The sequence below is a fragment of the Parasteatoda tepidariorum genome, chromosome 3 (assembly GCF_982258835.1).
Source record: "Parasteatoda tepidariorum strain Cologne lab strain chromosome 3, Ptep-v5.0, whole genome shotgun sequence".
Taxonomy (NCBI): Eukaryota; Metazoa; Arthropoda; class Arachnida; order Araneae; family Theridiidae; genus Parasteatoda; species Parasteatoda tepidariorum.
In genome coordinates this window covers 114,839,078-115,127,435 of record NC_141757.1, presented here as the reverse complement: position 1 = coordinate 115,127,435, position 288,358 = coordinate 114,839,078, and the positions used below count along the sequence as shown (strand labels likewise).

Genomic DNA, 288,358 nt, shown 5'->3' with positions numbered 1-288,358 from the left:
AATAGGGGAAGCACCCCTAGCCGTGTACTTTGACATTTTCGGGCGTGGGTTCCTATGCAGTTTTAATCCTGATGATGTGCTTTAACTCCTTTAGAAGTTAATCGCAACATTTATGCGACTCTCTGTCATATATAAGGTTTTAAAATTCGCACATTTAGGGAAAATTAAACTAAAAATGTCATTAAAAAATTAGTTTTAGGAGCAAAACTATTTTCAGGTTTGAAATCTGCTTAGTCGAATTTGTCGAAATAAGTTTTTATATAAATGTAGCAAAAATGTATTTCCCAGTTTAATATAATTATGAATACATTTTTGAAGTTCTGATCAAAGCGCAACATATTATTATTGTAACGTGACTGGTATATTCTTTTGTGATTAGTTTAAAAGAGCTTAAAAGAAATATATCTTAAAATAGTCGTTGTGTTGAGCTTTAAATTCCGCGTAGGAAGTAAAGCTTTATTATTGATTTACATCCAAATACCACACTGCGTGGTTATGGAAATTAGTATGTGGGAGTTTATTACAATTATTTTAATTTCAAAAATTTAAGAGATGAATTTTATCGACCTGCAGGTAGCAAATACATACTAAGAACGACTTCAACTTTTTTATCTCTCTAAAAATGCATTATAGTTCAACCTTTTCAATATAATGAAATTGCGGGTAAAAGGGGGTCGGTTTTTTAGGTCGAGTATTAGTTCTTGCGTATAACTTAAACTATAGCTTTAAGTTTTTTTAGGATATTTCTTATTAAAGAAAACCATGATTTTTTTTTAGAAATAGCCTGCTTTAGATCACTCGCAAGAGCAAAGTCGCATTTTAATTGAAGGATTACAAAATTATGAGGTAATCGAACAGAAATTACCTGAACTAAAAGAAACGTGTTTGTAAACAACTTTTTTTTAAGTGACTAAACTGAATTAGTAGAGACTTATTTACGATTTTCTACAAATGAAATTCATTCTGCAGTAAATACCTTCAATTATGAAAGTTTTGTTTACTATAATTTATTACATATAGTTTTAAAGTGAACAAGAAGTCAAGCTTAAAGAGAATTTCTTTATTTTTGTAAATAGGATTTTAAATATAATACATTTAACAAAATGATCCTAAACCTTTCCTTGATTAAAAACTTTATTCCCTTCAAAAACATACAGGTAATAAATAAAAGTCAACATATTTCAAGCGCTCAAAAATAGGCTCCCATTTTCACGACTTGCCAGACATGAAGGAGAAGAAACAAAAATGATTTGAAGTGTAAAATATGAAACTGCCAAGCAGCCGATAGAGAAAAAATATGAGAAATAGGCGTAGTGGAACAATAGTGACTGAGAAGATAAAATGCATTTCTCTTCGCTAAGAGAGGTGGTGGGGAAGTAATGTCGTTAACACGGAAATCAGTATTCATTTAAATAAAAATAAAATTCCACGATCAGCTGATGTGACTAGGGTGGAAATATTGTTATTTCCGATTTGTATGTTTCTGAATCGAATATTTTTAATCAAGCAATATACAAGGTTGTTCAAAATGAATATAGTGATTACAAACATCTATAACTATTTAATAAATAATAATTTATCGATAAGATTAACACAGAATGTAGATATAACTTCAAAATTTCTTTACGCAAGGCGCAGTGTAGCGGAATCCTGTGCATGCGCGAGTTCATGAGTGAAAATGGCGAGTCCCGTTCAGAAAGCATTCTGCGTGTTAGAATTTAACAATTGTCATTCTATTATCACACTGGGGTACGATGGTTCACACATTTTTAAATCAACATCTCACAAACTGTTGGATTGGTCGATGTGGAGATGCCCAAGATGCCAAGTTTTCCGCGATTTCTATCTATGGTGTTATGTGAAAGACGTGGTGTATGTGCTTCCCTTGCCCAAAGCAATTGAAGAACTCAAAGAACACATTTGTCACGGTGACTGCACAAATGCTCCAAAATGGAAAACGGCCTAGATGTTGTCCATATGACTAAGGGAAGTCACATAGAAAAACTGTGACGCATATTTTCAAAATTTTGAAGTTCCTTCAACAATTTGCGTAAATTTTATCGATAAATTCTTTCTCATTAATTAGTTATAGCCGTTTGTAATCGCTATATTCATTTACAATTATCCTGTATTTCCGCTTCAGTTTCCTGGGATTACTTATTTAAGAAGTTTATTACTTCCAGCAAATGGCCTTCCTCCTGAAATGAATAAGTTCAACAGGCTTAGCATAATGTAATACATAGAATTACAAAGTGAACCAGTAGAACTAGAAGAGATTAATTATTATTTCTTGTAAATGATATTCCTTATGAAGTAGTTTTACTGGCTCACTTTAAAATTCTGTATATAACATTATGCTAAGCAATTATTTCCTGTTGAACTTATTCCCTTTATAAGGAATGTCATTTACAAGAAATAATAATAAATCTCTTCCAGTTCTTCTAGCTCACTTAAAAATTCTACATATAACATTATATATAACATTAATGTTATATACAGGATTTTAAAGTGAGCCAGTAAAACTAGAAGAGATTTATTATTTCTTGTGAATTGAATTTCAAAAATACTATGTTTAAGTAAAAGATACTTGTATAATATAGCTTGTAAAAAGCATTCTCTTCTTCTCCTCTAAAAGCATTCTCTGAAGTAAATGAAGTAAATCACAAAAAAAATGTATTCATTATTTCTTATAAAAGAAATTTTGAGTTTTGAGTAATTTAGTTGAAATTGAACGAGTTGAACTAAATGAGTGTTCAAAAATAAGCTTTATTTTTCTCGTAAATGGTATTTCAAAAATAATGTGCCTAACAGAAAAAGTTTCTTTTTGTTTTAAGTTATAGAATCTTAATTGACAATAGGGAATTGTAATGAATTAAACTAGAAGAATTTTTTTTGTGAATGTTATTTTAAAAGGAGTGAGTTAATCTAGAAGAGTCCTAATCCTAATCCTAATAAATCCTTAATCCTAAACATGTACCCAAGATGTAATTGTGAAACTTGTACTACTTTTAATTAATGTTGCATTAATGAATTAGGAAAGTACAGAAGGTGGACAAAATAATGGAAACGCTTCTATACTAATAAATTCTTTCATATTTCTCCAGAAATACCAAACAAAATATTTTATAACTTTAGAATTATTAAGATCACCCAATTTCTCCTACACATCAGTAAAGGTTAAAGTTTTTAGAAATTTGAAGTACCGACAATAAATTACAAACGGACAATAATGTTTTAGAACACCCTATGGCAAAAAATGTATCAGTAGATTTGTAAATTGTAACAGTTATTTTGGTTATAATATGCAATAATTACACAAAATTTCGTAAACCTAGCTTCAATATTGTCACGTAAAATAAATAGGACTTAGTCTATAAAGTACGAGAGCTTTATTCAACACCTACAAAGTAACTGGGCCTCGGTTTGAGACACCCAGTCTTTTATAGGAATAATAACAGGAAATAATATGCTAGAACATTCTAGAAACTTCTAGAAGAAACATAAATAATAGCTTATTTTGGAGTTTTATATATTCTTACAGTTCTGCGGATCGAACCCTGAATCGCAGTCTTTCCAGGACGACGACTCTGACCTCCTGGCCACACTGACACGTCAATATTTGGTAAGATACGGGCATTTTTATAAAAAAAATTTACTTTTTTTGTCATAACTTTAAAAATATTCAATAAAATTAAACAAAATTTTTGAAGCAATTATGAATGAATTGCAAAATTATTGCCTTAAAATTTCAGAGCAATTTACTTAAAACTGCTCAAGATATGAGTTATTAAACTAGTTCTTTTATGCTACACATGCGCGAGAAAAATTTAAAAAAAAAACATTTTCTTAATTTTGCAGTGAATCGTATTTGGCAAATCATGGAGAAAATTTTTTTTTTATTTGAATATCACAAAAATTTAAAAAGTTTCAATTAATTTTCAAAGTAGTTTTCATACCCTTTCAAAGAAAAATCAAAATAATAAGGGGTTTTCTACAAATAATATTTTTTGTCATATGAGCGAATTTATTAACAAATAATACCTCACAACAAGCGCTTATGCACCAAAGTGTGATTTAATAAGGAAACAAAACAGGCGAAGTTGCTATAGGCCTGTTTTCTTTCATAAAATACTGGCAGTAGCCTGCCAGTATTAATCTCAGGCCAGTAGCAAAATTTCCTAATTTTGATATGCATATCAAGTATAAAAAGTATATCAAGTTCTTAATATTGCTTTTTCAAGCCATTCGAGTACGTGTGGACACTAGCCATAATTAATTTTATTCCGAAGTTTGAAATATGAATACAAATATTGTACTTAAATTTGTTGCTAAGAAATAGAAATTTTTGTTTTCATTTTTTACATAAATTCTACAGTACAAAACAAAAATGATTATTTGACATTAAATTTTTATGCAATAAAAGTGCAAAAATTTGATTGACTTTTAAAAGAATTAAAAAGATAAGATTAAAGTATATTTTAAGTGACATAAAGAACCAAATACTTATTATGATATTCGTAATTTTTATTTTTTTAAATGATCTTAATTGCTTTATAAATTCGAGACAATTCGCTTATAACAATAAATGCAAAACTATCCATGCATCTTTTAAACATAGTTTTAAAATTGTGTCACAGATCGCATTAAATTATACATTTTTAAGATTTCAACCATCTATATATCGTTTTTTTTCCCTCCGCTATATTAGTCACCAAACGCGAGGAAGACAGTTTCAGTTGAAAAAAGAAAAAAAAAGAAAACAGATAATAATGTAAAAAAAAAAATGAATTAAGAATTTAAGGTAATCAAGTATTTGGCACATAAAATCAGTTTCTTTGCGAAAGAAAATCAACCTACACTAAAATATTTTTGTTGATGTTTAATCTGCTTTATATTTCAGTTTTTTTTTATGAAGAGATCTTACGTTTCTTTATTTGTCTTATAATATTACCAATTTTATAAGATGTCTGACAAACTTGATTTCTTTTAGAAACAGTAAAAATGAAATAGAAAAACAATGGCTTTACATTCATATGATGCAATTTATTACTCCCTAAAAAAATCCTGAAATAATAAAACATCTGCGAATAAAGCACACGTAGTAGAAAGAAAAATAGAAATGAAATCTAATTTCGATCTTCATCTACACTACAGCAATATATTGAAAACATAACAACAAATGAATTTTATTCAAATCACACGGGGAAGAACTCTTTGTGAAACAAATTTTGGTGCTATTTGAAAAATAAACATATTAGAGTTTCTTCCTTAAATGTTAAATGTCATTTGGCGACGTTGAATGCTTGTTTACTTAACAAGCGATCTCCTAATTACGTAGACGGTAGTTGAGAATATTTTATAAACTATGAAAAATATTTTCCAAGAATAAGTTGACATTTCTTTGCCTTTTCCCATGAGCTTTGGGTAGAGTTCATAATGTATATTTTTCGGGGAAAATTTGATGAAAATATAATTATAAGTTCAATTTTGTGTAGCATTTCAGGAAAAATTGAGAGTTTAATTTATGTATAATTTTTTAATTTTTTGTAGTTGTGGGAAAAAGTAAAATTTCAGTAAGCAATAATGTTTTTGATAAATGGACTAGTTAAAATCCAGCTATCTGTTCGCATGATTGATATTCTAAATTTTTATGTTTGTTAATTGTTATGTCTTTCTTCCTGCCTCTCAGTGTTTTAAAATGGACAAGATGTTTTTTAATTTCCTCCATTAATGTTTTCTCAGAATCTTTATCAAGAATGAATTCGAAAAAAGTATGTCCATTCGAAATCACAATTCAATATTTAAATAAGAAAAAATAGAGTAATGCTCGCAAAATAGAATGAATCACTACTGAGTAAGGCGGTCTGAAAACTCAAAATATTTATTTCTTCTTCGGGGCAAAAAGGGGATAAATTGAAAAATGTTATTAAAACTTTCAACCGCGAGAGGATTTAACGTGTACCTTGCTGCGCGCACATGTCAGCAACCAGTATCAAACTCATGACCAGCAACTGAAGACAGGCTCCTTTATTCTTGCACTATTTTTCAAATAGTGCAAGAATAAAAGAGCAGATCTCGAATCGATACCAACTGATCTCAAACTTGGAGATATATGTATGAAAATATGCTCGTCTCGTATATGTTTTCTATGGTGAAGTATCATACGAAATGAGATGTTAAAACTCTCATACTCCCCTCTCGAGATTATCAAAACACGCCAATTTAATTCGTATCATACACATATGAGATAATGTACCAAATTCGTATTATTTTTGGGGAAAAAATGCTCCATCACGAAGTCTTTGACAATACACCCATGCTACATATAACTATTTGCAGTTCCTTCCCATAAAGGCAAGAGGCATTTAAATGACTTTTTACACAATGGGTCGCCAAACTTTTTTGATCATCGACCCCTATATAATTTTTCGAAATCTCCATCGACCTCCATAAAAGTAATTTTCTGTTAATTAAAATAAAACTCTATTAGATACTATGTTTGTACATTTATTTTATGATTTTAAACATGTATTGAAGTAATAGTAAAACATTGTGAAACAATAGTTTTTTGAAGAAATAAGTAAAGTAACTACAGATTTATTGCTTCTTAATCAATGAGATGGGTGTGCCTGGTGTTTTTTGCAAGGTACGCTATATTGGGTTCAAAATTGGTCAATTTTAATCTTAAGTTCCCTCAAAACTCCACATTTAATCTATTTCTGTACTTGGTTAAGATTGAATTTACGTGACTGTAACCGGTATCAACCATATAGAAACTCGGAAATGCTAGCATAAATGGCTGAACTATTTTGTAAAGTTTTACATATTTTTGCATTATATTTATATTTGTCCAAAACTTGTTTATTATTAAATTTTTAAAAAGCGTCTTTGCTTCAAGATCCGATAATAATTCAGCAAGCTTATCTTGCACGTTGATGTCGACGTTTTCAATTTGAGCAGAAAATGGCACAATAATCCAACCAGGGATGTCAATGTTTTCCAAATCAACATAGCGCAGTTTAAAATCGTCGCTCAACTTTTGAAGATGACTTGTATATATATAAAAGTTTTAATAATGACACTGCAAATATTCAACACAGTTTGCAAAGATAACTGAAACTGCGTAGGATATTTGCGTTTCTAACGTCAATGCTTGTCACACGTGACATTTGGACAAGTGCACATTGACTTATAAACAAGAAGTGCAGAGTTCGTGCCACTGGTACGTAAATACTTGTTTCACCCGAATAAATATACGTTTATTAATTTATGTTCGATAAAGAAACTGATATTAAGTCAATCATAAAAAAATTCACAAATTTTACATACTCAATTAGGTATGTGTGATTCGCGTATTAAGAACTGTTTTTTCTTCGACCCCCAATCGACCCCCGCTTTTGTTAAATAGACCCCTGGGGGTCTATATAGACCACTTTGGTGACCTCTATTTTACACTATATCTTTCTTTACCAGCAATTGACAAGGTCACTTTTGGCTGTATATTCTCAACATTTAAAAAATCAAAGTCGATTGGGATTTACAGTTTTAATTCACAGCCTCTCAAATGTATAATTAATTTTAATTGTGCACTTAATTTGACGCCTATTATAAAAAAAAAATTTAAAACTTATATGTTTTGACTCTAAACACACCATGATCATGCTACTAGTTCAACAACAACCTTTTTCACTATCAAATTTCGAAAACTATTATCATGACCGAAATAATATGTTTTTGCCTCCCATATTATAACCTAATGAAGTGAACAGTTCCTCTAACGGTGACTCGCCAAGAGTTACTGCTCTAAATTAATATTTGAGAAATGTGTCAGATTAGCTGTTTGTTAGATTATGATCATTAGTAAATAGACGTACGCAAATTCAGCTCCAAACTGGTGATTTGGGTTCATTAATATATCTTGTCTAGAGGAAGATTTGTTTGACCATCGGAAGTTCACAGTTAGGTGTTTAATGCTTGGTGCAACCATCATTCGTCATCGGTGGAAATTATTGCCATTTTCTACTTGGCCATTCTTCAAAAGCATTGAAAGATTATATTTAAGAAATTTAGCATTAAAAGATTATATCTAAGTATTCATATGATTTGAGGTGCTTTATTTCAGTTCAAAATACCCATTTCAAACTTTTTGAAGCAACAGGTTGATTTACTGCTAGTTCTGAATCTTTTAGTTATACAAGATGCATAAATACTGTTAAAACCCAGAATTTCATTCAGATTTGCGGTTATCTTAATATGGTGCAAGGTTGAACCATATCATCTTAGTTTATAATGGCTAAACCATATGGTACTATGCATCTTGGATGGACAAATAGTTCAATTTTACACTTTATTAAAAATGTAACAAATTCGCACTGCTATAGAACATACGTTATGGATTTTCTCACTGCACTTTTTAAACCCGATACTATGGTTCAATTTAAATGAACCCAATGAAACACTTTATTAAAGTTATAGCAAATGAAATTGTGATTCTACTAATATTACGGTTTTCACATTGCTCTTTTTAATACGATACTACTGATTTGACTTGAATTAACGCGTAGTTAAATTAACACTTAATTAAAGTTGAAGCAAATTAATATGTAATTCTACTGATATTACGATTTTACACATTTCACTTTTTAAATACGATATCATGGATTCCAATTAAATCGACACATAGTTCAATTTAACACTTTATTAAAGTTGTAGCAAATAAAAATGCAGTTCTTACGATATTACGATTTTCCCATAGCAATTTTTTAAGACGATACAATGGTATCAACTTGACACGTAGACCAATTCAACACTTTACTAAAGCTATAACAAATTAAACTGTCATTTTACTGATAATACAATTTTTCCCACTTCACATTTTAAATGCGAAATTGTGAATTCCACTCGAATGGGCCAATTTAACTCTTCATTAAAGTTGTAGCAAATTAAATTGTATCTCTACTGATATTACAGTTTTTCAAATTTTAAAAAATAAAAATATATATGTCATACGGCTGCGAGATAAAAATGAGTGTTCTAATTTTTTCTGGAAAACTAATATGTTATTTGTTAAAAATGAAATGTATTTTTTAGATTTATTTGTAGCATAAAAATAATTTTTATGCAGTCGAAATATTAGAATCGGGAGGGAAAAAGAAATTTTATTAGCGAACATAGCGAAGAGTAAAAATAAGAACGCCATTGTTACTTTTAGTGAAAAAAATAATAACTAGAAATACAGAGTTTAAAATAAATTTTCAACAAAGCATGCGACACATAACAGAAAAAAATAAAAAAACGTTTTTTTGTGACGTCAGATATAGTTAGCTTATTTAATCAAAAAAATGTTTTTCATATAAAAATTTACTTTTTCATAATAGAGACACTGAAGATATTTTAAATTGAAGTAAAAAAAAATAAAACAAGTGTTTATTTTCATAAAAATATACAAGCATTTTCTTTAAAATGTATTTTTTTACAGATGATTCAGATGAATAATACGTGAATAAATGTTTCATAGATATTATTCATAGAGAGTTTATTTTTTAAGAAATTGTGTAGAAAAATATATAAATAACAGACTTTTGTTTTAAATCCTGTATAAATTAGGTAAAAAAAATACTCCGGACGAAGGAACTACTTGGCTAACTTTAGTATTTCATGTTCTATTATTGAAATAACAAACAGCATTGAAACTGAAAGAAAAAAAAAGATCTGTATTTCATATTTTTGTTTAAAGGGTTGCTCGAGACGCAGAAATGATGGTAGAAATGCATAAATCATAGCAGCAAAATTGTTCATGTTTATAAAGTAAAGTGGAAGTGGAGTTCTAAAGTTTGCTTATAATGCATTAATTTGTATGAGAGTATTTGATATGAATGTAAAGTTGCGTCAAAAATCGATGCAACAGCGCACAATGAGAGCCTTATAGAGCCGTCGAACTACTAAGAACTTGAGAGCTATAAAACAGCAAACAACGCAAAATAAGAACTTAAGGCCAAAGGTAAGCGTAATTCTGATATTCATCATCAATATGCTGGCTGTCTATACCGGAAAACTGTTTAGGAGAAGGGAGTGTCAACTATTGATGTAAAAGTGTTTGTGAAAGATTTACATCAATTACGCATTTGTCAAGAATGGATGGTTGACCGTGTATGACCGTGTCAAGTGAAGCGCAGATGGCGCTGTTGGTCAAAACTCGCCGTAAGACTTCCGACTAAACTTTACGATTACACTTGAAAAAACGCACTCTACAATATTGTTATACTTGTAGAGTTTTCAATATAACGCTCTCTTTCAATTTAGCTTTCAACGAAAGAAACAACAAATAAATTCGGAAGACTATGTGAACTTGCTATGATGTTAACCGAAATATGCTATTTTATACGAATATAGCCAAATCAGGAATAACACTTAAAACAAAAAAAATTAATAAAATTGCCTCTTGTTGTATCCCACATTGTGTTTTTCTAAGTTTAAATATTATTAATTTCAAGTTTATCATTATTTTTCAAGTTCATTATTACTTTCCAAGTTCATTATTATTTTTAATTTTCTTTATTATTTTAAATCCTGTTAATCGCTTATTTCCTTACGATTAACATATAAACGAAATTGTCTGTCATCAAATTATAATAATTGCGCAATTTATAATATTTTTGTTGTTGTTGAAAATACAAACTTTTAAGTGAAGAAAATGGTGAAAGAGAGGAACAACCACGGGGGTTAGCGAGCGGCGCGATCAGGAAGTAGCAGCCTCCTAGTATTATTAAAAAATTATTACTGTGGTAAAAATGAACACAAAAATATAATCAGTGTGCGACAAATTAAAACTTCTGTATACAAAGATAGGATAACCAATCGATGAGTTGAACATTAGTAGTAGTAAACCCAAAAAATTGGGTCGGCTGTTCAACGACGGTTATTAAGCAATCACCACGATCTTAGAAAAACCCGTTCTCGCTTTTGATGAAATAATTTTGAGGCAAATCTCATGATGTTTGTGCAGCAATTTGAGCAGGATGATGGAGCCATTAAAAATAATATTACTGAACGCAGTGCTGGTGATAACGAATCCATTTTTAACTTGGATTAAATTGACTTTGCTTTTAGGTTGAACTGATTCATCGGCTGTATGAAATCTGCGGTGTTCGATTAATAACCTAAAGAGTGGCGCTGCTATCGGTTCTGTATTTATGAAACTATCACGCGTGTCACTTTTTCTTATAAGCGCAACCTTTGCATTTTTCGAATTTGTAATATTTTTCAATTTGTTGCTGAATTTGGTGTAGAACGTTATTTAGTTTTAGAAATTTAAAAAAAAAATAATAATAATTCTCGAAATAAAGAATTTTGTGACCATTCAAAAATAAATAATTGTAAAACTTGAAAACAGAAGGCATTTTTAAGTAAAAACAGGCCAATTCCTTAAAAAAAATTATACTTTATTTTTCTGTAGTTTAACAGCTTAGTATAATAATTAATAATAATTAATTAAATAATATCCGATTACTCGGTATTGTTTACATAGTTCACTTTTATGATCACTAAAACAGTATGAGATCATCCATAGCTAGCGGCTACTACCCCTGAAATTTTACACGATTACTAAACGACACAATCAACCATTTTTCTAAAAGACACAGAGATTATTTCCGGAAATTTCAAAAACTATACCCGCTTAACTGCATGTAATACCGATATAAAAAGTGTTTCTGTACATAGACATATGTGCATATTATATTTAGTTTCACCTATATAACGACAATCACTCGATTTATCTTACTTAATTCATGCCCAACTGTTATTCCTCTCATAGTTCATATCTCTTGTAGTATATAGTTAAAGTTCTGTATTCGTGTTTCTAAAATAATAATGAAGTCATTTAATGGAATTTTTTAGATTAATATATTTACAATTTTATTCGGAGAATTATGTTTTTGGAAACACTTATGCCATCGTAATAAAACATTTTTATCCAAATGGCCATAGAATAATGATGATGAATGGTTTCCATTGCGACATACATTCTTTTCGACCATCTAAACAAAGAAACGGAACATTCTGTCTCTTAATTGTATTTAATAATTATGAAATGAATATTAAAATGTTCCCTTATAACCAAATTATGATAAATCTGCCTTCGCGGAGGACTTTTTGATGGAACTAACATGCATTTGCATTACATGGAGAGGAAGAACACGAAAACCTCCCACGGTTAACCCGATGGCAGGAGGATTCTAACCGATGATTCGTCTACCACTGAGGATATTTTAACGTCAGCACTGTGGTCGGTGCGAACCGGGTTGTAACTCATATTGACTAGCCATCGCTGAAATTCAAACCCGGTTAGCCACATTGGAAGGCAGAAGCTCTATCCCCTGAGCCACCAAGGCTCTAACCATATGATTTAAATCCAATTTTATTGGATACCTGTAAGTGACGTCACGTGAGTATGCAGAATCTAATTGCTTCTGAGTCCACACCTATGTCTAGCCTACTATGATGTCACTTGCTTGTGTTCAATTATGTATCAGAAAAAGTTTAAAAAATTGCAAGACAGACTGCCTTTAGGCTACTTCTGTTTAATAATTTACACAGATAATATGATAATTTAGAGCTATAAGTTAGATTGTTAGCAATTCACGCGCGTGAGACATGCGCTTATGCAAATTCATATTTTGGCAGCATGTAAAATATTATACTAACTCAATGGTAAGTTGTCCATCTATCAACAAATAATTTTGAAAATCAGAAATTTAATTAAAAAACATTTTTAGTAGGAATGAAAGTTATCGTTCTTAATTACGAGCATGGCTGAAATAAAAACTTGCATTGTAAATAATTTATTTCATATTGTAATAATTTATTTTTAAAGATGGGAAAGTTTCCCTGTATTGAAAACACTTAACATACTATATAATTAAGAGAACAGAAAAAAAAACAAACAATTTATATCGGTATCCAAAAATTCACTACTAGGAACATTTCGAAAATTCATCAGTCAATCAAACTGGTTTTGATGTTTTCTGTTGATTATCAGTCATTTAGAGTAACAAGATTACACTTTCCATGATCAAAACATTTTGAAAAAATTAAGAAACCTTATATATTTTCAAACCTTATATTTAAAAAACCTTTTATTTTATTTATTAAAAATTAAAAAACCTTATATTTTTCAGTTTAAATAAAAAAATTCGTTAAAAAATTAATTAAACTTAAAGTTACGATTTTTTTAAAAAAAATGCTAACACACTTTGAAATTTTTTGGTAAACAGGGTAAACAAAATTTATTGAGGTAGTTAGAAATTAAATTTAAGAACTAAGAATAAAACGTATATTCAGTTTTATGACGGAAAAAAAATCAATTAAAAAAATGCCATATCTTTTGTACTTGTAGTGAATTTAACTTTTTTTTTCGTTTAAGTTTTTGAAAATGTTGGATTCAGCAAAACGTGTGGATATAAGATACTTCAGCATCGATCGGTTAAAAAAAAAAAAAGTTGATCCCTTTGTTCACGTAATCACCAAAGTTTTCTGCTGAAGAGTTTCATTTATTTTGTTTTTATACTTCAGAGCTGAGTCTTTTAAAGAAGTATTTTTTCTTTTCCTAAAATTGAAAAATATTTCTCAAGTCCCTTATTGATTTTAATTAACTCCTTTTCCGATCCACAAAATCAAAATTATATTTTAGCTGTAGTTGCAAGATTATACTAACTCGCTCATTAAGTTGACCTCGTATAAGAAAATCGAAAATTTATTTTAAGAATGTTTTCTGTTGAAATGAAAATTATTATTTATTGTTAAAAACATCCTTCATTCAAAAAGAGACATTTTTTGACATTTTTTAAACATTTTTTAAAAAAAAACATTACATAAACCTTGCATTTTTTTAAAAAAAATTATCGGGTATTACGCAATTATCAATAGCTTACATATTTTGTTATGCATTTTTAGAATGCTTAAAAAAATATGCACATTAGTAAAAAAACGAAAACGTGTAACTCATAAAAAATTATCGACTCTGATAATCTCATCGATTGGTTATCCTATCTTTGGATAATTTTTCGCACACTGATTATATTTGTGTGTTCATTTTTACTACAGTTCTAATTTTTTAATAATACTAGGAGGCTCCCACCTCCTGATCGCTCCGCTCGCCAACCCCCGTGATTATTTCTCTTTAACATTTTCTTCACTCAAAGGTCAATATTTTCAACTAAAAAAAATTGCTTATAAATTGCACAATTATTATAATTAGCTGCTAGACAATTGTGTTAATATGTTAATCGTCAGGAAATAAGCAATTAGCTTGATTTAAAATAATAATGTACTTGAAAAATAATAATGACCTTAAAAAATAATAATGACCTTAAAAAATAATAATGAAATTGAAAAATTATAATGAACTTGTAAAATAATAATGATATTAAAAAAATAATGATGAGCTTGTAAAATAATAATGATCTTAAGAAATAATAATGTGCTTGAAACATAATAATGACTTTAAGAAATAATAATGAACTTAAAAAATATAATGAAATTGAAAAATAATATTTAAACTTAGAAATATAAAATGTGCCATGTAATAAGAGGTAACTTTTCAAGTTTATGCATAGAATAATGTAAATAATGCGAGTGTGTATGTCTGCTTACTGGATTGCGGGTATATAGTAGGCACTAAATTCATTCACCACGTAGGTAAAAAAGAAAAATTGTAAGAGATTGATTTTTGATTTCTTAATTATATTTTCAATTCAAAGACATTTAAAGAAATTTAATTTTCTCTTTGGTGTAGAAAAAAAGCCATAGTTGTAAATTAAAATATAGACTATTCAGTATTATTAAATGTTTTGAAGATAACATCAAGTGATGTTTGCCAGCTAATAGATCAGATAAAAAAAAATTGCCCTTTCGTAATACTTAATTATTTTTTATTCATTAAGCCAAATTATCTGAATTATCAACGTGATTGTGGGAGCATAGGTGAGCTACGTCATTATGTGTTAATTTTGAATAATTATCTGAAATTATGTGTTAATTTTGCTTATAGTTATGTCTTTAAAACGTGTTGCTATAAAACTAAGTAATTTAAAACCAATGGTAATTGAAATTAAAAAAAAAATAATTGAGGAATGGCACTGATTAATTGAGGAGAAGGTAAAAAAAGGGTCAGTATTGTTGTGGACGTCAATTATAAATACTTTTGGTAATAGTTACTAATTGAAGATGGAGAAAATATACTTTTATGGTACGAGGAACTCTAAGGAGCCCCGTTCTATTATTAGCAGTTATAATAGTTACATTATTATAATAGTTTTTTATGTAGGCACTACTGGTATTAAGTATATGGTTCAGTTTTAGTAACAACAAATATATTCTTATAAAGATACAAAATACGGTGCAAACTATGAATAAATTTGATGCCTATTAAAGCTCCACCAATACTGGACACGTTATGAATGTTTTACGTCCCCTCGAAGAGAAAGTTGCTTAATTGTCGTAAATTTTAAAGATCATGAGTGTCCTCAAGCAACAGCATTATATCAGATGATACTGAATAGGGTTAATCTTAATTTTAATGGTGTAATCTTCTGAATACCTGCTTGGCTTAATCTAATAATGCAAAGCCACTGAGAAGGGCAACAAATAATAATAAACAAATAAAAAACATTGGAATTATTCCAGCTTTATTGTTTGTTTTGTTATATGTCTTTCAGGTTTGAGCATGATTCTGTAATGTTATTCAGTACTGATTAATTGATTCCTTTTTTTACCCAGTGCGAAGAACAGATATTCAGCTAGTTAACAAAATATAACGTAATCTTATACAATAGATCAGTTCATAGTAGAAACGGGTTTTATTTCTTGAGTCTTTCACATTTTTAAAAATTCCAATATTAATATTGAGATTTATATCTGACAACACCTAATCTCTTTTCTTTCTTCTTTTTTTACTGCTTTTGACATTAAGTCAAGCGCGAGCTAGTAAATTGAAAAGCTAGGGAGAAAAGTTTTTTTTTTTACGATACATGATCATTATTTAATGCAAAGAAAGGCGAGAAAAATCCTAAAAAATAAGTATTTAAAATCGCATTGATTTTTGAACAAATTGGAATTCCTAAGCAAAAATCGCATTAAATTCATGTATAAAAATGGCTCTTCAACTCTGTAGTTGCATTTCATCGGACTATAGGTCAACCAGAAATAGTATTTTCTTTCATTATAAGTTTAACAATTGATGGTTCTCAAACTAATAATCGAATGTCAGACTATTCCTTCAAACTTCTTTCAGAATTTATTACACACCTTCGCAATTTCAAAATCCTTAAAGATTTTGTACAGAAAAGCAAAATGTAATGTAAAGCAAAAAAGGTGAGAAAAAAGAGTTCTGAAAAAAAAGCACTTCGAATTGAAATAACTTTCAAACAAATGGGAATTAATTCGGTGTTAAGCTCATAAACAATTATAGCCCCTTCAGCATATCAAATTTCAATTCTGTAGTTGCATTCCTGCTGCCTGTAGAGTGGCCCGCATGATATTAAATGCTAAACTTGATGTAAAAATATAAGCCTTGAAAAACTTTCCAATGATGAAATCTTTTATTCCATTGAACTCCCTATACAATTTTCTACACACCTTTGTAATTTAAACTTTCTAAGAGTAACGCTTTTACGTTTAGTTAAAATACCAAAACAGCGTCGGTGGGCCTTGAAATTTTTTAATAGCGAGAAAATTGTCTTAATTTCAGAAACACAAAAATATGTTATCGTATTTTACATTCCATTTCATGATTGAACATTAAAAATTTTAAACAGAATCTTAGACAGAGAAATTTTATACTAATAAAATGAAAGTGTATAGTAACTAAAGAAAAAAAAAGTTCAATTACAATTATTCGGGTTTAAAATAATTGCCATTATTTTTTTTGCTATTTCTTACACACGAAAATTTCTGATGACATTAATATTTAAAATACATAAGAGTCACTAAATTTTCATGATAAAATTCAAAGAGAATATGCATTAATTTAGAATTCATATATTCTAAATTTAAAAATAGTTTATAAATCAACCATGCAGGTAGCACAGAGAGAACATTAAAACAAAATCTAATTCGGTTTCACAGCGCAGAAGCTGAGAAAAATTTAAAATTACAAAATTATAATTTACTGTACTATTACAAGTAAATGATCCTATTAAAATATAACTATATTTGTCATACAACTAAAAATATACATGCTTTTTGTAACAATGTACTTCTGTTTCTTGTGGATGTTTAGCAGTGTACGAGATTTACATCTTTTCCGCGGGCTATGGTAGACAATCTAAATTTGCCATCTGACAGTTTCGAAAAGTACTCCAAAATTTGCTTTCTCGATGCGAAAATCATTCATAAATTGTGAGCTTGGTGTATGCCTTTTCCATATTTGATGTTTAAATTTAACTGCTTTAGTTAAATTGCATATGAATTTTCAATTCAGTGTTAGCTTGAATTAATTAAATTATTCATTCACACAATTTTTAGAGTTTTTCAACAGAAAATTCCGATAGGTATTTCAAATCAGTTTTACAGTGTATGTTACTGAACAGCTTGATCTGTTCGGCTAATACTATTGGAGGACACGGTGAATGGGAAAATTTACACGGCGAGTGAATAGTTCAGCTGTGCTTAAAATATTGCTCAGCAGTGAAAATACGTCGCTTTTCATTGTCGCGATCTATTTCTAATCACTCTAACTGTCAGCAGCTCCGTTGTCTCTTTATATTTTGTTAGCAACATCTTATTTATCTTTTTTTAAATTTTATTTTATTTTTATAACCGTTGTTGAACAGCCGACCCAGGTTTTCGGTTTACGACTGCTAATGTTCAACTCCGTAGCCTTGTACGCTTGAACCCAATCCAGAAGACAAGGAAACTCAGTTAATGTAACTGTCAGCAGTTCAGTTGTCAATTTTATATTTTGTTAACAGCATCTTATTTATTTATTATATATATATATATATTTTTTTTTATAACCTTCATTGAACAACCGACCCAGGTTTTGGGTTTACGGCTGCTAATGTTTAACTCCGTAGCCTTGGAATTCTGAACCCGATCCAGAAGACAAGGGAACTCCTGGATCAAGTATTGGGAGAAATTTGCCTTCATTAAGGACTTTTTGATAGAACTAACCCCCATTTGCGTTACATGGAGAGGAAAAACACGAGAACCTCAGACGGTTTGTCAGACGGCAAGGGGACTCTAACCCATGATCCGTCTATCACTGAGGATAGTTTACGTCAGCACTGTGGTCGGTGCAAGCCGGGTTCAGAATTCGCATCGACCAGCCATCGCTGCGATTCGAACCCAGTTCACCTCATTGGGTGACGAACACTCTATCCCTGTACCACCACGGCTCAGCAACATCTACTTGTAGTAATGATGCAGGATTTAAATCTCGTAAAAAATACTAATCGACTATTATTTTGAAAGAAAAGTAAAATTGAGATTTTTTTTCGCTTTTTCCATTAGTTCAAACATCAAATGTTTCTTTAGTGTTCATCCTAAACGAACTTCAAATTTCATCACAAATATAACTTTAATGGATATAAACAATAATTTACGATATGATGAAGTTATTTGAATAACTTTTAAAATAACTTTATCATATGTTAATGTTATCATAAGTATGAGTGTTACGCAACACCAAAAATGTGGGCAACTACTTCACACCAAATGCAACAAATGTAGGAAAAAATAACGTTCCTGGTGTTTCACTATACCAAACACCAAGTAATTATCTACGGTGTTCCACTGTACCAAACACCAAGTAATTATCTATGGTGTTTCACTATGCTAAACGCCAAGTAATTATCTATGGTGTTCCACTGTACCAAACGCCAAGTAATTATCTATGGTGTTTCACTGTACCAAACACCAAGTAATTATCTATGGTGTTTCACTGTACCAAACACCAAGTACTTATCTATGGTGTTTCACTACACCACCTTTGATGTATTGTAGGTAGCACCGTTTTTGGTATTATCATGCACTAAGTACTTTTTGCAATGTTCGTGTAAACAATTTCATCTCGATTTGAGTGACACTTGAAGGTACAATGAGGGAAATAAATGGTTATAATAATTAATTACTTATCCATTTAATATCTCTTCTTATAATTTATTTAAATAAAAATAAAAATGTGTACAGAGCTTTCATTTACCTAAGAAGCCTAGACGAGAGAAAGTGTAAATACTGGTTTATCGTCCTAAGATTGGATTCTAATAAAGAAATGATGGTGTTTGCCGAAAAGAGGAAACTGAAAGTAATTGGTTGAGGGTGTGGTGGAAAGCAAACAGTAATAAGGCTCTTTCGAAAATCTAGAGGAATCTTTGGGATTCTAAATGAATCATTTGAACTGCGACATTTACCTTAGGAATCACTAATTGAATGGAAAATCGATTTTGCAACACAATGTCTTTTAAGAAGAGGTGGAAATGTTCCATCATGTTCGGATTATTAATGAAAAAGATTGTACCTCAAAAATCGTTTGAAATCGAATGTGTCATGTTGGAATATTTTTAGAAAGAGATTATGACGATCGAAAGATTTGAGGCGATAATCAACAGTTGCAAAATATATGATGAATGCTTGACCTTGGTTGATTGTTAAATATTAGTCGAAACTGTTGACTATCAAATTGACTATTGATTACAGTTGTTTCTTTGATTCATCAAGAGCAAATTATTTCACTACAGTTGTGTATTTAATAACACAACTGAAACATAAAATTTATAAATAAACGTTAAAAAGAAGTGGAATAATATTTTACTGTGTACATTGTAGTGATTGTTTTGAATGTGTGTAATGCTTTGATTTTTTAAGCTGCATGCATAGTTTTGATTTTTTTTCAAAAATTATATTGTTTTGATTTTTCAAATGCAAGCATTGTTCATCCATTTTTTAATTTTTTTTTAAATCCATGCATTTGTTATTTCTTTTTAGCTGCATGTACAGTTTTAATTTTTTTAAAAACAAATATTGTTTCCATATTTTTATTTTACTCCTCATTTTTCTCTCTTTCTTCAATGTGTAGACAGAAAAACTTCAATAAGAAATTAAAAAAATAAAGCTTTTAAAATTGAAATCATGCTACTAATTTTTGATATATTTTACTCCTACATTTAAAATAAATATGCTTATTTTGAAGAAAATATCCATATCAGAATTTAATTTCAGTATTTTTTCTATTGCTGTTTTCAAAAATCTGAAATTAAAATCACATTTTTTTCCTTTTTATTATTTTATTAAGATATAGATAAATATTTAAAAATGTTTTAAGGATTTCCCGAAAATAAATTTAGTTAACTAACTGAAATATATTATACATACTAAATTTCATGGATTTATCTTTAAGTTTTCAAGATCTATCGTTTTAAAATAAATAACGAAATAAAAAGCCTTCATAGGTACACTTGAAGTTAAACATGGGAAGGAACAAAACGCCTCCTCCGTCTTATTTCGTACTTAAATAAAAAAAAAATTTTTTTTTATCATTATTTGATTGTTAGAAATAGAACAAATTGTAGTAATAAAAAATCGCAATTTTTTAAAACAAATTTTGTGTTTTGAACCCGTTAAGTACTATAAATCTTTGTTATTAAATATTAAGTTTGACACATAATATTTGCATAAAATACTAATCTTGATTTTGAAACTCATCGCAACAAAAAATGCAGAAAATTTCTCTTTCATGAAAAACTTGCTGCAATTTTATTCTTAATAGAAAAGTCTGCCTAAGTCTATTAAACACTATATATAGAGGACAGAGACTGTTTGGAAAGAAATTGATTTATTTTTTTCTAATATTTTAAATACTCTCTTTTTAATATAACAGATATTAAACTAGTTTTTAATAGTAAACAATATTACTTGTTAGTTTGCTGTTATACACATGCTTTTAAAATTGAAAAAAAAATTGAATTCTATTTCTTTTATTTGTTTTATTAAAAAAAACCACATCAAAACTGTATTTTTTGTTCACTAAGAAATTGCAACAAAAAAAAAGGAAAAAAACTGTTCAATGTATTTTTTACAGCATAAAAATAAATGGATCTAAACTAAGAGAAAGATAGTAACATTTCTTCCAAAGATTTACGAAACCTAAAAAAAAAGACATTCAGTAACGTTAGAGTTTAATGAATTCAATGAACTAAAAAGGGAAGAAAAAAATATTTTTTTCACGTGTGTAAAAAGGGATTTTTAAAGCTTATAAGAAATGTAAAATAAAATAAGATATCAAACACATGTTACGCTACATAATACGTTTACATTTAATCAAGTAACACGAAAATAGGATTTGAATGAATAGATGAGATCTCGATTGGATTAAGGTGAGAAATACGATTTATCGGGAAACAAAAGGTCTGCAGGTTCTCTCTGTATGGGTCACTGCAAATTCTCCAATAGCTCTCGAAGTTTTGTAAATAAGTTAAGCAGATTATTTTACTCTTATAAGCTTCAAGAAAATGCAAAGGTCTTCATTCATTTTGTTTCGCCTTTCAAAGGACTTTCAAGTATTTTAAGGCTGTTTTCTGAAGGCTCCGTCGTAATCTGAAATGATGTATTTTTGCAAATAATATAGTATTTTTGTGACTTCCGTGAGCATGCAACTGTTACTCAAGGCTGTTTCAGTCAAGTTATGCCCAACCAGTCTTATTTTGAAAATGGCGCAAACTGACAATATGGAGAAAAGCCTAAGTTTTGTAAAAATGAAAAGCTTTTGTGGTCTAATTTTTAATATTTAAAAACTTACTTCCATGCAGCATTACTTGAGCATATAAAAATTGGCAAAAACTGAGAATAAGGCAAAGATTTTGATAAAATTTCCTCTAGGGGAAAAATATCGACAAATTAGCAATTTCTAAAAGGTTTCAATAACTTTTAAAATATTTAAGTTATATGTTTGTTCCAAAACCCAGAAAAATCTTCATGGCAAGAATTATCTCTCTCATCGCATTGCTTCAAATGTAAGGCTTAAACTATGGGGTTTTTTTCATTTCCCTTGGTGGCAGAGCTTCGGAAAACAGCGTTAAGAGTTACTCTTGTAATATATTTAATTATAAAACATTATTGTTACATGTATATGTGAATTATCCTATCGGAGTTTATACATTATCACAAAGTAGTCATTCCGTTGAATCTTCTGTTTAGAATTACTAGGTCACTGTTTAGAAAGAAGGACGTTAATTGAATAGCATCCTATTAATTTTATGCAATGAACAACAACGTTTTAGAGAATGCTAAGTCTTATTGTATTCCTAAATTTAACTGACAATGTATGAATGACGCTGATTGAATGACATCCAATTAATTTTATGTAGGGAATAACAGCGTTTTATTGAATGCTGAGTTGTATAGTATTCCTAAATATAACTGGAAAAGTATGAAATGTTTAATATTTCACGCATTGCCTGTGCGTTCCATAAATTGTTTAGTGAAAAATGTATAAACATCCGATACAATGACTAGGCAAAGAGATACGGTGACTCAGGGGATAGAGTTTTCGCCTGACCCTGAGGTAACCCAGATTTGAATCCGAGTGATTGGTCAATATGAATTCTGATACCTGTTCTCACAATGCTGACGTGAAATGTCCTCCTTGTCTTAAAAATGCGGGATAGAGCTATCAAACGTCCATCCCATAGTGTATAATATAGTGTATAATAGTGTATAATATAGTGCATAATATAGTGTATAGTGTATAATACGGGTTTTTTCCTCTTCTTCTGGGTTGTCAAAACTGCAACATTATGGCGTTGAACATTGGTAGTCGTGAACCTAAAAATGGGTCGGCAGCACGAAACCGGTTATTAAATGAAAAAAGATATAAATGACTAGAGAAAAAACAAAAAAAGAAGAAAAAAAATAAGATAATTATCATTTATATTTTATTCTTTGCTTAAAGGTGTCAGGCATTTAATATGAAAATTAGGCACTTAATAGAAGGCTGGCGTATTCCTTTGTTTTTAAAAATATCTCTTCTTTGAAGACAGCTGTTTAATCATGTATATTTAAATTTATAAAATTGCATAGGCTAGTTTCGACTCATTTTTTCCCCTTTCTTAATTTTGAAGTAACTTCCGTAACAATTATGAACGCAAACTACAATCGGATTTTTTTACAGTAATTTTTACGAGCGCTGCTCATAAACTGCTGTTTGTAGAAAATGCAACACCATGAAGGAATCATCAGAATCAAATGAAATTCGCAGCAAATGTCAATTATAGGATATTATGCAAATTAATAAAGTTTCAGAGCCATCGCGCGTGCGTGGCGCGCGCAGCGCCCTCTGAATTGATGCTGAAAGCGTATAAATAAAGTGCTGTAGCGGGACGTTGAAAATAGTCTATGATTATTTGTTAGTGGCAAACGTTTAGTGAGACCTGAGTATGCCTCCACGACGGAAGAATAAGAAATTCAAGCAACTTACGGAGTTTGAACGAGGGAGGATAATCGGCCTTCGAGAAGGAGGATTTTCCTATCGCGCAATAGCAGCTCGTATGCAGCGGAACAGTTCCACAGTGATGCGAGTTTGGAAGCAGTGGACCGACGAGCACCGAACAACTCGAAAAACAGGCACTGGACGACAGAAGGTGACGTCAGAGCGCGATGATCGACACCTGCTCCGCATGGCGGTGAATGATCGCACAGCTTCCTCCAGGCAACTGGCAGCACATTGGTCTACTGCTACAGGTGTACAATTGTCGGCTTCGTCAATTCGTCGTCGTCTGCTGCGCCGTGGATTGCGTGCAAGGGTGCCATTATACAGGATTCCCCTCACGGTGGATCATCGACGGCTGCGTCGGCAGTGGGCTCTTGAGCACAGAGACTGGCGAGCTGATTGGCACCAAGTTGTCTTTTCAGATGAATCACGCTTCAATTTGTGAACCCATGATGGCCGTGTTCGTGTTAGACGTTATGCCGGTCAACGCTGCCTTCCTGAGTGTATTATTGAACGACATAGTGGTCGAACACCCGGAGTTATGGTCTGGGGTGCGATTTCGTATCATGGACGATCCAATTTGATACGAATTGAGGGTAATCTCAATAGCAACAGATACGTCCGTGAAGTGCTACAGCCCGAAGTCGTTCCTTTCCTTCAAGGCATCCCTGGAGCTATCTTTCAGCAGGATAATGCACGCCCACATGTTGCGCGGACTGTTAGAGACTTCTGTTCAGCACAACGCATGCAACTTCTTCCTTGGCCTGCTTATTCGCCGGATATGTCGCCTATTGAGCACGTGTGGGATATGGTTGGTCGGCGTCTCACTCGTGATCCGCGTCCTGCAGTTTCCAAAGACGAACTTTGGTTGCGCATACAAGCGATATGGAATTCTCTTCCTCAAGCAGATATTCAACATCTGTTTGACTCCATGCCACGTCGTATAGCAGCACTTATTGCAGCGCGTGGTGGCTGCACCAAATACTGATTTCGGACGCTTAATTTGTTTCTTTTGTTTTGAAAATTTCATCATTTATTTGTATCAGTACAAGTCGTTTCTGCATTAAATTTCATTTGATTCTGATGATTCTTTCATGGTGTTGCATTTTCTACAAACAGCAGTTTATATTTGCGGGATAAACAGAGTGAAAAATCAATGCCACAGTCAAATTTCTTTCCGGAAAGCTCTTACTGCGAGATAGTTTGTTTTATCGACATTTCGGAAAAACATCTTATCGTTTATCCATAAGTCTTCTCGAAATAAAAACAAAATAAAAGAGCAAATGTTAAGATGAATATTTGTTTCGGAATTCAATGTTTGCATTACTATTTTAATACTTTCAATGCGATAAAAATATCGTAATTACTAGAGTGCACGCTAAAAAAATATTTAGCGGAAAAGATAAGTGCATTTTCATTCTCCGATAATATTTTGTTAAAAGGAAAAAATTTATTTGGAGATTATTTATCATTTGAACAATCGTTCAAATTTAACGGTTAATAAAAATTGTTTGATCTTTAATGCTTTGATGTTAAGACTACTTTGAATAATATCGAAACAGACTTAAATAATAACAAATGTTACTTCTAAATTTTATTTTTGAATTGTTACTTTGTTTATGCTTTTATTTGTTGTTCAGCGTTTCAACGCGCAGTTTTTCCAAAACAGATTGCAAGGAATTATGTGAAAATAAATGCTTGAAATATTAACATTGTTAATTTATGCTCTTAGTGAATAATTGCATTTTGTGAGATCCTGGAATAAACAAAAGAATTTGGGTTTAAAAATATGTTATCTTCGAATGGGTGGAATTTGTTTTCTTGCTGTGGAATGCTGAGGAGGGAAAAACAGCACCGATTTACTGATGAAGAGAGGCACCAGTTAACCATTCAAAACAGCCTTCCATTTGAAAACAAAGAACACTGAAACTTAAATCTGTCATTAAATGCCTGGAGTTATTTTGAATAACGAAATTGGATTGAATATCTTATTTGGTAAAAACGTAGCTTAGGATACGTAGTCAAATTTGAATAATAATAAAAATAAAATACTTTTAGCAGATAATAATATAAGACTATAGGATTAATACAGCAAAAAAAAAACAAATGATAAGACGAATAATTGATTTGGAATTCGATGTTTGTTTTGTTTGATTAATTCTTTTCAGGGCCATAAAAATATCGTAATTACTAGATAACATGTTTAAAAAATGTTTAGCGAGAAAAATAACTACGTTCTTATTCCAACATAATATTTTGTGAAAAAGAAACTAAACTGTAGGTTCTTTATCATTTGAACAATCTATCTTATTATATAAAACGCTAATACGTACGTATGTATGTATCAATAAAACCGATGATATTTCTTTTCTCGCGCTGGCAACAGTTTTCATTTTTAATTGATTGGATTCGGCGCGCAAGAGCACGTAGTGAGCAACCAGATAACAATAACCAGAGTGAGCATTATCAGGTTGTTCAATTCAGATTCATGCCCTAAAAACGTGATAATATTTAATTTAAACTCAATTAGGAATTAATTAATTAATTGAAGTGAGAATGCTTTAAAAGGCCGCTGTTGAATTGATTTTTTTTCTACTGGGAGCTACCTAAACGTCTAAAAAACGTTTAAGTGTTTGTATTGAATGCATTGAAATTTTTTATATTTTGCGTTTATTTATGCATTGAATTTTCACGCTTTAAAATGCAGAATATTAGTGAAGCAATATTTGATAATTTATTTTGCTAATATGTTTCTTATTTAGCTAATGTTTCGATTTTTTCCCCATGTACAATCTAAATAGCTAATATACTTTTTTAAAAGCCAATAAGAACATTGGTAGAATTCTTCTACATAAGTACAATACTATGTCTTTGATGATAAAATACTATGTCTTTGATGATAATATATTATGTCTTTGTGCTAGAACATTGTGTTCATTGGCGAGCGAGCACAGCGAGCCATGGTTCACGGCGTGAACCGCATGGGATTGCGCAGCAATTCTCGGGGGTTGGCGAGCGTTAGCGATCAGGGGGCGGAGCCTCCTAGTATTATATAAAACGCTAATACGTACGTATGTATCAATAAAACCGATGATATTTCTTTTCTCGCGCTGGCAACAGTTTTCATTTTTAATTGATTGGCTTCGGCGCGCAAGAGCACGTAGTGAGTATCATAAGGCTAATCTATATTGTATAAAACGCTAATACGTTTTAATCGATAGGCTTCGGCGTGCAAGAGCATGTAGTGAGAATCATATGTCTAATCGGGTGAATTCTCATCGAATTATCAAAAAATTTTTCAAAAAATTATCTTCATCGAAGCCGATGCTTTACATCCGGCGTTCAGTACTATTTCATATTGTTTTACAACACATGGTTTTAGCCCTCTGGTGGGAAAGACTTTAAAACAAAACTTACAACAGTCACTTTTCTCAACAATTGAAATTTAGAATAGTGTGATTAAGAAAAATATGTGAACTGTTTGCAATTTCAAATTAATATTGAAATGCACAGGTTTAGAATTTTCTACAGTGAAAGGTTTTCGGAACTTCAGTGTTCAAAAAAGTATACAAAAGCTAGACGTTAAGAACGTATCCAATGAGCGAGCAAAGCGAGCATCGGATTGCAAAGCAATTCGAAATGAACTGCGGAAGCAGTTCCGAGGGTTGGCGAGCGCCAGCGAGCAGGGGGCGAAGCCTCCTAGTCATTTAAATTTTAGCAAAACATCTTTATTAAATGCTATGTGCAGACTACTTTGAATAACACGGAAGCAGATTTCAATAACAGCAAATGTTACTTCTAGATTCAATTATTTATATTTTTAATTATTACTTTGTTTATGCTTTGGTTTGATGTTTAATATTTGAACACAGAACTTTTTCCAAAACAAATCGCTTGGAATCGTGTTAAAATAAATTTTTGGGAACATTTACATAGCTGATTTTACATAGTGAATAAATGAATCCAATAAGACTGATGTAAAAAAACCAATGAGTTTGTATTTAAAAACGTTATTTTCAACTGCATGGATGGAAATTATTGTTTTCCTTCAGGCAGTGGCATGCAGAAAGAGGAGGAAAAATGGCAACTGCACCAGGCAACCAGTTAAAATGGCCATCTATTCAACAAGTAAGTACACTAACCTTTAAAATATTACCTGGATTGCTGGCATTATTTCTAATAGGGAATTCGATATTTTAATTGGTAAATAAGTATCTTAAGATACACTGCCAAACTTGACTTAAATACGTAGCCAAATACTGCGCAATATCATTAGCAGAGAAAAATATAAGATTGGGGGATCATTTAAAGCTAAATACAGTTAAATAAGAATACGTAAATAAATCACAGATAAATGCCCTTATTACTTTTATTTGCTTTGATGAGGGTGGATGACCACTTGAATAAATCTGCGAAGGGACAAAGGGTGAGCGGTATTTGTCCTTGTTAAACTGTTTTTCCGTAAAGAACTCTATTTCACTCACAGGTCGTCGGGTTACCAAAGTGGGGCTGACATCAGCTCTGCATAGGATCAAAATAGTAATGACATGTCTTTGGATTATCCTCAGGCATGTTTCCCTGACAGCCGTAAATAGCCCATTGTGTACATCTAGTTCAACGTAAATTAAACTACAAAAACATTAGTTTTGATATCTGAATTCAAACCAGGCAAATGAAAAAAATATATGTATCTTCTTTGGTTATTAATGACCATATCATGTGATGTGTCAGACTAATGACTAATGAGATTTCGCGAAACATTGAGACCACAATTATCGTTTTACGTTATCCAACAAGGGTTGAAACCATTCTGAGTTTTAATAAGTGTAAACATTGTTAAAAATAAGTAATTCAGCATGTAAAAATATTCATGTAATAGAATTAATTATTTTCTTTTATTATGCATTTTAATTCCCAGGAAGATACAAAAACATGAAGAAGAAAAAAAATTCAAATCTTTAGACATAATCATAATTTGGTTCCTTTTATCATAAATGAATGATGGAGAAATCCATTAGGTAGATAGCATTAATTGTAAGATTAGTTTCGAAAAATTATATTCCCTTTTTAGTAACAGGTGGGGCCTTTCTTCAAATTTATGAACCGTAAAAACAAAAGAACGGTATAATTACATAGCAAAAGCCACAATTAAATGCGCTCTTTATACTTAGCTTAGTGTTCCATATTCAGAACAGTTAGACTGTTGGAAGTTAGTTTAAGATTCGTAAATATCATGGAAAGTCGAAACACCTATGATTTAGTTAGAAGTTAAAATTATACATATTATTGATTACAAAAGATTATTTAATCCAAGTTTTGGCCAAGCCTATATTATTCTAAGCTTTTACATCATGTTAGAATTTTTGTTTGAATAACAATGTTGAACTTTTAAATGGAAAAGCACTGAAACCCAACCAGTTTTTGATCGATGGGTAACTAGCTTGTCTTGGACTTAAAGTCACCATTAGGCCGACCCGATTTTGAGTTTATGACTACTAATCCTCTTTTTGTAGCATTGTAGTTATGAACCTAATCGAGAAGACGAAGGAATGTAGGAAGGAAGGAAGGTGTCAGGTATTAGGAGAAATTTACCAAGTGGAGGACTTTTTGATGATAATAATTTTACAATTTGAGTTACATGGAGAGTAAAACAACGAAAACCTTCCCCGATTAGCCTGATGGCAATGAGTTTCTATCTCGCTAGTCGACCACTGAGGATATTTTACGTCAGCACTGCGGTTGGTGAGTGTGGAATTCATTTCGACCTGCCATCACTGTTGTTCGAACCCGGATCATCTGATTGGGAGGCAATCACTCTATTTTTGAGTCACAACGACTCCCTTACATAAAATGACGCTTTTTTTCGAACGCTATTTTTATACCGTTCAACAGTTCCTCATCATCATAGTTGGCCAGACAGCCCAATGGGAGCCAATGCCTTCCTCTGAAGATTTCTCCATGACGACTTCTGATTCACCTTTGATCTCCAATTCTTCTCATTATTTGCGAGAAAATCAGACTCCACTGAGTCAGCCTATCACAACCGAGGCCTTCCCCGCTTTCTTGTTCCATTGGGTCTAAAAAGCAGTATCCCTTTTATTGTATTGTCATCACTCATTCGAATCACGTGGGCCATCCAATTTCATTCTATTTATTTTTATGTATTTAATAATATCAGGTTGTTTAAAAATCTTGTACAGTTCAAAGTTAAATCTCCTTCTCCAGTTATTGTTTTCATTTACTCCACCAAGTATACTCCGTAAAATCTTTCTCTCAAATGTTGCGATACAATTTTCCTCCTGTTTTGTCATTGTTCAAGCCTCAGAAGCGTATGTCAAGACTGGCCGGACAAGAGTTTTGTAGATTAAGAACTTTGTTTTTCTAGAAAGAAACCTAGATTTAATAAATCTTCTTAGCCCATAGACCAGAGTCGGTTTTTTTTATTTCTGGAGTCATTCTGTTGTCAATGGTAATAATTGATCCTAAGTAAGTAAAACTCCTCACTGTTTCAAATCTATAAGAATTTATTTCAAGATATGGGTCTGGGACTCTGTTTCTTGAGAAAAACATATATTTTGTTTTCTCTACATTTATGACTAAGCCCATTTGCCTTGCAGCCACCTCAAGGGCAAGAAACCACTGGTATTGATGTTTGAATCACGAATAACTCTCTCAAGTGCAATATTAAAGAGAAGACAGGAGAGAGAATCTCCCTGTCGAACACCTGTAAATGTGTCAAGATTTTCTGACAGAGACCCCAGAAAAAACTTAATCTTACACTTTGTATCTTTCAATGTAAGTCTCGTCAATTTAATGAGTTTTGAAGGTATTTTAAAAGTATTCATTGTTTCAAAAAGATAGTTTCTATTGATACTATCAAAAGCAGCCTTGAAATCAATAAAAAGATGATGTGTTTCACCGTTACATTCCATTGATTTCTCTAAAATCTGACGGAGACAAAATATCTGATCTTTAGTTGATGTTCCACCACGGAATCCACATTGATATTTTCCTATTTGTGAATTAATAAATGGTAACAGCCTAAGATATAAGATTCTAGATAGAATTTTATAAGTTATACAAAGAAGACTAATGCCACGATAGTTGGCACAGGTCATAGGATCTCCTTTCTTGTGAATTGGGCACAAAATGCTGATATTCCAATCCGTTGGCATAATCTCAGAGTACCAGATGTCAGTAATAAGTTCAAATAAATTTATCAATAATGTATTTTCACAATTTTTTAGTAGTTCTGCTGAAATAAGATCATGTTCAACAGTTATTCAAGTCATATTTAGCCAATCCTTAGTCAACGCTCTCTATGATAATTCTGAAAATGGTGTAAGATGTCAATGGGAAGAAAATAGTTTTATGAAATTGAAAATATTTTTTGGTCCAATTTTTTTAGTGTTTAAATAATTACTCCTACGCTGCATTATCTCGGCTAAAAATTTTTTTTGGAGTTATTCATTAATTTCGGTAATCAAAATGGTGATTAAAAAATGTGCTTTAAACTTAGCTGTTCAGCTGTAATTATTTCAGTTGTTTCCCCGTTCTAACGCTCAGATAATTCTTTATGACAAGATGGTGTTTACAGCTTAAGATTGTAGTAAGTATAAGGTACTTAATTGAGTTTTTTTAAATTCTTTTTCTGCGAAAAGCTTCGAAAAATACTGTTGCCCTCCTTCATCCTCCTGTCCTACAAAAGACTGTCACAGGAGAGCCTCAAATATTAAGTAATAAAATGAAAAGTTTAAGAACATATAATTTGGGAAATGGAATAGATGAAACTAGGATGAGAGTCTTAGTTGCATACGAATGAGTGACATTAAGTACACTGAAGAATTGCGGAAATTGGATAACTACTTATTTGAATTCACATTGTTTGAAATAACTTTTTCACCTGTTTTTTCTTTTAATGTATTTTCTCAATATTTTTTTTAAAAATCTTTACTTATCATTGGTTCAGGATTACTATCCTTTGAAGTATTTATCTGTATCTTCTAAAGTCTTAAGTTTTATTTTAATATCAACGTTAAACAGTCGGATTTGCAACTATATCGTAAGTAAAACTGCTAACTTTGTGATTTAACCTAATCTAGAACAATTCCTGCTTCGAAAATTTGGGCGATCTCGTCTAGGTGGGAGACTACTTGAGTGAAATTTGTGTTCCACGGCGAGGAAGAACAACAAAATCTTTAATGGTTAGCCCCATGGTAAAAGAATTCGAACTCTTGATCCTTCTACCATTGTGGTCATTGTCGGTACATGAATTGACAAACCAACGTCGAAATTTGATCCTGGGTAACCACATTGGAAGGACAGGGCCTTATGCCCTGAATATCCTGAACCAACAGTTAATATTATTTCTCATAAATGGCACTGTAACGCAGTGTCAACTGTAAGCTCAGATTTGATGAAGGCATTACTCATCTAGTTCAACGTAACCTTGAGATTTCTTTATTAAATAATATTTTGTTTAGAGCGTAATTGTAACGCACAGTTGATTTAACTGATACCGAGAGGAACTCCATCGAGCCATCCCCAAAATTAAGTTGGAGTTTAAAATCAAATAATACATAAAAGAGTTCAAATTTGCAGAGATAGTATTTTCCGTTTAAGATACTAATCAGTAAAAGAAAAAAGCATTACGAATTATTGACAGAGTGTCACCACCCGCCGAATTGATTTATAGAAAAACAGTTTCTTATTTCAGGGATGTCATTCAGTTCTCTTATTTTTGTCATTCAGTTTCATCCTCAAGTATTGACTCTAAAAATAATGAAAGAGACTAAATACAATATTTATGGATTGAATAAAGGAAATTAACGACATTCTCGAACTCTCGCAACTGATTGATAAATTAAACATATCTTGAAGGTTTTATTGAGATAATAGCGAATTTATTATAATCCAGAAGAAAAACCTCGCGTAAAAAGAAATCCGTCATTTTTACCGAAAAAGATAAAAATAATAGTAACTAATATAATGAATTGATCACTAAAAAGGTTTAAAAATAAATGGTTCAGAATAACGGCCTGCATTTCATTAAATACCTTAATGCCTAAAAATGAGAAGTTGCAAGAAATAAATTACTATATGCGGCAACAACGTAACGCACTCTGAGTAAAAAATAAACAAACTTTCGGGATGATACTTCACATAGAGTGTCTTGATCAGACGGCAATACTTTTACTTTCGTTACTTTCAGAGAGGACAAAATTAAAAAGTACGTTCTTTCAATTGTACTTCGTTACTTTATAAATTTATTTTTTTAAATCTAAGCAGAGAATTCTAAACTCTGATTATCCTGTTGTCATTTCCTATTTTGGTTTTAAATTTACCACTTTCTTTGTAAAAACAACCTTGGTGGCTACATCGCATAAGCTAGACGCGCTTCAGAATTTAGAATTTAGACTTAAGAAATACCATTGGTAAGTCCGTTATCAAGAAGAGTACGAGAAGTTATCAATTGCTAGACATTGTTCGAATTTTGGGCATAAATTCAATTTTGATAATGCCAAAATTAATTCTACTTTGCAACTACTTTGATCTTCCTACGTAGGAACCGAGGGTGAGTGGTATGGGTCCTCGTTAAATTGTTCTACCAGTAAATGCTCGACTGCAGACGCAGGTCGACGGGATAACAAAGCATTGGAGCCATCCCCTCTGTAGAGGATCAAAATTGTGATGGCATGTCTTCGAATGATCCTCAGGGATGTTTCAAAGACCGTCACCAATAGCCCATTGCGCAACTCTAGTGCAACGCAAATAAAGTACCTGCCATAGCTCGTGGAAATGCATTTAACTCTGATTTCCACCACACAGCCACGGTAATTTTTCTAGTTCTGCTTCTCACTTTTATTTTTCTATTTTTTGGCTGGCACCTTTACGTTTTATATTTCAAATCGCTTTTGTTTCTTCTCATTCACGTCTGGCAAATTTTGAAAATGGGCACTTATTTTTGTGCGCTTGAAATATTTCGAGTGTTATGTCCAATTTGTATATTTTAGAAGCTAAGGAATTTTTATAATCTAATATCTAACCGCTCCAGGTTCTTGGGAATATTTATTTAGTGAGTTAAAATTAATTATTCTTGTACGGAGAAGGAAAAATTCTTGCAAAATTATCGTACTGTATGGCAAAAACATTTCTGATGAAAACTGCTACTATAATTCAAGCAATAAAACCACATTACCACATTATCTGAACCATTCCTTTGGCAACCAACTTTTATGTTCATATGATAACGGTTAATCAGAATTTCCGGTTATCGAAATTATGGTTCTAATAACCGCTCATTTAGCAAGAGATGCGAAACTGAAAAACAAATTTAACTGAATAAATTGTTTTTATGCCATGTATGGCATAGTGATAAAATTGTTAAATTTTACCGCATTTAGTTACTTCATCATATATTATAAAACCACATGACATTATTAATTTAACCAAAATCGCTTTGATAAAAACTACCATGGTTTTTATTATTCCTAAAGAGCTTGAAATACGGTAAATTATGCCATAGTGTGGTAGTTTTAACCATGATTTTTTTAGTGTGTATCAAAAATTCGAATTTTGTGTATCAAATTTTGTGTATCAAAACGCAATGAATTTTAATTAAAGTTTTAAGAGACACGTGCTAGTTCATGTGACATAATTTCAAGCAATACCATAATCATAATATATTTTAATGAACGAAAAGTAATCGTCTTTTAAAGAAATGCATATTTTATGAGATTTAAGTGCCAATTTTGTTTGGGATAATTACAGCAATGTGATACTTTACATAATTGCATCTCTTTCACATTAATAAAGCTAATGTCAACAATAGACAAAAAAGGAAAACTAATTTATATTTTCTTTTAAACAAGCAAACGAAAAGAAATGAACTATGCCCTATATCTATTTGTTTAAATCATATTTCGATGTTACAACAATGTTAATACCATCTTTCCAAAGTTAACAATGAGCGTTTGCACAAAACCTCATTTCAACAATTAAAGAACTCCATTTCTTGTTAAACTCTTGAGAAAATTGGTTGAGTTTCTTGAGTTAAGAATTGATTCCGAAATAAAATGTCTAAACTTTTGAGATATATTCGAAAAAAGCTGTAAGTAATGAACATTTGATAATTTCAAGTAAAAAAATTGATATAGGGTTGTTTGAAATTTTAACTTAAATTCAAAAAAAAGTTAAGTTACTCTAAGTAATAGTTATTTTTTATGTGCATTCCTGTCGCCAAATTTGTTACATTTATCGTTTAGTTATATTTAAGTAAATTGCTATAAACTATACCTGTACTCTATCAGTATATATTTCTATGACATCAACTTTGACCATCAACATAAGTTACTTTAGATAGTGATCTTATTTAGATATTTATGTAATAATAGCAAAACTTTTACCAAATTCAATTTAGCCTGTAAGCCCTGACATGGAATTGTCTTAAAATTATTTTCATCATTTAAAAAAAACTGAAAAACTGCTCCAATAATGTTTTTTTCTCAAAGCATTTTGTTTCATTTGGTAAAATTGTAAAATTCATAAAACTATAAGCACACTGTAGAATTCCATTAAAACCTCTAAATTTTTCTTCGAGGAAAAGTTTTTTTTCCACAAGGGCGTGTATTAAAATATTTACTGAATGCTAATCTAAAAAGTTAAATGTCATCAAATAATAAGCAATATAACTTTTTCCATGATTTTTTGAGAAACTCATATAATGATAGATATAAGAATGCTTCATATAAAAACTGATGAAAACGTTTATGACTATTGATATAATATTTTAAAAATATTAATGATTAAGAAAAATATTACATGCAATTATAATTATAAATGATTCAGAGAAGACTAAATAGGTTGCGCAATCCTTCATTGTATATTTAAAATTTATGATTTGAAACTCATTTTAATTGGTGAGTCAAAATTACTGTACTTTTATTGACACAAACTACTATTTCTATCTCCGGTTCCTTTCATATTATACAATCATTATTAACGTTATGTTTTCTTCTTTCTTTTTTGCATTTAAATCGCAATAATTCTTTTATTCTTTTTAATCTTTTTCACTTATTACTACTTCTAAACAAGATTACTTAGATTGATTTTCCTTAACCTATAATTTTGTTTCAAATGTTCTTTTTTTTAAAAACTAAAATTCAAACATATATTATCTGACAATAAACTTGTTATTTTTTAATTTTGTTAGAATGATTTTTTTATACAAAAAATGTATTAAAAACTTCCTGAAAGATTAGATTTTATTTATTCATGAAACACGGACTAAATTCTACAGCGAAAAAATAGGGAAACAAACTACGAATAAGCTTTTCAACTCAAAAATAACAGAACAATTTGATAATAAATAAATTTAGGTATATTATTGTGAAAGTTCTGCCTTTAAGTTAAGGAAATTATCAGTAACATGATATATCACTTTATCCCCACACAGAAAAGAATGTAGGATATAAACTATCAGAACGTGGTAAAATGTACCATTTTTCTGGCTCTATAGGAACAACAAAACTCGGTTACTTTTCACAGAAGCCCTCTGGTGATGATTTGGGAAAAAATAACAATAAAATATGGTTATGTAATTTTTGAAAAAATGTTTAGGTTTTATTAATCATAAATATGTTTTTTTTTAAACCAGGAATCTGATCACAATACAGAGCGGTAATTTTAACAGAATTTTTTCACCCTGTAGGAATTGCAGTGTGCTAACTTTAAACTGATTTTTTTTCTGACAATTCTTCTTCTAACGATATAATTTTTTCTATTAATAGACACGATGCTTTGAATATAGGACTTAATTCTGGAACAGAGTATTATCACAAAATTATAGAGACATTTAGAAAATTATCTTCATAATGCACAAAAGCATTAAAAAACTAAATACAAATCATCTTTCTAGTTGAGAAAGCATTTGCAACATCAATAAATTTTTTACCTTAAAGTTAATAGTTAAAAATCAAATTATGAATATTAGCTTTATAATTTATGAAAAGATTGGAAATATATTTAAATCATCTTTTTAGTTTGATTTAAATATTTTAGTTCTAGGTAAGAGTAAGACAAATTCAGATTGTATTTTAATTTAGTTCCAAGGGAAAGAAGGATAACGATAAGTTCCAGTTGAGGGACTGGAACGAGGTTCTTGCTGAGCAAAAAACGATTGAGGAAAACAGCTCTGCAGAGGCTCTGGATGAGCAATTGGATAAAGCAAATGCAGTGGATGAGGAAGTAGTTAAATATGTTGAGGAAGTGGTAGAGAAAAGCACTGCAGATGAAAAAAATGCTGAAATTGATAATAAGTTTCAGTTGAGAGATTGGAATGAAGCTCTTGCCGAGCAAGAAATGGTTGAAAGAAACAGAGCTGCAGAGGCTCTGGGTGAGAAATGGGATAAGGAAACTGCAGTAGTTGAGGAAACTGCTAAACATGATGAAGAAGTTTTAGAGAAAAATACTGCAGATGAAATTGATAATGAGTTTCAGTTAAGAGACTGGAACGATGTTCTTGCTGAACAGAAAACTGTTGAAAACGACAGAGCTTCAGAGGCTCTTGATAAGAAATTGGATAAAAAAACTATAGTGGATGAGGAAACTATAAGGGATGTTAAATTCGACAAGTTCCCTTTAAAGATCCGGGACTATGTTATTATAGGACAGGCGGTAATTGACATTAAGAAAAATAGGCCTGTAAAACATGATTTCAATTTTATGGGAATTTCAACTGCACACTACAAACGGATGATGAGAGATTTCCAAAAGTGTGAAAGAGAGAAACGGAACAAAAGTTCCTTATTATAGAAACGTTGAAAAGTTTCCCAAGAATTCCGATTATGACATTTGACCTAGTTTGACTCTTACCCGATTTAGACACTCACTCGATTTTGACCCTTTCCCGATTGTGATACATAAGTGGTTTTGATACAAATAAGAAAAAACCCTAGCACCTTGACAGGGCATTGTGTTTAATGTGTTGCATAAATATTTTCTCTACGGACAATATTGTGGAGATTTTCCCGATTTTGACATTAAAAAAATGCCTAGCACATTGACAGGACATTGTGTTTAATATGCTGCATAAAATAATTTCTCTACGGACAATATTGTGGAGAATTTCCAGATTTTGACATTAAAAAAATCCTAGCACATTGACAGGACATTGTGTTTAATGTGCTCCATGAAATATACTTCCGAGGATTTTGAAAGATTTTGAGAATGGAGACTGACTCAAAGGACTATATAATTTGTCTGGTTAAAAATTCTCAGATATATATTAAATAAACTAAGACAACACACCTGATATCACAATAGAAATTAACTCGTGAACAGGACATTTTGTTCATCGAGTCCATAATTTCAATTCTAGATCACGAAAACTTTTTTTATCACGATATTTTAAGATGAAAATTATGTTTCTTCATCTCTGTTGCTAATTTTAGATAGTTAGTGAGCCTCACAGTAAATAAGGCATGAATAATAGTATTAATATCAATGAATAAATAATCTTTTTTTTCATAAATTGCTTTTGTCTTTATTCTATATATTAATGGAGCTTACATGTTGTTCCTTACGTATGTTTATGCCAACCTACTATTCTTTGTTCTTAACAATAGTAACTACAGCAAATGTCGTTAATTAAATCTTAAAAAATTATGTTAAATACCGAAAGGCAGTTTTAAATATTCTAATATCCTATTATAATGCTAAAAAAAGAATAACTTAAAATTATGTAGTAAAATAAAATGAATGAATTGAGTTACTTTAGGTTAATTTTTAAAACTTAATTTAAAATTACCTTATGAAATACCATATTAAAATTACTAATTTAAAATGAGTTGTTGATTGCTAACTTTTAAAACTTAACTGAAAAATATCTGTGTTTAATAAATTCAGAAATACGAATGAGAAATCTGGTAATTGGTTTAAAACCTTAAAATCATTTATAACTATTATAAGAATCACTTGTTTCTTGGGCAATTTAGTGAAAACGTATAAAACCCAGTTAATTTGTAAAAGGATAGGTTATGTTTCGTGCTTTGTAGAGTAAAGTGGAAAACAACGTGAAATAAGTTCAGAAATGTGACAAGAAATGGAAAAAGAACCATCCTTAGTGTTTAAGCACTTGACTAATTACACTGAGAAAGTGGCATTTGGTGTTTTACACAGTTGCATTTGGTGTTAGAAATAACATTTTGGTGTTTAAGCACTGACGAAGATTCTTGTTTAGAGAATTAAAGAGCCGAAACTGTAGTATGTTCATTTCGAAACTTGATTCACTTTAGTCAGCTAATTTCATTTAAAAAAAAGTAAGGAATATTCGTAATCAAGCATATGGAAATTTTTTTTAAACACTTTAAAGTTAAATAGAATGCTAGTGACTGCTCTTGTTTACTGTTTATGCTTAGGAAAAAACTGCGTCGCTTTTTAGACAGTAGCGCCATCTGTTGTTGATTTTTCTGGATGAGTTTGCTACTTAGTGAAAATAATTGCTGGTTACCTAATAATAATACAACAAGCAAAATATTTCATTTTATTTCCATGTTTTAATTTTATTGATTTCCCAAATAGTCGGTTATTTTTAGGACACAGGGCATGAAATATTCTAAAATAGTTTGTGCATTAAAAATAAAAAAGGAGTCAAAATTATTGTAAATTAAACTAATTGAATTACAAAACTATTAGGCTACTTACAGTTAACGGTAAATTTTTCTCTCCGGAAAAGCGTATTTTATTTTATTTAAACTATCAAAGACAAATTTTATTGGAATGAGAATAATAAAAAATTATTGAGTTATTAAAAGTTTTCAAGATCCATTACCTTTTATCGACCCCTGTAGGATTGGCACTTAATTTTTACCTTAGTCTGAGGTTAGCTCCCGTGCCTGTCTCTTTTCATTACAAACAAAGAGAGGACAGATTTAACATACGCCTTGTTGCGTATACATGCCAGTTGCTTAGTGGGCTGCCAGGATCAAACTCACAATCCCTTCTCTCCACCAATGGTTTGAAGGACGGTTAACCAGCTGCGTAGATGACAATACTGTTCTAATCATTTCCAGGATACAACAAGCAAAATTTATCACTTTAAAGTCAAATAGAATTCATCTCACCCAAATGCCGGACATTATCTAGCCAGTGTCCAGTTGAGATTTTAATGGTTTTAAAATTAAAAATCTCGGAAACAAAGGATGATATAAGAACTAAGCAAGCAGTATGTCTATTGTGCAGAAATTTTCGAATTAAATTGCAACAGTTGCTCTCAGATAGCGCTGCTGGCCTTCAATTCTATTTTTAGTGTTAAAATGTCAAAGGGCGTTGTAACTCTAGATAAAGAGGCTTAAATCATGTATTCCAATTAACAGAGTTTATTTCCAGAAATGGAATAACATAGGAAAAGAAGAATATCTTCAGCTCTTGGATTCTTAAAAAAAATTTATACTAGATGCACCACTATCTGCTTTAAACTTTTGTCACTAAATTAAAAATTTCTGCGCAAAATTTTTACTGCTTTCACAATAAACAAACCGTCTGTTTCATACAGCTGCTTTTTTTTCCCCCAATATTTTTATCTTTAATATCAGCCACTCTTTTTCTGGTATTCCAGTAGAAATTTACAGACAATAAATAATAAAATAAAATTAAATAAAAATTTAAAAAATAAAAATTTAAATTTTGAGAAAAATGTCTTTTTGAAATAGAATAAAAGGCACATCGTTTTCGTACTAAACTTCAATCATCGTCGAAAATTTTAATCACATATTTCATAATAGTTGCATTAAAAACATTTTCTTTCCAGTTGGGATAAAAATAGAATTATTTTTTTTCTTTTCAGTTTTCCTGAAGAACAAAATTTTTATAATCGCACTATATTATTATTTTTGTAATTCACTTTAAAATACATAATTTTTTTAAACAACTGATGCAGAAATAAACGGTTTGTTGGTGAATTGAAAGAAATGGGGGGATTAATTTCTAGAATTCTTTCAAACCAAATTAATAGTTTCAATTCGGCTGGTTGAAAAGCGAAAGGGAAGATCTTTTTTTCTTCTAATCCGCAGAAAACCAGAAAAGTTGTAAAACTTCGTTTTTTATAGTTCTGAAATGATGTTACAACAGAAAAGAATCTTCCATCTTCTATCAGATAAAGTTTTCGACTCTGTAAACCTTTTTTGCCTTCACATCTACGGGACATAATAGTATTTAGGAATGTTACATTCGGGCATTTCATTCCATTTCATGCTTTTAAGAATTTCTGCAGGATGAAAAAGCGATAAAATTTGTTGAGAAAGTTTTTAAAAAAAACTATTCTTTGCTATTTTTTTTTGTTGGAAATAACGAGTTTTTTCTACAAAGCAATAATTTTTTAATTTAGAAAAATAATAAATTTTATAATCCTTTAATTTTTATTTTTTTGTGTTCTTTTTATAATAATTCGTAATTATAATTACCATATTGAAAGGGGGCGTAAAGAGTCGTTCATAAATGATGTCAAGCTTGGAGAGGATGTTAATTATAATCCATAACTTTTATTAGCAAATTGAAAGGGGGGGGGTAAGAAACACACTGGAGAGCAGTTCATAAATGATGTCCTGAAAGGGGAGGGTGGTTGCCTTCGAAATTGTGAGGAAACTTTTTGACAAAGAGAAGTAGATTTAGAAGATGTGTGATATCAAACAATTTTGTTAGTTAAAACATTTACATTCTGCAGACTAGATGTTTTTTTATTATTAGTTTTCGTACTTTTGTCGTCCCGCAAATAGTAAGACTCGGTTCCCAATAGTTCACCAAAGTAAAGCATCACTGACAGCTGTTAGTAGACGGGCGGCATGACAAATTTGATGATCCTTTGAAGGGACCGAGAGAGCACGGTATCGGTCCTCTTCAAACTGTTGAGTGCTCTATTACACGCTCAGATCGTCGGATTACCTAAACGAGCCATTGCCTTTTTCCAGACCATCACCAATTTGTAGCTCTTGTTCGACGTAAATTAAGGTAATACTTCTAATGTTAGTTAATATGCTGACAGATAATAACACACAGTTAAAATTATAATTTAAATTTGAAATAGATTCTTAACTGTTGGAATATGTTTAAATAATATAACTTGATAGGTGACAACGGGTTTGAAGGAGAGAGTGAAACGTGACACTTTGAGACAAATAGAAGTTTTTTTGCATGGAAATAGCTTTCGATAAACGAATTTCATAATTGTGGGCAAAATTTTTTCAATTTGCTTAAAAAATTCTCAAGAACATTAGGGTGATCTAACTTTGGAGCTCTCTACAGACCAAACTATTCCCAGATTGCGTCTATCCCCTATATTTTGGTGGTGAAAAATCTGAATACGTCGAAAAAAAAAGCATGTTAATTCAAAAAATAGTACATTTTTGTGTCTGATTTCGTAACTTAAGATATCGTTTGAATTAATTAGCATATTTGAAATCAACCTCTCGAACTATTGAGATTGAGTCTTAGGACGTGAATATCTGATCATTAAAATCATAAATTATTCAGGATATTCCGTTTATTTAGGACAACGTATGGAAATTCTATTGGCAAGAACATTCAGCAGTGTTTCGACTTCGGTGTTTCGACTTTAAGGAAGGTTGTTTACAAAATTGAAAATTTCGGTGTTTTATTTTGTGTTTAGGCACTGAGAGAGGTTCTTGTCTTCAGAATCGAAACTATGGTATAACCTTTCCTATATCCTCATTTGTGCTTTATTTACTATATCTTTGCTCTATAATGCACAAATTATATCTTATCTTCATTTTTGATGTTACCATGTAGTAATGTTTTTATGTCTAAAGCTAAATATAGATATTTTAATTAGTATAACTGTGACAATTCATATCCCTGTCACACGTTATACGAGTTTGTATCCAAGTTGTTTTTTGTTGTGACACTGTATATGATTCGATTGATATACTCAAGGTAATATCTTAGATATGGAGATAATGTATTTTATTATTTTGATAAAACTTCTATTAATAAGTAACTAACTAGGGTCAGAATAGTTTAAACACACTTTTTTCTCAACATGGCGTACAGATGGGTCAACGTATGAAAAGACCACCACTACTATATATACGAGGGGAAAAGAATCCACTCACTGAAAAAAGAAGACCACCCAAAAAACTATCACAGCCATTGTATGACCTTCTTCAAAGGACACTCTTTTCAGGGAGGAGTTTTATTTATGGTGACATATTTTATTCGCGCTTTTCATATTTGAACGAGATTTACCGATACTTAGAATTAATTTCTGAGAAATTTATATTCTAACAAAACTTTCCATTTTCTTTTAATTTTGATGGTCTTTATAGTGAAGTTTTTAAACTAACTGTTCTTCACAATAAACCAATAGTCTTTCCAATGAAGTTTTCGAAAAATTGAGTATTCTAATCTTGATATTTTTAACAATTTGAGTCACAGGCTTTGTACTTAACGTCAAACGGAAAGCACGAACATCTATAAAAGCATGGTCCTAAAGCACGAGCTCATGGAAGAATATCAATTACGTAAATAAACATAAAAATAGACTTATTGGAAAAGTTAGGTTTCTTAGCCAAGCTGTAAAAAAATCCTAACGTAATGGATTTCAATTTTAATTTAGTTTTCTTCCTTCTGTGTTATAGGTTGAGTTAGCTTAGTATTGCTTGCTGAAGTAGTGTATTTATTTATTTTCGAGTAGTTGATGGTTTAGCCAATATCTGAAACCTTTCCGAAAATGCGACAAAGACTGAAGGATATTCTCAATGCAAACGTATCGATACATTCTACAACAGCTGGGGTGTTTTAAAGTTTTGTTTTAAAGTCAGAGGATTTAAACTATCGGAACTCTTTTTCTTTTTAATTAGATATCAGTCGGTAAAATTAAAAAAACATCAGCATACGTAAAAGTTTTAAGCTTTTAGGCTGGAATTCAGTATTTAAGCATTCACTATAACATGTAGAAGATGCAATAAACCAGAGTATACACTTTTTAAAACATAAGCAGAATCTGTTTCATATGAATTCGTATAGCTGTCCCACTTGCATCTTGTGCTACTTCGTTCATCAATCAATTGTTCTAAAAAAAGTTACACTGAACTGTTGTGCTTTGTAAACTTTGAACTGTGTAAGTTTTTCTAAAAAAGAGCCAACGGACAAAAAAAAACGTCTAGCAATTAACAAATATATTTCTAAACACAAAAAAACTCAGAGCTCATTTGTTAAATTTTAATGAAATGATGAAATGCGCTGCTTACAATGTATAACTAAATTCGGTTAGAAGCATTGCCAATTTAAAATTCTATTAAGGTAAATAATTTGCAATGTTATGAAATTTTTAATTTAACATAAATGTAAACTCTTCGAAATTGTGAGGCGTGTAAAACAGTGTTATCGTTTAAATCTGATGCAACGTTAATATGATAACTATAGTGTAAGAAAAAAGTATGGTCAAAACTACCAGAAATTTACCGGATTTCTGGTTCTATGGGAACACCAAAACTCCAGGTAATTATTACTGAAGTGCTTTGGCAATGCTTTTTGATAAAATTAACAGTAAAATATGTTCTTATAATATGTGATAAAATTTGGTAATCTAATCATTATACCTTAGAGCATGACATAAAAACAGTGTATTCAGTTAATGCCTTGTATCTTTCAGTTTCGTATTTTTTTATAAATGTGTGATAATAAGGACTATCATTTTGAAAACCTGATAGCTAATAAACGGCATATATGGCAACGTTACTTTTAAAAAGTAACGAGTAAAAGTACAAGTATTTTTAAAAAAAGTAACGAGTAAAAAGTAAAAAGTTCTTATTTTAAAAAGTAACGAGTAAAAAGTACAAGTAAAAGTACAAGTACTAAACAAAAAAAGTAACGATTTAAAAGTACATTTCTAGGAAATCGAAAATTCAAAGTAACCTAAAATTTTATTGAATAATATTCTTATGCTCTTTAATGTTTTTGCAAAATTGTTATTTATTTAATTATTTTTCATTTTGAAAGTTATGGATATTTAATTTAATTTATTATTAATTTAATTTATTTTTAAATTCGGAAGAATATTATAATGTAATTTTATAATATAATCGTATAATATAATTTTAATATCAAACTTTTTACGGATTTGCACGAAAAAGAAATTTTATCTATTGATTTTAATTTTTAGTTTATTATTTTTATTTATTTAAATTACCAAAAAATTTAAAAGAGTCATAGAGTCATTTAGCTATTTAAGTTCTATTGTAGATAAAAAAGGTGGAAGTAGTGAAGATATTAGACAAAGAATAATCAAAGCAAGAACATGTTTTAAGGGATTACATACATTTTGGAGAGAGTCAAATATTGAAATAAAGACAAAAATTGTTATTTACAAAGCTATTGTTAGAGCAGTACTATTATATGGCGCAGAAACCTGGAAACAGACTAAGATCGAAACAAAAAAAATTAGAAACCTTTCAAAACAAATGTTTAAAATTTATTTTTAAAATTTTCTGGCCTTACAAAGTATCAAATCAAAATCTATTAAAGAAAGCTAAAATGAAAACAATCGAAGATGAAATTAAAAAACGAAGATGGAGCTGGCTCGAACATATCCTTAGAATGCCCAAAGAAAAAATTTCATCTGTTGCGCTTACATGGGCCCCAGATGGTAAAAGAACAAGAGGAAGACCCAGACTTAATATCCAGCGCATGTTTTTGGGCGAATTAAAAGAATGTAGAATATCTGGTTGGGAGGAAGCAATATCTATTGCTAAAGACAGGAGGCGTTGGAGGGATATGCTAGAGGCCTTAAGTGCCCAAGGCACGTAGAGGATAAGTAAAGTGATTTAAAATTGTTTTACTCTTTAGAAGAGCGTTTTAAAAGCACAAACATAAACAAAGCAAACACGAGGTTTCAGATAGCTTTGCGAGCTTTGAGCTAATAAAAAATAATTGAATGTGCAGTATAAGATGAAACAGAAGGTATTTAAACACGAAGTTAGCTGTGAATGCATATATATTGCACATTAATTTTATATATTAACAGAACATAAAAATTTTTTTTTAATTCAACTTTTTTTACTTTTTTTTTATTTTTTTTTTAGAAAGCTTATTGAGTTTTAGAAAAAAGTAACGATTTCATTCGATATTTCCGTTACAAATACTTTTACTTTTTCCCTAAAAAAGTAACGAAAGTACAAGTAAAAGTACTAAATTTAAAAAGTAACGAAGTACAAGTAAAAGTACGTACTTTGTACTTGTACCGGCGGTACAAGTAACGAAAGTAAAAGTACTGCCATATATGATAAACGGTTACCACATGAGCGGACAAATTATCAAATGAATGATTCAAATACCGTATATTTCAATTTTATTAATCAGAATTATAGATTTTTTCTCCAGAAGTGATATCATACTGTACGATTACTTGACAAGAATTTTTTTCTGTTTGTGGAATCATCTTATAGAGTAAACTAAACCTTCATAAACTTGATTATACATGTCTTTGCTTGTAGTTTGTCAAATCATAATGTCGTTTAAATTTACTATAAACTTAATACTCTATGAATTTGCATCCCATTATGGGGCAAACTTAACCGTCATAAACTTGAATAAGTAATGCTAAGGTCATTAAACTTGAATAGGGGCATTATTAAATTTATCACTTTGAAGCTTACAGGCAATTTGTTCTAAGTACTGACGTAAAAGTTCACCATTGAACTTATTTTGGAGAGTCCTCATTGTTATCTTTAAATATCAGCTATGTGAATGAATTCTTAATAAACCGATGATATTATTGTATTTCTAAAGTATAAAATATGATATTTGACATTCAATGCAGCAATCAATCCGTTAAAAACTAATAAAAACAAGTATTTGATTAAATAAATTTTAAAACTTTTACATGAAATTGATATTGCATCCTACAAAAATTATCCAAAACAGGGGAAAAAGCTGAAGGCTAAAATGAGCAACAGGTGTGTTATGGTAGCTCTAAATTACTACTCTATGAATATTAACTAGTAATTTTCGACTTAAACTAACTTTCTTGAAAAGCGTATGTGAAAACTCATTCATCAAGGATGATCACATGCGCAAGGTTCATTTGAAAATGTAACTTCTCTATCTCCTGATGCAGACGATGCAGCTATGGATTGTGGACTTGGACATCTTGACCTCGTCCATAAACAAATGTATTTCTTTAACATCTTATGATTCCTGCAAAGAATTTATTTTGGAAATGAGTTCATCCATTGATGCACTCATAAGCTAAAGATATCCATTTGGAATGGATCTCCATATTTATGTATTAATATACAGTGCGCAAAAAATGAACTACCCTGAATAACTTTTGATCTAATGATTGAATCCTCTCGTTTTCGGGCTCAATCTTAATGATTCGATCGAGTTATCTCAAATATGATAATTAATTAGTGCAGACAATATTTTAAGTTACAAAATTGGACCTAAAACGTACTTTCAGCGGATTCGGATTTCAGATTCCTAAATTATAGGGGGTAGCAGCCATCTGGAAAATATGGTCCCCATAGTTTGTCCAGGAGAGCAATCCAAAGTTAGGACTCCATAATGTTAATTTAATTTTTTGCGTATTTCGTCATATCTCGAAACATTTAGGTGTGCAATTTTCTACATCATAATTGGAAGTAGGTAATTTTACATGGCAGAAACTTGAGTAAAATTGGTTGAATATTCTGAAAGATACTTTAAAGCTTCTAATGATTTGTCTCTTTTGTGTTTGTATTAAATTTTACTTAACAATAATAAATAAAAGTCTATTGCGAAGATTTCATTGGAATTTTTATATCGTTGTTTGCAGGAAAACCATTTTAAAATATCATTTTTCAATACATACCGAATAAGAAAATTGCTAACGGAATAGAAAAAAACTGTTTATTCGAAATAAGCATTATTTATTCTAAGGTATGAAGTATTTAACGCTAAAGTACTTGTGAGCAACGAAAGCAGCAACCTATATATGGTTTTAAGTTAAAACATATCATACTCAGTAAACTTTATTTAAGGTACCATAATTCAAATTTAACTCAAAAGTAGCTGAAACAGGCATGTTCAACATTACGGTTCATGTCCCCAATATTATGGTTCAGTGCTGAACTATATATTTGTTCGCCGGTCAGATGGCCGAGCAGTTTAGGTGCCTGGCGAAACCAATGGCTGCGGGTTCGAATCCCTCTCAGGGAATGGATGTGCTGTCCTCTGCAACTTCGGTCACTATGTGCCCACAAGGGCAAACGCAAAATGAGCAATGCCTCCGGTGTCTTCAATGGAGAAGAGCGATATATATATATATATATATATATATATATATATATATATATATATATATATATATATATATATATATATATATATATATATATATATATATATATATATATATATATATATATATATATATATATATATATATATATATATATATATATATATATATATATATATATATATATATATATATATATAAACCCCTTATACTGTTCTAGGTTGAAACAAATTATCGTGCATCTTAATCTTTATTGTAATTACTGTTTTTATTTTAATTTAAACGTAAACATGATTAAATTTATCACCTTTTTAAGGTACTTATTTTAAGACATGTAAAATATAATAGGGAATGATGCCGATATTAAAGTTCAACATTGAACAAAATGTTCTGTTTTAATATTTTTTTCTTGTTCTTTCCAATGTTTCGATATTTTTATTTTTGTACATTTATGAGTATTTTATTTATAATGGTGTTAATTGCAATTCCAATACATTTGAAGATAGATAGAATCAAAACATAAAGCGGTTTAATCACCCAATAAACTTTAAAAACTTCACATGAAAATATCGATACATTTTAGAAAACTAACATAAGAGAGAGCAACTGAAAGGCTAAAATGAGCAACAGGTGTATTATGAAAGCTTTAAATTGCTACTTTGCAAGCATGAAGCAGTAATTTATAACTGAAATATTAAGGGTAACTCCGAATAACTTTACTGAAAAGCTTACTCGAAAACCCATTAATCAGAGATGATTACGTTTGCAAGGAAGCCTTGGAAACATAATTTCTTAATTTTCTGGAGCAGATGATGCATCTATGGACTGCCGACATACACATCTGGTCTTTTCCCAGATCCGAATTTATTTCATCAACATCATATGATTCTATCGAAGAATGTATCTTGGATCATCCATCGCTGCATCAATTACTTCTAAACCAAAGATCTCCATTTGGAATTGATCGCAAAACTTGTGTATTAATGTACTTTCTAATGTGTTGTTTTTCTCTTTCTCCTTCTTGTTTTCAGTAGGTTTTGCTTTATGTTATTAAATAATTTGACTTAGCAGGTTTAAGCAAAATTTGTATATTGCTTATAGAAAAACTATGTATTTCCTTATTTATATGTAAATCTTTAACTTAAATAATAAAGTAAGTAAAATAAATCAAATACGCAGAATTGTTTCCTCAAGTTATTTATAATTTTATTTCAAACTGCGAGGCACATACACTCCTCGCACAGTTCTAATTAAATAATAAAATATTAAAAAAAAAGATATTTTTCATCTAGTTTTAGAAGAAAAAGAGAAAAACTAGATTTATTTCTAAAATAATGAAAACGCTGCTATTTTATTGATTTGATTTATTTGAAATCAAAAAGGTATAAATTTAAGCTTTAAATTAAAAGTTTTGTTTATAAATACTTTGCTACAATTTCTAATAAGATATTGAGTGCATTTCGTAAAATTATGGCAATAGTTGACCTACGTATCAGTGTTAAAAGGATGGTAATGAATTTGTTAAATACGAAAACGAAATAATGGATTACGGATGTTTTAGTCCGCAGCAATGCTTGTTAAATCTATGCATTAAATAATGGGTTATGTATGTTTTGATCCCCAGCATTGTTTGTGTTGTTATTTACACAAACGTAGGCTTTTATACTCATTGTTTTATAAGTAAAACTATTAAATGTTCATTCAATGATTTTACACATTAGATGTTCATTCAATGATTTCACACACTAAATGTTCATTCAATGATTTCATGTATTGTATTATAAAAATTTACCCAAACTAAATGAATACCAATAAATGATGTGATGAAGTCTCAAAAAATGTTTAGAAATGATATTCCTGTGTTAGTGGTAGCATAAATTTGTTTTTAAATCAATCTTATGACGATATATTAATGAAAGTTGCAATGTTCCCCCATTGAAAGTAGCACATATTTTAAAGAAGTAATGAGCATAATCTCACTTTAATATCATAATATGACTATGCATATTACATTAACTATGGCACTTATCCTGTTTGCAGTCATTCTAACAAAATTGTGTTTTCAGAATTTTTATCTAAATATAAAATAGATTCGAATCTCAATTTGAGGCTTTCAAAATACATATTTAACTGAAAACAAGTTGAAAATTCAGTCACAATGCAATCTTTTTTTAAATTTTATTACTTATCCTAGAAATTGTTAAGACGATGATAAATAAAATTATTACTTTATTTGTAGTATTATATTTAAAAATAAATGTATGGTATACATCAGCCAAACATTTTTTTTCAAGATCCAGGAAAATGGGAATTGCAATTACATAAAACGAAAATTGACAAAATAGTTTCAATGAGGAAGAAATGCAAAATAGATTCTCACATCATTATTAATTTTGTTAAAAAAATCATACGTATTAAATATTATTTTTTAAAATTCATGTTATTTTGTACTCAAATACCTACTTTCTCCAAATAAAAATACCCATTTTGCAAAGAGTTATTTTTTTATAAAAGTTTTATTTAACCCAAAGTTTTTTTTCTAAAAGTGAAAAGAAATAAAAAACGTATTTTACCGGATTTATGAGGAAGGAACTAATTTAGAAAGCGAATTTTCTTTGGTACAATTTCGTTTTTGGGGTCTGGTAAAATATTTTTACTGCAGGACCTACTTTTGTATATTAAGTATCTATTACCGCAGTTTTACTAATGCCTAAAGCAACAATTAATTAAACATTAATTACGACAATAATAATTTGGAGACTTTTTCTCCAAAACTGAATAGAACACTTTCATTCCAACGTTTAAAGGTTTTTCAGGAAATAATGTGGGTAAGAAATGTTTATTATACACAACTGCAATATTTGAAATGTGATATGCAATGTGATTGAATATCTTTTAAGAATCTATTTTTCCCGCGTTTATAAGTAAGTCCAATGTGATTTTGAGTAAATTTAGTGTTTTAGAAAGGAACTTTAAAAAAATTACATTAGCAATAGATAGATTTGATCTAAGCATATATTTTAGCAAAACATTTAAAAAACCGAAAATTTGTAATAAGGAAATTTTGATTTAAATATAACAGATTTTGTTTTTAATCTTTATAAATAACTATTTAAACAAGCAGATATTCTTGTTATGTGTGTGTGCAGTGTGTCTAATAAAAAATATATTTTTTTCAAACTTTATCAATCAGCTCTTTTACTTTGACGATGGACAGTGGATCGTATTAAAACAAAAATTTAAAATTAATTTTTTTTTCTAAGACTGACTACATAAAAATGGTAGTGTTAAAATGTTAATCCAACTTAGGAAGATTATTTTATAATATTATAACCATCATTGAGCAGTCGACCGAATTCTGACTTTACGACTATCAATGTTTAACTCTTAAGCCTTGTCATTTTAAACCCAATCCAGAAGACAAGAGAACTCTCGGATCAAGTAATAAGAGAAATTTGTCTTCGTAAAGGTCTTTTCGATGGAACTTTACGTTACACGAAGAGGAAAATCACGACTGCAAGTAAACTCCACCCCATGGCCCGTCTACCAATGAGGATATTTTACGTCAGCGTTGTGGTCGGTGCGAGCCGGGTGCGAAATTCGTATCGATCAGCCATCGCTAGGATTCCATCTTGATTCACCTCATTGAAAGGCAAGCGCTTTATCCTCGGAGCTAACTCGGCTCTATGAAAATTATTGGGAATTATACAGTTCACTCAGAAAAGTTCAAATAAATCGTTCAAAAACATGTGTAAGGGTAAATAAGGGTTAATATTGTATGACGTTGTACAGCAGTGTTTCCCAAAGTGTGGTACGCGTACCCCCAGGGGTACGTGAACAGTTTAGCGGGGGTCCGCGTTCTTATGCGAAATATCTTGCAACGAACGAAAATTTCTAACAAATTTATTTAAAAACATGAAAATTTACGATTACGTATTTTTCTATTAGCAATTTTTTGCAGGATAATAGTTAATAATTAGTGGTGTCAACAGCCAGTAGTGATTTTTAACTTTTGTGCAATTTATTTATAGAAAAAATGCATTCATTTCCTTGTTAGGGGGTACACAGCGTTACGAAAAATTTAGAAAGGGTACACGAAAGTCATAAGTTTGGGAAACACTGCTGTACAGGGAAACCTCGGGAAAAATTTTTCATTTTTATTAAAAATAGAAGCTTAAGAATATCAGCTTAAGAATATCAGCTTATGTGATATTTCACTTCTATGACGGCTCAATCGATAGTTCATATTCTGAGAAGTAATCTTTTATCGGTAATTTTAATGACAACGTCCAATAATATTTGACTTGTAGAGAAAGTTTGATTTTATAGTATTTTTGTTTTTGAAGGAACATCTATCTTTTAAAAACTTATATTTCAAGCAAATGCAACAGCTAGAAAAGTTACTTGATGCTTGATTTGATGCTTTAGGGTGAGCTACAGCTAAGGTGACATCATTTGGCTGACTATCTTCATTCTTTTATGATTCTTTGCATTTTTGTTTTGTCCACAATTCGCCTGTAGCAATCCTGCGGTTATTGCGAACTTGTTGCTTACGTAATTATTAAACGTACTTTTATTACTGAAACTTTCTAAATCATTTAAATTTTCTGCTATTTCTATTTCTCCCATTAAGTATAGTACCTGTTTTGGAACATACTGTTTTATTTTTATCATTAAGATGGATGCAACAGTGTTTTGAATAAGTGTTTTTAACTAGGTCATGAAAATTATTGGCATTCAAAAACAAGTTAGATGCTTAATCAAAATATGTTTTTGTTTCTCTAACACCAATTTAAAGTAAATTACCGGGGATATTTCCGTATCGTGATTTGTAGCCATTCCATCTACAATCGATAAAGCATCAAATAGATTTTAAGATCCAAGATCCAAAAGATCCAAATAGAACACTAAGCACCGGATATAAACTTGCAATTCACTGAAGAAAAAGAAAAAAAAATATGTCGAAGTTTTTTCAGGGAGGGGGTTATACCCTTTTAGTGGGTCCCCTTCTGAGATGCTTTTTTCCAATTTCTCTCAGACCGCTGCCCGGAAATTGCAAAGACTTGTTGGCTATTTTTCCTTACTTAAATCAGGATACCGAAATCATCGCTAACTACTTTAAAATATGTCAATTTTTGCTAACATCGACATCAAAATGAAAGAATACAAAAATAATTAAATGTATGATCAAAATACTTAAGAGTTTAATATTAATTTAGCATATGTCATATTAATACTTATTTTCACGTAACAGGAATTAAAATGAACGACATAGTAGTTAAAAAGCCTCTTTTTTTCTATATAAAGTATAATTTCTCACACATACAACTGCGAACAGATAGTAAATTGTACTTGCGAATTTAATTACACTTACTTTTTTATAAATAAAGCGCACATTTAAGCTGGGATATGTTGCAATTTTGAGTAAAATTAATAATTTAAAATAGTTTAATAAAAGATTAACTAAAATGAATAAAACAAACAGAAGAAATAACGCAGTGAACGTTTAATAAAAAATAAAAAAAAAACGAAAGTGAGCGATATCGGTGTTCGCCTTATGGTCTATAATAAAGATTAATTTACTTTCTTGATAAGTATTAAAAAATATAAAGTATAACTTTTATACGAATAATATTTTAGCAATTGGACGCTTGCACTTCAAGAAGAAGAAGACCTCCTATACCCACACATGTGACCTATGACGTCAGCACCAGCTAATCTTTATAAGCAAAATGATGTATAAAAGTTGATCTAAGTTTCTCTGCATAAGTTAGAATGTTAATTAACGATAAGTTCATTAAATACAGAACCGTATCGCGCATGAAATTAGTTAAAATATAATTCTTTCTCGTCTACTTCTTTTACTTAACTTAGATTTATTATTCGTTTATGTATTTTACTCTAACAGTGATATATTTTTGTTTTGTATACTTTTCAGCTTCGATGCGCAATCAGTTTGTTTATGTTCCACATGATTTTGCGCCTACCCTTGTGTTAAGTTCCTGTGTGTAAATATATAGTGAAAGAATTGAAACCATTGCGAAAGAATCCTTGTTAAAGAATATGAACAATGCCAGTTAAGAGAATTAATACTTGACAGGCTTGGCTTACTCAAAATAGAATGGAAGGAACAGTTGCTAACGTAAACAAATGCCACGTTTCAACAACCCACTAAAAATAGAAATACAGACAAAAACCTGTTTCCATTGAGAAAAGTTATATAGGGTGTCCCGTAAATGTTGCGACAAACGTGAAGTAGGGAACATCATGAGGATTAAGAATTATCTAGGAAACCATGACCAGAATTGTTATAGTATGCCACTAAGTGAGCTTTCCTATTATGAACTGTCACATCGTGTGCTTTTGAACTTCAGGATTCATCTTAATTATCTTAATTCTTTATTTACTCTTAATTATTGTCAAAAACTGTTTTCAAATCGTTACAGTTTTAACTGTTTAATGATTTGACGATTCACTGGATCAACTCGTCTAATCATAAATTACGATAAAACAGAAGTTCTGAGCCTATTTTAAGGGAACTCTCGACAGTAACTAATAGTAACGGCTTGCATAGACCACAGTGCTGACGTAAAATATCCTCAGTGGGATCATGGGATAGAGTCCCCTTGCCGTCAGGCCAACCCTGGGAGGTTTCGCGGCTTTCCTCTCCATGTAACACAATCTCGGGTTAGTTCCAACAAAAGATTCTTGATCCAGGAGTTCCCTTGCCTTCTGGATTGGGCTTAATATTACATTAGCTGTCGTATACCCTGAAAATTGGGTCAGCTGCTCAACGACAGCTATAAAATAAAATAATATTAACATAAAATTAACATGAAATCAAAATATTTTAGAAAAATAAAAGTGCAAGTTCAAAGGCACACGAACACATGTCCATAGTAGGAAAGCGCCCCTAGCTGACATTTTCGGTCATGGTTTCCTAGGTTATTCTTAACCCTTATGCTGTGCCCTACTTCAAGTTTGTCGCAACATTTACGGGGCACCCTGTATATGATGTGAGATTATCGTTATATATCGTATTGACGAGTAAAATTGCTTCACATTTATTTCTTCTTTTTGTGTCACAAAGTCTATGTTCCTAAGTTTAATTTTTACGTACAGTAGCTTATTTTTAAATACTGATATCCTTTTGTTTAGATGCGCTTAACACATTAATAAAATATGCTTACTAAAAATTATGATAAATCTATGTTTCATAAACGAAATTGTTATTTTTATTTAATTTTGCGAAAAAATAATGATGAATGAGAAGCAACCTCGGGGTTTCGTGTTCGAAGCTAACAGGGAATGGAACCTTCGATTTCTCTAAAAAGGTACAAAACTGTAAGACAGATTTTCAAAGAAAAAAATAAATAGAAATAACTAAATAAAATAAAAATCTTCAAATGAACTTCGCTTTAACATGCATAATTCAAATGTATTCCTATATTTAAACATGATTGTATTGTATGTAGGAATTATTCATATATTTTTTATAAACTGCTGTTTGTAGAAAATGCAACACCATGAAGGAATCATCAGAATCAAATGAAATTCGCAGCAAATGTCAATTATAGGATATTATGCAAATTAATAAAGTTTCAGAGCCATCGCGCGTGCGTGGCGCGCGCAGCGCCCTCTGAATTGATGCTGAAAGCGTATAAATAAAGTGCTGTAGCGGGACGTTGAAAATAGTCTATGATTATTTGTTAGTGGCAAACGTTTAGTGAGACCTGAGTATGCCTCCACGACGGAAGAATAAGAAATTCAAGCAACTTACGGAGTTTGAACGAGGGAGGATAATCGGCCTTCGAGAAGGAGGATTTTCCTATCGCGCAATAGCAGCTCGTATGCAGCGGAACAGTTCCACAGTGATGCGAGTTTGGAAGCAGTGGACCGACGAGCACCGAACAACTCGAAAAACAGGCACTGGACGACAGAAGGTGACGTCAGAGCGCGATGATCGACACCTGCTCCGCATGGCGGTGAATGATCGCACAGCTTCCTCCAGGCAGCTGGCAGCACATTGGTCTACTGCTACAGGTGTACAATTGTCGGCTTCGTCAATTCGTCGTCGTCTGCTGCGCCGTGGATTGCGTGCAAGGGTGCCATTATACAGGATTCCCCTCACGGCGGATCATCGACGGCTGCGTCGGCAGTGGGCTCTTGAGCACAGAGACGGGCGAGCTGATTGGCACCAAGTTGTCTTTTCAGATGAATCACGCTTCAATTTGTGGACCCATGATGGCCGTGTTCGTGTTAGACGTTATGCCGGTCAACGCTGCCTTCCTGAGTGTATTATTGAACGACATAGTGGTCGAACACCCGGAGTTATGGTCTGGGGTGCGATTTCGTATCATGGACGATCCAATTTGATACGAATTGAGGGTAATCTCAATAGCAACAGATACGTCCGTGAAGTGCTACAGCCCGAAGTCGTTCCTTTCCTTCAAGGCATCCCTGGAGCTATCTTTCAGCAGGATAATGCACGCCCACATGTTGCGCGGACTGTTAGAGTCTTCTGTTCAGCACAACGCATGCAACTTCTTCCTTGGCCTGCTTATTCGCCGGATATGTCGCCTATTGAGCACGTGTGGGATATGGTTGGTCGGCGTCTCACTCGTGATCCGCGTCCTGCAGTTTCCAAAGACGAACTTTGGTTGCGCATACAAGCGATATGGAATTCTCTTCCTCAAGCAGATATTCAACATCTGTTTGACTCCATGCCACGTCGTATAGCAGCACTTATTGCAGCGCGTGGTGGCTGCACCAAATACTGATTTCGGACGCTTAATTTGTTTCTTTTGTTTTGAAAATTTCATCATTTATTTGTATCAGTACAAGTCGTTTCTGCATTAAATTTCATTTGATTCTGATGATTCTTTCATGGTGTTGCATTTTCTACAAACAGCAGTTTATATATCTTAAGCATGAAGGGAGACAGACACTTTTCATAAAAACTCAAGTTTTTCCGCTCTTTCAATGTAAATTCGAAAAATTTTTCGAACAGAAATATGTTCGAAAAGAGCTTATCTTATTCAGGACCTTATGTTGATCTGAAAAAAAAATACATACTTATATACTGCTTATATACTGATTTAAATTTTAAAAAAATGCAAAATATTGATTATTATTATAAAAATACACGAATTAATATTTTATAAAATTTTGATGTAATTGCTGTATGTATTTCTTACCATTAATCAAAATTATATGTGGAGTCATTTATGAAAGTTACAGTATATTTCGCATTAGTAACTGATAAAAAAGTTCTAAAAAGCTTATTCAGTAAAGTCTAAATGAAAAGGCGTTTGTTTAGTAACTTTTATAAATTGTTTGGAAATTTTCTAAAGCTTTAATATAATTTATTTAAATATGTATATGAGGGGTGCCTGAAAGATAATGAGACGTCAATCTGTCGAATAACTTGAAGGTTGGTCTACCCATTTCGAATGGAGATAGCCAATTTCCTGGCGATTTCATCAGAGAAAGTCAAGAACGTCGACCTCTTGCATTGGTCAGTGCGTGATGTTCAGATCGGAACGGAAACTAACTTATAATCAAATTGCATCTTTGTTTCCCGCATGGAAATCTGAAGGAAGGACACTATGCGTAATGAGTGGTATTTTAGGAACATGTTATGTAAGTTAATTCATCGCGGAATGCTACTATACTGAATGAGTCGTCTGCTTTGAATAGATTAAAAATATAGCGATTTTCTTTTCAACTTTTATCTTCTGAAATTTAAATTTTTATCTAATATTGAATTAAAACTGTGAAGTTGGTGGTTCTAATGTTTGACTCCGATTTTATATTTTCCTGAGATCCCGACTTTGACTTATATTCTATTAAAATTTTTTCCCCGAAACGTAGAAAATTATTAACAAATTGCATCTTCTTTTTCCACATGAAAATGTGATGGAAGACCACTAGATGAGTGCTATTTTAGGAACATGTTATGTTAGTTAATTCATCGTGGAATGTTACTTAACAATATTGAATAAGTTGTCTGATTGATGGTCTGAAGATGGTTTAAGAATATAGTGATTTCTTTTTAACTTTTTTTCCTTTCAAAATTCCAGTTTTCACTTAATATTGAATTAAAACTGTGGAATCGGTATCTCATGTGTTTAACTCCGACTTCAGACTTTCCTGAGAGCCCGGCCTCTACTTAAACTCTATTAAAATTTTTCCACCAAGCACTAGGAAATTATTAATTAATTAAATCTAAATTATCCACTCAGGGAAATGTGCAGGAAGGACGATATACGTAATGGGTGCTATTTTGGAAACGTGTTATGTAAGTTAATTCATCTCTAAATGTTTTTTAACAATGCCGAACAAGTCGCTTTATTTGAAAGGTATATGGATAAAAAATGCAGCGATTTTCTTTTTAAATTTTCTCTTTCAAAATTCCGACTTTTACTTAATATTGAATTGAAACTGAGGAATCGGTAGCTCACATGCTCCGACTTAAGATTTTCCTGAGGGTCCGACTTCGACTTATACTCCATTAAAATGTTTTCACCGAAACCTACGAAATTATTAATAAATTGTATCTCATTTTTCCGCCTGGAAACGTGAAGAAGAATCTATGTAGTGAGGGTTATTTTAGGAACGTGTTATGTAAGTTGATTCATCGCGGAGTGTTACTTAACAATACTGAATGAGTCGTCTGTTTTGAAAGATAAAAGGATTATGTAGCAATGCGAGTTTTCATTCTTCTTTTTTAGGGCCATTTTTTTTCTTATAATGTTATGTTTAATTGTTTTTGGGAATGAGATTGAGTCATAAAGAGTATTTCATTTACTTCATTACTTAAAATTAGTATGATTTTAAAGTTTATTTTTTTGGTGGGAAGATAGGCGACATTTTTATTATTTTATTTATTGTTGAGAATCGATCATAAACTTTAATTTTCTGTGCTCATAAATAACCGAATTTTCAAATTTTGTATTTATGACTGTAAATGAACTCGACGAGAAAGATCAAATGAATGACCATAAGATCAAATAGCTCCCTTGTGTTGGTTTTTACTCTTGACCCCTCGTAAACCTGTATTGTAACCTGTATTTACGCAAAAAAAGTTATTCTTTGGTAATTTTATTTCTGCATTTTTTGAAGCTAACAGCAGATGATTTCGAAATCCATGAGTGGAAAAACAGCCTCACAACCACCTTAAAAAAATGAATTTAGTTAGTTAGAAGTGTACTCCCCAGCAACTGAAATCTGTAGTTCAAATGTTTGAATCGAACTTCAGACTTTTCTCAAAGCTCGACTCTGACTTATACTCGTTTAAATTCTTTTTTTCACTGAATCCTTTCAAACTATTCATAATGTTGCTGAAGTTTCAGATTAAAAAAACTGCGTCATATGCGGAAAAATGATTAAAATATCGTTTTTAATAGACATGTTTTATTTAAAGATTTCAAGTATTGTTATGATGAATCAAAGTTTCAGAATAGCAGGGTATTTGTAAGTTGCAGTTCTAGTTGTATTTGTTGGGGTGATTTTCTTTTGATCTGATCCGACCCGTCTCAATAACATCTCTAATGATGTAATCACTCTCGAGAATGTCAATTGAATGCAGACAATTCTTTTTTAGCTTCGAATATCCCTTCTTAAACATTGCCACACATTTCTTGTGTCAATTGGACATTTGAAACTAATCACATGTTAAATAAATAATATGATTATACATATTACCTTATACATATATTATATATATACATACATTATAGATATACATATATTATGCATATGCATACATTATAGATATACATGTATTATACATATACATACATTATAGATATGCATATATTATTCATATACATACATTATAGATATACATATATTATTCATATACATACATTATAGATATACATATATTATGCATGTATGATTATACATATTAGACTAAAGTAATGAGATATTACTTGATTAAGAACTTCATTCGCTTCAAAAATGTATAAATTGGAAATATTGGAATCTTTCACGCGTTAAAAAACAGGCTATTACTTTCAAGACTTGCTATAGATGAAGGCGAAGAAACAATGATTTGTAATATAAAGTGTGAAGTCGCCAACGAAAAATAGAAAATAAAGTTGAGAAACAAAATTAGAAAAACATCAGTGAGAAGAATAAAAACAACCATGAATAAAAAGCAGAAGAAGAAAAACCACTGTGACCAGAGCATTTTGATGCCCTGGAATCTTGTTTTATTCATAAGACTGCTGATTCCCCTATTAACGATACCCACTTCTCTTCACCACTTCTACATAGCGCGTGGAAATACATTTTACGCTGATTTGCTTCTCTCTGCCACTGGGGTTTTCCTTGTTCTGCTTTTCATCTTTCTTCTCCCTCGGGTTCTGTGGTTTTTCTAGTTTTGCTTCTCATCTTAATCGTTCTGTTTTTCGTTCGAAAATTTACGTTTTACAATTCAAATCACTTTTTCTTTTTCTCTTTCTTGTCTGCAAGTCTTGAAAATGGACACCTGTTTTTGAGGGCTCAAAACATGCCGACTGTTATTTTCAATTTGTATATTATTAAATAGAATAAATTTTTAAACAAGTCATAAATCACTTGGTTGTGTCGATTCACGTGTCTGTGCATGGACAGAGTGAGGGCTTTAAGGCCTGGGTTTATTATCAGCTTGAATCAGTTTTGAGATCAGATTTAATTGGATACGTGAAAGAAATTTCATGCGTTTGTCGAACCTGATTGGCTGACCAATGCACGACGTCATTTGCGAGCATCCAGTTGAAGATGTGGAATCATCCTTTAAATGCTTGAAGAGCGAGACGAATGACTGTATATCAAGACTTTTTATAAAAATCGGATAACGCAATACTTCAGCAGCTTTAACAACAGGAACGTGTCATATTAATTAAACTTACTTTAAAAGTTTAAAGAATATGTTAACATTTAAAATTTCTAATTTTCGCTGTTGGTGATACAGTTTTTTCGTCCACCACTATAAGTATTCATAAATTTCTATTGCATGATTCGATTTAAAGATATTTCATTTAAAACTAAATTTATACAAAAAATTACAATAATTATCTACTACAACAATGTAAACAGTCACATTTAAAGTTACATCTAACATAAAAGTTGATAGAAAAATGTCAAGAATTATATTTAAAGAAAAAATATTGAAATTGTGCGAAACCATAGAATGAAAAGAGCTAAACATGAAAACTATATTTTGCGCACACATATAAGCATTTAATTCCATCAACATTCTTCGGCAAATGTTCATAAACAAAGAATTTAAATCAAATGACACGTTATAAACCATTATCTTTGTAATTAACGTTGTATCTTCATTTAATAAATAAGGCTTCGGAATGTTTGAATCAAAAGGTAATCATTATTAAAATATATAATTTGTATTTATTTAATACTGACAGTATTTTTTTCATAAAAGTATTATCAAATTATTATATTTCTAACTATTTTAGTAGTAATAAATGTGGTTTGGTGACGTTAATTTTTAAAATGTGTTGCCAATTTTTAAAATTAAAACACGTTTTATTTTAAGTAGCAGATACGAACTTGTTAATACAAATGTAACTCGTTAACTTAATTTTTTTTATTATTATTTATGGATTTTCAGAGCTAAGTTTAGGATATATAGACAATAATAGTTCAACCAAATATAGACTCTAAAACGTTAATATACAATAAATAATGTTTTGATAAGAATAATTTTAATGGTTATCATAAATTAATTTCATTCAAGTAATATTTTTGCCCACATAATTATAAACATTTACCTAATTAACATTCCTAAAATCAATGCTTTTTTTGTTGATTTTTCTTAATTATTTGATAAACACTTTTAACTAGCCAAAATAGGAATTGAGCCCCATAATAAAATCATACGTAACAATACATTTAGAGAGTGACTAATTATTCATTTAGATTCCAATAAATGATCTAAATATTTACCTCAGCTTAACACAATTTGAGTAAGAATGTGCATATTTTTTATGGAAAGAATAGCTCAATGTCCCAGAAATGTGTAAAAGTTTTTTCTCAAGCATTTAGTATATTTTTTAAACACATGGCTTTATTGGAAATTAATACATATAATACAGGTAACATATACAAGTGCGAGAATATGAGTAATATGAATACATGAACAATAAGAGTACATAACAACAATACGTGAACAATAAACGAGAACAGTGAATATTAAAGATAACAAAATTTAAGAGAACTATAATGAGTGTCAGACAAATGGAGACAAGAGAGTCCTACAGAGAATATATTATGCTTCTAGCATCCCTATATAACTTTAGAATATCGCCATTACTTTGAGATTCTTTATTGAGTCCTGTGCATGATAGTTAATGTTCAGCATTCATCTTACCTGCTCAGCAGATTTGACATTCACTTGTTAAAAGGATGTCAATGCTGTTTAGATGTTCTGCTAAACAATCATGCCCAGTTTTAAGCCTGAAATTAGGAACGGATTCCATACGGGATGTATGAAACTTTATAGGATCTTTTCCCAGCGTTTTCCTTTGAATAGTAATTCGTGCTCTGTTTTGTGTGCTGTATTAATTTGATTCAAAATGTGCTTCTTTAAAATCTTGTAGGGAGAGGTAAAGTTTTTCTTGTGTACCCATCTTTGCTAAAGAGTCAGCTTTCGTTACCTGCGTGTGATGGGATCCATTGAAATACTCTTATTTTTATTTCTTTTATAACCGTCGTTGAACAGCCGATCCAATTTTTGCTTTTACGATTGCTCATGTTCAACGCCTTGTCATTCTGAACCCAATCCAGAAGACAAGGGAACTCCTGGATCAAGTAGGGAGAGAAATTGGCCTTCGTGGAGGACTTTTAGATGGAACTAACCCGTATTAGCGTTACATGGAGAGGAAACCCACGAAAACTTCTCACGGTTAGCCTGATGGCAAGGAGACTCTAACCCACGATCTGTCTACTACAGAGGATATATTACGTCAGCACTGCAGTTGGGGCAACCCATATACGGAATTCGTATCGACCAGCCATCGCCGGGATTCGAACCCGGCCCATCTCATTGGAAGACGAACTCTCTATCACCTGAGCCATCACTGCTCACTATTAATTTATTGTTATTTTTAGAGGATTTGATTGTTTGTTTACTATGTGAAATGATACAAAATTCGGTTCCTGCAGCCAAAATTGTTAGTCATTTATCACCACCCAGGAGACACGTGTGAATAAAGGGTTTCACGGATGCGAGTAACATTACCTTTCTATTTTGTTACCACTTTTAAAATAATGTATAACAATGGTAAGAAAAAATGAAAATATGTATTTTGATACAGTTTATGTATTTGTATATATTTGTAAAATATATTTTTTCATAATTTTTTATTTCCCAGACTGTACATATTAATTAAGATTTACTAATTTCAGTAGCTGTTGGAATGTAAAGCATGTAAAATATGTCTAAAATATAAACATGTGAAGCGTAAACTATGTTAAAACAATTTGACGTCGTTATGAGAAATAATATTTACTTCTAAAACGTTTAGTGTGTCTTATAAATATGAAGAAAAAAACGCACTGCCTGCATTGTTCTTATATAGATATTTAAAAAAGAAAAGATTCAGTCAATAATTTTTAAAAGTAAAAAACGCAGTGTAATTATACGACTACAACTTGAAAATTACGAGATTAAAAAAAATAAGGCAACTCAAAAATGCCCGCCTAAATTTGCAAAAGTTGCTATAGTTTATTTTTAAAGTCGTAACTCATTTTTTCCCTTCAAAATAAGCAATTTTTAAAGAAAAAAAAATTATTAACTCCTAACTGTTAAACTCATTAGTTTAAGGCAGTGTTTCCCAAACTTACGACTTTTGTGTACCCTTTCTAAATTTTTCGTAACGCTGTGTACCACCAATAAAAAAAAATTATGTATTTTTTACTTTAAAAAATTGCACAAAAGTTAAAAATCACCACTGGCTGTTGAAACCACTAATTATTAACTCTTTAACTCTGCAAAAAATAGCCAATAGAAAAATACGTAACCGTAAATTTTCATGTCTAGCTTTGTTTTTAGATAAAAGTTTTTGAAATTTTCGTTTGCTGCAAGATATTTCGCATAAGAACGCGTACCTCCGCTAAACTGTTCCCGTACCCCTGGGGGTACGCGTACCACACTTTGGGAAACACTGGTTTAAGGTAAAGAATATCAAGATGATAGCAAAAGTAAACTAATAAGAAAAGAAAATATGAATGGTAAAAAGTGTATATATTAAAAAAGTAAAAATGCACCTTTAAATTGTAATAAAAATTAGTTTTACTTTTTATTTAAATTTTGTAGGGTTTATAATTTTAATCCAAAATATATATCTCATTCTGATTCCTTGAAATATGATTTTTTTTATTCCTTAACTAATTTTAAATACTAATTTTGAAGTGAAATTAATCGAAAACTTGATACAATTTTTTAACAGTAGCTCTTAGCATTTTTTTAATTAATATTTATCATAATGATTTTAACTTTTCATCAAGGTAAAATATTCTCTTATTAAACCATACATCAGTTTTTTTCTTTACAAATAATAATGAAAAACATCACAAATTTCATGTTTTTTTCCTTACATTCGAACTTATTTTAATTATTAATTAATTTGTAACAAATCAAACTTTAATTATAAATACTGTGCCATGATTAATATTTACGACTGTGCTCATAATTTTCAAAATTCAGAGCTCGCAATTCTACATTTATCAATTCAAGAATTTCAAAATTAAACCTATGACTTCTCGATTTCACCAAATGATTTCCTGGATTAAAAGAAAAAAAAATTCCATATATTCTTTATTTCTTTTAAGACAGTGTTCTCGTCAATTAATCATTTACGCGCGGCTCACATTTCTTGGCGCTCAACACACCTGTGATTCATTGCAGTGGCGGCCGCCAAGATTGTCAAATTGGCGCACAGTTCACGGAGATAGGAAAGCGAAAGAGGCGCGCTACGGATTCTTTATGAGGAGTTGGAGTAAAAGGGGTGCACAGTGGCGGCTCACTAGTGTTATGCCATGAGGGCTTTTGACGCCTCTTATATGGCAGGCGGCATGGATGCCTACGCCCTGCGGAACAATGGCTCAGCATCGATGAGCCCTGGCACAGAAGTTCCACAGCCCTCTCCTCTTTATGAAGATCGCGACGAAGAAAGTGAAGGTAAATTTTTTTTTTTTTTTTTTTTATGCACGACACTGATTTTTGTAAAACTTTATTTTGTTTAAAACAATATTTTTAATACCTTAATAATAGTAATTTTCAGCACAAAAAATTTATTTGCAAAACTTTGTTTGTTTAAAATAATTTTTCTAAGCGGCAATATATATTTAAAAAGGGAACAAATCTATGGCATTTATGAATTCATGTAATAATTTTTGGGAAATATTTCAAAGCTTAATTTTATGCGTATTAATTAAAAATTATTCCTAAATTTCTTTATTTTTTAAAAAAATAAGTTACAAGTATGCAACCTTTTTGACGCAACTTAGTTTCACTTATTAATATTTTCAAATAAAAAATAAATAATTAATATTAAATGATTAATAATTTCTAAAGTAAATTTTTTTGAAAACTCTAAAAATTATTCGAGTTAAAACTTTATTTAAAATATTAAGAAAATATTACTTTTATTAGTTGCATGCAATTATATTCTTAAAAAACTTTTCGTAAAGCTTTTCAGGAAAAACAATTACGCTCAGTGATTTCATTTAGATGTTTGTCGATTTTTATTGTTGTTATATTGCCGCACTCTTTCAGAATCACACTCTTTTAGAATCTATTTAAAAAGTGAACAAATATATGTCATTTATTAGTTCCGTTAAAATCAAGTAATGCATAAATTATTTTTTGAAAAACTTCACCGCTAAGTTTTGTGAATATTGGCTACAGATTATTTCTTCATTTATTTATTTTCATAAAAAAAAGAAAATAAATTTTAAAATGTGCAACCCTTTTTATGCAATTTGCCTTCGTTTTATAATATTTTCGTAAAACTTTTTCTTCGTACTAATTTGTGCAAATAAATTAATAAATTTTTTTTATTAAAGCAAATTTATTCAAAAAACTCTAAAATTTATTCGAGTTTGTACTTTATTTTAAATTTTATAAGATTGTTACAATCATTAATTGCAGTAAAATTATATTTTTAAAAATTAACTTTTCGTAAAGTTTTTCCTCAAAAAATTTTGTTTGGAGTGATTTCATGGAAATATCTGTCGATTTCTATTGCAATTACATTTTAAACAGCATTCTTTTAGTTTTTGTATGTATTTTAAATTTATTTATAAAAATACTCATATGCTTGCTCGCTATAGCATTTATAAGGGCATTATTTTTTAAAAAAAAGCTCGAAGATTAAAATTGACATGATCGATTACAAAAATATTTGATGTGAGTAAAAAAAGAATTATTGTAATAAATCTCACACATAATGTAATAACTCCCTTCATGTTTAAAATTTATAAAGATGCTTAAACACATAACTATAAAAATGTGGGTTGCAAAATGCGAAATGTGAATAACAGAAAATCTGCTTTAAATTTTTCAGAACAAATATCCTATTCTTCAGAGTTTTCTCTTTGCAAACGATTTTAGCTTCCGAAGAACTCATTAAATTTCTAAATTTTAGCTCATTTGCATTCAATTCTGTAAATTTATGCATATTTAAAATCCTTTCTTTAACAAATAAGTTTATTTAAGATTTTAACAAGTTATATAGTTTAATAATTTTAGTAATTTAAAAGTAATCGTTATGGTTGAAACTAAAGCAGATAAGAATTTTAATTCTTCGATTGCTATCTGATGTGATTTACTATTTATTCTAATAAAGTAAGAAGAAATAACGGGTCCTTAAAATAAGAGGGCATTAAAATTTTTATTTGATATAATTTTGAAGCATGCAGCGAAATATTTCGTCAAGGAATTTGTTTTTTTTATTTTTTATTTTATTTGTCTCTTTTTTTTTCAAAGAACTTAATAAAAAGCAGTATTTCTTTTTTTTTTTCTATATCAAACGTTTCATAAAGTTCGTGATCAACGCAATAAATTCACTTTTGGTTTTCAACTCTGTATTTAACAAGCTCCTAAACAAAATTTTATGTTTTATGAATTTTTTAAATAACATTTCTTAACTAAAAAAGTAAAACAATTTTTTAAAAAAATCGTAACTTTGAGAATCTTATTTTTTAAAGTTAACGTATCTGAGAAAAAAGTACCTACTAACAGCAGTCCTTGGATTTACATGGGTTTCATATATTTTTTTAAAAATTGCTTTCAAAAATGAATCAGTATATTAAGTGCAAAGTAAAACTTAAGGGAAAATTAAAATTATCGTAAATCTGACCAATTAAGGACAATCAGAGCAACTGTGGAGTTAAAATCTACAAAAACAGTTTATTTTTAGAATTCAAAGCTGTTGTACGTTTTGATGCACCTTTAAAATGCATTTCTACAGATTATTATCTGGTTTGAGAGATATATTAATCATTTTAGATAAAAAAACATGTGTACCTGCTTCTATTTTTTATCGGTTATTCTTCGTTTATCATAGATTTATAGAGTAACTATCTATGTTAGGTATTTCCCGGAAATACGTGTAAAAAAGAGTGAAAACACCACAAGAAATTGGTGGGGGGTGAGAAGGGGGAAAACAAATTGCTGTTATCAAGATTCTTCGTGATTATTAAAACACAAAAAAGACTTTAAGTTTCCAAACACTGATTTTATGTATCAGTGATAATATTTAATAATGATCATTGTTCATAGCACTGAAACCTCTACCTGTTTTTAACTAGTTTTTATGCAAGATTTTACGCCTTTACTGTTTATTATAATTTTTAAAATTACCTTAAGCTTAAAAGCTAACTTTATATAGCTTTTCAATATTTTCGTTACTAATTTTTGTAATTTAAATATTACATTCATTCTTAATTTTTTTTTGAAAAAATAAACTCAACTTTTTATTATTATTCTTAAATATTGAATTATTTAAGGAAAAATACAATTTTGAAATGATTTTATTTAATATATTTTAAAAATCAGTAAAAATTCTGCTTTACATTAATAAGTTATTAGTAATTATCGTAACTTTCCTATTCTGTAATTTCAGTAAAGTCATGATTATCGAACTTTTAAAACCATTAGAGAATGGTAAAATGAAAAAAAAAAATTTCTTTTTTTAAGAAGAAATTACTTATTTTAAAAAAATATAAAAATAATTATTTAAAAATTATTGTATGTGAAACAAAAATAGTTAATGTTTAGAAATTGATAAAATATGCAATTTACAATAGTGTTTATAAAAATTAAATGATATAGTTTCCAAATGATTATTTTGTTTTAGATAGTTTGACTTTTAAAATGTAAAAGTAGTTTTCTACTTATTTCATTCCACAAAGTATACATTTCGTAAATAATATGACTGCTTCTTTAAGGAAAGTTGTTTTAATAGTAAGATTTGTCTAAATTTATGCAATTTTCTAAACAATTTTTAAATATCTCATAATTATTAATTAGTTTGCTAATTTAGAAAAATTTTAAATCGTAAAGGAATGAAACAAAAACAAAATAAATACATTTCACTTCAATTGATTCAACTGTTAGGCAATTATTATGCTAATTTGTTGAGGGTGAATATTAATTAATTTGATAAATTTACCATAACTGCATTACAAATTGCATCACTTGAGACAGATTGAACTTATATTGTGTTTTTTTTAAATTCCTCCGTGTTTTTAATTTTTGAATCAGAGAGGAACCCTGATTTGAGATTTAAACTGTTCATTTCTCTAAGCATAGGCGAGAGAGGACAAGTTTTAGTTTTTTTACTGAGACAAGTTAGTTGCTTTTTGATTTTTCTATACTACCTACATCAAATATGACTCATGCAGCGGATATTTAAACTTCTAAATTAGAAACAAATGATGAAAAATGTTGCCAATAATAGTTTTTTAAAGAAAGACTTCCAATTTACAACGTATAAGGGAGTAAGTTGATATTTATTTCAAATTAAATACATAGATAACAGTGTAAATATTTCAATCAATTAGAAGGTTTTTTTCTGATGAAACTTTCATAAGATTATAACATTTTGCATAAAAAAATGTATTTGATTACTGAATTTTTAAGAAAAAAATTGATATAATCCTCATAAAAAATGAGATTATTAATTTGTAATTTTTTTTTCTGATATAGAATAGCCATTTATAAATTTTCATTAAGCTCGAGACCTTCTGTATACCAACACGATTGTTATACCAAACGATCTGCCTGACCCTTCTATATAATATTTATTGTTAAACATTTCAGCTCATTATTCAGCTGTTAACAGCTGTAACTGTTATTGAGCATTTTATCTATCGCTACTCTTGAAAACGCTTCAATATATTTTAGTACACTGAACAGAAAAATGGCCAAAACAACGTTCCTTTTAGGAAATCAATATTTTCGCAAAAATTTCATTTGGAAGCAACTACTCACAATGAAGATCTTTAGATGGTCAAATAGTAAGAGTTCATTGTACCCTGAGAAATAAAGTAAGATCAGAACTACAAGAATATGGAGAAAATTTAGCGTGTTTCTAGATCTATTGGAGCACCAAAAACTTGGTAATTATTATACAAGTGATTTGGTAATGATCTTGGGTAGAATTAGCATTGTTCTATATTATGCTTTTAAGCTTGGTAAATGTGGTAAAATTTCGTAATTTTATTATGATAACTTTGAGCATGGCATAAAAATAATTTATTCCGTTAAATTTACTTTTCAGATTTTTGTTTTTTTACTAAATGTATGGTAATAAGAACTATAATTTTGAAACTTTTAAATAAGCAGTTCTAGAATTTCCGCTAAACCGTTACAGAATTCCCAATAAAACCTTACCACATACTGTAAAAAGTTTTGGTGAATGATTGCAACCATTTTTAGTGTTGATCAAAACTAAAAAAATTTTTCAGTGCAAAAAAAAATATTTTTTTATTTACATTTTCACTGCTATAGTTTTATATTCGCTTTTTGTTTGTTTTCGTATTGACAACACATATTTTAATACACATTAGAATGAATTTATGCTTTCATTTTAAAAACATTTCGTTTAAAAAACGTGCTCTACAGTTCTCTAAACTAATATAATTCTCTACTTGAAAATGTATTTGTAGTTTACCTCAACATCGAGGATGGGCTCAACCATATACCAAAATTTTGCAGCGTATTAACTGCTAAATTACCAAATAAACGGTTTAAATCTCGTATATCTTGAATTTATTAACCTAAATTATAATTTACTTTACCAGAAATGCCATTACTATATATTACAGTAATTTTCCAGAATTTTTTCTTTCTGTACTTATGTAAGAAGATTCTATGTTTAAATTTCGCACTATTTTTTCAATTTTCTGTCTTTTTATTTACTATATTCCGTGTGTATTTTTTAACCGTTTTTCCATTACAGAACCGTACTGTAATTTTACCAGATTTTTTTTCTCTGTTTAGTGGAGCTTAAAAGTTGAAATTACATAGTTTGTCATATCTCCAATCTTCAGATGCACCTGGTTAAGAAAATCACTGCTATCTTTCAAAAAATTTTACTATTCGTAAAAATTTGTGTGACATTAAGAAAGTTTTGCCGATTATCTATGTTGCGCTGAACTCTAGAAAATTGACTACGATTTAACAAGAACAGAACTCGCCTTTTCTAAAGGCGAGTATTCTCTCATCAATTATAAAAATGTTATTCGTACAATTGAGTACTTGTACTTAAAGAAGAGGGAGAAGATCATTGATACCCAGATACGTGACCTATGACCTCAGCTCCAGCTGATCATTTATAAACAAGATTGCGTGTTAAAGTCGCAAAGTCTCTCCTGATAAATTATAATGTTAATTAATTTGAAATTAATTAAATACAACACCGTATAACCCATCGAATTTGTTAAAATGAAATTATTTTTCTTCTACGTTTTCTACTAAACTTAGATTTATTATTTGTTTACGTATTTTATGGTAACCGTAACATATTTTGTGTACCTGGCAGCTTCGATGCGTAATTAGTTTATGTACTACATGGCTCCGTTCCTGACTTTGTGCTACGCTAGAAATATTCAGCGAAGGAATTGACATCTTTGTGAAAGAAATTAGAATATGTCACTTAAGAGAATTGATACTTGACGGGCTTGGTTTACTCGAAATGGAATGGAAAGAACAGTTGCTAACGTAAGCAAATGCCACTTTTCAATAACTAATCATAGTCGAGACCCTCGAACTACGTAACTTGCTGGTATCCTATTAGGAGTGCCGAAAAATTGAAGTTAAATGCTGAATTCATGCAAAAATATAGATTAAGATTAGGTGCTTTTAAATAATCATTCAGAAAAGTAGGAATCTTCTCGTGACACCTCTGTCGCTCTACACCAGTGTTTCTTAACCTTTTCGGTAGAATAGACCCCTTTTAAAAATTTTAAGAAGTCACGGACCACCCCCAGTGAGAAAAATAATTGCAAAAAACATCAATAATTAGAAAACATACAATTTTATTATTTTAATAGTACACAAAATTTTTAAAATAAATATTTTTAATGTGAAGGTTGTTGCTGCTTTTCCTAAATTCATAAATTGAATTGAGGAATGGTTTTCAACAAAGCAACGCGCAAGATTCAATCGATTTCGATGCTTTGTTTTCATTGTAACAAGTGTAGAAAATCCGGTTTCGCAAAGATACACTGTAGCAAACGGAATTATAGCTGCCACCGCTCATTTTACAAGCAATGGGAGGGCTTCCAAATATTTTAAAAATTAGGAGTAGTCGGCGGATCCCCAAAATTTGACCCATGGACCCCTAAAGGGTCCATGAACCACAGGTTAAGAAACCCTACTCTACACTGTACGTTCACTGTCTTTTTACAGATTCCCCTTTATATATTACGGCTTAAAACTGTTTTGTTGACAAAATGCTTTTTTTTCTGTTATTCGTGCTAATCATAAACGGGTTGAAACCGTTAATACAAATTCTAATTTTGCTATACAGTTTTGCTTACCATCTGTTAACTCTATTATTTTTAAATCATTTTACCTTTTATTTACTATACTTATTCTTACTTGTCAGCAATTATTTTACGGTCTTGAATATCATTTAAAGAACTGCAAATTCGACTTATTTATATCTGTCATATTCAGACTCTACCAGATTATTATATTTCTTTCTGTTTTTTGGTAAGTTTATTCGCCAAACATTTTCTTACGGGTTAAGTTAAGCATTTTTTCACTTAAATATCTAAATAAGTAAGACGTTTTTATTTTCATACTAAGGCATTAGCGCTGCAATAGCTCAGGGTACAGAGCACTCCCCTCTCAATTATTTGACCCAGGTTCGATTCTCAGCGCCGTCCAGTTATACGAATGCTGCTCTCGGCTTACACCCACCTTAATGCTGACATAGTTATTTTATAGAGTTTTTTTTGTTAAAGTTGCAGACTTTGTTAAAATAACAGTATTTGTTTGTTAAAACAAAATTCCTTTCTGCTTAAGAAACAGGCGTCTATCACAGTATTTTCTGTGAAATAAACAGTTTTATTCTGACACACGTGCTAACACATTTTTCGGTAAATTTAACAGATATTTTTTACTGCGTCTTCTGTTTTAAAACTTCTAAAGTTCTGCACGCAAATAAATGTTTCAAATGTTGAACTATTTATAAAAGAAGCAAAGCAAAGAAAACATACATTTTATCCACATATATTTCAACATTTAAAGTACTCTTTTTCTTCGCATACTCAGAATAGCTAGAAGTTTATTTTAGCATATTTAACTGGATCTGTGACACTTTCTCTGTTACCGGGGGAAAAAATTGAAAACAACGAGGTATGAAAGGCGTATATTTTTCGGCTGCTCTTTGATTTATGGTTCCTGAATCAAGTCTTATGTTTCATAGTCACGATAGACCTTTAAATACAGTACCTTTTTTTACGATTTTTCAAAATGTTCTGAATAACAACAGCTATTTTGAGAAGTAGGGAAATAAAATGTAACGATTTAGAGTTATAGCAAATCTGTCATGTGGTACTTTTTTGCCATTTACTACTCAAAAATGCTTTTAAGTAAATTCTGGAAACATTTTTTTTCAATGATCTTTTTTTAGTAACGTGCGTCATAGCGTAACACTGTCAAATGTATGTTTCTAAAAAAGAACAACAAATCAGGTATAAAACATAATTCAGTGGAATGTTTTTACTCTTTTTTAATTTAATCTATCTAATGGAAACATCTTTCTCTGAAATTTGTTATAAATCCAAAGTTTAAGAGTGATATAGCGTGTGAAAACAAGATGAATTTCTCACTTTTTTAATAGATTTTGCATAAACAAATTTTTGAATTTCAAAATTGCTTCAAAGTATTTTTACATTGAATAATAAATTTCTGACTACTTCTGAGTAATATGAGTGTATAAATATGTACAGATACATTTTTTATTTACTTACCACAAAATTCCCCTTTTTACTTCCGTTTTCAATTTAATTATACTAAGATAACCACATTTATTTTTGGAATTTACTTAAAGCAAATCTTGCTTGAAAAATCAGTTCAGAATAACTTAAGCACTCATATCTTTCTACACTTTTTTGTAAAACATTGCAGATATATTCTGAAAAGCGTTTCAAACTTTTATTATGTAAACAATTTATGGCGTCATTTATCAAAATGAGAACAAATTCATAGAATACAGAAGCAAAATTCTTAGCAATTTATTAATTAAATTCATAAAATTCGCAGTTTCGGATTTGGCTTGCTTGAACTTCTAAAATCATAGTTTTTAATCAAATAAACATGAATTAACAAAGAAACTTTAATACATTTAAATACGATTCTTCACATGTAATTAGCATATAATAGGCAAAAAGAGATATGCAGTTGAAATAGGTTTAGTTAACTTATTTTTCGCTTTCCACTTTTAAACAAAATTAACGGAACGCAAACGTAAGACACGTGAATAAAATTACGCAATAGAATACGAGATACTACATTATGATCCACAGTTTAAGAACCAAAACATGAAACAGAACGCTTTTAAAAAGCACTTAGATAATTGAACAATTAGTGGAAAAGTTTGGTGAATTCCAGGTACCATTTTATTGAAAAAGTTTGGACTAAAGAAAAAAAAACGATTTCTATAAATGGTTTCTCAAAAAAGTAAACTAAGAACTAGTAACAAAAGCACAATAATTAGTTTTCGTTTCAAAAGTATCAGAGTACAAGTATGCATTTTGTGTTTGAATCTTACAAGTAACAAGCGTAAAAATACCATCTTACATAAAATTTTCTTCTTTTTTACCTTTTTCTATGAGTCTTAGCATTAGACATAGTTTAAAACGTTGTTTATTATTTTTTTTCTTTGAGTTTGCTTTTCCCATAAGTTTGGCGCACTATAGTTTCATCCATATTTTATGCATTTAATGTCTATATTCAACCTAATTCTGCTTGACACAGAGAGAAGATTTGAGTACAATGTGAGAACAATTTTGTAGTTTGTTTTCATTATCTTTTTTGTAAGATATAGTTCGATGCTTTATTCTTACGTTTGGTGCTTTTTTATTATTTGTTTGGCGCAGTATAACTGCTTCTAACTCAAATATGATTGACATTAGAAAATGATATTGGTGCAATGTATGAAATTTTCTTTCTTTCTTACTTAACTTCAAATATTGTTCAGATCATTATTTAATTTTTTATCTCTCTTAACTTACGACTATGAGTTTGGCACAGTATAGTCACATCCAGTTATTCTGCTTATAAATTCTACATACAATCTACTTCTCTTTAAAAAGATTATTTTAAGAATTACTTCAACCTTCTGATAAGTTTGAAAATTCCAATGAATTCTCATTACCATAATCATTATTTAATACTACATTGATTTTGTCATTATTTATTATATACAGCATTAAATATTGAAGTAGATTGTTTATTATATATTTGTTATTTATTATCTATTTGTTATTTGTTGTATAGAACAGCAAATAAGTCTAAGTTCGAAGTCTTTTCCGGCATAATAATGTTAATGCAGTATTAGTTCAATTTACCTTCTTACAATTTGAAGAATTTAATCACTTCTGTTTAATATTAATTGCTGTAGAAATGCAATCGACATGTGAGTTATTGTATTCAGTCGTATTGAATAATTCTAGTTCAATTAGTACAGCTATCAGCTGTAGGATTTCTGACACAACTGAGAAAACTATCTTTTAAATGCAAATGCAACTAAAAAAAAGCAAATTAATGTTGATATTACATTACAAAAACAAAAAAAAAAGTATTGTATTTAAAAATTGAGAAAGTAGAAACTTCATTCAATATTTCAATTAAAGTATTGTTCACAGTTATATAATACAATTAAACGAAATGAACTCTTTGCAATTTCTAGAATTTAAATCAGAAAAAAAATCACAACTCTACGAAAATTGGTCCAGATTTGAACCATAATTGTAACTTTATGCACCAGATGGCGCAAATATATTACAACCTTAATGAGCAGTAAATTGAACCATGTTTGAATTAAAGTTAAACCATAGTATCGTGTTATCATGTTTAAAAAATACAATAATGTGATACAACTTCGCCACATATATTAAAGCTGCATAAATATTGACATTGTGGTTCGAAACATTTTTTAAAAGATTTTTAACAGCTAATAGTTATAAAAAAATATCTATGCACTAAAAAAATTTTTATGGTCAAAACTATCCGAATATGGTAAAATTTAACGTATTTCTGCCTCTTTGGAAACACCAAACATCGCTGTAATTTTTACGGAAGTGCTTTGGTAATGATTTTGATAAAATTAACAATATAATGTGGTTTAAGTAACATGTGACAAAATTTGGTGCATGTGGTAAATTTAGGTAATTTTATCATGATACCTTTGAGCATAGCAGAAAAACCATTTATTCGATTAAATTTACGTTTCAGCTTTGCATTTTTTATTGAATGTGATGTGGTATTTTTCAAGCCAGAATTTCAGATAAACTATTATCGTATCAAATGAATCAAATCAATTATCAGTTGAATGGTTTAAATACCGCATATTTTGGTTTTTTCTTTATTAGAAATATAATTATCATTTATCATACACTTCGGTAAACTTAACAGAATTTTTTTCTTGTATATTTGCTATTTTTAATTTAAACTTCCATAGTTTTGAAAAATATTGGGTTGGTAACAAGTTCCACATCTTCTTCATAAAAAAAACTTATAAAGCAATAATTAATTCTCTTTAATTGCCTACAACATCTTCCAGCGTTGAAGTAGATATTTTTTGTTATACCTCTTTCTTTATCGAACTCAATTGGTTGGCCAAAACGAGATACATCTTTGAGAACAAAATTTCCATTTTTAAACTCTGCATAACGATTACGGGAGGTTCTTTCCTGTATGGCATCCTCCTCATACACAGCACAAATGTAACGAACAGCTTTTAAGTTCTTAGAACCTTTATTAAAAGTAAAAAAGAAATGTTGAAAATGCTCAACTTTAAATTGACATTCCATTTTAGTGATCCGAAAATGAACATTTAATAACTCTAACAAAAAATAATATAGATTAGAATAAAACAAAACATCCTCTTCGAATAGTTTAAAAACAACCATTCCCAAAACATTTCATGCCATGCCAAGTTTTAAAATTTGAAGAAAAAACATTGATTTGAGCTGCACAGCTAATTCAAGAGAAAGATTGAGAATAAGAAAATATTTTTTCATTCTCTTATCGTTTTATTTTATTTTACATTTTAATTTCGAAAACACATTTGTGATTTCAAAATAAAAAATCTACCTTTACGTAAGAAAATGACTTGGAAATTATTTGCATAAATCATAGTAGTTCCCAATTACATTAAGATCATGTAGCAATTGAAGTGACTTTTGATAAATATACTTTAATAATGTCACATTAATATCACATTAATGCATTTGATGCATTTCGCTTTAGCTATGCATCGCAGAATGTAATTAACTAGAGTTTCTCCGGCTTTATTTACGATAAAAAGCTTTTGTAATAATTATTCACAACCTTTTCCGTTTTTGTGTGTATATTTTTACTGTGTGAATAATCTCCAAGCTTAATTAGCATTATTCATTGCATAGAAAATGATTGTATCTTTTTATCAATTACATTAATAAGTTTTGGCTAATTCAAAGCAGAATCTGCGAACCATAAAAACCTTGCATTTAAATGCGTATTTAGAAGCATAGTGTCATTTTGGTAGAATATTATTATATACATTTACTAACATTTTATTATATATATATATATATATATATATATATATATATATATATATATAATAAAATACAAGAAAACACGAAGAAAGTTAAGAAAAACAATAAGTTTCATTTATTGCGCTTAAGCTGCAAGTAAACAGAACTCATTAGATAAGTTCATAACGAAGAATAAAACAAAGAAAAATAAAAGACATATGAAAAAGGGGGGGGGGAAATAATAAGTAAAAAATAACAAACAACAGTTTATTAAAAATAATAATAAATAAAAAAAATTAAAAAAATTTAAAAAAAAAAAAAAAAAAAATCATGAAATGTTAATTAAAAAACCGGAAAAAAAGGATATAATCTTTTCTTCAGCCCACACGATTATATCCGCAAAACAGAGTGCTTTCTGATATTGTATCAATAAAGCCAAAGCTAAATAAATTAATACAATAGTGTGAGGAGCACTCAAAAAACTTTTTTAAAAAATAACAACAAATGAAATAGATCACAAAAAGTACAAATAAGTAAAAAAAAACATGTAAAAACAGATAATAAAATAAAATAAAAAGAAAAAACATTAAAAAGGGGAGACTATAAAGCGAGCAGCAAAATCAGTTCAACTTACATGGACGGATATTTTTCAAGAATGATTTAAAAATGTTTTCGCAGAAAGATTGCCAGATTACAAAATATGAAAACAAAAGATGAAAACAAAAGCGCAAATCGAGTGTAACAAGAGGGTTTTAAAGTGTCGTTCTTACTGCACTGTTGAAGTGATTTGTTATTCTGAGTTTTGATTTGTTAGTTACCAAGGATGGGCCCGAAATGGATGTGCGCAAGGTAATATTATACTGGATAATTTTAAAAATTGATCGTAAATAGTTTTAGAAGATAGATGTTTATTTAAGAAAAAGTATAAAATAGAAAAGAGAAACATAAATTGCCTGTTTTGCAGATAATTTTAGCCGCGGATTTACACGAAATGGATTAGTACATAGAAAAATTATTTAAATTATCAAAGAAAAAATTCTTTCAATAGATAATTTTGACACGGATTTGCCCGAAATGGATTTGCACATGGAAAAATTAACAAAGAAAAACCCTAAGTAGATAATTTTAGCCACGGATTTGCCCGAAATGGATTTGCACATGGAAAATTGTATAAATTAATAAAGAAATTTTTAGCAAACAATTTTATCCACGGATTTGCCCGTAATGGATTTGCACATGGAAAAACTGTATAGATTAACAAAGAAAATAATTTAGTAAAGGAATTTTTAGTAAATAATTCTAACCACGGATTTGCCCGAAATGGATTTGCACATGGAAAAATTATACAAATTAACAAAGAAATAATTTTGGCAATGGATTTACCTGAACCCTCTTGTTACACTCGATTTGCGCTTTTGTTTTCATCTTTTGTTTTCATATTTTGTAATCTGGCAATCTTTCTGCGAAAACATTTTTAAATCATTCTTGAAAAATATCCGTCCATGTAAGTTGAACTGATTTTGCTGCTCGCTTTATAGTCTCCCCTTTTTAATGTTTTTTCTTTTTATTTTATTTTATTATCTGTTTTTACATGTTTTTTTTACTTATTTGTACTTTTTGTGATCTATTTCATTTGTTGTCATTTTTTAAAAAAGTTTTTTGAGTGCTCCTCACACTATTGTATTAATTTATTTAGCTTTGGCTTTATTGATACAATATCAGAAAGCACTCTGTTTTGCGGATATAATCGTGTGGGCTGAAGAAAAGATTATATCCTTTTTTTCCGGTTTTTTAATTAACATTTCATGATTTTTTTTTTTTTTTTAAATTTTTTTAATTTTTTTTATTTATTATTATTTTTAATAAACTGTTGTTTGTTATTTTTTACTTATTATTTCCCCCCCCCCTTTTTCATATGTCTTTTATTTTTCTTTGTTTTATTCTTCGTTATGAACTTATATATATATATATATATATATATATATATATATATATATATATATATATATATATATATATATATATATATATATATATATATATATATATATATATATATATATATATATATATATATATATATATATATATATATATATATATATATATATATATATATATATATATATATATTGGTACAATGAACGTAATATTAGCAGAGTAAAATGAGGAAACTAAATGTTACCTATAAATTTGGGGTACAAAATTCTTTTATACAGATCTAAGTTGGCGTCATTTCACTTACCTGTCCACTAGAAATCTATCAATCACTCAGTAACAGATGCAGCCAATAGGAATACGTTTCTGTAGGGATAGGAATACGAATCGTCTAATAGGAATAGGTCAATCAGAAATTGATGAAATGATAGTGGGCCACTGATCTAGTTCAGCCTGCGATTTGGATATCGCTATAGTAAAATAATATACCTTTCTGACTTTTATTAATTTTATGCGCAAGACTACCAGAAAAGTATGAAAATTAATTAACTTTAATTTCCATACTTTTTTCGCATGGTATAATCCGTCATTATGTCTTACTTTTATTTCTCATTTAGTAAATACAATTTTCTCAGTTTAAAGCATTTCTGTAAACTGTATATTCTCGTTTTTTTATAAAGTATGCGTTAAAATTTTTGCAACATACTGTAGATTTCTATAAAGTGATTTGATACACAAGCAGTGATTACCCTTATTATAATCAGTCAAATTCATTTAAAATAGACAATAAAAACAATTATGAAGTTACATCATTTATAAAATCATATAAATTGCATGATAATAAGAATCGCATTAGATTGTTTTATAAGAAAACTAATCTTAAAGATGTCATTTTTTTGTTTAAAAAAATATTTGACAGCAGTAATTTGTGTAACATTTTAAAGATTAATGTAACATATTCCAATCTTTAACATTAAAGCAGCTGTTCTGTAATGCTAAATTCTATATTATATTACCTTTATTATCTGTATTATAAAAAATTCAGTTTATGTCGATAAACTAAAAATAATTGCTCTGCTTATTGTATTTTCAGAAAAATATTTTATAAATCAGAAATTCTTTTTACTTATTTTTGAACAAAATAATACATTTAGTACACTTTTTGTGCAAAACAAAGTGTTTTAAGGTTTTCAATCTAGTAATATAAACTTGTAATAATTAGTTTTAAAGAACGAAAAATAGTATAATTTATTATACATAAGGTAGGATTTACATAAGAAAAAAATTATAGTGCATATTACACTTATTACATGAATGATAATTAATAATTAATTTTAGTTTCGGTCTCCAACTTTTTAATATAGTACATAAAATATAATTTATAATTAAAGTTAGTTTCGGTTGTAAACTGTTTAAAATTGTACATAAAAGATAATTTATATTCAAAGTTAGTTTTGGTATCGAACAGTTTAAAGAAGTACATAGAGAATAATTTATAATTAATATTAGTTTCGGTATCAAGCTGTTTGAAATTGTACATAGAGTATATAGAGAATTGTAAATAGAGGAATTGTAATCAATGTTAGTTTTGATATCAAAGTGTTTGAAATACTACATTGAGAATAATTCACAATTAATTTCAAAATTTAACTGCTTCAAATGGTACATAGTGGTTAATATATAGTAAAACTTAGTTTCTGTGTCAAACTTTTTAAAGAAAAGTCCATCGTATGAAATGCAAAATAAATCATTCTTAAATTCACGAAGCAGTATTAAGTATTAATGTTCGTTTCAGAATCATATTTGAAAAATATCTCAGCAAAAGAAACCCATAATGCATTATTGCTAAGATCATCAACTATAATTATTAACATCAGTTTTAAAAGAGCAATATTTGAAATTATATTTGAAGGCAAAATAATGAGATGAATGATTCCATAACTGCTCGAACCATCTGCACGCAATGAATCATATCCATTTAATGAGTCTTGCCCTCCCGCTGATATCCCCATTCCAAACAAAGAATTTTATGAAAAGGAAATATAGATGAATTCAGCAAGATGCACAAAGATCCTTTCATGCGAGTGTTAATGGCATTTGCTTATAAATCACATTACCTTCATGGCATGCCATCTAAATAAACATATTCCATACATGCATTGCAGATTTCACATATCTCGAGAGATATTGGATTGCCATTTCTGTAGTGTCCTTTGCCCACAATGGCAAGAATATATGCCGTCGTTACACTGGATTGAAATAAGTATTTTGAGTTTCGTTACAATACGTCAATACGTTTTATACCTAAATTTTACGTAATATTGACGGAATGATATTACCATTCAGATATTTCGTTAAAAAAAAGCTTTGGTATATTTCACGTAATATTAACGGAATGGATTTTACCCTTCGGTAAGATTGCGATTCATATATTTTACGAAAGATTGACGAATTAATATTTACTATTTGAATTTACTGAAAATGATTCTGTCTATTTTACGTATTATTACGAAACAAATCTATTGCAATTTCGGTAAATTTCGGTTCGAATTTATTTACGCAAATTTTCTGTTTTTCTGGATAACCACTTTCTTGTATGACTTGACGCTTCAACTTAAGTACATTTTGTCGAAATATTATGTAAAACTAACGTACACATTCTTACTTGGTAAAAAGTGGTTGGTAAAATAGTCGTAAAAGAAACGAATTTGTTTAGGTAAAATTTCACGTAAATTTCCCATTTTTTGGGTAACCATTCTTTGCTATAACTCAACGTTTCAGCAACACGAAAATTTTACCAATGCTTAGTAAAATTAAAAGGTGAAATTTACGCATTTTTAAACTTAAAATTGATGAATTACTTCAATTTAATCAAAACAGGAATTAAGAACCCGTATTTTACGTTTAGCTCCAAAAGTAATAAATCTTATATTTTATGGAATTTTAATTGTTTTGCCTGGATTTTATTTTTCTTTAAATTTGCAACAGTGCATGTGCAATCATCCTCTCTCACTATATATTAAAGTGAAAGTCTGTCTAGATGTATGTTTCCTAATAACTCAAGTATAAGAGCACCGATTTGGATCGTGTTTTTTTCTACATTTAGCAAATGTTTATGGGGTGGTTTGTAAGTAATCCCGACTTTTCGGTGTCATTTAATTTAAGTCTGTCATCGATAATATGAAATTTCATTGCTGAAACCTAGTGTTACTGGCTAGACTTTCCTTTGTGTCTTTTGAGTAGAATGGCGTTTTTTTTTTCCTTTTTTACAGATTGATAACAGTTTTTTTTTTCTTTTTTTAAATTTTGTGGTACTTTTTCACTGCTGTACGCTAAGTTGTTTGCTTACAATATAGAAAAATTTGTTTGTTTTTTCATTGTTTAAATGTTGCGCTGTCATGGAAACAGAATCCTTGCAAAATGTTAAAAATAAAACTAGGAGGCTTCGCCCCCTGCTCGCTAGCGCTCCCCAACCCCCGGAACTGCTTTCGCAGTTCATTTCGGATTGCTTCGCAATCCGATGCTCGCTTTGCTCGCTCATTGGATACGTTCTTAACCTTTAGCTTTTGTATACTCTTTTGAACACTGAAGTTCCGAAAACTTTTCACTGTAGAAAATTCTAAACCTGTGCATTTCAATATTAATTTGAAATTGCAAACAGTTCACATATTTTTCTTAATCACACTATTCTAAATTTCAGTTGTTGAGAAAAGTAACTTTTGTAAGTTTTGTTTTAAAGTCTTTCTCACCAGAGAGCTAAAACCATGTGTTGTAAAACAATATAAAATAGTACTGAACACCGGATGTAAAGCATCGGCTTCGATGAGGATAATTTTCCGAGAATTTTTTTGATAATTCGGTGAGAATTCACCCGATTAGACATATGATACTCACTACGCGTCGAAGCCTATCAATTAAAACGTATTAGCGTTTTATATAATATAGATTAGCCATATGATGCTCACTATGTGCTCTTGCGCGCCGAATCCTATCAATTAAAAATGAAAACTGTTGCCATCGCGAGAAAAGAAATATCATCGGTTTTATTGATACATACGTATTAGCGTTTTATATAATATAGATAGATAGATTACGGAGATGAATCTCGAGAAAAAATGAAATATCGAATTAAATTAGCTTATAGTTTAACTCATGAAGTACAATCGTATGCTAGAAACAAATAAGTAGGCAAGCATAAGTTATTCAAATTTAAGGAAAAACTATGTTTGACGGTCATAATTTTAAACATAAATATATTTATTCTTATACTTCCAAACTGGATTTCAATTTCAAGACGTTTAAAATTATTAAACTCTAATACTGAAACAATGTTTTGCCAAACGTCAAAAAATAATAGTTATTTTTTTAATTCTTTTCAAGCACATATTTTTAATTCTCTAACTTCATATTACTATTATTTAAATAAAATTATCATGAAACTTATTCAAATCATTCAAATTTTTATTGGCAAGATGTTGTGCAATAAAAGCGGGCTAGATGCACTAAACGTAAAATTCACATTTAAGGGCTAGATGAGCTAAGTCTTAAATCTTAGTTCTAAATATTAAGAAAAAACCAATTAAGAGCAAAAAATATTTTGTCTTGGCATAAAAAAGTTAAATGAAACAGACAATCGATAATATTGGCAATCAAAACTTGGTTCATTTTAATTACTAATTAAACGTGTCAACTTTTAACGGAAATACTCTTATCCTGTCGTTTAGTTCTTGAACTGCACCATTAAGCTGAATTATTTTTTAAAATTTATTTTCCGCTTTAAAGTGTATTTTTTACTGTTTTAGATCTAGATATTCTTTTAACGCAAAAAATTTTTATCACTTAAAATTCGCTTGCTCCGTTTCGACTAAAAAGCCCTTACAAATAAAATTTATGGGTTGGGCATGATTAGTAATAGCAAATACGAACACAGTTTGCTTTGAAAAAAATTGCTGTTTTTGTTTTATTATGAATAAAAAGCAGGGTTGTCTTTTTGCCGGCAGAAACTGGTTTTTGCCATGCCAGTGGCAGAAACTGGTTATAATCAGTAAAAACCGGCCAAAACTGGCAGAAGCTAAAAGTACGTCTATATTAGTTCTAGTAATTGCTTAATGACATTTTGTTTAAGCAAACTGAAAAATTTAACTCCTTATAACTGTAACAAACTTTTTAATTCATTTTTTGTAAATATATATTATTTTGTTTATATTAATCATAAAGAGTGCAGTATATCAAATATTTATATAAGACAAATCGGATCCACTTCCTGAAACTTATTTTTCCTGTCAAGTTTCGACAACTACCCCAGCTGCTACATGGTGGTCCAGTTTTAAAAAATATGCAATAGATGAAAGTTTCACAAATCTTACTTGTTCCTTGATGGCAATGCCTGCTAGTTCTGCTGGACTTGAGAGAATCTTCTCAAATTTCTCGTTCGTGCATAGGCAAATTGAGAAATTGTTTAGGTTTAGAAACTGCATCAAACTTTTGTTATAGATTACTGCTTAGTGTAAACAATGTAATATTTGATTTTGAATGGTGATAATTTTGTAAATAAATTGTACTTTGTTTAACATTTAATTGTTTTTTCTATGAATTATACATTGTATGTCAATCTCAGTACTTACTTTTATGTCATTTTCTGAATATCTGCCAGTTTCTACCACAAATGTGGCAGAAAAGGGTTTCTGCCATGCCGGTTTTAACCGGTTTCTACCAGTGGTTTTAACCACTTCGGCTGAAACTTGCCAACCTTGATAAAAAGTGCCTATGAGATAATTAGCATCATTCAATGATAGCATTCAATGGTAGTTTTCAATTGGTAGCAAATGTTGTACTGAACATTTTCATAACAAATTCACCACAATAACACACAAACATGTAAGAGACAAAAAAATAAATCCCCTCGCATTCGAATAATATGAGTTTATAATAACATATTGTTATGATTTTTGATCGTATTATTTTAAATCTTGAAATACTAGAAATTCTACTTATTTAGAAAAGTGGATCAACTGGTTGCTGGAGGTGGCTTGGTAATTATTTAAAACCGTTGTCTTACGTTTGTGATACTTATTCGTACATTATTAGTGAATAAAAAAAAAGCATACGATGTGACCATTAATAAATAAGCAAATCAAATTATCTTTATTTGACGTCAGCAGAAAATTAATAAAATTTATAGCGGTACCTGCTTATAAATTTTTATTTATGCATCATTTAACGGTATAAAAATGTAATAATATATTTATTCCTTCTTAATATTGTTTTTGTTTTTTTTGTTATTATTGCATTTTTAAATTTTCATTATTATTCAAGTTTTAATGCTTAAAGCTAAAAGTTATGCTTCATATTTATATGATAAAGTAATCTTATGAAATTACTTGTCTATGCAATTTTTTACAATTCGCAGATTGTACTACCGTTTTTGAATTTTTAAACAATGTTTAAGTTATATATGTTTTGATAGAAAATTTAGTGTTACATTATTTCCGAGGAAAATATGCAATTAAAGTCATTATAAAAATCGATAAAAGAAATTAAGTGGTACTTTTTGGGACTACAGCTAAATAATTTCCTTGGCGTTAAGTATTTAACAAGTTTTTATAATAACGACACATTTAAGAGGGGGTGATGTAGTTGAAGTTACAATGACAACTGAGCAAAATGACTAAGATAGAACCGGAAATAAATCTTTGTTAGTACATTAAAAATTTTGGAATCGTTCAATTGAAAAATTCCTATATTTGTACATGCATTGTTAAGAAGCAAATAATAGTTCGGAAGCTATTTTGGGGGGTTGATGAATGAAACGAGTCGAAATTTAAGCCCCATTGTATTCAGTAATAATATAACATAACATGTTTTATTCAGTAATATAATAACATATTCAGTAATGTATACAACATGTACGTGTTTCCGTTGATTTTTCTGATGACTTTCTTTCTATAATTTTTATTAGTTTCTTTTTATTAGTTTCGTTAAAAAGAAAAATCTTGATAAATAGTCATTAGTTTCACTAAACTTAATTTACACAAGTCTTATAACTTTTTTAAAATATTAAATTACGAGGTTTCAAGCAGTAGTTTTTAACTGATTTAATTTGCATTATTTATTTATAATTTCCGCAAAATATTATTTATTGAAGATGTTATATGATATATGAGGCAATATTATATAATATAATATTGCATAAAATAATATTATATGATATAATATTATATAATATAATATTATGCATTATATAATATTATACATCAAATAATATTGTATAATATTATGTATTTTACATGAAACGTGTTTTTGTTTTTTGTTGTTGTTGAGGATTTGTGTTAAAACCCGTAAGACTATGAATGAATAAATTGTAGTAAAGCAAAAAAAAAATTAAATATTATTTTATTATTAGTATTTTTATTATTAGTGTAATGAAAAAATACTAGCTGGAGACACAAGTATTTCGTTATAAACTGTAATTTTGGTAAAACAAATGATCTCATGGGTAAAAAAAGATTACCCACATTTTTGTATTTTAGAAATCATTCTGTCAAGCTTTTACTATGAAATGGCAGCTTTTGTTGAATATAACAATTTACAGTAAGGAATAGAATTTTTCTAGAGTATGGATTATCACTTTGTATCCCCATGATCTTCCTAAATTAATTATTAATTCCTTGAATTTCGTTGCTTAATTATATAAATATTTTTAAGACATAATGTGGTAGCTACCATAAGAAAATATCCAATACGTTTCAATATTACTCATTTCGTAATATTATTTTCCACTTCATTGTAACATAAAGTAGGTAAAAGATATATAAACATCATTCCAATTTCACATAGAATCCAATGTAGCGTGAAATGACGAAATCTCGCCTCAATGAAGTAATCTACGTTACAGTTAAGTGCAAGAACGTTTTATGGAAGCTCCAGAAACGTTCCCGATTTTAAAGATTCAAAAATAGGAAACTTTCTTCTTTTCGCTGATTGGCATTATTGAAATGTTTCTGTCATGTTCTAAATTTCTGAAATAATTTTTCATGTGTTTAAATAATGTTCCACACGGTTTATTGTATGTCGCATGTAATATCCCTAAAAAATATAATTTTTAACTGAAATGAAACATTAGCAAGATAACATTTCAGAAATGTGCCTAAAACGTAATTACGTCGTTTCGTATGCATACGGTGACTGTTTCAAATAGATCAAGTTTAAAATGTTCAAATAGTATAATAATATTTTAATAGTAACATCTTGTGTTTCGTTGTATTTTTTATATCTTATACACACATCGCTAATTCACTCTATATGTTTATCAGCAAAACAAAATTAAAATTGTCAATAAAATCAGTTTTAGATCTTTCCTCAAATATATTGATATTTACTTGTTTTTAATAAACTAAGTGATGCTACCCTTTATAAATAAGAAAGGTGTTTACTGATTCCGCGTAACATTTCCTTTAATTATGAAACTGTCGAAACTTCGAAAAGTAATGCTATACTTAACTACTTAAAACAATTACATAGTATCCACACTTTTTGCATACAAAATAGAAAGATATTCATTAATTCAATCTATTCAAGTCTCCATTACGACACAATTCATTTCTAACACAATCCAAGAGTATCCATATGGCTTGGCAGGAAAGTTCTAAATGAAGTTTCAACCACAAAATCAATCAAGATAGCAGTACTCAAAAACTCACTTTAACAATGGAAAATGGATACTTTCAATTTGCTGAAACTTTTAAAATACCACACAAATTAACAGAGCGTATTAATTAACTTTTCCTTAAGGTTTATGCTTGATAAACTTCTAATTGCGGGTGCTTTCTTTTTGATTTCAATTATACTTTTCACACTATCTTTTATCAACAGAAGCGGAAATAAACGCACTGGTGATTCTCGTTTAAAATTATACTTTGCTTTTAATTGAAAGATAAGCTTTTAGTCTGTTTTCTTTGGAATAGCTTTATTTGAAAGAGATTGTGAAATTAATCAATTCACTTGAATTTTAATCATTGGCACAGACCATTAGATAAAAAAAAATAGTTTTAATAGGGTCTGTCATGGAGTTTTATTTACTTTGGAACAATATTGAAGTAGGGCTAAAATTTTACTTCATAATTCTCTTATGAATTAAAAATTAGACATTGTTCTTTCATTATTTTGCGCATTAACACTCTCAGAAATAAAATTAACACATTTGACGATTCAGCAATTCTTGAACTATATTCCGTTAATTTTGAGAAACATTTCGTCACGAAATAGCGTGAAAAGCAAACTCTCATATTTACATGACGAAAATGTTTCAACCTCATCATAGTGCATGGTGGGGGATTGTTAACTAGAATGACGAAACTAGAATGAAGACTAAACCATCGAAAATAAAGTTACGAAACAAGCCGACAGTATGGTGCTCGACTCGCACCAGGTAGGTAGCGAGCTCGAATCGGGCGTGGGTGTAATCTATCTCTCCATACGGTGCCCACGATAAAATGGTCATTAGAAAAGTTGGATATATTAATCGCTTAATTTGTTTAAAAATTTATTTTAAAAAAATAGAATGACAAAATAATTCTTTAATTTTGACGAAATTTGTTTCCTCGAAGAAGTGACGACAGTTATTTCATCACTTTCCGAAATTGTTGCATACATTAATTATGATCCATTTATAACTAGTTTAAATAAATAATAATAAATTCTATTCGTGTTTTCAGAAAAAAAAATATATAGTACAAAAACGTACCTATACACTATCACGTAAATACAAAACCCTAAATAAAAATTGAAAGAAGACTGACTTTTTCCCTAATTGAAGTACAAAACGTGATAAAATTCATCCAATTTGAATTTTACAATCTACGAAATATTTAAATAAGACATTTTTTTAATATTTTCTTTACAATTTATGTGAAGTAAAACAAATAACAGTTATAAAACAAATATAATAATAACAAATAGGATTATAAAACAAATTACAAAACAATAATAGCAAAACAATAACCTTTTTAATGCATACATTTACAGCATTGAATATATTTTTGTTTGTGAACACTACACTATTATAAAACTAAATGTATTGTTACGGATTATGTTAATCAAAATTTGAAAACATTGCTTTTGAATCTTAAATTCTGTACCTACAGAACAGCTATTGTGATAAAGTTAAACAAAATGCTTTTATTTGAAATAAATTATGAAACCTCACTTTGTTAAAATATCTATGTTGTTTAAAAATTAAGGGATTATAGGATGTTTTTAGAGACAATTTTTATAGTACTAAACGAAGATAATTTCCGAGTCCCAAGGTAATCAACAATTCAACTAATATTGCTAGAGCCAGTCTTACTTCTGACATCCTATGCATGTCCTGGAAAAGTTCATATGAATGTGACTAAAATTACAGTTATGAGACTTCTTCTCCCGTTCATTATACTTCAGTATTGATGGAGAGTACTTATTATACTTCAAATCACCATTTGCTTTGAACCACGTAGCAACATTTTTGATCAAAATGTCTAATTAAAATAAGCATTTGAATGATTTATACGCATTTCTCTCTTATTAATACTTCTCGAAAACCTCTTATAACTAACATTCTTTCATATTCGTCATCCATCAACTGCAAAAGATTTTAATTACTGGTTTTAGAGTGATTTGAAAAGTTCAATTTTCACCAAAGGGCGTAGAATGTTGCGACAGCTGTATACTTGAATCAATCGGAAAGGCGTATGAAGTTCCTGCAGAAAATATTCAGTTTCGAAAAGAATGATAAGACAATATTTATACATTATAGATGAAGGAATTTAGAATTGACACAATAAGTGATGCATTGATTTAATAATATGCAAGGTTCGTAAAGTCTCTTAATTTTTCATGAGCTGCAAATTGTGCTAGTCTGAAAAATATAGGTTCTAGTAAAACTTAAGTATACTCGAACATCACTTTAAATAGATTATTAATGTAAATATAAGAGTGTAGAGCTACGATGACTCAGGGAAGAGAGTCTCGTGGTTTTCCATTCCATGTTACACAAATGCGAGTTAGTTCCATCAAAAAGTCCTCCATGAAGGCAAGTTTCTCCCATTACTTAATCCAGGAGTTCCCTTGTCTTCTGAATTGGATTCAAAATGACAAGGCTACGCAGTTGAACTTAAGTAGTTGTAAACCCAAAAATTTTGTCGGCTGTTCAACGACAGTTATAAAAATAGCAAAATATAAGAGTGTGCCTGAGGAGTGAAGGACGGTGAAACTTCTCATGTGTTGAAGAAATGGGGTAAATTCTGCGGTGTCCACATTGAGGATGAAACCTCCGTTGACAGCTTAGCTCATCTATCGAAAAAAATAATAACTAACTTATATCTGTAGCAAACTTATAATAATAATAAAAAATCAGAAGTGTTAAGTGTTATTAACAATGAAGTAAAAAGTTCAAATGATCATAGACGGAGTAAGCACAAGTAATTTTTATTAAAGAAATAAGTGAAATTATCAGAATTAGTAAGTACCATCGGCAAATATACATGCCCTTTAAGATGTTATTTTAAAATCGTGTAATAAACTTCTATATTAATAAGGTGCAGCGATTAAGGTAATATCTCTTTTTTAATATCTCTTGTTTCTGACTAGTAGACTTGAATAAAATAAGCTAATTTTGTTTATTAAATTCAATAATATTTTGGTCTTACAAAATATAACGATTTTCTCTCCCTTTGTTACTCTTCAGGAAACAATCCAGCGTATCACTTTTTTTGTCTAAATTTGAGGGATGCAATAAAAAGTGCATGCCAATCTGAGTTTTTACATGCTCAGTGGAGTGTTTAAAAATATAAGTTTTTTGGTTTCGGGACGCTTTAGTGCGGTAATGTTGCCTATTGTGATAAGACTAAAAACAGTATAAAATATTGAATCCGCTAATATTTTCCTTTCGCGCATCGTACTTAAAATTAACAAAAACTTGAAAAAATAGTCTTCTCTGAAAAAAAAATAAGTTGACTGAAATTGATTTATGCTTATGCTTTTTCGATATTTTAAATTACAGGTCGGAATTTGAGTTGATTAGGATATTCAATATTTTTTTTTGCCCGTGCAATGTTTTCTTTCTCTTTTTTTATTTAATTTTTATGTGCTGCTCTTCGCTCTTTTTTGATAGAATAGAACGATCCAAAACTGCGTTTTAAGTTCCACCCTACCCAACAAACTATATTCAATTTTTACGTGTACTATTTACATTATACAGGGTGACTAAGAAATAGCTTTGCCGACGTATGACCCTCTGATGATCATACCGTTTACGTGAACGGTATAAAGCTTTGAACACAGGTATTGTGATCTATGTGCTGAAAAACGGTGTTAAAAACGATTTCGTAGTCTTTGTGGTTACAGTTATAATAACTAAATTTCGAAATTTATCAAATGGCAACACCCACATTTTTTAATTACTCAATGCAATGAAGAACATAAATTAGAGTTAGAAAGAAATTTTAAGCCCAAGAAATTGCGACTGTATGCTTTTGCCAACCGTCGCCATTTTTCGAGTACCTAACGAGAAGAAAGTGTGAAAAAAAACAATTTAAAGCAGAGAAAAAACTACAAAGAAACCATTTTATATTTTAAAAATTTTTGAAATATCCAACATTCTCTTCTTATAAGAGGCCTTGAAATATGGTGACACTTGGTAAAAGGCTAGAGTTGCAACTTCGTGTGCTAAAAATATCAAGATTCAAGTTAGATTTTTTACTGTAAGTATTACATTATAATAATAATAAAAATGGGTGTTAACATTTAGAAATTTCGACATTTTGTCACTGTAACTGTAATCCTCAACCGCGAGAGCTATAAACCTATTGACTTTAGTGTATTAGAGAAACATAACAGTTTCTTGATCACAGTGGATCAAACTTGAGAGCAAAACATCATCAAATGAGTGCATGAACATGAAGCTGGCAACGGTGATGTGCAACGCTGATGATATTCCGACCATCGTTGCAATATAATTTTGATGGGGAATATATCATGCTGATTATAGTGCTGCAATCGTTGTTCTCAAAACAGAGGATCCTTAATATTTTTGTTTTACTCGACCAGCTACTGGCTGTTGCAAAAGCGCTCGATTTTTTAATGCATCGTGCAAAAATAAGCAAAATAAATGCAGTTAATTTAGAAACTTTAATGCTATGAAAAGTGAAATAATTTTTGTGAAATGTACTCAGGTTTAGAGTATTTTATTTTTTAGATGCATGGTTTTTTTTTCTTCTCGTTCAATCTCTAAAAGTTCAATTTTCTGGACGTTTTGCTTTTAATCATAAATAATGAGCACCTTGAAAGAATTTGGACACTTCAATTTAAATGTAAACAAATTCCAATATTGCTAGAAGATTAAACATATAAATATACATTTATAAATCGTAAATTTTAATATTTTCACGAAATACGAACAAAAAACTTTTATACGAAACAAAAAAGCTACAATACTAATAAAACATCGCGTACATAACTTAGTCGCAAAACGAAGATATTTTTGAAATTGGAATCCATTTTAAGAACCAAAAGAACGAGGAAAACTCCAAATTGAGAGAAAAGCTTTCCGAAATAACTGTAGCATGTAGTGCTCATTTGGCAGTTTACGAATGAAATTGTATTGCAACCGAAAGAAGCGAGACTACTGCATATTTAATTTAAAAGAACTTCTTGGTTTCTTAAAAGCACTCGACGCCTACTTTTATCCTCCGCCAAATATGCTATTTTATTTTTGCGAAAATTTGAAATATGCCAATATTTTTTTATTTATTTTAAAGTTAATAACTTTCGAGAGGAGGGTATTAAGAACTAAGTAAATCAGGCGTATATATAGAGAAATTTTAACTGGTACCAAATATAGAAGCTGCAGTAATAAATATTATATACTAGTTTTCGTTATTGCCATTCGTGGTTATTTAAAGCGATGTAGAGGAACTTTTCACTTAAAATAAATAGTTTCTACTATTAAAATTTAAGAACTAATTAATTTTTTGATCTGTAATTTTAAATTTTTTGCTTACGAAATAAAAAGCTATTGTTTTTTTTCAAACATTATGCAATGTAATGCGAGAAACACAAAGTTTTAAATTAATTTTATTGTTATGATGTAATCCGGAGTTACGATTTGTAAAAGTTTAATTTAAAATGTTCAGAATTTGAAACTGATTTATCAGTAATATGTTTCATTACAAAAAAAGTATATTTCAGATTTCCCAAAGTATGTGTATCACTGTAAACGAATCTCACCATAACTGGAACATGTAAAAGTCATTTAGTACTTTACGAATTCAAATTCTACACTGATGAAAAAAAATCCCAACACCAAGAAAAAAATAGTGTAGAATGAAAAGCTATTTATTTCAAATGTCAAATATTGTAACAATAATAACCGGTGTAACTACCAGAATTTTTGAATGCAAGATTGCAAGCAAACATGCATTGTGTCATACAGATGCCGTATGTTATTTTGTGGTTTCATGCCTGTTGCACTTTGTCAGTCAGTGCGGTGAATTCTTAGTGTTGGTTGTGAATGACGCTGAAGTTGTCGTCCAACGATGCCCCATGCGTGCTCGTCAGGTGAAATAGCTGGTGATGTATCAGGCTAAGGCAACATGTCGACATTCTGTAGAGCATGTTGGGTGACAGTAGCAGTATGAGGGCGAGCGTTATGCTGTTGGAAAATACTCCCTTGAATGTTGCTCATGAATGGGAACAGTTTAAATTGAATCATCAGGTTGACGTTCAACTTTGCAGTCAAGGTGCGCGGTATAACCACGGAAGTGATTCTCCTGTCATAGGAAATTGATCTTAAGACAATAACTTTTGGTGTAGATGCAGTGTGTTTAGGCAGGAGACAGGTCGTTAGCAGGAGTTCCCCTGGCCTCCTTCTAACCAATATACGGCTGTCACTGGCAGCAGGGCAGGATTCCCTTTCATCAAAAAACATGATAGATCTCCACTCTTGTTCTCCAGTGAGCTCTAACTCGACACTACTCACGTCGTAAATGGCTGTGGTTTGGAGTGAGCGGAATGCAAGCCACAGGGGGTCTCGCTCGGAACTGTATTTGAAGTATCCGATTTGTAACAGTTCGCTGAGTCACTGCTGTGCCAACTGCAACTCGAATTTCTGATGGTACAGTGTACCACAGTCATACTCCGGACACGGCGGTCTTCTCTCTGAGTAGTGCCTCTAGGCCGCCCAGAAGCAGTACCTTCCCTTTACCACTGCTGCCAACAATTAAGCAAAATCTGGCTGGCACCAACTACTGTGCTGACGTAAAATATCCTCAGTGGTAGATGAATCATGGGTTAGAGACTCCTTGCCGTCACCGTTAGACCAACCGTAGGAGGTTTCTTGATTTTTTCTCACTATGTAACGCAGAGACGGGTCCATCAAAAAGTCCACTTCGAAGGCAAAAATTCTCTCAATACTTGATCCTTGAGTCCCCTTGTCAACTGGATTGGATTCAAAATGACAAGGCTACGGCGGTGAACATTGGTAGTCATAAACTCAACATTGGGTCAACAGTTTAACGACGGTTATAAAATAAAATAAAATCATACACAGTGGATACATTTCTTCCCCATCAATATACCGGAAAGAAAATCCACCTATTCGCAGCCCTTTTTACACAGCCACGTTCAAAGCTATTGATAATGGCTTCTTAGTCTTCTAAAGGCATTCTTAACTAACAGCAACTCACTGTGTCAAAAATTAGCGCAAAATAACGCTTGAGAACACGTATTTAAAGTTACCCTGATTTGCGTGTTCACAGTGCCGCAACTAGCGCCAAACTTGTGCATCAAGCGAGAAATTTGAATATAGATCATTTTCTAGTTGTTTAAACAAGCCTACAAAATTTATTTTATTCAGCACAACTAGTTCTTGTTGGGTTTTTTCCCATCTATGTAACTGGTAGGAAAAAATTAAAATGTAATTTTTGATAAGAATATAAAAATCACATCCAAAAAAAAAAAAGCTATTTTCTTTAAGTTTAACATTTAATATAATCCAAAACATTTTTTTAATAAATTCACTAGCACTAAACAAATTATATTTCCTTAACCATAAAAATTCTTTCAATTCCCTCTCGTTTTTTCTCATTTTTTTAAAAAACTTTTTTATGTGATATATAAATATGTGACATATTCTCAAAATATGTATGCAACTATAAAAAAATACTTAAATTCCTGAAGGTCAATATTCTTTATTTAAAATCAAGTAAAATCTAAACGAAAAAATTTTTTAAGAAAAGATAAACTTATTTTGTTTTAAGAAATCATATTTTTCTCACCTTGGAAATTCACTAAAAATTTTCTTATGTGTATGTGATATATTAAATATACGTAAGATATTTTCAAAATATGTTCACAGCTAAATACAATAATTTATAAAAAGAAAATACATATATTCCTGAAAATAAATATTTTTTTAATGAAAGTTTATCATCAAATAAAACAAAACCGAATCAAAAAGCTTTAACTACCCGAAGCTAACAAAAAGCAAAAACGAAACTAAAAGCTTTGTGTTATAAATATCTTAAACTCAGTTTAGGTTTTATTTAATGCGATTCCGGGCAAATTTAGCACGATATTTAAAAATGAAATTCTTTTACAAATATAAAGACTGTTTATTATTAAGGTTTAAAACTTAAATAATATTTTCCTTAGCCCGAACAAAATATTATTGTCCGTTTTATTGCGCACAATTCCAATATTCAGTGTTGTCACGTATACTATTTTATATTAACAAAGCAAATCCATACGAAATAATTTAAAAGCATAGTCCACATTTATAAAGTATTCCAAAGCAGTGAGTTATAAAGTTTTAATTTGTAATGTCCTAAATCTAAAACTACACGATCGATAATACATATTATTTCGGGAAAGGCTCTTGAATATTTCCCAACCCAGGATTAATACTTTAATACAAATCCGTTTCACACATCAAAGTTACGCCAGAACGAATCTCGAAACATGGGGAAGTTATTTAGTACTTTACAAAGTTCGACTGTAACTGGTTGGTAAAGAACCCCCGGTATATTTTATTTGAAGATTACATCGCCAGTTCTCAAAAGCAGTAACTTTCATGTTGAAGGTGCCTTTTAACCCTCGAGTTAAATGTAAATTGCACTGTAAACGGTTTTGGCGCTGACTTATCGAGCGCTATGATAATTATCATTAAGCGCTTTTAATTGCATCATGATTAGATGAGTGCATTTCAAACTGATAATTGCGTCGGTGTGAACCTGGTTTCGAGAATATTTTGAAATTTCAATCGGAAAACGTTTGCCGTTGAGTTAATTTTCTGGGGGAGTTAGTGTATGGAACAGCTTTAAGTATTAATGTACGTGCCCGATACTAAATTGAAATTCGATTATATTTGTTAAATTTATTCAATCTTAAAACTGACCTTATAAATTACATTAGTAAAATAAACTTATTTGAATGCTTTCACTTTCAAGACTAAATTTATTTCAAATACTAAATACATTTATTCGAATGCAAATTTTGAATAATATACTATAATTATTAAATTGCATATGCTAATTCCCAATAAATTTTTGCAATATTATACTCTGTTTATTAATATTTTACTTTATGGTAACTCGTTATATATTAAAAAAATATAGTCTAAGTTTCAAATAATTATTATTTAAATTTGTAGCTAAAACAGTTTTAAATTAAATTTAGTTGTATAAATTGCTTTTATTATTGAAATTAAAAAATGAAATAATATTTTGCACTGCTCTAAAATAAAGTAGCATTTTTCATTATATAGCTCGTTCTTATAATTCAATAGTCTCACGTATATTATCTTGTAATAATAATGCAATAATTTTCTAGAAATCTTAAATATTCATTCATATTCTATATTTAGTTGTAAAATTTCAATTTATGAAATCAATAAATCTGAAGTTGCATGATAATTAATACATTAAGAGTCGAGCAAGTCTCATATGCATACTTCACAAACTATAGATATTGCTGTGTTATGAATTTGTTTTGCACATACGGATATATTTTATTTGAAAGATTGCATTAATAGTTCTCTAAGTAATTTTATCGTGATTTGAAGGAATACTTCGACTAAATACTTTAAAATGAAGTTAAATATAAATAGAAACGAACAAGTACTTTCATATACCCAAAAGCGGTGAAGTACTTTTTGTTTCCTTGTATAAAATTCCGTAAACCCATCGACTTACCGTTCACTAATTTGTAATAATGCAATTTAATTCGAGAAACTACTAAATTTTAAACTATATTCTATATTTATAATGTATTGCAAAGTTACCAGTCGTAAAATGTTAATTTATAATATCCGAAATCCGAAACTACACAATCAATAATGCATTTTATTTCGGGAAAGTATCTTACATATTTCATTAACAACAGATTGCTGTAATACGAATCCGATTTACACATCAAAGTTAAGTTAGAACGAACCTTATAATAACTAAAGCATACAAAAGTCATTTAATAATTTACAAAGTTCGACTCTTAACTGGTTAGTAAAGAACTCTGATATACTTTATTTGAAGTTTCGCATTTCCAATTCTGAAAACCTAACAGCAGTAACTTTATTGTTAATATTCCTTTTTACCCATGACTTAAATGTAAATTGCAATTGCAAATGCACTGACTTATCAAGTGCCCTGATAATTATTATTAATCGCTAATCATTGCATCCTGAATAGATGAGTGAATATTAAAATTTTAATTACGTCGGTGAACCTGGTTTACAAAAAATATTTTGAAATTTCAATGAGAAAACTTTTTTTGCGGAGTTCTTCTTTCTCGGTGTGTCAAAGTAAGGATCTTTTTAAAGTACTAATTTATGAATTCGATTCCAAATCTAAGTTCGATTTTTCTATGTTACTTTAAAGCTGTTCTTTTAAATTATATTATCAAGTACGTTTGTATTTTAAGTTAAATTTCGATAATAAATAAGTCAATTCGAATATATATACATTTTATTCGAACACTTCCGATGACAGTGATGTCAACTGCTCTACTTTCGGCAAACGTTTTAATAAATTAGCAGCGAATTAAACAGTAAAACTTGTAGAACAGTAAGAATAATGACGCCAGTTTTTTTTAAAAGTGTCACCACGAGATAACAGAGCTAAAGTTGCAGACCATATCTTCTTTGAATTTTCCATATCTAGTGGTAGTTAAATGAAAATAACTTACCACTAGAAAATAGTTTTTTACAAGGTGGAACAGGTTGGCATCTCTGCATTTAACGAATTAATTTTTCGTTCAAAGCAACCGTAGTCATTCAAATGTATAGTATAAGGAATATATTGCATTTCTTACATTCCATGCGTAATTTCAGCACATGCATTTAGACGAATTATAAATTATTCGTAGATATCTTTCCACATAATTGATAGTTTTTAAATTTAAAATAAAAAAATTGCTAAAATAATTGCACTTTAAATGGTTAAATGGATTAGACAGAATATTGTATGTTTCCTTTTCTAGAAAGTGACATATATTAGATACCATTTGCTCTAGCAATTGTTGCTATTTTTTATTTAATTTCGAAAGAGACAAAACCTTTTGAATCTTTATTTTTTTAGACTAATGACTAGTGATTAATGAAGATCAAAAATAAATTGACGAAACAAGCCAACCTGATGTACGGTGGTTAAGGAGTTGGCTTAGCGCCAGGAAGATCCCGGGTTCGAATCCCGCTTCGGGCATCATTGTAATTTGATCTCTGTTTTACCTGTCCTTGAGTTGTTTGGGTAACATTTATCTACCTATATGGTGCCCGTGATAAAGTGATTACTTATTAGAAAAATTAGATACATTAAAGCTATAAGGTTTATTTATTTATTTGTTTTGAAAAAAAATGAGAATGGCGAAGAATTGTTTTCATTTTGATGAAATTCGTTTTCTTGAAGAAATGACGATAGTTTTTTCGTTACTTTGACGAAATTTTAGCTCGGAGAATATACCGGGAAACGGTTTCGTCAAAAACTACGTAATTTTCATGAAACTTGAGCATCCGTTTTTTACAGAGTAAACAGAAGTAGTTAATCCAAAGCGTTGTTTTCTTCTTTCCAATTGATGTATTATATTTGAATTAAAGATTTCCTTTTTTATCTGGTACTATTTAATATGTATGAGCACTTCACAGTATACGTTAAACTATATATGTGCTCACATGATTCTGTTTAGTATGGGTTAACACATGCAGTGGTCATTATCCCGAAACAAGTGTCACCTTTCATCGAAATTTAGGCTAATGCTCCAGCATGTCATAGAATATTAATAGTCTAATTTTCTATTTATTTGCCTTCCATATATTACAGAAGTATCTCTGTAAGCGGAATAATTTTCTATGCTCGATATATTTCTTAAATATTCATGAAAGTTTAATTAAAAATGTTGAATTTGATTAGCGTTTAAGACAAAATTCCAAATAGTAAATAATTGCTTTTTTTATATTTTGACAGTAACTTATGAAGAACAATTTGCTCATTTTTTATTATTTAGATTAATGTTTACAACATCATTTGATCCATTAAATAGAGTTCATAACATTATCAATAACGGCAAGTAATATAGCCTATTTTAACTATTGACGCCGGATAGCCTATTTTGCAATTAGATTTTCACTCAATTGAATTAAAACTAAAAATCTTGTAAAGCAATATTTAAATAGTACATAAGAAGCTTAAACAAAAAGTATATTATGTTCTTTTTTAAAATGCTGCTCAAATTGTACAATTTGGTAGTAATTTATATAAGATGAAGGCATAAATCATGAATAAATGATTGGTTTGAATAGGTTCAATTGGTTTTTTCAATTAAACAGTTATAACGTTTTACGTAAAAAAAAGTTTTTTTTTTTTTTTTTTTTTTTTTAAATTATACAAGGCAAAAATAAAATGCGTCTTAAATGAAAATTAGTGTGCTTCACCTCATAGGGTTAAAGCTAAATGGTTTTCGTTGCTGGAGTATTTACATTTTTTTTAATGTGTGTCATAAAGGTGCGCTAAAGATGCAATATATAACTTTATGATTTATGCTTCATTTTTATTATTTAAATATTTAAAATTATTATAGTATTAATATAATGTATCCCCAGTATACACAGAGAAAAAAATCATGTATAAGTACCATACTATATATTTATAACATTTCTGATAAAAATCATAATAAAAAATAATAAAAATATGATTCTGGTAATAAAGCTAAACATATATGATATTTAAACCATTCATTCGGTAATTTTTTCGTTCGATTTACCGAAAATTCTAGATTTCAAAATACCACAAATTTAGTAAAAGATACAAAACTTAAAAGCAAATTTAGTCGAATAAATGGTTTTTATGCCATTTTCTAAGTTATTCTGATGGAATTATCAAATTTTAACACATTTACAAAACTTTATCACATGTTATAAAACAATATTTTTTCTTGTTAATTTTACCAAAAATCATTACAAAAGCGCTTCGATAAAAATAACCGAGCATTTTGGCGTTACCATAGCACGTAAAATTTTACCATATTCTGGAAATTTTGACATATTTTTTTTTTCAATGTATCTAGTCATGTACCTGACCTGTAAGAAAAAAATTCTCTCGACACAGTGCCAAATTACCGACAAAAAATAAACGATGTCTAAGTACGAAAAATTTCTTCGAAGTAAAGAAAAAAATACTTTAGAATCCGATTGAAAAGTATGAAACAAATTAATGTATCCCTAACAAAGTTAAAATGTTATTTAGAGTTCGCAAAAACACATTAATAACTTTTGATGTAATAATGATATGATTTTTACGTAGTAGGGATCAATCTTAATGATTCAAAAGCCTAACCTTAAAATTTTTTAGGATGTTTAATAATGAAGACGAAGTACTTTAGTTACACCTGAATTAAGCTAAGATTTGAGTCAAATATTTAAATTTCTGTTTGTTTTTCGTGTCCTTAAATTTTTTTTATGCATTTCTACATGTTTATGAGATTTGACGTGCAGTATTACTCTTTTTGACCATTAGAGCAATAATTAAGGAATATCGCTGTTGTTTATAATTGGTACGAAAATGATTGTCAGAAATTCATCAATGTAGGTCTTATTCTTTTCTCTATTTACAGTAGAATATTTTATAATGAACAAGTCCCGCAGTGGCCTGATCGTAAAGACACGGTTCCCACCAGAACATCGACCGAAGTCAAGCATCACTGAGGTCTGTCTGTGGGTGGGTGACCACTTTGATCAGCCTGCGTAGGGACCGAGGGTGTGCGGTATCATTCCTCCTTAACGTGTTCTACCGTAAAGTGCTCGACTTCGTGAGCAGATTATCGGGCTACCAAAGTAGAGGAGCCATCCCCTCTGCAGAGGATCAAAATTGCGATGGCATGTCTTCGGATCATCCTCGGGGATGTTTCCCACACCGCCGTCAGTAACCCATTGTGCAGCTCTTGTGTGACGTAAATAAAGTACATACTTATCTACCTTGTAATGAACAAATGTAAATAATAAAAAATAACAAAACCGCTATTTACGAATAACAGAATTTAAATTTGAAATAAAAGATTTGTGATTATTTCGAATTTTTTTATTATTTTTATGTAAATGCACAATGTAAAAAAGAAAAAAAATCTAGACTGTAGCAATTACCACATAAATTATTATGTTCATATACGCTTGTTGTACAATTAGGATAACATCATTGAACTACTTTTGACAACTTAATAAATTGCGATACTTCGTTCGAAAACATTTTGAAATTTCGAACATAAATTAGATATTTTTTCATAAAGCAGTTTATAAAGGTTTTTCTCCATTTATGAAAATATGTAACAGTTCCTAATTCAGTGAAAATATACAAGATACCTGAAAAATAAGTTGCACTCTTTTAGTAAATTCTAATGTTTTATCGAATAATATTTCAGGAGTTTTCTTTTGTAGTCAAAAGTATGATATGAGAGTATAGAATTACAAATGAATGCATTGTAAGAATGCATGAAAGAAAACACAAAACTGCGAAAGAAAATCGCAGACTATTTCACATTTTTGCTGAAACATTCCCCCCCCCCCCAACAAAACGTCCCACTTTACCTTTGCGTGATACAACACCATTGAGAAACGATGTTGTAAAAAGACTACTTTATTTAAGATATGGAACATTATTTGCGCTGATAGGATAAGAGGAAAGATTGGTTAGGGAGTTTTGTAAAAAAAGTAATATATTTTGAATATCCATTTTTTTTTCTTCTGGAAAAGGATATAAAATGTTGATAAAAATTCCTTTTGCATGCAACGTGATGTGAGAAACATGTATAATGCGATTCCATTTGTAAGTGTAAACATTTTTGGGGAAGTTTAAAGAATTATTTTAAATAAATAAATTAAAATTTCATTTTAGTTCTGAAGGGGAATAAGACAAGTACTATTCATTCCATTATTAGGTTATGCTTTCTTAATGGAAGGTATTTAAAGCAGTTTATTCCATATCTTCTGGAATTAGTACTGTAGACATTAGTGTCTTGTAAATTTATTAACTATTTAATTTTATTTTTGTAAAGGTTCAGACTTTTTCTTTATGTTCCATTAAAATCAATCAACAAACGGCATAAGTTTAAATAAAACACATCAGAAAGAAGACTTAAATGAAATGGAATTTTTTAAAATGGAATGAAATATTTATTTTAAACTTTTAATTGCTAGAAATGTGTAAAATAATACAAATCTTCAACAGAAAGTTCTTTTATGAATTTTTTAATCTAAATTCTTTTTCCCATTATCAGCTTTGAATATTTGTGACTGAATTAAAAACCTCTTCCTCGTATTTTTCGCATCAAAAACTTTTATTGGAATAAATAAAAAAATAACCAATATCAAATTTAAAAGCAATTTCTTAATGAAATTAAATAATTCTTTTTTCCTATCATAATGGCTTTAATATAACATTTACACAAGGTGTGAAGAAAAAATACATGCTTACCGCTCAAAACTTTCAAATTAAAAATGTTAAATTATTTTTGAATCATTCAAAATTCAATCTGAAAACGAAACAGATCCTCCTTCTGATAAACAAATTCTCAGTTTCGAAATCGTTTTCACATTGTTTCACATCGTTTTTGCATTCTTTTTTTTATTTTTTTATTTCAACGAAATATATTGTAGTGGAGTGCTATTTCGCAAATAAATATTTGTCTTTAGAGCTTCTCAGTTTTACTTTCAAAATATTTTTAGCTTTTTTTGTATTTTTTTAAATTTATTTTTAGAAAAAGTGTATCTAATGATGACCAAACATAAACCAGTGTACTTTTATCTATATAAGTGTGCTACTAATGAGTATTAGCGTGAAAGAAGCAGATGTCTGCTTTAAAATAAAAAATCTTTTTCTACTCTAAGATTTAACGCTGTCGCTAACATCTTCAACCATTCTAAATGTGATCATTACTTTCAGTAGCACTTAGACTTTTTTCGACAAGACAAAAGATTTGAGAAAATTTACCTACTCTTTAAGATGACATCATGATGCAAATAAACTGAAATAAAAATGGGAGCTTCATTTCCGTAACACAATTCCGTATCATAATTTGTTGCATTTCAGTTTCGTTCTTTTGAATGGATATTTGCAAAAAATATCCGTAAATTCCGAATCATGTACTTTAAGAAACATGTGTCTGTAATTTTTTTATTGTTTCGCGTTCTTTTTCTGTCTGTTTTTTTTTATTTTTTCCCAAGCTACAATGACATGAATGGACTGACTTACAATTAATATTATTTTTGCCACGTGCGTATTGCCAAAAGATTGCACCATACGAAGAAACTATTATATGAAAATATATCACTCGCCTTTTTACTATAAAAAACTCGATTTTTTAAAACAGATTTTTATGATTATAAGATAGAAATTTACTTGTTTTTTTTCTTTTCTTGTAAGTTTTTGTACTAGATCTGCTTAGCTTTTTCAAAAGTTAAAAAATAAAGTTTTTACTATATTTTTTTGACAAAAAGTTTAAAACGTAATCTACGTTTTAAATGAAGATTCTCTAAATTGAAAATTATTTGTTATATGAATGTTATCGATGATATTAGAAAAAATTTTTTCTTCATAAAATCCGATAGATATAACACTGAAAATTTTTTTAACCAAATTCTTTTCGAATGAACTTAATTCAATCCTTTTTAAATTAAGTAAATAAAGTTTTTACTATATTTTTTTGACAAAAAGTTTAAAACGTAATCTACGTTTTAAATGAAGATTCTCTAAATTGAAAATTATTTGTTATATGAATGTTATCGATGATATTAGAAAAATGTTTTTCTTCATAAAATCCGATAGATATAACACTGAAAATTTTTTTAACCAAATTCTTTTCGAATGAACTTAATTCAATCCTTTTTAAATTAAGTAAATAAAGTTTTTACTATATTTTTTTGACAAAAAGTTTAAAACGTAATCTACGTTTTAAATGAAGATTCTCTAAATTGAAAATTATTTGTTATATGAATGTTATCGATGATATTAGAAAAATTTTTTTCTTCATAAAATCCGATAGATATAACACTGAAAATTTTTTTAACCAAATTCTTTTCGAATGAACTTAATTCAATCCTTTTTAAATTAAGTACATTAATACATAGAATATTGAATTGAATTGATGTATTACTACTATTGTATTTCTAATTATTTGTTCTTAGGTGCTTCTCGCCTAAATTATTTCAAAATTTTTCTGGCTGACGAAAATAGGTTATTCCGAAAATTTTTATTTTTTATTATTTATCTCTTTCTGATTTCATTATTTTTGAGCGCCTACAAATATTTCAATTCTACATCGCACAGGTTCAGTTTTACAGGAGTATACTGAAATAATAACTCTTCCATAAATATATCTGTTTGTGTACGAATTCGGCATTCAATAGTTTGCCTAATATCAACCGGCAAAGTACGAAATGATAAAGAATACAGACAATGCCTTGAAATTCTATAGAATGTCTGATAATAAATTTACACACATTCTATAGACCGATGGCAGTAATGGCAAATATGAAGCATTCTATACAATGATTAGGCAAAGTACATGACTATTGTCATCACTAGTACTTTGCCTAGTTAGCATTTTATTTTATAACCGTCGTTGAACTGCCGACCCAATTTCGGGTTTACGACTACAAATGTTCAACTCCGTAACCTTGTAATTTTGAACTCAATCCAGAAGACAAGGGAACTCCCGGATCATGTATTGGGCGATTCGATAAAATATTTAAACAAATTATGTAAAAAAACTTCATATTTCATGCTTTACCTACAAACCCCAGGCATTCTATAAAATGCCGGCATTTCATATATTGACGATAACATACACAATTTATTTATCAGTATGATTCATGAATTCACGAATTTCAACTGTATAATTATCCTTTAAATTAGTTGCTTAATCAATTAACTGATATGTTCTCTGAAATTGAATTAAATATCCACTATAGCTGTTATTGAGGGAATCGGAATGCATTCCCTCAAATGAAATAGAATGTTAATTGAATTTACAAACTTATGCGCAATACACACTTAGCTAAACGCTGCACTCTTAATTAAAACTACTGTCGATACTCCAATAAAACAATTAATTATGATGGGAAAATTTACGTTTTTTGAGACAATAATTTTTGTATGCATTTACTAATTGATAAAATAATATTTTCTTTGCTTCATTCGTTTCTTTTTTCTTCCTTTAATATTTATTTATTTATTAATAGACTTTATAATGCAATAGCTTGGTATAGTTTTATCAAAAGTGTAAAATATATTTAACTTTCATTTAAAAAAAATCACTATAAATTGCTCGACGTAAATTTTGCGTATGTGTGATATTTTAAGAATGTTCTATTTTAATTTGTGTTGGTTAACCGCAAATACTTTTTAGTAACTGAAAAATTCCTTGAAGAGATGGGAATTTCTTATCCTGAAACTCTTATTAAAAACAATGAAAAGGTTTTAAATCGTTATGTGAAGGAGAAAATGAATCTCCTATTTGAAGTTAGCGCAGCAAATACCAATATAAAGTTTCCTTATGCTGGAAATACTTTCTAAACACTTACTCATAAGTCCTGCGTTATTATTTATTCTAATATTTTTGCTTAAGTTAATTTAGAAATACTTTAAATAATTCATTTGTAAGAATACGTCTCTTTAGAAGAATAAAAAAACAGACACCAGGTAGTCATCAGTTACCCGTAAGAAGCCGTTTCAACCACAGTAATACCATTAATTTTTTAAATAAAAAATACATAGAATTTATCGAACATTTTACTGAACTAATCAGTTTTCCCGCCGTGGACTGATGAAAAGGACACTGTTCTCAGTAGAACACCAAAATCAAGCATCACTGGCTTCGGTCAGTGTGTGGGTGGGTAACTACTTTGATCAGCCCACGTAGGGACCGAGGATGTCCGGTATCTTTCCTCGTTGAACTGTTCTACCGTCGTGCTCGACTTCACGAGCAGGTCGTCAGGCTACCGAACCAGGGAAGACATTCCTTCTGCAGAAGATCAAAGTTGGGATGGCATGTCTTCGGATGATCCTCGGGGATGTTTCCCAGACCGTCCCCAATAGCCCATTGCACAGCTGTAGTGCGACGTATACGAAGTACTACCTACGTACCAGTTTAAAACACGTATGGTCATGGAATATCATTCAGCGAGAATGGGATACATGCAAGTGACGCAATGTGGATATATCGATCCTGACTGGCTGCTGAAAGGTGGCATCTGTTTACAATTACAACTGTTCTTTCCATTCTATAACGAGTAAGCCAAGCCTGTCGAATATCAATTCGCTTAAGTGATACATTATATAATCCTTGACGAAGTTCATAAAAGATTTCAGTTCGGGAACTGTATATTTCTTACTTAACACAAAGGCAAGCACGAAGTCTTGTAGAACATAAAAATGCATCGAAGTTTCCGGGTACACAAAATATGTCACGCTTGCAATAAAATACGTAAACAAATAATAAATCTGAGAAGGAATTATATTTCAACAAATTTGATGCGCGATCTGTCGCTGTTTTTAATTAATTTCACGTTGATTAACATTTTAAGTTATTTGGAGAAACATAGATCAACTTTAACACGCCATTTTGCTTATTAACAATCAGCTGACTCTGACGTCATACATCGCATGTGTGGGTATCATCTGTGATTTTCTTCTCCAAGTGCAAGTATGTATTGAAAAAAAATTAAGTTTATTAAATTGATGTTTAATGTGATAATTTTCATTCACTCATACCTATAAAATACATTTATAAGGAAGGTTTTTAAAAAAATGGCCGAAAATAAAATTTAAAAAAAAAAACGCAGTGTCAGTTTATTGTAGAAAGTCTACCAACGTTAATAACTAAATTTCGTGAAACTGATCGAAGATTGAACCGAAATAATCCGTCTAAAGCTCGAATTACGCTACACTCTATAAAAATGTATCTATTAAAGAAGAAGTGAGCTTAAATCGATACTTTTTCACACATTAGTCAACCTTTACGCCGTGAAAAGTGGGTTTTGTGCACATTCTTCAATGATTCGGAGAGGCAATTAAAAGAAGAGCTCTTCTTCTCGAATCAGGGCCCATCGGGGTTTAAATTGTGATACATTGCCTGAATTAAATAGCTCCTTTTCTTTTAATTGCTTCATTTACGTATCTATTTTAAAGTAAGGAGTGTATCGTGGTTAAAATATTATTAGGAAAAGGAATGCGATTGGGAGTTATGATTTAAAGAGAGAATTTAAATGCTATCTTCAGTGGGAATTTTATGTTTCTGACATCTGCAGCGTGAAAAATAAAATAATTTAGGAATATAGGAGGCATGTTGGGATGGAGGATCGAATTTATAATAATTTTCTGCTTGAAGGACAACGTTATGATTGCCTTTTATAATTCTATGTTAATTGTATATATATATATATATATATATATATATATATATATATATATATATATATATATATATATATATATATATATATATATATATATATATATATATATATATATATATATATATATATATATATATATATATATATATATATATATATATATATATATATATATATATATATATATATATATATATATATATATATATACACCAAGATCTGACTCTGACGAATCATTATCGAAATCAGCCAGTGTCATATCACAAATAAGCTGATTTTGATAATTATAATTTTACTTTACTTTTAACTGTTAGTTTTCAATATTTGTAAGAAATGCTTCGGATTCGATTCAGCGACTGTGTTATAACCGTCATTGAACAACAGACCCAATTCTGAGTTTACGGTTACCAATGTTCAACTCCGTAGCCTTGTAATTTTGAACCGGATCCAGAAAACAAGAGCACTCCTGGATCAGGTATCGGGAGAAATTTGCCTTCGTGGAGATTTTTTTGATGGAACTAACCCTCATTTGCGTTACTTGGAGAGGAAAACCACAGAAACCTCCCACTGTTAGCCTGACGGCGAACGGTCTCTAATCCATAATTCTTCTACCACTGAAGATATTTTACGTCAGCATTGTGGTTGGTGTGATAGCGACCGTGTGAATGTTAACCAACTATGTGAATGTTAAGCGACTATGTGAAGGTTGGTATGCCCTGATATGTTTGAAATTAACTATTTTTATACAACGCTCGCTGAATACTCGTTGTTCGTATGCGGTAAAAAATCATCATTAATAAGCAATCGATATTAAATAACACAACATCACAAACTGAAAGGTATATACAGACAATATTAAAATGATTCCAGTTATTGTTCATATTATTATTATGCATTTCCTTTATCAGCGATTTTAGATTCTACGATTACACAAAATAATTTTTTTTAATTCTATTAAAAAATAAAAAGAAAAAGAAAAGAAAACATTCAACAATACTCTGAATCCGGATTACAATCACAACTAGCCCATGACAGATAAAATTTATCACATTCAAGCAGTTATCTTTTTAAATTGTACCTTGAGTAAAGAACCTATTTTTTAATTCAATTATCATCGAATTTGCTTTAGTTAGGTTACACTATTACACTATTTTACATAATTAGTTTACATTATGACACAAGTTAGATTTTCAGCAGCACTCTTAAAGCATGTAATTGTATTTAGATAAAAATAAATAAACACGTATTTCAAATAGGCTTCAAAATACTAATATTTGTTACAACCATTGTTCTTCAAAATAAAAAAACGTATTGAATATTTTTAACTGTTTTTAAAATCCGGAGCAAAATTTGCCCATTGCACCCATTGTCTAAATGTTATAATCCCAAAACAAACTAAAGTGATAACAGGAACAAACATACAGTCTTCCCTATATTACAATATAGATACTAATGTAATCAATACTTTATTACTTAAAAATGATCAAGTTCTCTCGTGATATTTGCAGTCAAAATTAAACGATAAGAAAATTATGAATGGGATACCTGCAATTGACGTAGTGTGGGTATCTCGATCCTGATTGGTTGTTGAAAAGTGGTATTTGTTTACCGATTCTCTTAAGTAACACAGTCTACATTCTTTCGCAAAGATTTCAATTCTACCACTATATATTTACATAAAGACAGGCACGAAGCCATAGAGAACGTAAACAAACTTATTATGCATCGGAGTTGTGAGGTACACAAAACACAAAAATCACGGTTACAATAAACTACATAAACAAATAAAAAATCTAACTTAAGTAAAAGAAGCAGATTAGAAAGAAATATATTTCAACAAATTCGATGCGCTATACAACTCTGTATTTAATGAACTCATCTTTAATTGACATTCTAACTTATCTATAGAAACTTAGCTCAACTTTAATACTCCTTATTGCTGATAAAGATTAGCTGGTGCTGACGTTATACGTCACATGCGTGGGTATTGGTTATCTTCTTCTTGTAGTACAAGTACCCAATTGAATGTGTTTAAAAATAGTATTTTCACTATTTGCAACATTATTATTCTTTTTATTTCCAATGGCATACTAAAAGACAATTGAATATAAAAAAGATAACAATAAATCTATAAATGAGAGCTAGCTGCCCAGTAGCGTTCCCAGATTGATGTTCGGAGAAAAGCAGGGCACCTATAGTTTGCCTACGGTATAAACTCCTCCCGCCACAGTCTGAGGCCGTCTGCTGCTACGGAAACAAGAATAGCGCATTTCAGGGAGGGTAGCTTCTCTTCACTCTAGGGCTAACACAGTAGACCGAAGAAAAAAATTCCCTTTTCTCGCCAACCGGTGCCAAAATCTGTCCTAAACAATGTGTCAAAAGGATCCAGGATTAAACTGTCCAACAAATCCACACCCTTACTTGAAATAGCTATACCTCGTTTCCATAGTCACCGCCACGGATCCAGGCGAAAAGCTAAGGGAGTTCTTACTTTAAACAAACTATAAATCAGTGAGACAAGTCCATCTCTTTGTGGAGATCCCACAAGGTACACAAAGGATCAGGAACTATGTTGATACAACGTAGATGTTTATTCAGGCAATCGTGTCAAGATATCAGACGAAACAAGGCAAAAGATTTCTTCTTAGGCCAGAAATGTAGATAATTTTGCCGAAGTAACGTTGCCCGGGGTGAAGCACGAGGAGGTCTACATTATTATAATAGATTTAAAGAAATTCCCTACCTATTTTCCGTTACACTTTTGAAGGAATGACTATTTTCCCGGTAAAAAGGGATTGAAATCCGGTCTTGATTACTTCAACCAAAATCTTGTAGTATCAAGAAAAGAGATTTACCCAACTCTAATTTCTTTCAGGAAAGGAAATGTAAGGGATTATGCTGCAAATGGACAGCCAGTTATTTTTTCACCGAAAACAACTTTTTCAGTTGCATTTCAGCTCGAAGAATTTCTCTTTTGCTTCTAGTTGATTGGGTTTTGAATATAACTATAAAAAATTTCGAGATATTTTTCGGTATTAAGTGATTTATTTTAAATAAATTCTGTTCACATAACTTGTAATATTTGAATTATTTAGATAAGAGAATATTTACGGTCTAGACACTCATAAATTAAACCGACTTTTGTAATGGAATAAAGAAAATTAAGCTGTGGAAAATGTAAGTTTAAAGGAAATTGAATGACATTAGTCGAATAGTTTTATAGTTATGTAAATTTTTTTTAAAAGAATTTCTGTATATTTTAAACAATTGGATCATTTGAGAACTATTCGACCAATTTAATTCAAATTTTGTATATTTTGTAATTTTTAATTACATTCTTTAAAATCTTATAAAAATGTGTACATATTAAAATTTAATTTTTTTACTATGATTAAAGAAAGAAAAAAATAATTGCTAAATTTTTTTCGTATAAAATTATTATCAGATGAATGAATTTTATTATTGTTCACTAAAAAAATTTTAATAAATTCGCTTAAAACTTTTTTGAGATTGAATGAAATACACTAAAGAGTGATATTAACATGAAAAGGAGTCAAAGCAATCAATAGGTCTCTGCCTAAACTATCTGGCCTATATTTTCTAGATCACCATGTTTTGACGATCAAAAATTGATATCCAACGTTTGATTTTGTTATTTAAAATATCGACTGCACAAATTAATTAGCGTATTTAAGGTTAAACTTTCGAAATATTAAAATAGAATCTTGGTACATATAGATCCGTTCATTCGATTAAAAGTCATTCCGAATGTTCATTATTTTTTCGTCGCTCACTGTACAAGTGTATATATGTGTTTATAACAATACATAGGTGCATTGAGTTAATCATTTTCTAGTGAAAAACTGAAACATCGATTCTGAAGAACAGTGGGAAAGAATTTGGCAATAAATGGATGTAGCTATGAATATCTAACTAGAAACTATGTACACATCTATACGTTTTATATCTCCTCTGCTGTTTGCCCTTCATTTAGATATCATTAAAAAATCGTATTTTCAAAGTTTGGTTTTTCAGCAATTATTCGACTAATTTTGCTCGAATTTTGTATTTTGCCATCTAAAATTAAAGGCTTTAAAATGATGTAAAAAATTGTATACCAAAATTGAATACAATTCAAAAGTGTTTTTGACTATCATTAAATAAAATAATAAAAAATAATAAATATGTTCAAAAAATAAATTATATATTGCATGGAATTATATTTGACTGAACGAATTGTATATATGTATGCAAAAATCTTCAGTTTGCTTAAAAAGTTCTCGATGTATATCCTAAAAAGTTCTCGGTGTATGGCCAAATATGCAAAAAGTAAAATTAACATTAGGGGGTCCAAACTTTGGACTGCTCTTTTGACTTAATTATGTGAACCCTATTTACCAGATTACGCCTTTCACTTATATTCTGTGGGTCAGAAATTTGAATCCGTCGAAAAAGAAGTATGTTCATTCAAAAAAATTACATTCTTGAGTTTTAAAATATCGTCTGCATTAATTACATTGCACCTTTAATCGTTTGCGTAATAACATTGCAACTTTAAGATTGAGTTCCAGAACGTAAAGATCCGATAATTAGATCAACAGTTATTTCAGGAGGTCCGTTTTTTTTATTTTGCGCACTGTACATGTATGTATTCACAAAATGATTCAGTGTAGGCCATATTTAATAACTAATACAAAGTCTCATAAAAGACATTTGCTAAAATCATTCTATAAATACGTATTTTATTAATTATCAGTCTATAAATGGCGTCACGCTTAAAACGAAGGATGAGGTTCTTAAAATTTGTGACATGGGGGAAGGAACGGTACGAAGAAGTGTGGCATCACACATTTTTGTTAAAATTATAATATTTAAAACTAAATTAAATTTTGTTATAGTTTTTATATTATTAAATATTTTTTATAAAAATGAAAACTCACTTAACTTTTATTTCAATTCCACTTTTAAATGTCATTAAAATACATAGTTAAAAGTTTAAAATGTAATCTATAACTTGTGTTTGTTTCTAAACTGTTACTCTATCTTTCTGTCATATAGCATGACATATGACGCTATGGTAAAAATGCGGCATTATGTGTAACAAGATAAATTATGACATTGTGTCACCAAGCAGAAAAGGAGGATGGAAATTATTTTTTTATAAAGTAATTTATTATTTTTGGACGACCACCTATATTATACATACACTATATAAAATTTAACTTCATTGTCCCCTTAAAATTAATAATTGTGTTTTGAAGTTTTACACATTTATTTTGAGTTACATAAAAATTAAATAAGCTTAATCCAAAGTTCATTTTTGCTTTGTCAGGAGTTAATTTTATTTTTCGTTTTAGCGGAATTTTCCTGACGTGTAAAAAACAACAGTGTGCACGCAGGAACTGATGGCTAAAATTAAAAACTATATTAAATAAATCGTTAAATTTTATTTGAACATATATTCGCTTGTTCTAAAAACTACAGTAAAAATACTCAGCGCAGTTTAAAACTGACCTAATAAAATACTTAATTAAAACGCACGCATGAAAGAGAAGGAAAAAAATCCCCTTTCCTCTGATAAGAAACTACCTCACTTTATTAATAAGCTCTTCGCTCTTTAAACCCGACTCTTAATTTTAATTGAAGCATGAATTAATTTTAATCTTCTTGTCAACAAGGATCGTTATATTTATGGGAAGATTGAAGCGTCATTACTTGCAAATTTAGAAGTTTTAGCTGATCGTTGATGCGAGAATTTCCATTTATGGCATTATTAATAGAAAATAAATCTGAGAAATTTAACGCCAGTAGTTGGTGCTGTAGCGCTTGACAAATCTTTATTTTTGATGCATTTTGGGATCTAATTTCAACTGCGTTTAGCACATACGTGGGTGTTTTGATCCATGGATGATTAATACAGTGTAAACAAGCTTCCCGAAACTAGAGTAAACTCCTAGCTGTCTCTTTGCCAATGCTGTTTTGTGAGAAGAATTGTGAAAATGTTCATTATTGTGTGATGCGTAAATTAACAAGAAAATGATTTGAAGTTTAATCTAATGTTACAATTCATTATAAGTTTCCGTGTTTTATGAAGTGCATTAATAAATAAAATGAATAAATTGCTGCCGTTTGAATATTATCGACTCATTTGGTTATTCATTTATGAACAAATAGAATTGTTATATTTCGATTATTATTTTTTTTAATCTTAATCTTTCTAAATATTGCAAAATCCAGTAAAAAATAGTAGGTTAGTAGAAAATAAGCAACAACAACCTATTTCGTCGATATTCAATCGCGCATTAACCTTTTATGAAGCATAATTGTCTTATTCCACCAAGAAAAAGTAGAATTTACGAAAAATATTTATGTTCCTATCATAATCAAAATTGAAAAATAATAGATTAATAATGAAAAGCCGTTAGCGCTGTTATAAAATTTAAGAACTTTTTTAAGTATTGCTTAAAGCAGATTTGCGTTTCAATACAAGCGTATAGCTTTTTTTTCTCCTTTAAATTACATTGGATTCAGAGATGATAAACATTTCAACCTGAGCTCAAAATATTCTTCCATCCAGAAAACCATCACCCAAATTACTTCACTTTTCTTTTTAGTTACTAAAAAATAAAATCAAAAATGTTTTTTTTTAGAGTGACTTAAATAAAGCTACTCTATCGCTTCAGAAGCTTAAGGTTTATGACTTCAATTTTACCTCAAAGTGAAAATCGATTCGCAATTTTGAATCACTATATTTCATATAAATGAGTGTTACTACAAAAAGTTATTAGAAATATTATCTTCCACCCATAAGTATAAGATCTTTTACGCAAAGGGCAAAATACTTGGATATTAAAAAGTTTTTTACAAGATGCTTATTACTTTTTCCTGATATACGTTTATAGTACTTAATGTAGTTGAGTAGCCTATCTTAAGTATAAGTACTTACTGAATTTTTCTTTTATGCAGAGTTACTTAAGCGTAATTTTTGTAGCTATATCAAGAGATTTTCTTTTGGTTATGCACTAAACTGTTTCTTAATTCCCCGTGATATCATCCATAATAGTGTTTTGTATCAAAATTAGCTCGTTAGACTTTTTAAAAATTTCTTGAGAAAGATACCAAAGTTATATCTTTTGAGTTTGAGTAAATATATTTACTGCTCTTGGAAAGTTACGAGAAAGCTAGTTTTGATCAAAATAACTGTTATTAAAAAGCATAGAACTGAAGAAATAAAAAAAATTAAAATTAAGTAGCACGAGGTGATAACAATTGTGCTGAAGTATGTTTGATATTTTTTATGTTAATTTAAGATATTAATTTTATTCTGCGTTTCATTTAATTTCATATTTAATGTACTTCAATACTCTATCTAAAGTAAGCACTTAGAACATTTATGTTTCTCTCTTTTATGCTTTTACATTTTGCTAAATAACTTTCAGAAAAATATATAGCTGACGTGAATACGGTCATTTGACTGATACTCGGTTACCCAACACCCGATTAAGATTTTCCGACAGCTCATTTGCCCAACAGGTATGTTTTCCCGACATTTACTTCACCGACATATACAATTTCACTATAATTTATTTCACCGACACGTGCATTTGCCCTACAATTTATTTTCCGGGCCATCACACTTGCGCAATAGGGCTGTCACATAAAGAAAATGAGTATAAGATTCTGTGTGGGCAACAGTTAAGCCTTTTGAATAAAGGTACTAATGGCAAGTAAATGCAAGCAATATTTAATGAATGTTTATATAGTAACTGTTTATGCTTATAGTAATGTGTTGTTGTACACCTTTCCCTTAACTTAATAAAGAACTTGGGATCTTACAGAATTATAGTTAATTCTGAGTAACATTAGAAGATTGCACTGTCGAACAAATAAGTTGTAGGGCAAACGTACCTGTCTGAAAAATGACCTGTCGGGAAATAAGTTCTCGTACAAACGGAGGCGATTAATAGATCTAAAAAATTGTACCAAACCCAGTTGAGGGTGTATGATAAGAAAAATGAAAAGTTGAGGAATTTTGTTGTTTAACTGAAGCAATAATTGAGTTAAGTTTGGACACTTTCTTGAATGCTGCAATCTGAGCATTGTTTTTTATTTTTGAATCTAAAATTATGAATAGGAAGTTATAAACTTCCAGCTAAATTTAACTTTACTTTTTATTATTTCAATTCTTTGATGAATATTTAACGGAAAGCTCTAGCTTTTGATTATTGAACCCATTTTATTAAAATACTTACCTATAATTAGAGTTGCTCTTGACAGAATTAAACTTTATGTGATATGGAATAACATTGAACAAAATAGTAAGGTTACCTTTGTACAGAGCGCAAAATAATAAACGGACCATCCTGAAAGACTTTTAATCTAATGATCGGATCTTCGCGTTTTAAGACTCAATTTTAGTGATTCGAAGGAGTGACCTCGAATATGCTAATTAATAAAAATTAGTGTAAACGATATTTTAGGTCACAAAAGCATACTTTTTCTGAATAAACATACTTTTTTCCCGACGATTGGAATATCACGATCGGGATTGGGATAGCGACTTTTTTAAAATTTGATTTCTAAGAATTTGATTCTCAAGAACTATTCGACTAATTTCGCTCAAATTAAGTATGTTGCCTTGCAAAATTACATTCTTTAAAATGATGTTAAAACTGTGTACTATACAATTCATAAATGATTCGACTATTGTTAAATGATATAATAAATTTTAAAAAATATTTACTGAAAGTTATTCCTTGCATGGAATTATCTTCAGATAAACGAATTTTATAATTGTATGTGAACATGTAAATTTTCCCTTCACTTCAAAAGTTCTCAACACATGGTGACTAAATCAACACATGGTGAATAAAAAAACCATTAAGGAGTTCAAGCTTTGGACCGATTTCTTAATAAAACTATTGGGACCATATTTCCAAGATTGCGGCTACCCCTATGTTTTGGGGATCAGAAATCCAAATCCGCTTAAACAAAAACATGTTTTTTCATAAAAAGCACGTTTTTGTCTCAAATTTTGTAGCTTAAAATATCAACTGCACTAATTAATTAGCATTCTTGAGTTAACCTCTTCGAGCCATTACGATTGAGTCCTAAAATGTGAGCATCCGATCATTGGATCAAAAGTTATTCAGAATGGCCCGTTCTGTACATCTGGAAATACAAACTAAATGCACCAGGATAAGTCTAAAGGTAATTTTGGAAGTTTTAAAAGAAATCATATTTAGACAATGAAGTAAAAAAAATTATTCCTTAAATTTTTTAATTTAAATACCTTATTAATTGATTATATACTCTATTAAGCAACTCAATCAGTTTCATCGAACTTCGAAAATGAAAGAACACATAGTTGGGTAATTACAAGAGTGGGTTAATGTATTAGTTGGTAATATTACCCATTGGCAAAGTGGATCTTGGTTTGAATTTCATGGCGTCCACACTTTTCAACTACAATAATCAAGAGTAACAGTAAACAAGTAAACAGTGAGTATACGTTGCTATGGCAACCGCTTCTGTTTGATAATTTTTTTAGAATTCTTTTTTTCACTTTTAATTTTGTTATGCATTAAATTGGTGAGTTTATTTTCGAGATATGGGACCAGAGAGAGATCCCATAAATACTTCTTGAGTTGTGAAGAAAAGAGAATTTCATCATTTGAACGATATTTTTGTTTTAATGAAGATTCAGAAATTTTAACCTACAGTTTAAATTGGTAGCGTTTTTAATACTAATTCAGGTGAATATCACAAATAAAGAGGGTTCAAAGTGATTAACGTGGTCCCAAAAGTTAGAGTTGAAGTAAGAAAAAAGCGAAGCCAAGGCCTAAACTTACCGAGGCTGAAAAAGTCAAAGCCAAAGAGCGTAGACGGGAATACCTTAAGCGTTGTACACAAACGGAAAAACGAAAGAATTCCGTTCGCAAACGCAAGCATGAAGCCCGTCCCTCATAAAAGTACCAAAGTGGTTAAGAGAACTGAACCCTACCGAAGAGCGAATGGTGACTCTCTGAACCCCTTTCATGTAAATACGAGAACTAGGTGTTGATCAACAGTTAGGTATAAATAGGTATAAAAGGATCCATTGTCAACGTACCTGCTAACTTGCACAAGACCGTAGACTGTCCTCCTCGCAATATAAATGATTCATTCATTATTCATGTAAAATTTAAAGCCTAGCTTTCAAATCATATTTCATGTATGAACTTGTGAATCCGAAGCGGGTGTATGATGAAGCTTACAATCTGCATCAAACGCAATTGTCATTATCATCAGGATTGGCTCTACAGCCCTTTTTGAGCCTGGGCCTCCCTCAGAAGCTTTTCCCATTCTGCCCTTCTCCCAGCCAGTGGCGTACGCAAGGGAGGGGTTTAGGGTTTTAAACACCCCCTTGAGCTCAGACAAAATTGCAAAAATAAAAATTTTAGTAGAAATTATGCGAGCTATTATTTTTTAAGACTATATATTTTTATTTACCTCATGCCTACTTTTTTTTCCTCACGATATTTCTCAGAATACTGAAAAACATTTACTATAATAGGGTTGTACTAAGACCAAATTCCCGTGATACTGTTTCCGGACTGGTTCCTTTCTGTCCTGCTAGTATAGTTTTCGAAACTGGCTGCTATTCGCGAGGTCTTTACGCGATTATTATGGAATCCTAGACGTTCTGTCGTCTTTGAGACAATTCTAGAATTCTGGAGATGCAGTGAAAAATTATATAAAAGGGGGAATGGAGTACAGTTGAGTTAGTTAGTCAGACTAAGAGTTATCTCTGCCACTAAATCTGTTTTGTTTTGTCTTAACAAAAAGTTCCTTCAATCGCCGAACCCGTCGTCGCCACTATTTCGACTAGTGAAGAAATCAGTAACAATACCATTGGAGATACTGTGCTCGTTGAAGTTATTCATTCCAGCTTGAAACTTTGAGATCGTAGCATAGCGGATATTTCTGTGCCAATATATATATACATATATATATGCTGTTCTTGGATCTTTAAGATGTCAAAACGCAAGAATTTAACAATTTTTAATAATTTTGAGAAAAAATCATGAACTGAAATTAGTGAGGTGACAGAATTTAGTACCAAAATAAGTTTTTCTGTTGTACAGAAATGTGATACTTCTATTGAAGAAAACGTTTCTAGCATAACAAAATCTGATGAATGTGAAAGTGACTCTCAAAGTGTTACTTCCCACCCATATGACGTTGGACTTTTTTCAGAAGATATTTGCATTATGTTCTTAAACTTAAAAAACCAACTCAAAATTTAACTAAGCAATGTTGTCTAAATAAAAAGTCAAAATTGTCTAGCTGTCTAAATTAGGGAAATAATAGTGTTTTATTACAGACTCGAATTTCTTTTAGTAGTTTCAGAAAATTATGAACACCCCCCTTGAAAAAATTCTGTGTACGCCACTGCTCCCAGCAATTGATATCCAGTTCTTTACTTTTAGGATGGTAAAATCCTCATTCACACAGTCTTTCCATCTCTTTTCGGGCCTTCCTCATGGCCTTTTATTGGAGGGGGTTGCACTAAAGATTCTTAATGTTGTTCGTTCTGGGCTCATTCTCACTACATGCCCGGCCCATCTCATTTTACTTAGTTTAATAGATTTAATAATATCATCACTATTAAAGATCTTATATATTTCAAAATTATGTCTTTTTCTCCAGTTGTTGTACCATTGTACCAATCCGAAAATGTTAATATTGATCTCGATTAGCTGTTCAAGGTCTATTCAGTCATCAAAAGAGTCTACACAGAAATTGTGTACCGAACAGTTCAGGATTAACAGTTAAAGATGTCCAACATGAAAACACAATAAAATCTCTTTTCCAAAAAAAATTAGACAGCAACCATTTCGCCAATGGGTAACCTGTGATAGCCTCGCGGTGATCACAATTTTCTTCACTTTGTAATGAATCGCATTTTTTTCCAATTTTTTAAAATTTTATTTTATCTCTTATAACAGTCGTTGAACAGCCGACCCAGTTTTCGGATTTACTACTACTAATGTTCAACTCCGCAGCCTTGTAATTTTCAAACCAACACAGAAGACAAGAGCTTTCCTCGATCAAGTATTGGGAGAAATTTGATTTCGTGGAGGACTTTTTGAAAGAACTAACCTGTATTTGCGCAACATGGAGAGGAAGACCACGAAAACCAGCCACTGTTAGATTGGTGGTTAGGGGACTCTAGCCCATGATCCGTCTACCAGTGAGGATATTTTGCGTCAGCACTGTAGTCAGTGCAAGCCGGACGCGGGAATCATGTTGACCATCCATCGCTGAAATTTGAAACAGGCTCACCTCATTGTAATGAGAATGCTCTTTGCCTTAGGCCATAACAGCTCATTAGTTGGTCATGAAAAAAAAGTTGTTTGAATAAAGGTGAGTTGCTCACAGAATAACGTTAAGAATCAAATTTTAATTAGAAATCCTTGCTTGTGCCGTCAAATAGTTTTGATTCAAATGATGAGGTTTTTAAGTTCTTGATTTACCTTATTTCAACTTTAACGCACTTCAACTGTGCTAATTAAGAAGCGAGGTCGAATTTTACAATTAAGTTTGCCAATTAAATAAAGGCACTTAATAAATCTTCAAATTAATAAACAACCGTTTATTTTCTCTGCATAAATAAGTCTCTTTATTGATAGATTTAAATTTTAACTTTCAATATATAAGGAGCATACACAATCTGTAAATTGTAGTCCCAACAGTTTAGCCGGGTGCGAATTCGAAGTTTCTGCATTTTAATAACAGCTAGCGTATTTGGCCGAAAACTCTGACGCAAAATGATTCTGTGACTTTTAATGAGTATTTTTTTTATGACTTCAGAAAAGTATTAGTTATCGAGAACTATTCAACCACCATATTTCAAATATCTAAATTGATGATTTAAAGTTGTACAAATAACAGACTATAGAGGAAACAAAACTTTATGTGTTTTGCAATTCATGAAAGGCTTCGATTAATTTTATAGCAAATAAATATTAATATAACAACCCGGTGTATTTTTAAGTGTTAATATTATTTTTTGCCGTATAAATTTTATAATCATGTGCTATGACTAAAGAAAAACACAGAAAGTAAAAATAGCATTAAAAATTCAAGCTTTTAACCATTCTCTTCTCCAATTAATGATGCTACACATTATCTAATCATGGCCAAGCACCCATTCATGTTTTTCTAGACTCTTATCTTTTAATGGTCATGGCAAAAATGCCACGTAGCACCTGAGCTGGTGCCCCTTACTATAAATTCCACACAACACTAAGAAGTCTATTAAGTTTTCGTTTTCGAGATCGCTGATAACATCCTATAATTTGGAAGTTAAAACTACAATCTGAAAAAAAAGAAGTACATATATGAAGAAAAAGTACTTATTTATGTTTAATTTTGTAATTTAATTAAATAATTGTACTGATTAGTTAAGAAATTTGAAATATTTTCTTTGAATTATAATTATAATGCAAATCGTGGAACTATGATTAAACTGAGGAAAAAATTTCTGTTGCATGAAAATATTTAACGGATATAAAATGTTTTCATGTCATAGATTTCAAACCTTCAATATTTTCTCTCTCCAAGCGACAGTTTTATTTATTGTTATTTTTAGTCTATTTTTGCCGAAATTTGGAAGTTTAAAGACGTTATGTGTAACAGAGAGTTACATAAGTGCTGCGACAAACTTCTTGGGTAGTTGAGTAAATGAACTGGATTAAAATTGGATGGGAACAAATAGCCGGAATTGTCCTCTTACGCCGCTCGGTGTTCTTCCCTAGTATGATTAATTTCTTCGTGTGCTTCTGAACAGGTAATGATAAGAAAATGCACCTAACCACGTACTACAACTTTTCCTGGCATGGGGTATTCTGAAATTTTAATACTGATGATGTGCCTTAACTCCTTTAAAAGTTTGTCGCAGCATTTACACAATCCGTATTATATATAAAGTTTTTAAACTTGTGCATTTCGTCAAAAAAAAAAGACTGAAAATGTCATTAGGCAAGGCAATGGACAGTGGCATTAGGCCCTACACCAAAAACAGGCAAGATCAAGTTATTGTATGAATGCAACAAAAAATGTGTTACTCGGTGTTATTAATCAAAAATTATCTAGTGAGGTTATATTAATATCATTTTCGTTAATTACTAAATGATAATGAATAAGTAATAATAAATTCCGAATATTTCACGAAAACTAAATTCCTATTAAAATAGGTTTTACTTAAAAAATATATATATATAATAAATATTCTAAATTCTTCAGAAAAAAATTATTCACATTTTTTACCCACAGAAAATAAATTGCAACTATAAATAACTCATAAATTGACTGCATATCTGCTTTCTAATTTTCTTTAAAACCAGAACTACCAGTCTCAAAATTAATTGCCTAATTTTCGTTTTTTTTTTCCCGTTTAAAAATATTCACTTCTTCAGAACTCAAAAGATATTTCCTCCCTACCTAATAAAGGAAAAACAAGCTCCGGAATCGCTGAACTGCAGCTCTTCTTTCATAAAATATGCACGCATAACTAATGAAGAGAATTCTTTCAGCCCCCCTGACTGTTCGATGATTTTCTCCAAAAGCGAATTAAGAATGAAACGTAGAAACGAAAAGAATTCGCTCTCGCCTATTCTCGCACCCTTACGATATCGATCGGTAATGACGACACTATCACGTATTCTTAGAACAGAAGGATTTTTTAATACGTGCTTAGTAGAAAAGCATTTTTGAAAAGCGTCATTATTTTTATGATACTAAAAACAATTTCCTTTGAGAAGAAGAATTTTTATTTACTGACTTTTACCTTGTTTATGAGGAATATTGATTGTTTCTGTAACAAAGCGAGATGTTTTGAAAGCAATTTCACATCTCTTTGCTTTTGAAAAGAAAATCAACTACAAGAATTTTAAAAAAAAAGGTAGGAAGAATAAAATATACTTTATATATATATATATATATATATATATATATATATATATATATATATATATATATATATATATATATATATATATATATATATATATATATATATATATATATATATATATATATATATATATATATATATATATATATATATATATATATATATATATATATATATATATATATATATATATATATATATATATATATATATATATATATATATATATATATATATATATGTAATAACAGGGCTCCAACCCTGTTATCAGTGTTGTCTTTAGCTTGAAATAATTGCAGTCATAAGCCATCAGACGTTCTAAACAGGTTTATTTAAATGTTGGCTGGTATTGCTAACAATTCACGTCCACACTCCCTATGGGAGGGGAATGGACAAGACTTCTGACAATTCCTGAACAGCTTATCAGGATCAAATCATGATGAAAAGGACACGCAAAACTATGCGTTCTTACGTTTTATACCAACATAGATTTGAAGTAAAAAGGCACATTCGTACATTCCTTGTAACCTTACGCATTAAGGAAAATCATTTCTGCTTCCTTATATGGTATTGAAAAAGGGAACGATTCTAAAAATAACTCTTCCTTTGAAATATAAATCTATTTATATTTCAATGGTATGTTTTCAGCCTTGAATTCCCAAAATGGAATCTCTCTACGCTTATTCTTTAACAAAGACATTTTATGAAAGCGAAAGAGATTTAATTCTTTTATTAATACAAAAGTATTTACCTTTTGTATTACACACATATATATATATATATATATATATATATATATATATATATATATATATATATATATATATATATATATATATATATATATATATATATATATATATATATATATATATATATATATATATATATATATATATATATATATATATATGTATATCCTTCGAAAAGCAAATGACTGGCTAGTTTGGCTTGTCCAAGTGTTATTTGAAACAAAAATTTTGTATTTCTAAATATTGATTCGTTATAACTTCGTAAAGACTTTTATTTCTTCGTTTAAATAATAATTTGTGGCACCTACCATAAAATAATTTTAAATTAATTTTTCATGAGCTCACTAAGAATTCTTTTTTTTCTTCATGAGCTCACTAAGAATTTTTGAAGTATTACTACAACTGAAACTAATGGCAAAGAAATCTGAAATTAATTACCAGAGATATGCTTTTAGAGTATTAAAAAAATTTCTATGAAACTTAGGAAATTTGTGGTCTTTCATCATAGTTATAACGATACAATTTATATTGCCTTCACAAAACAGATAAGCACAAAGCAATTTTGTAGGGGAAAAAATTATAAGAGACTTTAAAATACTGGAGACTACGAGAAAAAATTTATTTTATTTTAAAAATGTAACAAAATCTTCAGTGTAACGATAAATATTTTGGATAACAAGGACTACTCAGATACATTAACGTAATATTTTGCCCAACATTGTAGAACATTGAAACATAATACTTTGTAGAATGAATAGCAAAGAATTTAAATAACTTGATTTATTTTAGAAATATTTATATTTATTTGTAAAATATCCTAAAATAATTGAGGTAACCGTGCTACCTCAAAACGAGAATTGCAGGGTTCACCCAAAAGTGCTTGTTTCTGCCATTTTTATTCATTTTAAAATTTTCCACCATCTTGTTTATCTTCAGAAAATAAAAAAGAATATTTTGAAATGAGGGCACCCATATATTCATATAATAAGATAAAAATTTAAAGAAAGCAAAGAAAAGAAAAAAAGGGGCAAACATTGTTTAAAAAAGAAGAAAAACTACCAAAAAACCAAATTAATTTAAAAATTCCCTTAATAATTTTTAAAAAAAGTAGAAATTCAGAAAGCAAAATTACAAAAAGATATGCTATCGTTTAATCTTTTTGTTGTTTTGTTTTATGGCTTTTTTAAAAAAAATTTATAAGAATTTTCTAAGGTAGTTATTCTTCTTTAAAAAATATTTTTCATTTTCCTTCTTTTCTCTGTTTTCTTTGTATTGATTAAAACTTATTCATTTTAGTTACACACACACACGCACGCACACATATATATATTCTCTATATCGTTTTTGTTCAATTTCAACTACTATATCTAGTGATTTGTTTTGTCCAGGGGTTGTTATAAATCGCATTAATAATTCGCATTAAAACCGTAAATACAGATTATTCTTTTATAAATAATATCTCATTTCTACCGTGTCTTTAAAAATCTACAATTAAATATTTATTTATTCTTCATAAACCATTTATTTTCGTTTCGTTTTCAAAATACTCGTTATTTTCCTTGTTCAATGCTTTATTACGGTTATAAGCTAATTTATACATTTTAAAATGAATTCAAACAGACATAACTGCGATGATAACTGTCGTAGAGAGTGCATTTTTTCTAACATTCAATTATCCTAAATGGTATAGGCAACGACTTTCTGTTTCTAGTTTGAAAGTTTCGTCCCCTTACGTCCATTTTAAATTTATTCTGTAAATAGCTAAGGTAATATCTTAAATGATATAGTTTTTCCGATAGAATTACTTCGCAAATCGTCAAGTTCAATTTACGGAATGGATTTCACATCATTACTTTTGTTTGACAATCGGAACTTCTCTTGCACCGCTGAAACTTTTTTAAAAAAAGTGATTGTAGTGTGTAATGACGTATTTGGATTCAAGTTTGAAACTAGATATGTTCAAACAAATTACTTTGGAATTGGTTTGAGTTTAATAGCGTCGGAACCATATTTTTTTAAAGACTTTCGCTGAATAAATAGTGTTTTAAAACGATTGAAATGTTTAGGGAAAATGTGTTTATCTTTTGTTTAAAATAATGATGATGTGTATCAATTCATTATTTTTTTAAAAAAAAAAAAACGATTCGCAACAAAAAAAAAATTTGATTACCTTTTCGAATATATATTCATCTTCAATTATTCGCATTAATTTATATTAGACTAAGATATTTAAATTTGTATTAATGTATCTGATATTTTGTACTTATTATAAAAAAACAGAAAGAATGATACAAACCTGCATGTATCACACGCATAGTATATATATATATATATATATATATATATATATATATATATATATATATATTTATTTATTTATTTATACACAGTGAAACCTCCGCTAAGCGGACATTCTTGGGACCGAAAAATTGTCCGCAAATAGCGAAAATAGCAAAAATCCAATGAAAAGAATGATAAAAATTAAAATTAGCAATATTCAATTTCCTTACTTAATTATGAGTCCTAAATTTCATAAAATTCCTATAAAATTTAGAGCAATCACAAGTGGGTCTAATAATTACCTAACCAAACTTGGAACTATATTCTTTAACTTCTTAAATAAAATTATTAACAATATTCAATAATAATCAACCGATTTTAGAACATATTAAACGTAATAAAATTAAATCTGTTGCGACTTTTGATTTCCAGGATCTTTTCAATAGCATTCCCCTTTCTAAATTAAAAGATGTCTTTTTGAATTATTACTATGACTTTAGAAATATCCTTAATTGCGATTTTGATTATAGAGAAATTCTAATTAATTTTTGTCTTTTTAATAATTATCTTTACAATGGAAAAGTTATTTTTGCTCAAATTGATGGAATTCCCCAAAGATCTAATTTTTCATCTCTTTTAGCTAACTTATTTTAGCACTATTATGAAAAAAATTATACTTAAAATATTAAGTTTGTTGTCAGATTTATTGCTGATTTAATTAGGTATCTTTAATTTTCAAGATTATACTATTTTATATAAAATTTTAACCCGAGGAATTAATCTTGCTTTGTAATCATATTTTTAATTTTTTGGATTTGGGTATTATGAAAGAAGAAAATATCTTCTGTGTTGATCTATATTCTATACTATAAAAGAAATGATTTTAATTTCAATATAAGTAAACTAATTACTTGGAATTCTAATGTTTTAAAAGCATCTATTCAAATACCATTTTCAATCAAATGGATAAAATTAAACGAATATGTAGTAACGTTTATTTATACAAAAAACAAATAGACAAAGTCTTTCAAAATTTGATTTAAAAAAACAATGGATGCCCAACTAACGTAATTAATTTCTATATAAAATCATAGAGTTAATTGTATGTTATTGTAAATAAATTTACTAAAAATCTTCTTTGTTAATTTATCTAATTTTTACCTTGGGCAAATCCATTTTGGGCAAATCCGTGACTAAAATTAAGTGCAAAAGAGGCAATTCATGTTTCTTTCTCTCTTTCTGCCTTTTCTATTTTTTTTCTCAAATGAAATATAATATTCCAAAACTATTAATTGCCAACTTCATTATAATATTCCAAAACTATTAATTGCCAACTTCATTAAATTATTCAGTATAATTTTACCTTGCGCACATCCATTTTCGGGCCCATTTTTATCCATTCATATATATATATATATATATATATATATATATATATATATATATATATATATATATATATATATATATATATATAAAGAAATAATAAGCTTTTAATAGTTTTTATATAATTTCACAAATTAACTAATGATGGATGCTTACTCCATTTGGCAATGTATTGCGATACATGTAAAATACAAGGCCGTCACCCAATCGTAATTTGAGATAGAAAGGGTGCAGTATTCTATATGCTCAATTAAATTTTTCTGACAAAATTAGGCCAAAACAATTCTGCTATCAATAGTTTTTATAGGTAATTAAATAGCATACAGCTGCTTGTTTTTAAATTTTTCATGAGTATCCTTGTTTTTAATTGTATTTAATGTTTGTCATCAATTAACGTTAAAAGTATTTTTCAGCACCATCCAAATCAGTTTTCGTCGTTTTAAACTTTAATAAATTAGAATTTATAAATTAGATTTTTAAAAAAAATCTAAAAACTGAGACGCGTTTTAGTTTTAAATTGCTTAAAATTGCATCATTTTATTGCTTTAAAGTTTTGAGGAAAAATTCATAGAAGTTTTACAAATTTTCCAAGTGCTATTTCTCCTAATCAAATAAAGCGACTCCTTTGTTTTCTAACAGTTTTAAAAGGTTTTGTGCTGTCTAATAATACTATATCATCAAAAATTTTTTAAGTTCATAAAAACACTAAAGAAGTGCAAATCAAATATTTAATCTAATATCCAAGATGACAAGGATAGAGACCTCTGAAATATTAGGCATTCATATTTTTCTTGTGTTTAAAAAATATTTGATTCTCAAATTTAATAATTCAAATTTAATTTTGGAAAAGGAAAAATTAACTCCTATACAGTAATAAAACAGAATTAATAAACTTTAAAATGAAATAATCATTGTACATTTAATAAAAATAATTTGTTTACAATCAAAAAGCATTCCTCTTGAAGGAAGACAATAATTCCATAGGTGCTCTGGAAATAAGAAAAATATGTAGCTTTTCGCTACATTAGTTTCCTGCCTTATTATTTATTAACCTAAAGCATAAATCACCTTCGTTACTTGAGATAAGAATGCTGCCAATGTGCCGTACGCAATTTGTACGTGCTGAAGAACTGCTATTGGCGAAGATTTGGCTTAACTTTTTTTTTCATAATTCTATGCTCATAAAACCATTCATTTCCATAAATAATACTAATGAACTATCAATGAAAATAAACATGTCATGTTACATATTTTCCTCTCATGCTTATAGGTTGATTCATCGGGTACTACAAAAATAGTTGGCAATTTCAAAAACTGCTGTAAAATTTAAAAAAATGAAAACAATTAAAAAGAATAAAATTAAATTGAAAAGAAATAGTTTTAAAAATAAAGGATATTGAATAGAAAAGAAAGGAAAAACGATGGGTACTATTTTTTATCATTAATTTCCAAAATTATATTTATAAAGTTTTCTAACAGAGGGCGGTAATGAAATAAAAAACATTAAAAAAGTCAGTTGCGTGTCGGAAAATTTCAGTCAACCTATGTGCGCAAATACTGTTAGTTTCGTTCTCGGACTGCTCCAAGCTGTTGATGCAAATGATGATCATTGTTCGAAAGTTGTCTCAGTTATCAGCGCCATCTGTCGACAAATTACGTTTTTAATTTCAAAATTCGTTGAAAGAAAATATCTGGTTTCCTCAGCAGAATACGTCAAATCATACACCACTTTTCTCATCTTGGTTTTCTTAAAATGATTTTTCAAATCATCTGTTTTTGTTAGGACATCTGTATATAAAATATACTTTTTAAACCTTTAATAGCAAAATAAGCAATAGCATCTAGCTTTGTTTTTTTCGATTTACCATTAAATAATTTTAGAACCCAAACGCATATATTTTAACTATGAGATAATAATAATACTAGAATATAAAATTCAAAATTTTGATAACTATGCCCAGTGTCCCTTCTTTAAAAGCTTCTGTTTATAAAATTAAGTCTTACTTATATAGACAAATTCGTATGAGAATAAATCAAAGTTTTCTAATATGCACTCGAAACGTTAATCTCTCACCCCAACTGATATAGCTATTTGCGATGACAAATTTTGTGCACCCAGATTAAAGACTCAGCTCATTGCAAAATTTGTCATTCTGGATGCATAAATCAATAGTAGAGGAAGTTGTAACTAAATTATTCGGTGTTTTGATTCCAGTAGAATGTTTTAGATTGCTGATATTCAAATGAGTTTGTTCTAAATGTTCGAGTTCTGACGTCTTAACTAGTTTTTGGCACGTAACTGAACGTAATATACTGAAATGATAAAATTTTTAATCGTATTATTTTGGTACATTTACCAATAAGTAGAACACTTCGATTTTAATTAGATTTAGAAAAAAAAATTGCTGGAATATTTGAAATAAAATTATGTATTCAATGATTTGAAAATCGAATGTATCGTTTTGCTTACAATTATTTCAACTATTATATATAACTAGAATTAACCAAAAGCTCACATAATTCACTTTAATGGAGTGTAACTTTCGCTTGCTTGTAAATCTTGAATATATTTCTTTTATCTAATTTATTTGAAAGCGTAATTATTCTAGGTTAGTTTGTCAAAGCATCAGATCATTTCGACGAAATTGACGAAGTTGTGTGGCATAGAATGTTTATTTCTTATAATGAAAGTGCAAATTAAAAGTTCAAAAGCCTCTATCTCAAATATATAGTTTTACATCCAAATCGTCAATACATCTATATTTGTCTGTGTTTAATCGCTTAATTTCTCAATTTAGATTTGATTTTTAACCATGATTGATACCAACTTTTAGAGGGAAAAATCGATAACTAAGGTAAGATAAATCAAACATTTTAAGTATTTTTCTAGAGTCATGAGTTATCAATGCAAATCACAATTTTGAATCACCTTTGTCTGAAAGAAGTCGCCTTATTGGGTGGATGAATGGTTTTTAGTGATTGGAGATAATGTTTCGTGTGATTTATTAATGAATGTAGAAAAACCGATTTTAAGAAATGTTAATAAATGTTTTTCAAGAAAAAAAATTTTTTTGCTTTGGAAGCAAGTATAATTCCACCTCCTGAAAGATATATGCGCATATATTCAACAGAACTCCCTCTCTCACTTCAAATGTTTTATAATCCTGAAAATTAAAGTTTCAGAATTTCTTCGATTCCATTCTTTAAGACGCAAAAGTAAAAAAAAAAGACTTATATCATTAACAGCATCGTCATGAATATAAAAGTTAATTTTATAAAAAAATATATTTGGCTGTTTCAGTAGGGGAGAGTGGGGTCAATTGTAACAGGGTACGATTGTAACAGAGCAAAAATTTCGAGTGTCGGGTTCTAGATTTGGTTCCTAGGTGGCGCGCAAGGTGTATTTAATAAATCTACATGTACACCCCTGATGGCAATCATTTTTATGTACTTTTGAAAGAGTTAGATCACAAAAGATATTTTCACGCCACGCAAGTACTTTTTTTGATATTAGAATATTATATTGTAACAAAGTAATTTTGTTTAAACAAATAAAAATTAGTAACCGAATATGTAAGTGGACACCTTAATTAACATTTCAATAAAAAAAAATTAGTTTTGCTAATTAACTAGCATTGTTTTTAACAAATGAAGCTGAAATGGCGTCTTGGGGACAATTGTAACAAAAAGTAAAGGGACGATTGTAACAGCTGAAAATAAATAATCTTATGTTTACAAACCATTACTTAAGTCTTTAAGAACCACCAATAGTTTCCTATATCATTTATATTATGTTGCATGTGCATTATTTTATTTGTCACCTTTCACAGCATAAATTAAAATTTTTAACCCCTTAAAGTTAAAAGCTTAACCCTTTAGGTCTCTGCTCATTATTATTTTTACTCCTAAAATATCACTACTATTTTGATCAATAAAGAAATATATCACAACTATGATACTATGTATAATTAACTATGTTTTAGTTGAATTTATGAACTGTTACAATTGACCCCGTAAGTGGGGACAATTGTAACAACTGCACGACTGTCAAAAATTGTTAATAACTAATATAATAACATTTAAAATTAGGTATTTATTTTTTTTTCTAGTAGAGGATAGTCTACTTTACTCGTCTGTCAATTAATACTAATAATATATTGGATTTTTTGTTAGTTAAAAATAGTTAAGTAAAAAATGTTACAATTGACCCCACTCTCCCCTACTATACACATGCAATATTATCACTAGGAGTCAGTTTTATACTGGACAGTTGATTAAAAAAATAATCTATCCAACATCAAGAACCTAAACTCTCTTCAACGTCTTACGTTGTTTGACTAAATAATCATATCTCCATATTATATAGCCTATTCTTTGGAATACTATAATGAAGACAGCTACTAATAATAGCTTCTAAAGATACAAATGTATCACAAGTTAAAAGATTTTATATATTTTGTCTCTCAGTATTTCAAAAAATTTCTTTTCTTTATTCATCAGTATCTTCCAATCTTGAGAGCTTTCCCCAATCGACTCACTGGAAATTGCAACATCTCTATTTAATATTATAAAATTTAAGAAAAATCTAAAAATATATTTATTTGTGGATATTATTCCTTCAGAATTCATTAAATTAATTTAATAAATGAACATAGAAGTGCTTATATCTACATTATAGTAAAATAAATAAACAGAATTGTAAGTAAAGTACAACTGTAATTTTAAAATTCACAATTATTATTAATTATTTTGAGTTATTAATAGCAATCACGCATTTACATTAACTGTAAGATTAGTAAACAAATGGATGATTGTATCACCACTTCGAAATACACACCAAAGGGAGGATAGTTCTTAATAAATTTTCTATAAAACTTTAAATATGACTTTAACGCATCTATAATAAAATGTATTTCGAATAAAAATTATAGCATTTTATTAAAATCTTTTTTTTGTAACTTATAATGTTTTTTTAAAAAAAAAATGTGAAACTTTTTTAAGTCTAACTATCTAACTGAAATACCACAGAAACATAAAAAAAGAATCAAGGATTTTCAATTAGAGAGATTCAGCGATCATGTTTCACACTTTCGTTAAACATTTAAAAACGTATATTTATCTTCAGAACTTGCGTTTTGAAGAATTTGATTGTAAGCTTGCATAGTTTCGAAGATCCAAATAGTAGCATGCGCAGTTTAAAATAATCTGGGCATGCGCAGTTGCTTCTGAACCAAAGTGCGTGAATGTGACTAGATGTGAAATGGGAATGTTGATCCTCTATTATAACATTAACATACATTTATCCACTTTTTTTTTTCAAAAAAGATTTTCAAAAAAGATTTTCTTAGAAACTTTTTCACATTCTTTTTAAGTTCAAAGAAGTTTGTCTATAAACTTTTTCACGTTCTCTTTATTCCCACCAAATAGGTAGAACACAATTCCCAGTTGATCACCAAAATGAAGCATCACTGACTGCGGTCTCTGAGCTGGTGGATGAACATTATGATCAGCCTGCGAAAGACCCGAGAGTTATCAATCCTCATTAAGCTGTTTTACTGTATAAAATGTTCGCATTGCAGGTGTAACAAAGCCTGCAGAGGATCCAAATGGTGATCGTTTTAGGATCATCCTCCAACATAATTTCCAGGAAGCAATTTATGGTCTTAATAAGATTGCAGTAATTTTGCAACGTTTAAACGTAGTATCAAACTAATTAAACAAAAAGAGAAACGGAATTCCTTCGATGGAAATAATAAAGTATGAGAAAAATAAAGTACGTAAAAAATTTATTGAGAGCTTATTAACCAATAAAAGAATATATTGAAAATATTTAATAAGATACATAAATTTTTTTCATTAGTAGTCTAAAATTTGGTTTAATTTCCGAAAGTTGAATTCGCGCACCTAGAGCTGTATTTAAATTACTTTTTAATTGATGTAAATACATAAGCTGAAAATGAAATAAATGAGCCGAATTGCTGGAATAGTTGAGTGCGTAGTGGAAAATGCTAAGCAAGCATACTGAAAAAGTCATCTTTGAACTTACAAAGAGCTTTAAGCAAGAAAAAAATATAGTTTAATTTAAACATCACATAACTTTTCGAGAAAAAAACAATCTACGAGAATATTTTCTACTCTCTCACTCTCTTATATATATATATATATATATATATATATATATATATATATATATATATATATATATATATATATATATATATATATATATATATATATATATATATATATATATATATATATATATATATATATATATATATATATATATATATATATATATATATATATATATATAAAGAAAGCGTAATAATAAACTTAGAATTAATATGTAAATTGATCTTTAATTTATTTTTAAGTGTTCGAAATAAACTTGAAAATAAAAAAATCCAGAAAATGAAGAAAATACCCTTTTTTTCCGGAGCTTAAAAATTTAAACTTCTTCTGAATCAATTTAGTCCTTCTCCTTCTTCCTGTGGTTTTTCGAACTTGTGATTTCTTGCTCGAACCTTGTAACTTGAAATTCATAGTCTGCAACAAATTATTGTTTTTGTTGAAATGAAAGCTAAAAGAATTGCTATAAACGTTGAAAATGGTTACCAGGGAAACATATTTCTTTATTAATGAATTTAGTTATTTTATTTTGATTTGAAAAGTGTAACGGGAAATACTAATGCAGTTTTTCATAAATGCAGGTCCTTTTCATAACTTATTCAAGATATTAATAATTAAAAAAATAATTTTTTAAAATTCTCTTTCTTTTTCATTGGTATTTTACTTTAATTTCGTAAAAAGGACCGAAATACTAAATAATTAATAGATAACTATGAGTTTTGAAATCTATAAATATAAATATAGATTTCAAAATTCATTACTGTGAGGTAAAAACATGTTCTTACTCTCGGTACCCTTTTTACTCTTCCACGGAACCCTAGGGTTCCTTGGAACACCATTTGAGAACCACTGCTACATACCAACTTTTTATCGCTAGCAATTTAAAAACTAAACTACCTATCTTGAAATTTCTTTATAGTGTATTTATTTGATTGTGTATATTTGCAATACGTATGACTTCAGAAAAAGAGTAAATTCAAATATTTGGAAAATTAATGTATTTATACTTATATTATAGTACCTATAATATATAATGTATTTATACCTATAATATTGAAAGAAATGCAAGCAATAAAAAAACATCATAAATCTGAAGACTCAAAAAGCAACCATAAACTGTTGTCAATTATTCCACTTCGATCAAATTACCATTTGAGAATCAGTAAGATTTGGGCTCTATTCAATCGTTCTAAGTTTTTTTTCGTTCGCAAATTAAAAACATATCAATCTTAAAATTTTCTTGCGAATAACATACAAATAATATAATTCATTAATAACGTACAAACTGTGTATAATATTTACAATCTGCATGAGTTCATAAAAATAGTAAATCAATATTCAGAAAATAAATGTATTTATATCTATAATAAAGCAAGAAAAGTAAGCAATAAAAACAACATCATAAATCAAGAGACGCTTCCATTTCAAAAACGACCCCAAACTGTTATCAATTACTCCACTTTATCTACAGTATTTACTGTAAGATTATCAATCAAATGGATGATTCCGACACCAAAAGATACCTCTCAATATGTTTCCCATAAAAACCACCCTCTGGTCTCTATCTATCGCGGTGGTTATAAACAGAACTATTTCGAAGACCCCCTTCTTACATCTGAGGAAAGTCGAACATAGAAACTAAAAAACGATAAAAGCCATGATTAAAGGGATTGTGGGTAAAAAAAGAAATTGGGCGTGAGTTATTGATGACCCTAGGAATCTTCACTGAGCAGTAAAAATTTATGGACACCTTTTATTTGAAGTAGTTTCTGGTCGTAAATTCCATTACCAGAATGTGTGCCTGCATTTGGTAGCAGAGATCATCTTCGTCTGGCTATAATCCGTAAACCAGGATTCCGCGATCATCAATGTAAAAAGGAATCGAATTCGAAGGGCTGTTTCGTAATAGTTACGAGTTTTATTCACAGATGATACCAGTGCTTTGTAAGAATAGAGAGCATTTTAGTACCCGTATTACTTTTGTGTTGCACACTTCATTTGCAAAAGAGATAGTAGTTACACGGTACAGCTTCATCATCTACATGTGAATCACGCGTTTTTTTAAGCTGGTTAAAACTGAGAAACAATTCAAACAATGATAACAATTTTATCTCAAATAAATTCTCAATGAAAATGATAGAAAAAATACATAATTAACCAAAGTATCTGTGTTTTTTGTTTTGTTATTTTTGCGATCCGCGTTATGGTAGCATCCATGTAAAAGAGATCAAGCTTGAGATTTTGAGAGAATAAGGAAAACTTTTAAAGTGTTTTAGTATTCATATAAATTTTGAGTTATTAACAAAAGTGATAAAGTTGTAAAGTTTAAATGATTTACACTTCTTTTTATGCTAATTAAACCTTCTAACAAGTATATGAAAATTGTGAAACGACAAAAAAATGATAAACTCTTGATGAAAATTATAGGAAAAGAAGCTATTTAGCTGATTTACTGAATTTACGGATCATTTTTGCTCAGAATGTTATTTTCTATGTGCAGAAGTTTATATTTTTATCACATTACGAGACGGTATGTTAGTTAATATCATTTGGGAACACATCATCTTTGTCTGGTTATAATTCGTAAACTCGGATTTCATATTATGGTATCAATATAAAAAGTAATCGAATTCAAAAAGAATCGAAGTGCCGTTTCGTAATAGTTACGGGTTATATTAGCAGGTGATACGAAAGGAAATAAAAGAAAAAAAGTGAGAGATATTTTAGGAAATAAAAGAGATCTCTCAGGGAGGTTTAGTACACGCATTACTTTTGTATCTCACATTTTATTAACTAAAGAAATTGTAGTTAAGTTGTGAGGCTTTATTGTTTTGACATATTCAAACTTTTTAACACTTATAAAAACTGCTTAATAAACATACAAACAGCACACTATAAAAGTGATGAGATAATTAAAATAATAGAATAAAGAAAATTAATCTAAATTTGAGTTTAAATAATTTCATTTTACATGTTTCTTTTTATGCGTAATTAGTCTCACTCAATTTAAAATATTGTAAACACCTGCATTAAATTTTGTAGTCAGTTCTTTGTAAGGCTATCCGTATACTTGGATTGTATTTCATGGTTGTTGTAGTTAATTTACGTCGCACTAGAGCTGCACAATGGGCTATTGGCGACGGTCTGGGAAACATCCCTGAAGATGATCCGACGACATGCCATCACAATTTTGATCCTCTGCACAGGGAATTGTATTTCATGGTGTCATCAAAGTAAAAAGTATTGAATTCAAAGAGTCAGTTCCTAATCAATGTACATTTTATACACAGATCGTATCGTTTCGTGTGATCAAAGAAATTTCTCAATGAGTTTTAGTACTCGTATTATAAATATGTCACACACTTCATTAACAAAAGTGATAATAGTTATGCAAAACAGCTTTATTGTTTTAAGTGCCTCAAACGTGTCTTACACTGATAAAATTTATGACCAACTATGCAAATAGTATAGAAAAGTAAATATGTTTTCTATCTTACAACTCCCACTATAAATGATGAGGAGAAGTAAATTAATCTAAATTTGTATATATTCTATACATTACCATAGCTGCCAGCTCTACTGGATTTTCCAGTAGACTTTGCCAGTTTCTCCTGGTCTACTGGTTTAATTAAAACTCTCCTAGTTGTTTTATAGTTTAGAAAATTCCCTAAAATTGAGTAAGTTTCCTAAAAAAATCCCTATCGAAATAGAATTCTTGTACAGATTATTGCTAGCTTACTAGAATATTTAAATAAGTATTACTAATACATAATGAAACAAACCTCATTTATAAAAAATTTGTTCAAAACTTTTTTTTTTCGTTCTAAAATGTTCAGTTTATTTTCAGTTTTTTAATACTCTCTTTTTAATTTAATTACAGAAGTCTTTTAACTATCTTTGATAAATTAAATGACTATTAATATTTGAAATTTTATGTAAACATAATACATAACGTTTAAGAAACATAATATACCTAATACCTAGATAGCTATATATCTGTATATACCTAGATAGTTAAGTACCTAAATTGCATTTTGCAAAAGATCATATCTCGGCCAAGTTTGTTTTAGCTTTAAAAACTTACAGCCCAATAAATCGAAATATTTTATTTATAATAAGTGACATAAAATGTTCTCTAAAATCAAACAATAAGTGGCGTTTTTTTTGCTCTACGAGCATCTTTCTTACTGCTAGCTTCGAAGTAACAAAAAAAATGCGAATATTGAAGCTAGTGTATAAGAGAATGGGCATATGAGACAAAATGTCATACTAATGATCAAAAATGCCTTGTAAAAGATTTAGTTTCAAAATCGTTAAAAATGTACAGTTTTTCTTACATTTCTAAGGCTCTTTACTTGAAAATACGAACGCCTTTTTTGTTTTGGTATAGTTGATGTTTCGGTGTGACCGCTGAGAAGTTCATTGTTAAATTTCAGTTATTTAACATTTATCGTTAATGTCATAAATTATTTTATTTCTAAGTTACTGAAGATAAATCTTTATTTCAAATCTATTTATTTTATTTTATTTTTTATTTTTTTTGCGTATCATGTTTGTACGAAATTATTTTTGCATTTAATTTTATTTGGTACTGATTTTAGCAACTTATGTTATAATGAGAACAAAGCAGGAAAGAAAAAAATCTTTTCTTCAGTTGTCGAATTATTTTTGTGTGTGTTTCTATATCACGCACACATTTTCTTTTATAACTAAAAGACAACATTATATCTACTCGCTCTGCTCCCACGTGATTGCTTCTCAAATATGAAAGTTTGCATTTCTGCGTAGTGCAGAGTGCCCGCATAGTATTTTTTTCTACAACTTCAACAGTTAATAATTAACTCTAACTAACTATCAAATATTAAATGTCATATTCTATCACATTCTCTGTACATTTTTCTACATATATTCAAAATTTAAAGTTATAACAGTTTTGTAATTTAATAAGTTTAATGGTTTAAGTATAATTGTTTTTGTTTTTTTTGCTGAAAAATAAAATACGATTAAAATTTGAACGATTACCCAAAACAGTGGTGACAGTGGGTTTGTGTACAAGTTTTTAGCAAATATAGTTGAACAGATAGTTTATCCTACTAAATAAAGTTAAATTATGGAATATTTCACATTATAAGAGCAAAGTTTAGCAGCTAAATGTTATGGTCAGTTTTATATTAAAAAATTAAGGTTTCTTCCAAATTATTAAACATTAAATTTTAAATTCTAAATTAAGTACTGAAGAAAAGAGTTGGAATGCAAAGTTAGTAGAAGATGGCATTTGATGACTTTATCAATTTAAAGCAGTTGTGCAAATTGTTACTTTTTTTTCGGCTGAAATTTAGTCTATGAAGCTAATTGTTTGCTATAGCGTCATACAAATATATATTAACTCTTTGATTAATGTATAATTAAACCTTGGAACCATTTGGCAATTATTTAAACCCTTTAGGGCTTTATTATTCTAAGATCATCAATAACATAATTAAAGGAAACATGTATTTATCATCCCAAATTTATGAGTAAACTTATAGTTGTTAATAGCCCATAATATAGTTATAACAAAACTAAGATTCGACTTTTCCACTTTCTGATTCTAATCTGATAAATGCATGAATAATCCCCATGACAGAATCAAAATTGTCCAATGGAAAATGATTAAATAGTGGTGATCCATCTCGTGCTTGATGGCTTGTTTCATTCATTTATTATAGACTTGGAATAGCCTTTGGTGATAAGTCATATAGTTGAATTAGCTTGGGGGAATGGGAGTGCTTTGTTGAATTGAAGATTACGCTGTTATTTTCAGTCAGAATGATAAGGCTAGTTCTTTCGAAAAACTTCATAGGTATTTATCTGATAATTAAACATTTTATGTTTAACTTTAATTTTATTAGATCTTAATGAAATACTAATCATACTTCCTTTGAAGTGGGGAATAGGCGGTGGAATGAATAGCGCCGTGTCAGTATTAAAATTTTGTAAATTATTAAAGAAATCTTTTTTAAGTATATTTAAATAAAAGGCCCAGGATAGCCTGGTTAGTAGGGCACTGGACCCATGTCCAAGAGTTCATGGGTTCGATCCCAGCCGGCTGAAGACTCCCAGAGTAGTAAATGGTGACTGGTGCACGTTAAATCTGTCTAGTAGCTAAGTCCTCCATGTTCCCATAACAAATCATTACCTGTGGGGTTACTGATCCAAGAATTTCCTTGTCTTCTGGATTGGGTTCCAAAATTACAAGGCTGCGAAGTTGAACATTAGTAGCTGTAAACCCAAAATTGGGTCAGCTGTTCAACGACGGGAATAAAAATATAAGAAGTATATTTAATTTGTTTCTCTTTCATCATAAGTTTAAAGAAGAAAAGTCTCGGCGAATCTAACTTGACTTCATCTAACGTGTCACTCTATAATGAACGAGATTAAAACAATGAAAATCTCCCATGGTTAGCCTGACTGAAACGGGACTCTCTGACCCATTATCCGTGTACCACTGAAGATATGTTTGTCAACATAGTGACCAGTATAAGCTTTGGTCACACACTGTTAAAACCATACAAAATTGGAATTAGAAATGAAAGCATTGATCTAAAGCCGGGTGCATAGTTTGTATTGACCAGTTATCGATGGGATTCGGATCAACTCATTGAGAGATGAGTGCTCTGCCTTTTTTAACCGTTTTGAGTCGGGAGTTACGAACCCGTGCTGAGGCTTGGATTCATTTTTACAAGTATCTGCTCAGAGGGCTGAATCCAGGAAATTACAGAAATATGAACGCGTTTTCCAATAATACAAGTAGATAAACACCTTACAATACACATATTTTTATTCGTATACTTTATTTACTTAAGTTTTTTTTTCTTATTTTATAGCATTTTAAACAGTTTTTTTCATTGTTTATTTACCATTTAATGATTTTTGACAATAGTGTCTTTGTTTTTTTTTAATGTTTAAAATTACTCTGAAATATAAAGATTTGACAAGTTAAACATGTAATTTAATAAAAGAAAGTTGAAAAAAAATTTTATCTTGTGAAATTTTTCAATTATTCGAATAGTTATTTATCAGGGTTGTACCTCATGATCATGTCATTAAGCATGCAATTCGGAAACATATCTTTCCATTCGTGTTGACGTAACAAAAAGCCACGTGCATGCGAGTTATATGTTTCTCATTTCGAGTAAAACGTAAAATCTACTGGCAACTCAAATCCTATGGAGATTCAATGCCATTCTATACCTAAAATTATAGTATTTAAAAATCTTCAAAATACTGTCTTTAACACCTGACTTCCGGGAGTGGAAGAAAAGGCGCGATGACACGCTTGTGTGTCTGCCGGGAAGTAAAAACGTTTTTATGCTGGCACGTTTAAGCGTGAGTCAGAACGAAAGGGTTAAAAGTCTCATTTGATACAAAATTTGCATCGATTCACCCCCCTGCATGGATGAACTGTTGCAAACAAAAAGTTTTTCTCACTTTCCGATTAGCCAATGTTCTGAATTATCCACGCGAGAGCTAATTTTTACGGCAATGCAAACGACAATTGAATCATTACCTCGAGGATTTTATAGCCAAACAGAATTAATATAGAGTCAAAAAAATTTTAACCACTTTCTGAATATCTAGAGTGCTTAAATTTCAACTGTTGCCATGACAATGAAAATTGCTGTTATTTCCCAAAATGTTACAAGCAGAAGAAGTTCAGCAACTTTTTTCTTGCTTTCGTTCTCTTTAAATGACCATTCTTTCTCTTTAAATCCCCGAAATTGAATTCTTACATTTATCTAAAGGAGAACAGAAAAATTAAGTAAACATTCAAACTTAATTTGAAGTAAAAAATACCTGACACTAATTTTAAACATGAAACACTTTCAATCACCATTAAAAACACTTAACATCACTTGACAGTCATTTCAAGCATGAAACGTTTCGACATAATATAGTGACATAAAATGAAAACATGCCTTTAAACGTTGATTGGATACTACAGTGTAACAGTTTGAAATATATATATAAAAAAAAGTCAGTTCTTCCTTGACAATATCCTAGTTATAAAACATCATTGCTTAAGACAAGTCTGTTGAACGCTAATAAATAAATTGCCTCTGTTTAGACAAGTGAAAATGTCCCTGAGAGTCTTAGCTAGGGAGAGAGAAATCGTAAAGAAAGCTTCTTTCTTAATGGACCAAGAAAAAGTATTATGGATTAATGGAATAACATAGTATAAAGCGTTTTATCTTAGCTATAATAGTTACGGAATTTCCTTGGGAAGCACTAAGGGTTTTTTAGCACTTTTTTGGTAATCAGCACAAATCAATTTACTTTCAGATAACGTTTCCTTTTTTAGTGTAATAATGTCACTTTACATGTTATAATTGTCACTAGTCTAATTAATTTGAATCTTCAATTGCGGATTATATTGAATAATGAATTTAAATGTAGGTTACTGGACAATTTCTATGTTTTGGTAATCAACACAAATATCTTTTCTTTCAGATAATCTAGTTTTTCTTTTATTGCTACTAAGTATAAGTCACTTTGTATGTTATAAGTGTCAATAAATTAATTAAGTTGAATCAGTAGCGCATATTATTGAATAATAAATTGTCTAATGAATTTGAATCTTCTGTAGCATATTTTATTGAAGATTGAATTTAAATATAAGTTATAAGAATAAAAGGGAACAATAAATTATTTGAAATGGAAAAAAGTTTGTTTATTAAAATAAACAACACTAAGATAAATGCTAATATGTAATAAACTAAACTAAACTCAGTGGCGCGACCGCCCATAGAGGGCCAAGGCCTACTGTGCCCACCTTAGATTTCTTGACCATGGGCTCTGGGGTGCAAGAGCAGATGTTCTGGTTAAGTGGTCAGTCGAACGCGAAACCCCCAGTGTTTAGTTCCCAAGCATGCTTGATACTCATTTATCGACCCACTGAAGGGATGAGAGGCTGAGTCAACCTCTGCCAGCCTGAGGATCGAACCAAGGACCTGTGGCACGGGAGCGCGAAGCGCTACCACTCAGTCACCGGGCATTTAATATATAATATGCTGCAGTAAAAAGGATAAGAAATTAAACTAAATGAATATGGTTCTAATCTAAGAATTTATGAGCTATTAAGGGAAATTTTATTTCGTCAATACAATTGGAAGCACTGAAGATGGCATTCTTTTTAGTTCTATTTCGGTAATTATTACAAGTCTCTTTTCTTTCTGGAAGTGTTTTTTTTCTCTGGGAATTTTACATGTCATATTTGATACAAGTCTAGTTAATCTTCTGAAGCACATTTGTTTGAGTTATGGATTTAAATGTTAGTTGTATGTTAGCAATTTGACTAGAATAAATGGCAATGGATGTTTTGAGAAAAACAAAATGTTTATCTATATTAAAGTCAGCAACGTAAAAGCAATATTATGCAATATACGCCATTAAAAAGATTAGTAATTAAGCTAAATGAATATATGGCCTTAATAATCTATAAATTATTGAGGGAAATTTCATTAAGAAAAGTCAATTTTTTTTTCTCTTTATCACAAGTTTATAATGAAAGATGAATGGATATTGACTTTAGCATAAAACGCGTCATTTTATAGTAAACACTTTAATATTTGACGATAGTGTTCACTCTTTTTGTAAAATCTTGTTTGAGACAAAATATGCAATTTAAGAAGTAACAAATTTCACGAAAATGGGTATTTATAGGTAGGTTTAGAGGATTGACATTTAATAATATATGGTAGAAAAATAAAAAACTTAAGTTATGAAGTACCAACTAAAATATTATATCAATTGATTCTGCAATTTAATATGATATACTATTTATTCTGAAAATTTAATCAAGACAATTTGAAGACAGATTTAATGTTCAAACAAACTTATTTTAATAAATTTAAGCATCTATCAGGAAATGTCATGACAACTTCGCATTTTCAAATTGTTCAAGAGTCTATTTTTAAGAACCGTTTTGGTGAAAACTGTGTATTTTGCTGCCATCTAGGGGAAATTGCAGACATTTAGTTATTCTCAGTCTGGAAATAATAACAAGAATCAGTAACCACCTTTGGAGAAACTGTGGCCTTTTCTGTATTTTTATTTAAATTCAGCCAATATAATTTTTCATAATTCTCTATTTCTTCGCATTACTTTACATTTAAATTGCAATTAGTGGCTACATTGTATGCAACACACATCTCGATCATTTTCCTTCAAATCAAATCGAGTATGTTTTTTAATTTGAATTATTTTTTATAAGTGTGCTGAAAATTATTTTTCTACATTATTAAGTTAATTAAATTATATACAGTTTAGGTTATTATCTACAATTTCGTAATTAAATAATTATAATTCCTATAATCAAACTAAATGGCAAATCTAATAGCATGTTGAAATTACATCAATGTAAAAAGTAAGGAAAAGAAAGTATGAAAGCAATTTAATGTAAAAATCCAATTTTCCATTCTATTCACTTAAAATTAAATTATTTCCGCTGCTTTTAATACTCTACAAGGGATTTAATTAAAGCTGAGTATGTTACTAACAAAATAAAATAGTAATGTGAAACATTATTAGTTTATTGAAATTATGCTAAAGTCCATTTCCGAAGTTCCATTCCAATTAATTTAGCCTATCTATTTCAAATCATCCCTAAATGTCTAATTTAATAAAGGGTCTTGCATTTATTCTGTTATTGCATCTCAGGGAAGAACAAAGATTATGCTTTGTTACAGCGGATTGTTGATTAAATTGCATACCATAGGAAAGTTTATTAATGTCCCATATTACTTGCGTTGTGCATAAATTTTCGAATCAATATGAAATATCTTTGCGCACATAGTCCATAAATCAATCATGCCGGTGAGAATGGTAGCACTGAATTTAATATAGGACACTACCATTCGCATTCACTGGTTAATAAATAGAGAAAAATAGTTCTATAAATTAAATATGGTTATATAAACTTGAATGAGTTTCGCTAAAGGCAAAGAAAATCGTACTCTAATGAACATAATATATTTGAATTCGTACACATATTTTATTCAATTGCGAAATCAATTTCAATGAATTCTACTGCATTACGTATTTATTTTTTCATTTAAAACAACTTCATTTGTTAATTTAATACAAACCGAGTTAACAAATGAAATTAATTAAACAATCGTTAATGGAAACATTTATTTCAATTAAATATTAAAATTTATTTATTTCGACTTAGTCCTTGCTTTGTAGTTTTTTTTTATTAAAACAATATCAAGAGATAAATAGAGAAATTTCATATTTCATGACGTAGCTAAGTTAACTGTTAACCGATCATAAAGCTAAAGCGTAAAGTGTCGTCATAAAGTATGCTTTTTTTTGTTCTGATATAAATAAAAACCGGTTCTAAAGTGTTCTCAAATTATCACAAAGCAGAGTTTGTTAAGTAAGAGAACCGGTTGAACCTCTTTTGTTGCTTTGGAGATCACCTTAATTATGAAGAAACATAAACAAACAAATGTAAACAATTAAGAGATTTTGTCTTCATTGTAAAATTGTATGAGTTATTCTTTGTGATAATATAAAATTTTCATTAAAAACAACGTTTAAAAATTGAAAATTGCAAAATTTTTATAAAAAGATATACGCGTTTCGGTGTTACTTTAATACTATTTCACTCGTAGGATAAATGCGTGGGATGGTTAAACAGAAATTAACTCAGAATTCCCTACACGTACTGTCATATGGATACCTGCAACTCGAGAAAAAGCGAAGTGATTATGCCTAACCATGTTATTTTAATCAGATTTAATTGGATATCTGTCAGTGACATCACGCGTGTGTGTCTAACCTGATTGCTTTTTGAATCAACGAATGTTACGATTTACCTACGATGACTTCACTTTCAGAAATCTAATTTAAAGTTTCACTTTTGACTGTAAATTCATCTGTTAAGAGGGGCGTAACCTCGGTTGAATTAAATCAACTCTGTTTAACAACCTTGCCTCGTATCCAACCGATGAAGGTGTAGCAATTTGACACTTAAATGCGTATATGTTTTTATAAAAATTTTAACATGTGATTTTAAAACGTTGTTTTTAATGTAAAGCAAGAAATCAATGCAAATCAATATAATGGATAATGTCGAATAATGTAAATCAATAGCATGGTACTAGTTCCTTGTGTCCAAATCGGATTAGCAACAGGCATAGTCATAGCTTCAAAGACAATGGTCCTATTGTGTGTTGTTATGCAAGGATTATTGGACAACAAGGCAAGTATAGAAAGATTGGATACCTTCGATGTTAAGGAAAAATCCCCGAGACTTTCAAATGATAATTTAAACAAAACTTTACTGCAATATACTTCCTTCAGCAAATCGCGTCGTTTCTTCACTTACTTATATACAATGATTATATTCTTAACTTAAATAATACAATGATATTTGTGCTGGAATTACTAACTGCAAAAAGTAAACGGTTAAAAAAGGTACGAGAATAAGAATATGAGTTTTTCAATATTCCGCGAAATATTAATCCCGGTTAAGTATGAATTTGACTTGGGAAGTCTGATAGCATGCAATAAAAAAAAGTTTCTTTTAAACTAGATTAACCCCTTAACGATCGGTTAATTTTTAAGAAAATGGTCATGAAATTGCCTATTTTTTTGGCTTTTGCATTTGTATTACGTATTTGATTAGTGCTGATATCTAGTTTAAAATAAACTAACTATCTACATTTACCTTAAGAATATCCTGGTACTGCCATCTGGTGTGTAAAATGAGAAATAAAATATTTTGCTGGAAAAAGAAATGAATTAGTTTTATTCTTATTGGCGCGTTACTATTGAACACTCCATCCCGTCAGCGAATTGACAAAACATACCGTAGATTGCAAAGGGTTGGCGAAAATTTCTATTGGCGTTAAAAGAGCGTTCTCGCAAATCGGCAAACAGTTGTGTGCTTATGTTTTGTTTTCGGTATCGCATAACATTCAACAAGTTAAATATGGGTGCGACATTTCAATTAAGCGGGTCTTCATTTGATTCCTCTGAATCAAATAAAATATAAAGCGTATTTTTTTGTTATAGCGCCGACATAATCGTTTGTATCTGTTGACTAAATTGTGTTTATTAGCGTTTTTTAAAAAGTCGTAATAGAACTAAGATAGAAAGATTACACATTATTACATATTCTATAGTTTCATAACTTTCATTAAATGTATTTCGAGTAGTGAAATTCTTTTCCTACTCATCCACTAATTAGAATTAATAATTTCACAATAACCTTTAATCCTTAATAATGAAATGATTATTATAATAAAGTTTGTTTACTTAAAAGATTAAAAAAAAAATTTATTGTTTAGCAGAGACTTAGTTTCCAATTCTATATTCATTAATTAAACTTAATGGTTCTGCTCGATAACCATTTACAATTTTTTTTAAATTTTATTTCATTTTCTGTTATTATGAAATTCTTTAAATATTTTTCGACGCAGAGATTATTTTGCAATAATGCGAAAAACTGAAATTTATAAATGTATAATATTTATAAATGTTTAAGAGAATTTTTAGCAGCTATTTTGTACTAATTATTTTAATTGAAATGTTCATTATGCGCAGTTTTATAATAATAATCGTAAAATTCATTGAACAATTGAGTATTACATTTTAAAATGCAAGAATAATTTAATAATTATTTCATTTTATAACTGCAAAACGGTAGATTAGTAACTTCGTTAAAAAGTTTTACATGATACGAGAATATTATACGATTGCTTTATAATGAAAGAACAACAATTTAAGTTTTAAACTTTTTGTGGAAAAGAGGAAATTAAAAATTTCTCCTGTCATCGGTGTTAGCGATTAGAGAGTCTTTTATCGTATAAATATTAAGTCAGTATTGTTCCCTTTTAAATAAAAATGCATTTTGCTCCGGAAAAAAAAATTTACTTGAATTTTGTCGATAGAAATTCCCTAATTATAGCAGCAAAAACTTTTAAATTTCTAATCAAACTTTCTTTCATTATAATTTTGTTTAAATAATTATTATTAATAATAATGACTATTGAAAGGAATTAATTGAGAATGTCCAATTTTAATGAATTAACTGTTTACGCAATCAGATTAATAATTTTTTTCAGAATTTATAAATGGAGAAAAAGTCTTTACAGTTTAAAAGTGAAGAGAAAAATATAGTTGAGATTAAATTTATAAAGTAAGCACAACCCGAAGGAGATTGAAGTAATGGCATTAAAATCGAAATTTCAAAAGAAAAAAAATCACGTTTTAGTGTACAGTGAGCAGTTAACAAAAATCTAAAACTAACTTTTGATCTAATGATTAGATGTTTACGTTCTAGGACTCAATCTTAATGGATCGAGAGGGTGAATTCAAATATGCCGCTTAATTATAGCAGACAATATATTTTAAGTTCGGAAATCAAACACTAAAACGAGCCTACTTTGAGAATTTTTTTTCCTGCGTATTTGGATTTTTGATCCCCAGTATATAGGGGTTGCCGCAATCTGGAAATATAATCCCAATAGTTTGGTCAGGAAAGCAATGCAATGTTAGGACCCCTTAGTGTTAACTTTACTTTTTGCGCATTTCACCATATCTTGGGAACTTTCCAGTGAACTTTTAAGGGAATTGAAAAATTTTTGCTCTCAATGTTTTAATGTTCATTTAATTTAGAATTTTCTAATTCCCTACCACTAATGTAAGATATTTACTTTTCACCTAACTTGCAAAATTAAAAAGTTTAGAATTCTTTACAAAATCACTCAGGCGAAGTGATTGCGTTTTATTTAAATCTTATTTAGAAGGTATTTTTTTAAAAGTATTTCATTTAAAGTTTTTATCTAATTTTTGTTTCTTATTTATCTATAGTTATTGAAAGTTAAGTTGATATATTTTAAGTTGAAATGAATGTCACCCTGCTTTGCATGGTTCAAAAATTATTTCAAAGGAAACATAACTTAACATTAAACACTCAGGACTTACAATTATAAATCAAACAATCACTACATTTATTTATCAAAAAACACTCTTATGAACTGATAATAAATTGATCTAAGTTCTAAATGTGAGTTCTACAACATATAATTTATTTAAACTCAGTATATACATCTGACCTCTTGTTGTTGCCATTGACTCAATTTTGAAATATAGTTTTTCTTTTACAAATTTTCGGATATTTTCATATGAAGGATAGTATTAAGTTTTAGAATTAAAAATTTTTGTTTAAAAAAGCTGTTAAAAATTATAATTATTATTAATACTTGACAGCAGGAAGTTTATAATAAAGGTTGAAAATTTTTTTAATTTTGTTATTTTTTAATTATGTTATTTTTTTAATTATGTTTTTAATTACCTAATTTATGTAACAGTATTTAGGAATCTATAAATTTATGATACGTATGATCGTTGCAGAATAACCTGTACACAATATATGTAAATAAAATATATTTTTAAAATTGTGCATTTTCTATTAATTGCATTCATTATTCTTATACTGAAAGAGTATCAAGGTATCTATGACCTCTATAATAAATGAAGTATTTACGGACTTTTATATATATTAAGGAATTGAATCAATTTTTCACGAAGTTTAAGATCTCATCCCATTGAAAATAAAGTTATTTAATAAATATTTTTTTACAATAAATGCTTCTAGTATTAAAACAAACGCGATATAGGTCATTGCAGGAAAATTCCTTCATTTGTACATTTTTCCCTTCTTGAAATTATTTCACATATTTCTTTTTTCACTAGCGAATTTCCGATTACTTTAAAATTTTAAAAATATCGATTTTTTCATTTGCAAGAAATTTTTACTTAAAAGCGTGATAACATTTTCGAATACTCCAATTTTTTTTCTAATAAATAATATGTCTTTGTTAATTTCTAAAAAAAATGTTCATAAAAAAGTTTACATTATTCTTTTATCAAGATTGATTTAACAGAGAAAATCACTAAATTAAAACAGGTTATGTTTTCTTACAATAAAAGTTAAATGGAATTAATTCTTCAAAATAGTGTTCCAATAAAACATGGTATTAAAATGTTACGTTATTTCTTGTGATTGGTTCATTAATAAATTATTTTTATTTCTTCACAAACACAATTCTTGTAAAAAGAATTAAAAAATTAAATCTTTTATATCAAAAAACTAGATCGTTTTATAAAATATAAATTATTGCGCTTAATAAAATATAAATACAGTTTATTTTTAACGTGATCCTAAGAATAAAAAGGTTATTTTCATTTTTAATTCTCTACTAAAATGAATTAATGAGTTATTTTTATTCATCATGACTAGTCGAGGAGGAAAAAAAACATATCGAATTTCACAGTTTATGTAATTTCGTTCACCCACTACATTTACACGTAATCCATCGCCAATTCCACTTGCAATCGCCTAGTTTATAATCTACGGTATGTTTTGTCAATTCGCATCCCGTCAAGAGCACGGGAGCGGTAAATAGAGGGCGAAACCTCACCCCATCATTTTCAAGGAAGCGAGAAGGAAGGGATTAAGAGGTAAATTATTGTCTTAATAATGGCGATGAACTATAACGAGATATTTAAAAAACTTATCTTATGAAAATTTATATACAAACAAGTCAAATAAAAATGCATTCAAGTTTCAATTCCTGCTGTATTTTGTAAAGTAAATGTTTTTCTTTCACAATCCCTACTTATGTGTATCAATAAAACTATTGTGGGGTTGTTTGGTATCTTTGTTAGAGTCCCCACTTAAACTCTAAAAAGAAATCTAACTCTAGGAAAGTGTTCCACATGAAAATGTTTCCGAGAACGGGTTATAGTCTCTTCATGAATAACACTAAGTTTAAATAAATATCTTTATTAACATTTAGGAAACTTGTAAATTTAACTAAAACATTTTAACATATATAAAACTTAACCGCTTTAACATGGAAGCAGCATAGAAATAAACTGCGAAAAGGTAACCGGCGAGAACATGCCGGATTGCTAGTTAGAACCGACGGGGAGAGAGAGAGCAAGCTGTGAGGATGCGGCCAAGTTATATCCAAAACATACTGTGCGCGTTTTGCTGATTTCGCCCTTCACGCATATCTCCATTCAGGTATGAGGTTTACGTCAATTACCGGCTGCAAGCTACGCAGGCCAACGTCAGAGATTCATAGTTCGGACTTCGCATTTCAGACCGCAACGCCACAGGTACTCCCCCTCCAGTCTGAAAGACGAAAAAAAAACAATTACAACAATGTAACAGTAACCATGTATGCAGTTATAACCATAAAATTGTGCATGCAAACATAACACGATATACAAGCATTAAGGTAATAAAGAATGGACAGTGCGTTTTGAACGGAGTTCTCTTGCATTGTCAACTCCACTCAAAATGTAAGCTGGTTTTAGGCGGTTAATTCTTATGTTAACCTCTTTATCTTTAATTTTGAGCTTATAAAATTTTTCATTACGCTGTAATACTTCATAAGGTCCATCGTATGGTTGCTGTAAGGGCTTGCGCACGCAGTCTTATCTAACAAAAACATGACTTGTCGATAATAAATCCTTATGCACAAAAATGTCTTTATGGCAGTGGCGAGATGCTGGAGCAGGACGCAATCTGTTCATATATTCCCGTAAAACTTTTAGGAAATCATGATACTGTGGTAAATCAGTTGCATGACATCTAAAAAATTCTCCAGGCAGTCTTAAAGAACAGCCGTAAACTAACTCTGCTACTGAAACGCCGATATCAGGCTTCAAACTGGAACGAATGCCCAAAAGAATTACTGGTAGAACTTCACTCCAGCGGTCAGTAGAGTGACATTTGATAGCGTTCTTGAGTTGCCGGTGAAATCGCTCTACGATTCCGTTAGATGCGGGATTGTATGCTGTGGTCCGTCTCTTTTCGCACCCAAGAAATCGAGCCAATTCTTGGAACTGATTGCCTTCGAACTGTGTGCCTTGATCGGACACTATTACATCTGGTACTCCGAAGCGAGCTATCCACCCAGAAAAGAAATTCTCAGACACTGTATTTGCTGTCTGGTCTGGCATTGGAAATGCTTCTGGCCATCGACTATATCTGTCAACACATGTCAGTCAATACCTGTATCCTTTAGATGGAGGTAATGGACCCACTATATCTATGTGGACATGGCTGAAACGACATCGTGGAAGAGGATAAATACCAGGTTCAGACTTTGTGTGTCGTTGAACCTTAGACTTCTGACACTGCAAGCAGGATTTTGTCCACTCCGAGACGTCTTTTCTTAAGGAATGCCAGACAAATCTTTGTCGGATCAAGTCAACAGTTGCCTGCATTCCTGGATAAGATAAGTTATGAAGATTTTCGAAAACTACTTTTCGAAATGCTTGAGGTACGTAAGGGCGTACCTTGCCAGTGGACGTGTCACACCCTAGTTCTAAACCATCTGGCTTAAATACGAAAGGTTTGAGCTTCAAAACCTCTGATCCTCTAGCCTCATGCAACTCATCCCCAGAAGACTGTGCACGTGCCATTTTCTCATAATTAATATTATCAGATATATGAATTTCAGAAACTCTGGAAAGTGTGTCAGCCACTAAATTTTCGTTTCCCGAAATGAAACGTATATCTGTAGTAAATTGAGAAATGTATTCGAGGTGTCTTACTTGTCGAGGCGAGTTATTACCATTATTTTTACACAACGCGCACGTCAATGGCTTGTGATCAGTATAAACGCAAAATTTTCGTCCTTCTAACATATGTTTAAAATGCCTTACAGAGCTACAAATTGCATGTAACTCACGTTCATATGTACTATAGTTACGTTCCGTAGTTGTAAGTTTGCGTGAAAGAAATGCTAATGGTTGTACAATATCGTTATCAATCTGTTGCAAAACTGCTCCAATGCCAATATCTGAAGCGTCTACCATTAATGTAATGTTACCGCATTCGCAACGGATTCTTTACAAGCGTCGAAAGCTTTAATGTTTGCCTCTGACCAAGTGATCGGAGTTTTATCCCCTTTTTTCTTAGTTTTACGAAGATCGTGTAGGGGGGCCTGAATAGTAGCAGCGTTTTTTAAAAATCTATGATAGAAATTTAATATATCTAAGAAACGGCGCAATTCCTCAACAGTCTTTGGCAAGGGAAAATTTTGAATAGCAGTTACTTTATCAGGTAGAGGTGAAATACCTTGAACATTAACAAGAAATCCCAAGAATTGTAACTCCTTTTGGCCGAACACGCATTTTTCGACGTTTAAAATAATACCGAACGAGTTCAACCGCTCGAAAATTTGTTCCAATTGCATCATATGCTCACTTTCAGTTGCGGAAGCGACTAACACGTCATCTAAATATGCGTAACAAAAATCTAATCCGCGTAGAATTTGATCAATAAATCTTTGAAAAGTTTGCGCTGCGTTTGATAATCCAAAACACATGCAATTGTATTCGTAAAGACCAAAAGGTGTTATTACCGCACTTTTAGATTTTGAATCCACGTCTAATGGGATCTGGTGGTAAGCTTTTACCAGGTCAATTTTTGAAAATATAGTTTTACCAGCTAAGCCAGATGAAAAATCCTGAATATGCGGTATGGGATAACGATCCTCTAAAGTGACCGAATTTAACTTTCGATAGTCACCGCATACCCGCCATTCATCATTCCTTTTTTTAACTAAATGAATGGGACTAGACCATGGGCTATTGGAAGGAGAAACTATACCCTGTTCTATAAGAATATCAAACTCTTTTTTAGCTGCTTTAAGTTTGTCTGGGGCTAAACGACGAGCCTTTGCACAAACCGGTGGACCTCTTGTAATGATAGAATGAGTAACATTGTGCTTTTTAGGACTCTTTATAAAAGATTGATTTGTAATACCGGGAAATTTTGACAAAAGCCTATGATACTCAGTATTTCCGCAAATCGTAGTTAAACCTAACGAATTTCCACGAACCCGTGTACCCTTAGCTGAAAATCTCGAAGTACTATCAATCAATTTGCGATTTTTTATGTCAATCAATAAACCAAAAAATTCTAAAAAATCTGCACCCAAGATAGGTCGCACTACATCAGCAATAACAAACTTCCATTTGAATTGCCTTTTTAAACCAAAATCTAACGTTAATCTACGAAAACCGTATGTGTTTATTTTTGTTCCGTTCGCAGAGTAGATTGCTATCTCCGTAGTCGGTTGCTTAGGAATGTGTGGGTCGCGTGGAAAGACTGAAATTGACGCGCCAGTATCAACTAGAAAATTAAAACCTAATTTTCGATCAAATATGTGGAGGCGACTGAACTTTAACCCACTATCTGCCGTCACCGAAACAGCAGCGGAATTCAGTTTTCCGAGTATGAACATTTACCGACACATTTTTTAGCATTTTTACCAAATTTAAAATGGCACCAACAATATTGCTTTTCCGAAGTATTATTGACATTATTCGAATTCGAACGAGGCCTTGAACCAGACCGTTGACGAAATTTACTTCCATTGTAACTTTTTTGTCGAAAAGTCAATTTTTCAACTTTCTCGGAAAGTTCAGAAATTAGAGATTGTAACTCTTTTAAATCAACGGAAGAAATATTATGTTCTGTACTTGAAGTACCGAAACAAGAAACTCCGTTTATTTTATCCGCGATTTGAGCCAAATCCTCAAGTTTGTCTTTACTAATTGATAATATTTGCTGAATATTAATAGGGAGTCGTTGAATAAACAATGTTTTTAAAACATCGTCAGATATTTGACTACCAGCTAACGATCTCATTTCGTGTAATAGCTGTGTTGGTTTTTTATCACCTAAATACAATTCCTGTAACGAAGTCCTCAATCGCGAACTTTCGGATTGTGTAAAACGTTTTATAATACGTTCCTTAAGAGCCGTGTATGGATTATCTGTAGATGGAACCTCAACGATATCTTTAACGTAGGAAAGAACTTCCATATCTAACGCTGCAACGACGTCGTGGAATTTTGTTAATTCTTTTTCAATTCCCGACATCAAAAAATTTGATTCTACTTGAAGAAATCATAAATTTATTTCGGTTTTCCAAACGGGTGGAGCTCGAAATGCAACTCTGGCTATTTCGTTTTCAGCCATTATACTATCAAGTTAACGATTTAAATGCCTTTGAAAATGTATTAAAAACCAGTACATTATTCAAGAAAAAATATGAATAGTTTTCGTAAGCATTAATTCAATTTTACATTGTACTTTATGAATTCAACTCACATTGTTTACAAGTCCATGAGAATTTAATTAAATTCAATACGTTAAAATTTAAATTTCACTAGTGTATAGAAACATTAAAACCTATAAAAATGGCACATGCACAGCTCTGAAAAAGAGAAACATTAACCAGGAAGTAATTACTCACTGCGTACCAGGTGGGCCAGCCACGTTCAACAAAAATAGTAATCCATAATTACACACATTCTTTGATTCAGAAGGATATCACTACTTCTAAGTCCGGGTCACCACTTGTGGGGTTGTTTGGTATCTTTGTTAGAGTCCCCACTTAAACTCTAAAAAGAAATATAACTCTAGGAAAGCGTTCCACATGAAAATGTTTCCGAGAACGGGTTATAGGTCTCTTCATAAATAACGCTAAGTTTAAATAAATATCTTTATTAACATTTAGGAAACTAGTAAATTTAACTAAAACATTTTAACATATATAAAACTTAACCACTTTAACATGGAAGCAGCATAGAAATAAACTGCGAAAAGGTAACCGGCGAGAACATGCCGGATTGCTAGCTAGAACCGACGGGGAGAGAGAGAGCAAGCTGTGAGGATGCGGCCAAGTTATATCCAAAACATACTGTGCTCATTTTGCTGATTTCGCCCTTCACGCATATCTCCATTCAGGTATGAGGTTTACGTCAATTACCGGCTGCAACCTACGCAGTCCAATGTCAGAGATTCATAGTTCGGACTTTACATTTCAGACCGCAACGCCACACTATAAAAAGCCCTTTTGATAGTTGACAAGTGGCAACTCTCTCAAACTTGTTTGTTCAATCTCACTACTTCATTTTAATTTTCTCTCAGTAAAAGATACTGAACCCCAACTTTCACCTCTCAGTTGCGCTTCGGCGATTTATTATTTATTTCCACTCAGATGAATTAGTTGGAGCCCCTAGCGGGGCTGATGCTAAGATAACCAACACATATGAGTATGAGTATGACAAGTGGCAAGATTCTAGGACAAACAATTTATTCTTGTAACAAACAATACTTGCCAATTTACGTTTACAGATAAACAAACGTAACAAATTGTTTAAAGGGGCATATTTATACACACAAACTGGAGTAATAAAATTTAAAAATTTTGTACTATTAAATATTGACTAAGTGTTATCTTACCTAGCCAGCACTATTGATAACAAAAGAAATGGTTCAGACGCCATCTCTATGGGTGATAATGTTTATGAAAGAAATTATACGAATGCTATTTAATGACCATTTTTATAGTTTACTAAAACATGCATGAGCTCCATTTAGCGATCATTTCGATTTCAAATTTTTAATTTATACTCAGCAGATCTTTTAGAGCTAGTTGTTTTAAAATGTGTTACTTTTCGATGCTCAGTTGATCAAAGTCATACGCAGGTTTGCCGACTCGTTATCATGCTTATTAGTTAAATTTGTGTATATCGAGGGTACAATTATAGGGCATAAAGGAAGAAAAAAAGTTAAAAATTTTCATCTGAAATCGTTATTTGATTCATTTTTTTTTCTTTTCCAACTTTTAAAATATATATTTAATTCTTCTGAATTAATATGCATTGGCAACTCTCTGTGTTAACTTTAACCTTCAAATTTTAATGCACGACGGAAGAACGCTATTACGCTCCATATTTTTATATATTTCCTTTGATAAAAATAATTAAAGGTACAGATTTTCTAATCAGTTAACCCTTTTCTTACGACTGGTACAATAAGTGGACCAGACTGTCTTCATCATACTAAGTGTCGTAAGCAAAAGTTTAAGCGCTAAATAAGCGCTTCTCCAGACCCCCACTCCCCAAGAGTATTCCAGTTAAGTTTAATTTCATTTAAGAATTAAGGTATCAGACTACTCGAAAATCGCGATTTTCATCAAAATTTGACAAAGAGAGTTTGTTTCATTTTTCGTATAATTTAATTAGCTTTGAGAAAGTATTTAGTTTTTTTTTAATTTCTGATTACTAGAAACGAAGTTACAAGTGTTTTAGTAGGAGCTTTCTTCTACACGTAACGTTTCGAAACGTTACGTGTAGAGACGCGTCTGATCTAGTTCTTTTTATTTTTAAACTATTTACTCAGTTTTACTCAGTTTAAGTTCTTGTTTTTTACTAAAATGCTACCGTGAAAATATCAAGCAACTAAACCTGGCAATGCTGTTAAATTTGTGTTTGTTTACATCTTTTTCGATTAATGCACGGTATTCCATTCACTTTTATTATTCCATATTCGTTATATTTTGTTACCTTAGTTGTTGTTTTTTTAATTTAATTTTTGTTTTAATGTTATTTTTTATTAAATTTGTTTTCTTTCAATGGGACATGGACGAAAGTCCCGTCAGAAAAAGCGAAAGTTTACTGGAAATTAGTACACTGTTAGTGTTATTGACGACACTGAAAAGAACGTTATAAATTATACTGAAAATGCCAGTTAGTCTAAAATAGGTACATGATTGACTTATATTTCGTTGAATTGTGATATTGAAATTCTTTCTGGCAACAGAATTTTTTATATTCAAAGTCGATATTCATGTTACTTTTCATCCTGTTTCAAGCAAGGACTGTTGTTGATTGAAGATTTTAGATATAGCCTTCAATCAAATTTCTGTTTAAAATGTAAGGACTATTCTTTTCTCAAAGGATTCACTTCCACTTCAGAAGTTGACAATTGGAGTACTATCAATCGTCTTCTTGTATTTGAAATGAGAATTGTGGGAAAAGGCTTTTCAGCAGTGTATAAACTTTTTGGCACACTTAATTTCCCATCCATGTCCAAACCTTCATACAGGGTGCAAATGATAAAACCATCACTAAGGATACTGGGGATTCTAAAGCCTTCAATGATATAAAATATGTCGATGGCCCTGATAGTGTTTCAAAATTAGCAATCATAGGGCATGTACAAAAAAGAGTTGGCACCCGGTTGCGAAGGTGGAAAAGGCATATTGACCGAAAAATTTATTGAATATGCTCCAAAATTATTATAGCATTGCTATTCGTAGCAATGTTGGTAATCTGCCTGGCATGCAAACAGCAGTTATTGCAGAATTTTACTACTGCTTTTCAACTGATAAAAAATCTATCTAACTGGAGCCAATTCTTGGTGCAAATATCAGAAAGCCTAGTAAGAGGGAAAAAATTATCATCGTACAAAAGGCTTATTCTCTGCAACATTAAACATAGTTAGAGCTTTCACTGGGAATTATGTGATCAGAAACTCATGTAAAAATATTTGCATGCTGAAATCCAAAATTCCAATCAGAGTTTGAACGGAGTTTTATGGAATATAATTCCGAAATAAATATTTGTTGAGCTTCTCACACTTAAATTGGGTACCTGTGTTGCAATTTAATGACGACGCAAAAAGAATTCTGCCAGTAATAGATATTTAAGGAATATCCAAAGGTATTTTCACTGTCAAAGGTTTCTCGAAAGTGGGTGAAACAAGGTTGATTGATGCCAAGAGACAGTCATCCCTCATTGGCAAACGGAAAAATTTTAGAGGTCTGAAAAAAGAAAAACTGTTTTATCTGAGAAAAATGAGGGTTCAATGTATAAAGCTGGATTTATAGTAATGAATAAATCAATAACATATAAATCATAATTTTTAAAAGCAGTTTTCTCAAAAGGTGTTTTTTACAACAATTTGGAAACGGAAGACGCGATGCGATGACTAAAAAACTTTTAATAGTATTGCTTTTAAACTTTTTGTACTTGTTCTGAGTACTATTGGTGATGAAATGACCCAAAACAATGGGAATTTTTGAATTATTAAAACTTTCATGGCCATTTAAATAAACTATGACGTGTGTTTTTGAAGAAAATCTATGGTAAAACAAGGATTAAATGCTCCATCTTGAGTAAAAATGCTAGACTATATTGCTAAATGCTATCTTATATTTCAAGTCATTTCAAAGATAAATATCAAAATAATGTATATGTTACCGGCAATGTATGAAACGCCGGCATTATATATAATGCCTGACGTTTTTAGGCAAGTATGAAATATTAGAAGTATTACATACTTTCTCTAAGCATTGCATATAATGCATAGGCATTCTATATAATGCCGGATGTTATTTAGGCAAGTATGAAATAAACGTCCTGATAAGGTTATTATGTAAATGATGTGCATGTTACTGTGAATGACCGAAATCGGTGATTGTTGACTTTCACCGGTAAATGTTGGCAATCACAAAGTCGCTTTGGTGAATGTCCGAAATATTTATTACATCCGATTTGATATTAATTTATTCGGGGATATAATTACATTTATTCGATATCTTAATACTTACTGACGATAGATCAGAAGAAACATCAGTGTAGGGTATACCGGGCTGTGACACTTGGCGTTGAAAAAGCATCAGAGTAGGGTAAACCGGGCAAATGTATACCGAGCAGTGGCACTTGACTAGACCTTTGGTACATGTCCAAAATATATACTAGGTCTAGTTAAGTGCCATTTCCCGGTATATATTTGCCCGGTATATACTACACTGATGTTTTTTTGAGGTTCAGTCAATCATACATTTGTGCGTGTGTACTGATTAAAGAGAATATTGCTGATGGTATTAATCAGTATTGGGGGAATACAAATGAATGTTGAAATGCTACTTATTGTTCAGGGGATTACTATTAGCATTCTATGTATCAAAATATATTTTAAATGTGTGATATTCTTTCAAATATAATTTTAGAGTCGATTCTAAATGCTTTAGTAAGGAATCAATCCATGGTTACCTTTTTTTTTTTTTAACTCGCGTGATATTATCACGGTATTACATCATTCGTAACTGAACATATTTGACAAATATAAGCTATTTCTTCAGACATGTTCTTTTTATAGCTAGTAATTTATTTTACCTGATATATTTCAAGTGGTTTCTAGCAAGTAATATGCATAATTTTTTTACAAACCAACTATACTGAAATAATGGTTGTCAGTTTAAAATATTTTGACTACAATTTCAACAGTTATTATCGAATACAATTCAATTTGTACTACTTTATAAAGCGCTACGCAACATAAAATAAGGTTTTCTAACTGTTAGCAAATTTTAAATATCTTCCGAAGTATTAATCAGCTTGCTACAAACATTTATTTTATGGGAGCATATGGGGATTTCAGTAGTGGTTGTTGAAAAATTTTTGCTACAGAATATTTTCTAAGTTAATAAATATTAAAATGTTTTACTTGAAAAGTTCAGAACTCTTAAAGTGATCGTTTGCTAAAGTAGAGTAAAGAAGCCAAAAAAGTTTTCGAATTCATTCCTTTAAATCTTTCAATTTCATTCTCAAAATATTCTTCAAAATTGAAGCTTATCATCGAAAGTGTTTCTAAAACGTACGATTCGAAAGTTTTTCAAAACTTTTGTATACATTTTGGATTTTTCGTTTCAAGTGGTAGTTTTCTAGACGAAAAATTCGTATGGTTTTCTCAATATGGCGAAACTCATAGATGAGTTCGTTAAATTCGGTTCTGAGGAAACAATAAAGAATAAAAATTGTTTCAAATATATTTATTTCTTTATAATGATGAAATATTTTATTTCAAACGGCGTTTTCTAAAGAAAGTATTACTTTTTTTCTTGATTTAGAAAGAAATCCTGAAATATCAATAAAAATTCTTTCTAATTGAAAAAATAAAAGAAAATTGTTTGAATCAATTTATCATCAATATTAGGATAAGTAGTCTCAAAAAATGTAAGCAAATCAAATATTATATTACAGTCATATAATTAGTATTCATTTCTACAACAAACTTGGCACACAAGTGGAATCACCCAATCCAATATTTTCAACCCAATCCAAAAGACAAGAGAACTCCTAGACCAAGTATTGGGAGAAATTTGCCTTCCTGGTGGACTTTTTGTTGGAACTAACACGCATTTGTATTACATGTAGAGGAAAAACAACAAAACTTCCCACGGTTAGCCTGACCATTGGGGCACTTTAGCCCATGATCCGCTTACCACTGAGGATATTTTACGTCAGCAGTGTGGTCGGTGCGATCCGCATGCGGAATTCGCATCGACCAGCCATCCCTGGGATTCGAATCCGGTTCACTTCATAAGAAGGTAAACGCTCTATCCCCTGAGCCATCACGGTTCTCTCTATCCTATTCATATAGATATCGGAAGCACTTGCATGATTGCTAAAAAGTTTTGTTTTATAAAAAAGTCGTTATTATTTCACTGAACTTCCTATTCGCCAACACATTCGAATGCATAGAGTTAAGAAAGAGAGCATCGGTAGTAAATTATAACAATTAATTTCTAAATAATGGATTACGTACAATTTCGGCAAAGTGTCTTAACAACTGAAGTTTAACACTTGCTTTTTGATCTCAAAACATTGAGGACGTGCGCTGCAGGGTTCATCACCTCAGTTGCGCATTCTTTCTATTATTCGAAATTGTCATAGCAACTCATGTTTTATTAAATATCTTTTTTCTCAATAATAGATCTCCGTGTTGTTTTTTTATAGAAAATAAAATTTATGCTGATGAATAACTGTTTATCATCAATTATATTTTATTTACAATTTACTTTGGGGTACACTACTTTTAAGCACAATGAACTCCTTGGAGAACGAAATGAATATAATTTTCCATTCACTTTGATTCCTGTGTTTAAAAGTTTTTTTAATTGAACTAAATTAACATATTCTGTATGCCAAAGTCATCTTCTTCATGAAGAATTCATAAACTGCAGAAATATTGAACAACAAAATCATCTTCCTCATGAAAAATTCATAAAAAATAAACTACAAAATTATCTTCTTGATAAAGAATTCGTGAGAAATACTACAAAATTATCTTCATCACGAAGAATTCATGAGAAATACTACAGTATAATCTTTTTCAATTGATCTACCCGCCCCAACTCCTCTTCCACTACTGGCCAAACAATTCGAAGCCTTTTTAAAAGGAAATAGTGTCAATTAACACCATTGAAAAGAAGTATGCAAAATAATATTATAACTCAGAGCCTCACCACCTCAATATTCTAAAAATTGGGACTAAATTAGACTAAAATTGTTAAATTATAGATTTATTAAAAAAATTACAGATTTTGGAGATTGGGTTGAAGTAGCGTTTAGAAGGTGAAATCTCTCAGTACTAATTTGTGTGCAAATCTTATAATTATTACAAAATTAACTTATATCTTCTACTGCCTGAACGGAAGCACATTTCTCGAATAAAATGACGATTTTTAAATAAATACATATCACACTTTCTTTATTATTATTCAATCCATGTACAACCGTTTAATATTCAAAATTCGGTGGTGGTTAATATGAATGAAAATATTAACTCATAATTCAAAGCCTTTGAGCTATGGTGCTTTTAGGGGCAAGCTGAGATTATATGTATATATATATTCTTGACATCCAAATTTTTTTTCCATTTCCGACAATTTTAGTCATTAGAAATCTTGCCCATGCAAAAGTATGTTATTATCAAATTATTTCTAAGAAATAACGCACTTTTATTAATAGCTTTGTTATTCAAGTATTCAAATGGAATAGAGATGTCTAAACTGACGTCACTTCACTTACCTGTTCACTAAAAATCCATCAATACCAATATTTTTCAATTATTTTACAAAATGCCATTATTTTTTAATTCATGCACAATTTAATTTAAATTTTATCGGAACCTGTGCTACTTATTTTAATACTTGAAATTCATTAATGAAGTTCATTTTAATTTGAGAATGAATAAAATTCCCATAGCGTAAAACACACGCCTATATTTAGATTTATTAGGCAGACATCAACTCAAATTTTAGCATTTTAGCATTTCTGAAGTCTTGACATATATTTTAAAGATTTGCTTTTTTTTTTTGTTGCTTCAATCAATAACTCACGTTACTTATTTTAGAATGCTTACAATCAGGAACTGTTTCCAAGACAACGAATTACTTCGATGGGAAGTAATTAAGTTACCCCTTTTTAACGGAAGAATCTCTAAGTGAAATAAAATCATATTAAGAGATCTTTATTTCTGTGTCTTTAAAGATTGTAAATCGAAAGTGAAGGACATTGCAACCATGTCAAAGAAACGCCTTTCGTGACGTTATTATGCCAAATCGAGTTTAGTTGTATTCCTTCTCCGAATATTAGCTTTTGCTATCTTCGTATTCAATAAATTCAAATTATGGTTAAGCTTTATGCATAAAGCAAAACCAAATGTACATTTTGCGAATTTAAGCATTCATTTTAAATTTATTTTACTATCCTGCAAGTTTTTATTAGATGATATTCTCATTCCTAACCTAATAGAGTTATAATTAGAGTTTTTAACAGTTAAACCAATTGGATATTTTAATGTTTTGTTAAAAGACAGGTCAGGAAATAAATCTCAAATTTTAAAAAAATTACCTTACATATCAAGCAGCAAGAAATACGAAAATATGTTTTAATGCGTTGAAGAAGAAAAAATTAAATACGGATTAATCAAATAAGAATGTCACCAATACAAAATTATACTACGCAGATTGAAAAAGAAACATGTAAATGCAAATTCGATACTAAAATATTAAGAAATGTACAAATGTTATATATATTCCAATATGCTTTGATACATATATATTCCAATACGTTCTGGCCCTTTTCTAATCTAATTTGGCCAAATTCAAACTTGTTTCTATTCTATATTTATTTCACGTTTCTATGCGTTTTAACCAAATCTAGTTAATTTGCATCTCCTTTTCTGGGGACATTATCAGAATCTTCAGAAAAAAAGTCTGCCAAAAAAAAAGGATTCAGAAATCCCTTTTAGAAATTTTTAAAGAAACAAGGCTGAATCATTAATATTTCAAATGTTTATTTTTAATATAAAATTTGAATCAATACGTCCTAGCAATATTAATATATTTCAGTAAATAACGCAATACAAAAGATCACGGTGAAACATTCCAAACAGATTCCTAAACAGAAACAGTTGTTCCCAAACAGATGAAATTTGTTTTTAGTGTTGTCAGCAAAAAGCTGAGAACTAAAATATCAAGTGAGTTGATCAACTATGAGCATGAAATATCTAATGTGTTTTTCCAATTTTCGTTTCGATATGCATTAATTGAAGCACAAGACAAATATCTTTAGAGGGCTTTAATTCATAATTAATTCTTGTTAGACCTTTACAAATTTACAATCGGGAATTTAAATTTTCTGAACAACCTACTTCCATATTAATGTTGCTAAATCATGTTGCTCCATTGTTGAAAGTTTAATTAAATTTGAATCAAAATTTCCTCTTTAAAGATTTTTTTTTCTCTATATTTTCTTAGATTTATAAATTTTATGCATTTTACAAGAGATATATGGATAATATTCCATTTTTTGGAGGGAGAGGGTAGAAAATCACCAAACAATTATCAACGTTAGTGAACGTTTAATTAGTGCTTTTAATTGATAAACGGTATCTAATATATTAATATAAGTGTTGGAGTAATTAATTTTTACAGACCGCCGACACAAAATATTACTGGCATTTATATAAATGGAAAGTTTCGCAGGATTTTTAGCTCCAAATTTTTATAAATTTATTTTAAAAATTTATACTGCTACGAGTTTATAAATATGTGTATAATTTTATGAATATTCTTTTGTTAAGAGGTTAAACATCACTGCATTCGCACTAAATAAGCAGTTTAATTAGAAAATTTGCAAGAAAGTCTCATAATTTTAATGTAATTTAAAAAGAAAATAACGCATTATGTATTTCGTATGAAACAATCGATTTGCCGTCTTAGCGATAATCTTAGTGACTTGGCGATACTTGGTGATAATTTTGACGACAAAATTATAATTCTGGAAACTGAGTTTGAAAGTGATTGAACTAATATATATATATTTGTGCGATAATCATCAAGAACCGAGTCCGTTTCGTCGCCCAGCATAAGTAATAGGAGTGTGCCCCGCAGAGCGGATTATGAGTTTGCTTGTGACTGCAATAGTGTTCTAATTTGCAAGCCTGAGTTTATCAAACAGCAGTAGGTTTCAAAACCTGTGTTTTTTTTGTGTGTCTATTATTTGAGATGTGATTAAGTGCTTGAAATATCTGTAATTTCTGGAAGATTTTGCTAATACATTTTGGAGTCTTAAGCACTGTTTTATCCGTCTCCAATCGAAATATTTTCGTTGGTACTTTATTTACGTCGGTACTTTATTTACGTCGCACTAGAGCTGCACAATAGAGTATTGGCGATGGTTTGGGAAGCATCCCTTAGGATGATCAGAAGACATGCCATCGCAATTTTGATCCTCTGTAAAGGAGAATGCTCTCCTGCTTTGGTAGTCCGATGACCTACCAAGACCTTTACGGTAGTACAGTTTTACGAGGGCCGATACCATGCACCCTCGGTTCCTACGCAGGCTGATCAAGTGGTCACCCACTCACTTACTGACAGCAGCCAGTGATGCTTGACTTCGGTGTTCTACTGGAAACCGTGTCTTTACGATCAGTCCATAGCGGAACATCCAAATATCAGAGAGTTGGAAGAAATATCGTAAGCATATATTTAACTTGTTTCACTCGTTATATTTTAGTAACTAGAAATAATTTCAACTATTTTCTTTACTCTTGTGCAGATTAATTGAAACAAACTTTTTTTTTCGTGTTTTTTAAAGAAGATGTTTTGGGGTTGTTTCGGTTACAATGGGGTTGGACCTTTGCAGCCTATTGACGGTATATGCGTTCTGAGCAGTACTACATTGCTATTCTGGGTAAAAAAAGTTGTTCCAGAGTTGAAGAAACGATACCCTGATGGAACAGGGATTTTTCAACAGGACGTAGCTCCTTGCCATCCGTCCAAAATTGTCAAGAAATTCATGTCTGAGAATCAAATTGAGACATTGGAATGGCCAGGGAACTCTCCGTATATCAACCCACTTAAGAATCTCTGGGCCATATGCAAGAATCGCCTTTTAAATATGGACTTTACAACTATGGAGAAGCTAATCACGGCGTTAATTCATGTGTGGTACAAGGACACAAATATTATAAATGACTGTAAAAAAAATTGTGGAATCCATGCCGAATCGTGTCCAAATGTTAATAAAGTGTCGTGGAGATCATATTATGTACTAAAAATTTTTGAGTTTGTATAAATTTAAATAAAATAGCATTTTCTCTTAGTTTCCTGAATTTATTGAGTTTGTTTCAATTAATTTGCACAAGGGTGTACTCGGAAATTAAATCCAGCATCAAAATTTAAATATAACAAATAATTTATGTTCCACTCATTGCATTCTTGACTAGAAAAATATATAAAAATGCTGAAAACAAAAGACGGAATTCATATTCTTTTCTATGACCGCTTTCTAGGTTGAAGAAGCCAGGGACATTTCATTCCTCGAAGCGTTCGTGGAATTCCAAGTTTTCGAACGGACAAGAATTCGGAATATTGTTTTTAATACTAGCGAGAAAGTCGCATGGAATGAAAACGAAACAGAATACATTATAATAGTTTTAAAACTTTTATGTCACATACATATCAAGAATTTATTTTTGATCCTTTAACTTGTAGTTTCCATTGATATTATCAAAATTTTTATGAACGAATTGTGTCAAAATTTGTCAGAAAAGTAGTTTATTAGTTTAAACTTTTTTTAATTATTTAAACTAGAACTTTTCTTTATTTCCTCAATAATAGAATGAATCGAATAATCAATGAGAGCGACCCTTTATCTCGTGATTTTACTTTGCCTAATTGTTTTAATTCGACGCTAATATAAAGAAAGAGAATTAATAAATCCTTAATTTACAGAAATGCTTTTGGGTACATTATTAATGGAACAACCTATGTCAATGTTTGCATGGAAGTAGTATAAAATCGAATAATAAAAAGTAGTCGTTTAAAGTATACCTTAATTTTATGATTTTTTAATACTGAAATGAAAATCATTGAAAATGATTAATTATTTGTGGTTTAACTTTAATCTCTAAACATTTAAATTCGATTATTAGTGTCAATAAAAATGAATTTTTAGTTTAGAAGATCTTAGATATTTTAATGCAAGGAGAACAGTGCCACTGTAGTCAAAAATGAGTCTAATTACGTATAGTACTTAGTCTATTTTTGTTTTTCAATAATTTAGTACAAATCACTCAGATTGATTCCATATTTTGTAGTTTTACTCTTTGATATTTAATAATTTCAATTAGACCCTTACTTTGCGTGAGTGGGTACAAGTGACTGACGAAAAAAAAATCATTCATCGATTTTTAATATTCTAAATGCTTGAGAAATTGAGGGGAAGAAAATTCATTAAGTAGCATTAATAATGAAGTTTAATAAATTAGCCTTAAAGTACGTTTGAGGTATAAAATGAGGATTATCCCCTTTATTTCTTCGCAAGTTTCCAATTGGCGTATTCTATAAATCCCTAATACTCATTTAAACTCATAGCGTTTGGGTTCTAGATGATATAATTTAAGGGAAAAATCGAGGAAAAATATAAATTTTGGTAAAAATTCATTATTTTTTATTATTTTATTTAGTAATGATCGAAACAATTTTTGAATTGTAAGGTATAAAGTTTTTTACATTATTTTAAAAAGCGTAATTTCAATTGATAAAATGCAAAATTCGACAGAAATTGGTTGAATAGTTTCCGAGAAATCGAATTTTAAATATATGACTATTTTAAAATTAAATTTCTCAGGAAGCATTCGACCGATTTAGCTCAAATTTTGTATTTTGAAGATGTAAAATTTACGAACTGTAATATGGTTCAATACTAAAAGAAAACCAAAAATTCTCTTAATCTAAATTATTAAAACTTCTATGAAAAAAACGCGCTTAAAAGCAGCAGAAATTTCACAAAAAGGATAAATGTAACAATAAAGGAAACGAAAGAAATAAAAATAAAAATATGACCACCGAAGCCGACGTCTTTAGTGGGTACCGGCCCTGGTAGCCATAAAACAAAAACCTTTTCTATTGAGGGGGAGGCAAATGCCAAAAGTAACATCCTCAGTACCCTGAAGGTTTTGTATAGAAGAACATGAAATACAAAGAACCAATTTAGAAAAGAAACTCAAACAAATTCATCAGAAAATAAAAACTCAAAACTCACTTTAACCAGGTCAAACATCGATTTCATAAGCACACTGAATGAAAAGGAAACAGTAAAACTAAAGAAAACAGCGCCCTCTATTACATTGCGCAGATTGAGAAAAAAGAATTCAAGAAAGAGATACGTAGCAAATTAATAGAATGCTCAACTGGGGCTGCTCAGTTAAGACTTGAATTGCACCCTGTTAAGCAAAGAAAATATAAAAATCTGGAATTCTTCAATCATTTTCTTAATTAAAAAATTTACTTTACAAAAATTAAAAGAAAAATCATTATTACTCAAATTATTTAAAAAATTATTCACAGCTTCCCGAAAACTTTCAACATTATTGCATATATTTTCAATCCTAACCAATTGCGATAAAACCAAATTTTTAAAAATTTTATTTCACAAATTAGCATTAAAGTTACAGAAAAAAATAACTTTAAATTCAAAAGCTTTTCTTTTATCAAAAACACCAATTTTAACAAAATTATCAACAATATCAATTTTAAAATCTAAATATTCAACATTAAAACAATTCTCATTAGTTTTCTTCAAAATCAAATCTTCAGGATAAATACTATAAATAAAATTATAATTATCACAATTAAACAAAATCAAATCATCTAAAAAAAGCATCATCTAAAAAAAGCATTAAATTCATTATGCTCAAGAAATTTAGCTTCAGAAAAATGCAGGAAAATATTAGCAAAGGCACCAGAAAAGGAATTACCTTGTGGAATTCCAATAATTTGTTGATAAAAATCTAAACCATTAAAAAGAACATTCTCAAATAGGTTAAACCCACATAAATCCAACAAATTAGACTTATCAATTTTCTCATTAAATAAATACCCATCAAAAATACCTTCACAAATCTCAATAATCTTATCATGTGGTATACTTGTATACAAATTTTCGAAATCAAAAGTATTAATGCTGGAAATATCATAATTATTAATATAATCCAAAACTTCAGCATTACTATTTATAACAATATTTTTCTCTTCTTTAATTTTAAGCAAAATAATTCTTAGAAAACTAAAAAAACCTTTTACTAATATCAGAATTGTAACAATTAGTGCCACATGCTATAAATCTAAATTTTATCGGATTTTTATGAAATTTGACAATAGGAAATAAATAGGATAATGTAATCCTATAACCTGAATTTTAATTTTTTACTAAATGCAATAATTCTCTTTTCAATAACTTTTTAATCTTCTTTTAATTTTAAATAAGTATTATTTGCACTATATTCTCCAATAATCAATTTTTTAAAAAAATATTTACGCATATTACAAAAATTATTTGAAGCTTTATCCACTACAGTAACAATGAATTTATCTTTAAGATTCCTAATTTTCCTAGATAATTCATAATAAATATAAGTACCACTAGTTTAAAGCATTTTATACCTTACATTTAAATTTTTTTTTCAATTATTACTAAATAAAATTATAAAAACTAATAAATATATACAAAAATTTTATTTTGGCACGGAATTACTTTTAGACAAACGAATTTTATAATTGTGTGCAAAATTTTTTTTAATTTGCTTCAAAAGTTCTCCATATATTTCGAAATACGCATAAAATAAAATTAACATTAGGGGGTTCGAACTTTTTCTCGCTCTCCTGACCAAACTACGGGGACCCTATTTCCCACTCCCTATATTTTTGGGATCAAAAATCCGAATCCGTAAAGAAAAAAAGTATGTTTATTCAGAGAAAGTGCGTTTTTATGTCTGATATCGTAACTTAAAATATCGTTTGCACTAATTAAATAGCATATTTGAAGTCACCCCCTCGAGATATTCAGGGTTCTATTTTTTATTTTGCTCACTGTACATGTATGCAGAGGTAATATAAGCAAGTAGCGCTTCTGCAAAGATAGAATCTGACAGAGACAAACAATGACCTCTCAGTAATACATTGCCACAACGGAGGATCAATCGCGTATCTACTGCTGACAATGCACCTTTGCCTTGCCACCAACATCCCCAAATCTCACCCCATTAGAGTTTTCACCGCGGGGAGAGGTCAAAAGAGATCATGCGCTTATGCAGGATAAATCTTTTCATATTTATGTCGTTTAAAAATTTTATTTGCTAAAGCATTTAGTAATCATAAAATTAAATAAATGTTAGACCATCGGTTTTCGAAATTCCACCGTCAAGCTAACCATGAGAGGTTACCATAGCGTCTCCAAAAACAAGTTCAAAATAATTCGACATACAATTTATTTATTTATGAACTACCACAGCTCTTTTGAAAGTCAAGAGTTTAAATTCAAATTTTCCATACAACTTATAAGCCCTGAAACGGCACCAAAGAAGTATATTCTTTAGGCGACTTTGTTGTTGCTAAATCATGTGAGAGCATAGTGCACGTACAGATTTCAAAAAAGTGGAATTTTGTACCCTGAAAGTAATAGCTTTTTCTAGGTGTTCTTTGCATAAAATATTTCTAGAACGTGGGTATTCTGCAAAGCGTGTGAGGAGGCCTTTTTTAAAGATATATTTTGAAGCTATTGACGATATCCAGAGATGCTATAGATATAAAAATGTGTTTAGTTTTAGGAATGACGTAGTATATTTTAATCTAAAAATGTGTTTTATTCAAATGAAATTTATGAATTTAAGTATGTGTGTTGAATGAAAATTTTCTTTTATATTACAATGATTGCTTTACATAAGAGTAATGTGTGTTTCATAATTCAATCTGTTACTTTAGTATTAGTTTCAAATTTTTAGAAAGAAGGTAGGCACTTTATTTACGTCGCACTAGAGATACTCAATGAGCTATTGGGAAACATCCCTGAGAAGGATAATCCGAAGATGCCATCGCACTTTTGTTCCTCTGGATGAGTTTCCTCTGGATTCAGAGGGGAGGCTCCCTTGCTTTGGTAGCCCGACGACTTGAGCGCGCAGTCGAGCACTTTACGATAAAACAGTTTAACGAGGTTAACGTAAAACAGTTAACCGCGCACTCTCGGTTTCCGCGCAGGCTCATCAAAGTTGTCCCCCACCAGCTAACTGACCATAGTCAGTGATGCTAGACTTCGGTACTCCACTGGAAACCGTGTCTTTACGATCAGTTCACTGTGGGACTGAAAAGAAAAAAAAGTTAAACAGAAAGAAACGACAGATGATCCGAATTTTTTGAATTCATTTAGCGAATATTGGAGCATAGCATACTAAAGCACAATCGCAATATTTTTAAAGTTTGTCCTTAATGGAAACGAAGTCTCAAATTTCTTTTGCGAATTGTTTTTTAGAGGAAAAGGGAAAAAAAAAGCTAATTTATCCTGTTTTTTTAATATTAAACGACCAGAGCACCACATCATGTAAATTCTTACCAAGTTGTTAACACATCATTTAATTTTCGCATTGAAACAATATTATGTTAATAGCTTTCTCTAAATTTTTTTTTAACTAGACTCATTTAAAAATAATCTTCAAAAAAAAATTTTTTTTTGGGTTATTTTTCAGACCACGTATTCTCTAAAAACGAGGATTCCGTCTTTCTCTTCCTTTGTCATATCAAAAATTCTTAAAAAAATAATGGTTAACATAGCAACGGAAAAGGTATAACAATAGCTTTAAAATACAACGATAACTATATAACGATAGCTTTAAAATAAAGATGAACAACAAAAAAGCACCCGCAGGTAAAACAATTAATATCACGAAGCAGATGAAAATAAACAAAATACAGTTTGTTAAAATAGAAAAAAAAAGGTAGAAACTAAACATGATTGGTCGTTATAGTAACGGTAAATCATATGACGTTAGTTGAAGTCATTATTCTATTTTTCCAAACAAACAGAGGTTTATTAATCTATGAAATCTAAAATTATCAGTTATCAATATATATTATTAATCTGTATCGATGAGTCCCGCAGTGAACTGATCGTTAAGACGCGGTTCCCAGCAGATCACCGAAGTCAAGCATCACGGGCTGTGGTCAGTGTGCGGGTGGGTAACCACTTGGATCAGTCTACGTAGGGACCGAGGGTATGCGGTATTGGTCCTCGTTAAACTGTGCTACCGCAAAGTGCTCGACTTCGCTCGCAGGTCGTCGGGCTACCGAAGCGGGGGTGCCATCCCCTCCGCAGAGGATCAAAATTGTGATGGCATGTCTTCGGATCATCCTCCGGGATGTTTCCCAGACCGTTGCCAATAGCCCATTGTGCAGCTCTAGTGCGACGTAAATTAACAACAACAACTGTATCGATGAATAACCGGGCTGTTTGTTCCCTGGGAAAGAAAACAGCTGGTAGTAAAAGCAGTTCATATTTACCTTATTTTTGAAAGGAGAAATATATGCCAGAATGCCAAAAATTTATGACATTCACAACATGTATAGAAAACTGTTTCTTGATCATAATTTCGGTAATATTTCTTAATAATTAATGTTTCTGCAATAGTAAGTAAACAGTAGAGAATAATTTATTATAAAAAATAGTAAAGCCTTTCACTTTACTGTTTAAGAAATCTAGAAATGAAATGAATTTACTACCAGTTCTTTTTGATTTACGGGATATAAACATTCTTTTGAAGTCAACAGTCTTTTTTACGTCGTTTAGCTTGGAAAAAAATAGACACGAAGGAAACTAGACATAAGTTTTACAAATTAAGATCTCGATCTTGTAATGTCAACATCAGTAACGAGATTATCATGTTAATTAAAACAAAACAAAGGAAATGCTATTTCGTCAATCGTTAAGATTAATTTCTTATGCTTACGTTCCCTTTAATACGTGTAAAATTAATTATCTAATAAATTCAGTGATTTAGTAACTTAGCGTGATTGAGATTATATAAAGTATGTAATATCATTAAGGAACTTGAAAAATTCCTCTTGTCTGTATAATTTGATATATTTAACTAGTTAATTATCTGTTTTAATAGTTAAAGAATTTTTGTAACACACCGTTCTTTCTTATTGTTGGAAAATGTTCACTATAATATTTAAGACTTTGTAGACCGGCAATTTTACATAGAAACTATGTAATGTCACCGGCTATTAATTTGTAATTAAATATAAAAGTAAAGCATTCTAAATAATGCCAAACGTTGTTGATCGATGACGAGTTAACTCGGCATTACATTAACGAGTTGATTCCTTACTGATCAACAATGCTGTAGTGTTCTACTACGCGTAATAACAATTTATTGAATCTTTTGTATTTGAACACATATCAATTCAGATATACTTTTTTCCGATAAATTCAAAATATCTAAATATTCAGTACTCACAAGATAACGACAATCTAATCCAATTTTTTTTTCAAAATATGATGCATAAAGGTTTACTGAACTAATGAGTTCACTAAATGTTGCAAATAATAGAATTGCAAGTTTTCTTCAGAATATGATGCATAAAAACATATCAACGTTTCACGAAACAATAAGTTCGTAAAATGTTTCAAATAATGGGTTCACAAGTTTCTTTAAAAATATGATGCATTAAAGTATGTCAATATTTGAAAACGTTTTTTGAAATGAAAGAGCGCTATGAATATTTATGCGTCTCCGAATCGAACATTTTCTAGGATGAACGGTGTTGTCTGTGAACAAAATAGAACTAAACTAACTAAAACTAAAAATATTGAACTATTTTTTTTTCTTTCGAAAACTGGGTTTGAATGTAATATATTTGTGAAATCATTTAGGGCTCTGATTTTCTTTAAAGTTTAAAAAAAATATTAGCTGTGTTCTTTGTCGAATTTGTGTCAGATAATTATATTCTTCAAAATTTAGCACACCGTCCTCCGATGATTTTTCTTCAATCAAAATGCAATCATTCTCATAAAAATTTCAGTCGGAGAATACTGTTTCTTCTTGACCATGTTGGTCAGAATTATTTTTAATTTCCTCTTTTGTGTTTCGAAAACTTTAGATAAAAGATTTTAATAGACATATATCACCTAAAGCTGGCGAAGCCAAGAATCACAACCGCCAACCACTTTTAGAAGAAAATCATCTTTACACGCTTTCACTGGGATACGTTTTGATCGGAAAATCGCGAACAGATGAACTAGTCATATGACGGAGTTTCTAGCTTCAGCATTGATGAATGCATTTTGAACAGTCTATCTACATTATAAGTCTATGTTTAAACCTTGTTTCTAAACTGTTGCACCCTAACGCCGGTGTCGGAGTTTTCTTCGACATTTTTTCTTCCTATGTCCCTGTGGGGTACTGCGTTTGACGGAGAAATTGCTGCGATCCGCACAGCTCTATCCTAGCTGCAATGCCCCTAGGAAAAATTCACAAGAGGACAAATCATCAGCGGTTCTAGAGTTGCTCTGTTGGCTATCGTTTCTGATAATAATCTCATAACATAGGACTCATTGAATTGCCGTTATCGTCTTAAGAACCTGGCATCATTTGAGAAAAATATAGTACTCCAGTGGGTTCCTGCCCACTGTGGAGTTCCAGGCAACGAGAAAGCCGACTTTCTGGCTAAAAAAGGTGTTTTAGTTATGCCAAAAATTTCTCGTCCTATTCCCTTCCATACTATTAAAAATCTTATTAAAATATCTATTAAAGCCCGTGCTCATGAAGACCTCTATAACCGTGTTTCCCAAAAGTCCTGGAAGAATGTTATCCCAAATTTGTGTAATGGCCCAAGGCGAAGAGCAGTCGCCGAATTCCGCCTAGCAACTGGACATGACTGCCCAAGAAACCATCTTTATGGACTCAAAATTGTCCCTTCCCCCATATGCACTCTGTGCAGCTCTGGAGAGGTCATGGACTCCGCACTTCTACTCCACTGCCCTGCTCTAGGCAAGAATTATTGGGAGGCTAGACATATGTTAGATTAATGAACTCTATTTCAGCATATTTTTTTGTATTTCCTTTTGTACTGTATTCTTTCTTTTTACTTGTTTTCTGCTGTAACTGTTCATAATCTGCCATTTGAGATTTTTTTAAAAAAAACCTTGTTTCCATATACGAACGTTAAAAATATATTTGAATAATTTAAAACTAATTTTTTGTATCGTATTATTTTACTACATTACTTTTTTTGTTGAAAAAACAATACATTAAACTTTAAACCACACGGAGAAAAAAAATCTGGTAAAATTACCAGATGGTTTAAAGACTGGTTAAAAAAATAACAATTCTTATAATAAAACCAAAATATAGAATATTTAAACCATTAATTTGGTAATTTTTCCGTAACCGGAATACCGAAAATTCGGGTTTTCAAAATTACAGTTCTTGTTATCACAGCTTCTTATTACCACATATTTAGTAAAAATACAAAATTGAAATGTAAATTTCACCGATAAATGTTTTGATGCAATTCTTTAAGATACTATGATAAAATTACGAAATTTTAACGTATAGTATCAAACAATATTTTATTGCTTTAATCAAAATCATTATCAAAGCGCGTCGGTAAAAATTAACGTGCTATTTTTGCTTTGTTGTGCTTTGTTTTTTCTATAGAACCAGAAACACGAAGTTAAACCATATTTCACTTGTTTTGATCTTACTTTTTTCTCCGTGTAGATTTATTTCATTCCTTTTAGCATATTAATTCGGATAACTAAATTTGCATCAGTTTAATGTGATGCAAATGCTGTGTTGATTTGAGAAGAATATCATATCAACCAAATAAATACCAACATAAATAAATTTTTGATAGCATGGTTCTCCTTTCTAAAGAAATGCTGTTAATTAATTTCATAATTACCTGCATGAAAAACAAATATCTTTCGCGTAAATAGTTTTGAAATGATTGGATCAGACAAACTAAGGTATGGTAAAAAAAAAACCCGTCCAGTTCCTTAATGAGGCTTAAAAAATCGAATTAGTTTTCCTCTTTCAAAACTTTAAGTAAAGACAATTTTTTTTCAGTTGTTCAAAGATCAACGTAAAAATTTTAAAAAAATGAGAAATAAATCTGAACAGCACACATTTCTCTTAATTAGTGATAAAAGCTTTAATCTACCACTGAATATTTTTAAAAAAGGTTAATTATGATGAATAATCAACATGATTATTGCAAGAAAGGGATTAATTTTATTTTCTTCAAGAATTTACATAAATTTTGAGATGCAAGATTTTTATATAAGTATTTTCGTTTACGATATTAATGAATGCTATTTATTTATGGTTTGAAAAAAATTTAACAAATTGGATAGTTCATATAATAAAGTAAAATATGGTTTTCCTTTGAAATTATGATATCTTTTTAATTTTTTTGTTACTTCAAGACTTGAATAAAAATTATATTAAAAAAGTTACTTAAAAAAATGATGTTTTATAATCTATACATAACATAAAATGAATAATTTGTGCTATATAATGGATTGCAGTTAAGCCATAGGCTCTAAAATACGGCATTCAACATGAAACTAAATGAGTACTATTGTAAGCAAAGGCTCGATTTTCGTTTTTTTAACTATATTTTTTATTCAGAGACAACTAAGAATGGTATTTTCGTATACGTTTAGCAAGCATTTGGTTTAGCATTCAAAAGAGCGTAAAATTTAAACAATTTATTATTGACTTCAACGATGCTTAATTATTTTGGGAACGGGTACTAATTCAAATAAAAAAAGCTGGATAATAAAAGGCTAAGAAATGCTAATATACTTAAAAGCTAAAACAATATACTTATCTGTTATGGAAAACCGTAATAATTAGCTATACTCTTATTGATACAAATTATGCTTAATTTTGAAAGAAGACACATCTGGCATTATGGAAACTTTATTTACATGAAATACATGAAATAATTCCAAATTATCTACATTTAGTAAACTATAATACAATAATTGAAGAGACACTTTAAGTTTTTGACTTTTTTTTTAATTTCTCAAGAAATACTTAGAGGATTATTTTCTCCTACAACCATGTTTAAGACGAAGAACAATATGCGGTTTAATTTAGCATCATATTAAGGTTGTTGCAATTTTAAGCTATATGATTATTAAACAAGCCCCAAAACTGATCAAAAATTTATATCTTTCGTGCTTTCGTTTCAAAGTACTAACAATCGCCTCTTTGTTTTCTAGGTTTGCACTTGAATCAAGTGGAAGGCGGAGAACTGGCCTTAAGGATCTTCGGCGGAATAATATGTTCTATGCTAGTCTCAACGACATTGACCGGCAACGTTTTAGTCCTGGTGGTGGTCACAAAATTTCGTCGGTTGAGATCCATAACCAACGTGTTACTTGCCAGCTTAGCAACTGCGGACATTACAGTAGCTTCACTAGTCATGCCATTCTTAATCCTCTACGACCTCGACAGACAATGGAGGTTCGGTCCAATCGCTTGCCATTTGTGGATATCCTGTGACGTCATGTGCTGCACTGCATCCATTTTACATTTGTGTGTTATCGCTCTGGACAGATACTGGGCTATCACGAAACCGTTCCGATATCGAGCCCTAGTCTCACGAAGGCGAATAGGACTTGTGATCGCTTTCGTATGGATGTGCAGTGCCGCCATATCTTTCATTCCTATATTTATGGGATGGTACAGTGACCAGCCTGTAAGCATATTTCAACCCAGTACTCAGTGTTCTCTGACTGTCAATCACATTTACGCCACCATCTCTTCTATGACGTCATTTTACTTACCATTACCCATAATGTTCTACGTCTATTTTCGAATATTGATGGTCGCTGAGCACCAAGCCAGAGAAATCAAGCAACTGGAGCGATCTTTGCAAGGCGTCAATGCTCAAGGAATGCGAAGGAGCTTAAGAAGGAGATCCAAGCAGGTGGTGACAGACACGAAGGCGATCAGGACATTGGGTATCGTCATGGGAGTGTTTTGTGTGTGTTGGTTACCCTTCTTTCTAATGTACGTTATTCTCGCTTACTGTACAGAATGTTACCTTAGTTACGAAATTCGCAGTGCCATTACATGGTTGGGATACTTCAACTCATCCTTCAATCCGTGCATTTATGCATACTTAAACAGAGACTTTAAAGAAGCTTTTCGCGTTGTGCTTTGTTGCAGACGCCACAACGGCACAGGAATGGACGAAACGAGTACCGGTGGTGGTAAAGGCTTCAAAATGGACAGACTGAATGCTGATGCCATCACACCAGAGGCAAGGACTCCATGCCTAAGTCCTCAGATTGACCATGTGTCGTGGCCGTCTGGCGAAGTTACATTTGACCCAAACCAGCAATCTTCTCTTCTTACTGTACCAGGAGCTAAAAATCACACCAATGAGCACTTTCTATGAGAACTTTTCCCATGCTTTTTCCATTCCAAATTCACCTTTAAGAGCTTGTTATTTCCTTAGATGCACCCACAGTGGACCGGATAATTTATGTTATTAATGGAATTACACTTTCTATATATAAGTGTTTTGATGTTTGTTCATTATACGTGTTTGCGTCACCATATGTGGTTCACCGACATATTTTCCTCTGAGTGCAATAAATGATATCACTGTACTAAATACAAGGATCATTTTCTTTTTCTTCGCAAGAAACTATATGTGTCTCTTCATCATTTTGCATTTTTAATAAATGTGGAAATCATTGGATAAATACGGAGAAAGTATGGTTCAGTTTTCTTAAAACTATGTAAGAGTTGTATCACACATTATTTGCTTTATCACACACATTGGATTAAAACAAAGAATTATTTAAAACAATAAATGATAAATCCAGTAATTAATTAATCCATTTAAAAACTCTTCATATTTTATGAACTATAACGAAAAAAATATGGTTCAGTTCTTTAAAATCCTATTTGATATGTATCACACATTTTTTATTTTACCATAAACTTTGGATTGAAACACTGAAATTAATTAGTGGTAAATCCATGTTGACTAATCACCATTCATGACGTATTACAATTCGATGAATTATAACGGACAAAATAAGGTTCAATTTCTTGAAATTCTATTAGAATTCTATCACATATATGTTTTATCTCTAACATTGAATGAAAACAGAGAGATATTTAAATTAATTAATGATAAATCCATGTTGACTTATCACCATTTTATCTGTTTTTGAATTATTCCTATTTTATGAACTATACCGAACAAAACAGGATTCAAGTCCTTAAAATTCTATTTGATTTCTATCACACATTATTTGTTTCATCTCAAACATTGGATTAAAACAGTGAAACATTTTATTTAATTAATGATAAAACCCTATTAACTTCTCTCTAACAGATCTATCTATGAATAATTCAGTTTTTCAGTTAATATTATCATGCACTCAAACTATAGATTTCCAACTTAATGTTAGTTTTTTAATTATATTTTTATGATTTGTATTCCAAATACCTGCACTAAAAGGATCAAATATATAAAACAATCAATTTCAAGCTAATTGTTACAATGTTATTTATTATATTTATTAAAATTGTATTGAAACTATTTATATTAAAAGTATTGTAAAATGAACTTTCAAATATTTGAGAAAGTTATTGATAATATTAGATTCGACAATGATTTTAATTAAGGAAGTTAATATTTATCAAAAATATTTTCTTTTAAATTCGCAGATTTTCATAAAAATTGTGGACTTTGCAAAACATTTTTTTTTTAATTTTTATTGGTATACTTTATTTAAATCTAGTTTACCAGTATACAGGATGTCTAAAAAGTAATAGTTGATTTCCTTGAAAACACAAGCATAGCAATTTCAACCAGGAACGTTTGGAAAGATAAAACTTAATAACGGAATATCCGGAACGTCTGGGTCATATTTTCTATAGAATGTTTTTGGTTGATCTGATAAAATTTGTTTTTAAAATGCCAGATCACTCACGAAATAATCACTCACGATTTAAATGCCAAGCACTCACGAAAAATATTAACCTCATCTTCGCTACTGTTGCAAAGATGAAACAATTTGTAGTAATATAAAAAATACGTTTAAGAAGAGTCTGGTTGGGCATTTTAGTTTAAATTAATTTAATATTTTATAGTGTTGGATATTATTTTATATATCAGGCTGTATTTCAAAGACTGTCGTCATATGACGGCAGGCTTCTACAGTTTCGAGAATATTTCGCTATTTTCATAAATGGTGAGTTTGTCACAGTCACTCTTGACTGTTTGGTCAAGTTAAGCTTCTCTTTGGCCAGCGCCATCTATTCTAAATCTGAAAATGGTCCAAAACGTCAATACGAAAGGCGCTAAACGTCAATATTTTTTTTTCTTGACAAAAGAGTTTCAAAAATAAAATATCGCAATATTTTACTAACGTCTTATTTTTCAAAGATATATTTCAAGAATGAAATAGTGAAACCACCAGTCTTTTAATTACTACCACTTGAACTGTCTGTCTTTTTTCTTATGGAAGTTCATGGAATGTTGACCCTCAGTGGGTTTAAGCATTATTATTATATTTTTCGAGGAAATGAATTATTAGTTTAGGAACGCTAAAAAAAGTTTTCGAAGTTATTATAAAGATTATGAAACAATTTTTCAGCTGAGGTATCTGAATATAACAAATAATACTGATAAAAAATATTAATTTGTATGTTTGTGAAATATAAGGTTATTAAAATCCCTACAAAGGTATTTCAATAAATAAACCATTTGATTCAATGAATATTTAAATTAATATCAAGTAATTTCTGACATGAAATTTGAGTTAATCAATCATATTCCTATCATTAATCGATGATTTTCATTATAAAAATAATGTTATTGCAATATTTATATTTATATGCATACCTATATTAATATATGTATTATACGCAAAAAACTATTTTATTTATTGAAGACCCATTTTCATTAAACTTTCCAAAAAGCACATTAAACATACGTTTATTAGGAAGCGTATAATTTAAACAGCTAGTTATTTCTATTAAAAAATATATAACACGTAGCATGTGAAACGCTTTTAAAACTCTCTGATTTTAAATTTCAATTTTTCAACGTTCAATAGAAATGTTCCCTATTTAAAAATTTGCTTCATTAATTTTTGTGAATGTACAGTGCGGAAAATAAAAAATGGAACCCCGAATAACTTTTGATCTAAAGATCACGTTCTAGAACTCAATCTTAAAGGGTGACCTCAAATATGATAAATAATTAGTGCAGACGATATTTTAAGTTACGAAATCAGACACGCAAACGTACTTTCGCTAAATAAATATACATTCTTTTCGATAGATTCAGATTCTGGACCCTAATAATATAGGGTGTAGCCGCAATCTGGGAAATATGATCCCCATAGTTTTATCAGAAGAGCGGTTCAAAGTTTTGACCTCTTAATGTTAATTTTATTTCTTGCCTATTTCTTGAACACTTAAAAGTTTAGTCTTGAGAACACTTAAAGCGAAATAAAAAAAAAATTTCACACGATTATAAAATTAGATTATCAAAAGATAATTTCATTGAAAAATAACTTTTAGTCAGTATTTATTTTTTTTAAAATTATTTTACTTATTAATGGTCAAAAATATTTTGAATTGTAAGGTATAGCATTTTTTACATAATTTTAAAGAATGTAATTTTGCATGCCACAATACAAAATTTGAGCGAAATTGGTCGAATAGTTCCTTAGAAGTCAAATTATGTAAATATAATAATATAAATTATATAAATTATATTGATATAAATATAATTGCAAATTTCAAAAATCATTACTGATTTTGAAAATTTAAACTTTTGGAACTCTCGTGACCCTTAGCACAGAATCCCAAGGTACCAGCATTTGGGAACCGCTGTTTTAGAGCTTGACATAAAAACAAATTTTGTTGTTAAATTTACTTTTCAATTATATATGGTTTACAAAATGTATGATAATAAGAGCTAAAATTTTGAAAACCAAATCTACAAAAGAACCGTTACCAAATAAACAGAAACAATACCAAAATATGGTTTAGATACCGTATATTTTGGTTTTTATTACTAGAAGTATATTTTTATATACCAGAAATGCCATTACCATACTATACGGAATTTTACCACAATTCTTCTGCATAGGAATATCCAACTAAATTCTACAAATGGCAATCTTATTTTCTAATCATAGAATTGCTTCTTTGCAAAACGTTTAAATTTGTGGAAGTAGAATAAAAAATAAATCTAATCAAATTTTGTATATCAAGTAAAATTTCGTCTTTAAGAAAATTGCAAAATTTTACTAAACATTTCCGGATAAAATATTATTTATACTCATCATAACTATTATTATTAAAGGTGTATTTAAATATGCTTACTTTAATTGCAACAATTTTTAGCCAACTTTCTTTCAAAGAAAAATACATAGTGAGCAATTCTATCTCCATTTAGACAATATAGAAGCATGCAATTTTAAATTAATTCAAACTAGAGATGAAAAATCGTTTACTTAGTTTATTTAAAACTATTTCAAAACCTTAAAGAAAAATTTTGCTTTAGCTTCACAACACTAATGTTCTAAAAACATACTATACTCCGTTGCGATTTAAACAAAGACCATTGTGATATGAGATTTAAGTATTCATCCGCGGCTCATATAGTTCCGTTTTATTTCGTTATCAAATTATACAAATATGCTTTCAAAACAATATAAAAACTTTCAAAAGTTAAACACGTCAGGTGGAAAATTAATTCGTGCTACCTTTTACGATGTATATCGTAGAATTATTTAAAATAAAAGGTTATAGTTTCGTAGCTTTTCTAGAATCCTAGACTTGGCGACATATTTCGATAAATAAGAACATTTGTTCTTGAAAAAGAAACTACTATATGACGTTGCAAAGGCAATCGGATTTAATTGGACCACTGAGAATGGCGCGACTTACGCTGATATGTCTTTAACAAATTCTTACTTTTGTTTCGCTGTAGAAGAAAATCGTCTGCAAGAAATATTTATTACTCTTCCATCAGTTTCTTTAAATACGAACAGAAAGACGTATATTTGCTACGATTTTTAAATATCATTTTCATTGATTCCTGATTAATTGAGTATTGATTTGTTAATTGATCATTATTGTTAATAACTGTTATAGTTATTAATAAGAAAAAAAGAAAAAGGATGTTGTGCAACGTCATTTTAAGAGTTGGCGATATTGATACAAGTTAGAGCTTGAAGCTTGGCGTCCATTTGGCGTGCACTTAAATGCAAACAGGGTCTCTCCATAGGGATAATGGGTTTTTCTTAACGCGCAACAGAGTACAGCAAGTCATTTTCATAATACTAGAAATGTACAAAAACATCTCTAAAATCTATATTAATTACAATTATTCCTGATACGTAGAAATGTTTGCTGTTGTGTAACCATAATTGAAATCGTTAATTTAAAAGGCACGTAACATTGCAAATCCTTTTTGGTAATTTTCAGTTCGTATGAGATGAGGAATGTAGTGTTGCCATCGTTTTTTCTAAAATATGAAACTATATTATTTGCAAATGGAATAGGTGTCTCAGAGATTCGAAATTTCCCCACTCACCAAATTTTCCCCCCTTTCCGTTACCACGGAAAACTTGGCCTTTTCCTCAAGCAAGTATATTCTAACTTCTTACTGAAACTTATTGAGTAGAAAAAAAATTCGGAAACCATGGTATCGGGGAAGGTAAATAGGTGAAGAATGGTGAAATGACATAAACAGGAAACTCCTATTTAATATACAAAGAGTATAATAAGCTCAAATACAAACACCACAGAAATACATAAGAAAACTACAATTATATTTATCCCTAATATTTTCAACAATTTCTTGCTTCGTCTGAGTCGCTTTGGACAAAAAGGTTCTTTCCATCAATTTTTCACCGTTTTGCAATGTAAATTCCTTACAACTGATTTTAAATTAACCCAAATTTTAAAAAACCATGGAAATTTTAAGAGATATTTATTCCGTTTCCATCTGGTGACTAGTGGAATTTGAGGTTGCGGTGATGCTGATGAAGATGCTGAGCACGTTCTTCTTCATTGCAATCTGTATGCGAGTGCCCGAATTAAATTAAAAACTGATTTGAGGCGTCTTTCTATTTGTTGGCCTCCTGTTTTTTCAGAGCTGAAAGTATCGAAAGTCTTGCTGCCTTGCGGAATTTCGATTTTAATGTACATTTGTAAATTTTCTTGTTTTTGTTTTCTACTTACTTCTGTAAGTCTCATGCTATACTTTGTGGTGCATGAGGAGTTTTCAATCATTTAAATAAAATTAAAAAAAATATTTTCAAAATCGAATACAATTGTTTACATATCACTTTGTAATGGACAATCAGCCCCATTGGAACTTGAGTCCCAACTTGTGGTACATTCCCATTTCAATTTCTGACGACTAGGAAACTTGACACAAAATTAAAAACTTCTGGTTTTCTATTCGTATTTGGTTGTTTATTTGTACCATAAACACGTTTCAAAACATTTGATTTACTACTTATTTTAAAAAAAGAACCCCCCAAAGTATTTTATATTCTATTTATAACATTTTATGCTTACACGATCATATCACAGATTTATTTTTGAAAGCATTCACAATTCATAAGACATTTTTAGGAAATTAAATATCTTCCTGAAATGTAAATTCTACGTTTTGTGCCAAGTGAAAAAATACCACTCCGGAAGAAGAAATTGATTTTAAGATACATTATTGGTTAAATTTGATTTTCTATCAATGTATTATACGGTTTTAAGATTTACAGCTTTTAACTTATTCATGTACAAAGATGTTCATACAAAAAATATTTCTTATATTATTATTATTTCTCACCTAAAAGTAGTATTTCTTGTTTATCAATCCCTTTTTTCTTACATCTTTATCAAATCAAACAAACATTTCAGTAACTGAAGAAATAAACGTTTCGCTAAAGAAGAATTTTGCACTTCAGATTTGAAACTCGTACAAAGTGCTCGTTCTTTTCTGAAAATGTAAAATAAAAATATATTTCGAAATAGATATTTAATTAATGATAAATTCACTCTAACAAGTTTAAAAAAAGTCTTAAGTACTGTTTATTTTTTGGATAACAATTATTTTTGTGTGGGAAAATGTTCTACTTTTAGTGTTAACTCTATGAAGAGGAAGGTTTATTTTTTTAAATATTATTTAAAAATATTTGAGATGGTGAATTGTGTTTTGTTACAACTGCTTAAAATCCTGTAGTGCGTGTGTTTTAATTGTTTTGATAGAACACTTTTTCTTTTATGTATTAGCTATTCAAATTTTATTTTGTGGTTTTATAAATAAAGAAAAAAAGTTTAGTTGTACCGAAATCATTCAATCAATTTAAGCGTTAGATATTAATTGCTTATACTAATGATGTTTAAAAAAGATGTCAAGATGGGAACTTTTCTTGTCTAAGTATTACACATTTAGGCGAGAAAGCATTTTCAATAATCAAACTACAAAAAAATATTTAAAATCGTGAGTCTGGCACACTAAAAAGTGCAATTATAACATCAAAACATATTAGTCAAACGAATAAATACATGCTATTCTAAACAACTGTAAAAAAAAAATATTTAGTTTAAGAAACATGATGTGGCATATAAAATTATCTTTCTATAATGCACTTTTAATTTTTATCCTTCTACTATTTTTTGCTTTTTTAATTTTTATTTTTTGAATACGTTACTAATTACGGGGTTTGAAACGGACCTGCTTTGATCTATAACACAATGAATACTTTGTCGAAACGCTATACTACAAGTTGCTTTCCTGTATTTCATTATAAAGCAATCATATTCGTTTGTTTCAAACTACTTTACCCCCTACATATTTTACCAGGACATAATTTTGTTATCGCTTTTTTTTTACTAAACTGGAAAAAATATTTAAATTTATTATTGTTTCTAAGATGGATAAAATTAATAATCAAAAACATTAAATATTTTTCTAAATACATTTACATATTTTGTGCAGAAATGAAACTGAATTTTTGAGTAAAAAAATTAAAACAGATCAAAATTAGTTTAAAATCAAACATTACTAAACATTTCTAAATATGCCTTCATAAATATAAATAATATCAGAATGCTGAAAAATGTAGCATTCATAAAAAAAAACATTTCACCCCAAAAAATCCTTGTCTTTCTCTAGTAAGTATGAAACTATTTCTTTAACGTATCGGAAACACATCAAAAACGCTTAAAATTTGTTGGTGAGGGGTACTGTTTTTAACTTCGCCGTCACATGACCCTCTGGAGAAGATACAATTTGAAAGAACGGAATAAATATAAATTTACATATAAATTTATGAGCTCAAGAATGACGTTAAATACGATTGCGCAGTTTTCACAGTTACAGTTACACAATTTAAAAATTTTCACATATCAGCACTCACTTTTTTCCCACACTCTTTGATCGAAATATAGCAACGCACGAAATATAGCAAAAGGCAACTTCTTGTACTAAGAGTACCGTTCAAACTTCATTTTAAGTTGTTGTCTTTTTAATGTAGGGATTACGTTTCAATAAAACAAAGTGGGTGTTGCCATTTTTAAAACCGAAATTTGGTCACTGTAACTGTAACCGTGAGAACTACAACTACGCAGTCATTTATTACGTCACTACTGAGCGCATATATTATAATACATACGGAACAAAATTTTATTCCGTTCACTCTAATGGTATGCTCTTCTAGATGGTCATATGTTGGTAAATTTATATATATATATATATATATATATATATATATATATATATATATATATATATATATATATATATATATATATATATATATATATATATATATATATATATATATATATATATATATATATATATATATATATATATATATATATATATATATATATATATATATATATATATATATATATATATATATATATATATATATATATATATATATATATATAATAATAATAATAATAATAATAATAATAATAAATATTTAAAATTATTATTCATTCTTACATTTATTATAAAAATAACAATACACTTTTTTTCAAATTATGTTACAATCATTAATCTACAATCAAAATGTACTTAAAGAACATATCAATTTTACAGATATATTAACCAATTTTTACCGATATTTTATTATTAACCGAAAACAAGATAATGAAATTTTACAAATTTTGAAATTTAAAACTCGAAAGACTTAATTAAAATGCGTGTCATAAGGAATAGTTGACAGAAATTTTTTATGTTTTTATTGTTTTTATGTCACTCATTGTTTCTATTTTTCAATATTATTCACTTTTAAATGTATAATATCAATATTAATATGTTTTAGTTGATCAGTTGAACGCATTTTATGTAACACTTCAAATTTTTTTATTATCCACAAATCTTTATTACAGTGCGTATGACGTGTACCAAATCTCTATCAAATTATGTACGAAAGGTTTAAATCGTGTACGTCGATTCTAATCATGCCCATCGAAGGAAATCTCTATTACAGTGCGTATCACGCGTATATGCGTCATGCAGAACAAAAAAATTATTATTTCTTGAAAAACTTACAATTTTATTAAAATATAAAAATAATATATGGTGATATGTTTTCTCTATATTCCCACTAGAAGTTTTTGGTGTTTTATTTATTAACTGTTCAGCGGGCACTCGAAACCAAATAGCTGTCCGATTCTGCTCCTTTTACTCCAAGAGGCTTTGAATTGAATACAAAAATCAGAAAAGTTTAATCCAAAAGCTCTTTCTTCATTGCTTTCGTCTCGTGTTATTCTTTTGTATCATATGTAATTTATTTTTTAACAACTTTTTTTTTAAAAAGTTTCTAATGACAGCACTTTTTTCCAGAAATAAATTATTAAGTTTTTGTTAAATAAAAATGCAATTCTTCTTAGTGTTTTGGTAAAATTTAGAACAGGACCATTTGCTCTGCACGTTATTGTTTAATTTTCCTTCCGCATAATACGTGGTATTTCAAAATTTAAATTTCTCAACTGATTAAACAATTATATCCAAATACGTTTCTTTCTTTCTTCCTCTATGTAAGATTATCTTTTGACTTGTTCTGGTCTTTCAAACCAGCGTAATCAAGAACAAATTTTGTAACACATAAAAAATCAAAAATTCTACTTAACTAATTTTATTCTTAATTTTTGAAAAGGAAACAAGTTGAAACTTATTTGTTATGTAAACAATTTAACAATTAACAAGAATAATAACTAGCAATTTACAATTATTTTTATTACTTTTTAAGAGTTTTTCTTAGAAATAAATTCAAATATTAAGAAATACTTACGTAAAATGTTCATAGTTAAAATATGAAAAGTAAAATTTGTTTATTGATTCTTATATAACATTTTTTACTCTAAGAAATTACTTTTTTATGTATTAATTTGTAGTTATAGAAGAAAATTTTAATATTTAATGTACTGTAATATATTTTGAATAATTTTGTTCATTATTAATATAGTATTGTGAAAACAAATACTGCACATACAGATCATAAATATTTAATTTCATTTAAGTACAATGTTTCTGAATCATTTTAAAGAGAATATGTACATGTACTTACATATATGTTGTGTTTAAACTGACAGCCAAAAACCAGCCATGATCTGCTTGTAATATGTGTTACCGGATTCTATGTGGTGTAAATGTAATAAACTTTGAAGCTCTATTTTATCCCATCGAAAAGTGTCCTTAAATGTTGTGTAAGTAAAATAAATTATAATAGAGTATCGAATGCGTTGTTATTATTACAACTTGAACACAAAAATAACTGTTACTGTAAAAAATGGATACACAAAATTTCATGAAGCTTTCTTCGTTTTCTATATGACCCGAGCAAACATTTTGTCAAAGTGACGAAACAATTTCATCTAAATTAAAGAGATGTTTCGTATTTCGACATTCTGGTTTCGTCAAATCATGAATTACTGTCGTAGATTTGAAAGGGAGAAAAAACAGTTTCGTCATATATTCGATACAAATTATATAATTTTGTGACGAAATGATTCTCGCAATGAGCGAAATACAGCACAAGGATTGCTGAATCATCAAAAATGACAATTTCATTTCTGAGAGTGCGTCGGTACACTTCTTATTCAGATCACAGCTTGGAATGCTTGTTTAAAAAAATGGACCCAGCAAAAAAATGTCATTCTTCAATGTTCAACTCATATCAAACAACTATTCGAGAAATTTCTGTACTCTTTACTTTTTTTAAAACACTAAACAGAATTATTTCAGGGCAAAGTCCCAGACTTCAAGGTTGGGACTTCAGGCTGGGACACTGAAACGAGAAAGTGGTTTCAAAAAATCTAAATTCTTACAACGTCAGTTTATAAAACAATTGTTATAAATTTATTGAACTCGTGATTAATTTGTAAAAAGATCTGTTGACTTTTAAAATTTATCTAAAAAAAGGCTAATTTTAAAAAAAATGGACTAAAGTGATTATGGCAAATGATGGAATGATATCACCTTACGAACTGATACGGATGCATTATTTCATTCTTTAAAGAAAGAACAATTTTCATAAGCCTAACTAAAACATGGAATCAAATGCTTTGGCCATTTTCTAAAATAATTAAGTCCATTTTCACTCATTTTGATTTGTGTCCAGTTTCTTAAACTCGCATATTGAACTGTGTCCAAATTAAAAAACTCCACAATTACCTTATAGTTTAATTATGTCGCAGACCATAATTATTTTAAAAAACGATGAATAATATCCAAGGGCCTTTTTCAGACAAAAACACAGCCAGTTAATTTGAATGGATACCATTTATTTAATTATTAACGACCAATTAATGTGTTGAGAATTTTTATTTTAATTTATTAATTAAGATGTTTTTTATTTAACCTTATTAATAAATCTTGAACTTTAAGAAGATCATGTATTTCTTAACTTTAGGAAAGTTAGAAAAATAATTTTTACTAAGTTTTGAAGTACTTACTAATTTAAAACGAAAATTCACTAGAATACATATTAATGAATAAATAAAAATTAGATATTTTCAAAAATAGTAGTTGTTTACGGAAAAAGTAAATTTCATTCGTATAGTTCTCCATTGGTTAACATGATGGAAGTTGAATCCTCTTTAGTTGTCGGAAAAAGAGCATTAAGACAAATTTACGTAAAGCTTTTGTTTGCATATAAGTAATACGAAAGCAAGTTTCACCCCTTGATTTACATTTTTTACTGATAAAATACCAAAAAAATTAATGTGCTTTAATTTTACTTAAAATTTAATGTATCTGCTCAAATTTACTGTAGTAATTCGAACAAATAACAAAAAGTTAAAGCTTGTCGAATTATACATTAAAAGGCAATAATATTTGAAGACAATAGTTCTTAAATTTAAAGACTTAAAATTTGCAAATAAATGAAAGAAATAGATTAGTTTTAAATATGTTTCATCATTAAAATGTATTATTTGGTCAGAATTCTTTAACCCATTAATGGTCGCATATTTTTAAAAAAAATGGTCAAAAGTACCCATTATTCAAGAAAATTATATAAAACTAAATGTACATCAAATATATGTACTCATTTTCACTTTTGGGGTTAATTTTTAGCTTGCATGCTTGATGAGCGCTAATATCTAGTTTAAAATAAACTATCTCTAAATAAATAAAAAAAAATTGTCTGACACTACAAATCTGGTGTATAAATTGAGAAATAAACATGATTCCGGGCATAAGAAATACATTGTTTTAATCCATTTGTCACGTTACTTTCGAACACACCAGCCCGGAAATATCGTGGGCACGAGAAAAAGAGGGCATAACTTCAACCTATTATTTTGACGGGAGCGAGATGGAAAGTGATGGCGTACAAAATATCAATGAATTTTAAAATTAATAACACTAAAATTCTCAAGGGGGCAAATAAATATTCGAATAACTAATGTTTCAAATTTTATGTTTTAGCTCTTAAAAAAGTAAAAAATAAATTGTAGTTTTGAGTTCCTAATTAAAATTGCTGATATTCTTAAGGGAATAAAAAATAGAGTTTCATATTTTAGATATAAAAAAAGGTGAAATTCTCAGACCAGTAAAAAATTTTCTGGAATTAGAGCTTTAATAAGAATACTAAAATTCTTAAACAAAAGACAAAAAAGACGTTTAGACAAAAAAGTCGTTAATTTTACAATTAAATATGCTAAAATTTCCGATTTTATAGAAAAAAATGCAATTTATCGAATTTTATGCTCCAACAAAATAGTTGAACTTGCAGAATTTTAAATTTAAATATATAATAACATTAAGATGAGATTTTGGTCAGAATTTTTAACGAGAAAAGAAAATCTATGCTTATAATATATGTAAAAAAATATCCTATTTTTCGGGTAAATAATAATGAGTTTCGTCCTCTTTCTATTACCGTTCAACACGTGTTAAATTATTTCCCTAGTGGTTTAAAAAAAGTAAAAATATTCAAAATCTCATTAAAAAAACTTTTTTCTTCCTTGAAGCACATAAAATCTCGCAAGAGGAGTAAAAAACAGATGAATAAGTTATTTATCTCTTCAGATTCAAGTAAATTAAAATCGATTCTAGTTTATTTTAACATAGCTTTGAGGTAAAATTAACATGTTCTAAAAGGAGCAGGTAAAACTTGAAAATTAAATCATTCGCTAAGCTTAAAGAGAAGTATTTTAAATTAAGGGCAGGTTTACGGTTTCTTTCCGTCCATGTAAATTTAAATAATTTGTAATCATTAATAAAACATTTATAAAATAGTTTTATTTTAGCTAACAAAAAGATGGAAGTATAATTTCAAAGCATAACATTTTAATTTATTTTTTATTTATAACTTTCTCATTTTAGTAAAATACTTTAAAAATTTTACTCTGAATGCTAACTTAATTTTATAAAAAAAACATTTAGTTCAAACGAAAATAAAGGTTCCAAATTTTTAAATTCTGATTAAAACTATTCAACTTTTCTTTCAGAAATGTGAAACGGTTAGAGCAATGTAATAATAACCTGTGCTCTCATATTATTAAAATGATAGCTTTTTCAAAGTGTTTTTAATCTAAGAAAAAGATGATGAAAAAGAGGATAAACAAGATTATGTGTCTACGTAATGTGTTGCTCTCTAGTGAACATTGTTGAAATTGTTCAAACTTGTTAATTAATTATCTGGATACAATACAAAGGAAAGATTTTATGTTAACTTGTCCCTATTTGAAATAATGTGTTTTATCACTAAAAAACGACAAGCTCTTATTTATTTTGCTCTTATTTATGCTTAAAACATTATGTTTACACTATTTTAACACTGTAATATCTCAGATCAGCATTTTTTTCGATAAGTTTTTGTTAGTTGATTATTTTATTAAAAGCTGTGTTTTAATATTTACAGATTTATATATACACTGAGTGGCCAAATTATTATGACCACTCCTTCAGTACGCTGTTGGGCCACCTTTTGCGAGCATTACTGCCTAATTCGTCTAGGCATGGATTCTATGAGATGTTGGTAGAAGGTATGCCAGACCAATGTCGCTGAACTGCACTTGCCAATTCCTGCAAATTTGATGATACTGGATCCATCTGTCTGAGCACCCATTCAATTTCCTCCTACAAATTCTCAATTGGATTGAGATCTGGAGATTGTGCTGGCCAACGAAGCAAGTTAAATTCTCCGTCATGCTCTTCGAACCATCTGAGGACAATGCTAGCTTTATGACAAGGAGCGTTGTTCTGCTCTCAGTATCCATCCCCACCAGAGTACATCATTGACATAAACGGATGTTCTTAATCTACGATGATACTTAAATACCCTTGGGCATTAAGGCGTTGTGGTACAGGAATTAAAGGACCCATACAATACCAAGAGAACATTCCCCATACCATAACGTTGCCAGCACCAGCTGGAAGTGTCGTGGCAATGCAGTTGGGGTTCATGCTTTCGTGCTGTTTTCTCCATATTCTCATCCTGCCATTTGAGCGATGCATTTGAAATCGTGATTCATCGGGTCACTTGGCCCTCTTCCAGTCATCTACTGCCCAATGTTTGTGCTTCTTTGCAAATTGGAGACGCCTGTGCTTATTTAAAGCAGACAGTAGAGGCTTACGAACAGGTCGTCTGCTTCCATACCCTATACGGAGCAATGTGTGTCAAACAGTCCGTTCAGAAACGCTCACAGTTGCTCCTTGATTAATATCACTTGCAATTTGTCGCACTGTTGCGCTGCACAACCCTGGCCAGCCTTCTCTCTGATCGAGCATTCAGTACCCTGTGACGACCACAAGTCTGACGTTGAGACCCGATTTTTTGCTTGATTATCCATTCTTTGTACACACTAACAACTGCTGCTCTAGAACACTTTACAAGTGCAGCCGTTTTGCTGACACTCTTTACGACACATCTCGCACCCACAATCATTCCACTTTGAAATTCAGTTAAATCACTTTTCTTTCCCATATCTGAGCAAGCAACACAGTATAACTGATGACTCACTTGTCCAGCATTCCCGTGTTATAGTTATCTTGCCCTCCAGTGGCAGCGCTGTGACGCAATAACTCATTTGCATAAAATCTGAGGTGATCATAATAATTTGGCCACTCAGTGTACATGGCTTTAAATAAAATCTATCTATAATATCATCAGCTGATCTTAAGTGTGGGTGTAATTTTAATTCAGTTGCAATTTTGTGATTTTAACTTCAATTTATGAATGTGAAATTAAAATTTTGAATTCTGCTAACGTTATTTATTACTGCTAAAAATTCACACCAAGTAACAACAAAATTTCGCAAAGGCAGTAGATATTTTATACCATCTTAATTTTCCTTTGTAAATAAAAAAAATCTTGCATTATATTTTAGCAAATAACTAAATATATCTAAACTTACTATTAAGAGATAACTTGCGTAAGATCAGTGTCGCAATACTTCTAAAAGTTGGACATATTCTTTCATTCCTTGTGTGTAAAAATAAACGAATTATAATTACCTTCATTTATAACACAATTAAATTCATTTATAATATAATATATCAAATATTCGCAATTTTTAATTGGGGAATAAAAAGGTAAAAATTTTTAGATCGAAAAGAATACATAAAATGGTATCAGCAATTCTAAATATAGTTTAAATGAAATAATATTTCTTCAAAATATTATTCACTTCATTTGAGCATCATTCATAAAAGAACAGGATGACATGAAATTGCAAGTGCGAAGTCATAATTTTATATAAAATATCGGTTAAAGCTCCCCTGTCGCCGGACTTACTTTGGTAAGTTTTCGAGGTTTTCCTCTCTATGTTAGTCAAATGTGGGTTAGTTCTTTCAAAAGATCCTCAACGAAGGCTCCCAATGCTTAATCCAGGAGTTCCCGTGTCTTCGCGTAATAGTCTAAAATTTAACGACAAATAATGAAGGGAAAATTTGCTTGCAATCATCACATGGAGTGATCGACAGATTTTCCTCATCTAGTCGAATTTTTAACTTAAAATTATTTATTATTTATTCTTTTTTTTTGTTCGCCATAAAAATAATCTTAACAGTCCAAATCCATTATTAATGCTATCCTATATCAAATAATTTTTCAATTTTATGATAAAACGTTGATTTTCTAGCTCAAAAAGTTTCGCAAGTGAACTAAAAAAAATTTTTATTTTATATTTATAGAGTTGAATCCGTAGATCATTAAGGGTAATTGGCATTATCTAGGTTTCACAAAGTTTGATAACCGTCTGCGTTTTCTTATTCTTCCACTACTCCTAACTGAATAGCTTCTAAGCTGCTTGTTGTAATTCTCAAACTACGTTAGATACAAGGATTCTACTCACTAAGACATAAGTGCGTTCTGAAAGTAATGCACATGATTTTATTATGACACGACTATCAATCGCATCCTCACTCAGATTGGTCTAAAAATGTGGTGGGGGGTTTGTCCTTCCAAATACGCCTAGTCTCAGGTCGCTCCGAGTAGTAGGAGCGGTAGGACGTGTCTTTGCGCAAAGTCTTTTTTTCTATCGAGTCACAGCGTGGTGGAGTGTTCGCTGGAAAGCGATGAAGTTTTGTGTGCGGTTTGGGAAGAATGCGACGGAAACTCAGTGTGGACTGTGGCACAAGGCCTTCAAGGAGGGTCGGGAGAAGGTCACAGACGAGCCTCGTTCAGGACGCCCAACAACAGCCCGAACAGATGAAAAGTCCAGCGTGTGCGTGAAGTTTTGAAGTCAGACCGTCGGTTAAGCATTCTGGCAATCACCAACACCCTGAACTGTGTGGTACATGGGATTGTGACGGAGGATTTGCAAATGAGAAAGGTCTGTGCGAAGCTTGTGCCGAAGGTGTTGACGGAGGAGCAAAAACTACCTGACTCAAAGTAAGACCCCCTCGGTGCCCCAGCCTCCCTATTGCCCTGACTTGGCGCCATGTGACTTTTTTTGTTCCTTCGACTGAAAAGAGAGCTGAATGGAAAGCACTGAGAATCGGTGGGGAACATCCAAACTCATGTTACAAGTTTCCTGAGAGGCATTCCTGTCGAGAAGTTCCTGGGTGCCTTCCAGGCGTTGCAGAATCGTCTCCGCAAGTGTATTGATGCACAAGGGAACTATTTTGAAGAATGTTAACCATTTGTACCCATAGGATCAATAAATCTATTTTTCCCAGAAAATGCACATTACTTTCAGAACGCACCCTGTAAATAGATGCTTGATAAAGCATTTAAACGTTGAGATATACATCTGGAAGCTGTACACGACACTTTTATTTTATTGGAACAGGTAGTCTTGCTCAGCATTCTGAAATCTCTCCAAATAAATAAATAAATAAAATTTATAGCAAAAGTTTTATTTATAGTTAATGAAAACTCGAAAAGAAACAAATCGGAGATTTTATTTCAAGCATCAGAAACTATTCAAAATGACAGTTGATATCACTGAACTATCTGGAATATTATTCGAAAATATCTATCGATATATCGATAGGTATTATATTATCGATGTAATATATATCGATATAATAATCGAATTTACAATCGAAAAATTGCATCAAAAGTTAAAATATATATTTTGAAAATGCAAATACGTTTCGTAGTCATTAGAGAATTAATTGAAAAAAAGGTGAATTTTAAAGGGAGAAGAAATCACTTTTTACGTATTTAATGCAAGTAATTTAGATAATCAAGATGATTGATAAGCTAATTTTTCGAATTTTAAACTTAGTTATAATGGACCACAAATTTTAAGACAAGTTTTAATTTTCCAAGCTTTGTGCAGTGATTTTCTTTTCAAAATAGCATGAAAAACTACAAGAAAACTAATTTATTAAAAAAAACATTTTCTAAAAACATATGCTTCTATAATAGAAGCGCACTAAAAGAAGCAAGAATAATTCCATGAGGGAAAAAAATAACATTGAAGTGTTTTTGTTCCTGAGTGCTTCATTAGATAAATTGGGAAAACAAAATTTATTCACAAGTTTTTGTTTCTAAATATGATTAAACTGAGTTTGATTAAATTTTAAATATATGGGCAACGATGATTTTCAAAAAAATAATTTTCAAAATAATTTCTCCTTTTCACAATTAAAAATTTTTTGGCTTCAAAGAGTGTTTTCTCTCATGAGTAAAAAACATAACAAGAGTTATAAGAAAATAAACTACTTAGAATCAAATCATTGTTATAAAAATATCAAGAATATTTAATATCGCTTTGTTATTTCAATTAAATATGATTTTCGTTATCAAAACGACAAAGAATGGATATTCAAATGAATATTTTTTTTACTTTGTAGTTTAAAACCTATTTTCACTTATTATTTTAAACGTTAATTAATTTTTATTTCCTTTTCATTGTATTATGATGAAAACTTTTAATAATTCAACATAAAAAAGTAGATATTTCAAACACTAGATTTTTTTGCCAATAGTTAACTGATCCAATAATAATTCCAACAGATTGTTTAATTTATCTTTCTCAAACAACAAAGGAAAAGTGTTAAGAATTTTACACAAAATTTCTTTCAGAATTACGAAAAACTAATTTACATAGATAAAATTTAAAATTTTTATAAAACATTTAAAATTACATTTTTTGACATAAATTTTTAAAATTATTTTTTTCCGTTTGTTAAAGACTAAGGAAATAAATGTTTCTAACAATTTATTCTAAAAGGCATTACAAAATCAAAATAATGGAAATCTTTTTAAAGGAAACAAATTTAAATTATATTACAAATAATTATAAGAAGTTTTTATATAATAATTAATTTTACACTTTATAATCAACCATGAATTTTATTTTAATATATTTCAAAATTAAAAGAATTTTTTAAACCGAAATTCACAATATAAATGTATTCATATTGTGAATTTCATTATGTAAAATGTACTTATTATGGGATACATGAATATATTGCGAACCTATATTGTATGTAATGAAATTCACACTGTAATTGGAACTATTATTATCTGAAATAGAGTTGAAATATTAAAGAAAAGAATTCATGTATCCTATATAAAATTCTAAAATGTTAAATCATTTACTTTAATTATAAAAACTTTTTTAAAATTAAATGATTGACAATTAAATGATTTTCTTCAATTTAAAGGCTTATAACAATATAGTAATAAATCACACCTTTTTCAAACTAGTTATTTTTTACACTATTTTCTCAACTATTACTTAGAATTTTTTCTGATGTTTCTGGAACTTCCACTAGATGACAGCGCAATATATATGAAAGTTTTTTTTTTATCTGACATGAAAATTGTGGTATTTTTGCAATAAAAACGCTTTCCTAAATTATGAAAGTTTTAAAATTATAAAAAAAAGGAAAAATCTTAATTATTTATTTATTTTCTTCAAAAACAATTTTTTTAAGCTTTAATAGATCTTAAATTTAAATCTACTTTATTCAAAAACTCATCTTCAAAGCGTATAGTAAGCAATTACAATGTATAGGAAATAAGTTTAAAATAAACCTGATATTTCTCCTTAAATACGCTTATTTAGAAATATAGTTTGTTACATTATGCTTAAATTAAATTTTCATTTGTATCTAATTAATTATAAATTAAATTAGCTGGCTCCGAGTGTACTTTGCTGTTCTATTTTTTAACGATAGTAATTTTAAAAAAAACTAATTAATAACTTCTAAACTGTTCCTCATCAAATATTTGAAAATATAACTGTGCTCGTCATCACAGTTCTAAACTATTAGATTTTAATCTGTTTAATTTAACTCTTTAGTTATAGTAAACTAATTTAGAAATAAAGTTTGACTTATTAATTTCAATTATTATAATGATAGTATTTTTAAGTAATTAGTTGCATAAATATTGCATTTAGCATTAATATTGCATAATTATTGCATTAGTTGCATTTAGCATAATTAGTTGCATAAATATTGCATTAGTTGCATAAATATTGCATTTTGATTTATAAATATAGTATCTCTTGTATAATTCTGTTAATAACCAGAATTTTATACTATCATAAATATACTATTCTGCTAATAACTAGAATTTTATACTATCATAAATGTACTATTGTACTAATAACCAGAATTTTATACTATCATAAATGTACTATTCTGATTATAACCAAAATTTTATACTATCATAAATGTATTATTCTTGGTTAAAATGTACTTTAATAAACATAATAATTAAAAACAGCATTGAAAATAAAATCCGAAAACAAATTTAAACGTTGCTTTAAAATCATTTTCAGAATATTCGAAAACCAGGTATTTCAAATTTTAAGAGTCGTTGCATTTATTTATTGTAGATTATATTCAGCATACATGCAACTGTGCCGAATTTTAATTTAAATTATAATTCAGATTTTTCATATTACTCGAATTATATAATTCAAGTTCGTCAACTACGTCAATAACCCCATTCTGATTTTATGCAATATTAACCCTTTGACACAAATGGGACACCTGTGTCCTTTATATATATTTTTTTTTTCCTGGCTCACTAATTTCAAGCTAAAATATATTTCAATATTTTTTTCAATTACTTAAAACAGCTTAGTAATTACTAAAACTACTGTTAAATTATTGAAATTATAGTTGTACTAAAATATAAAATCTAAAGAAAAAAATTGTTTTTTCTGATCAAGTTCAATTAATTTTTTTCTAAATCTATTAAAATGCAAATACGAAAAAATTTTTGTTTGGAAGTGAAGCGTGTTTGGAAAATTTTACGGCAAAAAAGACATCGGTGTTTCCTGTTGTATTTCATAAACATAATTTTTTTTTAAAAAATGATAAATACAGTGTTTTCTACTTAGTTTGAAAATTAATACAAAATAAGGAAAAAAGTATGAAAAATATGATCAATAAAAAAAGCGTTAAAAGTTACCTGCTTAATGAATTTAAAGCCACACCAGTTGACATTTTTATTTCATTTTATTTCATAACCGGCTTTAAAAGAACCGACCCAATTCCATAGCCTTTTAGTTTTGACCTCAATCCAGAAGACAAGGGATCAAGCTTTTGGAGAAATTCGTGGATGACTTTTTTCGATAAAACTTACCCGCATTTTTTGTTACATGGAGAATAAAACCACGAAAGCTTCTCACATTTAGCCTGATGGCAAGGGACCACTGAGGATACTTTAGGTCAGCATTGCGGTTGGTACATGAAGTGTGTAGATTTTGTATCGACCCGTCATACCTGGCATATGAACCTGGGACATCTCATTGGAAGCTGAGCGCTTTATCCCTTGATCCACCTCAGTAGACATTTTTAATCGAAAACAAAATGTCAAAAAACTGCCGTGGTTATGCTATAGAACCATTCGAATACAGAAACATTTTAAAACAAAATAATAGACCAAGACTCTTAACCTCGGAAGACAAAACATTTTCCGTCGTCCCTCCTTCACAGAACCACTTGTCCGTACGTCATTAGTTTCGAAGAAAAGTTGCCGAAACTTCATCAAGAAAGCTTCAGAAAAGGCTAATAAAAGATCCATTCAACTAAGACAATTGACAGCCACGGAGGAAGAAATTATCCATCGCTGTCCATATCTTTGGTGGTTTTCGATCCTCATTTTGCAGAAGAGAAAGAGAAAAGAAAAAAAAGAAGGAAATCGCGTCGATACCCTTCGTAGTAATGAATGTCCCGGAATCTGAAACTCTGTATGTGTCACAAGGGTTCGATACTAGAAGATAAAAAACAAAGATCTCTTCGGTGTCTCCTGGGGATTTGGAATGGCAATAGAAACCCTAATAAAAGCCTTCCAAAAGAGAAGTGATCTATGATTGTGGTATTCTCTATCCATTCTTTTCCTCGATGGGAAAGGAAGTCACAAAAAAGATGTTTGATATGGAGTTTTGTTTTTTGTTTTGGAATTTCAGGTGATTGTTGCTGGATACAGTCAGCTGAAGTCGTCTGGAGTTTATGGATTGTTAAATTATTTTAGCGTGACCGAAAAGCGAAGATTTAAAACCCTTCATTTAAAAAGAAATGTTTCTTTTTACCGCTTAAACATTTTGTCCATACCTTCACGCAAAAGTACATAAATCCTAAAATCAATTGGAATCAAAGTGATGAAATTGAATTCTTTCAAGAGTGAGTGATTCGTTTTATTTTATATTTATTTATATTTATGTATATATAATGTATTAATATTATATTATATTATATTATATTATATTATATTATATTATATTATATTATATTATATTATATTATATTATATTATATTATATTATATTATATTATATTATATTATATTATATTATATTATATTATATTATATTATATTATATTATATTATATTATAATACATTATATTCATTTATTTTTTTGAAATACTAAAAACATTTTAACTATGGCGCTTAATGAAATAAATCTTGAAGTCAAACAAAATCAATGCTTTTGAAGAACGCACAAAAGTACTCTTTAAACAGTTTTCTTAAAGAATGCTTCGTGTATTTTAAAAGGCATTCAAAAAATTAACTTTACTATTTCTAACAAGAAGGAAATATGAAGATTATTAAACCACTTCCTAATCGCACAATGTGCATAATATTTTTTTATTATGAAACCTTTATGGAAGATTGAATGGATGTAAACAATAACAAGCTTTCTAAAGCCAGAAGAAATTTAGAAAGCATCCGGTGTATCCCTCCTCTTATGTTAAGCGAGGCGATGTGCGAACAAGCTTAATATTCTAGGAAGTTTTATAATTGTGATATTTTCTCAAATTTAAGCAAAATGTTATCATTTATAAGAGTTTTCAGCAATTTATAAATTTTGCAATTTATAAAACATGCCTAAAACAAATTTAAGAAGATTAATATTATGAATAAATTGTAAGATTTGCTACTTTTTGGGTGTTATACCTTATTTGGCTGTAATTTTGTAAAATATTGTCACATGTTTGGATAGCATCATAGTGTGCTTAAAGAGTGTCTTTCGAATTCATTTCTTATTTGTTTCTTTGAAATTTAAATTGAAAGAACGAGTAATATTGTGAACACTTCAAGTATAATAATTGTGAATGTCGCGTTGCACGAAGCTTAGGCGTAAAAACCAATCTGAACTAGTAACCCGGAATACTTACGACGGTTTTTAACTCCTGGCCCCATCTGTGCCTAGCTCTACTCGGTCAACCATCCATTAAGAGCCGCGATGGCTCAGGGAATTGAGCGTTTGTCTTCCAATGAGATGGTTCGAATCCCAGCGATGGCTGGTCGATACGAATTCTGCATCCGACTTGCACAGACTTGCACAGTGCTGACGTAAAATATCCTCAGTGGTAGACGGATCATGGGTTAGAGTTCCCTTGCCGTCAGTCTAACCGTGGGAGGTTTTAGTTTTTTTTCTCTCGTGCGGGTTAGTTCAATCAAAAAGTCCTCCAGGAAAGCAAATTTTTCCACATTCTTGATCGAGGTGTTCCCTTGTCTTTTGGATAGGCCAAAAGTACAGAGCTACGCAGTTGAAAATTAGTAGTCGTAAACCCAAAAATTGAATTGGCTGTTCAGGGATGGTTATTAAATAAAATATTAAAAACCATCCATATGGCCTGCAGTGATTGTAAAGTTCTATGCAGGATTTCTCATGTTCTCTGAAATCTTCTCTTTCTGTCTATGGTTATTTGAAAATTACAGTTATAAAAAATGCTCTTAATTGTTTTTTTTCCTTTATTTTCTCTGAAACAATGAAGTTAAATGAACCCAGTTTCGAAGCTTTTTTATAAATTGCATAAGATTTTAGTGCTTTTTTTTCAGAAATTAAACGGTAAGCATTTTATACAGCATTTTCATAAACATATATTTAGCGGTAAGGAATTTAACTTCCTTAAACTTCCTCTCTAAACTTCCGTTAACTTCCTCTCGAAACAGAACCAAATCTTATAGCATGTCGCTTTTTGTGTCGTTATTTGTGCTTAATTCACAAATTTGAACTTTATAAAGAATAAAGTTTATCCCACTCTCATTTGATCTGCTGTAGAGATAATCTATACATAATAATAAAAGCGGCTGTGTGTGTGTGTGTGTGTGTGTGTGTCTGTAATCACAATATATCGCCCCAGAAGCCTCGCCCAGGCACGAAACTCGGCACATAATTGTGTTTTGACATACTGAAGAAGTATTTTTTTTCTTTTTCAAAAATTTGGATCAGTTATTTAGTTATCAGTCATTTTGTAAGTCTATGCTTTTCGTCTGCTTTTTCGTCTTCAAAGAGCCATATTCAAAAAATCTATACATAATAATAAAAGCGGCTGTGTGTGTGTGTGTGTGTGTGTGTGTGTGTGTGTGTGTGTGTGTGTGTGTGTGTGTGTGTGTGTGTGTGTGTGTGTGTGTGTGTGTGTGTGTGTGTGTGTGTGTGTGTGTGTGTGTAATCACAATATATCGCCCCAGAAGCCTCGCCCAGGCACGAAACTCGGCACATAATTGTGTTTTGACATACTGAAGAAGTATTTTTTTTCTTTTTCAAAAATTTGGATCAGTTATTTAGTTATCAGTCATTTTGTAAGTCTATGCTTTTCGTCTGCTTTTTCGTCTTCAAAGAGCCATATTCAAAAAATCTATACATAATAATAAAAGCGGCTGTGTGTGTGTGTGTGTGTGTGTGTGTGTGTGTGTGTGTGTGTGTGTGTGTGTGTGTGTGTGTGTGTGTGTGTGTGTGTGTGTGTGTGTGTGTCTGTAATCACAATATATCGCCCCAGAAGCCTCGCCCAGGCACGAAACTCGGCACATAATTGTGTTTTGACATACTGAAGAAGTATTTTTTTTCTTTTTCAAAAATTTGGATCAGTTATTTAGTTATCAGTCATTTTGTAAGTCTATGCTTTTCGTCTGCTTTTTCGTCTTCAAAGAGCCATATTCAAAAAACTATTAAAAAATACATATACTTTTCCCCACTCTTATAAATGTATGCTAATGCGAACCTTACAATTGAAATATTAATTTTCGACAACTTAAACCAATAATATACGAAGGAATTAATAATTTAATTGTAAAGTTCGCATTAGTTTACATTTATTAAAGTGGAGAAAAGTTTAACTTTTGTATTAAAAATGTGGCAACATATTCGATACGTAAATAGAACGCTTCGCTTTGATATATTTGTCGCTGTTCATAATTGTTATAATAAGTTTTGCTTCTTCTTTCCACGCTCTATTTTTTTTTTCTTAAGCGAAGACGATAATTTTTGTAGCGATATTGTAGTACTTTGTACAACTAAAAATTCTTTTCACAACACTTTAAAAATATTTACTTTATTTTCTTTATATATACAGAGAACAGTCTGCAAAGAATTCGATTAGGTTGAAAAACATTTTGCTAAAAAGGAACGAATTCAAAAAGAAAAAATAAACAACTTAAAGAATAAAAATGCTGATGCCAGCCAATTTTTTGAAAGTTAACTTAGAAATAACAAACCAAACGATGTTAAATAACAAACCAAACGATGTTGACAAAATGACGTAGAAAGCGCAAATAGATCAAAATTATACAAGCACAACTAGATCAAATTATAATACCTGAGTGCTTGACGTAACAGATATAGAAATAGAATTTGATACCATAAAAAATTATATAGAAATAGAAATTGATACCATAAAAAATTTATTCGTTTTCGTGTTCTTTTCATGTATTTAGCATTTTAGTTTTTTTTTTCTTAAGCGTTGTAGCTATATAATTTCAAACATCCTCAAGAGCTATAACACATCTGCAGCAGAACTGGATATGAAGACAAAATTGCAGGACAGGAACACTTTAATTGTCCACTAATCTTCAGATTTCCTGCTATGTTTTAAAAAACTTTATTTGTGAAAACCTTTAGCGTGGCGGACAGCTGGCCGCCTTAGGCGGCTAGTATATAATAAAAACAATTATGCTAATAGGATTTCGAAAAGCCAAAATTTGTTCCAAAATTTCTAATATTAAATAAAATAATAAAAAGCGACAAATATTTATTTAAAGTTATTTTTATATGGACTTATCTTTGGATATATTAACTTTATAATTGTGTGAAAAATTTTCCCAATTATCTTAAAAATGTCTCGAGAAATGGCGAAATACACAAAAAGTAAAATTAACATGAAGGGGAACAAACTTTGAACAGCTCTCCTCAACAAACTATCCGGACCCTATTTCCCAGATTGCGGCACCCCTCTAAATTTTACAGGTCAGAATCCGTCGAAAAAATGGTATATTTATTCAGAGAAGGTACGTTTTTGTGTGTGATTTCCTAACATAAAATATCATATGCACTAATTAATTAGCATATTCGAGGTCACCCTCTCAAACCATTAAGGTTGAGTCCTAGAACGTGAAGATCCGATCATCAGATCAAAAGCTATTAAGGGTGGTCTGTTTTTTATCATGCACACTGTACATCAGTTTTTGTATCGTTCTGTGTTCTTTTATTCATTCTTTTTAGCTTAACTCATATGCAGCACAGATCATACTTTACCCTTATTTGACCTGTTACAAATTTAATGGAATAAACATATTATTCTAACAGGTTTAAAAAAAAAAATTTGCACCAAAAATTTTGAAAGAATTTTCTTTTCCTTTTAATCAAAATGCGTTATCACCTTTTTAAACGTTAAATTTACGTATAAATTGTTATAATACAAAGTCTTTAATTTGGTTTAAAACAGCTCTATATGCTTAGGCACAATTTACAACCCACCATATGTAATTTCAGTTATAACTCGTATTTAACATGCAGGTCCTATCAATCTTTCAAATACGTGTAATAGCTTTGCCTGTTACAGGAGGGACAAAGCAATTTATTCCATTAAGTTGCTTCAATTCTAATATCCTATGAGCTGATTTTCCTGAGTTCAACACCTCATTATAATCTGAATAGATTCAAGTCTAGCATATACGCATACGTTTCATTAAGTATGCATTTTAAAAAGTAAATTTTATAAATATTTGAGAATATATCATTTCAGTTTTATAAAACATTTTAACCTTAATAAAAATCTTGATCTAATCTAAATTTTACATCAATAATAAAATAATAATATTTACATTAACAACATATAGTTAAAACATCAATAATATAATTTAAGAGCAAAATATTTTCAAAAACCTATTGACAGCTAAGTATGTTACAGGTAAAATTCTTCTTAACTGAAAATTATACAGTGATGTTTTCAAAATAAAATAAAAAATTTTAATGTTTTGTACTGAATTACAATTTGAATTATTTTATTTAATGTAAATTATGTTTTCTTTTTAGAAACAACTTCAATTACTTTGCAATTGATGAACTATGTATTACGAATATTTCATCCTGCAATAAATTTTTAACACTCTAAATATTTATTTATTATTCATAAAAAAAGGTGGAAGTAATGTATTATAATTAAGCTCATTAGAACAGTAGTTGAAACATTTTAAGGACATAAAATCATTCCCAATCATTAATCAATGTTAATTCCAACAAAAAAATCAAATACAATTAAATAACAAGTTTAAAAGGAAATAACTCAAAATGAGTGTTATTCGAGGAAAATAAATTCAACATTTGATGGTCAAAGTTACAACACCCAATTGTACCTTTTTTTTACAATCACTTTTTTAACCGTCGTTTTAACAGTCGACCCAGTTTTTTAGTTTAATGTTCAACTTCGAATCTTTTTTAAGTTTGAATCCAATCCAGAAGACAAAGGAACTACGGGATCAAGTATTGGGAGAAATTTGCTTTCGTGGAGGACTTTTTGATAGAACTAACCCACATTTGAGTTACATGGAGAAGAAAACCACAAAAACCTCCCACGGTTAGTCTGATAGCAAGGGGACTCTAACCCATGATCCGTCTACCACTGAGGATATTTTACGTCAGCACTGTGGTCGGTGCAAGCAGGATGCGGAATTCGTATCGCCCAGGCATCGCTTTGATTCGAATCCAGTTCACCCCATTGGAACGCGAACGTTCCATCCCCTGAGCCATCACGGCACCCAATTGTACCTTGGAGCGATTTTTCTGCAAAACATTTTTTTGTTTCGAAACTTTAAAACAAAGTTCGCTCATAAATGAAATATATTTAGTGGAAAACGCATAAAATATTTCCTCAGAATTTCTGCTAATTGAATAATTAATTTCTGTAAAAAAATAAATAGTGGAACAAAAAATAAAAATTACTTAAAGTTATTCCTCAGTTACTCCAATTCACTTAAATATTAATCTGCAGCCATAACAGAATATGATTTTTTTGCTTCATCTATCCAACAGAAGAATTCTGAAAATGTTTATTAAAGTATCGAATACAGTACACCATCTAAAGTGTGCTATTTTGAATTAAATGTAAATTCAGTTTTTTTTTTAATTATGCATAGAAAATAAATGTGATTGATGTACTAAGCTGCAAACCCATTCATCTTGTAAAGATAAAAGCACTCCCACACCAGCCAATCACAGAGAGGGAAATCACGGATATTAAGTCTCCATAATTTTTTAGGAAACAGCATGGCGTTAACATTATGGACAGTATTGCGCATCAGCTGCATTTACTTTCAAAACAAAATTGTGCTAGTCCATCTAAAGCTGGTAGTCTTCAAAGCACCTTATATCGACTAGTATCATTTTGTCAAGGGAGTAAAGGCAACTGGCTTGAAAATACTGAAAATACTGTCACCGTCATTTAAAAAATTATGGAGACTTGATCTCTTTCATGTAGACTTCAACGCGCCACCAGCAAGTAAACACTAAACCTACTGAGAAAATACTTTTTTAAAAGAAAAAATAATTATGATGGCATGAACTAGAATGATAATAAATTTTTAACTTATAAGGAAACATTAATTAATTATCAGAATAAAAATTGAAGTTGTGTCCATTTTGTCTTTTATACACTGAGAAGAAAAGTATGGTAAAAGCTATCACATTAGGAAAAAAATTATAGTGTTTCTGTCTCCATGGGAACACTAAAAATCAAGGTAATTTTTACCAAAACGCTTTGATAATGATTTTGGAAAATTTACTATAAAATATGGTTTTACAGTGTGTGCTGAAATTTGGTAATTTTATCATGGTAACTTAAAGCATGGCACAAAATTTTATTTTTCAGTTTTTTTTTTACTAAGTTAGTGGTACTATAATTTTCAAAACCCAAATTCTTGATAAAACCGCTAACATATGAACGAATTACATATTATCATACGAACCGTTATCATATTACCTAAAGAATGGTTTAAAAACCCTATATTTAGGTTTTAATACCAAAATGTTGGATTTTTTTTACTGGAAATGTTTTTACCATACAATACGGTCATTTATTTCTCCGTGTATCCATCTAATTTCCATGTTAGAAACAGACAATTTTAGTTATTTAATTCAAAATTTATCCTGCATAATTCTATTTTGAATAATTAATTTACGACAATTAATGAATACGAAATAATGTTTGATGGGATACTGAGACACGTGGGAAACGCAGATTCCGAAAAGCAGCAGATATTATAACCCAATCAAAACCCAACCAATTAGTCTCTCTTTTTATACAATATTCGATGAATGGGTACAAATTTTCTAACTTTGCCGAGGCAGGGTAACTGGAATGTCAAATTAAACAACAAATCACTTCAGATAAAATCAGTCATTGAACCCTATACAACATTAAATTATAAGAAAAATAAATCACAGCTTATCTTACACAGATTATGCCTCGGGCGCATTTCGTTTGACAGATAAATATTTAATTTTAAACGAGGCAATGTTTTAAATTTAGATTTAATAGATAACAAAACTTCAACTATTATTTATCGACTTCATGTATCATATATGAGGATAAACCGTATCAAAACATAATGCCTTGTTTTTAATAAATCAGATTATATAATTTAATTAAAAAATAATTTTAACTTCCGTTCCCGATTTTTATACTCTTAGTAAATAGAATAATCTTCAAAAAATTACGTGATTTCCTCACATCCCGCATTTTTCCTCTCTCCTTCACGATGGTCTCCACGTATCTAAGTAGCTTTTTCCCTACAGCAGTACATTTCAGTGTGAAGTTTGATTATACTTGAACTTAGATGAAACCATGATAATGGAAAGGGGGAAAGTGTGAAGAGTAGGGAAATCTTTTAACAAATTTATTTTAATCTTGTCAATGATTGTAACCTGGATTTAGGCGTGGTAAGGCCAAAGCATTTGCACCCAACATTTACACCCCACACTCTAATTAAAATAGATAACATTATTTTATACAATAAAAACTTCATCTGCTTCAAAAATTATACAGAAACGATGAATAGAAGAAGGCAAATATTCATAACGCTAGGAAATGCACCTGACCCAGATTAGGGTCGGATGCATCTTTTGGCTATCTTTATGCTTCGTGGCTATCTTTATGCATCTTTTACCCTCTATGGCAGTGTTTCTTAACCTTTTTGATACAATGGACCCCTTTTAAAATTTTTAAGAAGTCACGGACCACCCCCCTGAGAAAAAAAATTGCAAAAAACATCAGTTTTTAATATTTAACTTATTTTAGCATTTAATTTTATTATTTCAAAAGTATACAAAATATTCAAAATTAAAATCTTTAGTCTGAAGGTTGTTGCTGCTTTTCCTTAATTAATAAATTGAATAGAGGTATGGTTATCGACAAAGCAACGCACATAACATGTTCAACATTCAATCGATAACGATGTTTTGTTTTTATTGTCACAACTGTGGAAAGTCAGGATTCGTTGAGATACACTGTAGCTAACGGAATTATAACTGAAATAGCTCGCTTTACAAGCAATGGGAAGGCTTCTTTCACAGAAGACCAGAACTCTCCGAGTGTTTTTGAATCGAAATTCATTTTTAGCAAGGACTTTGTTCTAAGATCAATAAGCTCATCTTTGGCAAGGTTCATATCATCAATACAGTCAATATCACAAAGAAAAGGATGACGAATCCACAACTCATCTTTTATCTTTATCTCATCTAAATTAAAATATTTTTTCAATGAAACTTGTAGTACTTCCAGGTGTTCACAGATTTCATTTTTTAAGTTATTCAGTAACAAATTATCTTGCCAAGATCCATTTTCAAAAAACACTTCGCCCAACATTTAAAAGTTTGCAAATATCTCATTTTGAATTCTATTTTTTTCAAAGTGGTCTCTTCAATTAGAATGCTTGTAATTTCTCAGTTGCATCCATAATGGTACCTTGAATTAAAAGACTTATTTTGTTCATGTGGTTAAAATTATCTTCCAGGTAAGCCAATTTATAGGTAAAATCTTTTTAGTTTAAATATTCGAAGAATGAGTTATCTTTTTCTTCTAGAACAAGTGATAATTCGATATTCAACATGAAAAATTGTTTCAAAAACTGCCTTCGTGACAGTCAGCGCAATTCCGTGTGGTACAGAAGTACCTCACGTTCTACGTCCATTTCTTGACACAGCGTTTTAAAGAGACGATGATTAAGAGCTCTACGTCTAATAAAATTTAGTTTTAATAACTTTTGATAATGCTTCTTTTAAGCTGGTTGGAAGAGTTTTTGTAGCCAGCGCATGTTTATGTAAAAAACAGTGAGTAACAAGAACATTAGGAGACTTTTTATTTACCAACAGGTCAAAACCAGATTTATTGCCAAGCATCACAGGTGCTCCATCTGTACGAAGTGAATGAAGTTTCTCTTTCCAGCCGAAGTTTTGTTTGGTAAAGAAAACATTTAACATTGCTAAAACATCACCTGCCTTTGTAGTTTGCAAAAGAGACTCACAAAATAAAAATTCTTCTTTGATAGTATCAGGAGACACGTAACGAACAAAAACAAGAAGTTGACTATAATTCGAGATATCTGTAGTTTCATCCAGTTGCATACTAAAGGGAAATGGCGATACTTTCAATTCATCGATGATCTTTTTCAAGATATTGCAAGAAATTTCAACTATTCTTGAATGTGTCACATCATTTGAAAATGGAATTGCCTCAAGTTTTTTTTCTCTGTTCCAATCTACAAACTAATTCAACCATCTCCAGCGCACATGGCTTAATTAACATCTCTCCAATAGTATGCGGTTTCTTGCTTTTAGCAATATGATATGCAACTTTGAGAGATGCCTCAACCAGAGGTTTTTGTGGAATACCAAATCCAAGTTTGTCTAATGTTCCAGATTTCAAAAACTGGGCTTTCTTCTTAGTAAAAGAAGTGACTATCCAGTGACCTGAACAAGGTGTCAAATGTACGTAGCTTGATAAGTGATAATAAAAATAGTACAGCGGACGTCATCAGTGGGTTACCCCTGATGGTGCAAACAGAAAGCCAGTTAGTGGAGAATGCTAAAAATATGACAGGGATATTAGAGGGCTGTGTGCAGTCCGTACTGAATTTGGGGTATCGCGATCACCTAGTTTCAAATATGTATGTATTTTCACCTTTTAGAAAAAAAAGATCAATGTTATTAAAATATTATTGATCCAAACGTTTTAAAAGTTAGGAGCATTCGGTGGACCCCCAAAATATGAGCCATGGACCCCTAAGGGGTCCATGAACCACAGGTTAAGAAACCCTGCTCTATGGGCTATCGCGGTTTCTTCAATTTCTTTTAACTTTTAACTTTTTTCATTTTTTGTTTGCAACTTTCTGTTTGTTTGTTTTTTTTAAATGCATTTTTTTTTCAATCTCGTTTGGCAAGTGCCGAAAATGGGTGTCTGTTTTTGAGGAACCGGAACATGTTGTCTTTTTCCACCTGCATAACTTATAAAAAATGAAATTTTTATATTACCAAGAACATTTTTCTGCCTCAGTTTCTTGGAATTAAACATTTAACCTTTATCTATTTAAGATACCATTATTCGTAAGAAAGACTCAATTCAAGATAGAACCAATTAAATTAATAATTCATTATTTTTATTATTAAATTTCAAAAATACCTAATCTGTTTTCCTTTTCTTATAAAGTAAATATTTTTTCAATTTATCTCTCATGCTTCTCTCAAGAGATTTAAATACATTAAAAAGAGGAATATAAAATGCTTTTTCATTCATTTTAATAAATTGATACCTAGTTTTTATGAGGAGAATAAATGCTATTCTTTACAAATCCTTACGTTTCAAGTAAAATAATTGGAAACATAAAATTCTTTTTTATACCTTGGGAACGGTGCATCATAAAAATTTAAAATAAATATTTTTAGGGAAATGTTTATTTTATTATGGCGGAACAATGCCTAAAATAAGAAATGATGCTTGGAAATAAATATGCATTGAAAAATGAACTTTTTCTCCATTAAAAAAATCCCATTTTAGATGCAGAACTGTACAATAAACCATGTTTAAAAGGTAGAAAAAAAGTATGATCAGTTGAAAATATATTGATCATTAAATAAAATATATGAAGATATTAAATAAAATGCAATTGTGCAGGGGAATTAAATATTTGAATCATTTTATAACTATCGAATTTTTAAGCTTGATGCCTTCGGGTATCTCCTTACTTTTATATTATATTTGCAACTATTTCCCTTATTTTTCAAAAAAAAGAAATACAGTTTTGTGTAAAAGCTATAATCACTTTCAACACAAAGGACTTTTGTACAATAAATTATTGATACTCTTGACTAGCAACAGCAAGATTTGATGAGAATTAAATTATTCATGAGAAGACAGGTAGATACTGATTATTTTTTAGAAAACATTATTTACTAATTGTTTTCATATATTAATATAAAGTATATACTGGTATCAAATGCATATACTGATCATTTTTTGGAAATTATTATTTTAAAAAAACACAATTTTCTACTATATTTTTTCAGACGATTTACGAAACTTAATGTTATTAATGTAGCATTAAATTAGTTGAATTAATCACTAAGGGTGTTTTAAATTTTTCATCCAAACTATAGCCTTTAAGCTATAAATATATTGAGGAAAAAACTCAAAAGTTCTTCGACAGGTTCTTTGCAAGTATATGCTTTGCAACTGAAAGCATATATTTACTTTATATTTTGAATATAATATAACTTGAGTTCAATATATAATTTGAATAATTTTTAATTGATAAGCAGATGAAAGCTTTTATTAAAAATAGTCAGAATTATTTCTAAAACTTATTTAATACTACCATATAGAAGCAAAATTTTGAATAATGTTATTGAAAAAAATTGCTTAAAATTTTTTTTATATATATAACATGACATTTTTTATATTACAATAATAATGCATAATATTTAAAATCTTTTACACTCATATTCAATAGTCGGAACAAAAACAATTTATTAAAATATATTTAAAAATTTATCCATCTCTACGTTTTATATTCCTTCTAATAAGATGATTATTTTTTTACCCTATACGAATGATAAGCTACAGATTAATTATAACCTATTATTATTAATCTATTATCATTTTATTTAAACCTTCTCTTTCCACTTAATTGCTTCTCCGCACAGAAAACACTTTTTCCTAAACTTATTTATGAGAAAAGTATTGTTCGTCATAGAAATATATTTGTACTAAGTTTTCTAAATAGCTATCAAATTGAAAAAAAAGTAATAGCAGAAATAAAACCTTATAAACTATAGTTTCAAAAGCAAAGTGTTTACAAAATCAAATTTTGGATGATAATATTTTATATATTTTAAAATTAACTTCTTTATGGTTTAAAAAGGAAAAAGTTATTATACAGTTTATTAATAATTGTTTAGTGAACAATTATTTAAAAATTTATCAATGTTTATTCTAAACCAAGTATACTGAGAAATTTCTTGAACACTTATTTCTAATACAAACTAATTAAAAAAATTCTCTTAAATTAATAAGGTAAATATTTATTTTGGAATTTTTTTAAATTGAATATTTTTAGAATATAAAATTTTAACGCTCATAAGATTGAAAAGTATTATATCTTTGATATCACTAATGAACTTTCTAACAAAACAATGCAGGATAAACAAATGCGCATTTTTAAAAATATTATTTATTTGTTTCAAAAATGCAGAAAAGTAAAACTTTTTTGAAAATGTGAATTCCTATTGTTTGAAAAGGTAAATAAATTTGTCATTGTTAAGTTTTCACTTTCACTTAAACCATCTCATTTAATAGAACATTTTGACTACAGAACAGAAGTTAAAAACAAATAAAATCACCTGGAACAAAGGGAGAAAAATCTTAAAATGAATAGATGGCATTTTACAACATTAAAAAATAGCTTGATGTTGTATATGAATGGATTTTTCATGTTTATTAAACATTTTTAACTATTTAGATATGTTCTGTTCTTAAAGTTTCCAGAAAAGAGTTTGTTTTCTAAGATGCGTAATATTTACTAGTGTTGATTTTAAAAAGCAACTCAACTTTTACAATTTTAAAGCAAACATAACTTTGACGATAAATTCTTGTTCAATAAAACCATTTGGATAAAAGCAAACTTTTAAAAAACATTTTCAGCCTATTCAAACCTAAAGAAGAGTATATTCTTTGAGTTTAAACTTAAAAAAATAATTTTAAGAAATATTCAGAAAGTATACATAAGTGACTTAAAGTAAATGTGTATAATAAAGACAAAACGCGCGTATCAAAATGCACTTGCCATGGTTAAAAACTCTCATAAATATCCAATTTCGTCCACAAAAATAATTGTTTTTTAATTATATTAATATTTTTACATGATTAAAAATAAAATAACATAAACTACTATAACTACTATATTTCTGTTATAAAATATGTTTATTACATCTCCCAGTTAAATGATCTGCTTTTTTGTTATAAATCTTTATACTTTAACAATTCACGGTTTATACTATAACGATGTACGCTATAACTATTACACTATGGAAGAAATTCAGCAAACTTATAGGATTGTGATTCTGGTGTCTGAAAACTTCAGTAAACAGAAGCATCAAACAAATAAATAAAATTACGGAAACAAAATACCTTTATACTCTTTTAAAATAATATCTATTAACAACATTACATCATATATATCATTAATAAATCTTCCAGAATGAGTTTGTGTTTGTTGGTTGTGTGAGTTTGGTGTGTTGTGTGAGTTGGTGTTACGTCTACAATGAATGTAACATAATGGGATCAGATCTGGTGCTTGCACAAATCCTTGTGCCATCTGTCACTTGTAATTTTCGATTCCTTCAGTATCCAACGGTGATTATGCAACAACATCAATCGGACATAGTTTAATGATGTCAATCTTTACTTTTCTTGATTATTTAACCTAATGTAACTCATCATGGTTTACTTTCTTTTCGAAAACATTTAAGCTAGTCGTAAGGGCTTTTTCTGATAACGGCATCTGTTCTCAGTATTGTACAGCTATCACGAGAACTTCTCCCCACAGGAAGTCGAGTACACCTGCTAAAAGAGAGAAGACTTACGTACGTCTTTAGTCCATCTGTGGAAAAAGTTAAACCTTTTCTATTAGGTATGGGGAATGGAATTGAACGTCTATTGACCTCCCACTATTGACTGATTTTCAGCAACATTTTTATTCTTTGCATTCTACCGTTCATTTATGAATCTCAGCCATTTACGATTTATCTATATGTATATAGTTTTTTTAAAACCTAAACTGACATTTGGGTGATTTACCTCAAATTTTGAGAGTCACTATTTTAAAGTACTTTTAATTGAATATTTACGTGTGCAGTTATACATGCAAAGCATAATTTTCAACATTATTTTTGTCACTTAATTTTTAATTTTTTCAATTTAATATCAATTGGGAATGAAACCTGATTTAAATGAATATCTGATTTAGATTGAAACTGATTTTTTAACCTAAACTGACATTTTGGTGATTTTCCTCAAATTTTGAGAGTCACTATTTTAAAGTACTTTTAATTGAATATTTACGTGTGCAGTTATACATGCAAAGCATAATTTTCAACATTATTTTTGTCACTTAATTTTTAATTTTTTCAATTTAATATCAATTGGGAATGAAACCTGATTTAAATGAATATCTGATTTAGATTGAAACAGATTTTTTAACCTAAACTGACATTTTGGTGATTTTCCTCAAATTTTGAGAGTCACTATTTTAAAGTACTTTTAATTGAATATTTACGTGTGCAGTTATGCATGCAAAGCATAATTTTCAACGTAATTTTTGTCACTTAATTTTTAATTTTTTCAATTTAATATCAATTGGGAATGAAACCTGATTCAAATGAATACCTGATTTAGATTGAAACAGATTTTTTAACCTAAACTGACATTTTGGTGATTTTCCTCAAATTTTGAGAGTCACTATTTTAAAGTACTTTTAATTGAATATTTACGTGTGCAGTTATACATGCAAAGCATAATTTTCAACATTATTTTTGTCACTTAATTTTTAATTTTTTCAATTTAATATCAATTGGGAATGAAACCTGATTTAAATGAATATCTGATTTAGATTGAAACAGATTTTTTAACCTAAACTGACATTTTGGTGATTTTCCTCAAATTTTGAGAGTCACTATTTTAAAGTACTTTTAATTGAATATTTACGTGTGCAGTTATACATGCAAAGCATAATTTTCAACATTATTTTTGTCACTTAATTTTTAATTTTTTCAATTTAATATCAATTGGGAATGAAACCTGATTTAAATGAATATCTGATTTAGATTGAAACAGATTTTTTAACCTAAACTGACATTTTGGTGATTTTCCTCAAATTTTGAGAGTCACTATTTTAAAGTACTTTTAATTGAATATTTACGTGTGCAGTTATGCATGCAAAGCATAATTTTCAACGTAATTTTTGTCACTTAATTTTTAATTTTTTCAATTTAATATCAATTGGGAATGAAACCTGATTCAAATGAATACCTGATTTAGATTGAAACAGATTTTTTAACCTAAACTGACATTTTGGTGATTTTCCTCAAATTTTGAGAGTCACTATTTTAAAGTACTTTTAATTGAATATTTACGTGTGCAGTTATACATGCAAAGCATAATTTTCAACATTATTTTTGTCACTTAATTTTTAATTTTTTCAATTTAATATCAATTGGGAATGAAACCTGATTTAAATGAATATCTGATTTAGATTGAAACAGATTTTTTAACCTAAACTGACATTTTGGTGATTTTCCTCAAATTTTGAGAGTCACTATTTTAAAGTACTTTTAATTGAATATTTACGTGTGCAGTTATACATGCAAAGCATAATTTTCAACATTATTTTTGTCACTTAATTTTTAATTTTTTCAATTTAATATCAATTGGGAATGAAACCTGATTTAAATGAATATCTGATTTAGATTGAAACAGATTTTTTAACCTAAACTGACATTTTGGTGATTTTCCTCAAATTTTGAGAGTCACTATTTTAAAGTACTTTTAATTGAATATTTACGTGTGCAGTTATGCATGCAAAGCATAATTTTCAACGTAATTTTTGTCACTTAATTTTTAATTTTTTCAATTTAATATCAATTGGGAATGAAACCTGATTCAAATGAATACCTGATTTAGATTGAAACAGATTTTTTAACCTAAACTGACATTTTGGTGATTTTCCTCAAATTTTGAGAGTCACTATTTTAAAGTACTTTTAATTGAATATTTACGTGTGCAGTTATACATGCAAAGCATAATTTTCAACATTATTTTTGTCACTTAATTTTTAATTTTTTCAATTTAATATCAATTGGGAATGAAACCTGATTTAAATGAATATCTGATTTAGATTGAAACAGATTTTTTAACCTAAACTGACATTTTGGTGATTTTCCTCAAATTTTGAGAGTCACTATTTTAAAGTACTTTTAATTGAATATTTACGTGTGCAGTTATGCATGCAAAGCATAATTTTCAACGTAATTTTTGTCACTTAATTTTTAATTTTTTCAATTTAATATCAATTGGGAATGAAACCTGATTTAAATGAATATCTGATTTAGATTGAAACAGATTTTTTAACCTAAACTGACATTTTGGTGATTTTCCTCAAATTTTGAGAGTCACTATTTTAAAGTACTTTTAATTGAATATTTACGTGTGCAGTTATGCATGCAAAGCATAATTTTCAACGTAATTTTTGTCACTTAATTTTTAATTTTTTCAATTTAATATCAATTGGGAATGAAACCTGATTTAAATGAATATCTGATTTAGATTGAAACAGATTTTTTAACCTAAACTGACATTTTGGTGATTTTCCTCAAATTTTGAGAGTCACTATTTTAAAGTACTTTTAATTGAATATTTACGTGTGCAGTTATACATGCTAAGCATAATTTTCAACACAATTTTTGTCATTTAATTTTTAATTTTTTCAATTTAATCGGGGTGTATTTAGTTCAAATCTGAAATTAGCTTTGCTCCTAAGGCTACATATTTTTTAAAAGGACATTTTCAGTTCATTTTTTGCCGAAATGCATAAGTTTAAAAACGCTATATATAACACAGGGGTTGCGTTGATCTTATAAGAACCTTGTAGAGCAGTTAAGGCGAATCATCAGCATTAAAATTGTATAGGAACCAATAACCGGAAATATCTTTGTACACGGCTGGGATCACTTCTGTATTGCGACTTGTTCCTAAACACATGAAGTAGGAGTTAATAACAATTGAAGCATCCCTTGTGGCGCATGATGACTTTTCCGACTATGGATTCCTATACAATTTCAAGCTGGATATTTTGGCCTAACTTCCCTAGAAGATGTTTGCAGCATTTATGCGACTTTTTGTTGTATAAAACGCTTTTAAGTTTGTACATTTTGACAAAACATAGACTAAAAATGTCATTTTAAAGAGAAAAAAAAAACTGCAGCTTGGAGAGAGAAACCGATTGCAGATTTGAAATCAGCGATACGAAAGTATCTAAGAATTCGTTAAAATATCTCATGTAACAAAAAACGGGAAAAAAAATTGTTCCCTAGTGTTATGTTCACTTAGTTAATTTATTTTAATAAATCTTATTCGTTGTAATTAAAAACTCTCAAGCAACAGAAAACAGAAAAAAAAATTCTCCAATGTTACGTTTTGATTATTAATTCATTTTAATAAATCTCATTCATTTTAATGAATCTTATTCATTTTAATCACTCTTATTCATTTTAATCACTCTTATTCTTTTTAATGATAATATTATTCAAGCCAATTTTACTAAAGCAAGTGATCTAATTGCATTCCAATTTTATTTTGTCACCTACGTTAAAAATTTAGACTAAATGTTTTTAAAACTCAATGTCCAAACTAAGTATTGATTTCAATTTGTGTTCTATCATTTCGAATAGAAGCATTTAAAACATATAAAATCATTCAATAGAATTACCAAAAATTTAATAGGAATGAGACTGATACAAAACTTCTCACCAAACTATACAACTTTAAAGCCAAGAATCGAAAACTTTCCTGAAGTACGTGCATCTTTTCGCAAGTTTTCATGGTAACAATTGTTCCAATTCATTGAATTTCTGAACGGTGCAGATTTGTTCTTTCAGTTATTTGAATATTTTAAACGAAAGAGATGATGACTTACTTCATACTGAACAAATTCCTACCTCGGTTTCGTATTCTCTTGAGAATTTTCAATTTCCCCGTTCTCGACTTAAATCTTTTCTTAATCCTGATATTTCCCGGACACTCAAAAATCGATTTTCTAACTATAAATGCACGCATTTGTGTTAATGGCGGAAGGAAGAAGAGACTTTATTACTGTAAATCAGGCTTCCGATTTTTATAAACATTTTCAAAATTAGTAATGATATGTTCATTAATGATGGTTTTAACTTCTAAATTTTTTGGGAATCATTTTAGCAGAAGATTAAAGTTATATAAATAATGCTGTAATGATCTCTTTGCTTTGTTTATTACTCCAAATACACACACTGTTGCATTGTAAAAAATTTTAAACGGTAATTGAAAAATAATTAGCTATTCGAGTTTTTCCAGAAAATTTAAAAAAATATTTTCAAAGCGACTTTTTTCTACTCTTGTGAACATTATTATGTCTTAGTTAATTTTTATATTAAGTAAACAAAAATCTTTAACATAAAGAAACGAAATTGAGATAAATTGGATCTAAAATAATTGGAATAGCTAAAAACTTTTTTCACAAGTTTTAAAAAACATGTTTGGAGATATAATGAATTTTAAAGTTTACATTCATTCTCAAATTTTTATTAAAAAAGTTTTGATCTCTTCTGCATACTTTATACAATTTTCTTTGAATTGACTAAAAGTTTAATGCCATAATTGTAAAAAAATAATTTCAGTTTTTTCAATGAAAAATTAATATATTTAAAGTTAAATTGTATGTATAACCCATCAACAATTTTCACCAATTACTATAATTTAAATAATTTACAAAAATTTAATTATCACAAAGAAAATGACGGCAGTTCTACAAACAATTATTTACAATGCTAAAAAAACGATCAGTTTCCGTAATTTTAAAGTAAAATAAAAGCCTATTGTAATCAAAAATTGTTCGCATTTATGTAAATTACTGCATTAACTGATGTTTAATTTTTTCAATCATATTTCAAGTCACGGAAAACCCACTTTATTTAAAAGTCGTGAAGAGTAATTTAAAACATGATTTCAAGATCATCACATCATTTAAAACAAACAGCAGTAAAACGTCATTTTGATGTAAAAAGAAATTTTTGTTAAGTATTAAAATTTCTCTATCTCAACGTTTTAGAATGCATTGATTGCAGGATTCCTTAATAATAAAAAACGATAATTTTGTTAAATATCATATTTTTTTTTTAAATATTGACTGGATTTTAAGGGAGAAGCTATTTTTATTTAATATTATAACTTCTCTAAATAACTGCGTTCCATTTGGCAGAGTTCTAAGTGAGAAGATATTTCTTCCAAATATCTTAATTTCTAGATTGCTGAAATTTTAGAAAAAATCGGTATTCCAGAATACACTGCCTGCAGGGTTCCGAAAGAAAAATAATGATAATGAAACTCAAAATTAATATTCGTCGATTAAAGTGATGATATTTGACAATTACTTCGAACCTGAACCAAAGCAACTATTGTCAATGTTCTCCTCACTTGCGATAACGTTTCTACTTAACAAAATATGGTATTAAAGTTAAAATGTGAATACTTGTAAGAACTAGTATAACTTTCTCACATTTTGAGGGAATCAAAGACAACATAAATAAAATCAGAGGATAAAAATGAAGAAAAAAAATTCCGGAAAAAGGTACAGAGTGACTAACTTAAAATAAATTAAAATACAAAAGTGTATAACACACTGAGTAGTAGTAAATAATTCTCTCATACTCATATGTGGTGGTTATCTTAGCATCAGCCCCGCCAGGGGCTCTAACTAATTCATCTGAGTGGGAATAAATAATAAATCGCCAAAGCGCAAATGAATGGTGAAAGTTGGGGTTCAGTAACATTTACTGAGTGAAAATTAAAATAAAGTAACGGGATTAAGCAAACAAATTTAAGAGAGAGAAGAGGTTTTTGCGGCAGACTGCCTCGCCTCAGGTGCACAGTAGCCACATAGCCTCATAGAAAAGGAAAAATGCATGATAATAATAGTAAATACTTCGTGATTTCACAGAATTTATATATGCTGGGAAAAGTGCGCGATAACAAAAATGACATCTGTATCTTGCAGTCGATTACAGCTAATTTCCGACAGCTGAAAGAAAATCAGGATGTGCTGAATGACAGGGTGCAGGTTCGGTATTACCTTCGATCTAGTACTCCCCTACATACTTAATAGTTAGGAACAGACAAATTTGTTATTTTTCACTAGATTAACTGTTTGTTATTTTCAAAATTTATTAAATCTTAACCAATTTAAAGAATTCTTTGTTTTTGTTATAGTCATGATGCGAAATGTTTTATTTTTACGAAAAATTAAGATTCAACCTAAATTAGCTAATAACAAATTCTTAATTTATGTACCAATAAATTAATATTATATAAACGCTAATTTGTATATTGTTAACCTATAAAATTTTATTTTGCGCGTTGGTAACGAAAATCTAAAGTTGGGCAGAATTGAGAAATTAAAAGTGAACAGTTCATAAAAACAAATCCTCTGTACTATATTTGTGTTCGAATTGTAAGTCATTAATTTACGCAAGTAACATTGTAATTTTGAACAACTTCTTTTTTGTCAGTATTTTAGATCCAGTAAAGGTTTTAAAAAGGGAAAATCTAAGTAGTAATAAAAATACCACACTATTTTTAAAATAATAAAATCATTTTTTCATTTTCTTCCAACATATGAAAGACTTTAATAAATACTTCAAATTTATTATCATAACCACTTAATTATATTATGCATTCTAAAAAGCAAATTATTATTTAGAAAACACTTCAACCTACAAAATTTCACAAATATATTACATTAAACCTCTATTCATTTTACATATCACATTTAAAAATGTAGCTCATTTTAATTATCAAATTAATTCACAATTATGAATGATTATCATTATAATTTTTAAACAGATTTTTATCTTTCTAGAACATCATAAACGCGCCCAGATGATATATAATCTCTATTTGTTGCTGTGTATATAAAAGCGTATTTTGCATTAAAATGTATTTAATTAACTTTTAATTAAAATGCTACTGACTCAAAATATGTAGATAAAAGAATAAAAAACTATGATGATCTGATATTTCTAAAGAATAAAAGAACTCGAAGAAGTAATTTACGAACCAAAAATTTAATGAATGCTTTTCCAATTTTCTACGTTCGTTTGTGCATAATTTCGTTTTGTACAAAAATGTTTTTAGTGAAAATTATAAACACCATCAGGATTTGCATTTGAATTACATTGGAAAACAACAGTGTTTTGAAAATCATCCAGTGAGTAAATACTTTAAAACTATTTCTTGTAATTCAAGTGTGTTTCAATGATGTATATTCTAAAAAAATTGATTTTCTTGTGACATGCACAGTGTTTTGCTGTAGAGTTTTTCTGTTCTATTTAAATATATGATTTATTCATCGCTTTTAATGTCTAACTTTTATCCAATTTCAAAATATTTCATAGTAAATGGATGAAGGATATTATTTAATAAAAAGTTCTATTAAACGGAATTTATGTATACCAATTAGTTAATTTTATAAAATTTTAGCATATCCCATAAAAATATAATCATGAATGCAAACTCATGATATTAATCATGAGTGAGTAATTTCTGAATGTGAATGCCCTTTTTTCTACATTTTTCAAAGTCATATATTTACAGAACGGTTAAAGGTTAATCAATGATATATGTTCTTTTTTATTTGATGACCTTTTGCCATTGTTCGGTAAGTTTAAGAAATTCCTCATTTGCAAAAGGACCTGGCTTTATTTGCAAAACACTGAGCAATATACTGTTCTACAACCTATATGAATTTAACGTTGTTCAGTGCAAGGAATTTTGAAGAGAGAGAAACAAGGGGAAATATGACGGTGCAATGCCAGGCGAGTATGTTGGAGGGGACAACACATCCCATAGAAGCTCCAATAACTTTTGACGGATCGCTAAAAATGTGTGGGGACTCATGTTGCGTGATGGAACACTATTCCTTTATGAATGACAAGCTCAGGACGTTTTCTGAATGACAGATACGTTCAAAATGTCCATTTGTCTACAGTGAACAACTGAATTGATTGTTACGTTCCTTGATTGAAGCTCAAAAAACACCATACCCTTCCAATTCCATCACACCGAGAGCATAATCTTTCTCTGTTGAAGTACTGGTTTTGAAATCGCTGATGGCAAATCTTCACCTCGGGACCAAAACCGTTGGAGCACTGCATTGTTGTAGACAATACACTTCTCATCACCAGCTGGCATTAGTTTTAAAAAAGGGCCGTTTTCTTCCCGTTTTATGAGCATATCACAGATGTTTTCTTTGTGCCATCAAATGATCTTGTTTTTAATTCATGAGGAACCTAAATTTTGAGTTGACTTACGTAGTCCAGCTTCTTCAGATGGACGTGAACACTTTTCGGCCTGATCATCAGTGTCTCTGCAATCTCTGTCATGTAACGTAAGTTTGGCTGAGTCAATGTCTTCATTTTGTCATTTATCAATCCTAGTAAGCCTTCCTGATCCGGAAGCATCTTCAAATAAAAATCCCAAGTTCAGAATTTCTTGAACCAATTTTGGCATTGATATTCCTGTAGAGAATCGTCACCGTAACTTTTACGCAATTTTTAGCAAGCTTGACGGTGGTGAAATAATAAAATATGGTGAAAATGAACACTGTGATCTTTCATGTTTAACATGGTGTCAAATCTCCAAAACTCAATGAAATATCTCCATTTGTTCTTTTATATGAAACTTAAACTGTCAGCTATCAATGACGTTAATACTAAATTGAAAATGTTTCAAGTATTTCAGAAACTGCTCTACAGCCATCTGCTGCCAAAAAAACGTAATAACTTTTTACTCAACCCAATAATTATAGCCGCAAGACAAGAATTAACAGAGTTTGAATGTGGAATGGTAGTTTGAGCAAGACGCAAGAAGCATTCTATTTCGAAAATTGCTAGGGAATTGTTCATTCCTAGATAAACAATGTCAAGAGTGTGCCGAGAATATCTAATTTCAGGCGTAATCTCCCAGCTTTGACAGCGTATTGGCCGACGTCTAGCAGTTAATGTCCGAGATCACCGATGTTTGAGTAGAATTGTCGGTGTTAACAAACAAGTAACATTGTGGGAAATTGCCGCAATTATCAATGTGGGATGTGAAGTGGATGTGCCCGTTAGGACACTGCAGGGAAATTCGGTTGTAATTGAATATGTCAGCATATGACCGACACAAGTGCCTTTATTAATAGCGCGACATCGCGTCCTGCACTACTCCTGGCCTCGTTACCGTATTGGATGAGCCCAAGACGGCTGGAAAACTGTAGCTTAATCAGATGAGTCATGATTTCATTTGGTCAGAGCCTATGGGTGCTGCGCATCAAGCCATGCACCCAAGCTGAGAACAAGGCACTGTGCGTTCTGGTGACGGTTAAATAATAGCGTGAACTGGTTCCTACGATCCGATCGTATCTAGCCTTGAAAGGAATTGGTTATGTTCAGCTACTTGGAGACCACTTGCAGTGTTGATCCAAACAACGATGGAAATTTTATGGATGGCAATGCGCCATGTTTCCGGGACATAAATGTTTGCGACTGGTTTGAAGAACGTTCCATCAAATGACTTGGCCATATACATTGCCCGACATGAATCTTCTGAACATTTAAGGGATATAATAGAATGGATAATTCGTGCGAAAAATTCTGAGCCCGTAAACATTTCCGCAGTTACAGATATCTATTGAGGCTGCATGGCTGAATATTCCTGTAAAAGACTTTAACCCCTTCCTTCTCGCTCCTGTGAAAATAACGGGGTGAGTTTTCGCTCGCTATTTCTCGCTCTCGTGATATTGACGGGCTGGAGTGTTCAGTAGTAATGCGCCAATAAGAATAAAACTAATTCATTTCTTTTGCCCGGGAAACATTTTATTTCTCATTTTACATACCATATAGCAGTACCAGGATATTTTTAAGGTAATTGTAAATAGTTAGTTTATTTTAAACTAGATACTAGTACTAATCAAATACGTGAATTTGGCAAAATAGACACTTTTATGAGCGTTTTCTTGAAAATTAAAGGATCGTTAAGGGGTTAAACAACTCGACGACTCTAGGCCACTTCTTTGAGCTATAAGAGATCTGAGACGATATTAAGAGCTATAATTTCATGACCATTACCATTATATATATATATATATATATATATATATATATATATATATATATATATATATATATATATATATATATATATATATATATATATATATATATATATATATATATATATATATATATATATATATATATATATATATATATATATATATATATATTAAAAGGGAGTCGCGGGGTAGGGCATATATGAATAATGCTAATACTAACTTCTTTCGATGTACCTTTTCAGTGATGTATCAGTTGTATGCTGAGCTAAAGTGTTTTTTCGTTAACAGGAATGTTTTTTGAGTTCTGAAGAAGTTTAGCTTAAAAATGATTAAACTTTTTAAAAATAATTGAAAGTTCTCAGTTCATAGTTTTTAAAACAAAATTTCTGCCAATGATATGTATTAATGGTTATCGCAGTGTAAACATGTATGTAAAAAAATATGTGGAAAAAAAAACTTAATAAATATCTTGTTTAGATGCTGAGAAAAGATACTTCGAAGAAAGTCAATTTCAGCATAATTGGTATATGCCCAACAATATACTCTTAATATCCAAAAGTAAGCCCTAATATCTGTAAAACAACAAAAAATATATTGTAGTGTTCAACTTTTATTTTTCATTTATTAATAAGCTTATTTTATAAAATACAAAACAATTTTTGGATCATTATTATCTTTAAAGTTTGAATTATTTGTAGTCCAGAAAAACCGTGATGATTTTCGTTACGTGGCATACGAGCAATACACGAATTTCATGGACAAACAATATTTTACTCAGTTTTTTCGTTGACCTTTTTAAGATTAATAAAAAATTTCCTAATTGGATCTTCTAAAAATAATTAATACTCCTATGATAATTATGTACATATTTATATTAATTAGCTTCCAGCATTATTCATATTATTTAGTTACGTATAAAAAAAATTTCACGGATGAAAAAGAAATAAGAATCATTTAGACTTCAGTCGGGGAAAAAAGATATACCCAGCTCAAAAATACTTGATCGAATGATGGAATTTAAAAGTAATAGTAAAAAAAAAATTTATTATTACTTTTGTAACTTTGATTAGACCTATGTAAATATTGATAAGGATAGTTATTGGTTGTTGTCGTATCCTCTATTGAATCATATTTCATGGCGTGCTTGAAAAGTTTTTGTTATTTCTATGGCATTAAATGAATACAAATCTTCTTCTGTGGGGTAGTTTAAGAGGTGAAGGCCTGCAGTGACTGCAGGGCAGTCAAAAACATGATATGGTGTCAGTTCCACATTAAGACAGTTGCCACAGTTCTGATATTTTCTAGTCCCATCTGTAGAAATTTTCATGTTTTTATAATGTTTTGTTCTTAGTCTGATGAGAGTAGTGGCTGTCTTCCTATCGATGTCAAGATTAGTTATTTGATCGTGGGCTTTGATTTTTAAAGGGGTGAATAGTCTTGACTTTGCAAAAGCATTTGCATCTGCCAACGTGGTTGGGATTGTATTTTGATTGAGATCTCTGGCATTTTTAGCCACGGAATCAGCTATTTCATTGAACTCTAGTTTCACATGAGGCTAGTTATTGTTAAATATAAATTAAGTAAAGAATGCAACATTTCAATGAATGTTAATTTTTTTTAAATTGTTACTTCTAGGTTGTTTCAACAGATTCATATCAAATTTTATAGTACACGATTTATCGCAACATAAAATTTTTTATGCTTAGTGGATTAAATTAATTTAAATTGAATTAAACAATTAAATGCGACAAATATTTTACCATAAAACATTTCTTGTAGTTCTAGATTTTGAAATGAAATTATGAATGCAAGAAAAAAATTATTTAATCAGAAAATAAAAATTTCTCAAAAGATCCCACACTATCACCCACCCAAACCAGTTTTGAGGAACTATCAGGATATCACTTTCTAGATGCCGCTGCCGCCAAAGAATATAGAACGGAGAAGACAAGTAGGTGAGTACTTTATTTACGTCGCACTAGAGCTGCACAATGAGCTATTGGAGACGGTCTGGGAAACATCCCTGAGGATGATCCGATGATTTGACATTGCAATTTTGATCCTCTGCAGAGGGAATGGCTCCCCTGCGTTGGTAGCTAGACAACCTGAGAGCGAAGTCGAGTACTTTACGGTAGAACAGTTTAACGAGGACCGATACAGCTCAACCTCGGTCCCTACGCTTGCTGATTAAAGTGGTAATCCACCCTCTTGCAGACTGCAGTCAGTGATGCTTGACTTCTGTGTTCTACTGGGAATCGTGTCCACTGCGGGACAGAATGGAGAAGATCTCCAGCTCTTAGATTACGTAACTAATTTGAGGAACTGCTCTGTTCGGTACGCTATGCCAGGAAAGCAACTTACAGGGGTGAGCAACGAACTCACATTTAACCCCTTAACGATCTGTTAATTTTTAAGAAAACGGTCATAAAAGTGCCTATTTTTTATATTTATTACGTATTTGATTGGTGCTGACATCTAGTTTAAAATAAACTAACTATCTAAAATTACCTTAAAAATATCCTGGTACTGCAATCTGGTGTGTAAAATGAGAAATAAAATGTTTTCTGTGCAAAAGAAATGAGCTAGTTTTATTCTTATTGGCACGTTACTTCTGAACACTTCAGTCCGGAAATATCACGGAAGCGAGAAATAGAGGGCGAAACCTCACCCCGTCATTTTTACAGGAGCGAAAAGGAAGGGGTTAAGAGAGTATCATACGTACTAAGATCCAGCGTATGCGCATAAGAAGCATTGACTGTCAGGAGGTGCGTCCCCTGTGAACCGGTTGTTAGGCAATTTTGCATGTATGGTTGGGTAGCTACCACTCACACTACTATTTTATTCTTTCTTTCTTTATCGAAACATCTCAGCAGATTTAATCAGCACGGATGATATAAATGTATTCTCAAAGGAATATCTATATTAACAATATCAACAGTGTAAAAATGCAGAACAAACGAATAATAAATAAAAAGAGAAAATTCTTCTTCTTCTCTCCAACTCCAGTACTGGTTGGGAGGAGAGGAACCTGTTTCAATAACTTCCGCTGCCTTTCCTTAAATATTGTTCTTTTTTCCTACATACACAGGGGCACACCAAACCTTAGGGAACTGGTTTACATTACGTCTATGGTTTACATTATGTCCGCAAATTTAAAAACAGCCATTTGAGTTTCTCTTTTTGTAAACCAAATAATGTGTGCGAGAAAGGCACTATTAAAAGTATGATAAGATAATCACAAAACTCAAGTCAATACTCAAAATATTGATTTTCGATTTGTTTTCTTATAAATTAGAAAGAAAATCGGAAAGCAATGAACGAGCTTTCATCGAATCCTAAATATGTTTTTGATGACACCAGTTCCGAGTCATCAGAAACTTTGTTTTGCCAATTTTAGACTTCCGTCATTAAGATTTCTATTTTAGACAAAATGCACATCTTCTGAAGTGATCGATATTATTAATGTACTACTTTTTTAGAAAACTAAGCAAATTTCGTAGTATATGACGGTTAAATCTGATCATCATAACAATCATAATTATGAATCTATTAAAGTGTCAAACTTGAGGTTGAAGAAAAATTTTGACGTTTTATAATGTAATTCTGCAATTTAGTTTTTGGTATCTTCTAGTTAAGGCCTAACAATTTTATGACATTAAAATTTCTTTTCGTCTTGACAAGAAGAAAAAAAGGCATTTAAAAAAAACTAGCCGTCTTGTAGAAGAATTTAATTACCAATATAACAATAATTGGACACTTGCAGGTGATGTCACGCATGGGTCAGCCAATCAGGTTAGTTACTCACAAACGTGATGTCGCTTGCAAGTATCAATTTAAATCTTATACGAAAGTCAATTCAGTGTGTTAAGAAACCAAGCATTAAAACTGTAATGACATGCACAACCACATGATTAGGCACAACCTTGTGACCAATTACGAATAAATGCATATTTCGATTTTTTTAAACAAAAAGATCCAATTTTTTTATAAATTCGATTCCTTAAGCTTACTTATTAATTACTTATTTCTTGTTTAAAAAAATGTTAGACTATGCAGTGGTGATCAACAATACCCTGTTTAATAGCACATTTTCAGCGATACCTATTTTTGAGACATGTTATAGAAAAAAGCGTTAAAATGACCAAGAACTGAAAATGTGAACATCTAATTAAAAATACTGCCACCGATTTTATGTGAGTTAGCTTTGTGTTTGGCTATAAATTGGGCTCTATGATTTGCTATGGAATTTTAAATCACGAGACCCCATCAAATTGAACACAAATAAACAATATAAAAGAGCTCAAATTATTTAATATAAACAGTCAGAGCCATGATGGCTCAGGGAAAAGAACCCCCCCCTCCCCCTATAAGGGGATCCAGGTTAAAATCTTAGCCTTAGCTGGTCGATACGAGCTCTCTGCCATCGGCTCACACTGATCACAGTGCTGACATAAAGTATCCTCCGTGGTAAACGGATCATGTGTTAGAACCCCTTGCCGTGTAAGGTTATCGTGGTTTTCCTCCTCATATAACGCAAACGCTTGGAAGTTCCATCAAAAAGTGCTAGTTTGAGCCAATGCATAATCCAAGAGTTCCCTTGTCTTCTGGATTAGATTTCAAACTACCAAGTTACGGAGCTGAACATTGATATTCGTAAACTCAGATTTGGGTCGACTATTTAATGCCAGTTATAAAATAAAATAAAATAAGAATAGTCATGCAATAGTATAGATTTAAAAATGAAGAAACTACTTCACTATCTAAACGCAGGATAAAAGAGGAAAACAATGAGTTGTAACAAGGGTGGCAAATGATGTAAGAAGTACAAATTGATAATCAAACAAAAAAATACTATAGAAAACAAGTTTGTGTGGAAGTTAAGTGAGAACTTCAGATACTGTAAGATGTAGATATTTTTTAAAAAAATGATTTCGAAACATTTGAATAGGGAATCATAGTTAATGACTTGAAAAATCATTGGTTAAAAATATGAAATGATTCCTGGAAATCTATGCCAACAGCAGAGGAGTAGTGTTAATTGATTTCAGCAATAGAAACCTCACATCTACGAATCTACGACTATTTGATTTTGAATACATATTTTCTTGTTATTTTTCGGATTATTGAAATTATTTTCACTTAAAAAGCAGACTGGTGGTGAAAAATAATTGAATTTACTTATCTTACAACACAAAAACGATCGATACAAATCACTAAATTAGCTCTTTATCATTAAAACCCTGCAAAGCCAAACCATTTAAGAATTGAAAGGAAGTAAATTTATTAAATTTATGTAAACTTAATTTCAAAATGATTCTTTGATTGACTTTATGATGTAGTTTTAGAACCGTTCCTAAAAATCACGTGATATGCGCTGCTTCTTAGAAGCGAATTTATCTGGAAGCTTTACAACCAAATCTACAAATGACGATCATCTTGATTGATGGCGATCATCTTTATTGATGAGGATCAACTTGATTGACGGCGATCAATATGATTCCGTTAAAATCAAGTAATCGGTGTCTAAAATTAAGTTAACAGTTAAAGTAGGTCTTAAACAAGGACAACGAGGAATAAACGAAAGAAACGCGAGATAAAAAAAAAGAAAGATAATTATTAAGACCTAAGGGGGTTGTGGTACGTGATTGGTTAAAAATATAACTCTTTTAAGAAGTGCAAAATACTTCTTTTTTGTGACGCACTTCTAATAGAGATAATTATTTCCTAAGGATATACTCTATGAAATTACAGCATTCATGCATCTTCAGTATACCTAATTTTATACTGCAATTTCTATGGTTAAAACGCTGATATGTATGAAAAATAAAAAATATGTTGGTGAAAAAATCAATGCTTCTGGATGGACTAACATTTTTTTTCAAGAACTGCCTACAAAATAATTTATAAATTTTATTTTTTCAACAACCGGACTTAATAATTTATTCCTTAAATCTATTACTTCATAAACATTTATCATAAAGTGGCTCAGGATTAGCAACTCTCTTCTGATGAATTAAATGCTTCCTATTCTTGATTCCGAAATCGAATAGTTTCTATTTATATTTTCCTCCGATAACTTCCCGTCTCAGGAATTGTTCCAATTCGATGAGCTTTCTTCTACAGAGACGGTTTTCCGCCGATTTAGCAGGTTTATCACTCCAAACGGAATGAGACTCCATCGGAACAGATGATGACTTTGTTCAAAATACAGTACCAATCCCCGCATGATTTCCGCCATTCTTCGGGGAATTTTCAATTTCTCCTCTCTCTCCTTTGCCTAATCTTTTCTTAATCCCAATACTTTCCAAGCAGAAAGGGATCGATTTTCTTTGGCTTCAACTGTATGCATCAGCGTTAATGGCATGCTGAAAGAGATTCAATTGCTGGAAGGTAAGGCGCAAGTGGTATTGACTGAACAGCTATGGTGTGCTGAATATTCGTGATATTTGTTTCAATATGCATGGCATTTCTTTTTTTTTTTAATGAAATATGTAGGAATATATAATTATTAAAATAAGCACATTTAGTCATGTATCCAATCAACGTATCCTTTGAGACAGTTGTATTCATTGATTCAAAAGCTGACATATCCTTACTTATTATTGTTGTTGTTGTCCTGTCCATGGATGAGAATTGTTCTCTAGATGCCATTAAAGGAGCGGTTGACTGCAGCCAATCTCCTGAAGTGGCAGAAAACCGAGCTTTAAGACAATTGCAGTAAAAAATTGAGCATTCAAAGATATGTTTTGGTGTCAGTTAGAAATCTGGGAAGCTCTTGCAGTTGATATATGTATTATCAGGGCTGGTTTTCATGCCCTTAGTCTGATTAATGTAGATGTAACATCTCTGGGACAATCAAAGTCTGTTATCAGCAGTTTCCTGGTCCATACTTATTAATATTCGAAGAAGGAAGTATTTTTTCCGGAGGAAAAACAGGTCTGTCTATTTCGCAAAAAATTTATTAGGTCTATTCATTAAGCAAATAATCAATTAGGCTATCTATTATGATAATTCGATCCATGACAATTCGGTCCCGCTATTTCGGTGTCATCATTTCGGTCCTTTCCAAATATTTTGTCCCGTGACTTATTCGATTCGTCTATTTTGATATTGACATTCCATCCCATTTCTTTCTTTTTTTTATTACAGTGGCTATGTTTCAAATGTCCTAATCATTTTCCTTAAAAATTACTTCTTTCTTATTTCCAATCAGGAATTTCAAATGATTTTTAAATATTTAAAATTATTAAGTGTGTATCAGAATATTCAATTATTATTATTAAGAATATTCAGGATATTTCCAAGAGATCGCTCACAATTTTGTTATGAATTAGCAAAAAGCTTCGTTTTTAAGTTTCAATGAAAATTATCTATTCTTTATTTATGTAACAATGTTAATTATCATGTAATATTGTATTATGATTGCAAAGTATGATAAACAAATAAATAAATATATAAGGATTTCTGCGCTAACTGCCTTAACGACGTGCAATCCGGAAACACTTTTAAAATAATTTTTACCTTAAAATAAAATAAAATATTTGAAAAGAAGCTAAATGCTAGAAGCCAAAAAGTAATAAGATAGAAATACGAATAGCTACAATTACTATTTTATTATATTACCGTCGTTGAACAGCCGACCCATTTTGAGTTTACGACTGCCAATATTCAACTCAGTAGAATTGTAATTTTGAACCCAATACAAAAACAAGGGAATTCCTGGATCAAGTATTGGGAGAAATTTGCCTTCCTGAAGGACTTTTTGAAGGAATTAACCCGCATTTGCGCTACATGGAGAAGAAAACCACGAAAACCTCCCACGGTTAGCCTGACTCCACGAGGGCTCTAACCCATGATACGTCTACCACTGAGGATATTTTTTCGTCAGCACTGTGGTCAGTACGTACCATGTACTGGGAGCAGAATTTGAATTCTAGCCATCACTGGGATTTGTACCCGGATTACCATATTGGGAGGTGACCGCTCTACATCCTGAGCCACCACGACTCGTTGAAATCACATTGTAATCTTTCGCATACTTGCTAAATAAGTTTAAATTTCAATATCTAAAAAAACGCAGAAATGACAAGGAAAGGTATGTTAATAGCACCGTAAGGGCTGGAACAGAAACGTCCTGCTTCGATATTCGGTATATAAACTATTATATAGATCTGTTCTCTCTACTTAATCTATTCTTAATCTCGATTTTTTCCATGACATTTTTCTTGGTTTCAGTTATACGCATTCGTGTTTATGGCATAATGAGGATATACTCTCACTTGAAGGTCAGCTTGTGGAACAAATGAATATTAATTCGCGAAATTGGTTTTATATGAATTAATAAGGATTCTAAAAATACACATTAAGGGTTGTTTTTACGGATTTTCTAAATGATATTTTAAAATACATATGAATACATCTTTCATATTTTAATGTACTATATCATTCACTTTAAAGCTACAAATTTGTTTTATATTTTATTTACTGAGAAATAAATTTTTATCAAACTTCCAAAAACGTGTCAGAAAATAAATTAATAAAAATTTAGCAAACTATTTAACAATGAATTTTTATAAATTTAAATTACTTCAATTATTCATTGTAATGATATTTTTTAATCCTAGTTCAATTAATAAAAATTCTTATTTTGAATTAAAACAGAATAAATTACATTTTTTTAAAGAAAAGCTATTCAATATGGATTAGTTTGTCATTATCCATTAGCCCAAAAAAGAAAGCTGAATAATAAAGATGACAAAATAATTACCATGTCGAAAATTCCTATTTATGTATTTTTTTTTCAATACAAATGTACACTCCCTTATATCTTTTTCTTAAACAGAAAAGAAAGACATCGCAAATATAAAAAGTATCTAGAAGATGCACTCGCTTCATTTTGTTACTAAATTAGATATTCAGGAAAAGAAAAATCAAGATTCGTGAATAAATCTCTTCTATTTGAAAGTCTCAAGAGATTTCAAAAATCGTTCAGTAAACAAATTGTAAAGACAATATTGAAGAAAACCCTTTACAATTTAAAGAGGAATGAGATCTAGAAATTTTAAAATCGAATTATGTGTAGATATTGGGGGGGGGGATTTCTATACTATTACAATATATACTAGCTTAGTAAATAAATGTTTTAAAACATAAACTATATTTAAAATCTTTGTATTTTTTTTTTTTTGCAAACGATGTCTGGCATTAAGCTAAAACTAATAAATTATACAGTTTTAATAAAAGACTTTATAAATTTAATTTAAACATGCTGAATATTCAGAAAAAAAACATCTCATGGGTATATTTATAAATCACTAACTATTATAAATTTACTTTAATAATAATAACTCAGGGGAACAATTTTGTTTTTGTTTTCCTTTACAGGAGATTTTTTTTAATGGTTCTTGGATTTGCATCGCTGATTTCAAATCTGATATCGGTTTTTCATCCCTAGTTACAGCATTTTTTACATATTTTTTGTTAAAATTTTCAAGTTTAAATATGTCATATACAAGAGGGGGGCTCGTATAAATGTAGAGACTGACTTCGAGGGTATTTAGAACATATCATCACGATTAAAATTGCATAGGCCCTCATGCCCGGAAATGCCACGCTCCTTGACCTTAATCTGATTATAAGCAATTATCAATTGTCCTTATAACTCTCGTTAAATTTATTGGATTAGTATATATCCATAGCATATGTTTACACCATTATTCATATTGTCTTTCTCCTAAATTAACAATGTGTTTGCTATTAATAATTTATCAATGTAAAACTATTAGCTATAACATAGTGCTGTATATAATTATTAAATACCCTTAATTTGCTGCTGCATGCATTTGCATCAATAATATTGTAATTTCCATTTAACAACTTTATATCTATTTCATGTTTTTGCTTTACAAATAATCAATATTCGATTTTTTCAAAAAGCGTTAATTTAACTGTTTAACTTTTAATATAAATAATGTGAACTCATAATCTCTTAATACCTATTTTTATCTGCAAATGATAAAACATCCAAAGAACTATAATTTTGACCTCATGTGTTTCAATTCAAAGATTAATCTATGCATTATATTTTTATCCATCTTTGAACTGCTTAATTATCTTGAACCTACAAAAGTCATGATTGTGTGTAGCTATAACTATTAACACACATATGAGCACAACGTTTTTTAACCTTAAATTGTTTTGAATTTCCATGCAAAGATTATAAGTATAAGACTAATCATAGTTCCGGAATATGCAGTGAAAAAACTTATTACAATTTGTAATTATATCAAGTTTTTACGAAATGCATATACAATGTCTTAGTAATCTTGCATGTACTAGTAAATTAAATTTAATTAAACGCATCTATACTTACAAAGCAACAAATCCTGATTATATTTTTCAATCATTTAGCATCAAACTTATGTGCAGATGCATAATCACTTAAAATTTTATATGGAGTCATTATTTACAACTGTTATTGAAAATCATGTATAGTTGACACTAACAATTCCTCTAAAGCAAATTGTGTTTCAAATATAAATTCCACACGTGCATAATTTTACTAAATTACTATTAATTTTCTTGTTGTATCATATTATCATTCTATCCTTATGCAATGTATTTGTTCATCCAAATATGTTTTAAGGATATGTGATGTTTAGGCTCACTTCTTCTAATTGGTTGCTGACTGTCTTTGGGGTTCAGCTCCCATGGATCTTAAATTTCAATGGTCAACGTTCTATAATGGTTACACAATGTTTGAAATTATCTGTTTCTCTAAAGAATTGTAAAGTAGTAAATAAACAATAAATTAACTAGATATCCTGAAAGGAGGTGTAGGCAAGACGTTGTGCCTAGCTCTGGTGGTGATTTTGGAGTTACTGGGGTGGACACAAGGTTGGGGAACCACCACGTTTGCTGACGTTCCTGAGCATGAGTTCCTATACAGTTTTATTCTTGATGATGTGCACTAACTGCCCTAGTCAACTGGCAGTTAGTGCCTAGTCAAATGGGTTACCTTTTCACAGATGACAGTTATAATTGTCCATATCTACTCTCACCCCATATTATTAACCTTCAGACGCCTACCTTGACAGAAACTCCCACTTTGATATGAACACGCCTACTTCGATGGATGGTCCCCATTGAACAGTTAATCTTCTACTGGTAACTGCGAAATCAGTCCCATCCTCCAGCTGTTGCTACTCAGTCGCGATCACACACAAAGTCGGCCTCTATACACTCGACTGCTAAAGCAGAAGTGACCACGACCGTGAACTTAAACCAGCTATCAGAATTTAAAAGTACGGTGATCTTAATACAGCACTCCCGGCTTCTCATAAAACAGCAATGAATCAATTAGGTGAATTCGTTCATCGAATTCTACCCCAGATATAATTCTGGTGGGGAAGTACAGTAATGTTTCTACCACTACAAAAGTATAATTCCAATTCCATAGTATATGAGACATGTTAACTCGATTCTACGGAGGGGTACATTTCCATAGATGAAGGTTGACATTGTCGATAACTACTATCCCCACAAAGTTAATTACAAATTTTATGCGGCCCCTATTACTTATAACGTTTTTAAACTTGCATATTTCGACAAAAAATAGATTCAAATGTCATTTTAAAAAGATCTGAAGCTTTAAGAGCAAAACTAGTTTACGATTTGAAATCTCCGCTTCCGAATTAGGCAAGATCAAGTGTTTATTGTCATTATATAACTGGCTAACTAAGTGTTTATTGGCATATGTAATTATTCGGCATTAATAAACCTAAATAATTAAAATTGATTTGATACTGCAATATATTCAGACCGATGTAATTATTATAGAATTTTATTGAGTAAACAAAAACAAAATGTCTGATCAGAGCATGAAATTTAAAAGAAACGTACTTTATTTAACTAGCATTTAAATAACTCTTCTTCATTTAACGTTTGAATTTTTTTCAAATTAAGGTAAAATCTTAATCAGTGCACAAGATAAAAAAACACCTAAATAACTTTTGATTTAATGTTCCAGTTTTTACAAATTAAGATACAATCTGTATAATTCTATGATTTAGCTTGAAATGTATTAATTAGTGCATGCAATATTTTACGCAATGTATTATTTTACGTTCCCAACTTTTTCCACGAATCGACCCCAAAATTATGAAGCATGGAGAATATTTGTAATCTAAAAAATATGGTTCCAATAATTTAATTAGGAAAATCTAAAACCTTAATGTTAGTTTCATTTTCAGCATATTTCTCTACATATTTCTCAAAGTAATTAAGATAGTATCTTAGTGAGTGAAGATCCTTAGGTGTTTTTACAGGCGTTCTATGTGTTTTTTAAGCTCAGTAAATGATTATTTGACCTGATAATTATTCAGGTAAAATAAGCTCTTCACAGCCGTTTTCATGTTAAAGATTTAATTGAAATAGGTTTTCTGTTTATGTTTCTTACGTGTACAAAGTTAACTGAAATAGCAAAGATAACACTGTTGTAATAGAAGAAATAATTATTCAAGTTGCCTTTCATACACTTTATTTGCACGGGATACTTATACAAGTGTCCATTCATATATTTCCTAAAGTCAGAAAATTTAGTCTTATAGTTGAATTTTCTAACGGTAAAAAATCGAGTATAAGTAGTTATGTACTTAAATATTCAGATTCAACATTTAAAGGTTGGTTTTTGTTTATGTTGTTGGCATATAAATTAAATACCAACTGAACTAGAAGATTTCATAGTAATGTAGACTTATTAAAATGTCCATTCATATATTTCCTAAAGTCACAAAATTCAGTCTTATAACTGAATTTTGCAATGTTAAAAAAGACTGGTTTAAATAAATATTTATGCTTACAGGTTCAACATTTATTAAAAACAAGTTGTTCCGTTTACGTTTTTTATATACTTTGGAAACTACCTGAATCGGAAAATTCAATTGTTATATTTGTTGTATGGCAGGAGATACTTATTCAAATTGACATTCATATATTTTTAACGTCAGAAAATTCAGTCTTTTGGACTGAATTTAAGAACTCAAACTCTTTCAACTTCTTTTTTGAGTAAGAGTTCTTTGAACGGAATGATGTCCATTCATTTTGAAATACATCACAGTAAATTCTAGACCACAAGTTAGAGATCTAAAAGTATTTCTGTAGAATTTTCTTTAAAACCTAAGATTCAACTCTAAACATATTTGAAAAACTGAAAATACTTTCAATTTAAAGAGGAATGCATTAAAGTGAAGGCTAGCTTTCCCTTTAAACAGAAAAGATTAAATAATAGGATCAATCATTTTATTACATTCTTATTTCAGGAAGTTCAATAAAATTAATATAATTATGAAAGGGTATTAATATAATTGATTTTTATGCATTATTGTCTAAAAGAAAATGCAATTATGATTTAAGCATTTTAAAGAAAATACGAGACTATAATTAAAGGTTTTAGAAAACTTTCAGATTTTTTTTCATTTCGATACATTCACTTATTTTCTTTTTTTTTTTTTTTTTTTTTTTTTTTTTTGATTTCCTACACTTTCTATCACACTCACAATTTCGGTGCGTTTTGGACTTTCAGTAATTTTTTTTTGACATAAAATATAGATTTTAGTGGGCCAAACCGGGTCCTTCGGCATCACCAAATCAGTTTGAGGAAAGAGGCTTAATAGCCAAGGTATCAAACCCGCTAATGATTACTTTTGCCATTATTTACAATTTGCAACGCAAATATCTACAATGCTAACTTTAGGAAATAATAAAATGTTTATTTAAAAAACTGATAAATAACGAAAAATTTTATAAACTTATACATAATGTTTAACAATGAATTTTACAAAGTGTTACCTAATGATGAATGATACATTTTACAAAATGATGTATAATGAAAAATGATACATATTAGAAGATAAAGTATCAAAGTAACTGATAAACGTAAGCAGAGAAATGTGAAAAAAAAACAATTTGAAAGTAATTACTTGTATGAAAAGTGACCAAAAACTTATATTGAGTAGCATACTTTCGCAAGAGGATTAAATAGGTTGGATAGTGCTGAAAATAGTTACCAAACGGTCAAAAATGAGTGTTTATTTATTTTCCTTCATTAAATTATTTATTTATTTTTGGTGAGAAATACTACCAATTTGAGTGTTTTCTATCTAAAATTTTGTGCTTGGAGTTATCATTGGATGATAGCTTAAAAAGTTTAAAAAACACTTCTTAAGAACATAAAGATATTTTAGGCATCAAATTTCTGTTCCTGTTTTAATTCAAATATATATATATATATATATATATATATATATATATATATATATATATATATATATATATATATATATATATATATATATATATATATATATATATATATATATATATATATATATATATATATATATATATATATATATATATATATATATATATATATATATATATATATATATATATATATATATATATATATATATATATATATATACATACCTCTAGCGGTTTTGCGTTTTGTTTTCGACCATGCATTCTTTGATAAAAATTGTTTGTCTGGGTGTGTACAATCACTTCCTAAAATTTTGCCCATCTTTTTAGAATCACCCTGTGTATATATATATATATATATATATATATATATATATATACATATATATATATATATATATATATATATATATATATATATATATATATATATATATATATATATATATATATATATATATATATATATATATATATATATATATATATATACACAGGGTGATTCTAAAAAGATGGGCAAAATTTTAGGAAGTGATTGTACACACCCAGACAAACAATTTTTATCAAAGAATGCATGGTCGAAAACAAAACGCAAAACCGCTAGAGGGCGTCAAAGTTTATATTCTTATATGAGGCAAAAACACACAAAGAACGATGAAGTTAGGTTATAAAAGCAAATTTATTGGCATGTGTTTACAATAAGTGCTCAAAACAGTGGCCGGCAGCGGCTATGCAGCTATGCACGCAGTACAACGGCAAAGAAAAGATAGGGCATATCCAGGTCTAAAGAGAATAGAAGGGCTAGTTCACTCTGCTCTTAGAGCTGAAGCTACGATTTCCCTCCTCATGACGTCACTGTGTCCACAGATCTCGGAGATCGCAAGCAAAGATATTATGATAACTTTGCATCTTTCCCTTTGTAAAAATAAGTTAGACTTTTTCTGGTTATTAGCTTTCAAACTTTACGTAATTAACACATTATTTTCGTTCATAAACATAATTCAAAAAAAATTTCTTGGCCATTATATTAAAAAAAATACCATTTTAAACTTATAAAAATGTTTTACTAGTTGGCGAAAATGACACTATAAATACTTTATTTTAAAAAGTTCAGTTTTAACTTTAATTATTAAGAAAAATGAAAGCATATATCGAAACTTTTTTTATCTACATATTCTTTTATAACAATAAGTTGAGTTAAATTTAGAATCCCTGATTTTAAAATATGCCGTTAATAGCAATTTGTTCATACTTAATCATTAGGAAACATCAACTTTAAGTGTTAATTACTGAAACAAAATAATAATTTAGGTTCATAATGACAATAGAAATTTTACAATTGTTTATGGATATTTACATTTACGATGATATAATTTATAGATATTTAAATTTAAGAGAATATAATTTTTAAAAAAAAATCATAAATATTTAGAATAACTACATTAAAAAATATGTTATGAAATAAGGAGAATTCCAACTATATACTACATATTTTATTTATACTTTTTATTTTCATTTTAATTTTCTTTGACTTTATCCATTTTTTAATTTTTTTCACCTGCCTTTCTTTTTGAAGTAACGAGGCGGTATCTATTTAGATAATGAATTTTTATAAAAGTTCTTAACGACAGAATAAACGTATTGCTGTTTCATATTAACTGTGTCATTTCGGAATCCATTCTTTACATAGCTGTTCATTTACTTTAAGGAACATTCTCTTCAGCCCTGGGGCATATCACGAACTTTCCCTGCAGCGGCCGAAAGCTTGGCGACAAATAACGCAACGCAATAACTTGCAACAGGAATGGAGCTTTCACGCTTGCATCAAACAACTTTCCAAATGCGCCAGCACCTTAGCATTTTGTTTTCGACCATGCATTCTTTGATAAAAATTGATTGCTTGGGTGTGTACTATCACATCCTAAAATGTTGCATATCTTTTTAGAACCTGTGTATATATATATATATATATATATATATATATATATATATATATATATATATATATATATATATATATATATATATATATATATATATATATATATATATATATATATATATATATATATGTTACCGTTAAAGTATGAAATCCGTTATTTTATAGAATACCTAGTTATTTCATAGAATAACGATCTGCAGCCCGTTAAAGTGCAAAATAGTGGTTTTTGTGGGGTTTACCTCAGTGCCCGAAGTTGACAGAGGAAAAGGTGATGGCAAATCTATTTCAGCTATCATCATAAAAATAACCGAAGAAGGATTTTTCCAATTGGGCACAAGAAACGGCCGCATAAAGCAATTATATTTCCGATCCCAGTTCATTGTCTGCGAACAAAAATGAATTAAAATCGAAGAAGTACCGGATGTAGAAATATCGCTCCGGTCGGTTGCTACAGCTCAAAGTTTAGGTACTGGTCAGGGATTTAAAAAATGTTCGCGTAAAACCCAGTGTGTCAACAAAAAATGTTTTTGTTTTAGAAATAATGTTCTTTGTAATTCCAAGTGTCATTTTAGTAATCCTTGTTGTAACAGATGATTTTATGGTACGTTTTCATAAATACCATTTATACGCTGCATAAACTGGATAAATTGCTTCTTTTTCATTTTAATTGTCTATCATTAGTTTATTTATAGAATACCTAGTTATTTCATGGAATAACTAGGTATTCTATGAAATAACTGCATTATATACTTTAACGGTAACATATATATAAATAAATATATATATATATATATATATATATATATATATATATATATATATATATATATATATATATATATATATATATATATATATATATATATATATATATATATATATATATATATATATATATATATATATATATATATATATATACAGATGGATGACAAAATAATACGAACACCTGTGAAAAAGTGTGACTTATTTCACACCTGCAGTACAGCCACGCCACCTGCAACAGAAGTCTGCCACCTAGTGAGCGTGAAGAGGAAGCTATCAGTCTCTCAACATTAGTAACCTGTGTTGCATGAGTTTATCTAACTAGCTTTTATAAGGTGAAATGTATGACTAGTCAGATTTCCAAAGAGGGATGATTGTTGGGGCGCGTTTAAGTGGAGCATCGGTGACAGAAACAGCAAACCCTTTGGCGTTTGCAAGAAGTACTGTATCAGCCGTTATGACAGCATACGTGAAAGAGGGTAAGACGAAGTCTTCAAAGCAAAACAGTGGCCCAAGTCAAAGCTTGATGATAGAGATAGACGTGTCTTGCAGCGCGTAGTAGCTCGAAAACACAAGCAATCGTTATCCGAGATAACATCAGACATGAACAGTCATCTACAGGACCTCGTTTCATCTCAAGAACTGTTCAAAGAGAACTTCGTGCAGCGAACATTTATAGGAGAGTGGCAATTCGCAAACCCTTGGTGACAGCAACCAATGCTTTCAAGCGCCGTCAGTGGTGTAGAGGTCACAAAGGCTGGTCCCCACAGCAGTGGCAGCTGGTAATATAGTACGATGAATCATCCTTCACCTTATTTCAGACCACCGGACGCGTTTATGTCTGGAGATCAACCAAAGAAGCGTTTGATCCCGAATGCCTCTTACCAACTGTGAAACATGGAGGTGGCTCCATTATGGTTTGGGGTGCGATATCTTGGCGTGGTCCTGGGCAACTAGTACGTCTGCATGGGAGAATCAAATCCAATGACTATCTAAGCGTTCTAGCGGATCATGTTCATCCTTTTGTACAGACTGTATTCCCTGGAGAGCGACCGATTTTTCAAGACGACAACGCCCCTATCCACACCGCTAGGTGCGTTCAAGCATGGTTCGAAAAGCATGACAATGAAGTTGAGCATCTCGCCTGGCCCCCTCAGTCTCCGGACTTAAATATTATTGAACATTTGTGGCAATATTTGGAGTCTAAACTTCGTTTCCGATTCCCACCTCCATCAAATCTTTTGGAATTAGAGGCCGTTTTGCAAGAGGAATGGCTTAATATTCCTTTAAACGTTGTCCATGACCTTTATGCATCGATCCCACGTCGCATTAAATCTGTAATTCAGTCAAAGGGTGGTCCAACTCCCTATTAATAAAGATTTTCTGATATTTCACAGGTGATCGTATTATTTTGTCACCCATCTGTATATATATATATATATATATATATATACAGATGGGTGACAATATATATATATATATATATATATATATATATATATATATATATATATATATATATATATATATTGCAGAGAATCCTCAGCGGCCATGTCGTATGATTATGCGGCATATAAAAGATCCCTGGAGTGCCTTATTGGCTCTTGGCATTTTCGGCAAAATTAAATTCCTAGTCCCCTTTAGCATCCAAATAGAGTCTCGGTGCTGCCATCTAGTGTGGCAGAAACTAGACGTCCAAATTAACAAGACCAACGGTATCTCACCCATTGGGGTGGTCCTGAAAGAGTGGATACCACCTTTGGAGAACGCACTTGATCTGCTCATCCGGAAGACTGATTGTGCAGCTCATTGGAAATAAAATAAAAAATAAATATATATATATATATATATATATATATATATATATATATATATATATATATATATATATATATATATATATATATATATAAATTCAACCATGTTCACCAAATTCGATTCCTTCCTCGATTTTAAGTGGTATTTCAGTAACTCTTAGTTTTTTTTAATCTCGATGTGGAAAACCTATAAATGTGGAAACTATGAAGCATATAAGTTTTAATTTTGAAAAATAAATTTATTTCGAATTTGTGCTCTCAATGTTCGTTTTTCTATGGTTCACTTTAACTTTCTTTATTTGACTGTGTTAGCATCAGATGAAATAAATATTCTCAAGAAACAGAAGTGGTGATATATTACTTGACTAAAAATCTCATTCGCTTCAAAAATGTACGAAATGGAAATAACAATTTCAAGAGCTCTAAAGCAGGCGCTCATTTTCAAGACATGCCAGATGTGGCAAATGGGAATCTTTTTTTTTGTTTGTTTGTTTCAGTGCTTGAAGCATGTCAATTTTTATTTCCAATTTGTATATTTTTGAAGTGAATGGGGTTTTTTAATTAAGTAATATTTCATTATACTTCATAAATTTCTTGAAAATCTAAGATGGATATACTTTGATTCTTTAATGTGTTGTTCTTTTATTTTAATTCATGAAAAAACGCAACACTGGGAAACATAGGAATAATTGTATATATTCAAACATTAAATGCTTCACTAAAAATAAATGGCGTATTTATCTGTCATGAAACATGCCAATTAAACACATCATTTAATAGATGCCAGAAATCTAGGTAATAAAACTCATTGACACTATTTTACTTCCATTTGCCTCTTATTAAAATTGTCTTTTTAAAATATTTATTTTCAAAATAGTACTTTATGTTTTAATTAAACGAATATGATAAAAACAAAGATAAAAACTGTGAAAGCTTATTATCTCTGATAATTGCATTTCTTATGTTTATGAGATGAACTTAAAAAGACGAAGAAGCGATTTATGCATACTGTAAAAAAATTAATTAAAATGCTTGGAAAAAAATTCCTCCTGAAAAATTATTTTTAGATACTTAAAAACATTTAGCGATTTTTTTAAAAGCTTACAAATTTATATAATCGTTTTCTAAAAAAATCTTAAAGTTATTTCCAAAATGCAGTAAAAAAACTTAATTAAAGTTTTTTTAATATTTAATTAAGTTGAGATAAATTTTATCTGAAAAAAATACATTCCTTTTCAGTAAAACGCAGTGTTTCAATTCTAAAATAATTTTTTATCCGATAGAAATATTTTGCTTGATATATGTTTAATCAAGTAAAAATGTTTAAAAAATACATTTAAACATAGCTATAAAAAGGGGAAAAAAAGAATATATCTACGTTAAAATGATGATGTTTAGAAAAATGCGTTTCTGAAAGTAAATGTAATAACTATTTATATCTCTATACATATGAAAGCGCAAGTCTGTATTTATATTTACTAATAACTCCAAAACGGGAACACGGCTTTGGATCATGTTTTTTTCCTTAGTTTGCTAACTTTTTATGAAGTGGTTTGTTAACAATCAACAATCTTTGTAGTTCATATCGGGAAATATCGGAACTACGAAGCTCCATTGCTTATACCTATTGTTACAGATTAAAATTTCCTTAATATCTTTTAAATGGTTTCACCGGTTTTTTTCCGTTAAAGATAGCTAATATTTTTAGGACATTTTCCGATACTTTTTGTTTATCTACGTTAATTCTTTGGCAGGCAATCTTGCAAAAACATGCTTTTCTATTGTGTCAGCGCGCATTGTCTTGGAAACAGCATCGTCACAGAAATAGAAGAAGAAAAAATCTCTTATAAAATGAAATACCTTATCAAAACTCAAAGATTAAAAAATATTCATAATAAATATAAGATTCAAAAATAAATATTCTTATTACAATTCGTCCAAAAGTAATTTCAATTTCAAGACTAATTAAATTATTAACTCAAATGCCAAATTTTTTAATTATCAGATATTAATGACATTGATAAATACATTTTTGAAAAGTTTCAGATATTTTGGTTACTATTGCATTTTCTAAGAAAATTAAAAAGTACTGATTCAATATATGCAAACCACTTGTCTCTATCACCCCCCATTTTTGTCTGGTCGGAAGGGCGCTGGACCCATGTCCGAGAGTTCGTGGGTTCGAACCCCACCGGCCAACTCGAGAGGGCTTTTGTTTTACTCTTTGCTAACTTATAACTAGCGACCATTGCCGTTTTAATACTTTTATTACTTAATTTTTTGCGAGCATTCAAAAATTTTATGCTAAGGTTGCAGCATCTTTTGTATTTCAGTTATATGGAAAAAAATTTCCCTTGACCTCAATACTCAGGAAAAAATTAATTTTAATATTTTCTTTGCCTCTTTAAAAATTAATCAATCCATCAATCTGTCATCAATCTACTATCAATTTTCCATCAATCTACCAGTCGTATTAAACATCCCATAAAACAATTCATATTAATCTAAAACTTATTAACAAAAATTAATTTCAAAACTTTCCGTGTTATCTAAACAATTATTTCTTTACACTGTCACTATGTTTTTATCATCGTTTGATCTTTAGAACAAATGGAAGCATTATCTCTTTAAAAGCTCACAAAAGAATTCAGAGAAGTTCGCGATTATTTAGAATAAGTCGGTATTAATGAATAGTTCAAACAAAGCTTAACGACACTATCTTAATAGGGATATATTTCTCGACAAATACCCCCAAAATCGAAAATAATGCAAAGGAGAGCTTATAAACAAGAGATTTCTCTGGAGGTAGTTTGCGGTAACGCAGAATCAGCAGCAAAAAACAAAAAGAATCTTTCTCGAGTCAGTCTGAATACCTCCTAAACTGTTATCTATTTTTGGAAACGTTGTTATTCCTTCATTTTAATAAGAATGTTGGCATCGGTTAAAAACCCTTGGGATATTCGTGTTGCGGGCTTACAAACCAAGTCATCTCGCGGGAAAACAAGGCAGAAATATTATAAAGAATTCAGATTCGGTGCAAGATTACATTTTTCAGTAAGGAAGGAGAGAAACGGAAATAGATAATATTATGCCTTATATTGGCAAATTAGGGTGTATAATAGGGTAAATAGGGGTATAGTTGAAGGTATTGTAGATGTTTTATTTTGTATCTTTCTGCTTATTTACATGACAGTGGAAAAATAAGTTTCTGTTTATGTGAAAATAATCATGTAAAAGTTAGTTTCCCTGCTCGCTACCATCCCAAATCTCCAGAAATACTGCCGACAAGCGATAAACAAGCTATTTTTTTAAATTTAATTTATATTGTCTTAAATTTATAAAACAAGAAATTTTCAAATAATATTTAATATATAAGAAATGAATTTTTGTCAGAATTAAGTTTTAAAGTAATAATTGTCTGCAATAGCAATACATTTGTAAAAAAGTAATTTTTTATTAGTAGTAGTGAGTACGGTTGTAAGGGGACCATTTTAATGCATTCCTTTCGAAGGTATAGCTAAGACAGGAGGTCAACTTAAAGAGTGGAATGAATCATTTTTATGTCATAAAGTAGTTCCATTTCTTACAACAAATTTAACAGTTAATGATTCTGGAATTAATTATGGAATGATAATTTTTTTATTCCATTGTACTACCTGTATTGTTTTTCAACACACCTTCAATATTTTAAATTTCTGAGTCTTATAGTTTTTGCACAATAAAATAAAATGCAACGAAAAGAAAAAAAAGTGCAAAAATAAGGCACTTAATTGCAACAACTTTCGAACAAATTGAAATTTTAAAAAACACTCGAGTCAAGTTCTTAAATAAAAATGGCCCTTTAAACACGTCAAATTTCAATTTCGTAGTTGCATTTCTATATTTGTAATTCTCGATCTAACGAATGTTAAATCTGTTAAATTATTAAATTTGTAATTATCGAATGTTAAATCTTTTTGTTTGATTATACTCCCTGTACAATTTTCTATACGTAATCTCAAGTAAGCGCAACAAAATTTAACATAACACACAAAAAAGATGCGGCAACCCTAATGTTTTTTTTACTATTATTATGGAAAGACTATTGTCGGTGTACAAATGTTTTTTTATATGGTTTATTTGATGTAAGAGGGAATAAATGTGTTTCACCTCTGCTGCAGATAATATGCTCTACATAACTGAGATTATCATATAATGTAAGAATAAAATTGCAATTTTATATACGCTTAAGATATCAAGACAAAATATCATATACACAGTTAGAAAAAGTAACATTTAAGCATTTTAAAACCATTTATTCTATTTATTTGTTATAAAAACATATTCTCATGTGTCCAATTCCCAAAAGGTTTGGTTAACCTTTCGAACTATTTAAATAATTCAGTGAAATTTGAATGCATGAGATAATGCGATGAAAATTATCCGAGAAAAGTCTCTCTTTTTCTGTTAATTTATGAAGAATTTAGAATATCTTTCAATAAAATCCCGAGAGAAAATTGACTGATTTCAGTGGTTAATATACAAGACAGACAGGTGATCGAAGTTTTCGCTCCCTTAACATAAATTCCGTTCCCGATAATCAGCTTAATTCTTCAAGCAGATTTAGGTTTCTAAATAAGAAAATTTAAATAGTGTGAAGCGTGTAAGCAAACTCACTAAATTTATTAACAACAATTTTTTGCAGTAATATTAAATTAATATTTAAAAACAAGCTATTTTCTAATTGGGAACAATTCAATTAGTATTAATCTTATAAACAACAATGTTCTTTTTTATTTTCATAACCATCGTTAAACAGCCTACCTAATTTTTTGAGTTTACGATTATGAGTGTTTAACACCGTAGCCTTGTAATTTTGAACCCAATCCAGAAGACAAGGGAACTCTTCTGGATCAAGTATTGGAATAAACTGTCCTTCGTGGTGGACGTTTTGAAAGAGCTAACCCACATGTGGGTTACATGAAGAGGAAAACCTCCCATGGTTATCGTGACGGAAAGGGGACTCTTGCTCATAATCCATCAACCTCTGAGAATATTTTTAGTACAGTGGTTGGTGCTAGCCAGGATTCGAATTCTTATCAACCAGCCACTGCTGGTATTCGAACCTGTGTTACCTCATGGGGTGGCGACGCTATATTCCCTGAGCCAACGCTGTTCAATCAACAATGTTTGCAATGGTATTAAATTTAAAAACAATAGTATTGTTCTCTTTTGTAACAATCAATTTCAAAATTTAAAGGAAAAAACAGAAAATCTGCTTCCTCAAATTAATAATGGGTATTGTAGAAAGAATTAAGCATCACATTTTTGTGTAGCTTAAAATATTGTATGCATTAATTGATTAACTTATTTGAGGTTAGTCACTATCATCATTAAGAATGCGCGCTAATGCTTAAAAATCCGATCATTAAATAAAAAGTAATTCAGCTGTTAACTTATTTTCGTACATTGTACACATCTATAATAGTTTTTTTTTTCTTTTGTAGAATCAATAATAATTTTCTTTTTAAATTTGCTATTGTCCCTTTGATATTATATGTGACATATTTTACATAAACATCTGTCATAACTTTTTTCCTTTTAAAAAAACATTAACTTTTCCAAACAATATATTCTCCATTTTTATAGTAGATAATTAGTTCAATATTTCTTCATCAAACTTCAAACTTTTAATATTGTTCAAAGGAAACTTTTAAAATCTAATAGCTTCCCAGAAGATCGTAAGCGTGTCTTTATTAGAATAGAGAGATTGATTCTAATCCCTTGAGAATAATAAGAGTTACATCAACAGGAAAAGTTTTATTATTTTAAAACTTTCATTATCTTCAGGCTATTTAACTTAATGCTTGAATAAACGATAATTGTCTATCGATGAGCTGTGCTTCAATATTTATTTGAAGTACAACATTAATAAAACTTGAGCAGTATGAGATTCTTTTTTATTTTATTTTATCAGCCATATTATCCAGAAATGTACCTACTGTGGCATTTAGAAGTGAATTAAAATGGGCTCAATTACAATAAAATTAAGTTCAGACTTAACAACTCCTTATAATTTTTTAAAATATAAAAAATTATAAGAATTATGAGAATTTTTATTTTACATAATTTGATAATAATTTAAAAACAATAGTCTAAATTTCGAAGAAGAAAAAAGGTTACTTTGAACTAATTACTCAAACTTTTTTTATTGCAGAACAGCATGCAAAGCAAAGCTCGAATTTCAACAGGAAGTTCAACTTTCACCAGCATAACTTTCACAATAAAGTTCCTTAGTAATATTTTTTTCCATAAATTGCTGAATGAATAGCTGCTTTAATATCAGGTAATTTATGCAGAGTCAAATATGTATTCGACACAAAAGAAAATTATTAATTTCAAAGTAGAACCCCAATTTAAGAAATTTCCTTGTTTCTGTAAGTTTTTTCACATCCTCTTAAATGTTTCAAGCTCACTCAAGGGAAGGAGCATAGTTCCCACGTTGGGAAACTATGGTTTACGGCAGCAGCTCCAAATTAGTGCTCCGCGGAACCCTAGAGTTCCGTAGAAGATTTAAATGGATTCCACGAGTTTTGAAACCTCTGGTTAAAAATCAATCCAACCTATTATTCATAATTTACACAATCTTAGGTTGCCTTTATAAAAATTAATATAATTATTTTAAGTAAAATGCTCATGAAATAGAAGTGGCGTTTTTTAAAAGAAAATATAATGTTTCTAATTACATTATATTGAACAAATTAAAAGAACAAGCAATTATAAAATATCGCATTAGTATTCTTATCGTGCTTTCAAAATCAAATTAAAATAACTAAAGTCTTTAATGAGAAATATGCCTCCTTAAAAACCATTTTCAACATTTATAACAGTTTTTTTAAGTTTTCACTTCGAAGTCAACCATAATTTGGATTATTTTATTTATTTTTCAGCTGCATACATCAAATCATGTACATACATCAAAAACAAATTCATAACTAGATTAGATAGAGGATAAAGACTGCAAATTTAATCGTCGGGCATGCCGACCGGCCTGTGTAGGGGTTAGGGAACTGCTCTTGCATCGGAAAGGTTCTGGGTTCGAATCCCGGCCAAGGCATGGATGTTCTTTCCTTCTCTGTACTATCTGCCCTTACTGCGGAAGCAACGTTGACCCACCTAATATGATGCCTCTGAAAGAGTGGCCAACAAATCTGCCCCTCAGGTGCCTGTATGACCTAGGTCATTATCCAGGTGGGCATTGGAAAAAAAATTGTCAGGCATAAAGCCCAATTTAAGATTATTAATGATAAAACTATAAAAAATCTTCATTTTAGCAATTAAATATCTTATAAATAGTCCTTTATAGGTTTTAACGGTCACTATTACCTCAATTAGCTAAATTTATAAAGTAGGGGTGCCGTCGAAAGAAGATTGATTACTTAGGGTTCCGTAGCCGAAAAAAATTGGAAACCACCAGTCTGGGGCATTATTTCCTAAATTAATTGCCAATAGATCATGGAGCAGTAATCAGTGAAGATCCCTCCTTATCTTTCGAAATTTAGATACTTATAATTAGTAGTTATAACGTATAAGTAGTTATAGTAAGTAGCTATAAGTGTAATAACCTAGCCGACTCACTCCGAGTTTGTTGGATGGAGAGATATATCATTATGACATTACAATAGGAGCCATTCATAAATGATGTCACACTTATTTTCTATATTTTTCAACCCACTCCCCCTCCCCCCTTTGTTACAAAGCGTCACACCTCACGATACCTCTACCGATCTTGTCACACGTTGTACTATATAACGCATAAACATATAAAATTCAGAAACAAAAACATGCTATAGTCCCCATTTTAAAACTTATTTTTTAACCTTAAGTGTGTGTTTTGATGACGTGCTACAATAATAATTTCTAAATGCGTACTTCTTTTGATGAAAGAGGTATAAAGATGAATAATATAGAGTTTTTCATCCGTGATATTTTCAACGTTTTTATTTAAACTAAAATGTGTAGTATTGCACTTCTAGTTACCCCTACCTCCCTTTTCTCGCAAGCTGTTGCAATGTTTTTTTTTAAAGTTCTCCCTTCCCCATTTTCACACAATTTATGGGTGAGAGTTATGGATAAGTAGTTGATACACTCAATTTTAGTTAATTTAAAAAACAAATTAAACAGAATGTGGGGATTAGGTAACATTACAGACGAAATTCAAAAATATTTACTTTAACTTCTAATCAGTTGAACAAAAGGAAAAGCAAGGTTGTTTTAGCATGTTGCAATACTTTTCATAAATGATTTTCTTTTCTTTTTTTTTTTAGAAAAAATCAAATAGTTTGCATATGAGGTAGCTATCACCTTTCTCCGCTGCACTGCAGCTTTTGCGGGGCCTAGCATAGATACACATCAGGGGGGGGGGTGCTCAAAGCAGAGGTTACCGAAACGAAAAGGAACAGTGTTGCTCTTGGACTACATCTTCTTTTGGTATTAATCTTTAGCAAACGTATAATATGTAATACAAAAATAATTTTAATAACTGTAATGACCCATAAATAAGGTACGTCTCAAAACAAAATTGAGTAAATATAGATTACCTAACTTATCTACACAACACAAAAGCCGAGAATTCATCAACAATAACATTGATTATGGTAGGTCTTTCTTCTTGTCTAGTAGAGTATAATTCAAACTTACCCCTAGAAAATAGAATTCATTTGGTCACAATCAAGGTGCTCAATCTCATCTCGCTACCCGGTCTTACCCCCACTCTCCCCTGTAGCTGGTTGAACGTGTAAAGTTAAACATAGATGGCGCTAAGGGTTAAAATTCAGCCTAAGACTTCTGGGCTGCTACTTCCGATTGATTTTTAAGCCTAAGCTTGAAAAGCACGTAATCCAATATTATTATACTTGTAGTGTTTACCTGTATAACACGTTTTTTTTTCTATTTAACTTTTAGCGAATCAAATAACAAATGAATTCAGAACTCCACAAGCCTGCTATGATGTTAACCCAAAAAATAAGAGACGGCGATGTTTTATACAAATATAGCCAAATAAGGGATAATACACAAAATATGGAAAACATGAATGGTGAATATGAATATGGTGAAAATTAACTATGGAAATGTATGCATTCATATTAATTTAGTTAATTTTGTTTTAGGCTCACGATCTGTTATAATTTATAAATTACAGAAAAGTGTTATAAATGGTAAGATTTTGCATTAATTTGAACAAAAATCAACATAATAAAATCTCCTAGAATATTAAGCTGGTTCACACTTCGCCTCGTAAGCATAACATATGAGGAGGGATACACCGGATGTTTCTAAATTTCTTCCGGTTTTAAAAGCAGGTGTGTTTGTTTTTTTCACTGATAAAACAGCAGAAGCCAGTCCCCGAGTTTGTTTGTTGTCTTTTTTAAAAAAGGAAGAAGAAAAACTTTAATTGTGAAAAGATTTTAATTAAGAATTAGAAAAAGCTGAAAATTGTTTATAAATTAAAATTTAGGTCTAATTAGAATTAGGCCTAATCTGAAATTAACCTCTTTCCCGAAATTTTAAATTTAATATTGAATACTTAAGCTAAATAGTTGCGAAAGTATTCAACTAATCAAAGCTCTGTTTATTTTTTCAGTAAAAAAAATTTGCGAAATTCCCTTTTTTTGCCATTTTAATTAACTGTAATTCTTGTCCAATTTAATTAGATAACTTTAAAAACTTATAATGAAACATTTGTAAAAATTGATCCAGCTATGGAAATTTTTATGATGACAAATCTTAATTAAAACTTACCTTTATTTTTGCTTGAAACAAGAATGAACTTAAAACTACAAAGAATTAAATTTTGTCAGCTTTCAAAGCACATTATTTTTCAACCTTATGTTGGAGCCCGAACCGTTGAGATTACTTTTAAAATTAATAAGCTCCATTGTAAAAACTAATAATTTTCAAGTTAATGATTATATTTTCAACAAAAATTACTTCACGCGCATATATTTAATTTACATCACATGCAATGCATTTTAATTAAATCTCTTTCCAAATATGAACGAAATAATTAAATCTATTCATCAAAATAAAGCTTATTAAAATTGCTTTCACGTCTTTAAAGTAATGTCATATTATTAAGCCTGTATGTATATCGGAAAATACTTCAAGATAATTTCAAAGGAATCTGATTTAATCTCCTAGAAAAGCATCTTATTACATTTTCTTAAAAAAAAATATCTTTTATTGGTTTACTCAGTAGAAACTACCTAGTTATAATTCCTCTATAGACAAGCATAAACATGTTTAAGACTTTTAACTTGAGACTCAAGCAAGTCTGAATTAACAGGTAATATCTTATAAAATTATTTGAAATGAAACACGTAAGCACTTGCAAATGAAAATAAAATGAATTTCAAATAACAGTAATAAAATTTTTACTTTAATGGGTATTATATATATAAGTATATATATATATAAGTATATATATATATAAGTATATATAAGTATATACATATTATATATATAGTATAGCAAATTTTTAACACAATAAGAAGTGCATATTTATGGAATTGGAACTATTGACAAATATCGTCATGTATGGAATTTAAATTCTTTTCAACGGGAAATTTTTATTATAGCAAACCATACGCATTGAAATCAATGAATCTCATTTGACTCTAATTAACTCTTTCCCTTCAAAGTATTGGTTTCTTTTACGTCAAATCTGGGTTTAAGAGCATGTCACAGTCAGTGATAGTTTTTTAGAGCTTATAAATTTTCTGTAGACTCTTTCTCTGCAGGTTTGAAAGCAACAAAGTATAGGTTTACAGATGTATTATAATGAACAGGAAAATCAGAATACTAATTTTATAACATCTGGTCACTTTGCTAATAACTGTTTCTCATCAAGAGCTGAAAGCAACGAACTATGGCTTAAGTTTATCTAATGATAGACAGGTAATATCTTATATATATAATTCTCTTACGTGGCTCCCAAATTTTCGCTGTATTTCTTTTCCGCTGGTGGCAACGTTTGCTTTGTTTTGTTTCGACCAATGATTGCCGCTAAAAAATGTCACATGCCAAATCTAGCTGAGGTGGCTCAACATATAGCGCTTTTAAAAACGGAAACTGAAATAACCAAAGAGCATCAGCAGCGGCAATCTCATACTATTAAGCTAAGCAGAAGTGAGTAGTCTTTGTAGATAGATCTCCATTTTAGTATTTTGTCGAAAGCGCTTTTTTTCACGAATTTATATATAGCACATTTCTAATAGGTTTAACGATTACATGTCATTTATTTTAATTCAAATTTATTTTAATGACTTAGCATTTACTAAAAAGATGCAATTTTTCTTTTAAAAAAAAGTTTTTATATGGATTTGAATGATTGTTTTGAATTCTTAGAATTTTGTTCATTTGCAATGTACCTAAGTTAGTAGCGAGCGAAGCGAGCTTGGCTTGCGAAGCAAACCACTTAAGATTGCGTAGCAATTTTCGGGGGTTGGCGAGTGTCAGCGAGCAGGGGGCGCAGCCCACTAGTAGAATACAAATTTTATGTCATCAAATTACCTTGCCAATAACTCTTACTCATCAAGAGTTGCTTTTAAGCAACAAATATGAGTTTAATGATGTGTTGAGATGGACAGGCAATATAGAATACTAATTTTACAACATCTTACTTAACTATTAATTCTTTCTCACAAATAGCTACTTTCAAGCAACAAAATCTGGTCTTCTGCTGGAGAACATTTATTTCTTTTAATACCTTGTTAATTTGCTTTTTAACCTCTTCTCATTAAGAGTTGCTTTTAAGCAACAAATATGAGTTTAATGATGTGTTGAGATGGACAGGCAATATAGAATACTAATTTTACAACATCTTACTTAACTATTAATTCTTTCTCACAAATAGCTACTTTCAAGCAACAAAATCTGGTCTTCTGCTGGAGAACATTTATTTCTTTTAATACCTTGTTAATTTGCTTTTTAACCTCTTCTCATTAAGAGTTGCTTTTAAGCAACAAATATGAGTTTAATGATGTGTTGAGATGGACAGGCAATATAGAATACTAATTTTACAACATCTTACTTAACTATTAATTCTTTCTCACAAATAGCTACTTTCAAGCAACAAAATCTGGTCTTCTGCTGGAGAACATTTATTTCTTTTAATACCTTGTTAATTTGCTTTTTAACCTCTTCTCATTAAGAGTTGCTTTTAAGCAACAAATATGAGTTTAATGATGTGTTGAGATGGACAGGCAATATAGAATACTAATTTTACAACATCTTACTTAACTATTAATTCTTTCTCACAAATAGCTACTTTCAAGCAACAAAATCTGGTCTTCTGCTGGAGAACATTTATTTCTTTTAATACCTTGTTAATTTGCTTTTTAACCTCTTCTCATTAAGAGTTGCTTTTAAGCAACAAATATGAGTTTAATGATGTGTTGAGATGGACAGGCAATATAGAATACTAATTTTACAACATCTTACTTAACTATTAATTCTTTCTCACAAATAGCTACTTTCAAGCAACAAAATCTGGTCTTCTGCTGGAGAACATTTATTTCTTTTAATACCTTGTTAATTTGCTTTTTAACCTCTTCTCATTAAGAGTTGCTTTTAAGCAACAAATATGAGTTTAATGATGTGTTGAGATGGACAGGCAATATAGAATACTAATTTTACAACATCTTACTTAACTATTAATTCTTTCTCACAAATAGCTACTTTCAAGCAACAAAATCTGGTCTTCTGCTGGAGAACATTTATTTCTTTTAATACCTTGTTAATTTGCTTTTTAACCTCTTCTCATTAAGAGTTGCTTTTAAGCAACAAATATGAGTTTAATGATGTGTTGAGATGGACAGGCAATATAGAATACTAATTTTACAACATCTTACTTAACTATTAATTCTTTCTCACAAATAGCTACTTTCAAGCAACAAAATCTGGTCTTCTGCTGGAGAACATTTATTTCTTTTAATACCTTGTTAATTTGCTTTTTAACCTCTTCTCATTAAGAGTTGCTTTTAAGCAACAAATATGAGTTTAATGATGTGTTGAGATGGACAGGCAATATAGAATACTAATTTTACAACATCTTACTTAACTATTAATTCTTTCTCACAAATAGCTACTTTCAAGCAACAAAATCTGGTCTTCTGCTGGAGAACATTTATTTCTTTTAATACCTTGTTAATTTGCTTTTTAACCTCTTCTCATTAAGAGTTGCTTTTAAGCAACGAATATGAGTTTAATGATGTGTTGAGATGGACAGGCAATATAGAATACTAATTTTACAACATCTTACTTAACTATTAATTCTTTCTCACAAATAGCTACTTTCAAGCAACAAAATCTGGTCTTCTGCTGGAGAACATTTATTTCTTTTAATACCTTGTTAATTTGCTTTTTAACCTCTTCTCATTAAGAGTTGCTTTTAAGCAACAAATATGAGTTTAATGATGTGTTGAGATGGACAGGCAATATAGAATACTAATTTTACAACATCTTACTTAACTATTAATTCTTTCTCACAAATAGCTACTTTCAAGCAACAAAATCTGGTCTTCTGCTGGAGAACATTTATTTCTTTTAATACCTTGTTAATTTGCTTTTTAACCTCTTCTCATTAAGAGTTGCTTTTAAGCAACGAATATGAGTTTAATGATGTGTTGAGATGGACAGGCAATATAGAATACTAATTTTACAACATCTTACTTAACTATTAATTCTTTCTCACAAATAGCTACTTTCAAGCAACAAAATCTGGTCTTCTGCTGGAGAACATTTATTTCTTTTAATACCTTGTTAATTTGCTTTTTAACCTCTTCTCATTAAGAGTTGCTTTTAAGCAACGAATATGAGTTTAATGATGTGTTGAGATGGACAGGCAATATAGAATACTAATTTTACAACATCTTACTTAACTATTAATTCTTTCTCACAAATAACTACTTTCAAGCAACAAAATCTGGTCTTCTGCTGGAGAACATTTATTTCTTTTAATACCTTGTTAATTTGCTTTTTAACCTCTTCTCATTAAGAGTTGCTTTTAAGCAACGAATATGAGTTTAATGATGTGTTGAGATGGACAGGCAATATAGAATACTAATTTTACAACATCTTACTTAACTATTAATTCTTTCTCACAAATAACTACTTTCAAGCAACAAAATCTGGTCTTCTGCTGGAGAACATTTATTTCTTTTAATACCTTGTTAATTTGCTTTTTAACCTCTTCTCATTAAGAGTTGCTTTTAAGCAACAAATATGAGTTTAATGATGTGTTGAGATGGACAGGCAATATAGAATACTAATTTTACAACATCTTACTTAACTATTAATTCTTTCTCACAAATAACTACTTTCAAGCAACAAAATCTGGTCTTCTGCTGGAGAACATTTATTTCTTTTAATACCTTGTTAATTTGCTTTTTAACCTCTTCTCATTAAGAGTTGCTTTTAAGCAACGAATATGAGTTTAATGATGTGTTGAGATGGACAGGCAATATAGAATACTAATTTTACAACATCTTACTTAACTATTAATTCTTTCTCACAAATAACTACTTTCAAGCAACAAAATCTGGTCTTCTGCTGGAGAACATTTATTTCTTTTAATACCTTGTTAATTTGCTTTTTAACCTCTTCTCATTAAGAGTTGCTTTTAAGCAACGAATATGAGTTTAATGATGTGTTGAGATGGACAGGCAATATAGAATACTAATTTTACAACATCTTACTTAACTATTAATTCTTTCTCACAAATAACTACTTTCAAGCAACAAAATCTGGTCTTCTGCTGGAGAACATTTATTTCTTTTAATACCTTGTTAATTTGCTTTTTAACCTCTTCTCATTAAGAGTTGCTTTTAAGCAACGAATATGAGTTTAATGATGTGTTGAGATGGACAGGCAATATAGAATACTAATTTTACAACATCTTACTTAACTATTAATTCTTTCTCACAAATAACTACTTTCAAGCAACAAAATCTGGTCTTCTGCTGGAGAACATTTATTTCTTTTAATACCTTGTTAATTTGCTTTTTAACCTCTTCTCATTAAGAGTTGCTTTTAAGCAACGAATATGAGTTTAATGATGTGTTGAGATGGACAGGCAATATAGAATACTAATTTTACAACATCTTACTTAACTATTAATTCTTTCTCACAAATAACTACTTTCAAGCAACAAAATCTGGTCTTCTGCTGGAGAACATTTATTTCTTTTAATACCTTGTTAATTTGCTTTTTAACCTCTTCTCATTAAGAGTTGCTTTTAAGCAACAAATATGAGTTTAATGATGTGTTGAGATGGACAGGCAATATAGAATACTAATTTTACAACATCTTACTTAACTATTAATTCTTTCTCACAAATAGCTACTTTCAGGCAACAAAATCTGGTCTTCTGCTGGAGAACATTTATTTCTTTTAATACCTTGTTAATTTGCTTTTTAACCTCTTCTCATTAAGAGTTGCTTTTAAGCAACGAATATGAGTTTAATGATGTGTTGAGATGGACAGGCAATATAGAATACTAATTTTACAACATCTTACTTAACTATTAATTCTTTCTCACAAATAGCTACTTTCAGGCAACAAAATCTGGTCTTCTGCTGGAGAACATTTATTTCTTTTAATACCTTGTTAATTTGCTTTTTAACCTCTTCTCATTAAGAGTTGCTTTTAAGCAACGAATATGAGTTTAATGATGTGTTGAGATGGACAGGCAATATAGAATACTAATTTTACAACATCTTACTTAACTATTAATTCTTTCTCACAAATAACTACTTTCAAGCAACAAAATCTGGTCTTCTGCTGGAGAACATTTATTTCTTTTAATACCTTGTTAATTTGCTTTTTAACCTCTTCTCATTAAGAGTTGCTTTTAAGCAACAAATATGAGTTTAATGATGTGTTGAGATGGACAGGCAATATAGAATACTAATTTTACAACATCTTACTTAAATATTAATTCTTTCTCACAAATAACTACTTTCAAGCAACAAAATCTGGTCTTCTGCTGGAGAACATTTATTTCTTTTAATACCTTGTTAATTTGCTTTTTAACCTCTTCTCATTAAGAGTTGCTTTTAAGCAACAAATATGAGTTTAATGATGTGTTGAGATGGACAGGCAATATAGAATACTAATTTTACAACATCTTACTTAACTATTAATTCTTTCTCACAAATAACTACTTTCAAGCAACAAAATCTGGTCTTCTGCTGGAGAACATTTATTTCTTTTAATACCTTGTTAATTTGCTTTTTAACCTCTTCTCATTAAGAGTTGCTTTTAAGCAACAAATATGAGTTTAATGATGTGTTGAGATGGACAGGCAATATAGAATACTAATTTTACAACATCTTACTTAACTATTAATTCTTTCTCACAAATAACTACTTTCAAGCAACAAAATCTGGTCTTCTGCTGGAGAACATTTATTTCTTTTAATACCTTGTTAATTTGCTTTTTAACCTCTTCTCATTAAGAGTTGCTTTTAAGCAACAAATATGAGTTTAATGATGTGTTGAGATGGACAGGCAATATAGAATACTAATTTTACAACATCTTACTTAACTATTAATTCTTTCTCACAAATAACTACTTTCAAGCAACAAAATCTGGTCTTCTGCTGGAGAACATTTATTTCTTTTAATACCTTGTTAATTTGCTTTTTAACCTCTTCTCATTAAGAGTTGCTTTTAAGCAACGAATATGAGTTTAATGATGTGTTGAGATGGACAGGCAATATAGAATACTAATTTTACAACATCTTACTTAACTATTAATTCTTTCTCACAAATAGCTACTTTCAAGCAACAAAATCTGGTCTTCTGCTGGAGAACATTTATTTCTTTTAATACCTTGTTAATTTGCTTTTTAACCTCTTCTCATTAAGAGTTGCTTTTAAGCAACGAATTTTGGGTCTAAAAATGAGTTAATATAGACAGACAGTATGCGATACTAATTTTATAACTTTACTATTAACTTTTTCTCATCAAGAACTTTTTTTAAGCAATAAAGTATGAGTTTCAGAATGTATTATGGTGGTCAAGCAATACAGAATACTAATTTTATAACATCTTGTCTTGCTTTTCTATGAACTATTTCTCACAAAGAGCTGTTTTTAAGCAACAAGTCAGGGTTAAGAATATGTAATCATAACCTGACAATATAGAACACTAATTTCCATTAATAACTTGTTACTTTGCTATTATCTCTTTCTCAGCAACAACTGCTTTTTAACAAGTATATGAATTAAGAATATGCAATAGACACTCGGCAATATGGAATGTTATTTCTTTTTTAACATGTAAGTTTTCTGCTTTTTAGCCTATACTTATTTTCTCATCTAAAATTGTGTAAAAGGGGTCTAAAAATATGTCTTATCTATTTTAAAAAGTTTGTTCTAATTACGTAACGTAAAGCGCAAGGGTCATCCGGAATGCATGTTTCCCTCATTCATTGAAAAGAAGCAAGTTATAATTACCCGAAAAAATTTATTGCAAAAAATTCGACAATATTCAATTTCGATAATATTCAATTTTCATGTTTCTGGAATTTCTAATCCGGTCATCACTTTCTTACAGACGAATGCATAGATGCAACTGTGATATGCTGGCTCAGATTCTCAGGCGGCTGACTCCTGTGATACAGGACTACAAAAATTCCCAATTTATAACAAGTGTTGCAATTCCAATGCTTTTTCGATTGAGAAATAGCTGAAATATTGCTGTATATTTTACTATAAATCTTTTTGGGTAGTTATGCTTTGTTTCCTTTTATATACCGCAGGAAACGTACTTTCCGAATAACTTTCGTATTAACGAATATTAATTAACCAGTCCAAATATGCGATATTTTATTGTATAAAGCAAGTTTGAAATTTAAAATTTGTTAACTCCATGCTATATATATATAAATGAAATATAATTTCTTAAAATAGAAATTCAGTTTATAAATGCTTAAAATCAGTAAGTATTTCAATAGCAAGTTTATTCAATTTTTCATTCGAAAAAAAAAATCTTTTTTTCTATCTGCTGTTTTTTAAGTGTTTTTGAATAGAAACACTTCAATTTTTAAACGGAGAAAAATTTATAATGAGCTATACAAACGTTTTAAAAGTTTATTTTCAAACGAAAATGAGTGCTTTTGAAAAAACATTCCTCTATCTTCCCTTTCTTAACTTCATAAACAGAAAACTTGAGATCGTTATTTTAACAAGAGATTTCCATTGCAAATGTGCTTTATTTTTTTACAAAAATCTCCCTTGATGTAATAGATTTATTCTCATGCTCAAATTCTCTAAAAAAAATATGTGTCTATACAAAGACCTTTTTACTTCTCTTTTGTGTATGAGAAAAAAAATCTAAAAGAAATTTCAAAATTTTAGATGAATATAGTGAATTTTACAGATATACATATTCAGTCTTAAAATATACCCTATGAAAATTCCCTTAACAATTTTCTTCTCAAAAAAAAATTTTTTTTTAAGAAACAACTCTATCTCAGGGAATATAATCTTTGTTTTAATGTAAATTTATTTTGAAATAGACATAAAGTTGGGAAAACACATACTACCCTACAATAACAGAAGAGAATTTCAGTTTCTGACATTTTCCTAAATTTCTAAAAAATACTTAGAGGATCATTTTATAACTTTATAGATGTTAAGGTCATGAGAATTTTTATTATTATCAATAAAATTCAAAGCTTTGAAAGGTTTGAGGGACCTCTAATAAATTGCACATGAAAAGAAGTGCTTTTAAACACTCAATGTCAAAAAATATATAAGCTTTGATTACCATATACGATAATTGTATGAAATTTCGTAACCCTAACTCAAATATTTAAGGAGATATGGTCATTTTTATAAGGAAACTAATTTTTTGCCTTATAGTGTGTTTTTAGAGAGTGTTCACTTTATTGTTCATAATTTATTGTCATTCCCTCAAATCTTTGAAAGCTCTAAGCAATATTGATAAGTTTGAGAAAAGTAAAGCAAAATGTAGAGCAAAGCGTAAAGTAAAAAGTAAAACATAAAGGAAAGTAAAGAGTAAAATAAAGTAAAGCGTAAAATAAAGTAAAGCGTAAAATAAAGTAAAGCGTAAAATAAGCATAAAGTAAATTTTAGCGTTAAGCAAAAAGTAAAGTAGAAGGAAAGTAATAAGCAAAGTTAAAAAAAGCAAACCTTAAATCGTAAAGAAAAAGAAAGAGTAAAATAAAGTGCAAGGTATGAAGTAAAGCGTTAAGTGCAATAGAGTAACGTAAATTAAAGCTAAGTGAAGCATAAAACATAAAGTGAAATACAAAGTAAAGTAAAGCGCTAAATAAATTAAATCGTAAAGTGAAATGAAGCGCAAAGTACAATAAAGTAAATCGTATATTATTAATTAAAATGAAACAAAAATAATTTTTTGGAATTAAATTATGGCCAACATTAGCTAACATGAACTGCAATCCAACGAACTTGAAACTATATATTTAAAATAAGCATTGAATCTGAAACAAAACTCTTTTTTTTTCTCTTTATAATAAATTTATCGAGTATTTTCCAGAAACCAAATGACAATAGCACCAGAATAACCTTCCTGTTATTTCTAAAAGTATTCACAATTTCGCCCAGGAAAGGAAATCTCCAGTTACAATAATCCGCTGATGAAGCTGTACGAAAGTAAATTTTCTGTCCATAAACCTGCAGCTCAAATATAAATGCAAACAGAGTTAATCCTCAATAAATGAAACTTTCTTCCATCTTAACAAAGTTTCTGGAATTCTCCAGGGGATACTATTGTGAGGTCGTATACGCAGGCTAATCCACAAGCAATTTACTGGATTATGATTATGCTTTAGAAATATCCTTAATGATGTAAAAAGAGATAAGCAAAGTTCTTTTATTAGTTTTCAATTGATGCACAAAGTAGTTTGTTCGAAAAAACAATTTATTTTGGAGAAAAAAATTTTTACTCAATTTCAAACAATCTGCTACTTCTCATTTTTGCGCTTTAATCCAAGCAAATTAACTACTGTTCTCGATAGTAATTCTTCCCGAAGGTACTCCATTAAGTGAACTAGTGTAGTGGATCAACCCAAGACAAGTGGACTTCTGTTCACGATAGTAGTTCCTTCCGAAGGTACCTCATAAAGTTAAATAATGTATTGGACCAATCCAAAACACATGGACTACTGTGCCCGACAGTAGTTCTTCCCCTGGGTTCGTTAAGTGAACTAGCGTATTGGCAGCATTTTCTCCTCCAAGTACCCCATTAACTGAACTAGTATATTTTCTAGAAGAGTCAATCCGAGACAAATGGATGACTACTCCTATGGAGAAGGAATATTCAGGGTGCCATTTATGTTGAGATGATGGAATATCAGGTGAGGTTGGAGTTTGTATGGTATAGTGGGCCAAATTGAAGAATACTGACAAATTGAAGATTGTGATGATAAAAACAGAAGATGATGAAAATTATCAGTTTGTTGAGTACGGCAAGAAATATACCCTATTTCTTCCACTCCTATATTTTATTAAACCAAATTCTTAAAAAAGAATACAAAATTTCAACATATTTCTAAAAACATAAACTCGAGTTCCATTGTATAAGTCAAAAGTTATTTGGAGACAAATAAAAACGCTTTCACCCAACTCTCCATTATACAAAACCTATCCAATTCTTATTTCAAAACGTAACAATCCTCCCACCGTTTTGATTGGAGGTTTACTTTACTAATCAAAACTAATTTTATTTCTATGAGTAAAATGAATGAAAATTATAATGTTAAAATACTGTTCCGAAAGTCCAAGTTTTTCAGCTCAAAAATTTAATTGGCACTTTAATAAGTCTTCCACTTCTCGTTTTTACTGTTTTTCCAACTTCCTGCAAGTCCTTCTCTGGTTTATTCTTGCATGCGTCATTATTCATTAGATTAGGTTCAGTGGGTGAGGAAATTTCGAGTGGGAAAATCTTCTATGCAGGCCTGACGAGTTCACGGGATGAAGTTTTAAGGCGAACCACTCGTACTTGCCCATCTTTACCAGGAAAAACATCTATTATTTTAGCCATTGGCCATAAAGTTTTTTTTTTACCGTCAGTTTCGATTAAAACAATATCTCCTACTTTCAAAGGTTCAATCGGTTTACTCTTTGATGGTCGTTGTAATAATTGCCCAAGGTACTCACTTCTAAATCTTTCTCTTAAAGCATTGCGCAAATTTTGCTGGTACCTTAATCTTTTATTCAAATTTACTTGATCAAGTTGATCTAAATCTGGCACTCCGACATCATCTATTTCTTTCAAGAACATAGCTGGTGTCAATGGAATGAGTTCATCCCCTTGTTCTGAGACATAAGTGAGAGGTCTAGAATTTATTGTTGTCTCACAATCACAAAGGACGCTCATCATTTCTTCATAATTTAAAGCTGATTGACCTAAAACCCTACGAAGAAGTTTTTTAACCATCTGCACCATTCTTTCCCAAAATCCTCCCCACCATGGGGAAGCAGGAGGATTAAAGTTCCATTGAATCCTATTCACAGATGCTTCAATTTCGATCATTTTCCAATCTAACGATTTAAATAGGTTGTTAGCTCCTGTAAAATTGGTGCCATTATCGCTATAAATAACTTTCGGTCTTCCTCGTCTGGCTATAAATCGTCGTAAACCAAGCAAAAAACTTTGTGTTGATTGAGAAGTTATCAATTCCAAATGGATGGCTCTGTAGACAGCACATGTAAATATAATTATCCATGCTTTGCATTTTTCTCTAAGCATCAAAGGTCCTGCCAAATCTATTCCTGTTATTTCAAACACCAATGCATCTTTGACTCTGTTTTCAGGTAACACTCCTGGATTGCATTCGATCCTCGTAGTTTGGTGTCTTTTACATCTCACGCAACGAGCTAAAACTTTGCGAATCGTCTTACGAGATCTTATAATCCAGAATCGTTCTCTTAATTTAGACATCAATATCTGAATCCCCGCATGGCACATACTTTTGTGCATGTAAAAAATCATTAATTCCACAAGTTTATGTGTGCTTGGCAGCAGTATAGGACTGATAAAGCTTTCAAGGTCTTTTCTTTCAGTTAACTTGGTGCTTACTCTTAAGATACCTTCTTCGTCTTTAAAGACGCATAAAGATTTTAACCTGGCGATATCTTCGTCATTAAATGACTTTTGCTGAATCTGCTTTATTAATATCTTTTCAGCCTCATTCAATTCGTACAATTTCAGCTCGCCAATCTCTCGTTCAGTTCTTGTTTTCTGAGCATTTTTGAGGAATCTTAGAATCCATGCCGTCATTCTTAAAATTAAGTAACTCGAAAAATATGCTAGCATCCATGAATTTTCAGTGTCCTCGCAGGTAAGAGTTGCCACAACGGTTTTTCTCTGCTCTAAGTATATTTCCTCTTCATTTTCTATTGGGGTTGAATTAGGCCACTCTTCTTTAGACTTGGAGAACCAAAGTTGGCCCTCCCACCATTTAGTTTCCAGAAGCTTTGAAACAGTGCATCCCCTAGATGGCAAGTCAGCAGGATTACTAATACCAGGAACATGTCTCCAATCCTTGGGATCACTACATTCACGTATTTTCTTCACTCTGTTACAAACGAATGTTCCCCAGGGTAGGTCATTCTTCTTAATCCAGAACAAGGCAGTTGTTGAATCCGTCCAATAATATGTTTCATTTATTTCCAGAGTTAAACTTTTCGTGACGAATTCAGATAACTTAGCGCCAATATAACAAGCTAATAATTCAAGTCTTGGAATCGTAATTTTTCGCAGCGGAGAAACTCTTGACTTCGCCTGTAAAAGTTGTACTTTTATTCCATCTTGCGATTCATTTCTAAGAAAAATGGCAGTTGCGTACGAATATTTTGAAGCGTCAGCAAAAACATGCAAACTACTGGAAATTCTATTAACTGCTCTTGCTTGGCGAGGAATTCTCACTGATGATAATAAAGATAAATCCTCAAGCCAAACTAAGAATTCCTTTTTCAAATCTTCTGTTAATTCGGTATCCCAACTTAGTTTTTCTTGCCAACTTTTTTGCAGAATCAATTTTGGTATCAATGTGACTGGACAATTAAATCCAATTGGATCAAATATTCTTTGAGCCACAGATAACACTGTACGCTGTGTGATTGGCATATCTTTCATCTTCATTTTTGGTACATCACAAAACAAGGAATCTTCTCGTTTGTTCCACAGTAATCCAAGTACTTTAGTTACTTCCTCTTTTTCTTCATCTTCATCATTATGTATTTTCGTATGCTCCCAGCATCTTAAGTCAAATTTTCCTTTGCCCATTATTTCGGTCGATTTATTGATGAAGTTCCGCAATTCCTGTTCAGTATTCACAGAAGTGACACAATTATCCACATAAAAAGAATTTAATAGCTTCTCGGCAATTTCAGAGTCAAACTGTCTCAAATGAAATTTGATAACTGCTCCAAGCAGAAACGGACTGCAGTTTACCCCGAACACTACACGACAATGTCTGAAAAGTTTTATTTCTGTTTTATTATCATTCTTCCACCACAAGAAACGTAAGTAGTCACGATCTTTATCATTTACTGAAATTTGAAGAAAGGCACCTTTTATATCAGAAATCACCCCGATGCTGTTTTCTCTAAATTTTAGAATTATCACGGGTATCAGTTCCAGCAAATTTGGCCCCTTGGCTAAGCAATCATTTAATGAAAAAGATCCTTTCTGTTTGGCAGACGCATCAAAAACGGGTCTCACCGGAGTTGTCAAGTTGTTTTTAAAAACTGCTCGGTGAGGAAGGTAATGTGCACTATTGCCTTTAAGTTGTTCAGGGACTTCTTCCATAACACCTTCCTTACACCAATTTTTAAAAATTACATTGTAGTCGAAAAATTTATTAGCTTCGTTAAGTTTTGTTGTAGTTGATAGTAATCTTTTTTCGGCTACTTTTCTATTGTCAGGCAAGATGTTGACTTCTTTGATCCATGGCAAATAAATTTCATACCGTCCGTCAGAATTCAATTTAACTGTTCTTTCGAAGTGCACTTGGATTGCGTTCTCTATTTCCTTTTGATCTTTTATTTCACATGCTTCTGTTATACCTATTGCTTCAAGCTTCCAAAGGTTTTCTATGTCAGTGGTCTGAGTTAATAGAGAAATCAAAACATTCGAAAGATTGGCGTCAATTACTGAGGGTTTCATTTTCCCCATAATGACCCATCCTAAATAAGTCTCTACTGCAGTTAAACCACACGCCAAATTGCACACTTTCCCAGTGTAAAGTTTTCCTGCTTCATCGGCTCCAATTAATAACTCAATAGGCTGTCGATGATTCCCAATGCCCTTCAGTACCATTTCCTGCATCCAAGGTCCATCATGAAGTCGTGAAACAAAACTGCAAATTTTATGTTGATCCAAAACATGCATATTATAACTATTTTTCAAATCGGTAACTTTAATAGAAAAAAGATTATGAATTTCGCTGCTTGATTTTGACCCTCCAAATAAGCTATGAATCAATGTTTGAGTATCAATTTGGCGAAATTTCAGTTCCTCAACAGTGCTCTTCAGAATATATGATCGTTGAGAGCCAGTGTCAATTAATGCTCTTATAGCACGTTTTCCTTCTTTACTCTCAATATTTACCATTAAAGTTTGAAGGAATATCTCTCCAGAACAGCAAGAATTCGCAAGTATTACATTTTGGCATTCACTCGAATCAATTACTTTTTCATCTTTTACTTCGTGCTTGTTTGTCAATAATTCTGCACACATGATCGACCAATGTCTCTTAGCACAAATTAGACATTTAACACTTGATTTGCAATATTTTGCTTCATGTCCAAACTTAAGACATATAAAGCAAGCTTTCTTATTCTTAATTAGTTCTTGCTTCTGATGGTAAGCCAATTTGGCTGCCGTAAAACAATCTTTACTCTCGTGGTTTTTGTCGCAAAATACACACCTTTTATCTACCACAGTCCTCGAGCTTTTACTTCCAGAAAATAACTCATTTGCTGTTGGTATAAATATATCAGCTTCAGTCTTCTTTTCTTTCTTAGTACCAGCAGCAATAAATTTGAATCCAGTTCTCACTAAAGAAATTCGTTGTTCTCCTTCCCCTTCGTTTCTCAGAAACAATAGCAGTTGCTTCAATTTTTCACAATACGTATTTTCTTGAACCTTTGTTGTTGAATAACTCCTTAACCAAACTCTTAAAATCTCTTCAGGAATGCACGATTCAACCAAAGGGAATAACATTGCTGCGTATTTGTCACTGGTCATACCTATTGACTCTAAAGAACGAAGGTAGGATTCCAATTTATCGTATAAATGAGTCACATTTATTCTTCTCGGTTGTTCTGTGGCATTTTTAATAACTAGACTCAATAATTCTCTGACATAAAATTCAATTAATAATTCTTCACCACCAAATCTATTTTTTAAGCATTCGATAACCTTATCATAATTGTCAGCAGTGGCGGGGAAACTCTCCACGATTTCTCTAGCTCTGGAACCAACTACGGTTGCTTGATATAAATAATGGAATTTATCTTCTTTTTCCATTTCTAGGTCATCGTGGATACGCTTAAACTGATTCCAGAATGTAAGCCAATCCTTAATGTCACCTCCGAATTGTTTTAATTCAATCTTGGGTAACTTTAATTTTCGTCTGCTTAGTTTTGGTGACGAACTAAAGGAAGTCAAGGAAGGTTCAACTTTTTTATTGAAATGGTCTGCAATTTCTACACGAGCGAGATCCATTTTTTTCATTATACTCTTCGGTACTTGTATGTTCTATTTCAAATTCTTCATCAGTATCAAACTTTTTTTCTAGTACTCTTGAGTCGAATTCATTTAATATTCCATATAGTCGTTCTAACGTGACACTTTTAGTTTTTAATACTTTATCATCCGGTAACTCTTTATTTAATTCTTTAAATAAAGTATTAAACGTTTTGGTAAAGGAAGCTCTAGTAGCTCCTCGTTTTCTTAATATTGCATCCATTCTTAACTACGATATCAAACTTAACTTTTAATTTTGATCAATGAAATAAATCGCATAACAAATGTGTTTACAGTAACTAACCTGTTACTATTCCCTCTTATCACGATCCGGGTCACCACAAATGTTGAGTACGGCAAGAAATATACCCTATTTCTTCCACTCCTATATTTTATTAAACCAAATTCTTAAAAAGAATACAAAATTTCAACATATTTCTAAAAACATAAACTCGAGTTCCATTGTATAAGTCAAAAGTTATTTGGAGACAAATAAAAACGCTATCACCCAACTCTCCATTATACAAAACCTATCCAATTCTTATTTCAAAACGTAACACAGTTGAACCGGATCAGAATTAATAAAAAGCTTTTATTTCATATAGTTGCAGAGCTCGAGGCACCAAATATAAATATTATCAACAAGAATTTCATTTGAATCAATTTTTCATAATAATATTAATAAGGACAGGCCATGGGAGACAAATCCCCCACAACCTGCCTAATCAAAAGCCAAATTAAAAAGTACGTGTAATTTGTTCCGATCGGACACAGGTGAAGCATGGGTAGGAGATCCAAAATTGGCGAATTATCATAGAATAACATAGGCAAAACAAAGCCAACCAGCATATCAATATTGGGTTCGAAAGAATACCTTGGCGATCACGAATCGCCAACAAATTTATGAGAATTATTACAACCATACAACTGAACATTTAGCAGTTGGAAATTAGAATTGAAAAGTTATTAATAGTTTTTTGTTTTCGATTAGAGACGACAGTGAATTAATAAGTCTGCATTAGTAATGAAATAAAAAGTATCCGTTACATTGATCTATAATCGAAGAATAAATATTATATATTCATGTTCGTTTTTAAAAGATTAAGTCTTTGATTTATTTTAAATGTAATTCTAATAATAAAAAAAAGCTTAAGTAATGAAAGATATTTTAAAAGATAGAAAATAAATATGTAATGCCAATTGTGGCATCACAGCTCCCCACATGAGTTCCAACCAGGGGTACCTCATTAAGTGAACTAGTGTTCTTAACTTTAGTATTCTTTATTTCGAATGCACCCAGTCTTGTGAACTACTGTTCTCTACATTAGTTCCTCGATTTTCAGTGTAGCTCTTCAAGTTGACTATTGCTCTCCCCGCAAAGTGTTCTTGAGTTCCAAACATTATTTTTCCAATCCCAAATTTTTCCCGCATCTGTTCTTTACATTAGTTCTTCAATTCCCTGGGTACTTGTCTAATGGAATAGTGTTGCCTCCAATAGTAACCCAATACCGAGTGTTCTTCTCCAAACGAACTGGTGTTCCCCACATTAATATTAATAAATCTAGTATACTCTATCAAGTGTACAAGTAATCATTGAGGGTTTTAAATTTTTTTTTTAAGAAATTGCTACCGTAATTAATAATTTCAAACCAAACTACTAGAGAGAAATCCTTTTTGTGCCAAAACTCTTTAACATAATTTACGTGTCATTTTAATAAAAATGTGATTTTTAACAAAACGTTTACAGGTGCTTCACATCTTATCACAAATTCTACGAAAAATTCCCTTTTCGAATCGAATAAGTCATCAAATAATCACAATTGCAATGCGTCTGAAGTGCTGTCTAGCGAGATAGTGACGTTTACCAAATTCTCATCCCAAGGCCTATCTCCAGTATAACACAAAAGCACTCATTCAAAATACAGCGTGTTCGTAATTAAGCATGTCATTTGCGAACAGTTTCCATCAAAAAAACGAAAGAATATTTTGTAAATTAAGAGTCAGTTCTGCCAGAAAATAAGGAGAATTTTATCTAGATAAGTTTTACCACACAATCAGATGGTATTGGATAATAGGGAACATCATCGCGTATGTTTTGAAAATGAGAGAATCTTAAAATTTTATTCTTGTTACGCTTTTCCATAAAGTTATGACGATGGATCTGGAAAGTAAACTAGAAACTGTTTCCGACTATTGCACGTGCGATTTAATGCAATCAGATGGTAGCGGACAATAGGGGATATGTCCTAGTATGTTTTGTAAATTGGAGATTCCTAAATTCGTGCTCTTATTATAGTTTCTCTAAAACCATACTTACGCTACCTAATGAGGAATTTTAAACTAAATTAGTTATACCAGATTCAACTCGAATTATTTAGTTAACGCACTTATCTAATTTCTATAAAATTCTGCTTCATGGTTTTCATCACACACTGTTCGGAAACTCCAAATGTTTATGGATATGCATAGAATAATAATTAAAGATCTCTCAGAAAGGAAAAAAAATTATATTTTGATTGAATAAAATTTAAAATTCTAATGCTATATTTTCTAACCTGAGCCTTACAAGTGGAAGTATATCTTAACACCTTTCTGAATGGTACCGTCACTTTACCGTGATTAAACTTTAGACTGTCTCACACTTCAAAGGAATCTTCTAAACAACATTTTTGCATTATTGCCTCGGGAGAAAACTAATTTGAAAAATTTCTGTGGTATAGCAATCCTCGTAAGATTTACTCTGATTTATGCATTCTAATAAACCTGAATAAATAACGAAGTTTCTTAAAATAGACAACGTCGTCTCTTAAGCCTTGTTTTGCGGCTTTCTTCGTGGCATTTGAAATCGTAATATTACATTTTCTCTTCTCTGGATGTAAATTGGATGAAGACGACAAACAGACTAACTTGGTGGTTGATTATGTAAGCGAAATATCCCGATTTTGATTATGTGCTTCGTCGGGGCATGCTTAGATAACTTTTCAGCTTTTAAGAGTTATTATTTCGGTAAATTTATGCAAATGGTTATTTGTTAAATTCGAATCTTCGAATATTTTAATGAGTTTTAACGAAATATTTAGAACGTGTTCATCGCCTGGTTCGGTTTGTCACTTCGATTCTTTTCTGGTGTGTTAAAAGCGTAATAAAAAAAAAATTTGTTTGTAGTTGAACTCAATGTATCCCTTTATAAGACTTATAATGAGGTTTTTTTTTCTGTTAAAAATAATGTAAGGCTCTTCTGTATAAAGATTTTGTTTCTGTAAAAAAATCAACGAAATAATTTTAAATTTTTATCGATAAACCACATTTAAAAAATGTTCTTATTTGATGAGTGAAGTCATCTTTTAACTATACAACACTAGTTCACTTATTTGTTTTTGGCAACAACAAGATGACATCTGACTTTTTTTTTGACAGTATGTTAAATAATGTGAACGCCAAGTGGTGAAAAATAAAAAACGACCGCATCAAAATACTGATTTCCCCTAAGTTATTCAATGTTATGCGTGGCAAGGAAATTTTCGTTCAATTTTACGGAGGGACTAAACACTTGCAGGGTTAAAAATGATTCCGCATATTTCATCTAATATATATAATTCTCTTACGTGGCTCCCAAATTTTGGCTGTATTTCTTTTCCGCCGGTGGCAACGTTTGCTTTGTTTTGTTTTGTTTACGTTACTATTTTTCTTACACGGCGAAAAACAAAAGCCTCATTACAACTCCCAGAATGGCAACGCTAGAAAATCGATCAATGATTGCCGCTAAAAATGTCACATGCCAAATCCAGCTGAGGTGGCTCAACATATAGCGCTTTTAAAAACGGAAAATGAAATAACCAGAGAGCATCAGCTGCGGCAATCTCATACTATTAAGCTAGGCAGAAGTGAGTAGTCTTTGTCCATAGATCTCTATTTTAGTATTTTGTCGAAAGCACTTTTTTTCACGAATTTATATATTACGAATTTATTTGAAGATTTTTGATTTATATTACGAATTATGCTATAGCACATTTCTAATAGATTTAACGAATTACATGTCATTTATTTGAATTCAAATTTATTTTAATGGCTTTAGTATTTACTAAAAAGATGTAATTTTTTTTTAAAAAAAAAAGCTTTTATATGGATTTGAATGATTGTTTTGAATTCTTAGAATTTTGTGCATTTGCAATGTACCTAAGTTAGTAGCGAGTGAAGCGAGCTTGGTTTGCGAAGCAAATCATATAAGATTGCGTAGTAATTTTCGGGGGTTGGCGAGCGCTAGCGAGCAGGGGGCGCAGCCCACTAGTTTAAAATAAAGTATTATTCAAATATGTGATTTACTGCTTAGAAAATCGGGTATTTTTTTGCGCCAAGTTTCCAAATTGTTTAGAAAATTCGTTAGCAGATGATGTTTCGTACAAGAAAAACTATAAAACATTGTTTTCTGCTGCCCATTCTAAAAAAATATATATAAACAGGTATTTTAATTTTATTTCAAACTGTGTCAAGTTGTTGTGATTATTTGAAAACTTTGTTACATAGTTTCTTAGAAACACTATCTGTTGACGAACTTTATAACAATTTTTTGAAATTTTATAAAAAAAAACAACTGGTTTCATTTTCATGACATAGTACAATGCTCGAAAACAAAGAAAAGGAAAAGAAAACGGGCCACCCTGAATAGCTTTGGGTCTTCACGTTCTTGGACTTAATTTTAATGGCTCGAAGGGTTATTTGGCATCACACATGCCAAATAATTAGTGCATTCGATGTTTTAAGTTACGAAATCAGACACAAAAACTTACTAACAAATATAGTATCAAATATTTTACTCCCAAAGTATAAGCAGCCGCACTTTCGGAGATACGGCATCCACTAACCACTTTAGGCATAATCCAGTGCGTTTAAACGAAATTGCAAAAAACTGTCTATATTTCTAGCCTAATCTTTTGTTTTTAAATGGCAGGTCAAATTTTAACTTTACCACGTCTTTTCAAAAATTATCAAAAATTTAATTTAATAAAATGTAATAATAAAAGCATAAACTTCAAATAGTAATTTTATATTAATTTATAATGGTATTTATTAAACATTTCACGTGTATTGAATTTAAGAAAAATATCGAATATACGTCTATTTACGGTGAAAAATGCTAAGCTTTATCGTATTTATTCTGTCTCGTAAAAAGTTAAGGGGAAAAAAGTATATACTAGTTTAAAGAAAGTATAGTTATTCTAGAATGTGAATAGTTATTTCAAAACTAATAGATTCCTTCGTAACATACTGTTAGCTTGCATTTATTACTTTATAATAAATGTTTTTTTCTATATTTATTATTTTACAGTGTACAATTTTCATTAAAATATTTTAAGAAATATATGAAAACATTATGAGTTAAACCTAAGACTTTACGCAGAAATTCAAATTCAGTATAAAAAAAACATTAAACTGAACCTAATAATAAATTAAAAAGTGTCATTTTATTCAATTCATTAAATTAAGGCAACACCGTAATTTTTGTAGCCAATATAGGAAACTGCCAATACTGGAACTACATCAAGAAATCATAATTTTAGTACTTTTTTTGTTTAAAAATTAGCAAATTGGCAACGCATAAATAATTATTTACACTCTTATTAACTAATTAACACAGCACATGAATCGATTTTGTCATCAGTTAAATTAAAGATATGTTTGCGTTTAATGTGCGCTTAGACAATTTACAAATTTTTAAGAAATTCTAATCACAACTGCAACAATCATAAACTTCCTCTAGCACCAGAAATGAATGCAAACAAAATTTTTAAGAACTATATTTCAAAAGTAAATTCTGTCTAGACTTTGAATATTATAGTTGGGTTGCTTTTACATAGAATTGCTTATTAAGTTTGAAATCAAACGTCACTGACTTAATCAAATCTAGAGTATTGATATTTTTTATTAGTTTAATAGTTACACTATTTAAAAAAATATTCATACACTGTTAGAAATCTCTCAGAAAAAACGGTTAAATAACTTTGATTGTTATTTTACCAAGTTCAAAAAAACAGACAAATAACCATAAATAAGATGCTATTAAATTGTTAATTACGAGATGTTAATTATTAACTTCTTTCAACTAATACGGTTAAACAACCAGAATTTTATCGCACCCACTAGAACCACCTAATGAAGCCACTTAAATCCTCGCAGCTGTGTACATATTATAGCCGAGAGGGCTAATCTGTCAGTCTCAGCATCGGCAGAACGGGGGTTCGAGTCTCAGCGTTGACGCCATATTATTTCGTCCATCCTCTTCAACACATAAAGAGTTTCCAGTACCCTGCGCTCTCCAATTTGTGTTCTGTACTTTCCAATGCCCATTACCTACCGGAAAATCTATGTCCTGTGAAACTCTTTTTACGGTTATGACAGTTGTAAATGGTTACAAAAACCATATAGTTTTGTATTTATGATTTCATAACCTGGTTACATAATCATCCATCGTCTATTTTTAAATGTGTTACCAGTACAATTATCAATGTAACATTCCCGAGACTTCGGAAATAACTCTTCTTAACAACTTTTCATGGGCACACATTAAAACGTTGCTTTCAAACTTCGTGAATTTACCCAGATTTACAAATTATCACAAATTTACGAAATATGTGGTTATAAAGTGTTCGATAATCCAACATAAACTGAAACTAATAGCTAAAAAGCAGCTTTGAAATTGAGCTCTTTATGTAATCATTAGTTCAAAAAATTAACTATAATTTAAATTATTTATGTACCCTGAGACCTTGAAAATAACTCTTCTTAACAATTTTTAATGGGTACATTTTAGAAGGTTGCCATCAAAATTCGTAAATTTTTTCGCAGATCACAAATTTTCGCAAATTATCACAAATTTACAAATATTTGGTTCCAAAGAATGCTCGAATCCAACAGCTCGAATCGAAACTAATACCTAGACAATTGTTTTGAAATAGAGCTTACTATTTAATCACTTCTTCAAATAATAATTAAAATTCCAATTATCTATGTATCCTGAAACCTTTGAAACAAGTCTCCTTAACAATTTTTAAAGGGTATACTGCAGAAGTGAGCTTTCAAACTTCGTAAATTTAGATAGTTAAACAAGTTATTACAAATTAACTAAATTGTTGATAATAAAACACTTCAGAATATCACATAACTGAAACTGATAGCAAGAAAACTGTTCTAAAATTGAGCTATTATGTAAACATTTGCTTAAAAACAAAGTAATCTCAATTATCTGCGTATTTTGAGACGAAATAACTCTCCCTGTCAATTTTTAATTAGTGCAGATTCAAAAATTGCTATCAAGCTTCATAAAATTACACAGACTAACAAATTATAACAAATTAACAAAATAGTTGGTTATAAATAAGGCTAGAACCTTACATAAATGGGAACTGATAGCTAGAAAACTGTTCTAAAATTGATAGCTAGAAAAATAACTTTTTTTACGTAATCATTTTCTACAAAAGAGATTTTTTTCTCACCTTAAAACATTGTTTTTTTAATAATAAAGATTCCTTTGGGGTTTATAAATTATTCTACGCTACTAGTTTATATGTTATGCGAAGTTTTTAAGGGTATAATTCTTATAGAAAATATAAAGCTGCCTCTTCCTATACATTAACATTAAACCCTTAGGGAGAATAATATAAGACAACTAAGAGCCACTACATTCATTTTCGGAAGCTTTGTAAAAGCATTTCGCTCTAGATAAGGCAATTAAGTGGTGTTTATACTAGTACTTTTATCTCAACAAAAACATTCCATTTATGCATTTGCACCCTCCTGAGAATGAGGAAATCGCAGTAAAATATTCCGAAGAAACCACATATTTGAAAAATTCAAGCTATTCTTAAAATGGATTGAATTATAGTCTGAAATTAAATTTAGTGTTTAATATTTGGGAGTTTTTTGAAAATAGACTTCTTAAAAGTTTTTATTGCTAATTTGTTAGTATACTTTTCAAAAATAGTTTGTCAGTCTGTTTGAATGTTGTTTGAATGCCTTTTGCTTTTTTATACTTTGTTTAAAAGTTATCTTGATAAGTTTTATTCGTGTTATTAAAGACAGAAATTAGAATTGAGAACAAAAAAACGATTTTAAAAATGAGACATTTATTGAATCGTTTGCATGATTGATTTTGAAATTTCTGTTTCTGTTTTTTGTTTTTTTTTTCGATACGATACAAATCTTTTCATAAGTTTTTTTTTATTCAGAAACTAAAACTTACGCTGCGAATTAGTAAACGATTTCAAAAAAAATATTTACTTCCGGAATCATGTTCTAATCAAAATTATGTTCCTCTTTAACTTCAGTGTTGTTTTCTTTATTTTTAATAAACTAAACAAATTGTCATTATGTCATTCTGCCATTATGAATGGCTTCACATCAGCATTTAAATTGTATGAAGTACCAAAAAAATCTTTTATTTTTTTATGGAAAATATAAATACAGAGCTTTACTTCATAATGAGATTAAAGAAAATAACTCTAACAAGAGTATAGCAGATAAAGCAACTAAGCAGTTTTTGTAAGAATATTTTTATGTCAAACAAAATATTCCCTTTATTCAGTTGTCTCTCTAGAGAATGAAAAAATCTCAGTATTCTGAAGATATCAATATTTATCACATTTATCAATGCTTCTGCAAACAATGCTTGTACGAGATTTAACTACCATCAGAACTTTCTTTCACTTTCCATATTTAGGAGTTTCTTCTTGTTAGTGTTGTATATTGTAAACATATCATCACAGCTTCCAGAAATTAAAGCAAAGCTTGTCAGGGATTTTATTACCATCGGAAATATTATTTATTTTCAACATTTAAGAGTCTATTCTAGTTATTCTAAAGCGATCACAACTTCTACAAATTTTATTTATCGTTAATATTTAGCACTTCATTCTTGCTTATGTATATTCTAAATATATAATAACTTCTAGAAATTTAAGCACTGCCTGTCAATGACTAAATTACCATCAGAAATTTAATTTATTTTCAATATTTAGGAGGCCATTCTAGTTAACGTATATTCCAAAGATATTACATCTTCCAGAAGTTTAAGTAATGCTTGTCAGAGACTCAATTATCGTCATAAATTTAATTTATTTTCATTAATCACGAATCCATTCTAGTTATCGTATCTCAATAAATTCTATTGTCTTATACTAGTGTTTCTTTTAAAATATTTTGTCAGGCAAAAAACCAAGATGACTGCCCTATATTTTTTTTTTAATTTAAAATGTTTACGTTACATTTTATTCTAAATTTCATTCTCGTTATGTTTCGTCTAAATTTATTTATTGTTTAATTCCTGAATTAGAAATTGAAAACGATTAAAAATTAGTCATTCATAAAATCGTTTTCTCCAAAGAATTTTGAATTTTTAAATATTTAACCACTCTAGTTGCGATATCTAAAAATGACACTCTAGACATAATTATACAGAAAACTAACAAAATGCAAAATAACTGACGTTATTTTTTCAAATTTTATTCTTTCTTTATTTTTGTTTTGAGTATAATTAAGGGTTTTATTTTAAGAATATTTTTTCCAACATTTGATTTTACATACCGAGAAACTGTATTTTCTGCACAAAACTGAGCTTCGCTCAACTTTATTTTTGCAATTAACTCATTGTTCCTTCAACTGGCAATGGAGTAATAAAAGAAAATTTAGAAGAAAAATAAATGAGGGGACTTAAATTTCTACATTCTTATTTGGCCTGGCTAAAGTTTTGCAATTTGTGGCTACGTTCTTTTTTTTTAACGATCAAACAATGAAAAAAAATTAATTGATACTTATGTTTATTTCTCCTCTTATTTTTACATACTGACATTTAAAACTGAAAGTATATATATATATATACAAAAACTTTAACGAAAAAGTAATTTTATATACACAAAATTTTAAAAAAATTTAAAATAGTGATTAAATTAAACTCGGGCTACTGTAAACGTAAAAACCTTTCCATGAAAACTATAATAACAGTTAAATAAAAATGTAACTATTAACATAATTTTTTTATGGAGGAAAACTGAACAAGTCAAATAAGATTATCTGCTTTGAAATTTATTTTAGAAGTTCTCTTATTTTGTTTTTGATTTTCATTTGATCTTTATTTTAAAAGTAAGCAAGATAAAGAATCTCCAGACTAATTTTGTTTTGATGAATAACATTTGAAATACAACAGGGAATTCAGAAATAAAGACTTTCGAAGAAAAGAAACTGTCTATTTTTGGCTCACATAAACAAGCTACGGAATATATGATTTTTCCCTTTATCTATGCACACATATGTACATACACATGTATATACATTTTCTATATATATAAAAAGAAAAAAAAACACGAAAAAAATTAAGAAAAACAATAAGTTTTATTTGCTGCGCATAAGCTACAAGTAAATAGAACTTATAAAATAAGTTCAAAATGTAGAGAAAACATGCAAATGTAGAGAGCACTCTTTTTCGCGGATATAATCGCGTGACTGATGAAAAGATTATATCTTTTATTTTCCTGATTACTATTAATTTTTTTTTCCTTTTTTCGGATTTTTTTTCCAGTTTCCTGCTATTTTTATTTTTATTATTATATTTCTTTTCCCCCCTTTTTTCATTATTCTGTAATTTTTTTCCTGTTTTCTCTAAATTTTGAACTACATTTTGAAAACGTATTTTTGATAAACACGGCAAAATGAATCTGTTCAGCTCTATACGACAAAAACAAATTAAAACTAAAAAAAATAAAAGTAATTTTTTTTTGCAATTTTATCAGTTTTCTGACGTTGTTGGCTTTTATTTTTATCTCGAACTATTAAAATTGCATCTGAGTAAGTGAGAATAAGAATTTACTAAGGGATTCCGTTATTTTTATTTTTCGTACTATAAGAAGCTTTTAATTTCATATTTTCAGAAAGAAATTCGTTAAATTAAGATTTTATATCTATTAAAGTTTCTTAAAAAATAACTTTGCTTTCGTATGATCCAATATCGATGTTACATTTCGAATATAACGTAAAAGAAAGTTTGTTTAGAAAAATTACAGATGAAGCTCTCATGATTACAGTCATAATAACAGAATTTCGAAATTTTGAAAAGGCAATACCCAATATTTTTTTATCAAAGTGTGATCCTAACAGTAAAAAATTTATTATGGAGTTGGAGCGATATTTTAACGCTAAAACTAGATACGCTAGACTGATATGAAGCTCAAAAGATTTGAGTATAAAAATCTTTGAATATTTTTCGTCCTTGTCACCATGTGTGTTAGGTAGAGCTGAAACTCTGAAACATTAGAAATCTATAAAAAGAGCTCTTTACTTCATATATGTCTAGCGCCGCCATTTTTATTTCTAAAATGTGGTTCCCATTTTTATTTAAGAATAAAATTTCATTGAGAAAAACTGTTGTTATTTAAAAAAATATAAATCTGTTAACTACAACTGCTGAAGATGGATAATTGAACGTAATTTTTATGCATGTAAAACTTATTTTTATTTCTATTTTTTAATTCAAAAATGAAATTTAAGAAAAAGTAAGAGATCCCTATCGTATGATAAGTGCTTAGCATTATTTTCGAAATTGTTTACTATTTAAAAAACTTAAAGTATCCTCTTTGAAAAAAAATGAAGTATTTCATAACACTTTTTTTCGTGATTTTATCAAAAATATATCAAATAATTCTTTATTCAATCCAAAATAAACGAAATCAATATTCTATTCTAAAATAAAAATAATCAAAGTAAATTACATAAACAAAATAGTTATATAAAATTTAAATGAATGACATTCTCTAAATATACAGCATACTCTAAAATAAACAAAATTAGCGACACAATTTCACAAAAATAAAACAAATGAAATATTTCGAAATAAATATTTCAAACTAACAACCCTTTTCAATTCGAAACTTTAGAAAAATTTCTCGTTTTTATTTGCTGATAAATAAAATTTACGATTCATAATTTTAAAACTAAAATTCCCTTATGAATATGATCCTGCCAAGTAATAAATCTAATATACACATCAAGTTCGTAATATGAACCTAAATTCCATTACGTCGCAAAAGAATAACTAATGAACAATAAATTTAAAGATAAAACAAATATGACCCAACCTCCCTTATCAAAAATATCGAGCAATTCAATGGTTGTCAACTATTAAAATAAAAGTTGAATTAATTCTTCACTAAATGTCGGAAATAATCTGTCTTCCTTCGAAAAATTGAATAATGATTATCCAGTTTCTCATTTCCTCTCTTCTTTCAAATTGGCATAAAATGGCAGAATTAATTTGAATCATGAATGATAATTGTAATCGATCTTTGCTTTCCGATTTTTCGCTGTGAAACTCCCATTAATTTCAAAATTTATTCAAAAATGATTCTGTTTGTGGCATCTGGATGATAAATTGACATTGGATTGAGTGTAGCAGAGAAAGTACGGGATAGTTAAATAAGTATTTGTTGCAATATCAATTTTTCTAAAGACTAGGTATTGTTTTCTATAATGCGCCAAAAGAAACGGACCATCCTGAATAACTTTTGATCCAATGATCGGATCTTCACGTTCTAGAACTCCATCTTAATGGCTCGTGGATGGGGGGAGACCTCAAATATGCTAATTAATTAGTGCAGATGATATTTAAAGTCACGAAATTAGACACAAAACCGTACTTTCTTTGAGAAAATATACCTTTTTTTTCGACGGACTCAGATTTCTGACCCCGTAAACGAATGAACGAATGTAAACGAATTTTATAATTGTATGCAAATATTTTTCGATTCGAATAAAAAGCTCTCGAAATATGGCGAAATACGCAAAAAGTAAAATTACATAAGGGGTTCCAAACTTCGGAGAGCTCTCCTCACAGAACTTTAGAGAGCATATTTCCCAGATTTCGGGTACACTCTATGTTTTGGGAGTAAAAAATCCAAATCCATTGGAAAAAAAGGGTATTTTTATTCAGAGAAAGTACGTCTTTGCGTCTGATTTCGTAACTTAAAATATCGTCTGCGCTAATTAATTAGCATATTTGAGGTCATGCCCTCAAACCATTAAGATGGAATTCCTAAAACGTAAAGTTCCGATCATTAGATCAAAAGTTTTCCCGGGTGGTCGGTTTTTTATTTTGAGCAATGTACATTATACGCAAATATTTAAGAGAAAAATTATTACAGAAACAATGTTACATAATATCTCGTTAAAAATTTTATATTGTTCAATTTAGTTTTACAAAATTTCTTTCGTCCTTTCGAATTTCCCTTTTGAAACAATTCTTTAAACATTTACTTAATGATATAGCATTTTCTTTAAATTGTAAAAATTGACAGGGAAATTGTGTCCTGTAATTTTTTTAACTTTTTGAGTTAACAAATAGATAAACAATAAACAAATGCGAAATACGAAACTAAGTACAGATTTAAAAACAAAAACTCATTAAAAAATGAGTTTTATGGATTGAATTACAAATAAACCCTTTGGGTCTTTTACATATTTTTTATTTATTCATGCTCTGTTGTTCATGGGAACAAAAAAAGATTTGTAAAAATATTAAATTACAGTTTTTACCGTTTTCGAGACAATGCTTTCTCGAATTAAAAAGATTATTAAATTCTCCATTTTCGATTTAAACAGCAAACTTTAACGGGTTAACAAGGATATTTTTTTCTCACAAATATGGAGATTAAAAACTTTTGTTCTATTAAAACTATAACATGTTAAGGAAAACAAAATTCAATTGCATTATTTTGAAAAGAAAAAGAAACAGTTTAGCCAACCTATTTCGATATAAAAGTTTTAGTTTTTTTTTATTTATGGCATTTATTCCAGATGTAATGTACTCCCTCAAAAATCAGTTCCGGAAAGAAGCTTAAAACTTCACAATTTCGAGACTAACTGTATAATGGCTGATATGTAGTCGCCATTGCGCACCTGCCGTCTATACTTCAAAGAATTGTTGATACTCATCCATCTGAAGCTGTACTGCAAAATGAAACTGGTTATATAATTATTCTTCCTTATGATAACAACACAGTCCATTAAGAGAACGCTATACCACGAGAGAAACTTTGCATGGCAATTTCCATTTCTATCCCCCCCCATTATTATTTCAAAATTTAAAATTTAGAGGAAAGTTAAACCTAGAGTAAAAAATGAAGTTTCAAGTGCTCAAACAAAATGCTTTTCCCTATCAAAATGCAAACAGATTATTGAAAGATTAATTCCCAACTGCGCATTACTAAGTAATCCTGCAAAGTGAAAAAATTTTGGTAAAATTTCCTCACTGCATGGTAATGACATTTCTCTTTAAAAAAAAACATAACTCTTGTTAATAAAACCAAAATATACGGTGTTTAAACCATTCATTTGGTAATTTTTCTATTCATATGATAAAGTTTACCAAAAATTCTATTTTTCAAAATTATAGTTCTTATTATCACTCATTTAATAAAAAATACAAAACTGAAAAGTAAATTTTGCAGAATAAATGGTATTTATGCCATGCTTTAAGTTATCATATATTTACCAATTTTATCCCTTTTACCAAATTTTATGACATATTATAATACCCTCCCGAATTGTTAATTTTACCAAAGTCTTAATCAAATTGTTTCGGTAAAAATTACGGAGATTCTAGTTCCCATAGAGCTAGAGTATGGTAAATTTCGCCATCTTCTAGTATTTTTTATCCTATTTTTTTCTCAGTGTAAAGTTACTTGTTTGCCTTTTGATACTTTGAAAACATTTTTTCCCTTTCATGGTACACATGAACTCATCTTTTTTATTTAAATTTTAAAATATGTACTAATTTAGGTAAAACAGAATTTGCCATGGAGAGATTATCCCGAGCTATTGTTCCCTCTTAACCAGTGTGCAATCCCAGCTCTGGAACTACAGTACTTCCCTCTTAAAAGCAAACTGCAATAAATAGCACAAGACTCTTCACCGCATCTAGGAATATCAATCACGAATCCCTTTCATAACATCGTTAATCAGTTTCTTTACGCAGGAGTAATTGATCTAAACCATAAAGAATTCAGGAATAAATTATGGTTCAAAGTACCGACGGTTTGGGTGCATCATCCGTAAAATCCACTTTACCGTAAAATTCATTTTTATTGAAAAATCGTAATTTTTACACTAATATTTATTTAACTAGATTGTTTCAATGATTTTTCGGTAAATATTACTTGGAAAATCATATTTTTAGTTCTGTAACATGCTCCGATAAAAATGGATTAAACGGTAATTTAATCCGGATTTTTCACGATGTACTTTTATTATCCTCTTCTGTATTGGCGATAACATTAAGAAATGTATAAGTATCATTTTATAAAAACAATCCAATACCGATGTACTATTTTACCTTCATTTTGTTTTACAAGATTTCTTCCATTTTTATCGTTCGTCTCCCATTTTTTTTCCTTCACACACTTAATTTTAAAAAAAACAGTTTGCACAATACCATTAAAGTTACAAGATGCATAAATAATATTTTATAAAAATGAATAGATTGTCATTTTACCTTTAATTTGTTTCTTTTCATGGGATTAGTTTCCTTTCATTAAATCAGTGGTAATTCCTCAAAAGGAGAAATTTAACAGTGTCAAGAAATTCTTGGTGATTTATCTTATATAATCAAGCTTTTCCTGTCCGAAACACTAAAAAGGAGGACACCTACATCGGAAATTTTCAGCATTACTTTATGTACCCAAAGAATAGCGAAAAGAAAAGTCACTGCGGCGTGAAAGGTGAGAAAAAATTTATTAGAAATACAATGTCTTTCTTTTTCCCCTCAGTTCACACATAATTTTATTTTACTTTAATAATTAGTTTGTGAAAATAAAAAATAAAAAATCTATGTTTTGTTGTTTCCATCTTAACCATTTGACGCAGATTGGGCGTTTCATGTACTCTGAAGTTCTATTTATAAGCAAAAATATGTTTAGATATTTTTCTTAATTTTAAAAAACAGTATAATAAATACAAAAAATATGCTAGATAATCAGAATTACATTTGTAATGACTTATAAAATGTACTCATATTCAAAAATGTATCAATAAATGATTTGGTAAATTAAAAACATTTCAATGATTAATAACTGTTTCTCTTCGACAGAAAATAACTGCAAAACGTGCCGATTTAAAAAAATATATATTGTTTAGAAGTGAGCCGTGTTTGGAAGATTTTATCTTTAACGCAATAAAAGATACCAGTGTTTTATGCTGTATTTTATAATCATAAATTATTAAAATGCTAAATATACCGTACACCGGGGCGAGTCTACCCATTTTAGTTTTATTTAATTTTCACTATTTTAAATTGCAAATAAAAAAAAAAATTTCGACGGAGGACTTAGTTCAGACTCTAAGGAAGATGGCGCTGTAGTAGTTTGATCCGTTTTTATTTATTTGGTGTCTTTTTAACCGACCTGTTCAAACGCCTTTTGAGAGATTTGTATTGAAAATCAGCAAACTTTTAGTTGGTGCTCCGTAAGTATATTATTATTTTTACTATTTTCACTTTGGTTAAGTGATAAACTTATCTAAGACTAAGATTACATTAATTTTATATGAAAAAAACCCAAAAAGAATGTAAGTTTTGCTGTTGTAAGCAAAAAGCCTGAATTCGCGGGGCGAGTCTACCCATTCGTATTTAGTTTTAATAAAGCATAATAATACAATTTAGAACTTTGTTTATATTAAAATTAAGTCATTTTAAATGAATTTGAGCATATTATTTTTATTCTGCATTGATGAATTTATCATTAATAAGAAAATTTATAGGTTAAATATAAATGTAAATGTAAAAGATGTTTATTTTACCTATTTTTTCAATTTTTGTATTACACAATTAACTTTTTTTATTTAATGCAAGTTAAATAAATTATTATTTATAAATTATTATTACCTCCCAAAAGAATGGGAAAAGGATTTTTCATGATTCCCACTGTCTGAATTTCGATTTTGTTAATAATCTTTAATTATTATTATTTATTAATTATTTAATTGAAAATTTATATTAATTTTAATTTATTTTTATCAACAATAATCAGAAAAAAGTGTTATTTTATAATGTTAATGATTATAAAAACAAAACTGTGATCAAAGTGTGATAATCGATCAAATACTCAATTTGTGTTATTTTATGAATAAAAAAATGGAATATATAATAAAGTTATGAATTTTACTTCATAAATATCCTATATAGTAACTAAAATAACAATTTAATAGTAAAATTTGATTATTTACAATGTTAACATTCATTTTAGTAGAATGGGTAGACTCGCCCCATACGAGAGATTTGTCAGCAGTTCTATAAAATTATATAGTAACAGCGTAACTGTTAATATTTTTTGAAATCGATTTCACAGCTTTAAAGAGGGATAAATAGCGATTCCGAAACACCTATTAAATGCCTTTTTTCTTTAATATTTACAAAAGTTTGACCACTTGAAAGTTGACAAACTGAAAAAATGGGTAGACTCGCCCCGGTTTACGGTAATAATTTCTACCTACAGAAAAATTACAAAAGTACAAAAAATATATTTGTTAAAATTCTGAGTCAAAGATTAAAATCATGTTAAAGAAATCTAATAAAAAATAGCATATACTCATTTTGAATTTTGGCATGAATAGGAATGAGCTTCTAGCAATAGTAAAAAAGAAGAAATAATTCAAGATTGGTTAGAAACTACTGTCATTTAATTTTCAACAGTTTTATTTTATTCACTTGATTAATTATTATTCTATGCAATGGCAAAAATATTTAAAAATGGACGAGTAAAACCTCGTGAATCGAAACTTTTCCATTTCAAGTTTAATCTTTTTTTTCTTATTTCAACCAACTTATTGTCGATTATTTTGCTCGCACACTTATTTTAATTAGCCTGTGTTTAGTACCAAGAAAATTAGAAACAGTAAAAGTAAAAATGTATAAAAATGAACCAACATACATTCGCGAAAATTGTCTTCAATTACTTTAATTTCAAAGGATTTGTTCCGTATCAAACATTTTTTTTTATTTTACTTTATAACCCTCGTTAAACAGCTGACCCCATTTATAGCGCTTTCGACTACTCATGTTCACTTCCGTAGCCGAGTCATTTTGAATCCAATCCAGAAGACAAGGGAACTCCCGGATCAAGTATTAGGAGAACTTTTGCCTTCATGGAACATCTTTGATGGAACTAACCCACATTTGTGTTACATGGCGAGGAAAACCACGAAAACCTTCCACGGTTAGCCTGACGACAAGGAAACTTGAACCCATGTTCCGTCTACCACTGAGGATATTTTACGTCAGCACTGTGGTCGGTGCAAGCCGAATGCGGAATTCGTATCAACCAGCCATCACTGAGATTCGAATCCGGATCAAATCACTGGAAGGCGAACGCTCTATCCCCTGATTCATCAAGACTCCATCTTAACCATTTGATACTTTTGTTTAAATGAAACGTTTACTTTAATTAACATTTTCTACAATACCAATAACATACGCAAAAGTTATACGCAATATCCTGCAAAAAAACAAATTCACGTTTGAGCCATAAAACTAGCAAACCAATTACGCTTACATAACATAGAAGTAAACTGAATTTCAAGACAAATTTGTTGCTAGAATTAGACATAAAAATTCCAAGACCCATTTCCTCTTCTCTCTCTCTTTTTCATAAGACATCACGAACATCATTTAACCCATCTCTGCTCATTACTTTAACCTGAATCGTCACGCAGCCCTATAATAATATTACAACGTTCATATAAGTGCCTTCCGCGTCACGTAACCTGCTCTTTTTTTGATATCTGAGACAAATAGTGTAGCAATAATTGGAAAAACTACACATGATAAAGAAAAAAAAAAGAATGAAGTGTTTTAATGACTGACTAACGAGAATCACAAAAAACTCTTAATTTAAAAAAGTTAATAAATGTGATACACGTGTAAAAGGCTTTAGATATAAATGAATAGATTAAATGAGTGAGCATACTCTGTTTATTTTTGTACAGGAACTACCTTCTTTATAACAGTGATTGCAGCACTTCAAAATATTTTATTCATAGCTTAAAATAGAGTCTCTTAATAATTTTGTGACGTAGAAATAGTTTTTTACATAGAGCCATAAAAATTCAATATTTCATGACCACAATGGAGGAATCTCTTCTAACAGATGTCTGGTTTATG

The 288,358-nt window shown here is 29.9% G+C and overlaps 2 protein-coding genes across 2 annotated transcripts; one reads left to right on the top strand and one right to left on the bottom strand.

Annotated features, from left to right (window-relative positions):
* The first annotated feature begins 64,722 nt into the window (after positions 1-64,722).
* Positions 64,723-178,115, top strand: LOC107437975 (D(1) dopamine receptor). The gene is made up of 2 exons (XM_071184466.2): positions 64,723-64,965; positions 176,713-178,115. Exons 1-2 carry the CDS (start codon positions 64,824-64,826, stop codon positions 177,894-177,896), a joined length of 1,326 nt encoding a protein of 441 aa, XP_071040567.2. The 5' UTR covers positions 64,723-64,823; the 3' UTR covers positions 177,897-178,115.
* Positions 178,116-264,360: 86,245 nt separating this feature from the next.
* On the bottom strand, positions 264,361-268,668 carry LOC147814205 (uncharacterized). The gene has a single exon (XM_087160266.1). It carries the CDS (start codon positions 268,666-268,668, stop codon positions 264,361-264,363), a length of 4,308 nt encoding a protein of 1,435 aa, XP_087016392.1.
* Between the last annotated feature and the right edge of the window lie 19,690 nt (positions 268,669-288,358).

What these genes read in the sequence shown, in the direction of transcription:
- LOC147814205 (XM_087160266.1), bottom strand. Translation starts at nt 268,668, where the DNA reads ATGACCAGTGACAAATACGCAGCAATGTTATTCCCTTTGGTTGAATCG.
- LOC107437975 (XM_071184466.2), top strand. Translation starts at nt 64,824, where the DNA reads ATGAGGGCTTTTGACGCCTCTTATATGGCAGGCGGCATGGATGCCTAC. An exon ending in TCGCGACGAAGAAAGTGAAG is followed by an intron (nt 64,966 to 176,712) that starts GTAAATTTTTTT and finishes TTTGTTTTCTAG; the next exon opens with GTTTGCACTTGAATCAAGTG.